Source organism: Ambystoma mexicanum, chromosome 9, assembly GCF_040938575.1.
Source record: "Ambystoma mexicanum isolate Mex_15411 chromosome 9, UKY_AmexF1_1, whole genome shotgun sequence".
Classification (NCBI taxonomy): Eukaryota; Metazoa; Chordata; class Amphibia; order Caudata; family Ambystomatidae; genus Ambystoma; species Ambystoma mexicanum.
Window position 1 is genome coordinate 690,788,875 of NC_090931.1, and position 288,358 is coordinate 691,077,232.

At 46.1% G+C, this 288,358-nt stretch overlaps 1 protein-coding gene across 2 annotated transcripts; it reads left to right on the top strand.

Annotated features, from left to right (window-relative positions):
* The first annotated feature begins 20,849 nt into the window (after window positions 1-20,849).
* Window positions 20,850-214,027, top strand: NRP2 (neuropilin 2). 2 transcript variants are annotated; one of them, XM_069615560.1, is made up of 17 exons: window positions 20,850-21,601; window positions 86,650-86,827; window positions 127,162-127,343; window positions 137,721-137,951; window positions 139,730-139,885; window positions 143,489-143,658; window positions 148,667-148,822; window positions 161,031-161,175; window positions 166,836-167,176; window positions 167,740-167,884; window positions 176,064-176,180; window positions 178,433-178,573; window positions 188,485-188,750; window positions 191,470-191,566; window positions 194,336-194,380; window positions 210,574-210,636; window positions 212,599-214,027. In XM_069615560.1, exons 1-17 carry the CDS (start codon window positions 21,529-21,531, stop codon window positions 212,889-212,891), a joined length of 2,799 nt encoding a protein of 932 aa, XP_069471661.1. In that variant the 5' UTR covers window positions 20,850-21,528; the 3' UTR covers window positions 212,892-214,027. The 2 variants fall into 2 exon arrangements, with proteins under 2 accessions (XP_069471661.1, XP_069471662.1); XM_069615561.1 differs by lacking the exons at window positions 210,574-210,636; window positions 212,599-214,027 and adding an exon at window positions 201,958-202,387 and having other exon boundaries at window positions 21,379-21,601.
* The last annotated feature ends 74,331 nt before the right edge of the window (window positions 214,028-288,358 follow it).

The window sequence follows — 288,358 nt, forward strand, 5'->3', positions numbered from 1 at the left end:
ACACACATGAAAGATTAGTACAGATAACATGGGGAAAAATGGATAACGGTGGAGCACGTGATAGTTTGCATGCTTGCAGAGTAAGTGTGAAGCAATCAAAGCGTAGTGCTGTTCAGAAAAAGCTAATGGCTTTATGCTCCCGTGAACATGCACGTACCCATGTGGCCAGTTTCTAGTACATAATGGGAAGTACAGAAAGGAGTCAATGAGTGGTTGTGTGATAGTCTAGATTTGGGCTCCAGCGCATCCTTGAAGCATGCAGGCTCGTTTATCCATTAGGTCTTACAGTAACCTGACAGACCCCAGCGCGATAAATCTGAGATTGCCAGGCCGAATGTCAAAAGTGACAGAGCCCAAAAGTGACGGTGTGCAAGGTGAATGAGCTGGGCACACAAGGGAGAAGAAACCAGCTGTTTGCGAAAGCTCTCAGAAGGCCAAACTGACATGGCCACATAATAACAGGTGAGTGCAGAGAGGGAAGAGTGTAATAGTTTGATATTATATCGGAATGCATTGCCTGAGAGTGTTGCACAGCTCAGAGTTCCTGTAGTAGCTGCCACCACGTATATGACCTGCTTTTTGGTTGTATAGCACTTTATGCCACAGAAAAACCACCTCACAGCGCTAGAGGCGAAGATCCTGCTTCAAGCAAGCAATGTAAGTGTAAGTGTGCCCAAATGGCAGCACTTTGTGCACAAGGAATATATAAAATACTTCCCTCCTAATATTGACTTGGGGGGATAGCTCAGGGGCAACGTGCTCGCCTTAAAAGCAAGAAGAAGTGAAGCTCCCGGGTCGTGCTTAGAAACCTCTGGGTATTAAGCACATTATAAATAATCAATTACAATTAAAACGTTTCAGAAGAGTTCTGTGACCTAGCAGAGGAATGAGGACTCTGAGAGGACATGTTATCTCCTATTAACATGTGCCATGCTGTATTTTATTCCATATAATGTATTGTCACTCGATCATCCCCTGTAATTCTTGATCTCTTTCTTGGCGTTGGTGCAAGCGATCTTGCAGGTGTTTACATGTAGAATGTATGTAGAGTTGGGACCGTCTTTTTGACTTCGGATGCTTTACCAATGAGGGAGTCTGTTTAATAAAAACATACCTACAAACGCTTGCTATGAAGTTAGAAAGATGCAGTAAGATGGGGATTCAGTTCTGCTCTTGTGTACTAAACTTCATCGGTATACTAAATGAAACTGCTACCATGAATGTCTCCATTTCCACAGTGGACTGTGGTGAATTTAGTTTAGAACAAAGGAATCTGGAAAGCTAATCATGCATATATTTAGGGCCTGATTAATGGAAGGGTTTTATAATGGCACAATCCCATAGGAAATCAGGCCCCAAATGAGTTCAGTGGCAGCTTCAGGAAGCTGCCTTTCAAACTCTGTGCGGGCCCCTCTGCAGGCATTGGGATGCCACAACCCAATGGTAATACGTTATTACAGCTTGGTAGTGGTGTAATGTACTTATTACAGGGGAGTAGAAATGTTATAATGACTCAAATAAGGAGGTGATGTATAGGTTTTAAAAAGAAGTAGTGCAGGCTTCTACGTAACCGTATATGGGATAATGTACCCCATACAATATGTTATACAAATACTGTAGATATTGTAAGTCGCAGAGGATTTATGTTATGTTATCAGCAGTTGTACAGCGCACATTCACCCCAAGGGACATCTTGGCGCTAGGACTCAGACAAGATAACCCATCATAAGGGCCTAGAATAGAAGTGTTTTTAAGGATTGATGGAACAGAATATGATCCTCAATGTTCCTTAGGGCAACAGGAAAGTTATTCCACAATTCCCCGGCTGCCACCGAAAAGGCACGGCAGCCCACCCGAGCAAGGTGAAATTTAGGAACCACCACTAAACAGGCATTCTCCGGTTGAAGAGACCGTCCCGGAACATAGGGCACAAACTTATCCCGAAGAAAGTCGGCCCCATGATTGTAATATTTTGTAGGCCCGATGGACTAAACAAAGGGATTTAAACTGAATCCTTTTAGCCACTGGAAGCCTGTGAAGAGAGCGCAGCACGGGCCGAATATGAGCGCCATCCGGAGAAGAAGTGACGGCTTGTGCTGCAAAAGCTGCAGCCGATGTATCAGCCCCACAGGCTGGGCAAGCAAAAGCGCATTACATTAGAATGGTCAATTGGACTAGTGACTAATGCAGCCACTCCCAAATGTCGCCATCCAACCGGCAAAAATGGCAGAACCCTGCGAAGCACCCTTAGCAAGAAATGACCCATCTTGCAGACTGCAGCAACCTGGGGGGGCATAGACAGTGATGAAGAAGGACAAACACCCACGTTTTTTACTGAAGTCACCGGGACACGAAAAGCACCCAATGACGATGGCCAAAGCGAGCAATAGAGACTGTAGAGTCAGGATTTCCATGAAGAAACAGAGTCATCAAGTTCCTTTATAAGGTCACACCCTGAGGTGACTTGCAGTGTCCTTTTTACGTACGGTCAGGACCTTTTATTACTTACATTACATGGCGGCACGCGTTCATCCCCTTTCATACCCGGCCTCTTGCTTGATCTTATGGACGAGATCTTCCAATGCTTGATACTTGCAATGAATGCAGAATCTGTATGGGTTAAAGAAAACTTCGAACATGCAACTTGCAATGTTTTGCAGAAAAATAGTTTATGCTGTTTAATAACATGCATCTAAAACAGTTCTGTGGTTCAAAATAAATGATAACATGCCTTTAATACTTGTTCTCCTAATTGTAATGGGTTATTTACAGTACGCCTAATACCCAGAGACTTCTAAGCGCGGACCCTTTTGTTGCTCTGCGTCGTCTTGCTTCCAAGACGAGCAAGTTGCCCCTCAGGTATCCTCCCGTGACTAAACTCCAGCAGTGCACAAAGTAAACATGTACACATAAGCAGTGTGTTATGAATTCATGTTTTTAAAGTGTTACAGAAATAAAATTTCGAAGAAAGGAATTTGAAAAGCTAGTCCCAGCCTTGATCAACTGCTGCAGTGACAGCTGGACTTCTGCTCTGTGTTGCCTACCGCATCTGGCACTGTGTAGGCGCAACTCAACTGTAATAAATTATTATAGGCGCAATAGTGATGTCATTTTCTTGTTACAGTTTGGAAGCGATGTCACAACTAGCCTGCACTTAGAACATTATTTAAAGGGTTTTATGTGGATAGCACAGACTGCAAACAAGTATGACACCCAGGTATCGAAGTCCTTCTATTGTGAGTGCAAAGTCAGAGCTTAAGGCCAAGTATTAGCCGCGGTGTAACAGCAGACCAGTCACATGGGCCCGTTGGCCCTCATCTGATTCCTTAATGGCGCATGGTCCTGGGTCATGCTAAATCATGGCCTTGGTTGTAAACTCCATTTAGCCTTTCGTGATGCCCATAAATGGCACATGAGATTAAATTTCCAGTCTTGCTCTGACATGGGACGACCGTACACCATGCCCTCCACGCCTCTCAGGCCTATGGCCCTCTTGGAAGTCTCACATCATCCTTGTACCCCAGGCCTTCCATAAGTACATTGGGATACGACAGAAACGCACACAATTCAACACGGCTGAGTGCTCCTGTCGCCAGCACAGTGGAGTATTTTTGATCAATTAACTTTCAACATCACAGTTGATAAAATGGAGGCTGCGGCCCTGGTCTTCGGTTGGGTTTACTTTTCAGATATCTTTTCCCCCCTCCATGCCCCATTGTCTACTGCTGCCATCTTGCTTGTCAAGTTCCCTAATAACCTGTGGCGTGTGGGCCTTCCAACACGCAAGCTCCTTGTCAATGCAGCATTCCATCGGTCCTGGGAACAATATGCAGGGAAGATTTTGTGGATTCCATTTTGTTTAGCCAATAACACAGCATTTTGATGTTTCCCCCCAAAGGAGATATGTTTGTGTGCACAAAGGAGCGTCAATGTTTCTTCGGGATCTTCATCGCGAGTTTTACAAATATCGCAGGCGCCAGATCCTGGATTTCCCGGCAGGCGTCGATATCAGTGGCCTCTGCAATGATTTCTCTTCCATAAAGCAGATCGTTGAAGCAGTGGGCAGCCAGGCCTCTTCTGGCTGTCGGGGCAGCAGTGGTGCTGGTTTCCTGTTGGCATGCAAGGCAGGGCTGGTCATTAACACATGAATATCTTTCTCTGCACCAAAACATCATTAGCACCCTGGGAGGGGGTGCAAGCCAATCTGAATGCTTGGAACGTGGGCTGTATTGTATGGTACATGCATGAGTTCTGAGCGGCCTGTGTAGCCAGTGCCTCTTCCCTGTGCACCTTCCCTGATCCTCTTAACCCCTCGCCACTTAGCAACCTCGTAGCTTCCTACATGTGTGATTTAAAACACTTTAAAAAAAAGAAACATACCTTTGATGCCCGGCCGGGTACCACACAGTGCTGTTGTCCACAAAGTCAGCTTTCATTGTTGATGACTGTGAACCATGACGTGGCGCGTGGCCGCAAACAAAAGGTACGTGACTTGTTTGAATTAAAACAAAACATCATTAGCACCCTGGGAGGGAGTGCTGGCCAATCTGGATGCTTGGAACGCGGGCTGTATTGTATGGTACATGCTTGTGTTCTGAGCTGCCTGTGTAGCCAGTGCCTCTTCCCTGCTTCCCTTACCCCTTCGCCACTTAGCAACCGCGTAGCTTCCTACATGTGTGCTTTAAAACACTTTTAAAAAAGAAACGTATCTTTGATGCCCGGCCCGGTGCCACACAATGCTGTTGTACACAAAGTCTGCTTTCAGTGTTGATGACTGCGAACCATGACGCGGCACGTGGCCGTAAAGAAAAGGTACGTGACTTGTTTGAATTAAAACAAAGCGCCATTAGCACCCGCTTCGCTCAGGCCCTTAACTTGGGTGACAGGCTGTTACCGACAGGGTTGGCCCGCCGCCTCGGGCATATCACCTCAGTGTCAACGGCTTGGGTGCAAGTGGGTTTAAAGGGCATTTGATGACTTGTGAATGAAATACACTGTTTTCTGAGTGTCATCGGCTCATCTTGTCCTTGGATTTCAGTCAGAATTAAAAAAAAATCTATTGTGAAATCACCTGCTTCATAGGCATTGCCGGCAGAAAAAAAACTCCTGACCAATTTCATTCATCAATGTAGACCCTATGCAGTCTCTAGCTCTTGCCTTTACTCATTCACTGTACTAATTCTGCTTTTCATGTTCTAGTACTTTTTAATTTTGGCTGTTAGGTGGTGCCTTAGCCACACCCATGAAGCTAAAACTACTGGCATAGGAGAACATACATGAGGGAGATAGACACCCTGCCTGTGGCTATTCTTTTTGTACTCATCCATTGACTGCCCATGGCTACAGTTAACCCTATGCCTATGTCTACCCTTATACTCTCCCCCAATGAAAACACATCCTTCTGGGATCTCTTTAAGAAAGCTATATAACTCAGTAACATCAAACTGTGGGCTTTAAGGGGCTGTGTTTGTTATTTCTAGGAAATACTCTGAAAGGAAAGGGTGTATTTGCAGCTGTAAATAAGCTCCTGGTGTAATAAGAATTGCTTGATTGATAAGCAATACGTGTGTTCATGTGTCTGTTCCTTGCACTGAATTCCTGTTATTAAGAATTCACACCATTTTCCAGATATTGGTATCTTCTCGCTGGATAGTACCATTATGAAAGTGCCTGGACAATGCCTATCCCATGCTTGCACTAAAGCCCAAAAAGTTGACTTTGTCATTGCTTGTTAATTTGGGTTACTGATTTTAAATCATGACCTCCTGCAGCTGCCACCCTTTCTGTTAAGAACATTCTGATTGTGCTGCTGAGCTTTCCTTGTCTTGCTTGAGGTCCTAAACCACACACAGCAACTCTTACACTGCCGTAAGCTCCCCTCATCTGCTGTATTTGTGTGCTTCAAGTGCATAAATATATCCGACAGTCCTCTTCTTCCTTCCAGACTTCCCAGATTGGAGTTCATCAAACCCTTTTCTGAAGATTCCTCCGACATCTTGGAAGGCCTCCCCTGGAGCGTTGCTAATCTGCACAAAACTAGTGGATGCAACAAAACTAGCTTGTCTAAATGACCACAGAAACTTTACTAATAGGCTCTGTGGCCCACTCGCCCATATCATTGTTCACGCCAGTCTTAAAGAGCCCTGCACTAGTGTCTGTCCCCAAACAGCACGACCTGAGTGGGCTTCCGGGCAACCGCCTCACATTACTAAGAATTATTTATATTATCTAGTCCTCCTAAGAGTGACCCTCGTTCTCCAAAAGCCCTTCTAAAAACACATTACAAAAAAAACATTAAAATAAAAAAGTGGGAACATCCCACCATTCTCTGAAGTGCTCCCCTACATATTAACCTCTTGCTATTGTTTCTCTACTGAGCTCCCACCAAAGACTTTTCAAAGAACCCAAATGCCCTCACGGTTCACCTCCGTCCTGGCATTGGAATCCCTCCAAGGGCTCCCTATAATAGAAAGCCTTCCTTCAAAACCTTGTGCCTCGTCCACAAGGACATTCATGGAAGGCCCAATCTTCTAGATGTACTAACCATCTAGGAACCAGAGATCTGCCGCACTGAGTCTTCTAACCAACCAGCAGACTATTCTGAAAAGTTTAGAACGTACTGCACCTGGGGAAGAGAAACTGTTTTCCTAAAATTCCAGAAGAAGACATCTTTGTCGCGCAGCTTATGGATAAAATGTGTCCGCACTCCAAGACCTTCACATCCACAACACTGTCATTGATCACTTGAGTGGTCAGACTACTAAGGCCAGTCCACCTCTGCTTACCATTAGCTGCATTAACTGGCCTGTGATATCTCACAGGCCTGCATTTATTATAATGGCTGGTGACCCCTCTTCCACCAAGTGGTAACTGCCTGGCACTTACCTGTTGCCTTTGCAACTGGCTCTTTGGCACTTTCCCACTGTGTGGAACCACCAGCACTTACGCACTTTGTGTGTAGCCATCTCTCTTTCTGCACTTGCATGCTACGAATGTTCACAAGGCCTAATAGGACCGCTTTTGTATTTTGTATTTTGCGCATCACTGTTACCATATTCGATTATCTTGCTGTTCCCTTCCCTTTGCCCTGTTGGTGCTTTGAAGCACAATTTCTTGATGTATAAGTGCCGTACAAATGCCCTCTAAAATAAAAAAAATATAAACACATGCATTGATATAGTCGCAACACATCTTCACCATCCCTCACTAATAACATCTGCACCCCCCTTGTTTTACTGCTCAATCCCGCTGTTGGAATGATGTCCCACATTATAGCCCATTGGTGTCATGTGGTTGTTCAGTGTGGTGTATCTCCTACGTAGGTCTTTTGTTTGCTTTGGAAGGTTGGATCAGTCTACAAGGTGGTAAAACGCTCTTGCAACCTCATAAAGGATATCAGAAATACATTAATTCTCAATCTTAATATTCAGACAGCTTTTTCAATTTAACATATTATTTCAATTTAAAACCATCTCTTCGCTGCAACCCCGCTGTTGGAATCTGCTCCTCCAAATGGTGAAGCCCAGACAGGTCTTGCAATGCAACATCCATAGGGTTACCGAGGACGGCATACAAGCGGAATATCACTTTTCTAGTCCTTGGCTTTCATTTAACAAGTGAACGCCGTCTACTGGTTGCAGTCTTGGTTGGTTTCAATTGAAAAAATTGGAAACATGCACCCAATAACCATTGTTTTTAAAACGTAAACCTATAGCTGAAAACGTGGTGTTCTGATGATTTGGGGTCCTTTCCTTTCTACCTCTGCTGTAAAAATGACTCTTTATGCCCAGACACTACCGATTTGGCAATGATCAATGCCAGGGGTTTGCGACCTTTGGCTCTCCAGGTGTTATGGACTACAACTCCTATCAGCCCAAGCCAGCATAATCAATGGTGAGTGATCATGGGAAATGTAGTACAAAATATCAGGAGAGCCAAGGATTTCAGGCCTCTGGTCTATACTCAACCATGTATACAGGCAAAGAGCGCACATCTATTCACAATTAGCGCAGTATAAAAGCATATACATAGACCCATGTACACTGGGTGGATACAGCCTACAGGCACAGTCCTCCCTGTCATATTTAGTTGGGATCTGACAGGTGGAGTACACAATGCCTCTCAGAAGGAGTGGAGGGGGGGCAAAAGCTTCCTCCTGTCATGGCCATCCTAATTAACTATAAAAGGCTCAATGGATCCACCCTGTCCGTTTGTTTACCCTCTGCAGATGGTGGCAGCAATTAACCTAATTAACATACTAATAGAGTATACTTCAAACGGGCCCTCATGTGGCCTGGCCACAGAGGCTAAAACAAAGGAGACAGGAAACCCCAACACCCCTTTCAGAAGCAAAAATCCTGCCTCTCAGTATCAAGGGCAGTGACCTGTCATGTCTGGGACTATGTGTTTACAGTAGGCAACCCCCGCAGGGGGACCCCATTCAGAAGGTACAAGTATGTGGATTGATGGAGACAGAAAGTCTGTTCTCACTGCAGCTTCAAGGGAGAACTATCGCTTTAATAAGGAACCACAGAGAGCTCCATTAACTACAGAGACCCTTTGATCCACAACAGACAGGAAGAAGGGTGGCACTTAGTATTACATGTTTTCACCCCTTTACCTTTTCAGTTCCAAAGCACTCTGGTTGACCTCATGCATACAGGCGATTATTGGAAGGGATCCAGGATTGGTTCATTAAGGTAGGCTTAGCCTACACCAATCACTGTCACCCATTTGGATTTAAAAGAGGGATGTGACCCTCTTTTGGGCAGATTCTCTGAAGACTTTGCAAGAAGTAACAAGAAGAACTCAGCATTTGACACTGGCTGAAGGTACAGTCTGCTTAACATCTTCTGCCAGTGAAGGAAGGTCAGAATTTCCAAAGAGGGAAGCAAGATCCCTCCCCTAAACATCTCCCAGGATAAAGAGGGTGATATTGAATCCAGAGGGCCCTCCAACAGCCCCAGAACTTGTACCCTGCCAACACACAGAGTGCCTTGTTAGGCTCTGCAAGCAAGCTTCCTAGGTGGGAAGTGTCAGAGAGTCTCTGAACCAAACCAAGGAGAAGGCCGTTGCCTACAACACTCTCCTCAGCTTTGGGCCATCCGTCTTAAAGGACGACACAAGCCAAGTGAAGAAGCTAGGAGGAGTGCATCGACAAGCATCAACCAGCATCTGCCTGAAAGGACATTTTCAAGCCAGTTGAGCCCCTTGAGCTGCAACTACCTGCACCTCTGACTGTTGTCACGCTTTAGTCGCTTGCGTCATCCGAGATGCCTCGACCAGTGCTTCAGACGTACCAACAAGCACTGCGACAATGATTCCTGACCCTGAGCCGCTGTGTAAGCCAGCCTGCAGTTGTCCATCCAGCCTTGCTTACCAAAATGACTGCCACCTGATACCGCAGCTGTCTCTCATCTTGAACTCTGTTGCAGGAGCTGCAAAGGGCCCTGAAATGGAGTCTACTCTGTCGAGCACCAAGAACTTCTACAAGCACAAGGCACATTGTGGTTCTGTCTCCCTGGTCCTTCTCCAAAGGCCCCTATTGACATTTTATGACCCATTGCTCCCTTTGTGTTGAATCCAAGTATCCTTTAACCATTGCGATTAATTACTTTACCAACTACCCTCCTGTCAGTTTCCATAGTGCATCCATTTTCCTTCTTGAAACTGTCTGCCCTCTGCATTCCTTTACAGGGTGGGTTGTATTTTGTAATGTGCTAGAACTGTCTGTTAAATAATAATAAAGTAGATATGTGTGTACAACCTTGACTGGGCATTTCCTTTTATCATTGGGTAATAATTGTATTTTTGCTGTGTTGCAACAAATTACCGGTCCATGACCCTGCAGAGATAAGCCGGCCGTTCCGTCCATGTTACCAAAATTGGACAAGGAGATTTATAATTTGCATGTTTTTCCAATGTGTTCGGATCCCTTCTGGTGTACTGGAGGGGTGGTGCTGATTGATGGTTTAGAAACCGGTATTCACGGTATTCATCCCTGGACTTCCCCAGAAGTTGATTCGTCACACTAGCACAAGCTTTATTCTGGAGGTCACAGACTCTAAGGCAATACTCTGGCTGTGTCCCCGGTATCTGGAACTCTCTCTCTGTTCTACTCTGCACCCCTTCTCTTGTCATTTTTCAAAAGGGACTTGAAGACCCGCCTGATCAAAAAAACCTGCCGGACTGAGCCCTAAATCTCCCAAAACTCCAACACGTCCTTTGATACCCCATCCTCCAACACACTCTTCGATACCCCGCTCTCTAAGACGCCCTTTTATACCCTACCCTCCAACACACCCTTTGATTCCCTGCTCCCAACACACCCTTTGATACCCCGCCATGCAACACACCCTTTGATACCACACACTACAACACACATTTGATATCCCGCTCTCCAACACACCCTCTCATACCCAGCCCTCCAACAAGCACTGTGATACCCTACCCTCCAACACACCCTCTGAAATCCCACCCCAAAACACCCTTTGATCCCCCAACCTCCAACACACCTTTTGAAACCCCACCCTCCAACACACCCTCTGATACCCACCCTCCAGCACACCCTCTGATACCCCACCCTCCAGCACACCCTGTGATACTCTGCCATCCAACCCACCCTCCAACACGCCCTGTATTACCCGACTCTCCAACACATCCTCTGATAACCCACCCTCCAACATGCCCTCTGATACCCCACTGTCCAACATGCCCTCTGATACCCCACCCTCCAACATACCCTTTGAGGCCCCACCCTCCAACGCACCCTCTGATACCCCACCCTCCAACACACCTTCTGATACCCCACACTCCAACACGCCCTATGATATCCTACTCACCAACACACCCTCTGATAACCTACCCTCCAACATTCCCTGTGACACCCCACTCTCCAACACACCCTCTGATACTCCTCCCTCCAACACGCCCTTTGATACCCTCCAACATGCCCTTGATTACTCCACCCTCCAACAAACCCTTGGATACCCCACCCTCCAACACTCCCTGTGATACCACACCCTCCAACACACCCCCTGATGCCCCACCCTCCAACACACCCTTTTGATACCCATCCTCCAACACGCCCTTTTGATACCCACCCTCCAACACGCCCTTTGATACGGTGCCCTCCAACCCACCTTTGCTTCCCTGCCCTCCAGCACACATTTGATACCACGCCCTCCAAAAAGCCCTCCGAAGACAAACCTGCAAGAAATGTTAAAGATGTCCTCGATCCAATGCGCTCAAATCCATTTGGTATTTGACCCTTTCTGAACCTGCTATTAAAATTATGTATTATATGTTCTGTGACCATGTTATCTGCTTACCCCTTTCAAACGCACCCACGAAGCAATACTTTGCTTTTTTCAGGGCCTGAGTTTTTAGTTTATGTCACTGCAAAGTGCTGTGACACACTGTGGAGCCTGGTTGGCTCTATATAAGAACTCAAGATCAAATACATTTAAAACAAATATTCAATACTAAACCAAAGCAAGGTGAAAGGGATTTGGCCAGTAGGATGCACCGTCTGATTGTTGCTGAATAGGAAGGAAATTATTCCCTAAAGGAAGATTGGAGTTGTAGAATAGGATGTGAAATCTCAACCGGGCTCTGGTCGAAACTGTGTCAGAATGTCAGACTCGGCTCCTTAAGCCTCGGTGAAAGATCCCGTCAGATCAAAATCTTAAACAGGGTTTATTGGACCCCTGAGCGGTTGTGGAAAGGAGGACTTGCTGACAATGATGACTGTTGGACAGGTGTGCATGAGTCTGGGATGTTAGAATATATGATGGGAGATCGCATGAAAGTGCGAGGCTTTTGGGTGGTATTTGGTGCAATTTATGAGAAGGTGCTAGCCGAGAAAATTGATTTGGACTTCAAGACTTTGGTGTTGGGGAGTGATGACTTACTAGAGGAGTTCACTACATGTCAGAAGAAGTGGCGGTTTAGAGATGAGATGATGGGGAAGAAATGAATTGTAACTAGTTGGAAATCCGCTGTGCCATTGGAAGTAGATGCTTGGATCACGGAAATGCATAAGTTGGCGGAGATGGAGAAAACCATACACAGGAGTGAAAGGAAGGTTTCACTTTTCGAGAAGATCTGGGGGAAGTTCTTAATGTTGTACTAGACTCCATTATGTTTTAAATATGGACATGGCGGGGGGGGGGCTGGGGGAGGATTTGGGGGGTTAGAGGGGAGTTGGGCTGTTTTTAATTGTATTTACTGTTATTGTACATAGTTCTGATTGACTAACTGCTTATACTGTACATATTTTCGTTTGCTGATTGATGTGTCGAATTTATCTTGTATATATTTTTTAATTCTGTATAATTGAAAATAAACAATTCAAATAAATAAATAAATAAAAGAACTCAAATAAATAACAATTTACAAAAATGTACTTGGAGAGCGCATATAGAAGAAAGCCTGCTATTGGGATAGCTGACTATCCTGCTATTCACACGCTTGTATCCCAGCACGCATGGCTCCGCCTTTTATCCTTCTGGGGTTGATAAAATGATTACCACTTTTGTTGGGCAGTAGCTACCACTTATTAAGTGTCAACAGACATTTCACATTGTGTTGCATACGATGGGCCTGATGGGAGTGTGCCATTATAAAACGCTTCTGTGAATCAGGCCCATGTGTATTGGTCAATATCATGAAAGCTCGCGTTTTTGGTGAACACCGCCTTTTTTTTTATTAGGCCCGTCTATTTTTTATTTTTTTTCTTCAGTTGCCAGAATGCATTTCCCCGTCAATTTCTCTCTTCGGGTAATTCAGCCGAACTGCATGAAAGGCCCACCTGGCGCTTCAGAGCGCAGACATTAGCCAAGCCTGTTCCACTATTTAAACGTGGCACTGATTCTTCACGGCACAACTGTCCAGCTGAGTCCCAAACTCGAGGACAGGCCCTGAGCAATAGTAGTGTCAAAGAGGAAGCTATATAACCTCAACTCCCCCGCGACCCCCTCCGCCCCCAGCCAAATGCTCCAGTGTCTGGCGTGAGCGGATGCAGTGAATGGTTTTAGGACAGCATTGATTCCTGAGGATGACTGCTGAGTCCCCGAGGGGCAAGGAGTTGGGGGCAGGGGCCGAACGGCTGTCCAAGACGCTAACGTCCGATTATGATGCGTCACGGGTGTGCAGGGCGCTGGAGTCTCTAAGCAAGGAGAGAGAGGGTAGGGGGAGGGAGATAAGTGGGAGTGGAGAGAGAGAAAGGAGCAGAGAGAGGATAGGAGAGATACGAGAGAGAGTTGGGCGAGATAGAGAAAGCGAGAGTGAGGAGAGGGGGAGAGGGAGGGATGAGCGAGCAGAAGAGGAAGGGGAAGGGAAATAGAACGCGTGTGTTTACAGATCTCTTGCCCATGTGCATAGGTGTGACCCTGGGCAGGCATGTTTTTGTTTGTGTTATTGCTTCGTATTTTTATGGTTTACATTCACCCTAACACAATTATTGATACGAATCGTAGGACATATGCCTTAAACATGTTTACATGTCTACAAAATCATGACTTTTATAAAGACTAAAACTTCAACTACATCAATTCTGAAAAGGACCATGGTCGAGTTCTTTACAAACATTTCCAAAACGATAGTAATCCGAAAGATAGCCGACTGCATTGGATCCGGGTATGCTTCGTCTCTAAACACCCCAGAAGCGTGGCCCTTTAATAATGGCAGGCAAATTATACCATAGAAGGATGTTTTATTGGCAAGCCTAAGTAAACACATATATCACGTTGTCTGTGTAGCCAGAGTTAAACATCATTTTCATGCAGCTGGTCACAACCGATTTAACTGTATGGCCCATAGACTCAATGTCCACTTCGGCAACCCCTTAGACCATCGTTCTTCATCCTGCAACATCTTCAGGTTCGATCCCCCCAGGGGTGGACATTGAGGCGCTAGCCAATTAAATCCGTTGTGACACTCTGTATGTAAATGATTGATTCAAAACTGTCCAACCATAAACCTTCCCTGTTGCTTGAAGCAGGGGGTGGTGCTAGGTCTGGAAATGACCTGGGGATATGCTGATGTCGGAACTGTTGGGACTGGGGTCTAGCTAGCCTTTTGATTTTAGTTCTTGAGATTCTATCCGGGGCTACAGCCAAAAGACCAGGGGCTATAGCCCCGTTAGCCCCCCACCCCCTAGCAACGCCTCTGGCTTGAAATCACCCTGAGTAGGACGGATATGGCCAGTCTGAAGCTACACCTGGCTGGTGTTGCTTGTACTCTTCTGGTGAAGAGAGGTTGCAGAGCGGATCAGAGTGAAAGGCCCCTTTGGAGGTGGGCCCAAGCCTGATTTTCATGTGGTCCTTCCACGGCTGCAATGTCACAGCTGGCGAAAAAGCAATGGCCTGGAGGATTGCCCCTGAGCAGTGTCCACGATTAGGATTGGTCCAAAACCTTCCAGCTACCCCCTTCAGGTTTGCTCAATGTCTACTCGTGCCAGGCCCTGATCTATGATCTGGGCCTTACAATGTAATGATATTGGGCATTTTATAATGTGATGTGATTTTTCAGGGGCCTTTCTGCCATCTCATATTTTCTACCAAAGAGGAATAGGCCCTGATTTACAAAAGTGGTTTACAATGGTGCAATCCCATTGAAAAACGCTTTATAAATTAGGCCCTTAGTGTTTTCTGTGCACCGTCAGGTTTAAAGGAATCCATGATTTTCGTTTCAGAATCAGCAACGTGGATCCTTCTGGGAGGCAGTCCATGGTGCGCTGGTTATATAGAGATCCTGCCCTGCTCTGGTTTGGTGTATGGGCTCTGAACCCCAGGTGGAGTAGCACCGTCCAAGTGTAAGATGATCACAATGATGTATTTCCACCAGCAACTGGATGTGTTGGCATCCTTTGCGCATGCGGAGTACCACTTAGGACGTAGTACGTGCCATATTAGACCTCATGTGTTTCACTTTCACTAGAATACTTAGCTGCTGAGAAAAGGGAAAACAAGTCCTCCCCTACTTGTAGTAAAGTGACTACAAAACATCTACCATTGGGTTAGAGGTTGGTTGTGGAAACACATTGAGGAGCAGATGTCAATCAAAGCACCACAACATGTATTATTCAAGCACCCCTTTCCACAGGTGTTTGTGCTTCCCTGAAGCTCAGAAATGCCCCTGGTGAACTTCTGATGCAGAAGCAGCCAGGAGTGGAATCCGGGCTAATTTCAAACACAAATGCCTGCCCCAGGCTCAGGGTTTCCTTATCTTTCCTCTGGCATCATGTGGCCTATGTGCTGTGCTCCCTATGGGACACACTTCTCCAGCTCTCCCCTTTAGGGTTTTCATAAGTGTTCCAATAAATGCTACGATAACACTAGTGCGGCCGCGTAGGCTGACGCGTCGGCTGCTGCAATGCCTTCCAAGATGTTCAGCAAACTTCAAAAACACAAACTATGCATCTCGGCTTCTTTTGGGTCTCTGGTGCACAGAGCACATCTCACCTGCACTAAAGATCCTCCACTGGTGTCCCATCAAAGAGAAAACAGAAGTGAAAGCTCTCTGCCTAGTACACAAACATCCACATGACCAGACGCCATCTTGCTGCAGTAGAGTATTCTACCTTACCACCTGACCAGCCATCTGCGATCGGCCCCTCTCTATCTTCCAGCTACATGAGTGGTCTTGGAACTGTGGGGCTTGCCTTTCTTGGGGGGCCCAGAGGACGTATGGGATGCGAGGTGCTTTGAGAATGTAGTAACTACATTTAATAGAATATATAACCAATTCTGGCATTGGGGTAAGACAGGAATCAATATGTTTAATAGAGTCAGCATAAACATTTTGGAGACCACTGCTCTAGACCATGTCCTTAAATTCTCTACACACACTCTCTATAACCTATCCAGATCGTACCCCACCTCTACCTACTGACACCATGCTGGCTGGTCTCCACGCACACACGCCCCCACCCCTTTTTAAGTTTCTTCTCATAATGGTTTTGCTCCTCAGGGCATGCTATGTTATGTTATGTTACTTGGCATTTATATAGTGCCTTATATATCATTGGTATGACCTCAAAGCGCTGGTAGGTTGAATGCCCTTGGTGCATCTCAGTCTACTCACCAACTCGTTCCCTCTGATCCGCCTCTGAACTCACTTCACTGTGCCATGCACGCCCGCGCCTCCTACCTTTCTCCCTACATTTAAACAGCACTTGCCAACAGGAGCAGTGCTTTAAACAGCACTTGCCAGGAGCTGCCCCTCCTCTCCCATCCTGTCCGCCCGATACCAGCACTCCCTCCAGTGCAGCGTAATGACATCAGTTTGTGTATTTGTGCGGTTTTGATTCTTTGACTTCCTTGGTTAATGCTATGTATTTAATTTACCTGTTTCTTAAATATTTGGTTTTGTCCCTGGTCTTTGCCTCACTTTCTGACTGCTATTCCCCTTGGCAAGTGGTGATCGGTTTGCACAGGCCCTGAAAATGGGGGCAGCTTTCAGCCCACGCAGCCCCTCAAAATATGAAGACACCCTTGTTTGAGAAGTAGTGAGAAAGGGAACGGGCACGTGGTGATGCCGCCTCTCGCACCTTAAAAAACATTCTCGGATTCCGTGCTGCCTTGCGTCTTTGACACGCTTCTGGCCGCACCACCGTCAGGGCTCGGAATAGCAGAGAACTATTTCAAAGATTCATGGGGGACAAAACACCATGCTGCGTTTTCCTGTCAGGAATAGGGTGCTTCCCAAACGGACACACGAGCAACACTGCGCCCCCTAGCTTCTAATGGGATTACTGTGTCAGTGAAACTCACCCCTCAACACCAATCTAAGCAAGAGGGACACACCCTCTCTCGCACAGACACATTCTCTCTCACTCTCACACACACAGACACATTCTCTCTTACACACAGAGAGACATTCTCTCTCACTCTCTTTCACACACAGACACATTCTCTCTCTCTCACACACAGAGAGGCATTCTATCTCTCACACACACACACAGAGACACATTCTCTCTCTCTCATACACAGAGAGGCATTCTCTCTCACACACACACACACACACACACACAGACACATTCTCTCTCACTCTCTCACACACAGAGACACATTCTCTCTCACTCTCTCACACACACAGACACATTCTCTCTCACTCACACACACAGACACATTCTCACTCTCTCACACACATACAGACACATTCTCTCTCACTCTCACACACAGAGACAAATTCTCTCTCTCACACACACAGAGACACATTCTCTCTCACACACACACAGACACATTCTCTCTCACTCATACACACAGACACATTCTCTCTCACTCACACACAGAGACACATTCTTTCTCTCTCACACACACACAGAGCCATTCTCTCTCTATCACACACACAGACACATTCTCTCTCACTCTCTCACACACACAGACACATTCTCTCTCACTCTCTCACACACAGAGACACATTCTCTCACTCACACACACACAGACACATTCTCTCTCACTCTCACACACACAGACACATTCTCTCTCACTCTCTCACACACACAGACACATTCTCTCTCACTCTCACACACACACACAGACACATTCTCTCCCACACACACACACACACACACAGACACATTCTCTCTCACTCTCACACACATAGACACATTCTTTCTCTCTCTCTCTCTCTCTCTCTCTCTCTCTCTCTCTCTCTCTCTCTAGGGAAGGAACTCCTTAACGCGTAGTGCTTCTCAACACTTACCGAGCCACAGAGTGCTCTCAACACACACACACACATTCACTGCATCTCAACACACGACTAGGAAACGAACTACTCTCAACGCATGGAGCATCCCAACACTTACCCAAGACCTAGAGTGCTCTCAACACACATACACTCACACACGCACACACACAAACACTGTATCGCAACACACAACAAGGGAAGGAACTCCTTAATGGGTATGATTTGATATGATAATGATATGATGTGTATAAGCGCGTTATAAATGCATTATCATCAGTGTTTCAAGATGCGAGAACCCTAGTGCATCTCAACCCTTACCCGAGACACTGAGTGCTCTCAACACACACACAGACACACACACACGCACTGCATCTCGACACACAACTAGGCAAGGAACTCCTTTTAATGCCTAGTGCATCTCAACACTTACCCGAGACACTGAGTACTCTCAACTAGTGCATCTCAACACTTACCCGAGACACTGAGTACTCTCAACACGCACACACACTGCATCTCAACACACGACTAGGCAAGAAACTCCTTTTAACGCTTGGTGCATCTCAACACTTACCCGAGACACTGAGTGCTCTCAACACGCACACAGACATGCACAGACAAACTCACTGCATCTCAACACACGACTAGGGGATGAACTATTCTCAATGCATAGAGGATCTTAACTTTTAACCGAGACCTACAGCCTGATTCATAAAAAAATGTGTTAACATGGGAAAGTCCTATTGAAAACATGTTTGTACATCATGTCCCTAGAGTTTTCACAGCACTGGAGAATAACGGTGCATCTCCACACCGACCCGATGAATACAGCGCTCTCACACACTGTGTGTTGTGGCACTGATTTGAAGAACGCGGTGGAAACAGTACACCCCAACCGTGATCGGGGCAATGAGAGTGCTGCATTCTGAGATCCGTGCTGCATTTCAGAGCATGTGCTGCGAATGTCGACATACACTGTGCAGTGTAACAACGATCCGAGGACTACAATGCTCTCAACACAGAAACAATGGATCTCAACACTGGTGTGGGGAATGCATAGCTCTCAGCTGTCAGTGCACCTCAGCACTTATCTGTGCCACGATCTCCACAAACTTCTATGGAACAATGCACCTTAAACACACACACTCACGCGCTGCATTTCAACACTGAAAACACATCACTAGATGGCATATACACCTCAACAATGATCAGGGAAATGCAAAGCTTCTCAGGGCACAGTGCACGTAAACACGATGAACCTCGACTATTACCTAGGAATACAGTGCATTGCAACATGCACAATGCACATCATCGTCGCTGGAGAATACAGTGCGCCAGGCAAAACACATGTAAGGCAGATCTAGGAAATGAAGTGCCCCCAATGCCCACACACACACACACACACGATCCCATTCCCAACAGAGCATCCCAACACACAGTGCAGTGCTCCGCTGATCTGCTAAAACACTGCATTCTCAGCTCATCCTCTGTCACACACCCAAACACGCTCCCATTCCCAACAGAGCATCCCAACACACGGTGCAGTGCTCCACTGATCTGCTAAAACACTGCATTCTCAGCGCGCCCTCTGTCACACACCCACACACGATCTCAGTCTCAACAGAGCATCCCAACACACAGTGCAGTGCTCCGCTGATCTGCTAAAACACAGCATTCTCAGCTCGCCCTTGTCACACACCCACACACGATCCCATTCCCAACAAAGCATCCCAACACACAGTGCAGTGCTCCGCTGATCTGCTAAAACACTGCATTCTCAGTGCGCCCTCTGTCACACACCCACACACGATCCCATTCCCAACAGAGCATCCCAACACACAGTGCAGTGCTCCGCTGATCTGCTAAAACACCGCATTCTCAGCTCGCCCTTGTCACACACCCACACACGATCCCATTCCCAACAGAGCATCCCAACACACAGTGCAGTGCTCCGCTGATCTGCTAAAACACTGCATTCTCAGCGCGCCCTCTGTCACACACACACCGGAACTAATGCACACGCCGTGCAGTGTTGCTTGACTTGGGAAATGCTGTGCTCTCAAAACACACACACACACACGTGGGGGCGGGGGTTGTAGCGGCCGTAACACGGTGCGCAGCCCAGCACATGCCAGTGGAAAGCACCGCCCTCAAAACACATAGGCACGAGGGAGATGCAGTCAAGGGGTCACTCCCAGTGCCCCCCACACTGAATCAACGGCTACCCCGGGAACGCCGCGCTCATAATGGGGCCGGCATACAGTATTTTAATAATTAATGTGTCATCTATTTTAATGCGTGTGTTAAATATTCTTGAAAGAAAGGTCCTTTCCGCTGCGAGTTCCCCGGCAACAGAGGCCGCGTCTTGCCTTTGAAGTCACTGGAGGGGGTTAGCGGCGTAATCTTGTTTTAAGCCACGCCGCACGGCCTAATGTGATTTGGGAAACGCGGTGTATTTTTTTAACCTTAGGAATGAGAGAAATAAATCGTTCGTGTTTAATATTTCATATTCTCCTTCCACGTTGGGTCGGCTGCCCCCTCCCCGCCACACTGTGTGAAGAAACGCACATTACGAGAGCTTTCCTCTCAGAAGGCGAGGGGCACGGCTCTGTGCATGAAGGCTGCCGTGTTTTCCCTCTCTCGGAGAACGCGCGTCGCCCCGTGGGAGCCGCCGGGGTGCAGTGGGGCTCGCGGGCCTCCCAGCCTCAGCCCCATGGTGTGCAGGCAGCCAGGGGCTGAAGCCCACGGATGCATATTCCCTGGTGGAGGGGGCTGCGAGACTCCCTCGTCCCCTCCGTGCGCTGCCCCGCTGTGTAAGGCGGTGTGTAAGAGACCTGTTGCAGGAGCAGCGTGGACTGTGTATTAGACGAGGTGAGGGGGGGCCTGGTGGGTGTGGGTGGGGGGCCATGGAGCTGCCGCTCTCCCCCACCCTTGATCTTGCTCGCCTGTTTTTCCTCCCCTTTTCCTTCTTCTCCCGGTTGCCTGATTCCACCCCTCTCTCCCGCCCCCCCCCCCCCTCTCTCTCTCCCTCGCTGGCTTTTAATCAAGCGCACAGAAGGGGCGGGGCGTGTAACGGGAGAGCCCGGCCTCTCCGGTGCTGTGTGTGACAGCCACACGCTGCAGCTGCCTAGAAAAAGCTGGTGAGTGGCTGGGCAGGCAGAACAGAGCAGAGCAGGCAAGGCAGCCAGGCGGCAGCACCCTCCGGAGAGCGGAGCGCGAGAGACACCCACAAGGGACCCCTGGGCGCAGCTGACAGACCCCAGCCCTCCTGCAAAGACTCCTGCCCACTGCTGCGACCAGCCTCTGGCACGGGAAAGGGCCACACTCTGCTGCAACTGTCCGAGAACCCACACCCCCCTGGCATTTTTTTTCCTTTCGCAAAGGGGGCACCGAAAACATCCTTTTCTTTCGCACAAGCCCGCGGGGGAGGCGGCCCGTCTGGGAGATTGTAACTGTGCTGCGGACATCGCCCACCCCTGCACCTTCCTTGTATCTGGTTTTGTGAAAGGGGTGCCAGGGTCGCCCAGCTGTGTGCTTCTGGTTTACCTGCCACACATATGGGCATGATGGCATTTCAAGAGAAGCAGTGACACTTGGGATCGCTCTGCCCGGCTGTGCCCAGAGAAGAGTGGGGAATTTCTGTTTGTTCGGAGGACTCGGGCACCCCGTGCATGTGAAGGCGGAACAAGGCAAACCCCACGAGGAACAAGAGAGGGGGGCGCCACCGCCGAGACTTTGCAGCGCTGCTTATCGCCGGGCGAGGGACTGAATGACTCGCGGCTCCGCTGGCAAGGCCGGACACTAACTCGCTCAATTTGCGAGTCTAGCGCCCACACCATGGATACGCTGGCGTTGGCGCTTGGAGTGTGCGCTCTGTTCTTAAACGGACCCAGGGGGACGGTGCACGGAGGTAAGAACCCCGAAGTTATTGCTGAGCTCTATGTGTATTTGCCCGATCGGGGTGTTAACTATAGCGGCGCGATGGCTAGGCGCACCCGGCCCCCTGCACGCACGCACGCACACGCCCACCCGGCCTACCGCCCCTTCTCCCGCAGCCGCCGTGCCCCTTTCTTCTCTCCCCGCGAGCCGCAGTTTGCCTCTCCGGGCTCCGTTCTGAGCCGCATCTGGCTTACATCAAAGATGTAAAAATACTACAAAGCCTTCGCATTACATTTTTTTCTTCCGCCTTGATCGCTGCCCCCCCCCACAATCTGCTCGTGTTTTGAAGCAGAAGGCTCCGTGCACCCCCCCCCTCCCAACTCCCATTCTGAGAAGCATCAATCACACACGTCCCAATTGATTGGAGACCTAATTAAAGAGTTCTCTTCCCAGCGAAATGTGTTTGTGATCAGAAAAAGTTTATGCAGAGAGGCAAGGGTGTGGGGGGGGCGGGGGTGGGGGAGCCTTTGGTGGTTGGTTGGAGGGTACAGCGCAACACATGGCTGTTTTGGGAGATTTATTTTACGGGATGCAGTCTGGCATTTGGGGTGTGAAGTGAGGAGAAAGTGTGTGTGTGGGGGGCGGGGGAGGCTGGTGTTCTTTGGTCTGTTTGTTCCCGTGAACGTGTTGCCGTTTAGTGTCTGCGTTTTGAGCCCGTGTGCGCGTGACTCGGCACGCCTGCTGGTGTGTGCACTCGGGTGTGTTTCCCATTGTGTGGATGTGTTATGGTGATGGGGTCTGCTCGGTGTCTCGGGCGGGACGTCGTGGTGTGGATGTTTGTTGGTGCGGGTATTCCTGTACGTGTTTCTTGCGTGCGTGTTTGCGCGCCATGCGTGTTTTCGAGCGCGTTTGCGTCTTTGCGCGTTTTGATTCCGTGCGCGTGGCCCCTTCTGTGCAGTCTTCAATAGGGTCGGACGGAGCCATCATATTGTCTCGGGCACCAATCAAATAGTGGCCCACGGTGGCAAATGGCGGCACATTCCTTTTGTGACACTGTTTAAATAGTAACCAAGGGGAGGGGGGGGGGCGTAAATATAAAGTGTGATGGAAAATGCGCATTTTAAAGACTATTTATTCAGCAACACGAGTCAAAACTACTCGCCGCAGAGCGTATTAACTTATCAAACTGGCCGAAATTGGCCTAAAAAGTTGCCCACGTTTACCCAAAAGAACGGGCCCACGCCAGCATTTTGTGTTTTTGGCTCGGGCATGGGCCTATTGCCCCATAGGCCAGTCCGAGCCTGTGTGCAGGTGCCCGCGCTCGCTTCATTTCATGGGAAAGGGCGGTCGAGCACAGACATTTGTCATAGATAAAACAAACAGGGGAGAAGCCGCAGGGAGGCCGGGTTTCCGGTGAAGTGGTGCGGGAAACTTTTCAGGGAGGAAGGCTTGGGCCTCTGCCGGGGAGGGAGAGTGGGGTGGCAGCGCCGAGATGAAGGCGGGACGGGGGCAGCTAGAAGAACTCGCCTGGAGGCAGCCCAGTGCCACTCCAGATGCCCCCCAACACCTCCCCAACTACACCCCAGCCATGTCCCGGCGGCTCAGCCTTCAATCAGCCAAGCTACCAACTGGTGCTCAGCAAGGGTCCCCGTATGCAAAGCCCAAGTAATGCCCTTGTCTCTGAGTTCCACGGTCTATGAGAACACAGTGAGCAGCCTTAAAGGCAGCCTTGTGAGGGGGGCCTATCCGTGGCTGCCCACTGCTGCCCCTGTCAGTCCAGTGTGTCCCCCGTACTCGGGTACCCACAAAATACCCAGCATGTGAGTGCCCACCGGCTGCCCCTGTAGGCGAGCGACCCCATCCATGGGTGACCCTCTATCCTTTGTGTGTTCCGATCTGCAAATGCCCAGTGGGGGTGCTTGCTTGTGGTGGGCCCTGGGTGCCCAGTGAGCTCCCTGGACGCCGCCTTGGGGGTTCCGGTAGCAGGACTGAGCCTCCACATTCTGAGAAGTGTACCATTTTAAGGCAAGTATCTGGCCACCGCCAACGCCTCCATAAAGTGCAACACCCACAACAGACTTCAAGAATGGGATGGGGGCGACGAAGAGAAAGACAAGCAAGGAAAAGCAAACGCGGAGACTATAAAAAAAAAAAGTTCGGTTCCCCTTTAAGAGGGACGCGCTGGCTGGTGGCGGTGGGCCCACGGTTGCTCAATAGGGACTGGCTTCCAGGGCAGGGGGCGGCGCTCAGAAGTTTGCGGGCCAAGCACCCACACCGCCCAGTGACTGTGCTCAGGGGGTCCCGTCTCGAGAAGCACCCCACTGGCCTCACACACGCCCAGCCAAGCAGCCGCTCTCCCGCAAACTACCTGCGCATGTCTGAATGATATCCCATAGGCTGGTAACTGGTATATGAAATGCGTGCGTTTCTCACAGCTGGAGCCTGGGTTCGGACTCCCCTCTCTCGCCTTCCACCGGGACCGCCGCGCACTGAAGACCTCATGCGCGCCCTGGCACCGCGACCACCTTCATTCGTGTCTGCAACACATCCTGCACGGGCACAGAGCGGCCGCCAGCAGGGGGCGCTGTGGGGGAAAGCATCGTTGAACATACACGGCTGGGCAATAATAGTGTAAGAGTTCGGACAGAGCTGGAGACTACCTAGGCAGAGCCCGCGGTGTTGCAGCGGGCAGGAAAACATGCAGCGCCTGTTGTGTATACCGCGCAGTCACAGTGTCAGCGCAAAGACAGAGCCGGGCAGTTAATACGTTGTAACAGCAGGCAGGGGAATGGGTAGAGGGGTGTGCCAGGGGAACCTGGCAGTTCTCCCCAGTCCCTATTCATGCATGGCAGTCCGATAATCTGCCAGCGGTCTTACATGATTGGCTAATAATAATAATACATGAATGCAAGCCTGTCATTGAAGGCGCTTTGAGTACACGAATACAAGCGCTATGTTATCGCTGCATTTGACTTCACCCGTACGGGGCCTTGAGCAAGATATAGCGCCGTCTTTGGTGCTTTGAATACAACTGCTATGTAACCTGCACCACAGTAACTGTGCGCTTCCTGCACCCACCATCCCCGGGGAAAGCGACGCCGTGCCCACAGCCGTACTCTGCCTGTCACTTGTACCATTAAATATATAATGTATATTGCACTTTTATGGAAAGCACTTTACATGAAGCATGGGCATGCGCTATTATGGTTCCTTTAATTTAACATGGAGGCGTGGGCATCGTCAAAGCGCACTATAACAGCGCTCTCTGCTTTTGGGGCCCGGGCGCTTTTGGGGGAGTGGGCGCCGCATTTCCCCCTCACGCTGCAGCCTGCGCTACAGTCAGGCCGCCTTGCTGCGTGGCTGGTCTAGCGCCCCCAGCTCCCGAGCGTTGCGCTGCAGCCGGCAGGCTCTGGAAGGAGGACGCGGGCGGCGAGGCCCATAGACGGCCCAGTTCCGCGAGTCCCTGTCACCCGCGTCTCCCCCTTCTAGGCAGAGGGGCAGGGAAAGCCCTCGCGGCTCCAGAAGAGAGGCCTTGTGAAAGTACGCGCAGGGACACCCGGGACACCGAGGAGGGGGAGAGGGGTCTGCCAGGAAGAAGAAGAGTTGAGGGGGGAGAAAAGTAAAACCAAATGTTAGGCGCCAGACGCACGTCAACGGCCCCCTGCCAATCCCGTGCCTGCATCTGCGGGCCTAGCCAGGGTCGGACTGGGGCACACACGGGCACCAATGAAAAAGTGGCCTGCTGTTGCGAATGGCAATGAATTCCTTTCGTGACTGAGTAGTACCCGGAGGGGAGGTTTTTGATGAAACGTGTTGCAAATTGCGCCTTTTAAAGAATATGTATTTAGTAAAACTGTTCAAAACTACTAGCCGCGTGGTGAAGCAACTTATCAAACTGGGTCACAAAAGTGTCCCACTTTGACCAAACAAGCTGGCCCACACTAGCATGCTGTGTGTTTTGGATCGGGCATTGCCCTATAGAGCCTGGGCCTAGCCCCATCTACCCGAGCACGGACGTGCGCAATGTGCCAGGCCGCAGGAGGGCATGTGTGCCGCTGTGGATGCCTGGCAGGCAGGCCTCTAAGGCAGCACCCGCAGATTGGTGCCTAATTGACCGTTCAGTTAACCTGTGTGATGTGCTTTAAAACGCACCATTTCTCATAATGTTGCCAATGACGCGTCTCCACGTACTAGTGTGACGTGAAAGGGTCCCAAATCGAATTAGGGAATATGGCCCATTTTTTGGGGGGTGCCCCAACCTATTTTTGGACCATTGCGCCCTTCCGGAAGCTCATGCCTATTGGCGCAATATTATTTCCAGTTAGTGAAAATCTGGAACATTGGAGTAAGAATGAGTACAACCAGGGGCGTCGCCAGGAATCACATTTAGGAGGGGCACAGAGGGGGCCAAAGACAAAAGTAGGGGGGGCACAGACAAAAGTAGGGGGAGAACATGGTCACTGCTCGTCTTAGGCAGGAGGGGCACAAGTGGGGGGCACAGGGTTTCACAGGGGGTGGGGGGACAGACCCCCGTACCGACGCCACTGAGTACAACCTTTCTCTGCACACTGCACCAAGTCGGGGGAAGGGGGAGGGGGCACCCCTACAACAGGCAAGAGGGGACCTTAATGCTGCCAGGGTAGATCAGGGCCAGCCTCTATCCAACTGCGCTGCCGAGATAGTGCCTGGTGGAAAGGCAGTGGGACTGATTCAGGGAATTTTTAGCCTGGTGCAAAGTGACCTTGCATTGCCAACAAAAAAAAACACGAACTCACAGAGTGGTGTAGAGTATTTATTTGCAGTGCACGGTCACTTTGCACCAGCACAAAGTCCACACAAATACACTTTGTACCGCTCTGTGAATCAGAGTGTTTGTTGACAGTGCAAAGTCACTTTGTGCCGGCTCTCCTCTGTGGGGCAAGGGAGGTGGGGGGTTGTCCGCACGCAGAGGTGGTTGGGTGTGGTGTGTAATTCAGCCGGGGTAGATGGTTGACAAACAATGACGTAATCATGATGGAACACCAAACACGAACACACACATTTAGGACACATGTGCATTGTTAACCAATGGAACAATACACCAGGCCTCCACATGTGCCATCTGTAGAGCGTCTGCCTGGGACCTTCCCCAAGCACCCCACGACCCACGCAATGTCACTTTGCACCAGTGCAAACTCACTTTGCACTGTGCAAACTTTTCCATGAATCAGGCCCCTAGGCTCTCTAGCGCTGTGGTCTGCTCCTGGGTGACATACTAGCATTATACCAAAGCGTTACACACATCAGAGCGGCCACATTCACGAAGGGCCCTTCCTGGCACGGGACCCGCCTGAGGCAGGTGCCAGCTTCCATGGTCCAAGTCGTCAAAAGGGAAGGGGGGGTCACTAAGGGTCCAATCCCTGAAGCCACTGCCATTCTTAACTTCTAGGAAAAATGGGCTTTTTCTTCTGACCTGTCTTGGAGCTAAATTGTAGCCATGCCTAATACAATGCAATGCTGGATCTTGAGGTATCCCTCACGATTTGAAAATGTACCCAGTAACTGCAGCTGGCAAAGTGCTGGCTCTAGGAGTAGGTGGGAGGGAGAGACTATAATCAACTCATCACAAAGGGGTCACAACATTGTGTTAGATCACACGGCCCCCTGTTATCCCTGCCGCCCCTTAGACATACGTAGTCTTTTGGCCATTCTAGGGGGCCCCTGAATAGTGGGCACTGCAGGCGGCCCCGTTGTGTCCCTGCTACCGATGACTGCCCAGACGCATGTCTAAAGTCTGGGCGCCCCATTTGCTTGCGGTGTCAGGTCGGAGCCTACATCCCCTTTACTGAGGGCCCGCAGGGCGCCGCAAAGGAGTCACGTTGGCGCTAGATAAATCCACGTGCCTACATAGATACATGGGCATGTTTAGGCATGTTAGCCGAGTGTCTGGCCCCGGACCTTTCCCCCATTAAGAGATGTTCTGGGGCTGCTCTACCCCAGAACGATAACTATTGCAAATTCGATTGCCCACCACCTATTTCCTCTCATTTTCATAACTACCTCTTACCGACCGCGCCAGCTACCATACCCCGCCTGCTCTTGTAATGTACTGTCTAGCGCCTCGAGATTGCCCCCACACACCAACCACAGAGGGCTCACTTGGGCCCAATGATGCAATGGGCCTGCTCTCCCCACGGGGGCAAGGGAGGTGGGGGGTTGTCCGCACGCAGAGGTGGCAGGAGGAGTGCACATCAGCTGGGGCAGATGTTTGACAAACAATGACGTAATCACGACGGAACACCAAACACGAACACACACATTTAGGACTCATGTGCATTGTTAACCAATGGAACAATACACCAGGCCTCCACATGTGCCGTCCGTAGAGCGTCTGCCTGACGCCCCCGCGCTTTCCCCTTGCGTCACAGCCACCCGACCTTCCCCGGCCCCCGCTCTATTTGATGTCTGTCGCTTATTTTTGTATGTATTGCCCAAATAAACATTGCACACAGAATACACTCTCTTGCACACACAGTCGTCCCCAGCAAACACAACGCGAGCAGTGGCGATTAAACATAATACACGCGAGGAAATGGCCAATTTGCCATCCCATTGTCCGCGAGCGGCAGGGTCCGCACGCGCGCGCGTCAAGCGATGTCTGCGCCCGTAAGGACCGCATGGCGTGCGGAGGGCCGGGACCTCCGCGTGCCACTTCCGCGCTCTGCTGTCCCCACGCGCACGCGGGGCCGGGCCTGCACCGCCGCACTAAGTCCATGCGCACACATGTAACGTCTTAAAGACATAGCACGCGAGCACACTGTCTCCAGATTTACCCCGGCAAAACGAGATTTTTTTAAATACGCTCCCTCCTTTCGTGTCCACGGTCTCTGCTATCCTTTCCGTGAACACAAAGTACATACAGTATGCTTAATGGATAATTACAGAGAATAGTTAATGCACGATTTGTTCCGATGAGCAAATAACCATCGTAGGCAACCCATCCCTTCATGTATGATGGGTACATATAAGGATGGTGGCCGCCCTGTGTTGCCCATGCCCCCCCCACTCGATGCATTAAGTTAACAAAGGCTGCCATCACTATATGGACTGACAGGCAGTAAAGCCCCTCCGCTCTCACCCCCGCAGTGCACTCTATTCCTCGTCCTCCCCAATACAAACGCATTTCCCTCCTTCCTACCCCCCAATTCCCACCAGTTTATGTTCCCCATAAACTCGCAGCTGTTACCCGGCACCCACCCCTCCCCCTCTAACCTGAAGACCCCCGCCTCCCTTCACTGACCTGTCTGTAGCAACCCCCAGCCAGACCCCAATCAGCAACGTTAGCGGCAGGTATTGATTGCAAGGTGTGGGTGTGAGTGGGGGATGGGCAGAAGCCAGGGCTCGCAGCAAGCTTTCTACCAGGCACCGGCGCTCCATTAATGCCCAGAAACCGCGACCGAGCCTGACGCGCGTGAAAAGCCCACGGTGAGTGTGGCAGAGGGGCTATTTAACACGCATCGCAGTCATCTTTTTCACATCCGTTTAACGAACCCCCCCCCACCCTTCCGCCAGAATATGCCTTCAGATCCGGTTTGAAGACATTGTCGTGATTAGCTGCAGTTTCCTGCCCACCCCCCTGCGAACCATCTGGAGCCGGCACAGGGCAAACGGACCGCATCACTTCGCGGGGTGGGGGCTCCCACTCGCGAAGCAGCCTCCACATAACTGGGAGTTCTTCCTCGGCCCCTCCCTCCTCCCCCACCGCGGCGGGTAATGCTGCCTCGCTGCCATTGATTGATTTCGCTTCTAATGCCAGGATCAGTTAATGGAGAAATGTGATTAAGCCTCAGCCCGCCCCGGCTTTGATTGCACTTCTGTTCACAAATGTGCAGCGGCTGGATTGGCACCCTGGCCCACTTTGCCATTAGCAAAAAGAAACGTATCCCTCCGAGAGCCACTCCTGCCCGAATCCCGGTACACATCTGTGCCCACAAGGCGCAGGTGACAGACTGGGGAGAGGTGTGGATTAGCGGCAGACCTGGGAATCCGGGGACCCCGTTCTGGTTAATTCCTCCGTTTCAGTTGACTCACAAGTTGTGTGATCTTTGTCAAGTTCGTTTATGCTGCTGGTGATATACATGAACGCGCCAGTTCTTTATTTTTATTTATTCATTTAAATTTGTAGAGCGCACTACAGCCCGCAGGCATCTAGGCGCTATATCAGGGTTTAAGAAGGCTTGATTAGGGGCTACAAGGAAGCCGCCCAAGAATGCTTGTTTACAGTTCAGTTCAGAGAACGTGTTTACATAGTATCACAGAATACCTGCAAGTGCAAGTTGTCATAAAATCCATTTTCAAGCAGTCAGACAAAGAGGTTAGTTTTGATGGCTTTACAGCCAACATGCACGTGTTTGCTTCCCCTCTGGAGCGTAAGAGACACGGCTGTGGGCGGGTTAGGCTCTAATAAACGAACCCCACGTGGACCTAAGCCCTGTCCAGGTCTAAAGGCAGCAGGCGTCCGGGCCCCTCGGATTTACTGCATTGTGTTTGACCGGCTACCCCCTATAGCAACCGATTCCTCATCATCGCTGCTAGGTAACACACCTGGTCGCAGGATTGCCCTGATCACTGTATGCATCTTCTCTACGCGTTTCTGTTCAAAGCACAATGTGCTCCCAACTAATACCTACAAGTACAATGAACACCCATACACCCCACCTCCCCCACGACAATTGGGACTGCCATGGGCAGTGCTCCTATAGAGGGATGTCATTTCATCAGCATTCCAGGGGGAAGTGAGATCACATGGCCCTTGACCTCTGATGACATCACGCGAAGTGATGTCATTTCACCCTACCCTGAAGTGACATCATGTGAAGCGATGGAACACGACCTTTCATCCCTTGGCAAAATAGGAAGGGGCATCACATAGCATTGTTCCTAAGTACACTACGAAAAATATGGTATACATTTCATGCAAGAATGGATCCCCATTTGTATCGTTAATATCAGTGTGTATAGGCCCATATTACCAAATTTCTGTGAAATCAAGCAGACGTCCAAGGCCAAATGATAATGATGTGTTATTATGCAGCACTTATGCTTAAGCACTCTATGTAGAACAAGTATGCATACGATATCACCCAACCTGTGTTTGTGCTCATTTATGAACCTCAGAAAGATGACAGGCTGAGTTGAGGTGTTTAAGAACAGACTAAATCAGTGACTCACCCCCTGAAGTGTGCCTGAAATAAACCTTTAATGAGTCTAGCAATTATTGGATAGAATTCCAGAAAGACACAATATTTGTTATTCCTATTCTTTCTTATTTAGGGTCACTGCTCAAAGTGTTAAACATCAGCATCAGCAATGCCCTGTTTTTTTTTGTGTTTTTTTTTTTTTACTGGGCTGAACAAGAAAGTCAGCCACTCCAGAAACAAAGAGACACATAGCATAGGCCACAGCCCAGGAGCTTACATTGAGAAAAAAAAGCTTTTCTTTTTTAGGAGTTGCAAGGGAGACCTCAGGGGTCGCACTTGCAACCCCTGGCAACCCCCATATGACGCCTCTGCCCCTATATCATAAATGCTGCTACGTGCAGTAACCCTTAAGAGTCGTGCTCTACTACACTTCCAAGTTTCCAAGCGGAGACTCTGCAGAGGTTGGAGGATTATCACCTCAAAAAACAGAGAGCGCCCTCCCCTGGCCACTGGGCTGGGCGCTGGGGATAGGGCTCTGCCTTTTGCTGCCTCAGTCACTCAGAATGCTTTCACCAATCAGAGTGCTTGAATTTTCATCCGGGCACTCTTGTTGATACTTTCTCTAGTGCGGCCCTAACAGCAACTAACCTCCTCACCTGACGATAAATATTTGCCCCCTCAATTAGCCTTTTCACCTCAACTGGCCAATAGATGAGCAAAAGTGCTACAGGGGCGGGGGAATTGGAGATTGTTATACAGTGGAAAGGAATGGCATGTTAGGAGAAAAATCGACCCCCTCCACCATTTGCGCCTGGTGTGAACTTTATGTTATTGAACCACCGCATTAATGGGCGCTTGAGCATTTCATCCTTTTCTGTGATTTTTGTATTGGACACAAGACCATTTCGACATATTGGGAGGATGGAATGTTTTGTGGGCTCTGTTTGGCTGCCATTTCAGTCAATCGGAGTGTGCAACAACGTCCGGTCTAGTGTGTTACTAAGTCAGGCACTGGATAAGTGGCGTACCATTCACCCTATTAACCCCTTAAGTGCCAAGGACGAGGCAACTCGTCCTTGGGATTACCTCCCTGTTGCCAAGGACGAGATACCTCGTCCTTGGCACTTAAGGAGTTAATGAAGGAGAAAACGTTAGACAGCATTGAATGGCGAAATACCGAAATCACCAAAAAAGGCCTTGGCACTGGGGTGGAAAACCCATACTTAAAGACATATTTTCCCAAACCATGCACAAGTACTTCTCCCACTGTGGGATTTTGGCAATTTTAGGCAACAACCACTGATACAGTCCACAGTTTGGGCTTTGCTAAAGAGAATGCCTTCAGCCTTTGAAGCTTTCACCAGAGGCCTAGGAGAGAGCGAAGCCTGCCTGGCGATAGGAGTACTGCCACCAGAAAGGAGTGCACCATCCCTGCACTTCCCGGCCAATCCACACCCTGATTTCCAGGAGCTGTGAGGGATTTGAAAGAAAGGGGGTGTTAGGTGCGAGAGAGGGAAGACGGAAGATAGCTTTCCTATTGTGTTGATGAGTGCAGTCGGGAACACCCCTCAGCTCTGCGCCTTGGTCAATTTCTAGATGTTCTGTGTCAAGATCTAAGAAACATTTGTTTCCTAAGAGGAGGCTTGTGTTCCTGTGGTGCTAGGATGCACTGGCTAGCACTGTGCTGTAAGTTGGTTGTAGAAGTGTAGGGTTATGATGTTTCATGTCTGTCACGAAATTGCCAAGTGTGGCTGACTTAGTTGACATGACTGTCATGCAATGGACCAAAGAATTTGAGTGTGTTGCTGCTGGGAGCAGTCAGAGTCCTCTATGGCTAGATTGATGAGGGGCACAGTCAAATCTCAAAGCCAAACAGCAAATCACGACATGGAATCCACGTAACAACAAATAGGCCTACTAACAAGGCAACACAACCTGATGTCCTCCATGCACTCCTACCAATGGCCGCTGTGGAGAGATCCGATTTCACTTTCTCACCTTTCCACTGTCAAACTCTCCCTCGCTTTCTCTCATACTCTGCCTTTCTCTGTCTCTATCACTCTTTGCTTGTCTCGCTGTCTCTCTCTAATAGATACATTGTACCCTGTGTGCAACAAGGATTTGGGAATTGATAGATTAGGGCAGACACCAGTCGGGAGACACCCCTCGTTGCCATAATTAGAGTTCTAAATGCTATGGGAGACAAGAGTTTTTGGTTCAGAGAAAGGGCTGCCTGAGATATGAAAACTCCAAGCGCCCATTTGCACCTTCCTTAGTAAGTTGGTTGGCTGGCTGATAGGGGTCTCAAATCTCACTCTAACATGCTCAGGCGCTGTTCCTAGTGTCCAGCAGGGACTTTTGACAATTTGGGCAAACTATGGTATTTGGCTGGCGCTGCAGGGACAACAATCCCTGGTCATTTCCCCCCAGACGTCTACGCTCATTTCCTGTCACACAGCACACTCGGGCATAGGTCCAAAGTGAAATAGTGACTCTCCAGTTCTCCTCTGTCACACGTTTTTAGGTGGACTTCTTCATTTGTGTTTCTTGCATATGGCCACTGTTTTGGCTCTTCCCTTGTTAAGGTAACATTTTTGGCCCAAATGCAATTTATATCTGCATAATGCATGAATCTGCAGTACACGCTTTCCTCTCAACTCACACTCTTCTCTTGGGTGCCAACTTCTTTTGATTCATGGCTACTTTTCCAACATGCCACTTGCCTCTTGTCAGTGTGATCACCCTCTCAGCAAGCCATCCTTAAATCCTGACTCTATTTTCAACTTTGATGCTATAAGTAGGCTTGCTTTTCAAAAATGACCCTGCAGGTTGGATAGTATGTGTGCGCTAGTCACAGAAAAGACTACATTATGACAGGGTGATCAGATGACTCCATGTCACCAGACACCATTTTCTGAGTTCTGAATCTTCATTTATCAAATCACTGCCTGGTCTGATTCTGTTTGGCCAATTGTACTGACACACATGATCCCAATAATGTGTAACTGGCCAAGTTTGTTCCCTTGATATAGAACCTGCTACTCACCCCGCCTTTTTGGGTGTAACATCGAAGTCTACTTTCCCCAGTCAATGAAACTGCCATTGAAACTCTGAAAGGCAAATCATTCTTTCTGAATAGTCATGACATCTCTGTGGACCTTGATGCTGTCCTGTGGGCGGGCTGCTCAATAAGTGCAGCTCAAAGCTTTGTTAGTATAACTAAAGTACACCATGTGAAACTTAGTATCTACAGAAACTTCAGCCCACAGTCATAATTAACATTTCTGGTCACAGGCCAGCCACGCCTACACAGCTCATGTTCATCTGTCAGGGAGGTAGCTCACAGAGTTCAGCACATTTGTCTGAGATTTCGGTTCACGCTGCATGTCCCAGTTTCAAGTCCAAGAAGAAAACTGCATAACGCGTCTCTCTTTTTGTAATCAGTGAATTGAGCAAAGTAACAGCAGTGCTATGAGCAGCAAACACTGCAGTAGCAAGTGCTGTTTAACAAGAGAAGCCATTTATCAGTTTAATTTACCTTTAGTGTGCTGTCTTTGCACAATGTCTCATTCTGAGGAGCAAGCCGGAGAGAACATATTACCTCCATGTTCCTCTTCCTCGTCCCAGAACTTATTTGTGAGGTTATGACCCTCCCGTGGCAGGAACTTCTGTTTCTTTTTTTACCCTTTACCGGGGCGTATAATACACCCCATGTCACAGCAGTTTGTTTATTTGTGCCTGTCAGCAAGGATTTTGGTGAGTAGCTGTCCTACGTACCATGTTGATCCACTCTCTTCTGGGCCTAGAGGAGCAACGATCCTGACTCCCCTAAAGAAGGACCGGAACGGGCTGGTGGCCTGCTTGTGAGGTCGAGCAACCCCTTGGGCCCCTGCAGGTCGAGGGACTGCAGTTTAGGTTTGGTGCCTACTGCGAGCTCCACAGTGTGCGGCTTCAGATGGGGATGGAAAGAGTCGGGGCTCCTGCGAGGCATGAGCCCAGGACGACATCTGCATCCAGTGTTGGTGGAAAGTGCTACAGCGCAAGAAGGAAGCCCGCGAACACGTCCGGCCCAGGGCGTCGAATCGATACGCCATGGCAAAACAGGGAAGGAGAGATGGGCAAGTCCTGAAATAGGATGGAGACCATCGACAGCCATCTTTGATTGGGAAAATAATGTCTCATTTACAGCATGCCGTTGTCTTGTGGGTACTAAGTAAAACACGCCAAAGCAAACTGCAACAATGTTGCATTCCCAGCGTGTCAGTAACCAGAAAACTCCTGACAGCTACAAACCTGAGCGCCATGCAGGTCCTCAGCTAGTGTCATACGCGATGAGTACCAACCGGAAAGAAAGAGGAAATACATGGAAACGGAGGTCTCCTCTTCCAGTTCCCCTTCTCCTGAAAGTAGGAGGAAGGAAGAAAGGAAGGAAGGAAGGAAGGAAGAAAGAAAGGAAGGAAGGAAGGAGGGAAGGAAGGAAGGAAGGAAGGAAGGAAGGAAGGAAGGAAGGAAGGAAGGAAGGAAGGAAGGAAGGAAGGAAGGAAGGAAGGAAGGAAGGAAGGAAGGAAGGAAGGAAGGAAGGAAGGAAGGAAGGAAGGAAGGAAGGAAGGAAGGAAGGAAGGAAGGAAGGAAGGAAGGAAGGAAGGAAGGAAGGAAGGAAGGAAGGAAGGAAACTAAAAATGCAAAATGCTAGTGTGGGACAGTTTTTTTGGGTCAAAACGGGCCACTTTTGTGGCCAATGTGGGCCAGTTTGATGAGTCACTTCACTATGCAGCTAGTAGTTCTGACCATTGTTGCTGAATACACATTCTTTAAATATCACAATTGGTTACATTTTAACAAAAAAACTCACCCTTGGGTACTATACAAATAGTCTGTCACTAAAGGAATGAACTGCCACTTGAAACGGTGGGCCACTTTTCCACTGGTGCCCGAGACAGTTGTATGCTCCAGTCCGACCCTGGCAGTGGGTTTACAATGACGTGTGTCGAAGCGGATAAGACATGGACTTTGAAACCGGGATTCTGCTGTCTCGTGGTGCCTGGGCTGCTGGGGCCTCCAAGTCCACCCCTGTGCAGTTTTTCCACTTAAGGAACACCTGTTCCCCTCCACGCCCCACCCGCACCGCTCTGGCAGCCCAGGTCTCTGTGCTGCGCGCGCCCTCTTACTTGTAGACTTTCTTGGTTTCCTACTCTTTAATGTGTTTGTTTGGTGACTGTCCATTGTTCACAGAAGACTGAATGCAACCCCCACTGCATTAACCCCTCAGCACACCTCCTCCAGAGAAAGCCAGACAAAGTGAGGGTAACGCACAGGGGATGGGTACCGCGAGTCAGTGGCACACAGCAAACAATTGGTTAATTTGATTTAAAAACAGAATTAGTTCCAAAGGGGTGGGATAGATACGTTGTGGGCTGGGCACAGCTGATTGCTGAATGACCAATCAGTTACCTATTCTTAATTGTGTGTAAATGTGCTGTTGTTGCTCACAAGTGGCCTTGTTTATTCACATCTGATTGTCAGAGGCATGCTGGCCTGTAGGTGATGTTGGGGATTTGATGACAGGCCGGTGCCTCGTGTTGGGGATATTACTACCGTTAGGTCTGTAGTAGTCAACATAATGCATAGTTGGAAACAGGCTCCATGTCATAAGAATCTGCTTCAGCAAGGTCTGCCTTTTTAACTATGACCGCTTTGCATTCTGGGGCTTGTAGTTTCTCTTTTTATTGTTTTAAATATGGGGCTTCAAGTCCTAGTATGCAGAGCGCTGTTGGCTAAAAACCCAGGAATAGATGATCCTGGCCCTGGTGACACGTCGTTAGTTGACTACTATGTTGTTATGCGTAAAAGCATTTATACTCAAGGGTCAAGGCCTAAAAAATAAAGTGGGGAGACTCATTAACATACCAAGCGAATGTGCCATCACCAGTATATCAAGGTGCCCTCTGAAAAAAGTGGGGAAATCCGTCCATCCGCATGTACACTCGTCTTGTGCCCTGTTTATATTGCACCCATCACCCTGTGGAAATATGAAAGTACGTCACAATTTCTCGGCCCGAGACAGCAGATATGCAAAGAACATCCTCGCCCCACCCGTCCAGCCCCTCCACGCCCATCCCGTGACCCCTCCGTTGCCTCGCCACTGTCTGCACCCTTCTTGGAGCAGACACACGTGGGTGGCCTTGATTAGATTTCCAGATTTCGAGGCCCTCGGCGCTGGAGCATCTGATGCTTTGCGGCCGGCCAACCCTGAATGGACGCTTTATCCCATTAACCCACAGTGCCCCCTGTCAGGGCGCACCCGCTCCCCCTGCCCTCGATGGTAGCCGCCTGGGCTGTCAGGGCCTCTTCTAAGACAGCAATAGACGCAGCCACCCACTGCAACCGTATGTTAGTGCCCCCCACCCCTTTCCTCGCACAGAAGACAGGAGTTGAGGTCACTAATGAACTCTGGGCTCCCACGAGGGGCATACCACCATCCCCGGGCACATGCTGGCCTGCACCTTAGCGTGGAGAACCGTGTCTAAAAATAGATCCGCGCTGTCAGCACTCTCGGGACATTTATACGGCGCACGCAACCCCATGAATTATTTCTTTGCATGTTAAAGGACAGGTTTTTATATTGTCTAAGTCAATGCACTCACTGGGCTTAGCTCAGAAAGACGAAAGAGCTGGTAGACACCCGGGTTTCTATTCTCGCCAGCAAAAACAGGTAGGCTTTCTCAAGTTTCCAAGATAGTAATTGCCATGATGATGACATCACAGGGAATGACTAGTCATGGGCAAAATCATAACATCACAGCCTTTGAGTCGATAACATGACATAACATTGTGATCAGAGACGATACATTCCGACCCCGGCAGCGCCTCGAGGGCAATTTCTGACCAGAAGTCAACTAAACAGCAGCCCCCCTCCCATAACCTGCATTTTACCTACCCACTAGGAAAAATACTTTCAAATAGACAAACTTCTTCTTAATAAAGGTAATTGGAACACATACACTGTATTCAAAACGGGAAATAGCGTAACACAATCTGATAAACGACAGGAGTGATCTAAAAGTAGGCAGCAAAGGGGTAGAAAATAATGGTGCTAAGAATGTGTCAAATACTATATAATTCCCGTATCGACTTCCTTCACTACAGCCGTGTTTTAAATACGCCCTCTACAGACTTTTCAAATAAGAACTTGAGGAGTCCAAATATAACTGCTTCCGGGTTATCCTGGCATACATCCTAAAAGCTGAAGGGTCTTGTACAGAGGAGCGTGGTTACACTGACGGGCCCATAGATCAGTGCGCACCCTCTAGTACTTGTAAGACAAGATAGCTGCACCATGTGAGGACTGGGGGTGCAGGAGACACTTACTCCAACACAGCTCAATAATGAGGACTCAGTAGGTTGGCAAAGGGAAGTCTGTTTAATGACAAGTACATCAAACAGAGAAAGAAATGGAGATCAGCAGCATTGCGATCACCTGTCTCGCTCCGACTTCCTCGAACTTCAGTTGAACAGCAATTCTTATAGGCAATATTCGTCATCATTGACGTCTAACTCTACAAAAACTCGACATGCAATATAATTGGTTAGGAAAGGTAACTTAAGTATAGGTGCTATATCTGTATATGATAATAGGGCATGCGGATTGGATAACTCTTATTGGGTGGGCGTCTCCGCCCATCCCACTACATCACATGTGATTGACATCACTACAAGTACGAAGTCTTATTGGTTCTACTATCTATAGGACTCCAGATAACTTGGTCCATTGTGATTGGGCAGGTTACACCCCTAGACATAAATCCCCATTTTAATTAGCGGCATGCAGAATGGACACCCATGTGCCTGGTGTCCCAAGTTTCACCCTGCCTCCCTTTCATCAATCAGTATCTTAGGGCTCTGTGTCAATTAGTTGGCTGGGTATGACCTCGAAACTGTAGCTTCTTATCAGGAAAAGTTATGGCATCCTCGGGTCCTGGATGACATCAGGCGGTGGTACTTCTTCGCGCCTGGCTGGTCACGTGTTAGTTCACCATGAATCTGCTTCAGTTTCCAGCTTTTAGTACATTTAATTCTGTTTCAGCCTCTCCACCTGCATGGCCCCCCCCTTATCGTGACCTTCATGGGGCAGGCTGGTATGCTCTGAAGTTTGAGTCTTGTTAGCTGACACTCTCCTCCCTTTCTCTGGTTGACCTCGATTTCCTAGGCATGAGCCGCTCTTTGTTGAGTTTCGATTCCGCTCCTTCTCTTGCCTTTGGCTGGGTTACAAAACTTGGCCTGTCAGGCCTCTGGCAGCCTGGGTACATTTCTGCTTTTACAAAATGGAGTCGCACTTGTATAATGTGCCTTATTGCGGTAGATATATGGTTGGCGCTTGCCGCTCTAATCTTCTACTAAGCATTGCAAGCAGTATCGATATCTTTAGCGTCTTGCGTTCCAAGCCTATTTACACATGTTTAACTGGTCGGTTGCTTCCATCTTGTCTCGTAGCAACGTTTCCTCACGTTTTAACATCGTCTCTTCTCTGTGTCCCTTACATTTATTTTTGTAGTTACTTGCACTGGCGTGCTATCTTCGGTAACTGCTTTTGTTCATTCACAAGTCTATTCAGGCCCTTGTTTCATTTCCACTGGCCTTCCATTAGGGCTGTTTGGGTCTCTTCATGGACCGTCTGTAGGTACTCTTCGTTTCATATCAGCGGCTGGTACGGCTGTCTGATAGGGTACCGTGCTGCCCAGGGTTTTCTGGTTATGGGCGCTTCAACAGGTATGGATCTTCTGATGTATACTGGGCAGAGTCCCAGTGCAGCTCTTTGTTGGTTCATTTGCTCCTCATACGTCACATACCTTGGCGAGTACCTCCTGGTACCTCGAAATGAGGGGATGGGGTGCAGGCCATGTCTAGGACCTCCTCTACAGTCTCTTAGTAAAATCTCTAGGCAGCAGAACTAGTTAAAAAGCTGTGGTGCATTGGTAGTGCAAGCATATATCTCCATGGTTCCAGTACATATACTTGGCTAGTGCTGGCAATGTACGAGTACTGCAGTTCAAATAATTTCTCAGAAGCGCAAACTTGCCTGCTTGCCTGAAGTACATACATGGCGACAGTACCGGCACATTTCCCCTTGAGGCCTGCGATACTTGGCCAGCGGAAGCACTTGCCTGCTTGACTCTAGTACTTCTAACAGGACAGCCTAGGGACTTCTTTTTACAATTGCACAGCACATATTGAAAGTCAATTCAAAAGTTGCCTGCTTTTGTGCAGTATATGTAATAGGAAAGCGCTACCACCTATATACCAAACTGCAATTCAATTAATGGTAGAAAACAAGCATTTGCCTAATGGACTGCAATACATTTGATCAAACAGCACAGGTAATTCTCAGCTTAACTGAAGTGGCTCTTAGACCATGCGCCTAAGGTCAGTTTTCCAATAATGGCGGGTCTCTTCCAAGCCAAGGAGGATCTGGGGTAGTTCTCTCATTCAGTGCTCTAGATAGTGGGAATATTTTACTCCCTATTTTTTAAAGTTGAGTGTAAAATATTTTTTTAGGGAGTAAAAATGTTAGTCCAATTCCCAATGGGAGTATTCTATAAACAAGTAAAAATATGTGCTATCTGGGAAACTAAAATGTTTTTGTAATTATTTCTTTGCACCAAGTTATACATACAGATTAACATGTACAAGTTTACTTCTTCTGATCAGGCAGTAATAATAGCAGTTTCTTCGTGTGGTACTACGTGCACTACTGGTCCAAACATATCATGGAGCTGTGTGAGTGAAAGGAGGGTCACAAGGTCATATGTGTCTGTTTCCCATTTTTTTGGCAGTGTTTTTACTCCCTATTTTAATTTTTTTGGGATTATTTGCCTATTTTTACAGAGTAAAAGTGGCCGATACACCCCTTAGCTGTAGGGCTGCTCCCAATCACCAAAACTCCTTACTTTAGAACTCCCTCCTTCTATAGTTCGGATGTGCATTACAGAAAGTCGCATGGTTACAGATTTATCACACAAACACATGTTATATGCAAACATACTTATTGACCGTGTTATTCCCAAAAACGATTGCCTCACTCCTGAAAAAGAAATAGAATGCAAGGAACAACTGGGCCTCAAAACCCCCTCTGTAGGTATGTCTAGAGGCTGCCCCAAAAATTGCCCCAGTGATTCGCCAAAACATTAGGTGTCCAAGAAAGGGCACCTTGATGCATAAACCCGGCCTGAGTCCCTACACGATCAGGCCTACCGCAGCCGTCACAGTTTTTTTGCCCATAGACATTACATCCCACTGACCCCCCAAACCCAATGGTGTAACAATAGCAATGGAGTGGAACAAAAAATTGAGTAACACTGCTTACTCAATGCCTCTGCGAAAAAGCACAAACCTCCTAACAAATTTCATAATGCTGTAGTTATCTAACAAAGGATGGGATTGTGGCAAATGAAGAGAGAAACTTGGCGGACCTTGGCGGTTGGTGGGGGAGGGCGGCTGGGGCTTGCAGGGCACACAAAAAGAAACTTCTTTTGGTAGCCCTCTAGACCTGTCCTGGCATGCCCCCATAAGTCCACAATAGATTGACTGCCTTCAATACTTTTTTGTGGCACCCACAGAAGCCGGGCGGCACTGATAATATAACACCCCCTCCTGAATGTGAGGTCTCCTTCCAACCCGCCCTCTCCAGGCCTAAGGGGGCTGGCCCTTTGGGGCACGCTGTACCTATAGACCTCAAAGGGCGCACGCAATGCTCGGGATGACATTGAAACGGACAAGAGCCCCATGCTACCTTCTGCAAGATGCACTGCAATACATTTAATCAACCGGCATAGGCACTTCTCAGCTTAACTGAAGCGTATTTTATGACATGTCTGGCACAACAATTGCTAGCAAACCCTATGTGTTTCATCTCAATATTAAGGGTAAGGGGACCTTTTTTAGACACCCTGATACCAGAAGCCAGCCTGACCGCCACAGCATTGCGCCTTCCTCGGCCTACATCCCCATTTTCCATCAGTAGACATTACCAGTGGGTGCTGAGTTCCTGCCCCCATCGGAAGGAAAAGGGTGCTACAATAATAATGTAGTGGGACAAACATCAGGTGATCAACTGCAATAGGACAGCAATATCACTTTTTGTAAAATGACGAATAATAGCACAAGCTCTTCACTTCAAGGCTGCAATATATGTGATAGGACGCTTCAGGCACATCGGTATAAGTGTATTCCAATAAGAGTACCACACTAGTAAATGTCTGCAGGATAGTGCATACTGCAAGCCATTGAGTAGTTGCACTTCTTGCCAACACAAGCCATGGGAAGTTGGGAGTGCTAGGACAGCCGCAGGAAGGGTAAAGGTTCAGTAGTTTGTTGGAGAATAAGGGACCGTGATGGGGGGCGGTGGGGGCGAAGTGCCAACAAACAGGAGCAGGAGACACAGGGGGAGACTAGAGGGCACTGGTGGATTGCTGGCCTCTGATAAAGGCCCAGCATTGTCCCCTTACCCACTCCAAGAGCTGATCCATGACTTTGGGGAATTTCTAGATGATGGTCCAAGCACTGACCCAACCCGGAGGGCTTGGGTGCCCTAAAAGCCACCAGTGTGTGTCCCTCTAGTCGTTTGGATGGCCAATCCCAGCTATTTTACGTAGACATCACAAACTTATAAAAGGCAGTCAAAACACTTCTCTAAAGTACTAAAAGCATGTATCGTGGTTTCAAAGCACTACCAACGTTGACAGGCAAGGCATCTGAAGCACAAGGGATTGACTCGCCTTTGCCAGAAAACATTGTTAATGCAGAGGGCCTGATTTACAAAGTGTTTTTCAATGGGGGCCCCACTGAAAAATGCTTTTGTAAACCAGGCCCATGGTATCTAAGTACTAGGGGAGGGAAGCGAATTTTCAAAGGATCACTACATTTCCTCTGTAGGATTAGAACTCGGATCTCTCCTGGCAAAACATATTAATCACGATGCCATATCTTCATGGTGCCAACCAGAAATACACACGTATCGTCTATTAAATGTAAAAAGCATATTTTTTCCACATCTAATTCCTCTACATTTTCAACTTTTTTTACTACGTTGCTTTACTTTAAAAGCTATGGATGTCTGAAGGCATACCACAGCCCCAAAGATCAATTTCTGTTTATCAGAAAGGTTTCCAACCGGACTCCCTTCCCAGCATTCACGATTCAAGTTAGCTTCCTGTTTTGTCTCTATGGTTTTCCTGTGGCTGCTCCCATGAACCATAGAGAGGAAAATGGAAGGGGCCGCAAAACTAGGATGAATGCTGGGAAGGGTGGGGAGGAAGTCATTTGATAAAGCCTGTGCACGTTACATAGATTTGAAAGCTCAAAACATGAAAAGCAAACCGCCAAAAACAGTGACGTAGTTTGAAATTTAAGAAGAATATAATGTTATTCATCATAAATTTTGCCTTGATTCGGCCTTGTCAAAGAGCCTCCAGGGAGGGAGTATTTCTTTTGTTATATACCAAGAGGTAAAGGATGGGGTTCAGAAACGGTGTAAAAAGCTCCCATCACGAAACACCCCACAATCGTCTTCTAAGAAGAATTATTACCTAGAATGTTGGCTAAGAGAAGGGTAAAATGAAAAAAAAGAGGTTTAGGTGCCACAACCGAACCCACTATGGCTCCACACCCCCCCCCATTACATTAAGGTGAAGGAAATTATGGATCAGCATTAGGCAGTCTAATTCAGCATATGTCGGCTCCAATACGTCATGAAAGAAGTATATTTTGGTAAAGCAACTCAGGCCTAGTAAGTGTGATTGGTTATTTATAACGCGCTTAATACCCAGAGGTTTCTAAGCGCGGACCGGGGGATTGAACCTCTGTTGCACCGCATCATCTTGCTTCCATGGCAAGCGCGTTGCCCCTGAGCTATCCTCCCTAGACAGAGTAACCGAATGTGTTACCTTGATTAAGCAATAATCACCCATACCATGGGCTATGCCAGGTGGTAATGGCCTGGGGGCAAACCTATTAGGCCCTTGCTAAGCTCAGGCCTTCGGCCATGTTCCACAGACTGTTGCATCCCAATACAGCCCAGGTAACAGGTGATTATTGCTATTAGCGCTCTCAGTTTCTTTTCTGGGTCCTAAAAGCAGCACAACCTTTTTCAGACAAAAATAAAAAATAAAAACATCACACATCATGGCTGCCATGAAATGGAGAGCAGGCTACGTGCAGAGCCGCTCTTTGATATTGATGGCGGCCATGGCAATTGGTGAGACATGACACAGTGTGGTGGTGCGTGGGCCGGGAAGCTTGAGAGGCGAGGGAAGTGGGGGACAGAGGAAGTGGCGGGTCGAGGACGGGAAGACGGAGGGTGAATATTTAAACTGACTGCCCCCCCTCGCTTGGCTTGACCAAGTCTGTACCTGTTTCCACTCCAAAGGCTGCCTGGTCACCAGCTTGGTCCTTTCTGGTATCTTGGAGCTAGAGTGCCAGGATGAACATGGCCGGCCAGCACACACCACTTTCATGGCTTCCCCATCTATGAGTCTGCAGGGAAGTGGGCGATCTGGGACCCCCGTTGCTCTGCTCATGGAGAGGAAGCCATTTCTGGCCAGATTTAGGAAGCTGTCAAGCGATGATAAGGAAGTGATCATATCCTGTGGGACATCAGTTGCATTAATAAGCGGGCTTGTGGAATTCATTTCCAACTGCCAGGACCACTGCCAAAAATGTCTGACCTTACAGAGGGCCAGCTGGCGCGTAAAAGTAAACCACGGCAAGTGAAAAAAAGAGCCATCTTGGTCCTAGGAATATAAAGCAATAAATAGGATTGTTCGTGTTCTCGTATGCTTAATAAATGCCATTCCTACAATTATGCTTTTACATTTTTACATTTTTTTTATTTGAGGTGACTGGGATGTTTTTTCCTACTTGTTAATTGCGTAGAGCACTGATTGGAATCCCCCCATTGCATTTGTTCAAGCAGTCTTTCGGTAACTGATCATTTGGGGGATTTTCTCAATGTGTGCAGCAGGCCTATGGCTTTTCTGTTTTTTAAAGAAACTGGACTGTCCAGATTGTGTAATACTTCCTAATCTGGCCCAAAGCATCCGAGCGAAAGCGCCAGAAAATCTGCCTCCTGGGAGCCAGAGGCTTTCTGTGAAAGACATCACAAACAGCTGCTGGCTTTATGGAAAGACGCAGCTCTGTCCAGAGCAGTTGGAACTCCTAGGCTGGGAAAAAGGTGGACAAAATAACATTTCCTAATGTATATCGGCCCTGCAGAGAGAGAAAAACAGGCAGCAGTACTGCAACCTCTGTTGCCAGCGACATAGCTCATCGGGTTATCGTCAGTGCCTGTTCACACCAGTGAGATAGCTCATCAGGTCATCGTCAGTGCCTGTTCACAATAGTGAGATAGCTCATCAGGTCATCGTCAGTGCCTGTTCACACCAGTGAGATAGCTCATCAGGTTATCGTCAGTGCCTGTTCACACCAGTGAGATAGCTCATCAGGTTGACGGGTGAAGTAGGGCGCCAAGGCCAAGGAGCGAGCACGACACATGGCTCATTTTGGAAGGCATTTGGACGCTTTTATTCTCAAATTTGCAACAGTAATACAGGCATGACATCATAAAATAATTAATTTCCATATTGTCAATCTTAAATTCATAATTTGTGTGTGGGTGAGTGTCTATTTCCCCCATGCTCAGACAACAGTCCTGAGGGGAATGAGGAGATACTGATAAACCAACCAGACCCAGGTGTCGTTCCCGCCCCGGTGCACCCACACGTTACGTACGCACTGTTTAGTGAGCGGCTGCCATGACAACTTCACTGTTCAGCACCCATTCTCGGCCCCCAACTAGGAGGAAAATCTCTACCAGTGCCCCCAAATGTTTGAGTCCAGTATATAATTCAATGAGTAAGGTTGGTGCCATATGAGTTGCCAGGTATAGGGCGCGCTGTAACAAAGAGGGGGAGCACAGCTTCGCTCCCCCTCCCATAGCTTCTGCTCCCCCCTTCGCCCGAGACCTGTCAACATGGGGAACTTTCAGCGCTGAGCAGCAGCACCTATAATTATGTTGCCATGGACCTTTGGATGGTGGTGGAGCAGATAGACACCCCGTTTCCTTCTTCAAAACTTCATTGAAATGATTAACTTTCAGTTGAATGATAATTGTTTCAAAGTCAAAAAGCATTTCGGTTTTTAGGATGAGCTATACAAATGACCAGGGGGTGTTTGCGTATATTGCATCATAAGCCCAGACAAAAAAATCTACGAGTGGTAATACGATCTAGATGAGAAGTGCTTGCACTCTTTGTTTGAAATAAGAAAAGTGCAGTTGCCACAGTTCTGTCCTGACTCTCCCATTCCATCCATTCTATTTGCCTTCTCCCCCTTTTTTCCATTCCCTCTCCCCTTGTCCAGTCTTTACCTTTAGCCCTTTCCCTTGCCTGTGCCCCCAGCTTTCCCCTGGGTTTAGAGGCACTCTGGAGTGGCCGTAAAGTGTCATGTAAACACTCCAAAGCACTGCAATAAACATGTCCTGAAACCACGAATGTCCATCCCTTCTTCCCCAGGCACTGCATTATGGAGACATTACAAAAATAAAACAAAACGCTAATTAAAGTAAATTCGGGCTGTGGTGTGTTAAGCAAAAAAGCTTCAACACTAAAACTCCACCTACTGCTTCCTGTATATTTACAAGTCCAGGGGAATGGCTTATAGAAACTACGGATATTTCTTGATAGACTCGTGGCTCTGAAAATCCAGTGGGACTGGGGAAATGTCCGTCATATGTCAGGCATGGACGTTTTTATTATGCAGGTTTATATAAAATGATGGCTTTTATCCTATAAGTATTTTGCAAATGGGCAGACACAAGTCTGATTCTGCCTCAGCCCCACCAGCCTCTGAGAAATGTCCCTATTTCCTTATAGAACAGTCTTCCTGCCCTTCCTCTCACCACAAGGATGACTAATCGCAGTGGTTTATTTGACTTCAACGAGTGTTTTCAATGTTAGCGTCCCTCCGCCCATCAAAGCCCCATCCCGATCCCCTCCTACCCAGACCGCAGGGAATTGCGGAATGGAGAAGCTATTGAGATGAGACATCACTTTCCAGGATTTGAGTTCTGGTTGATGCCATGAACGTAAATCCTCTTTTTCATTAATGAAACTATGGGAAAAACAAACTGTTCTGTTCTTGAGATTGAAATCCGACCTGGAAATTGTTTTTATTAAGTAGTGGGCTTAGGTATGGCTACTTAAAAGAAGACACACAGGACTCACTTCATTCAATCTTAATCCAATCGGCAGCAACTGCATGGCAACTATTTCATGGACGAGAGTGGAAAGAAAGGCATGGACCGATTTTGCCAGCCCTGTGAAAAAGATGGAAGTCACAAACATGACTTCCTTTCTCTGAATATTGCCATCAGATAGTCCCTACACCAGCCCTTCTCAAGTTTTCTAGCAACAACTTTGGACCTGATTTACACCATGTTTTTGATGGGATTGCACCATTGTAAATCGCTTTTGTAAATCAGGCCATTAGTGTCTTATACCAGTGTTTTGCCCCTTTCTAATCCCCCCTTCATCCCTCCCAAAACCTTGCTGTTTCTATGGTCTATAACAGCACAGAGCATGGTGAAAAGACAGCCAACATGAAGCAAGAACATAGATTTCATATTCATAGTGGCTGTTTTCTCTATGTGCGTCTGTGCTCGTGCAAAGGAAACGTAACATTGTGGGCTAAACTGCGATCTTTCATTGGTCTCCCTTCTATAATTTCACAGATAAAGCAAACATTATATGGAATGGAATGCTGCCAAGAGGATTTGCCAGTGGTTGAGAAGCTTTGGCTCGAACATCCTGGTGTTTCTCTTTTGGAATCTACACTTAATATGACAACTACTTAGTATTAAAATGTTAGTTGTTCCCCATGCCCTGGGCGAGATTGAACAATAAATGGCTTGCGTCTATGGAATTAAAGAGATCTGCCATCAGCGGTGTTGCTAGGTCTGGAAAAGATTAGTGGCTAAGCCAATGTCGGGACTGGCGGGACACGGGGCTAGCTAGCATTTTGGTTGTAGCCCCTGAGCTTCTATCCGGGGCTACAACCATAAAACCTGGGGCTATACCGCCCTTAGCCCCCCATAGCAATGTCTCTGCCTGCCATGTTGGGAGGGTTATGAGAAAGCAGCGAAAGCGACAGTAAGTAGTTAGAGGGAGATGAACTTGATGACCAGTTGTATTGGAAACTGCCTGCAAAAAGCAGGGAGCAATGTCACAGGCCTGCGGCATCGTGTCCCTTTACAAGCTTCTTGCTTCCTGTACAAGACAGCACATGGGGCTTTGGAAGGATGGTGGAGAAAATATGACATATGCTGTTCATTCCCAGACCACCCACGTGGGGGAACTGCCACTGCAGCAAGGAGACTGACTTGAAACACAAGAGCCAAGAACAGTGAGTTTACTCTGAGGCTTTTGCTCCATCTGGACAGCCCTTATACACATCCCATTGTGGCAGCTCAGATATACTGCAAAGAGGCCATAGGTCGCTTATGAGGTCAAAGCGGTAGGAACAGCTTTCTGCGACCATAAGGACCCCAGCTGGAGGACACCAGGGAGGAAAACAGGAATCACAACCATGGCACTAAGCTAAGATCGACGTCTTGGAATCTGGTTTCAAATGCAGATTGTATGTAGAAATACATATAAAATGAAAGAACAGAACCGAAAGGCAGATTGGAAATTAGATCTAAGCAACTAAACTAATAGTAATTCAGGTTATTAGATACATTAATTTTCAAGACGGTGCCTCGGTCCCCTACAACAAGCCATTACAAATTGTTTACAAGAGCAGGGAGGGATAGCCCAGAACAAGATGGAGATGTGCTCTTGCAAAATGTGTCTTCTCAGAGCACCGTTTTTTGTTCGTCTGAGACCCAAACCCCCTGGACTGTACCGGCAGTCTCCATGATCTGTGCGAGGGGTGGCTCTCTCTGACACTGTAAGCAGTGCCTTAAGGGACTTGTAGCAGGCACACGGATACTGAGTGGTCAACTTGTGTGCTCTCTGTGAAAGTGTCCACACCTTACATCCATAAATTGGTTATCCAAAGGAGTATGTATGTTTTAGACTTTGCAATTTTTTTATAACATGGCATTGTGCCAAAATAAATGAGCAGAGAACTCTATTTGCACTACTTGCTAAAAAAAAGTTTAACTTTGGAATCACCATCACAGACGTATTAAACATTGTGTTCGTTCTTACATTTAACCAAATGTTCCTTTACTTGATTCAGTCCCTAGGAGATGGAGGGTGCTCAGCATGGGCTGGGTGCTGTCACTCAGCCTCCTCCCACCCCCTTCTCCTCTACCCCTCCAACAAAAAGGTCGGCTGGGGAGGGGGGGTCACACAGAGAAAATGTACACGTTCTGTACTGAGCACACATGACACTGTTTAATAACTGCCTGGTGGGCGATTTAAGGGAGAGAACTGTGTGTCATTGTGAAGTGGTCAGTGCTCGAATGTCAATTTGACAATATTGGCCAGTAAAACGCGTTACTCTGGCAGACAGGAACACAGAGTCACACCGCGCCACCCCTACAGTGTGTACATACTGTATTCTATCTGCCTCTAATCGCGTTGCATCGGAGGTCACACACTGAACTTAGGCCACTTCCGGCCCACGCTGCCGGAAATGGGCGCCTGCAACCGTGAAAGCGGAAGGACGCGAATGCGAAGGGCCCGGTCACGCCGCCGTCGCGTGCGTATTACAGTACGTGCGCTGCACTTCCGGTGACACGGCTGGCTTCTGCTGCCTTTGGCTGAGGAATTCAGCTCGGCCGAGGAGGTCACTTCTACTCTAAGTTCGCGCTTCATTCAGTGGCCGCGGCTTACTTTCATGGGCCCCGAGCACGCGAGTTAATTCGACCGTATGTGTCTATGTGGAAGATTACTTGTTTTCTCTGCTCCAGCGCAGCCGACCCCAGACATGATCAAACCCTGCCTCATGGTTGGAGCGTTTATACATGTATTGAAGCTGTGTTTATTAGCAGGACTCCAACCATACGTGCACTTCACAAGCATGACAAGATGTAACACAAACTCAAACGAACAAGAGAAGATAGAACACCAATAGCGACAACCTAGATGAAATATACGTAGTATTTAGTAGAAGGAAGCCCGAGGGAAGCCAATGAGTTAAACTTATGTGAGTGAATAAAGTGCCACTTTTAGTGGGTTAACACGAACACTGACTGTTATAATAGGGTTCCAATATCTCCAGGTACGTTTTTCACGTAAGCTTTAGTGATATGAGTTAATGTTCCATAAATCCGGTATGTATCACGAGGCATTCACTTCATGCAACCACTGGCCACCCCTGCCCAGATCAACTGTACCCTCCCGTCAAACCCCTGCCCTCCACTTGTTGACATCACACTCTCACCTTCCACAATCTTCATGCTTAGAGATTCCACCCAGAAACAATGATGTTAAGCTGACTCATGTGCAAGTTACAACGCTTTGTCAGCCAAAGTCAGCCATCTCTCAAGTATGTTCAACAATCACTGACACGTGTGCTATCTGGGAATCATGGCTATTTGAGAGCAGTGAAGGTTGAACGGTGCTTAATGAATGGAAATGTCAATACTTTGGCGATTTGCAATATGGCCGAAACTCCACACACCACAGTTACTAGTTTGCAAACACCACATCTAGAAGACAGAGCGTCTCCTTACAGGCCCTTTTATTATAGCAGAAGTTACCAGTTATAGAATCAGGGATCCGGAGAAAGGAAATAAGCACAAGCACATTAAATTGCTCTCCTGCCATAATTACATTTATTTAAAATTGCATGAGCGGGGCAGCGCTTTTAAAAAGTTTCTTTTTTTCCAGATGAAATCATGATTACACTAGTGGCCACGAGATGAAATTCCAGACCTATCATTAATAGCTGGGGAATTATATTAACAGCGGGCCTGGAGTGCAGAGGATATAAATATTCACTAATCCCATTATAATAGCTGGCCCAACCTATTGCAATTGCATTGTTTGTATGATAAGATTTCACATAACCAAGTTAGAGGGGACAGCATTACGCACAGCCACAATGTGAAATCATACCTCTGGTTCATTTAAAAAAATCTAATGGCCTGAAAAAGTATGTTGGCTCTCACATCAACATCCTTATTTAAAAACAAAACCGCATCAGCTCCTGTTTAAGCAGTGTGTTTACTTTTTACAACCTGGATCTGTGCTGCTCTCTGCAAGAAATATGAAAGCATTAGCCTGCAAATGTATGGCTCTTTTGCAAATGTTGTTTAATATGATCAGGGGGTTGTCATATGGGGGGTTATCATTCTGATGGCGCACACCAAGCGCCATGGACCATGCTCCTGGCACTTTTCATCAGTACTTTTATAAGTTAACAGGACATTGCCAGCACTTGTCTAGTTTACTTTAAAATTAATCTGCACTTCTTGATAGGGTTAGATACATTTTAGGGGCCAGCAACATCATTTCTCAGCAGGCCGTACACACTTTTTATGGCACGGTACAATACTTCTCAGAAAGGCTGCTTTGCTTTCACTGGGACAATGCTAGCATTTCACTGCAAGTGTGTGTAAATGTCCCAGTAATTGTTTATTACTTTGTTAAACACTTGTGTAATTGTTCATGTCCCAGTACCAGCGCAGCTATGCTTTTAATAGGATAGTAGAGGCACTTTTTTGGAGGCCTTTATGAATTCAATGGGATTATAACCGTAGAGCTAGATATTGTTAATGCACCAATATCAGCCCTTCCAAGCAAGTCCACTACACTCTGAATGGACATGCACCATTACTCCTGAACATAGTTGCTATATTTTGACTAGTACCGAATGTGATGTCATATCATTTGTTGGAATGGCTGCTATATTTTTTATTGGGACAGTACAAGAACTTCACATCAACTATGCTATGCTTTTAGTGGGACAGTACTGGCACTTTCAGCAGATTTTTTTTTTTAATAGCACTGCCACAGCATGTTTCAGTAGGACTGAGTATCATGCCTTTAATCGTACAGAAGTGGCGTTTCTCAACTGGGCTGTAATACTATGATTGGACAATTGCACTCAATTTGGTGTAGTACCACAGCGGAACATTATGACCTGCACTTCACAACAAATCTGCACTCTGTAAGTGAAAGAGTAGGAGCTCTTGAAGTATTTTAAGTAGACCCGTCAATGCAGTATTGCTTATTACTATGTAGGTCCGCCATTGCAAATCCATTTCATGGAGCAAGGCCTCGCTCACACCTTGGTCCTCGCTAATGGTAATACTGTTTAGTGAACACTTTCATCCATCGTGGGTTTCATCAATCGCAGTGTTTCTCAAACGATGAACACATAGTTTATCGTAAACTTAAATCATGTTTATTTTTATTTATGGAAAATTGCATTTTTATTTTAAATCCACGATAAATAGTTTGCTTTTATCGGTTGAGCATTTACATGAAAAACATTGAGATTTCCTCTCCATAGAGTTGCCCCCCACACTCCACAATTGTCTACTATGGCCTCTAAGCAACAATGCAAGACGTTCTCTGCAAGTGGCTGTAGATGTTGGTCATTGTCACCCGGGCTGAGGGACCTAACCAGGGAAAGTTGTGTTGGTGTCAGGTAAAACCAAAAGAGTGATGGGGGGCCCATCTCAGACCCCTGGCTAGCATCAGAGGTGGGTTGGCAGTACGGTCACTGCAACTTCGGGAGGCAATGACATCACCTCAAAGGACTTTGTATGGGTGGTACACTGGCCTACACAGTCCTGTTTGCACAGTACCAGGCCAGCAGGCAAAATACACCCACCTCCTTATACCGAGTGCTGCTTAACAGATAATAGTGTTGGTGTAACCAGATAGAGTAAAGCAGTATCACATGTTCCTGGTAAAACCAAACTCACCGGGCTCAATGTGGAACCTTTGCCTGCTCTCTTGTGGGGTAACACTACAGGATACACATGCTTGTGGGATGTGGGGCAAGCTGAGAGATTCTGTGAGCAGGTGCCTTCTGTCCTTTTCCGGTTGTGGGGTTGTTTCGGCTAATCCAACCACGACAGGAAGATGTCCAATGGCACAGCGGTCATCAGCATTGTAGACCAGTGAAATGAGGTAATCTAAGCCTGGGGCCTTTCTTCACTCATTTGGTTCACTTTTACTAATAAGGTTGCAGCCTTGTTTAATCCAAACTAAGCTATAGCCCCATTATCAGCCCAGTGTACTAGTTATTCTATGTCTACAAGTTATTCTGTGACTTTGGGTGGAACGAGAGCGCCTCCCTGACCTAGACGGCTTCCTGCCATGACATTGAGTTCTTCTTGTTTTCCAGTCGTAGCATTGGTTGGAAGGCCGTAGCTCTCTCGCTGTTCCAGTTCTCTGTGCCAATAGTGGTACCATGCCAGTTGGCCAAGACAAGCTGTCAAATGGTTTCTTTCCAAGCCTGACAGATAATTGTATCATTCCTTCTCATCCAGCAAGGAGAGGGGGAGGACGTTGGAGGCTGTACTGAATCAGTCTTGTGACAGCCGCCCATCACTTGGGTGGATACGAAAGACAGAGATCTTTTCTGAGTGCACAGATAGCTTGTAATAGTGCATCTGTCTCGGAATGCGTCATGAAGTCTGCCCGCGGTGCTTTGTGGGTACCATTGGTGTGAGGTGGAGGATGCGCTTGAAGGCGTGAGTAGGTTAGCCAAGCTACAAAAATGGTGCAGGGTCTGCTCACTCTGGGGGCTTAAGAGGTTAGGGGTGGTGTGATGGGGAAGGTTGGAGCTGAAGGCTCTGGGGAGGCTAAGATATTGGTAGGGCGAGTGAATGTGGAAGGTGTTGAAGGGTCTGAAACGCTAATCAGATGCGTTTGTGTGTGTGTGTGTGTCACATAAAGAAGGGGTCAGAAGAGATGCTGGGGGTCTTCTGAAGCTAGATAGTCGGCCCAAAACATCTTAGAGGTTTAGTGAAGGGCTTAGTGAGTCTAAGTCTAGGCACTCCCTCATTTGAATGTGGGCGTATGTGATGACCGCCCGAGGCTAGGCAGGCAATAATGTATAATGTGGGTAGGGGCAGAAGTGGCGGGTGTTCTGGGGATGCCAGCCTGACTGTATCATGGGGAGGGGAGAGATGTACTGGGGGTTTGGGGGACGTCGACCTGATCCTAACCTGTTTGTGAATGAGCGGCTGGATGGCTAGCATAATGTTGTGGGCAATGTGTCCACCATCCCAAGGGCCTCATTACCAGTTTGGCAGTAGTGGTAAAACACGCAGCCTTTGGAAATACCTTTCATTTCCAAAGCTCTTCAGTTCCGCCTGCTTTCGTGCGTAGGCATGTCCGAAAACAAAGCATTGCTACGTTAGGTATTAGCCTTGTGGTATTACCGCTTGCCCGTGGCTTGGAACCTGGGGGCTCTTAACGATAGCGCATGCTTGCTGCAGACTGGGACAGTACATTCGTTTGGCAGTATTTTTACAGGAAGTACTGCCAAGCAGGTAGCGGGGCACACCGTGCTGGAGTATGGATGCAAGAGGGGTGGGTGGGGGAAAGGGAACAGCGCTGCCATGGACAGCATCAAGGAAAGGAAATGTTCAGCTGCCTGTTTTCCTTCACACGTGAGCACTATATACATTAGCAAAGCCCACACAACATGATGTGATTTACTGTACAAACACGTGTTTAAAACATCTTCCTGGGTCTGTGCACCCCTTCAGGTAGTCTGGATAGTTCATTGGGCTGCACAATGCTGAAGGTTGGACTGGGGAGACTTGGAACTGTTGCTGCACCCCGCCCCTGCAGAAGGAATGCACGCGACACTGCCGCTGTGCACGCCCATTGTTTACCCCAGAGGTAATGCCCAGGCATTCCCAGCGCTCCCACTCCTTATCTGTTCATAAACAGTTGGTTTAAACAGACCTGGGAGGTGAGGGCATTGATTTATCACCGTGCATTTGCTCTCGCTGTCCTGGGCTGTACATTAATGGTGGGGGGGGGGGGGGGTGAGGGGGAGGCTGAGAGACATAAGACGTGTGCAGCTACCTCCACACTGCATCAGTGACTCAATCCTGCAACAACACAATGGCTTTCCTAAAACATACTTTTGGGAAATTCGACATCTTATGTGAAAGGCATTTCCTGGCAGATCTCAGACACCGGCAGGAGCTTTTCCTTTCAAACCTGGCGCATTTTTCCACAGTGTCAGAAGCAAACTGCCAGCACTTCCTAACTCCAACAGGGGTGTCTCCCTGGATAGCAATTCTTTTGATTTTGTTTTTGATGCATACATCCCGATAAGAAAATGAATACACAAATGAAAAAGGTGAATTAAAACTGGCCCAAATGTTTCGAAATATTTTAAAAATACTCGTACATGAATGTACATCACGTGATATCCCTTCTCTGGCATTGCCTTTTATTTGATGTTATTTGTTTTTTTTCTTGTCTTCTATATTTTATTGTATTTTGTTATTTATATAGCGCTCTTTCCCCACTTGTGTGGCCTCAATGCGCTTTTTACCTTGGTTGAACGTCCTTGGTGACCATAGTCAATGTGGTTGGAAAATTCTAGGGGGTTTAGATTAGGGGATGCGTGTGTGCATGTTGCCGTTCTAAAACTTGGGTGGCTGGCAAGGCTCGACTTAAGCAGCCCGGTCAGACACATGGGTAGGTGCTGTTGAGGATTAGAGATTGATTGTTGAGAGAGTCTATGTGAGGCCAGCTATACCAAATTACTTTTGGGTGGTGTTCGCTGTATGCTAGTGGCAGAGGTGTTGAGGTACGTCAGATGTTTCAGTCTGGGCGGCTATGTGTGCACTAGGCCGGATGTGCTTAGCCGTATTCTATCATGCATGGATGCTGGGCCGTGCCTGCAGCCTGTGTCCACACTAGGGGTGTGAGATATTCGTACCATAGGCTGCGAGCTTGCTCGGCTGGGGCAATATATGTTCAGCTCTAGAATAGAGAGGCCTATACCAGTGGGCCTAGCTTTCATAATGTAGCAGATATCTGTATAGTGTCCTGTTATAGTGGGAGAAAGTCCTACACCTAACAGTGCAATTTGAGTACAAGGCTAAGCATAGCTAGCGCCTACACCTAACAGTGCAGTTTGAGTACAAGACTTAACAAAGCCAGACCTGAGAGTCCTGTATAGTGGGAGGGAGAGAGGCCTACACCTAACAGTGCAATTTGAGTACAATACTAAACATAGCTAGATTTGAGGGTCCTGTATAGTGGGAGAGAGGCCTACACCTAACAGTGCAATTTGGGTACAGGACTAAACACAGCTAGATTTGAGAGTCCTGCAAAATTTTTGTCAGTGTTGCAGTGCCACCCATGACGGTACTTTGGAGACTATATTGGATATGTCTCTGTACAGACAAAGCCCATGCCTCCTGCAAATTTGCTTATTGCACTTTCCTTGGTCTGTGTTATGATCCACCTGCTGGGGCGCTGCTGGGGAAAGTTCCTAGCGCTGCACCATATCTTATCCATGACGCTAAACTTTCTGAGTTTTGGGGCCTCTATGGGGTCCGCTGGGTATGAGCAGATAAGCAGTTACCAAAGGTGTGGCACCAGAGACCACCATGGGTCAAAAGGTACATCTTGAAATGTATATGGTGGCTAGGTGCTTGTATTGACTTTGTGGTCCACTTCTCTGAACCCTAGTGTGCAGCAAGATACCAAACCTAATGCTGGTGCACTAATGGTTAAGTGAGTGTGGCACTGATGTTGCCATTGAGAATTACTGTAACATGGACACCTGCGGCCATTTTGATTCTAGATACATTGGAAACAAATTACTTCATGTATTATAGTGTCACAGCTCATTCCACCAGCAGTAGGGGGAGCGCTTGCGCTACCTCTGAGCACGTCTGTAACAGACTGCCTAAAAACGTTAACCTCCAGAAACTATGAAAAAAACAAATATCCTAGTGCAGTCTAGCCTTGCCTCCAGCTACGGTGGCGGTGGAGGGAAGGGTACTCTAGGCCATTTTACTATCAGGCAAATTCCAGCCATTACCTCTAACCAGGCACAACAGAGACAGATTAGTTAATGTGATGCTATGTTATCTGATATGTATGCTGCAGACCTGGTTTTCTTACGGCGTGAAGACGTGTCCGAATGTTAGTTTATTTTGACCCCATAAGGGTGTTGCCTAAGCCTGTGGATATGAAAAAGTAGGGTTCGGGCAGGAGTTGATGTGAGAACCACCTCCCTAACACTGGATAGAGCAGAGGGAGACGACTTCCTCTGATCGGGCTCTGCCACCCAGGACCTGCAACAGAACCTAGGGCAGGTGGATAACGTGTTGTGGTCAGTCCAGCCACACACTGCATAGCACTGGACAGAGCAGAGGTGGAGCAAGCACGTCATGTGAGAGTGATATCTACCTGCGGGCGCTGATGAGCCTGGCCACTTCAGGTGTTCTGCTCCACCCCTGCAGCGCGCCACGTTACTTTATGGAATATGGGTCTGACCAGTGCTGGACATTGGGCCGGCTCTCGGCAGATCCGAGATCCGGCACCAGATATGGAGTCGGATCTCGCGATCCAGCCAGAGTCAGCCGCCCAAGCCCATGAAACGCGCTGGACGAGTAAAAAAAAAAAAGGAAAAGCGCATGGGACGGCAGCATTGCCTTTACAACTGATTGTACATGTAGTGAGCATTGTGCATTACACACCCACCAGTGCCAAAAGCGAGCATTGTGCATTACACACCAGTGCCAAAGCTGCGGTAAAAGGCAATGCTGCCATTGCAGGCATTTTTTTTTAATGTATTCCAGCATTGCTGGATGTCCACTACGAGCCCAGCTGGATGTCCACTACGAGCCCCGCTACCCTATAGACCACGCCCTCTCAAGCACCGCCCCCCACTAAATTCCTCCCCCACCCCAGCCCTTCTGTTGGGAATTCCCCCACCACATTTTTTCCATTTCCACCACTGGGTCTGCCAGCCTTAACCGTGGGAGCCCAGATAATGCCTTGGTCATACCCCAAAGGCCACTTAAACGCATGCCAATGTTGAGTAGGCAAGAGTGATTCTGGGACGCAAGCTCCCACAAATTGCTTTTCCAAACTTAGCCAGTCGGCATTGACCCAACATGTATAACACATGCCTTTGCGGACTAGAATCTTGACCTGGGACAACATCTTTATGAATTGGTATACACTGTTTATATATCAAATCCTTTATATTGAATGCCCATATATCGAATCTGTTATATTGAAAACCTTTATAGTGAATGTATTTAGGGTGGGGTAAAGGGTTACATATTTTTAGGAAACAGTCAGGGTGGGGTTTTGGGGGTGGGAAACAGGGTTTGGGGGGCACCAAAAAAATGCATTCTCTATAAAAGTTTTCAAGATAAAAGATTCGATATATGGGCATTCGTTATAAATTACTTCGCTATAAAGACATGTAACTTATTAATTGTGTGTTCAAAATATTAGCCATGTCTATAGAGCACACCACACACTTACTTTCCTGCTTGGGTTTAAACAATGCTTGTTCTAATCCAGTTCAAGGGCACCCGTTCCATGCACCTCGAGACTGATGATTAGTCCAAAATCTACGACCCACGTATTATGAACCGACCCTTGCTGCGGGAAGGCGCATTAACCCACTGAGAGGTCCCACGCTGCGCGATGGATCACAAGGCTCTTATTTTAGCTCCCATCCTCTTTTGCTGGGCTCCTCAAACACTGCCTCCTTCATGGACTGGGCCCTAAGTGCTCCAGCAGACAATGCTGACCCAGATGGAAGTATTTGTGTTCTCCGGGCTGTGTCTGCGTGTGATGTGTGCAGGCAGGGCCTGGGCCTCGGGAGCCTGGGCCGACGCCTGCTTCTGATGGCTCACAGATGCTGCTGGGAAACCTCGGTTCGCATGTACACGGCCCTCTCTGGGCCCCGATCCGCATTTCTGAGCGAGGTTATAAAAAGAGCATGTTTTGGGCCAACCCGCCCTGCTCGAATTCCCAGAATCTCGTGTGCGGAAGTAAAAGTGAAAAGCCATTTCTCTGATGGCGTTCTCCCCGCGGATTTCATTTCCTTCAGGTCGCCACGGTTGCTTTCTATCTTTGTTCTCCTCTAGTCCCTCATTTTTTGTCCCCCCACTGTCTGTTTGCAGTTTGAGTCCCAGGAGACTTATCACACATCCCTGGGGCCAAAGGCTGAGAGAGAAGCTCTCAGTCTGGCTCCCTTATAACATGAAGTTTGGGCCAGAGAAGGAAGGGCCGGATGACTGGAGCAGAGTCAGCGCCAAAGAACTGTCATTGTCTCCCCGGCACCACTGGCTGTTGGGGAGCGCAAGGACAGTTAAAACAATTATGTTTTTGGCGCCCAACCAGTGCAATTTCGAAATATCAGAGGACACGTGAGCCCAGATCTTAAGGCCAAGCAGGCGTCTTGCGCATTCAATTGTGGACGTTCTGAAGTTTTAGGATCTAAAAAGCTGCCAAGGTGAAGCGAAGGAAATGCACGAACATCGGTGGTAACGGCTCTGAAAATGAAGAAGAAGGAGGTGAACTTAGAAGGATTTTAACACCTTTTTGCAAACTGCATTCTTTCCAAGTTCGAAGGAGGTGCACTGGAGACGTCCACCATCCCGATTTAGGACCAAGGCATAGAAGCTACACCCGAAGGACCCACCGAGCCTAACTGCATTGTAGGGTAATAATGTGGAAGACATCCCGAAAGGCCCTTGCTTCTGGGAGGCGAGGCGGGCCGTAGTCACGTGGAAGACATCCAGAAAGGCCCTTGCTTCTGGGAGGCGAGGCGGGCCGTAGTCACGTGGAAGACATCCCGAAAGGCCCTTGCTTCTGGGAGGCGAGGCGGGCCGTAGTCACGTGGAAGACATCCCGAAAGGCCCTTGCTTCTGGGAGGCGAGGCGGGCCGTAGTCACGTGGAAGACATCCCGAAAGGCCCTTGCTTCTGGGAGGCGAGGCGGGCCGTAGTAATGTGGAAGACATTCCGAAAGGCCCTTGCTTCTGGGAGGCGAGGCGGGCCGTAGTCACGTGGAAGACATCCCGAAAGGCCCTTGCTTCTGGGAGGCGAGGCGGGCCGTAGTCACGTGGAAGACATCCCGAAAGGCCCTTGCTTCTGGGAGGCGAGGCGGGCCGTAGTCACGTGGAAGACATCCCGAAAGGCCCTTGCTTCTGGGAGGCGAGGCGGGCCGTAGTCACGTGGAAGACATCCCAAAAGGCCCTTGCTTCTGGGAGGCGAGGCGGGCCGTAGTCACGTGGAAGACATTCCGAAAGGCCCTTGCTTCGGGAGGTGAGTGGGGCCGGAATAATGTGGAAGCCATTCCGAAAGGCCCTTTCTTTGGGGAGGCGAGTGGGGCCGTAGTAATTTGGAAGCCATTCCGAAGAGCGGGCCGTAGCTTTTGAGTGACTTCTCTCCTACAATGTCATTCAAACTGAAGTGAGGTGAAGGTCATTGGCTAAAATGTTGATTGTGGCGCTTGAAGTCCTGAGTAGTAATTCTGGCATTCCCTTGGTTTGGTCTGCCACAGTTTCATTATCTACCAAAATCAGGAGTGCTTAGAAACAGGCTTTTCACCCCTTTCAAGTACAGTATTTAAAAATGTGATTTGGATTTTAGACTGATGCAATCCAGAGACTCAATACACCAACATGGGAAAAGCATCGTGTCACGGTGTAGGAGTGCAAAATATTAGAACAGGAAAGCTCTATGCCGACAGAACCCTATCTCGGCTGTGGGCAGAGGCAGCGCGCACTTGCGGAATCGATCCATCCTGCTTTTTCCCTTCACTCTGGGCGTTTGGCAGCACTTGTTCTTCACCTGTGGGAACGTGACTTTTTACCCAGCTGAAAATGTGGGAAATTCTTAATGTGGGAAAACAACCTCGTCCGATTGTTGGCTTCAACAGGCCCTTTGTCAATCCCACAAAGCTGTCTTGCTCAAGCATACGAGCCACCACACATCTAAATAAACATGACATTAAAAACTCATAACAGGTCTGTTTACACGTAGTGCCAGGAGAAACCAGGCTGGCATTTCTGCGGATCCAGCCACCCCCTGTTCATAACAAGTCGAATATTCAACAACTTCAATGATGTGATAAAAGGAAAACGGAGAAAGGAGCACCTACTTATTATGCACTGGAAAAATAAACTTACTTTATAATAATATCTGTTTTATATAGTGCTTCATAGCAAAAAATCCAGTTTCAAAGCGCTTAATAATAAGAATGACTAGTTACCATTCTTATTACCCACATTGCGGTATTCCCTTTACTACCAGGTATGAATTACCTGGTAGTATCCAATGTATCTCTGCTGTAATTGTTCCTGTAAACTGTAATATTTGTGTTCTATTGATTTTATGAATAATGCCTGAAAAATCTATCTTTGAGATGTCTGTAACTACGCCGAGATACCTCAGGGTCTGGGCGTATAACAAATGAAATAAATAAATAAAATAAATTATGGCATTAGGTGGCCCGGAATTTTATCGAACCCTTGTCTGAGTGGCAGTGGGTTGTGAATATGACTGGATCTTTTCTACAGCATAACCATGACTTGCAAAAAGATGTGCACGTTCAATTGAGTGAGGCCACAGGCGCAGAGGCTGGTACCGCACCACTAGCGACCAGTAGAACTGCTTCCAGCTGCCTGGCTGATTCTAATCCACGCAGTGTGGTAACGGTTTTGCTAATCTATTTTAGATTGTGTCGGTGCTGTTGAAACATGACTGTCATCGAAAAAAATCAGTGATCTTGTCTTTCACGGTGCAGCTGTTGTTCGATAAGTGCCAACTGCCCTTCGCCCCCTCTGCCTGGCGTTGTAGTACATTTACTGAGATGCCTGCTATGGGTACAGTCATAACGATTTTAGATTAAGAATGCAAGGCTAACATCATATTTATTTGCTGAATGTATTCAACTGCCCATCCGAGGCTTCCTTGCCCAGGGTTCCTTGAAATTCTCAGTTTCCATGGAATGAAAAGTGCATTTTCCTTTTTGGACAAGAAATCTGAAATGTCTTCAGTGTAACTCTTTTCAGTCTTGGGTTTGATTCATTGGGACAGATTCTCGAGAAACCCCCCAAAAAGCTTTGGAAAATACTTTTCCACGGAAGTTAAATTTGATAGTGTTTCCAGAGTTTATTCAGAATTCCAAGAGTCCCAGATTTCTTTGCCATGCAAGGTCAGGCACAGCTGTCACTCAGACCGCAGAGCAAATCCAAACATGGGGAAGTTCACTCCAGCCTTGCCCGCGTTGACCGCTCCACTTCACGCCCTGGCACTGCAGCATATAGCAGGACTTACTGTCGATATGCCAGGCAAATAGCTACTTTGCCTGGCCTCCAGGTAAATGGTGATCCCTGAGGGCTTAATCCCAGTCTTTGCTCAGATGTGTGCCAACAGGTGGCACTGCTTTGCCTGAACGTGCGTTCCTAGGGTGCTTTTATTCCTGGAACGCTGCTTCACTCTTTCACAACACCCTCCTCCTCATGTCCTGTCCTGGGCAGGCAGAGGGTGCACAGTCGCAGCCCTGTGTTGTGGACTTCGGTAGATGGGCCCGTGGGGGTGAGGACAAGAGTAAGGGGTGAGAGGAGCATGCAGATGAAGTCAGGAAATGTTAACTTTCTTTTCTTTTCAAAAGTTACTTCTTGATTTCCCGATTGCCCCATGCCAAGCATAATACCCTATAAAGCCAGGGGGATATTTACCCTTGCCTTGTGGGGATGGAGTGTGACTGCTCGCAGTTAGGCGTGACCACGCGTACGTGCGCTGAGGTGTGAGTTATTAATGTCTGTCTGTAAAAATGATGTATAGACATCCTCTGCGCACCGGAGAGCCGTTTCTGTCAGAATGTGGCCTTTTCAGTGTTTGTGTTCAGCGCATGGTCCCTACAGGGACCAAAAAAACCCAGATGTTTTCAGCCTTTTACAACTCTTGAAATGTTATTTGTTTAATCCCAGATTTCTGTGCGGAAATGTCGCTAGGAATGCGTTGACAGTGCGAACGGAGTTTTCTCAAATAGTTTTCATCCACTTTTATGTCTCTCGTTTTTTATTTATTTTTCTTCAAGATTAAGCAAGAGCTTCTGCACACAGGCCAAAAATAGTAATTTATTGCGACAAGAAATAGGATGAGGAAGTGATGACTCCCTTGAGCAGATGAGAATGAAATCCCACTGTGAAGAACTTCCTGTTCCTATTGTTCGCCTTCATGTGCAGGACACAGAACTTTTTTTTCCACCAACGGGAGAAGAGAGCCTCTTTTGTCAGGGTTTGAAAAAAGGCCCAACTTTTGTTTATGCTGAACCAGCCCAGGGTAATGGATTTTTTTGTCAGGCTTGGATTTGGAGGGAGGAGGGTTTTTTGAAACCATCCATCATTAGCTTGACTTTAGACGTTAGACTAGCTTCGTCATTTTCCCGGCTTGAATGCTATGCCACACTTTATCCATGTGTGACTAGATTTCCACTCCGCATTTTAGAAAACTCAAAGAAACAAAGATCCCTCTGAGATAAGATTCCTTTGTGATCTCCTCTGAATTTAAAATGCATGTGACCAAATCCTGAGGCAGCGCGGCTGCAGCATCCTTGGACCCGGAGATCTGTTGTGGACCCCTCAGATCCAGCTACACCTTGAATCAAGGAGTAAAAGGAAATTCCTTGTAGCACCCTCGCTGTTCCGTGTTATTGCAACCGGAAGCCCTCCCTTTCAGATCCGACAATGGGTCCCCATGTTAAATCTATGAATGGATAGAACTGCTTTGCTGATGCCCAGAGCTGTGAAATCAGCCCACCATTTAGAGAGCTCGCAGGAGGGACATATGCAAATAGTGATCCTGATAGTCCCAGTGTATATAGAAGCTGTAAACAGCCCCGCCCGGTTATTCTTTGTGTAGGCAAAGCTGGCAGTGCCACCACAGCTCTTCAGCCAAAGAATGCATGGATATGCTGTATCATTTTTTATGGTTCTGATTCCAGACAGACCTTCTAAAGAGGTCTCTCAGCAGAGAGATATTCACATCATGCTACGTGTGGAATTCCCAGGAGCACCACAGTCTTACTTCGTTTTTAAAATGGCATTGCCAGGTCATTGTTTGGTGCAGAAAGCTGGTATAGGGTCGCTCCAAAACTTGAATCGATGAATAATCGGAAATCCTTTGTCGTTCTCTTGCATTGTGAACTTAGCCCCACCATGGGAACTCTCAAGTGATCTAGCCGCAGCTCTCAACTCACATGCTTTGGCTGTTGGCACACGCTAGGTGGCCAGTTCGCTCACCTGCCAGGCCCCGTACCCACCCATACACATCAGTGGGCTCTCGCCCACTAAAAACAAAATCTCCTGTTTTTCTCAAAAACCCATACTAAATAAACCAGACACGACTTACTCTGTGTATTTTGAAAGGTTTAACCATCATCCGAAAGGGATGTAAATAAGGTAGGCCACACAAAGTTAAGTTTAGAAAGAAGAGAGAGAGAGAGACAAATGATCTCAGAAATGATCTATTAGGACACCCCCTTGTTATCACAGTATTGCTTTACCCTAAAGTCCTAATAGGATAGGGTAGCCTCATGTTAAAAACCCCTTAATGGATCAGTCAGCTTTTAGTGATTTCCAGCTCGCAATTTAAAAACATACAATTGGCTTCTGTCAAATGCTCTGTAAAATTTACGACATTCCACTAAATGGCACAAAATGAAATATTTCACCATCTGCCACTCATTTTAATTTGTTCAAAGAGCAAATTAATGTCACATTCTGATATCCGCTGACTACAGAGCCAGTGTTTGCAGGCCCTACACAATATAAATGAAGGAAGTCTCCCTGGACATGCTCGTTTTCAATTAGGAAACACAATAAGGACTTTGGCAATGGAATTACGTTTGGTTGCCTTAGTGGCTACCTATTGCAATTTTAAAAAGAATAGAGGAGGAAAAATGTACAGATTTTCCTCCAAATTTTTCTTTTTCTTCCCAACCTTTTTTTTAAAATCAGTACCCTCATATCATGGGGTCCTTCTCTTTAGAGAACTTCAAGGATGGAGCCCTCTAAATGGCCTTCTTTTGAGAAGTACTGGGATTGCCAAGTCTATGCAGCAACCTAAGAAGTCCCTATGGGGTCACTGTTTATGACGCGATCTTTGCTGTATAGACCAGTCTTGTTCTCGTATCTCTGCAGTTGGGCATTGTGTGCTCCCGCCACGGCCATCCAGACCTTAGTCTGCAGACGAAAGGGAATAGAGTGAAATTAAGATGATGGCAAATAGGCTAAAGTGTCTCGGATGTAATGATGGGCAGATGCAGAAGAGGAAAAATAATGTTTTGTGACATCTTGGGAGCATGTGGAAATAATATTTGGTCTGATACTGAACATCCTGTGTGGGAAGATGCGTATGTTTCATGACTGTTGCCATAAGGCTATTGCATGCTAATTTCTTGTTTAGCACTTAATGCCACAGTGAGGCCACCTCAAAGAACTGAGTAACAGGGATTCAATATTTCAAGTTTCAAGTCAAGAATGTAAACAGCAGTGCATCTAAAGATCAGCAGAACGGGCCTACCTGCTATAATGGCCAGTTCTACAGTACGGATAAGTGGGGAATGTCCCTTCTGGGTTAGGATGGATTTCAGGATGCAGGTTCCCTGCTGAGGAACAGTTCAGGATTCCTAGTGCATTTATGTGTTATGTGTTACATTTAGCCCGTTGTTGGGCTCCTCTGGGAATAGTCTGCATATAAACCATCCCCGTCCAACCACTTCCCTGAGCTGCAATTGCCTAGTTAAGCTAAAAGGTGGCAACAAAGTGAGCCCAGATAGCTTTCGGGACAAGATCTGTGATTACTGGACATCCTGCTCTTTGCACAGTACTGAGCAATTTTCAAGCCCAAAGTCCTGGACAGTTGTCAGGCCTAGAGTGGAAAGAATGGACCTGAAAGAAAAGTGAGTTTGTGCTAGAATAGACTCACAGGTGAGAGAAATTGTGATCTGAGAAGTATATCTACCTAGAAACCCTTTTAATAACAAAGGTTGGGCCTGGTTGGATGTCAGAATGAAAATTGTCAATTTTCATGACTCCCTGAAAAATTACCAAGATTTTTGATGTTCATCGTGGCAACATTTTGTGTTGTGTTAGTTTATATTTTGAAGTTTTTATACTGTGACAAATCACCACTGTACTAGTCTGAGTGGCTACGCCGGTCCGAAAAGTGGCGATTGTACCTCTGCCAGTGGATGCATGACCGAATGTGCCTTATCCATCTTAGTTGCTGTGGGTGAAGCATCAGCATTTGGGAACTCCTGTTAGTAAAGGGGGTTGATTTTCACATTATGTCTGTGCATCCTTTTTTTAACGATGAGGCGTTTTAGAAAGGGCTATCCAACCCATATTTTGGACTAGTATGGCTTGCGTGTTCAAGTTACATGAAAATAAAGTTGAGAATACACAGAGCTTTTGTGGAATAAAGAATATGCAAGTCGCCACCGTCCTCTTTGGGGAGAGGATTCTGCCTAAACCGACAGCGTCGCCCATGCATTTGGCATTGTTTGCAGGCGCGGCCCGAGTGAGGCTAAGGGGCATCTCCACCTTGACGGGCCTTTTAACCACAATATCCTGGCCTCACTTTCAGTTCTGTTTCCAACCAGAGAAAAACGGAGCCAGAAGCCTATAGACCGCTGGTATCACGAAAATACTGCTGCCGAAAATGCAGATTTTCGAAATCCGCATTTAAATGTGGGGGGGGTGAGTTAGGGTAATACACTTTGTAAGAGGGGTATTGTAAGAGGATTCAATTCAGCACTACAGCCAAGTTAACGCCTAGTCTAGAATACTGAATGAAAACCCTTATTGATATATCTTTAGGTCCAGTTCATGCGTCCTGGATGACTACCCTTGTATAACACCCCTCTCTTGGAATCCCCCTGACCCCACTGAGCCAAGAAGTAGTTCTGTTTTGCAAGTTTAAAAGGTTTATTTGATAAATTAAAACAGATATATATATATCACACTTTATAATAAATTAATAATTGAATAACACACTTAATCTGATATGATAAAGATCAACAACGGAGAATCTGGCACTCACACACTTCTTATAATCACTAATGAGTTGACATGAATGGATAAGGTAACACACTGGTAAATAGGAACAAAAGTATAATGTGGTAGAGGATGCTTTATGTAGCTCAGGTGGATGCAATATTCAATGAATGCAGTACAGAAAATACGCAATATGATTTCAACCAGACAATGTAATCACTTTTCTCGGGCTATTCCCTCCCCCCCTCTTTATGCAATGCAAGGAAATGGAAGGAAAACACACAGTCCTCAGAAATGCAATCAACTGTAATTCAGTTCAATCCCAGCAAGCTTACAGAAAACAGATAGGAGTTTTGAAAACACAGGCAATGCTTGGATATGTGCTGGCAATGAATGAGAAATATGCTAAATTTGCTTTTAATTCCCTTATAGAGGTTCAGGGTGAGTGGTATCTAGTTAATATTAGTCCAGGCTCACACTAGCAATGATGCAGGGATAGTTAGCAGGTTAAACGAATTTCTGGCAAATGGAAATCAAAACTGCTGTCTTTTTACACGTGAAGAAATTTGCAAATCGCGGCAAAATTCGCGGATGCGGTTTCCGCGATTGCGGTAAAACTATAAGGGGTAGGAATGCGGTTCTTGGTTCATAGGAAAGCCACGATTCTAAGCTATCAAATAAAAGTTATTGCAAGTCTCTAACCCAAACGGTTGCGGAGATATGAGCAATTTAGTAAAGGTCGTTTTTGGTTTTGTAAATTTTAAACGCACACTTTTTCAAAATGACAAGTGACAAATTTTTGCAGCTAGAATGACAGGTGACAGCTAGGAGGCAGTTCTACTTAGGTTAAATAGATTGAATTAGATGAATTTAAACTAAGAGATGTGTTCTGAGTTTTGCTAAGTACTCACAAGAGATTTTGAACCGGAAAGCGGCTTTGTCACGATCTGGTCAACAGTCTGGTCAGGTCTTTCCGGGTTCTGCTCACAGCGCCTGGTCTGGTCTCGGCTAGGCACAGCACTGCTTTCTCTCTAGTCTGGTCTCAGCTGGGCACAGCACTGCTTTCTCTCTGGTCTGGATAGATTGAAGTCTCTAGTTTGGCTTTCTGGAGTTTGATGGAGGTAAGTATGGATTTTTCCGGCAGGGCTTCCAGCGGCAGATGGATTTTGAAGGTCTCTATCTGTCCTGTCTGTCTGCTTTTATCTGTGTCTTGAGAATGGGTGTGTGTGTTGCATCACTAGACTTGCCCCTCTCAATCGTCATTGGTCAGCTTTCATTCGTCCCCTTGATTGGGGGAATGAAATGAAGTGTCATCATGATGAGGTCTGTTTATGATACAGAGAACCCACCCCTGTCAACTTTACACACAATCTATATCTGACCTAAAAACATATTTGCACAGGTACACATTTGTTTAAAATTACATATACATGGTGTGGCTGAATTTAGCCATGTCTATGTCCAAATCTGCTCATTCTCGGAGCTTGCATTCAAAGAGTGTACATAATTGACTTTTTAACTGCTTTTTCAATTTCCGACATGGACCCAACTTTACATACATGTGTGCAGGGGGTAGGGACATTAACTGATGAAGTTTCAGATTTTTAACATGCACACATTTAGAGTAATATCCACTTTTCCGCTAAAACCCCCCTGAACATACCACCGGTTCCTACCACGTCTTAAACTGTGGGCAGAAAAATCACAAGAATTATGGTATCATTTATAAAATTTTCACATGTCCGCTCTATGAGTTATTCATCTTTTTAAAGTTATGTTCTGGCTCCAAAGGGGTGTGGTTTACCCTCAGCACAAGGTTGAATTTCTGGTTCTTTCCAGTCCTGCCAAGCCAGCTTGCTCTCACAGGCAGTGCTCCTCCCAGCTCCTGCCAAGAGGAAGCTACAATTTACGACTGCGGTAATAAAAACCTTTGCCTGAGTGAAGAGGGCTTTGTTCACTCTCTTGCAGAGCACAGATAATTCAATTATCAGATAGATGGCATATCCTTAGCCTGGGCAGCAAAAGGAAGGTTGGCCTGGGAACACAGTGGTGACTCAAGTTTCACTCCTGATGGGTAGTTGCTAGGCAAAATCAAGTTCCTTAAGCCAGACCTTCAGCTAACTTTTTGTTGCTTTTAAAATAACTTGTAATTTTACACATGCAGCTAGAATGCTGATTCTAAGTGCAAAACTATGACATTTCAACAGTTACAAAGGCATGTGACACCAAACATAGGTCACTCATTTAATTTAACATTTTCGATTTTGGTGGTTTTAAATCCAGTTGCAGTTAGGCTTAAGCTGCTGACTCCATAGCATTTTTGTTATAAGCATTGTTTTTGGGCTCTTCATTTCCCAGATTTTGTAGGCACACAAAACTCCATTCTGCCAAATGTCTGCTGGTGTTCAGTGAATATTTTGCACATGTTGCAAGGTTTGAAATAGGCATTTTGCTTGCCTTCAGAAAAACACACAGAGTGGTTTTAAAACGCCGGCTTTTGGATAGTGGTGAGTACTGGTACTGCACTCATTTTTGGGATTTAAGAAATGAATTCCCCACACTTCTAGGTTGCATTTGGCAATCAGCATTGCCATTCCCAATGGTTTCAGACTACTGTGCGGGTAGTCCAATGGTGGTTTTAAAGCGCTTTGAAGCTAACCGGCGCTACTGTTTTTCCTTTGGCAACCCATTTCCCTCATGGCAACCCGGCCTTTCATTCTCGCACTGGTGGGTGGCAAGTGAGGCAACCATTTTGGTGGGCGCACAAACTGCGCAGCTTTCCTGGATTTCGGCGCACATGTGGGTTTTCCGCCATCTTGAATTTCCTAAGCCCACAGCACCAAATGTTGTAGCAGGGTAGCTTAAACGTGGGTCAGGACACCCAACAAGTCCCCCCCACGCGACTGCACTTTGAATTTGAGTCGATGGGGAGTCGCGTGCACAAGGGTTTTGACCCATGCACCGGTCTGTCCGCATAATCTTCTTCCTCTTCTGTAGATGGCACAGTTCAGCATCTTCTTCTCCATCCGGTCAGATCGATCAGTTCTCCTCGCCGGTCCTGATGGGAGTATTGGGCGGTCCACTGGGCCCATTGGATCTCCGTTCCCGGTCTCCGGATCGTCCTTCTTGGTCATCCTTCATGGTTTCATCTCTCCTAGGATGATAAAGCAAAAGCGGCAATATCTACTCATAGACGATTTTTTTTTTTTCCACCACTGTTGAGATAGTGGGGCAGCATATGCATTTCATCATAACAAATATTACATTCTTATTTTGAAAAAAAAACACAGTATAACTACGAGACAGTTTCATACAAATCACAGTATGTTAGAGAATAGATGTGGTATGTTTTATGATTGGAACTGAATTAGTCTGATACAGTACCCGCTAGGATTCCAGAGGATTCCTCCAGTTGTTGCAGAGTGTGCCTGGGATGGCAACATTTCAACTGGTTTATGTGGACCCACTTGTCTTCCCCCTCTGCCGAACCACCTTTGGGGATGCGGATCTTGTAGGCCACAGGGGAGATCTTATCGACGATCTCAAAGGGTCCCTTCCATGTAGGCAAAAATTTGCGCTGCTTGGCCTGGTTTCTTTGGAAGTTGTATAGATAGACCCGGTCTCCCACCTGATATTCCTTCCTGGAAGTTTTCAGGTCATAATGGGTCTTCATGCTATCAGTCGATCTTTCTAGATTCCGCTGAGCATAAGCAAAAGCATGTTGGAGGTGTTTCCTTAAATTCTCTACATACTCATGAGTAGTGGAGGCATTTATCAGTGTCTGCTCTTGGGTCCTGTAGAGCAAATGCTGAGGAAGCACCATCTTGCGCCCAGTCATCAACTCAAATGGTGACATTTTGGTTGCAGATGAAGGGGTAGATCTGATAGCCATTAGGACCAGAGGTAATCGGATATCCCAACTTGGCCCAGAATCTGCCACAAACTTCTTTAATATGCTCACAATTGTCCGGTTATATCTCTCTACTGCCCCAGAAGAAGCTGGTCTATAAGCAATATGCAGCTTTCTCTTGACCCCCAGTATCTCCCACATCTTTGTCATTACTTCACTGGTGAAGTGGCTACCTCTGTCTGACTCAATCCTTTGAGGTAGACCAAAACGGGAAAAGATGTGGTTAATCATCAAGGCAGCTGCAGTTTCTGCCTTGCAATTTGGGGCTGGGAGACATTCCACCCACTTGGTAAACAAGCATGTCACAGTCAACATGTACTTATTCCCCCTAGCCGAGCGAATCACAGGGCCTACAAAGTCGATTTGTAAATCTGACCATGGCAGTGTCATTCCCCTCTTTTGTAAAGGCGCCCGGTGCGTGAGGGATGATGGCTGAAATTGTGCACACACAAGACACCCCTTCAAGTATTGGTCGAGGTCCTGCCCCATGTGTGGCCAGTATGCAACCTCTCTTAAGATTTCCAATGTTGTGTGAAACCCCCTATGACCGGCGGTGGCCGCATCATGGGCGTGACTTAACATCAGGCTTCGGAATGAGGTAGGAACCACCCACTGATCGTGGCCAGCTTTGGATTTCCTTACCAGCAAACCGTCTTGGATCCGGAACATTTTTGGACATTTCATCAACACTCTTAGGTCCTCTTTCCCAATGTAATCGGTATCCGTCAGGGGAAAGTTCTCAGGGTCCTCAAGGTGCTGGTAAAATTTACCAATAATTGGATCCCCCTTCTGAGCGGTAATCAAATCAGCATCAGGGGTCTCCTTACTCCATTGTGCAATTGAAAGGTCGTTGTGAGCATTTGTCTGGGACCTAGTGATGGCAGTGACCTGGATTTCCCCCAACAGGGACTCAATCTCAATTAGATCCCCTTGGATGGCCCCGGTTTTGGCCAGCTGATCAGCTAAGTCATTTCCAGTTTTGTCTGGTCCCTCTACTTTGGAATGACCCTTGATCTTTTTCCAATAGATGGTCATCTCATTCGAGGTGACCAGATCATCAATGTTTTGGATCAACTTCCCATGTTTCAAGGGTTTGTTGTTAGCACATAACATGCCTCTGGTTTTCCAATTAACCAGGTGCTCCACGAACCCGTTCCGTACATAATCCGAATCTGTGATTATGACCAGTTTGTGGAGTTGATGCTGGACAGCAGTGAGGATGGCCTGATGCACAGCCATCAATTCTGCCACCTGACTACTTCGGGGACCAATTTTGTATCCAGCGGAGGGTTCTGGGGACTCATTGACCCATGCATTCCCTACGCCGGCCACCAATTCTTTCTCCCCGTTGTTGTCAACATGGTAAGAGCATCCATCCACATAGACAGTGGGCATTCCCTCACACTTGTCTTCTTCAAAGACTTTGTGGGGGGAATTAAGGTATGCCTCCATGTTGTCCTTTATTTTTAGACTTTCGTCCTCGAGACAGTTTTCTCTGGCACAATCATGCAAGTCAGCCAGACCTTGCGCGAGGGGACTCTTCTTGTTTTGGCCATATCGGACCTCCACAGGAAAGCCTTGCATTGACAGAATCCAGGAAGTAATTCGGGAATTACTCACATTTCCGGCCCGGATTCTGTCACTTTGGAGATATTGCAGAGGCTGGTGTGGAGTCTCCACTATGATGTGTTCCCCCTGGATAAACGGGCGGTAATTCTTCAATGCCCACACCGTTGCCAGGAGTGCCTTCTCACAATCGTTGAATTTTTCCTCCACAGAGGATAAAGTTTTGCTCGCATAGGAGATTACTTTATTGACCTTGTCATGCTTTTGGTATAATACTGCCGTCAAGCACGTATCAGAGAACCCCGTCTCCAGGAAGAACTCCTTGTTTCTGACAGGGTAAGCTAGGCAAGGCGCTTGTGAGAGGCTTCTTTTGAGTTGTTTTACTGCCTCGGCTTGTTCTGGACCCCATTCCCACTTGACCCCCCCCTTCAGGAGATGAATCAGGGGTCTGGTGATCTCTGCGTAGCCCTCAATGAACTTTCTGCTGTAATTAGTCAGTCCAAGGAGGCTCCTTAGTTCCCGCAGAGTTGTGGGGTCTTTCAGTTTCTGAAGTGCTTCCACTTTCTTTTCCTGGGGACAGAGACCCTGAGGAGTAATCTCATGCCCCAAGAAATTAACACGGGTTCTACACCACTGTGCTTTTTGAAAGGAAAGTTTTGCTCCGGCGGCCCTCAACTGTGTCAGAACATAACGGATCTCCGCTATGTGTTCCTCCACAGATGAACTTTTGATGAGGACATCATCTACATAAGCCAGGTTACCCCTCGTACCCAGGTCGGGCATGGCCTTATGTAGGAAAATATTGAACTCATTACCGGAGTTAAGGTATCCGAAGGGAGTCCGGGTCCATGTGTACTGCTGGCCCCCAAAGGTAAAAGCCAGCTTGTATTGGTCCTCCCTACTGACAGGCACGGTCCAGTATCCATTGGTCAGGTCTATTGCAGTGAATACCTGTGACCCCTGGATCTGGGCCAGCCCTTGGTCAATGTAGGGCAGAGGCCATCGGGAAGTATGGACCCGTTTGTTGAGCTCCCTGAGGTCGGCACAGAGTCTCCACTGGCCGTTTGGCTTCAATATTCCCAGCACCGGATTATTGAAAGTGCTGTGGACGGGACGGATTATTCCCCGGGACTCAAGGTTCTTAATTATTTCAGTAAGGGACTCCATTGATGCGAGAGGCAAGCGATATTGCTTCACAAACACAGGAGTCATGCCAGGGTCCGTGGGGATTGTTGTGGTGTGGATGTCGGTGCGACCACAGTCATATGAGTCTACCGCGAAGAGATCTTGGAAATCCAAGAAAACTTGTTTCAACTTTTGCTTTTGTTCCAGAGTCACACAGGCATCAGCTAGGTTGACTCTCTCTTCCACCATCTGCCTGAAGCCTGGAAAGACTTCTGGTTTGGCTATCTCCGCGGCCTCCTCCAGCTGGGTGGAGAAGTCCCTGGTCAGAGTGCTGATTTGGACCGGAGGCTTCAGGTGGGAAAGGCAGCCCTCATGGACCTGGAAAATCGCCTCATCCCTCCTGAAGTCACAGGTCACATCTTCCTTACCATAGGGGCAGGAAGTGTACACCAGGAAGTTCCCCCCATGCCGGGTAAAAATCCTGTCTGGTGTTGCGTTGTCATCACTGTCACTGTCAAAACAGTCCTTGGGGATGGGTCCTAACAGTTCATTTACAAGATCAATGGAGAAATGTCGGTCATCAACCGCCATTCCAATAATGGTGCCTGCGGCTAGAGTAATACTCTTTAAGTCGCTGTTATCCACCTCTATTAGAATGGGGTCATGTTCTATGTTGACTAATGGAGTCGGGTTTACCCCCAACCCTTGCTGTTGGAGAGAAGCATTTAGATGTATGTAAGCATCAGGGTTTTTCAACTCTTGTCCCCTTTTAACTTTCACTTCCAGGGAGAATTGTCGGGTCCTTTCTGGGATGGTGACTTCCTCTTTAACCTGAATTTCAACTGCATAAGGTAGCAATTGAGCTGACCTAAATGCTTTTTCTGGATCATCAAAGCCCATGGGATTATCCGCTAATCGGGACCAAGCTTTGAAGTTTATTAGGTCCAAACTAATGGCAAAGCGATTGAGAATGTCACTGCCTAAGTAAAAGGCGGCAGGGACGTCTCGCACGACCCAACAATTATGGACTATGCTCTTGTTGCCAATGGAGATTTTGAGCATACACCTGCTTGGCAGGAGATGTTTGGAATTAGGTACTTCCAGGTCCATTTCCCATTTGTCTATCAGTTTGAAGGTGGGAATGGCTGGTTCTTTTGGGAGTTGGCGAAACATGGCTTCGCTGATGAAGCTCTTACCGTTGTTCACACACACTCGAGCGAGAACAGAGTCCTTCCCATCATTTAACTGAACAGGGATGAACAACTGCTCTCCAATTTGCTGAATATCAGCCAGGCTCTGAGCTGATTTCACATCTTTCTGGACTATAGGAGTGGGAGTTTCAGATTGTGGATTGGTATAGAATTTCAGAGTGTTTCCTTCCAGCGTGGAGTACCACTTTAGACTGGAAGGAAGGTTGATTTTCAGAAATAGAGAGGACCCCCCATCACCAGTCTGTTGTCCTACTGCTATTACTGTCACGTCTGGAATTTGGCTATTCTGGAAGTGAAATTCTACTTGGTCAGATTTTTGTTCAACCATGTGGCATGTGCCGTTTAAACTAACATGGTTGGCACTCTGTTTTAATTTTATTGGTCGGCTAGTCTGGGTCCAGAGGACCTTGTTTACGCAATCTATTAGGGGTGACAACCTTCTCAGGAGGTCATTCCCTAGTAAACAAGGGGTGCCCTCTGGGGTCACAACTATGACCGGGTGTTTCAACTTGTGTCGCCCGATCTTAATGTCCAAGTCTGCCGTCCCCTCGATGGGAATTTCCTTCCCGTCAAAGTTCTGCAGTTGTCCAGGAAGAGAGGTGAGAGGAATTTGGTAATTCTCTCCCCTTCCTGCATTCAGTTCGTCAAAGGCCCTTCTGGACAGAAGGGTAGCTTGAGATCCAGTGTCCACCAGTGCTGAGATTGTACCCTGCCCCTGTACTTGTACCGGGGCATAATATCTTCCCTCCTTCTCCTCAAGGGGGCACAGATAATGTACATTTTTGGACAACTGGTGGGCTAATTTTCTGGTTTTGGACATCGCTAGCGAGGAGATTTGGGCAGAATTCTGTGGAGAGTCTTGGGAATCTGAAAGAAAAAATTTGCAACTGGAGATCAGAGCCATTGTGGGTTCCCCTGGCTCCGTTTCTGGGCCGCCCCCCCTTTTTTGGAGGCAGTCGCCAGGATGGGTTTGAACCAGGGGATTTTCTTGCTGTTGGTTCTGGGATGAGATGGTGGGCGGCGGTAGCTCAGTCTCCACATCTCCCCAGTCTGGATTTGCATCCCTAGGGACCCATTTTTCTTTGGGAGGAGTTCCCCCCTCTCTGAAGGAGAAGATCCTTTTCCCAGGATCCTCTGAGGATCCCTCTCCCTCAAATTGGAAGATCTGAACCTCCTCCTCAAACTGAGTCTGTTTGGGTCTTTTGTTTCTCCTACCCCCCCTCTGCTCCTTAGGAGGCAGACTTTCAGGGGCAAGAGATTTTGTTTCCGGTTCCTGGGTTTCCAGGGGCTGTTTACAAGTGAGGAAGGAAGCTTCCTCCAAGGCTTTACACCCCCCTTCCCTTTGTGCCTCCTCCCTGGGAACCGGTGATTTATCGGGGTGCTGCCCCCGTCATTGTTCTGGAGCACCAGGTCCAGAGTTGGGTGCGTTCTGCGCCGGCACGCCCATCTGAGGGTTCTGCTGAGCCCTCAGTATGTGACCCAGATCCCGCGCCATGTTTTGAACCTGGCGCTCTAACTGGGAAACCCGCTCAGGCTGATACGGGGCCCTGTTTTCTCCCCTGGGCTGATCCCGGGAAGGGTAGCTGTCCCTCCTCTGGTAGTACCCCTGGTTGGGAAGATTTTGGTACCCCTCCACCCTTGGCCTCCCCTCTCCCGGATTCAGTGGTCTGGGCTCAGGGAATTGAGGAAAGAAGGATGGATGATTTTGGGGTTGGAAGTCGGGTGGATATCTGGGGAAAAAGTTCTGCCCAGGGTTTGGTAAATTTCTGCCCTCCTGTGGGAAGTTTGGAGGGAAGTTCCCTGGGTTAGGTGCTTGGCTGGATCCCCCCCCTTGGGCTGGAGGAGTCCACACATAACCCAGGATGGGTCTGTTACCTTTGTAGCGAGGACTTACATAGTCAGGAGAGCGAGGGACCCCATTTGTGGGGCTGCCTCCCTGGCTCCCTGTCTGCGACTGGCCCGAGGACCTTCTGGGCCTAGCATTATTAGGTGCAGGTAGGTTTTTAGGCCCCCCCATCTCCAAATCCAAAACGGGGGTGACCTTTACCTCTGCCACCTTGGCAGCAGCAGGGGTGCTGTTGGCTTTGGGGTTTTTCTGGGCATTGCTTTTATTTTCTATGGGCTTCTGCACCTCATAGATGCGGGTAGCCTGTTCAATGACCCAGTCTAAAGATCTTTTCTCGTGAAAATCCCTCACGAGCTGGGTCATGATATATTTGGGCAAGGCATGGAAAAACGTGTTTATAAATTCACGGCTATCCGTGCGCACCCTTCTTGTGGTCTGTGCAAAAGCCCGCTTTAACTCCTGCACAAATTCTTGTGGGGCCTGATCCTCCCCACATTGCAAATTGTAGGCTGCCTTGCGAGCCTCTTGAGGATTTCTGTGAACAGAAAAATGTTTCAGGATGGCCGCCTTATAGGTGGACCATCTTAAATGATTTTGGTCCTCCAGCCCCGCAAAGAAACTGGAGTATTCCGGGGAGAAGGTCCACTTTACATATTGAATGCAGCTTTGGCTGTCCTTCAAATGGAAAGTCTCCATCATTTGTTCAAACAACTCTAAGTGCTCCCAAACAGAATACTTAGCGTTCTTATGGTAAGGCGTGATGACGCTCCTGATCGCCTTAATCTGCTTTAAGGGGTCCTTGAGCAAGGCCCTTTTTACCTTATTGGCCTTTTTGGTTCGGGTAACCCTTGTCCATTCTTCGTCGGACTCAGAGGCACTGCTCCCAGAGGTTCCCGTCTGTTCTTCCAGGTTTTCCCGGATTCTGCGAGCCTGGGAATGGCTGGCAGAATGTGGGGACCTGGTCTCCTGTGTCCTGCGCAGTTCAGAGGAGTCTTCAGATTCCTCCTTGCTGTCAGGATTTGATGGGTACCCCCTCCACTGACCTAACTGGGCAGAGGTTTTCAGGATGCCCTTAATGGGCCTACTCTCCTGGGGTTCCCCACTGAACTGTATTGTACTTGGGTGCCCATACCCGGATGCCCACCCCTCCATTCCTGGATGGTACTGGCCTATGAGCCCCATACTCTTAGCTGGATAGTAATCTGCCATCCCTGTGGCCCTGTGCTCATGTGCGCCAGGGGACACGGGGGTGGTAGAGTCCAGGGACTGGGGAAGATGAAGGCCCCTGGTGTTAGGGCTCCTGCGGTTATGGTCAGGAGTCTCTCTTTCCCAGCGGACCTCATCTCTATCCGCCCCTGCTCCCTGTTGCAATGCAAGAGCCTGCATTTGTGCTTTCAGTTCCTCTGTTAAGGCCTTACTCGACTCTATCAGTTTCTCCTGCATCGCTACCTGTTGCTGGAGCCTATCATTGTGTTGACAGAGGGCCTCATTTTCCCTCTGTGCTTCCTGGTTGGTCCTGGAGAACTGGGCCAGTCTTTGCTGCAGGAGGGTTACCTCCTGAGCTGTGTCCCTATTGGCCTGCTCCTTTCTTGCTAGAGCATCCTCCACCCTTCTGGTGTGCTCTACCAAGTTCTGGTTTTCTTTTTGGAGGTCACCCAGCCCCTGGTGGGCCAGGTGATTTTCTTCCATTTTCCTTTTTAAATGGCAGACTTCCTGGCCTAAGGCGTCTCTTTCCTGACTAAGAGCCTGCATTTGTGCCGCCAGGTCGTCCCTTTGCCGTTGAAGGGCACCAGCTTTTTGGCGCTCCTCATCAAACTCTGCCTGGGTATCCAGGTCTTTCAAGATCAGCTTGTTGCTCTCTACCTTCACTCTATCTAGATGACTTTGCAGGGTGGCTACCTGCTCCGTGCATGCCCTGTTAAAGTCTAATTGTTGCTCCAGCTTTTTCTGGCTCTGCAGTAAGGAGTCCAAACTGTCTTGGTGCTCCTTCTGTAGGGCCAGAAATCTGGTATCCTGTTCTGACTTTTCCTTTTGCAGCACATCCATATCCTCCTTTATTTTAGTAATGTACAGTCTGCTGTCATTTTCTGACTCCTGGCTCCTCTGCAGCCTCTGCTCAGAAGAGTCCAGATCAGATTGGGCCTTCTGTAATGCCATCTGTTGCCTATTTGCCAGATTTTGGCTTTCAGCACATCTATCCTGCATGTCTCCCATATATAGGTACAGGTATGCTGCTATCCTGGCAATCTTATTGTGTTCCTCTTTGGCTTTAGGAGCCATATATAGTTCACTCAGGGCCACATGTAAGGGACCCTGATCTCTATATATATCTGACCCTGTTTCAGTGACCTGTTGTGTGATGGCCTGCAACCACACATCCTGGCCCTGTTCGGTCCATTCACCTCTCACAAATAGCTTATGCAAGAGGTGCTCTCTGGCTATTTTCATGTCTACTAAGGTCGTCATTCTAGAGATTGGTCTCTGTCCTGACTTACAGAAGTTTGTATTTTATTTTTGCAGAACAGAACTTTTCTTGGAGTGTCCCTTTTGAGGAATGCTTCACAGCGTAATGCAGCGTGGTGATCCGACTGGATGTATGTATCCCGTCAGTTAGCACACTGTATTAATCTGCACAAATGGTAAATCTAACCCAACATCCCGGACGAGCCCCCACTTTGTAAGAGGATTCAATTCAGCACTACAGCCAAGTTAACGCCTAGTCTAGAATACTGAATGAAAACCCTTATTGATATATCTTTAGGTCCAGTTCATGCGTCCTGGATGACTACCCTTGTGTAACACCCCTCTCTTGGAATCCCCCTGACCCCACTGAGCCAAGAAGTAGTTCTGTTTTGCAAGTTTAAAAGGTTTATTTGATAAATTAAAACAGATATATATATATCACACTTTATAATAAATTAATAATTGAATAACACACTTAATCTGATATGATAAAGATCAACAACGGAGAATCTGGCACTCACACACTTCTTATAATCACTAATGAGTTGACATGAATGGATAAGGTAACACACTGGTAAATAGGAACAAAAGTATAATGTGGTAGAGGATGCTTTATGTAGCTCAGGTGGATGCAATATTCAATGAATGCAGTACAGAAAATACGCAATATGATTTCAACCAGACAATGTAATCACTTTTCTCGGGCTATTCCCTCCCCCCCTCTTTATGCAATGCAAGGAAATGGAAGGAAAACACACAGTCCTCAGAAATGCAATCAACTGTAATTCAGTTCAATCCCAGCAAGCTTACAGAAAACAGATAGGAGTTTTGAAAACACAGGCAATGCTTGGATATGTGCTGGCAATGAATGAGAAATATGCTAAATTTGCTTTTAATTCCCTTATAGAGGTTCAGGGTGAGTGGTATCTAGTTAATATTAGTCCAGGCTCACACTAGCAATGATGCAGGGATAGTTAGCAGGTTAAACGAATTTCTGGCAAATGGAAATCAAAACTGCTGTCTTTTTACACGTGAAGAAATTTGCAAATCGCGGCAAAATTCGCGGATGCGGTTTCCGCGATTGCGGTAAAACTATAACTATAAGGGGTAGTTATTGCAAGTCTCTAACCCAAACGGTTGCGGAGATATGAGCAATTTAGTAAAGGTCGTTTTTGGTTTTGTAAATTTTAAACGCACACTTTTTCAAAATGACAAGTGACAAATTTTTGCAGCTAGAATGACAGGTGACAGCTAGGAGGCAGTTCTACTTAGGTTAAATAGATTGAATTAGATGAATTTAAACTAAGAGATGTGTTCTGAGTTTTGCTAAGTACTCACAAGAGATTTTGAACCGGAAAGCGGCTTTGTCACGATCTGGTCAACAGTCTGGTCAGGTCTTTCCGGGTTCTGCTCACAGCGCCTGGTCTGGTCTCGGCTAGGCACAGCACTGCTTTCTCTCTAGTCTGGTCTCAGCTGGGCACAGCACTGCTTTCTCTCTGGTCTGGATAGATTGAAGTCTCTAGTTTGGCTTTCTGGAGTTTGATGGAGGTAAGTATGGATTTTTCCGGCAGGGCTTCCAGCGGCAGATGGATTTTGAAGGTCTCTATCTGTCCTGTCTGTCTGCTTTTATCTGTGTCTTGAGAATGGGTGTGTGTGTTGCATCACTAGACTTGCCCCTCTCAATCGTCATTGGTCAGCTTTCATTCGTCCCCTTGATTGGGGGAATGAAATGAAGTGTCATCATGATGAGGTCTGTTTATGATACAGAGAACCCACCCCTGTCAACTTTACACACAATCTATATCTGACCTAAAAACATATTTGCACAGGTACACATTTGTTTAAAATTACATATACATGGTGTGGCTGAATTTAGCCATGTCTATGTCCAAATCTGCTCATTCTCGGAGCTTGCATTCAAAGAGTGTACATAATTGACTTTTTAACTGCTTTTTCAATTTCCGACATGGACCCAACTTTACATACATGTGTGCAGGGGGTAGGGACATTAACTGATGAAGTTTCAGATTTTTAACATGCACACATTTAGAGTAACATCCACTTTTCCGCTAAAACCCCCCTGAACATACCACCGGTTCCTACCACGTCTTAAACTGTGGGCAGAAAAATCACAAGAATTATGGTATCATTTATAAAATTTTCACATGTCCGCTCTATGAGTTATTCATCTTTTTAAAGTTATGTTCTGGCTCCAAAGGGGTGTGGTTTACCCTCAGCACAAGGTTGAATTTCTGGTTCTTTCCAGTCCTGCCAAGCCAGCTTGCTCTCACAGGCAGTGCTCCTCCCAGCTCCTGCCAAGAGGAAGCTACAATTTACGACTGCGGTAATAAAAACCTTTGCCTGAGTGAAGAGGGCTTTGTTCACTCTCTTGCAGAGCACAGATAATTCAATTATCAGATAGATGGCATATCCTTAGCCTGGGCAGCAAAAGGAAGGTTGGCCTGGGAACACAGTGGTGACTCAAGTTTCACTCCTGATGGGTAGTTGCTAGGCAAAATCAAGTTCCTTAAGCCAGACCTTCAGCTAACTTTTTGTTGCTTTTAAAATAACTTGTAATTTTACACATGCAGCTAGAATGCTGATTCTAAGTGCAAAACTATGACATTTCAACAGTTACAAAGGCATGTGACACCAAACATAGGTCACTCATTTAATTTAACATTTTCGATTTTGGTGGTTTTAAATCCAGTTGCAGTTAGGCTTAAGCTGCTGACTCCATAGCATTTTTGTTATAAGCATTGTTTTTGGGCTCTTCATTTCCCAGATTTTGTAGGCACACAAAACTCCATTCTGCCAAATGTCTGCTGGTGTTCAGTGAATATTTTGCACATGTTGCAAGGTTTGAAATAGGCATTTTGCTTGCCTTCAGAAAAACACACAGAGTGGTTTTAAAACGCCGGCTTTTGGATAGTGGTGAGTACTGGTACTGCACTCATTTTTGGGATTTAAGAAATGAATTCCCCACACTTCTAGGTTGCATTTGGCAATCAGCATTGCCATTCCCAATGGTTTCAGACTACTGTGCGGGTAGTCCAATGGTGGTTTTAAAGCGCTTTGAAGCTAACCGGCGCTACTGTTTTTCCTTTGGCAACCCATTTCCCTCATGGCAACCCGGCCTTTCATTCTCGCACTGGTGGGTGGCAAGTGAGGCAACCATTTTGGTGGGCGCACAAACTGCGCAGCTTTCCTGGATTTCGGCGCACATGTGGGTTTTCCGCCATCTTGAATTTCCTAAGCCCACAGCACCAAATGTTGTAGCAGGGTAGCTTAAACGTGGGTCAGGACACCCAACAGTATGGGGGGGATGCAGGGGTCTCCCCCCTCATATAAATGCATTGAAATGTGCGAGAGAAAAAAAATATTTTCCTTTCAGCTGTGGGATTTTTTTGCTGTTGAAAAAATCACACAGATCCTCTTGCGCTTGCACCTTTCATCAGCCAGCAACTCTGCAGTAACGTCCTACTGCTGATCCCCATGGCTGCAAGATTCATCCCTTCTGCCGGTTCCATGTGTTAATATCCCTGCAAAAATATCGCCATACAAAAATATCGCCATACAAAAATATCGCCATATTTTTGCGGTATATTAAGGCATGGAACCTGCGGGGGATAACCCTGCAAACCCCGCATTATTTTTAAAGGAGCGGAGGACACCCCCGCAACCACCGCTCCTAAAAACCACAAAAATTACCCCCTCCCGTAAAAATATCACCTATGGCCGTTCCAGACAACCATATATATGGCAATATTTTTGGTGGGGAAAATATGTAGTGACACCCTTCTGCCTGCTGCCCGGCATCAGTTACAGTTCCATCCAGCGCTACAACTTTCCAGAGACCTACAAATTGACTTCTGCTGGTCTGATAATATTTCAATAATATTTCTTCCATATCCATTGTCGGGGAGCAAGTGCAGCAATGCAAATAATAATCTCTTATGTCCTAGATGCAGTGTTTCTTTTATGTTCATGGCATGGAATAAACACCACAATACAAATAGCCTATTAATACATGTCAAGCATAATTGGCAGCTCTTGCTTATCCAGTGCTAAGGGCTAGAGGAGGCACAGGATGTCTCTCAGGGAACCTACACAATAGACATGTTTACAACAAAATGGAGTATTAGACCAACGTGTTCTGAGAATACGAAGCCCGTACGTGCCACGTGGTGCCCTGCCCTGCTGTACATTCATTGTGTAATGTTTTTTTGTTTGTTTTACTCATTAGCACTTCTAGGACAAGTGGTTTTATTTTTACTACTGTACATCGGTACCTTGTGGCCACGTGGCAGCAGTGTGCAACGAGCCACAGTGGTTAGCATGCTCCATTTTTGTGCTCCCCTTGCTAAAGCTATCATGGGGAACACATATGGCTAGCTTCGTGGACTTAATAGGTTTCTAGCGGGCAGGAATGCAGCAAAACTGAAGTGTGAATGTAAATGAAGGAACAATAAGTGCCTTCCCTCGATGTACTGTACCACGATTTCCTTTTTAGCGTCTAACTCCGTCATAAATCATACCCCAGACATTTATGGCAAGGAAATGTTTATGGAAGCTGAGATCACCCTCCAGGGCCTTTTATAAGCCAGTGGCTGCAGCAGTGCGCTGCCCAGCCTGGAATGCTTAGCAGACCGCTTGTCGGCCTACCACAAAACCACTATTGTGCACCATGGCAGCCAGGGATGGAGTGGTGTTGCAGAATGTGGACTGAATTACATGGTATTTGCAAGATCTCCCCACAGAAGGTGCATTTTAAAGGGGGCCGTGCTAGGTGCATAGAAAATCACATGACACTGAAGGGTCGTCCTGTTGGGAAAATCTTCCAGTTTCCCTATAGGCCAGCCGGCCTTTGCACACGAGTGCCAAATCATGCCACATGTTCATGTCTTTTTCTTGGAATCCCACTTGATAATAGAATGTGGGCCTGATCTCCATTAGGAATTAGCCCCGGTTCCATTCCTATATAAGGTGGCGAGTCGCAGTTTTTCAATTATTTAGCCATTTAGAAAATAAATGGCCTGGAGCAGTCTAGACTAAATGTCAGGCACATAAATAGATATAAACTGGAAAGACTGTGTGGTTATTTAAGATATTATCCTGGAGGCCTTTGCCAACTGGAGGGTTATTTTCCCCTGCTGGTCAATTTAGGAATATGATATCGTTATTGACTGGTGTCAATAAAGCGAAACACCATACATATTTTTATTTGGGCCTGAAGTGCTCTCGTTGGAAATTCCATCTGGCCAATGACAGATGATTTCTGCTGCCTTTAGGTGACCCTGGCTACTTAGCACCAGGTTCCCAGGAGAAAAGTGCCTTCTGTGTCAAGATAGAATCTCGCTAAGAGGTGGTTCTCAGTCGCCACCAGAGCCAACAAGCTCATGAGAAAAACCGAGGCCTTATGTGGCGAGTGGCCTGCTGGCTGCTTTCAACTGGTCACTATGGTTTGGTTCTGAGCATTGGAAGTTCAGCCCTCAGAAGCTTGTTTTTCAAAAGCCTGTTTGCATGGGATTGTTATGTTGGGAATAATAACACATCTGACTAACTGTTTACGCAGACTGTAACCTTGCACCACTTTCTTTTATACTTTTTTCTACTATGCATAAGTTTTGCACAGCACCCGTTTTCGGCCTAATTGTGCTGAAGGGCACGTGATTGGAAGGGTATGTGGGTGCACCTATTGGCATGTTGCCTGGTTTGCAGCTGCTTACACCGTGCCAGTGCCTTTCAATAATGATAACATGCTGTGTTTTGCTTGTAAATATTAAATCAAAGATGTGTTTCCCCATTAAAAAGCGCACCCCAACATCAACTGGAACCCTCCCGAATCCAAGGCCAACACTACAAATTGAGGGCTGCAGGTGGTGTGTGAATGTTGTGCTATGTTACATTTTAATGGGAAGGAAAGGTGTAACACACAAAAGCTATATCATTAAGAAAAATATTTTTATTATAGAAAAAAGACATAATTCTCATTAAAACTGTGTTGAATAATACACAGATTAAGGAACAACCCTAAAACCAGGTTATCAAAAAAGAGGACGATTACATACACAACATCAATGTAAAAATAAAAAAACAACCATACCACATTAACTAAAAAAAACAACATTTACCATACAAATATCAGTGAAAAATTAATTTGTTGCAATCTATATATAACCCAACATGTTTCTGTCTGTTGACTCTTAGATGTCTGACATTCATCAGGGGTAGCTCTTCTTAAAATTCTACAGTGATCGTCCCCCCCAGTCCTGGTGGGCATGGATCTGAACTTGACCCTTAATGCAATCTCTAAAAATATACAACCATGTTAAAAAATTGTGTTTGCACCAACATTTCCCAAGATTTACCTACTTATGGCGCTGCTTTCCAGGGGAATCAGAAGTAGCTCCTAGTAGCTCTCGGCTTCAAGTTAACAAGGCAGCCCTTGGCTGTAACCAGGAGCTAAATAGCTCCCAGCTCCTGGCAATTTCTAAACCTGAGACAGGAGATCACGTGCTTCTACCTGAAAGTTTGCTTCTGGTTGAACCCTTAATAACGCCTCCAGAGTAGTTGCGCCTAAGTTGCAAACTTCCTGAACACCTGGATCTGCAGATATGAGGGTATGAGCCTTGGAGTACATATAGAGTTTGTGTGCTTGTGTGTGTGTGTGTGAGAGCGCGCACGCCCGCGCGTGCACGGGCACCTGTAGATGTAGAGGTGCTTGTTATTTGTGGGATCCTGTGCAGTGGTGCACATCATACAGGGGTTAGACCTTACATACCACCACAGAACCCAGTGGAATAGTGCTGAATTATCATGTACAACTTGTATTGGCTAATCTGCTTTTTCTGTGGACTTTTTTGATAATTTACTTTTATTTGCCATATCATCGTATGGAACTGATTTGTGGTGTGATACACGGAAGTATACTGTTTGCTTCTGTTAGAAAGTAACATGTTGGTCTCCACAATCCAGTATTTCTTTTAGCTCTGATTAAAGTTAGATCTAGCTCAAATGCTGTAGACAGTTTGGTAGTACAGTAGTGTAAATAGAGGACTCTTGACTGTGCTAGGCACATGTTGGGTGCATTTATTTTATTTTCTCTCCAGATGTTACCCCTGTTGAACTTTGTGTCCCCCCAATTACAAACATTTTAATGAAGGTGTTCTCTACCTTAAACACCATGCCATCATCCTGCCCTCCCTTGTCCCACCCCTTCTTATGCCTTTACACATTTATAACAAAATCTAGGTTGTTCAAATATACTGCTTTCATATTTGTGTCAATTAAACCACCATTTACACCTGTAATGCAGGAAGAACACAATGCAGACCTCAGTTGTGGGATCAGCCGGCTATGGGATGGTCATAATAATAATTATTATTTTTTTACTTATCGCTTGTGAAAATGTTTCCAAGAGCACATGCGCAGTTACAATTGTAAGAAAGGAATTCTATCTACACAGCTAAATGTAAATTGACTGCTGATAAGATCCCCAGGACTGCTAGTACAGTTAATTCTGTCAAGTTTATTGCCGGCTGCAACTATATAGACTTGATTTACTCTCCAGCTCTGTCTTTAGGCTCTTGCTCCATAGGTTGTCAGCAACTTGGAAAAGCATTGCTATTACTAGATTTAGAAAAAGTCTCGAACCATAAAGGAAGACTTACTGCAATTCATGAATCCAAAAACGTGTTTTAAAGAAATGAGACAGTGTTTCAAATCCTATTGCTTTCTTTTACAGCTGCATCGTGCGGGGAGCGCTTGAATGCCAAAGATGCTGGATACATCACTTCTCCTGGCTACCCCCATGACTACCCCTCCCACCAGTCCTGTGAATGGATCATTATGGCGCCAGAACCGAACCAGAAGATTGTGCTGAATTTCAACCCACACTTCGAAATTGAAAAGCACGACTGCAAGTAAGATCCATGTTCTCGTGCGCCCACCTCCCATTGCTATCCCCACCCCCTTCACTCCCGTCTGCTAATAATCTCATCCCACTATGAGCTAATAATGTGGCCGATCAATAGCGCATGAAACCCAACACTGAGCGCCGGTTCTCCAAAGCCTGCGTCATCATGCCATTATAGTTAAGAGTAAACAGAGGGCTCGCGTGACTGATCGGCAAGCTCTCGAACGGCTCCCATGTGATCAGAGCGCGCTGTCTAATCCTTGGCACTAGGGAGATATTGATTATGTATTGATCCTTTGCACCCAATTTGAGTGTTTGACTTCTATAGCAATAGGCTGCGGATTGTGAAACAGAGACTAATCAGGGACGGCCACTGTGTTAGTGCTGGAGTCTATTGCTGTCCTTGACTTTTTACCTATCAATTAGCTAGTAATTGCAAGCCGCGACTGTGAATCCCGATGCAATGACTCAGCCTGTCACCCTTCCATGGTTGATAAAACAGTTGCACTGGGGCAATGAGAAAAGGTGTTCAAATGCGCCACCTAGAACCAATTCTGATTGTGGTGGGCTCCATGTAGAGTCATATGACTGTGCAACTATAGGCGCGGCCCGTGTCTTGCACCTACTGTTTCACTGGTGCTTATTGAAAATCTTGACACGCCTCATCATACAGAAGCACGCAAAAGTGCACTTTCCTTGTGCTATTGGTTTCTTGGGGTACCTACATGGTGCATTTTGTAAATAAATAAGAGCTATCCCTAAATGTTTGAGACAGGCGTTGAGTTGATCAGAGCCTGCTCAGTTTTAATTCTCACTAATAATGTGGGGGTGCCGAGTTATGATATTCCTGGATGTGGGTGCCTGTGAAGATGCTATGCTCCCTCTAGGCGAGTCTGAAGACACGACACAAGGTCCAGGGCTTTAAGTAATAATCTATTCTAGCAGCAATGGCGATGCATCTAAAACACATGTTCCCACAGGCCTGCCATACTCAATGTTCCTCTCGCATTCCGCACAGCATGAATAATAGTGTTCCTCGTCAATCACGTGTATGTGTTGTGCCCACACTGTGCACAGGTGAGCATTTGCAGAGGTGTACTTTTTCCTGAATATGCTGTCAGGATTGTGGCCACATACGATGTGGACTCATAATCCTTTCCCCTCTTGTGAAAGCTGTTGGCTTCTTCCAAAGGAAGCCGTTATTTCTTTGACACAGTGTGTTTGAGTGATGCAGAAGCGCATTTCACAAATGCAAGACTTCGAGCGCAATGCTCCCAAGGAGTAGACACGAGTGTTGTTTATTCCTAACGGTTCCCAAGTTGTAACTTTTCTATGTAATGCAGATCCATTTTATCAACATGAACTTAGTCCACAGGAAGTTGCGCAAGTTGTACCCTGGATGTTTGTCAAAACATTTAAACCTCTACTTTCTGTGAACTAAGTGCATGTTGTGAAGGTGTGGATCAACTTTCCTTTTATGTACAAAGTACATGTTGTAAAAACTCACATCAGCTTGTCCTTTTTGCACAACCTGCATGCTGTTACAGCTTGGACTTCTGTGTAAACAGTGCACGTTTTTAAACCTCGCATCGCTTTGGTGCACGTTTTTAAACCTCGCATCGCTTTGTCTTTTGTGGACAAAGTGCAGCTCGTCAAAGCTCATACCGCCGTACATTTTGTGAACAAAGTGCATGTTCTCAAAGCTCGTACCACCATACCTTCTGTTTACAAAGTTTAGGTTATGAAAAAGCTTCCACTGTTATCCCTTCCATACACAGTGCCTGTTGTCAATGCTTCTATCACCTTATTTTCAGTTGACAAAGTGCATATAGCCAAAGCCTGCTAATGAGATTAGCGCTTGTACCACTTTATCTTCAACAGACAGTCATAGGCACTTTGGAAACATGCACTTTGACCGCATAGGGCAATAGGAGCGTTAACCACACGCACCTTGCCGTAGTGCAGGGGTCTGCAACCTGCAGCACGCCAGACATTTTAGACCACAATTCCCATGATCCTTCAACAAGTGACTATTCTTGCTAATGGGATTTGTAGTTCAAAACATTTGGAGAGACAAATTATGCAGATCCCTGCCCTAGTGTTATCAAGTGGTTCTGAGGTGACATGTTAGTTCTAAAAGGTTGACAAGATACACTGAGCAAATCATCTAGTGTCAGCATTCTCCTTTGTAACCAGTATTGTTTTGAGTGGCAGGTCTCTTATACCGGTCACACGTCACGTGAATGCCCTCAATGTAGCCCTAGTCGCAGCATGTGCTTGCTCTGATGCCTCCAGCTTCTGGTTCCCAGAAACAATCATCCTGTGTAACTCAGACACCACTCTTCCCTCTCAGATAATTAGCCTCAGATTGCTGGAGGCCGTGAGAGCAAATTAAAACGAGACAGAAAACCATTTGAACTTTGGATGGCAGAAAGTTTTTTTTTGTTTTTTTTTTACATTCATTTTCCTGCCTTTCATGAGTGTTGAGCAATGGGTGCATATTTTTAAATGTATGTTTAGCATACATAGCTGCACAAAACGTGTTAAAGAATTGTAACAAATCTGCGAAATGGACTGAAAAGTCAGGAAAGTAGAACGTTTATGTCAATGTTTTATATACCCTGGGTTCTCAGTTTAGATGCCATTCCCTGTTCACCTAGAATTTCAAAAAGTAACAATTGTTGAAATGGATTCCCTCCTCAAAACCACCCTTCTTAAAACTTAGATGCCGATGCACAGATAAGTTACTGGATCAAATCTGACTAACTCCTGACTTACTCATCATCTCTCTCCAGGAGTAACTTAGTGTTACTTCTGTTAATGTCTTTGTAACTCAATGATAGTTTCTAATCCGGAGTAAACCAAGAAGAGTAAGTTAGAGTTACTAGCGGTCACTTCATTGTGAACCAGCTTTCTTGGGGACCTGGTGACCTGATACTGAACTGATCTTGAGAAACGGTCGTATATAAATGCTAGTGGCTGCTATAATTGTAATCCGGGATATCCTGTGACTAAATGGTCTTTGTCTCGACAGTAGATAGTTACTGATGCCCGAGCTATAGCCTGTTCAGCCACATGGAAAGTATGTACGGCGACAGGCATGTGTCACTCTACAACACGATGGCAGGATGTCTCGCCTCACCACAAAAATAACCTGGGATTTTTTTTTCGCAGTAACAATATCTTCCCAGTGCCTACAACATGTTTTCTCTAAATCACCCACCAAGGTGTACGTACGTTTGTTAAACATTTCATTCGAATTTGCCTATAAAAAATGTGTATGCTAGCAGCTATATCGATGAGTCCTACATTGACAGGGTTCCTTGAAAGAGAGCTTCCGCTTATGTCATAAGTAAAACTACACGTGCAATTACAATTTCCAGTAAAACGGGAAGATGGACATCTTTTCGTAATCAAACTGAGGTTTTCTTTGAACATTATATGCACCGAAAGCAGGGCCCGATTTGTTCAGCGTGTGGGTGCTACAAGGGTTAAAAACACCTCTAAAATCCACACAGATGTTTATTAAACCAGTCGATTCTTTTACACGTTAAATAAAGACTATTTATTGTGGGAATTTCATAAACTTTACGAAAATCTTCAGTTCATCGATATCTCTTAAAAGCGTTTACCAGTGATGATGTTGCTGGTGAAAACATCGACGGTAACTTTTTAAAGGCACTAAACACCCTCCACAACATATTTTAGGACTGTGGCAATTATATAAACATACTCCAGAATGTTTTGGGAAAGTGTTTTCACCCTCATTGCTTTCACCAGCGACAATATCACTGCATACCCTTAAAAGCCAAGGCATCTGCTAAATGGTGAGAGTCCAGGCAAGTTGTATTGATTGCAAAAGGCCATGATGCGTGTAGATTAAGACATTAGATCATGCATGGAGTCTTTGATAGAAAGAGCGGCCACATTCATACTAGCAAGTGATTGCTTTTTCTAAGTCTAGGGGAGCAGCACCTTGTGAAAACTGGGAGAAGGTGAAAGCGGAAGGCAAATATTGTAAACACTCTTGAGATTTAAACTTTAAAGAGCACGGCCATCTTGGTTTTCTATGTCAACCTTTAAAATGAACCTTGTACTGTCAAGAGTGTTTTATGAACATCTGTTCTATACGGTCACATACTAAATCCTTAATTTTCTGTAACGGAGTACAGTAAATCAATGTATATCTCTACTTAATCAGCATCTTTTAATGTGTACTGGCACTTGTTTCATGGTGAATCAAGTCCAACTCGTCATAATGTCCCCCGCAAAAGAGAGCCTCCTCCTTGGTTAATCAAATCATGTATTTAATAGCAAGTTTACTAGAAGTGTTTTTTGAGCCGTGCTTCTCGCCAGATTCCACCTGCTCCTAAGCATTGTAATAACAGTCATTACCCAGTTGAATGGCACTCAGTGTATCAGCCTTCGGACAGATAAAGATCTGGATTGACGCTGCCAAAAATGAACTTGTGAACTGCAGGCCAGCCCCGTAGCAGATGCAACCGCTTCACTCAATCCGCTACCTTGCAGGCTACCTCATTTTTCATTCAATTATTCCTTTTTTTTGCAAGATACGTTTCAAAAAAAGAAGTATATATATATATATATATATATATATATATATATATATAAAACACGGCCCGCTGTAGCAGCCGTGTAGTTATTGTTAAGTTGCTAAACCCATAGGAAGACCACTTTTTGGGCGGCTTATTACTTTGCTCCCTCTGGACGAATCCTCACCAAACTTTGCAAAAAAAGTATATGGTCCGCTCTGAATTTATTTGGCAAGTATATATATATATATATATATATATATATATATATATATATATATATATATATATATATATATATATATTTTTATTTTTTTTTAAACCTTTGTACCTCGGTACGTTGTGCGGATTGCACTCCCAAGAGCAGCTGAGGATTGAGTATCCTTACAGCACAAAGAGAGGTCACCACAATGGTCCAGTCAACATAATATTCTTTATTTAATGTCCATGGAAAAAAGAAAACAGTAGATGTATGACTCGTTTTGCGGTTCACACACCGCTTGATCACGTTTTATATATATATATATATATATACATTCATGCAGGAAATACTAGTAACATATATTTTGTGGGGTTCATGTTCATTATCTCAACGAACATCGTTCATAATTTACTCTACACTCAAAATACTGAGGCAAGATAGGGCTATGCACCACCTACCGCGGCCTTGCTCTGCCACCAAGCCCCTCGGACAGGTAACCTGTGTGAAGCGCACATTCTTAGGAGGCACTGGTGCCAACTGACTCCCACACTCTTAAACCCCCAGCTACCAATCCTCACATGCTCTTTGGTTCATCTCTGTGTTCTTGTGATGCTGCTGCGATTGTTAACCAGAGCCAGAACCCTGGCACCCACAACATTCGGCTCAGAAGCTCTGCCAAGGCCTCAGGTGCAACCCACAAAATATGCAGAAACTTTGAAGTAATAATGAGTTTGCAGCTGCTTATATTGTTTCCAATCGTAAAAATTGAGAAGAAGTGTAGGTAGTATTTTTACTTATTTTATCGCTTATTGCGGGAACCTAGCTCAAGAGTAGCAGAGTGTTTCACAACGGAAGGGTGTCAGCGTTGGGCATGGCATTTTATAGTGTAGCACAGTAACTGTTGGTGGAGGAAGGGGTAGTATGCCTCCATCCCTGCTATCCAGTGATCGGCCCAGCCCAGGAATGCTAGCACTATTTCCTGCCGCAGGCAGCTTCTTGGACCCGGACCAGGGCCACCTAGAAAACAACTACTGAGTTACAAATCCTCCGGGAGTTTGACTCTCAATCCGCCCACTCAAAACTTGCCCCTGCTTAACCACCGAGGGGTTCGTCATCAGTTCAAGGGGCATTGAAGTTGTAGGAGTCTGAAGTCTGAGGTCAAGGAGTTTTGGAGCATCTAGCAGGAGTGACCATAAAATAGGTGGCGCCAGCTAGAGGGTCAGATAGCTTCTTAGTGTGCAGCTGGAGTGTGAGTGTCCGAGTGACTGAGTCAGATTGTCAGTCAGGATTCTTTATATAGATGCTGATCACAGACTAAGTGATCTTTTGGCGCTTTTGGTCCTACACTGTCATGGAAACTATAGGATGCAGACATTAAAGCGCAGGAGTCTGCTGCGCTGAGGCGATGGATGTCTTAGGAGTTGGGTACAGTTGCATGAGTAAAGAATGACAACAGAATCAGCGGGGTCGGCATGTAGAAGGGGATGTCATTAGGCTGAAGGAACAGGTAAAAGGTGGCACAAATCAGAGAGGGGAAAGGCGGTAGGAAACCCAGAAGTGTAGACAAGACTCTCTTTTGTGTAATGTTGCTGTTAGTGGCAGATAAGCTGAATTGAGAATCTGCCTTCCTCCTTAGCTTGTGCTTAACTTCTTCCGTGTCTGGGCTGCAAAAATCTCCCCAGTCCATGGTGTCACCATCCTCTGAGCTACCTGCCTTTGAGAGAGCCACAACTGCGTGCCTTGTGGATATGTGCGTGGCGACAGATCCACACTGGTTGTGGCTCTTACCGTACGAATATTGTTGCATTTACACAACGTCCACAGTCACACGTTTACAACTATGAGGCACTGTAAATAAAGGCGTTCTAATGATCTTAACTCAGTGGCACACCAAGGGAACGATATAGACTAGTTGGGCTTTATCAGGACCTGTTCTCGGTGGCACATACATCCCATCAGCAGGACTATTAACCCACTAAGCTATCTCATCTGTTCAGACAAAAGGCATAAGGTCGAGGTCTCATTAGTGACATTACGAGGCTGATACTATGCTAGAGCCTCTGGATACATTGCTAATTGTGCACAGCGCTTTTTTTGTGTAATGACCACCGCTCTTTCCACATTCACTATAGCAGGGGTGTTGCTAGGTCTGGAAAAGGTCTGGGGCTATGGTAATGCCAGGTCTGTCAGGACTTGGGGCTAGCTAGCCTTTTGGTTGTACCTCCTGAGATTCTACCCGGGACTACAGCCAAAAGACAAGGGGCTACAGCCCCTCACCCCCACTCCCCGCAACGCCTCTGCACTATAGTATGAATTCCGTTCCCATTAATGGATGGGAATAGTTTGCGTGCCCTTTTTATTTTTCATTAGTGTTTTACTGAAATAATGCTAGCCGCCTTCAGCATGTGTCTTTCAACCTCTTCTCCCTATCTTTCTTAATGCTTAAGCAACGCCTCGAGGGTTTCCATCGCTCAACGGTCGAGGGGTGGGAGCCGGCCCTTACTCACCATTTAAAATGCACCAACGTTCTGGTGCAAGCTGCTTGGGTAAATGATAAGGAGCGCAAAGGCGCCGCCAGTGCAAGCACGGGCCTTTTGGGAGGCCCAGTCTGAAAACTCCAACTGCTTCCAGCTGCCCGATGAATGCCAACATCCTCCTCCTTCTGCTAATAGCACATCTCTTTCTCTTGCCGGCACACCCACTACCGGCTGCCAGCTGCGGGCTTCTGTCTTGCTCTTAGATGGTAAAATGGCTCAGCAGGTTAAGCCTTCGCCTCTGACGTCAGAGTTTCAAATCGTGGCAAGCCTGAACAAGCCTGTCATCCTTCTGAGCACCATTGAGTGGGATAATAATGACTCCATTATCAGTTCCAGGCATGTTTTAATTATCCATCCAGAGATGGCCCTCAACTATAGCAAGATGCCTGGTTTCGCAACAGACTGAAACTTAGGCTGTGTCACATGTCACTCTCGTATTTTCTCCTTTGTCTGTTTCGATCACTCGTTTTTGGTTCTACTCTTTATCCAGATGCTTTGGCAACCGCAGGTAGCATCCGGTGAGGTCCACCCTCATTTTGACAACCGCAGGAATCATCCAGTGAAGTTCACCCTAATTTTGACAACCGCAGGTAGCATTCATTGAGGCGTGCCCTCATTTTGACAACCGCGGGTAGCATCCATTGAGGCGTGCCCTCATTTTGACAACCACAGGAAGCTTCCATTGAGGTGTGCCCTCATTTTGACAACCACAGGAAGCATCCAGTGAGGCGTGTCCTCATTTTGACAACCGCAGATACCATCTAGTGAGGCGCACCCTCATGTTGACAACTGCAAGTACAATCGAGTGAGGCATAGAGATATTTTCTATTCATTGTATATTATATGGCGAGTTTAATTATCTATCATTGGTGCAACTAACTTTTCGTTGCTTTGCGGTTGATGATTTTGAAAGCTTCTGGACAAGGTTTTCCTGCCCTAGTCACCATTTTACTTTTTTTCCAGTGTGTGTCAGAGTATGTGGGCTCGTTGTTGAAGGCTTGGGAATAGTGCCAGTGGGTCAAGTTGACCTATGGGTGCTGATTGGCTGTCACTGATATGGAAGTTCAGCATAGGGTCTTCTCGAGGTGCATCAGGTCTTTCTGGGCAGGATTTTTACCTATGGTGCGGTGGCTGCGGGAGCAGAGTTTTTCCACTTTTGAATAGTTTTGTTTCAGGAAATGTATTTGAGTGGTTGACACAGCCCAGACACGTTGCGCACTAACATTCTAACCTCATTGTATATTTATATTTAGTAAATAATGTCTGTTATGAAAGAGTTAAAGATGGCCTTTCAACATTTCAACACGACTGCCTCGTTGCCTGCTTAACCTATGCGGTGTAGGCTCAACAAAGACCGATCTTGCAGTGGTGTGTGGTGTACCTTCAAAACTTGTGCCATGAACAGGTTTCCTATTTGCCCAAAAACACAGTCCTGGTAATTCCTACAACATACATTAATTCCAAACAATCTCACACTTTGTGCCGATGAGAAGAGTGAGAACAATTCACCAAACCATGTATTGATCAATTGCGGTGAAATTCAGCAGGACACCACCTCTTCGGGCAACGGAGCTCCCCAGATACCAGAAGCGTAGGCCGCACCTGTCACATCACCGCAGAATCAACCAGATAATGTCGGAGGCGCTTATGTTCTGTTTCTTTTGAAGGGTCCCCTGCGCGCCAGGTATCCTATCTTTTTTTCTTTTTTTTCCCTTTCTTTCTCTGCTTTGTTCTTTTTTTTCCCCTTTAGGGGGTTCTGTTGGTGAGAAATGTACCTTTTTTAAAGTTCATTACACACAGCAACTCTGACCCAGGATGGTTCCAGCCGGATTTAAAATAAAGTATTATTGCAAGGTTGTTATGAAGCTTGGGGGGTCGGAGAAAGCCCCTATATTGTGTAGTGTTGCATGCATTTGTATATAGTGCACCATAGTGAAGTTCAACCTTGTTTCTAAGTAAACCAAATATTAGCAATCTCAGAAACTGAGCCTCAAAGAGATGGGGTGTTTTTTCCAGGTTTGCACAGTTTCATTGAGTATGCTAAAGAGATACTAGGCATTAGGTACTTGCGCACCCTTTTTCACTCTTTAGCATACTCAATTTTTGACACATTCAGCAGTCTGAATGTCACTAGTCATTTCCGTTGCAGCACAAATGAAAATATATCAAAATGTACGTTTCCTAATTCTAAGGCCAAGTCGACATCAGCTAGCATCTTAGACTGCAAATAACTAACTTCCAGTTCCATTGAGTAGGCAATCCAGGATGTATACTAGTGTCTCTTTGTTCTTATGTAGTCGACTTTCCTAATAGACAAACTTGCATCATAAACAGAGTGTCACATATGTTCAGCCGCGAAGGAGGGAGCTCAGTCAATAAACGGGCCCGGTGATGCTTTAAAGCGTGTTGGAAGAATGGCCGCCTGTAAACAAGATATGTGTTTCCTTTTTTCGTAGACGGGTGACCCCACCCCACACCATGGCCTTGACTGTCAGCCTTGCTGCTACAGTCTGGGAATATCCCCTGCAGTTAGACTTTGAAGATATCCCATTTCTCCCAGAATTAGGCTCACATGCCACTCCCGTATAGCACAATTGCGAAAGAGGGGATTTGTGATCATTGAAGTCCAGAAAGGTGGGGCTCCCTCAGCACAGGCCTCCTTCATGGGAAGTGCCTCATTTGACAAATTCACAACAAAGGAAATTGGAATTCCGCCTTGCGCTCATCCCATCCTACAAGCAATTTCCCCTTTTGGGCTAATCCTCCTATGTGACGCATGCCACCATCTTAAAATAGTTATTGTGGAAGACACAGGTGTTGCCGGTGCTGTCTTGAGAATGCCATGACTGGGAGTGGATGTTCTGCCCAGCAGGCAGCTGCTCCTCTCTCTCAGCTATAGGACACAAAGGCACTCTTCGCATTGTTTGTAATTTTTCTTCCCTAGTTTTTTTTTTTTTTTCTATAGCAAAAGCTAAGTGACCAATTCACAAAGACTATGACTAGCTCGGACTTACCCCTGACTGAAACCTGGAGTCGACTGTTTGGCTCACAAAGCAGTTACAATGGGTAACCCTATCTCAATTAAAGTAGGCCAGGCTTAAGACAAGTCAGAGTTTCTCATAGCAAGTTCTTTGGCAGTCCAATAGACATCTTCTCTCCATGTTTAAGTCGGGAGAACGTCAAAGTATCTTCTTTGTGCATCAGACACTGAGAGGCCGATTCATAGAATTATTTGCATTGTAAATAGGGACTTTGCGTGCCAAACTGTGTGCAAAATCCCGTTTGTCGACGTGTGCAGCACTTTTTCCTACTTTGCAGAGACTTCGCACAGGCTTGGTGCGTCTCTGCGAGCGGCCGAGTGCCTTGCGCGAGACCCCACGCAGAGCATGGCCATGGCTTGCGGAGAGGGCAGGGAAGGGGGCAGAGCTCGAAAAAAGAGGAAGTACAAGGGAAAATGTGGGCATTACTAGGGACGGCCCTCAGGCCATCCATCGCAAATCCACTATTGTGCAGAACAATAGGTATTCATGGATCAAACCGCGCAACCTCTCGGCGGGGAAATGGCCATGCAAAACCCTCATTCTATCCACCACCCGAAGGCAGGCATACAGACACTTGCGCATAGGATTCACAGCGCAGAGGTAAGATAATGTGTTGGATTCAGGGGTGCGTGTACGCAACCGGAGTTCCGATCTAACCCAAGAGTGCGCATACGCAGTCAGCGGTGCGCAGGAACAGTTTACAGGGGTTCGCATGCAGATTTTCAGAGTTTTGCTCGAGTTACGATAAATCGTACGCATGTCTTTGGGGTGCCAGTAACAGTTACGGGGGACCCCACACAGGATCCCCGAGATGCAGGCCTGCTTGCAGTTAACTCCACGCACTGTTTAAAGGGTGCATGTATTCACGTCTGGAACGAGCATGCAAATGCAATTGTTTCTGACTGTTTTTGCTTTGCATGGGGGCGTGTCAGGGGCGTTCCAGCCGCGACTTGCGTTTACGGTTACTTTGTATGAAAATACGCAGAGCACGCAGAAAACATTTCTGCGCGCAGGCTCGCACAGAGCTGTTCTCGGCGCACAGGCTTTGCAGGATCTCTGTGCACTATTGCATGAATCGGGCCCTAGATTTCCACTCTCTTAACCTGACCATACTTTACAGTCTTTATTCTTAAGGTGGCCAACTCCTTACTCCTTTCCAGTATGGCATACTTGCAGTGTATGCCATTCAGTTACTGCTGTGCTCGATGATGCTATATCTAATATCTCATCAGTTATTACGATGCGGTCATTTCTGGTGCATGCAATGCAACGTGTACTGTCATCAAAGCATTGCACGAGGGAGATTATTTATTATGGTGCATTTTGTAACTAATGTGTTTTTTAGTTGGAAGTGCAAAATTACTTAAAGTACACGCCTTTCGATCAATATATGCTCTGTGGCTAACTGCTATGATTAGCACACACGCTCTTTCTCTCTCTGGCACGTGTGACTTGGCTCAAATGGATTATTCTACTTTCACATTTTAGGTGAAAGAGATTTTCCAAGCCTTTTTATACCCACCATAATTCTGCTGGTGTCTCACCCTTATAATGAGTGTAGGGGAGAGAGACAGGCAGAGGATACATTGAGGCATCGTGAGGGGAAGTGAGGGAAGAAATAGAAAACAAAGTGGAAGGGAGTTGGGTAAACATCTGGAGAGAGGACGGGATGTGCTTCAGTCAGTGAAGACGAAAGGGCGACTCTATGGGCGAGAGGTTGTGGAGAGAGGAACGGGAGGATTAGAGCGGCGGGTGGGCAACCGGTGGGCAACGGGAAGGCGTGGTGTGTGAAAAATTAAACTTGGCTTCAGATTCTTCCTAAACTGTTTTCTCAGCTGAACTATGACTCCGCGTGATAGATTGTTAGGGAAATAGTTCCTTTAAAAGGGGGTTTGTGTTTTAATTACTGGTTCTTATCGGACATCAACATTTTTTTTTGTCTTACTGAAAACATGGATTTATTTTAACCTACAAAACAGAGAGACTTGAGCTGGCTGGAAAATGTCTCCATGTAAGGCGCCAACCTCGGGAGAAAGCTCTATAATTAGCGAGATTGCCACTTTGCCTGCTCACTTTTGGCTGCTCACTTTTGTCAAGTGTGAATGGCGAGGAACGAGGCTTACCAGGGCTTGGAGCATTCGCGCAGCACCTGTCCAAGGAGAAGCTCAATGTGCCTTCCCAGCGACCGAACATGTATCTCTAGCGCCCTCCGGTGGTAGGTTTCCACAGTAGCCCAAACTCCGAGTGACAGGGTACAAGGCCTCGTCATAATACGGCAAGAGAGCACGAATTGGGGGTTAATTGGGTGTTAATATCCCTGCATGAAAGCTCAGTGTGTTTTGTGCCTGTAGCAGAGATTAATGCGCGGTATGCAGGTTGCAAGTTAGAATTCCAGCTGGGGCAATTAATCTAAAAACACTGTCACCGTGCCAAGCGTTTGTCAGCCAAAGATAGACATCTTTAACTGGGTGGGCTGCATCCTGTGTGAGGAAATTTCTGAACACCATAATCTAATATACTCCCTAAGGCAGCCGTCTACAAATTGTAAGTCTGCACTTCCTCATACGCCCAGGGGGCCCAGAGAATGTCCAGGGGGCGCAAGGCTCTTTAAACGCGAGTATGGCGACTGCTTATAATAGGAATTATGCGGTTCTGGCATTTGTAAGGGATGGGGTTTGTGAGGTGAGCACTCAGCATAAAACGGTTTGGATACCACTTCCCTAAGGATACTGTGTGTGAGCCACACGGCCAAAGGCATTACATTCCAAAATGGTGTTCTGAATATTAGCGCATTTTGGGCCCGATCCATGGAATGTTTAGCCTGGTGCAAAGTGGCTTTGCACTGCCAACAAACGCCCTGATTCACAGAGCGCTGCATCTGTGAATCAGGGTGTTTGTTGGCAGTGAAAAGCCACTTTGCACCAGGCTAAACGTTCCATGGATCGGGCCCTTCGTCTTCTGGGTCATCTGTATCTGCCTCTGCATATCCTCCTATACCCCCCCCCCTACCCCCCACCACTGTTCTTCTTTAGTGGTGCTTATTCATTATAGCTGTCGCTGTTTTTCTTTCTACTCGTTTTTTTCTGGTGAAACCTAATTTCTCGTGTAGAAGCATGCTTGTGCTGTCTGATTTTTGACTAATCAAACTCAAGCTTGTAAAAACGAATACAGATAATAAAGCTATTTGAAGTTATAAAGACATCCTGATGGATGGCTAACACCAGATACGGAGTGTCCCCTCCCTTCTTTATTCTTCCGTCCCTTACGTTCCACACTTTTCTACACCCACTGCACTTTACCAGTCCCCCTCTTTCCTGCTGCATCCTCATCAAAGCACCCCTGTGGAAGACCTCTGTTGTGTGCCCACGTGGCCTCCCTTTCCTCCTCCCATTACTTTTTCCTCAGCTGCGCTGCATTTGAAAGCAATGAGTTCCTGCTGTTGAAACAGCAAACATTTCTATAGCACTGCACACAATAGTAATAACACGTTGTTGAAAACGTTTTAAATAGCAGATGCAGCCCCCTTCATTTTCTTCTGTTATGCACAATGTGAGTGCATTCTGCACAGGAAACGCGGCATAAATGTTTGCTGCTGAACGATAACTCTCCTCTGCTCCCATCTGTCTCCGTCCCTTCATCCTCCTGTACCACGTCACTTGCTGGTCAGCCCCACAACAAGTGGGACCCCCCCCCCCTTCGGATTGCTCCGGTCAACAGGGCCACTGCCAGGGGGCCCCATCCATATCACCATTTCCCAGAAAAGAACAGACTGACGACCAGTCCTGCACGAAGGGCACTGCCCAGGGGGTGAACCCTCACCGCCCACCCTTCGCGAAACGATACCTGCATCAGCTGCCCCACTTCTCCCCCATGTCCTGATCTCCCGGCCCCCCCAGACTCTGCATGCCCGCAGCCCCTTTCCCACCACGGCGCCGGACACAGGCAAGCTTCAAACAACAGAGCCCCAAACAAACACCAACCAACAAAACCAGAATCTACATCCATTTCACCCCCCTCCCCCCACAAAAGACAGACTGCTACCTGTCATGCACTCAGGGCACAGGCCTGCCACGAGGGGGACCCTCACCCGACGTTCCTTTGAAAAACAATACCTGGTGGACCCCTGGATTGTCACCCTGCGTCCAATGCCCCCACCTGAATCCCAATCTTCCGGCCCCTAAAGAAACACCAACCAACAAAACCAGGGTCTCATAATTGGCCCTGTCTCGCCGACGGGTGTCGCTGCATCCCCTCCAACACCCCACTCCCGCTTGAGACACCCATTCCCTATTGTGTGCTTGGGTCTCTTGTCAAGGGGGGGAGGGATGGTAAATTATTCCCAAGAACCAGCCACCAAGGGAAAACAACCACACCTGCTACCGTTCCACGTCAAAAAAGGGGGAAAACATCCACTGCATTGTGTGGCAATGCCTGGCCACTAACCATAGCCCCCAAACACGGGCCCCTCCACTACTGGTCCCCATCCCCAAATAACATCCAACTATGCAGAGACGCTGGAATATCCGGCACAGTGCCATCATTCCTACCTTGGTTGTCCTCCACAATAGACTTTTGTATTTTGGCACCCCTGTGTGAGGGCCGGCCAAGCTTCCTCCCGCGAACCCCAGTTATCAGGCAACCCGAACCGGAAGACTGAAGAACAAGAACTTGCAACCGCTACACATCCAGAGCGGAAGGCGACAAATACTAGAGCGCAATTCGGCAAAAGGCTGTCACGTCTTTTCCCCTACCCCCACCTTATGACCACAGAGCCTGGCCCCACCAGAACAAAGACCCTCGCAAATACCTAAAACTATTATTTGAATGGAATCTCACCCTATAACCGAATACATCTCTGTTGAAGGCAAAATGTCCTTCACTCAAATCATCTTGACCATGAGGGCGTGTTACCCCTCGCACTGACCGCCTTATTGGAAATGGCTGGCCTGACCTCCTCCCCCTGTCCCTTGCCAAACCCGTTTCCGCCTCAGCACCATAAACTATTGCAGGAGGCACTATATCAATGCAGGATGACACAAAACAAACTGCATAACTAAGCTAACCTGTTGCCGCCCGGGCTCAGAGGCGTAGACAGAGCATATGTAAGCAGTGAAAAGTCGAGCCCTCTACCTTGCTCCCCATGAACATGAGCTGCAGCGCAGCTCTCGACTTCACTCACACGACATTAACTATGTCTGGCAAATAGAACAGGTTTTCCATTAAATGCTACTAATGTGAGCTTCCGAGATCCCCCAGATAATGTCAGCTGGTAATTGCGACCTTTCCTGCATTCAAAGATCCCTTCTAGAGCAAAGTACACACCATTGTACATCAAAGCGCATACCACCTCTGTGAAGCACCGCGCAGGGCAACATGAATCTGAAAATCAGAGGGTGTCTTACCGAGCCAGCCAGTTAAACCACCTGCCCACCAGTAAGTAAATGGAGCTCCGTTCCAAAACAGTCTCCCAAAGGACTCGAAACAAAGAACTTGCATCGCTGGCACTCCAACTTCTCTGAGCTGTGCCTGTATGCTGCAACTTTCTAACATTCATAAGAAAATCATGACCTGTAAAAGGGGGCCCATAGATTAAAGACTCTCCATCACCTACATAACTACGCCCTTGCTTGCACCTGTATTACAAAACTGACCATATGGGGAAAGCATGTAACATTGCTATCATCTATCTCCCTTTCTACCTGGGGTGTACCCCTGGGGTCTAACCTCTCACCCAGGCTCTTCAACCAATACCGCATTGCCATTTTCTGCTCCAACTTCCAGATGGCATTCCACTCATTTTCAGGCTCCCTTCAGCCTCCTCCTCTCCCTCTCTCATCTCTGATTGCCTATCTGCCATCCAGGATTGCTGTGCTGCCAATGATCTCTGCCAAAATGCCAGCAAGACTGAGATCCTCCTCATCGGCACACCTTCACCCTCCTTTCCTGTCACTCTCTGGCCGGCCTCCCGTGGCCTTCCTCCTACTCCCACCTGTGAGGCTAAGAACCTTGGGGTCTTCTTTAACTCCACGCTCTCCTTCTCTGCCCACATCCCTGATGTCTCAAAAAAGTCAAAATTCCGAATGCACCTCTTCAGAGGTATTCTGCATTTCCTCTCCTTCTTCCAGAAGCTCACTGTCTCTCGAGCCCTGGTTCTCTCTAGGCTAGATTATTGCAACAGCCTCTTTCTAAATCTACCTACCTCTACTCTCTGCCCTTTGCAACTTATCCTGAACAGGACTGCAATACTTTTCCTTGGCCTCAAGGCCTGGGATCGTATCTCTCCAGCCCTGAAATCTCTCCATTGGCTCCCCGTGGCTGAGAGGATTACATTTAAAACCCTTTGCATCGGCCACAAGGCTTTCTGGGGCCTGGGACCCGAATACTTTCAGTTTTCCCTCCGTAAATGTCTCCCCCCCCAAACCCTCCAGCCCTTTGCTCCTCTAACTCTAACTCCCTAAGGGTCAGTCATTTTTTAAAGAAACAAGCCTGGGTAGATATCTGTCTTCGGCTGGGGCCTCCCTCTGGAACAGCCTCCCTGCCACTCTGAAACTTGAGGCGAACCATCTCCGGTTCCGGAAACACCTCAAGACCTTCCTCTTTGCTTCTGCCTTTGCTCCTCCTCTCCCCTGCTGATCTGCTCTGTTCTCGGCACCGTGCACCTGTCTCACCCTCTGACTTTCGGGCCCAGGTACCTGCTCACCCTGCCACCCTCCTGCACTGCTTCCGGACCACCTCTTGCATTGGGGTCTGTATCTGTAACCGTACAGTCCCCTCCCTTCTTTTCTGCACTTATCAGACACAACCTGTCTGTTGCCTTATACCTAGCGCTTGCCATTTGCTGGCTGCACTACCACTGTTTGTTGCTTTTTACTATTTATTTATCTGTTATGTCTTTGCTCTGAACGTTCCACTTCTCCCTCTCCCATGCACTTTCCCCTCTCCCATGCACTTGTGTGTTCTCATTGTCACTGGGCCTAGTAAGATCGTTGTTTTTGTACTCCCTTGACCCCTCCCTTGCCTCGTTGCGCTTGGAAACACTTGTGTACGAGCATGATACAAATAAAATATCAATATCAATATCTAGTTCTTTTGATGGGCATGCAAAAGTGTCCTGCACTTATGACCACATATTAATTGCACTTTCCAAACCGTTTAATCAAATACTGACCTGCGATCACTCTCACACGCCACCTCCACATGCTTGGACAGGTGGCAGCACCAGGCCCTTGGCTCTCCTCTAGCGCTACTGGGCCCAACACAGAACCAGCTTGGGTGAGAATATGCACTGAGGGCGCCATCGCAAAGGGCAGCTTTCTGAATTATTAGGAACATATCCCTCGTCCCACTGTTCCATCTCTAACGTGCCCCACACCAGCTGCAGCAATCTAACCTGTAAACCCCCTCTATACTGGGGCTAGCCAAAGCATACCTTAAAATTTGACGCCCCCCCATCCCCTTTCCATGCCACTTCCTAAATGCAACACAGAGGACCTGGCTGTCCTCCGCGAGAGAACTGCCCACCGCCAGGAAACTAGAGTGCATAAGAGAGGTAAGCATCCCCTCACCCAGAATGCCCAACCTCATCCCGCAGCGTCAAACGTTCAGAATTTCAGAATTTGCAAGGAATCTACATAGCCAGGGGCAAAATCTCCCGTACTGCGTCACCACCCGACCTGAGTTATCCCGGTCTTGTGTAAAGCCATTGAGGGACTCGGCGCAAAAAAGGGGCACAACAATTCAAATGCACACAAAAAACTCAGCAAAGAAATTATACAAAATCTCCCGTACTGCGTCACCACCCGACCTGAGTTATCCGATCTAACTGAACACAGTTGCAGAATTCCGCGCAAGAAAGGTCACTAAATTCACCCCTTAGCAAGCTCAAGTAACATCGGCCCGTAAAGATTTACTGAAAACTCTGTGCCCAATACCCAAAGACACCAAACCACCACATGAATACGTGACATTATAAAATCTAACACCACCTCACAAGCTGCAAGCTAACCTCAGCAAACTGGCTTTAAGCAAAATAAAGCCGCGCAACTCCATTGCCCGGAAAAGAGAGGGAGGGCACATTGCGCCCCTTTCTTTATACCCACCTGGGACCCTAGCATCTCTACATCTGCGCTTGGCAGTGGCACCTGCACATGACATCGCCGTTTCGCCTGGCACTGAGAATGTGCCTCCCCTACCGGTGTCCCCTCAACCCATTGTCCAGGCAAAGGTTGCCCGGGGTGATTTTGGTCCTCTGCTGGATGTACACTGAGCTCTGCACCAGACCACGTGTTCTGGACTTTCTTAGGCACTCATTTTATCCTCCCACTCGTGTTCACACACTCCACTCCCCCTCCCTTTCAGCAGTGCCTCACCCCCCCACGATATTGGCGACAGCAGCCACGCCCCCTTCCACGCTTGTCAAGTGCGTTATTGTTTCCAGGTATTCGGCCCATGGTTCACTCATTATTTCCTGTTAATGGAACGGGATCTTCACGCTTCTCTGCCCCTCCCATTGGTAAACCGATCCACAAACCATCGCGTTCAAGGTTTACGGCCTTGGAAATGTTCCAAAATCTTCCAGGTAAGTGGTAAATGTTTCCTCAACTTGTGTGTGGCTCCCGCGTTCAAATCCTGAAAGATGCTGTATTGGCCAATTCCCTTGCATGCAGGTACTTCCCATGGTTCCATCGGAGTCAAAGGTTGTGTGATGTAATGCCTTGCGCTGCCTTCAAGGTCAAGGGTAATGCCATGTCCCTATTTGTGAGGCCATTGGAGGAAGGGAGCAGGAGTTGATGAAAATGGGATGTCACTTCTGCACCGCCTTTTGTTTGCATGACATTATCCCGGAGGCTGCAATTTGCATTTATAGCAGCAAAGAGCAGAGGGATGCAACCAGGCTACAGAGGCCTGAATGGGACCTTATAGTTCCCATTCTGTCGGACATCTCAGTTGGGAATGAAGGTGGCCAGGCCTTGGGGAGAGCAAAGGGGACAGGGGACTGTCTAGGAGAAGAAAGCGCATGACGAATGGGCCAAGTCAAATCTGGGCGCATCATTGGTAAGGCCTTCTCTTAAGTAGGCTGCCCACTTCTCTGTCTGAATATATGTTATTAGTTGAATTTTAGCTGCATGCTTTTTTTCAACCAAAGAATGGTGGCGAAGATCCCCCGACCTCCTCCTCCACTGCACAACCCCCAACCGAACCAATATTGCCTAACTCCAACACCCCATCTCCCTTTTTGGTGGTAATAAAAAGCAGTACATCCAACTGGAATGAGTTACCTCGCCATCTTAGACTTGAAAACAATTTTCAAATATTCAAAAAACAACTCAAAACCACTCTCTTTAGATAACCTTTGATCTATGCCATATCAATGCATAATCCGACGCTGCTGTCGTCACTTCTCTTTTTGATTGTCATCCTGTGAATCACTCCGTCCGCGTGTCAATGTCGAGCCTTGATGCTTGCGAGCTTCGACTCGTTACGAATATATACAATAAAAAATAAAAATAACCAGTTGGGGGTCGGCCAAAGCACATAAACACCCCTGTCTCACATGTCCAGAAGGATAAAGACAGACTGACAAGAACATGGTAGAAAGTTCAAGCCAACTAAGTAGATGCTCTAGAATTTAAATGCAACACTGGAGAAAAGAAAGGAGGGGGGTTGTGTGAACTTTCTAAATTATAAACAAAGTGCCTGAGGCACAGGTTCTAGAGCAGAAGAGATCTGCTAGGCCTAGATGTCATCACAAGAGACTGCAGAATGTGGGAAAGGGAGACTCGGGAGTGTGGGACCTCATGAAACCGCCTGGATGCAGAAGTAGTGGCATGTAAGGCCAGTAAATGGGTGTGATAAAGTAATAAAGTAGGTCAATGTATAGTGTCTGTGTCAGGAGTAGGCAAGGACATGGCCCGCCAGAAGAGGATGCTGTGCACAAATCTGTGTTTCTTTCTACGCAAGTATAAATGGAACTCTGAAACCAAGAGCACAGGCATGTAATTTGCCTCATTCGTGGATGGCACTGCGGAAGTCATAGAAACCCACAATTAGACACGATGAAGTCATTTCTGTGGCAGACTATTCTTTTCTTTGAAGCACTTTCTATGATTTTATCCTAAAAAAATCAGAGGCTTTGTCCCACCCCCCAGTTTTTAACTCAAAAGAATTTGACATGTAGGAGTTTTACAAAACACTCAACATGCATCGAAAAAATACATATGACAAGCCACGTAGTAATCACGGAGGTTGTATGATTATATATGTAGACATATATAGGACCGTATTCAAAGGTATTTTCCTAAAACATGGCATGAACTCACCAAGCGGTCTTCTTGGCTGCAGTGTATTTTCCACACATTAATGAACCAAATCAAGTTGACTCCTCTGTCTCCACACCCTTGATCCCTTGGGAGCAACTGACTTTAAACTTCTTGATACCCACTCAAGTAGTTTAAAGCACCCAGAAGCCTGCCTCAGTGCTGATGGGCCCAGAAACATTCATTTAAAGGTATTCAAAGTGCTCTGCCTCCCTGGCTCGCCTTAAAGTGCCTTCATTACTTGTTAGACCCCCACTCTCTACCTTTTTTGAAAGATATCACTAGTAAATTGACATTGTGGTTGATATTATTGCCTGTGCACCCCTCTGTTTTCAAACCCAGAATGCCTCTTTTATTTGGAAGTCTGCATTCTCTGTGTTTTCCTTTGCAGGGGTGGATTATGTGATTTTGATTGTTATGATGTGATATGACATTTATAACACGCCGATACACAAGTGTTTCAAGCCGCGACGAGGCAAGGAGTGGGAACAGAGGGAAGACAGAGACAACGATCTTACTAGGCCAAGTGACATTGTGATCACTCAATTGTTTCTATTGTTTGTATTTTTAGTAATTATCCATGTTTATAGAACTTTGGTTGGACATGCTTTTATTTTGGAACTGCAGTGCCATTATTGTTTGGACTTCTGTGTTGGCTCACCCCCTCGTGAAGTTTATAACCTGCCCTGGTTTTTGCTTGCTTAAAGAGATGAAGGAGGTACACCTGTGAGGCTGTTCCTGTTTCACATGGATCACTGCTGGTTTAGTTGTAGTATGGGACTGAGCATGTATTTTATGCATTACTCATCCCTGCACTCCTGCAGAGTAGTAGTCATCTTGTAACAAGTATTTCTATTTTAAGAAACTTTTTTTGTATTTTATCTGATTACCTGACTAGGGTCCACTGGCTCGGCCAATTAAAAATATTTTGGACCGTGGGTCAAACTGCAAGTTTGCACATAGTCATATACGAGAAAGGGTGTGGTTGAAAAGTTAGATAAACACACGTAAAATGCCAAACGGGAAGGAAGAGGGTGATTTGAAGGGAAGTATGTGAGGTAGACACGTGGAGTGAGATAGATAGATATAGACATGTGGAGTTTGGGGGGTAGGGTGGTAAGTATGTAAGGAAGGTTAGATTAAGCATGGAGAAAAATGTGAAGAAAGGAGAGCGGAAGGTGGGGGACAATTGGAGTGAGATACTTGAGAAGGAAGGAGGAATGATGACAAAACACATGACAGGAAGAGGATGAGAGAGGGAACAGGCAGGAAAAAACGTGACTAGGCAGGAGGACTGGAAAGAGGAAGAGAGGAATAATAAGAAATGGGATATATGATATGATAGGATATGGCATTTATAACGCGCCTATACACAAGTGTTTCAAGGCGCGACGAGGCAAGTGAGGGGGAACAAAGGGAAGGCAGAACAACAATCCTACTAAGCCAGGTGTCATTCAGATCGTGCAAGTGCATGGGAAGGGGGAAAGTGCAGAGGAGGGGACAGTGCAGTACATGGGATAGTTGAGTAAATAAACAATAAAGTATGTCCAGCGGGAGGCAAATGCAAGGGTAAGTGCAGACATCAGGTGTCAAGTGCTGGTAGTGGGACTGTAGGGATACAGAAAACAGTCCCCAAGTGCGGGTGTTGCCAGGAAGGCAGTGCAGGTGTGCGACTGGTGGGGGAGGGGACCTGTGCCCAAGATCAGAGGGTGGCCATGTAACCAGTGCAGTTTCAGCGGGGAAAGTCAGCAGGGGAGAGGAGGAGAAAAAACAGAAGCAAAGAGCAAGGTTTTTAGGTGCTTCCGGAACGGAGATGATTCTCCTCAAGTTTCAGGGAGGCAGGGAGGCTGTTCCAGAGGGAGGTCCCAGCCAAAGAAAGAGATCTACCACCAACTTGTTGCTTGGAGAAGCGACTGACCCTGATGGAGTTGGAGGCGGATGAACAAAGAGCTTGAGAAGGAAGATATGTAGGAAAAGAGAGTTGAAGGTATTGAGGCACCAATAGGGATTCCCCAAAGAGTTCTTTTTTCCCATCTGCAGTGTTAATGGAGTCCAATGGAAGGATTAGAGGGCAGGTTTGGGAAATTTCTTCAACCCATCACTATGGGCCTCATTAGGACCCTCCCAGTCCAAAAAGAACAGAGGTGGTAAATCCGCCACCACCGTTCTTTCCGGACCGGCTGATTGGGAGTACTGCAGGCAGGAGGTGTCAATGCTGCCAGGTCTGACCTGGCGGGTTCAACATGGACATGGAAACACCGGCTCTGTCGTAAACGGAGCCAGTGTTTCCATGGTCCCCACCCGCAATAGGAATGGGGATTTACCGATTTCCGCCTCCAGAATTATCGAGTCACTGGGATTGTAATGCCCCGGTAATTCCGGAAATCGCGGAGTCGGAATGTTAATACGAGTCCGGCGGTAACCTGCTGGAATTTCTGGCTCGGTTACCGCCGGACTCGTAATGAGGGCCTGTGTCTCACATGGAGCATATGTAGGCATGAAGATGAGCGGGGGAAAGATGGAAGAGGAGTTTGGGACTGTACAGCAAAATCCATACAATGATTCTTTCATGAGAACTAAGTGAGGGGATCTCTCAGAGCGCAAGTATTTTTGAGTGGAGAATATATAACTATGTAGTTGGTCTTTGGAGCAACACCTCTTCTTGAAACCTCTTCCCCAATTACAATAAAGACCTTAAAAAATAATGGGCCTCATTCCGAGATTGGAGGTAGCCATGGCGCTATTTGCGCCATGGCTGCCTCAAATACCGGGTCCAGCACCGGTCTTGTTCAATGAGGATTTACTGGTGCATTCCGACCCTGGAGGGACCGGTAAATCCCCATTGAACAAACCATTCCCCATTCCCATTGAGCCCCTGTAGGGCTCAATGGGAATGGGGAGGGTGCTAATAACAGGCTCGCGACTAGCAAGCCCGTTATTAGCGCCCTGGTCCCTTAGCGGGACCCGTAAGGGACGTGTGGTCAGACCACACGTTCCTTACGGTTCCCGCTAAGGGACTGCGGAATTGGGCGGTAAGGGATTACCGGCACCGGGTGCCGGTAATCCCTTACCGGCCAACTCATAATGACCCCCAATGTCTGTCAGGTGGAAAATATTGGTAGCTATTATTACGAACAATAAAAGAATCACTCTGCCCACCTATCCGTTCCGAGGCATTATTGCAAGTGCCCACTATCCTCTCATCACTAACACGTTCATCTTGCAGTCTGAAGCATATTATATGCAGGCCAGCTATGCGGCTCACACACAGCAGTTTCCAAATCCCTCGCCAGAGCAATCAAGCAATAGAACTCTACAACAATTAGCATGCCACAATACCTGCCAATGCACCATCGCACCCTGGGCCTACAACCTCCCATCTGGATACAATGCATCTATGCCCTTGTCGAAGACCACCTAGAAACAGACCAGCAGACGGAGATAATGGTACTCGCTCACTTGCAATTTTCCTCTGTCGCCACTAGCCTAACCCATTCCTTTCCGATCCGCCCGAGCACCTGGAGACCATACAAATGTCAGCGGCCCTTGCTATCAAACCCATAACATAACTTAACACCTAAATGGGAAAACAGACAAATCTGCCTGTTTCCTGTTTTTCCAGTTTAATTTCTGCTCTGCGCTCAACTGATACTTTGCGTGCAAACCTTGCCATCGAGCAGGTGAAGGTCACATGCACGCCTGCCCATATATTGTGGACTGGGGGCCTGCAATCCCCATGACCTGCAACCTAGAGGTGTGGAGGAATGCTGGATGTCCAACCCTTCCTAGAAGTCCTAGAAGTCGCCAAAAATGAGACAAACTGAAGCCTCTGCATACGTGTCCCGCTCCACCGGCAGACTGCAGGGGAATCCCCACAGACGGACCCATCAACTAATGCTTCTGGGATCGGCAGCAGAATCTGCTGTTCAAATGCAACCAGGACTTCTGCATGCGGTGTCATACCGCCAACCACCGGGTGGTAGCTGTGCTTACCACTCGCAGATTATCCCACCCATTTATGAAACATGGAACTTAAAGTTTTAGACTCCTTAAAACCAATTCGTGAGCAGGAAGGCATCTCAAAAGCTATTAATGCTGTACAATTCCGAAAGATGTGATGTCCTACTAAATCAAAACTCTTTGGGCCCGTTTCACAAAGCGTTTTTCAATGCCAAAGTTCGGGACCTGATTCATGGAATTGTTTACATGGTTCAGAGTGACTTTGCGCTGATGAAAAGTGACTTTGCACTGCTGACAGAAACCCTGGTTCATGGAACTGTGAAAAGTGTATTTTTACAGTGCAAAGTCTGTGCAAAGTCATGTTTTGCTGCAAAAAAGACTATGCACTGACTTTGAATTGCAAAAATAAACTTCGCACAGTTCCATGAATCAGGGGTTGTGTCAGCAATGCAAAGTCACTTCGAGCCGTGCAAAAAAAAAAATCCATGAATCCTGCCCTTAGTGTGTTATGTCTTATACAGCTACTGTACCCGTCTCCAACGCCGATGCAGTCTTGCATCTTACATGTGGCGGCTTGGGTATATAAGCATGTGTGTGTGCTGGTAACTAGGCCGCTCTGCTGTGGTGTGTCTGTGGCCAGAAAGACTTCTGACAGGGTATGTCGTTTCTCACGTATATGTTGTATTTCGAGTCACGCAATACCATAAGGTTCGTTGTGTGGCATCCATCACCAAAAAGTATCTTGGTTTCCAGCGCCCCTGTCGTTCAGCGGGGTGCAAAGCCCCCTCCCCGGCCTGTGGCCCTGTCTGCAGAAATAACAGCCAATGATGAGTGAGAACAGGGCCTTGTTAATAAGTCATCCAACTTTACAGCCTGCATTGCTGCCACTGGGGGGGAGATCAAAGCACATGTGTTGAGGGACGGCCTTCCCCGCCCAAAACTCGCCATGTCCAGTTTTACTGCCGATTATTGCAGCCCCTGGAGAGAGACCCTTCGCTTGGCCGGAAACCCACAGGAAATACCACTGCAATGTGTACAAATTGCCACAACAAAGATCATGTCCTCCACCGGGGTCTCCCTTATATCTATCTCGTCAAAAAGCACATGTTCTATTCCACAACAACCCGGACCAAAGGACCAGAGCCCACAGCCCTGGACATCTAGTCTGTGCAAAAAGACAGGTTCGAGTCCCTCTGTCTGAAGGGTCGCTCTCTCCTGTTTGCAGCCAATAGTCCACGCGGGTGGACGGCGCCTGCCCATTTTTTTCAGAGGGTTCACACAGTCCCCTCCTGTGTGTTCTCAAGTAATTAAAAACAAAACATTCGGCTCCCGCTTGTACAGTGACGTGGCTGGGGAGTTAACCCCAGTTGCACGGCTGGGAATCCAATACTTGGACGCGTTAATCGTAAACATGTAGAATGTCTTATATTGATATTCTGCTATACAGGGTACGTTTTGTTATAGATTATTAGACGTAAAAGCTGCACACCGTTTGTACTTAGCCAACAATGTTATAGTGAAATGTATTCTCTTGACAAATTCTGCCTTGTGCACTTTCTTCTGTTGGCAAAGACAACATTTGCATATTTCACGCTACGATACATTCAGTTTCTGACGTCACTTCCCATTTTAGTTTGGGCTTAAACACCACACAAGAGCTGAAAAACGGTGGACGAAGTGCAAAAAGAAAAAGGAGTGGAACTGTAGACTTGCGCTACCCGCGCACCCTGCCGTCAACCTCCCTCTCTCGTCTGCAGTGAGTGGAATCTTCTTTATCCGGCTGCAACTCACTGACTGATGTAGCCCCTCGGACCATAATACAAGGCTTTTGCAGAGCTGCATTCACACATACTGATTTTTTGCATTTGATTGCCTAGCTTTCCAAAATTGCTACGTACCCTGTTGTGCCTGGTTTACCTGTTGTAGTCCCTTACCCCCGAGGCATTCCTTTACTGCACGTTCCATCCACTCTAATGTCGTTTTCTTAGTTGTATTTGCTTGCCTGCATGCCTGCTGTAGCCCCTTATTCCTTGAGGGAGGACTTTTCCAGGATGCAGTCACGCACACCAGCTTAGTCTCATTTGCTTGCCTCTTTGCCTGAGCAGGCTGCAGTCACTCACACCAGTTTAGTCTCATTTGCTTGCCTGTTTGCCTGATGTAGCCCCCTCATTGCTTGAGGCGAGGCTTTTCCAGGCTGCATACAATCACACCAGCTGAGTCTCATTTGCTTGCCTGTTTGTCTGATTGAGCCCCTCATTCCTTGAGGCAAGGCTTTTCCAGGCTGCAGTCACTTCCACCAGCTAAGTCTATTTTGCTTGCCTGTTTGTCTGAGCAGGCTGCAGTCACGCACACCAGCTTAGTCTCATTTGCTTGCCTCTTTGCCTGAGCAGGCTGCAGTCACTCACACCAGTTTAGTCTCATTTGCTTGCCTGTTTGCCTGATGTAGCCCCCTCATTGCTTGAGGCGAGGCTTTTCCAGGCTGCATACAATCACACCAGCTGAGTCTCATTTGCTTGCCTGTTTGTCTGATTGAGCCCCTCATTCCTTGAGGCAAGGCTTTTCCAGGCTGCAGTCACTTCCACCAGCTAAGTCTATTTTGCTTGCCTGTTTGTCTGAGCAGGCTGCAGTCACGCACACCAGCTTAGTCTCATTTGCTTGCCTCTTTGCCTGAGCAGGCTGCAGTCACTCACACCAGTTTAGTCTCATTTGCTTGCCTGTTTGCCTGATGTAGCCCCCTCATTGCTTGAGGCGAGGCTTTTCCAGGCTGCATACAATCACACCAGCTGAGTCTCATTTGCTTGCCTGTTTGTCTGATTGAGCCCCTCATTCCTTGAGGCAAGGCTTTTCCAGGCTGCAGTCACTTCCACCAGCTAAGTCTATTTTGCTTGCCTGTTTGTCTGAGCAGGCTGCAGTCACGCACACCAGCTTAGTCTCATTTGCTTGCCTCTTTGCCTGAGCAGGCTGCAGTCACTCACACCAGTTTAGTCTCATTTGCTTGCCTGTTTGCCTGATGTAGCCCCCTCATTGCTTGAGGCGAGGCTTTTCCAGGCTGCATACAATCACACCAGCTGAGTCTCATTTGCTTGCCTGTTTGTCTGATTGAGCCCCTCATTCCTTGAGGCAAGGCTTTTCCAGGCTGCAGTCACTTCCACCAGCTAAGTCTATTTTGCTTGCCTGTTTGTCTGAGCAGGCTGCAGTCACTCACACCAGCTTAGTCTCATTTGCTTGCCTGTTTGCCTGATGTAGCCCCTCATTCCTTGTGGCGAGGCACTTTTCCAGACTGCACTCACTCACGCCAGCTTAGTCTCATTTGCTTGCCTGTTTGCCTGATGTAGCCCCTCATTGCTTGAGGCGAGGCTTTTCCAGTCTGCATTCACTCACACCAGCTTAGTCTCATTTGCTTGCCTGTTTGCCTGATGTAGCCCCTCCTTCCTTGAGACATGGCTTTTCCAGACTGCAGTTGCACCCTCCTGCTTGTCATAATTACATATCTGATTTCCCCTTATTGCAGTTTACCTACTTGTTCCTGCACTTTGTTAACTTGTTTAACTTATTTGTATTTAATGTACCTCTCACCTACTCCCCTCCTGCACCTCCTTTCCTTACCGTCGCCTCCCCTCCCTTTTCATGTTCTGCACTTGCACGTTCCAAATCATCTCACTACCTAGCCTGAGCGTTTTTGTTTCTTACCCTCTACCCCCCTCCTGCACTTCACCTCCTTACCCTCTCCCCTGTACTAATGCTATAGCACGTGCACATTCTGAATGTTTCAAGACCTTAGGAGACCATTTTTACCCTCTTCCTCATCCCTATTCTGCACCCTTGTCTTGATGCGCCTTGAAACACATGTTTTGCTGTATAGTGCACATTACAAATAACCAATAAATAAATACATGTACCACTGCCACACCCCCTTCAACTCCCTTTCCACCCCTCACACTGGCACTCCCCACAGACTCCATTCTGAACCCACCCCCATAATTCAAACAGCATGCCTTCCTTTTAAAAAAACACAAGGAAAGAAAATGAATTTAAATGGCCACCATTAGTTGGTCATTGTTGCCCACAGCATGCAGTTTTAAGCACCCCCCTTCCAATCACACACCATTCCTACCTCTTAAGGGACACTCCTAGGGCAATAACTACACCGCCCACCAATTACCTGTACATTATATGAACTCTTTCTGCAACAATCCATGATTAATTGCAGAAGACACAGATCACTGCGGAGTGGGGCATTGTGACTGTTCGGCAATGAGTAATACCTCACAGGAAGTCAATCTACACAAATGAGCAAGTACAACCAAGCACCTGCAAGATAGCACAACATGGTGTGCCACTGGCCTGTTACCAACACAGCGCACGTTCAAATCCCCAGTAGGGGAGACATTACAAAATATATAAATAAAGGTGTCCTTCACCGTCGTCCTGGAATGGTGCTCTGGGTAGAATGAAGTAAGGGAACGATGACTGATTTCTCCAAAAGGTAAGGGAACGCTGGTTGTACCCTTTAGTTCCCGCCCATTTTGATCTCTGCTGAAAACATTGCATTACACATGACAGGTGAGGAGGGACACATAGCTTGTGGGTGTTGTTTGGTTATGTGCCCACCAACTAACAGGCCATGACCATGCCAATCCCACCCACTATCTGCCCCCGCCTGCCGTAAACGCATTGGCCGGATTCATGGAATATTTGTCCGGTTCAAAGTGAATTTGCACTGCTGAGAAGTGACTTTGCACTGCCGACACAAACCCTGATTTATTGAACCGTGCAACGTATATTTTTGCCGTGCAAAGTCTGGGCAAAGTCCATGCATAGTCATTTTTCCAGTACAAAATGACTTTGCCCGGACTTTGAACTGCAAAAATAGACTAGGCACGGTTCCATGAATCAGGGTTTGTGTCTGCAGTGCAAAGTCACTTTGAACTGGGCAAATATTCCATGAATCGGGCCCATAGTCTTGGGATGTCTTTGAGCTCCCTCTTTGAAGCAGTAACATCAAACTTTACCTGTCAATGTTTTTTCTAAGCAGTCTGATGAGAGTTAATGGCTTGATTGCAGCTGTAAATGGCTACTGGTGTAATTAAGATGTCTTAACCAAGTGTGCCTTCAGTCACTTATTTTATATCTCTTCCATGCATTGAAATACTGTTAAAAATAAGCATAACAAAGTCAAGTGTTTTGGCTTGAGGTATTAAATAATTAGTTAATTGTTCAATTTTCCAGCTGCTGGGATCTTATAGCCAAGTAGTAACATTTAATCAGGGCCTAGCAAATGCCTATCCCACACCAAAACAAAAGCCTGAACTATTGTCTTTGCCAATGCTAGTTTTTAGGGCTGTATGAAGTTTCCTCGTGAACTTTGCCTGATGTCTTTTTCACATGTATGTGTATGTGGGGTTCCCAAACGTAATTCCAAAGATGTCAAGTGTGGTCATGGAACTGGTAGTGCAGACTTTTCCGCAAGCCTTTCCCATCACGCCGTCTATGGAAGCTCTAACTGGTGGGGGAGGTTCTGTTCTACATATAAATGTACATTATCTATGGTTTAAAATACTTATGCCAAGCATATAACTAAGCGCGCATAGAGCTTGCAGGTGAGAGAATTGAAACACATTGAGATAGACGATAGCATTTACTCCGCTGTGTTTTAGGAATTGGATCGAGTGGTGTGTGATATTTTTTTCTGCCTGCGCACAAGGCAGTTAACGCGCATTGCACGCAAGTCTCTGCATGAAGTTCATAAAGACACAGCTGTGCAGAGAATAAAAATGCTAAAAACATAATTTGCATAAGGGCCTTTCGGCTATATGCTTTTTTTTTTACCTGGAAGTCATTGTTAATGATTTGCAAGAAAACATTTCAGGAAGAATATTTATATGCACAGACTTCCTTCGTTCAAAAGATACATGAATAACCAATAGCTTAGGTATATTTTTGGGGGTGAGTAGTTACAGCTGTTTGTAGAGGAGGAAAATGCAGCGCAATCACCATGTAAATTTTGCAACTTTGTGAAGTTTGGAAAGTTTCACTAATTACTTTGTGAAGTGGGCATAAGAGAAGCCCTGCTACTAAGTGCCCCCGATTGAAAGACCTGCCTAGTGGTGACAATGATGGCAATGTGACAGGAAGACCACATTTCCTGGGTCCCTCCTCCCTAAGTGGGGCAACCGTCCAGGCTTCACAAGCTGTAAACAGCTGCACTGAGTTAGCGCCATGGCAATCAATTTCCCTGCCAGGTTATGACACTGTCTCCGGGCTGTTCGGTGTTGCTGGTTATGTTATGTTAAGTTGATTTATACCGTGCACTGTTACCATTAGTATGGTCTCCAGGCGCTGGCATGGTTCTGAAATAAAGTGGGTTGGGTGGATTGGTGAGGGAAGAGGGAGTAGGATAGAGGGGGGGGGCTTCCTGCTGCTGCTTGTAGAGCCCAGAGAAGCTGGCGTCTGTGCGCGTCTGCTTTCTAGGTGTGTTTTGGATTGGCCACACTGGGGTTGTTGTGTCCGTAAGGGCAACGTCCAGTGACTGGGATGCTTGTTTGCAGCATTCTATTATTTTGGTGGCTTGGTGGGTTGTGTATTTGTGGGAGGTGAGACTGATCCGTTAGGTCCTGTGTGGTGTGTGTGTGGCTGGGGTATGCTGCAGGTTAATGGTTGGTGGGGTGTGTTTGATTGTTAGTGCCATAATCCGTAGAAGGAGTTGAATATGTATGGGCAAGGGTTTATGGGAACATCCCAACTACAAATACTAGAATGCAGAGTGGCATGAACTAAAAAGCCAGGCTCACTAGATTGCAGGCACGGTACGAGATTACGTGGGCGTCTTTCCCAGGCTTTGCCGAGAAGCGGTCCAGACAGGCCAGCCCTGAGACTGCCCCACATGCCACCTTCGTGGGATATCAGCAGGCAGTTTAGAAGTCATTGCTGTGGTGGGACTTGTCATCATTGCCCCTCCCCCCACCAGTGAGAAGATCGCCATTACTTGAAAGGGAATGGCTGGGCGCCTTGGCGTGCGCTAATGAGCTGCCGGTGCCAGGGCTGCGGCTGTTAATGGCGATGGTGTGAGGTGATCCATTCGCCCCTGGACCGTGCGACGCGTCAAGCAGTGGGAGCCCAGCAGAGGTGTGAAAAGGGACTTTCAGGGACCCTCTGATGATGGAGACTCCAGGGGCGTAGCGCAGCCCACCGCCAGCTGCTGCGCTTTCCAGATCTTTCAGCGAAACGGATCACCTGTAGTGTGTTACTGTTTCTGGAGCAAGCGGCAGAACATGGCGCGGGGCCTCTATACAGCAGTTATACAAGAAAGCCTAGTCCCGACGAAGACCTGATATGGGAACGGAAAATATGAAGGCCATTGAATAATGACTATAGATCTAGATTGCCTCTTTAGCTAGGGGTTTCCACAAGTGTACTATCGTCCACTGCGAAGAATGTGCAGGTGTTGTAGCAATAGTTTAGGATTGTTGCTATGTAGGAGCCGCCAAAGTCTTTTCATAAGCGTGTCTAAAGGGGAGCTGCAGGGGTGCCTGACAAATTGCCATGTTCTGTGACAGATCCCGTGGGTCAATGCAGAGATCTGAATAATAACTGGGAACTCCTGGGCAGGGGTCAAAGTGTACCAAAAAATAGCAGCGGTCTGTTCCCCTCTTCACCATCCCTGCATCCCTCACTGGGCCCATAACCACCGCCAATGCCACCCCACTTTAAATCTAATGGCTGGGTCCCGGGTATACAATTCTAGTATCCACACTGAAAGGAGCAGTGGACAAAATGCATCTTAAAACAGCACTATTACTTTCAGTCACTGCCCCCCAGAGCATGCAGCTTTATGCAGTGGCAGATTTAAGGCAAAGGGCCCCGTGGGCAGCACCTGACACAGGGCCCTAGGTGGGCGGGGCATGGAGGCGGGGCTTTGGGTGGGCGGATTTAATTGTGGTCACAAGTGAAGAATGGCAAACTTTAAGGACAAAAGCTATGTTTGTATGAAGTGGTCTTTATTACAGTTACCTAGGGGTCTGACTAACTGGAAACCTGCAATGCTCGGTGTAAGTCCAGTAACATGCTCTTTCTGCTACCCTGTTGCAGCTTTTTCTGGATGTGTCTTTGTGGGGATTAGGTCTGGCGGTATTCCGGGTGTGAGCGGGTAGAAATTGTTCTAATGTCAGAGTATTCTGCATCAGTTCTATGGGGGGATACAGTATGGCCGTGAAAAACGCTCCCTGTAAGAGAAATGCGTAGGGCCTGATTTACACACGTTTTTTAACACTGGAAAGTCCCAATGAAAACATGTTTTGTAAATCCGGCCCTTAGAAAATAAATCGCTATTTTAAAAGCATTGTGAATAACTACTACAAAATGTAATTTGAAGTGGCTAATTTAGAAGTATTTTAAACAAGTATTCCAAACTGTAATTTGAAAGGGGCACGACGATGCTGTCTGTGGCCAAAGGCCGCCTTGTATTTGGGGACCGTGTAATATACATGGCGTTAAAATATTACACGAGCAAGTGAGCGCTAATATATTACACCTTTAAAGCGCTTAAGACCGAGATACGAATTATTTTAAAAAACATGCTTTTTTAGTAGGAAAAAACGGTGTCTAGGGCAATATTTCATTTTCATAAGTGCGGATAATTATATTCGAAGGAAAAAAGCACGTTTAATTGTAAACATGCCCATATAAATTGCTTAACTAGAGCAGTTAACGGGGTTTATAAATAATACACTTGTCGAGGGCATGCATTAAAGGGCCCAAGTCTTTCAGGGAAGGGATGCGCTTGGGCAATCTGAGCTCCTTCTGTTCCCATTACAGTAGGACCGTAGCTAAACAATGGGAATTATACAGGATAAACCGAGCCGCCTCTAAAGCAAGGGCTTTGAGCAGAAGAGCGCTTCGCGGCCGATCCAAGCGCTTCAAAGGGCCTTTCACGTTTTACACACACACGCACACGTTGAGCAAATCAGCCCGCTAACAGATTGCTTCACTGCTGTCCTCTGCATTTATAATAGTGCCTCAGAGAAACAGGACCCTGCTGACAGGCAATGGTCTATAAAACTGCTGAGCGGCAACTACAATACGCATTCCTCTATAAAAGGAAGCACCGAAGCAGCAGCGAATCACCGCACTTTAAATATGTCTAAACAGAAGTTTGACCAGAATGATTGAACACGTCCAGGGAGCTGAACTGGAGTGACGTCACAGCTGAAAGGGCCCTGTGCTGTGTGGAAGGGGTGGGGCCTGGCACAGGGGCCCGGTCGTCATTTGTTTGTCTGACGACCGTTAAATCCGCCTCTGGCTTTATGCAACATCGCCTTTTCAATCGCCCACAATTCAAACCTTTTACCAGGCTTTCCCAGGACTATATTAACCCCCTCCCATTACCTACACACACAGGCAGGCCTGCAGCAATTTCACATTGCCGGTGCTTAATTGCAGAAGACACATGCTGACCACCGTGGTGTGGAGATATGTGTCATGTCCCAAGCTGGCTGTTGCAATATACACAATGAAACCAACACCTGCCACATAGCTCAGCAAGATGTGAGGCGGGGAGGCTCTAAGCAGGACCCAGGTTTGAATCCCCAATTGGAGAAGCAAAAAACAAAGGTGCCCAGACCTGCCATCCAGGAACTGTGCTCCGCCTTACAAAAAGTAAAGGAATGGTGGTGGATTTTCCCTAAAGGTATAGGAATGTCATGCCCTTCAGTTCCTGCCCACTTCGACCTCTGTTCATGGGTTTGAATCCCAGCAGGGCTGGCACAGCCTTCCCTTCCCCCTCCCACCTTGACACTCTGAGTACCATTTAGTTTGAAAACCATATGATCTGTTATATACATAGTGCTTGGATACTGCGGAACGGTTCAAGCTAAGCACTATATGTGGAAAAAAGCACTTAAATTGCATTCTAGTTGATTGTTTTGACAGCCAAAATAGGGAATCCTGCTTTTATGGGGAGAGAGGATCCTTGCAATATTTACGAAAACTGTTTACGCTACAGGACTTCTGGACGCATGCTGTGTTCTGTTATTTCGTCACTTTTTATTTTCTATACAAAACGTGGAATTCAGGTGCATGGGAAACATGAACTTGCTTTATGTCAGAGCCCTGAGGAGTCCATCTCGGAGCCCTTGCTGCCAGTTGCCCACCTCGGGTCCCTGGTGAGGTTGTCAAGAATGAGATTTTGGATTGTAGCTGGAGAGGAATCATTATGGAGGCAGTTTTGGGCGCAGACACATCGCGAAAGTACTATGAATAGCTTAAATGTCAACCTGCAGAAAAGCCCCAAAGTGCACGTCTGCGTGAGTGTATTACAGGGAGGTCTGCACTGCTGTCCCGAGGATCGGAAGGAATCCTGGCAGAGTTCCGGGATCCCTGCCATCGGAATGTATGCAGAATTACAGGCCTATGCTGAGGTTTGGACAATTGCTACGTTTTCATGGTTGGAGGAGGGCTTTTTTCTGACACAGCTTTACTTACTGTACCTTTGCGAAGATCAACTTTAGAAGCCCTTGGGAGCCTCTGTGTCCTGTCACCTTTGCACACTTGGTTGTTGTGCAAAGGCCTCTTGTCTTTTTCTCAACTTCTCACCATGACTTTTCTGTGGCAGAACTCTGCAGATATGAGCCTTCAGTCAACCTCCCGTGATTCCGAGAGCCCACTGGGCATGCCCACTGCCACAGTACCCTCCGGGGCCTCTATCCAGGTCATCCTTGCAGACCATGGCCTCTGCCATAGTGCTGCCCGTCAGGAAGCAGGTCATATCAATCCTACAAAGGCTTCCTGGCATGTATGGGACTCGCCTGCCACAAAAGTTTTGGGTACAAGAAACATTTCTTTTTTCTGAAACTTAAATATATTTTCACTTTCCCAGTCGAGAATGCACTAAGTTTTCACTACCTAAAACACCCTGCACCACACTTCGCAAAAGTGCAGAGGAAAATACTCAAATTCTTATCTAGAATTCTGCCTGTGCTTTTGCGTGCTCAGGCTAGCCTCGCTTTTGCTGACTGCCTCGGCGCGATTACAATCTGCTCTACATGTTTACTGTATGTGCAATCTAGAGTTATTACTCTGGTGCACGAGGGTCTGAAAGGAGCCAGTCTCGTGCACAGTCTTACTCACCCAACTCGTCAGTTTGTCCCCACGTGCTTCTCTTTTTGTAATCACGGTCTTGTCCATTTTCAATGGAATGTTATGAAATGGCGGCGCGCAGGGCGTGTTGCGGGTTAGCGGCGCTGGATGTTTATTTGAGCGCAGGCTGTATATTTAATCCCAAAGTGCTTTGTGTAAATGCTCCTCTGACCCTTGCATAGTTGGCATTTCACTTTTATTCCAATAACAGAGAAAGTCACGTTCATTAGGCCACTGAACGCCACATCAATTCATCTTTTTTTTTGTTTTGCTTTCTTAAGCCTTTCTTTGCTGTTTCTCAGAGTTTCCTTCTACTCTGCTCAGAAAGACCAGGAAGGACGAGCTGTTTTCGCAGAACAATAATAAACGGACTTCACAGTAACATAGAAAACCTCTCTCTCCCCACGCTCTCTTTGCTCTCTCTGCACTGATGCTGCACACATATGCTGTGCGCAGTTAGCTGCTCGCTTGGGCCCACAGTGACGTTTTCCAAAGTAGGCTCCAATGATTCTCCATTCCTCTTTCCTCGCCCGCAGTTGCCAACACAGCTTGACCTGTGAATGACTCTTACCCACAGTGTCCTGTCAAGGAAACTGAACGTGGTGCCCCCACTGGCATGCCAACCTCTTGAGTGTGAGGTCTGGATGCCACAGGTAGGCATTGGCAACGGGGTGAAGCGATAAAGGTGGCCAATGGGGAACTAGAAGTCTCCTGTTCTAATTGAGGCTTCCTCACTTTACCATGTTGGGTGATCCTGGATAATCACTTTATGTCTTTGTGATTGCGTTCCCTTAACTAGACGAGGCACCGGGAGATGGTCTATGTGCTGACAGTTACATTGTTTTCCTTTTTCTGTGCATATTTTGAAACATGCAACCTCTGCAGCACATATTGCCGGATCACTGTGAGTTCAGTGGCTTGACGTCAGTGTGGTTACATGCATTTCTAGGACAGGAACGGGGCCTGGCTCCCTGTGTTTCCATCTCTACTCCTGACTTGCAGCCTCACAAGTCCCTTGGAATGTACAGAGATGAAGTATCCATTCCAGAACAAGGATGGAGTGGCCTCTGGCAGTGTTAGTGGCACTCGGCTATGCCGTGCTTTGTGTGAGGAAATTGGTGTTAGGAAATACTTGTTCTTTGCTGATACGTGCATCATTTCGACCATCTCAGGTCATCATTGATGATGACGGCATTGCGCCCGGTTACACTGTTGCAAGTTAACATAAGGCCCTGACGCTGGCCAAAAATTCTGAAAGTGTGTGGTTAGTTCAAAAAAAAGTACTGGCTTCAAGGAAACATGTTCTCACGGTATTGCTTGGGCCTGCCAAACATTCCTGGCTCAAGACGGAGAACAACAAAGGAGAATGGAAAATCTGATACATTCAGTCATGACATCCAAGTCAGTATCCCACAGGGAAGCTGTCAGGTACCTCTGGAATGCAGATGGGCTATGGTAGAGTCTGTCATAAGGCCCCTGAACATTTCGCATACCAGGGTAAATCATAATAGAAAAATAGAAAGCCGTTCCCTGAATCAGATTGTTAAATAAAATAAAATAAGCAATGTCCTTACTGACTCAACCACACGGTTCCATGTCTTAAAATCGCGGCAAAATTGGCTGTGAATACAAAATATCACGGCAAAAATGCAGTGGTTTTGCTGCCAAAATCATGTAAAGGATGGGGGACACCCCCGCAACCCCCAGACCCATTATACCATTAAGGGCAGGGGGGACACCCCTGCAACCCCCGCCCTCTTAAATGGTATAATGGGGTACACCTTTACTGGGTCAAACCCCAGCATTTTTGCTGTGATTCTTTTTTTTTGCTACAATTTTATTACTTGATAGCACCCACACCCCATCGCTGGCTGTATGACTGAAACTGGGTGTCTCCCTGCTGAATATTGGTCAGCTCGCCCTTTGTAAGGTTAGTCATCTTGACATTCACAAATGTTCTTTTTTATTCGCATATCATGTAAAAAGTAATCAGTTTTCGCTAAATTCATGTTATGTTCTTTTATTGCATACCAACGGAGATTGACATTAGCCTCTTCTTTCTCTATGTAAATTTCCCTCTTATGAGTTAATAAATGTATGCGTAAGAAGAGGCATGAGAATGAGTTCACTCAATTGTGAGTGAGCAGTTACGGTTTGCCTGAACAATACTGGGACACCACAAGCATCCTTGCCCATGGCATGGCCTTTATTTTGTTTTTTAAATCAATAGTGAAAAAAAATGCATGTAAAGCATTGAGTAGCAATCAAGAGGTCAGTTTGCAATAAGCTATTGACTCAAGGAGTTTCCAATGGTCCGCTGCCCACTTCACGAAAACCACAAGCCAACTGAAATTTCTGCCCTCGCTTACAATCAAATAGGAGAGACCAGACACTAACTAGGTGGCCATGTACTCTAGACTGCACCGAATCATTTAAAGCTTCCAAGGCATGATTGGAAGGGCTTGTGTTTGTGCTGTGCTATGATTGTGCTGCCACAGCCATGGCTACACAAGTATTTGGGCTGTGGGATAAAGTTTTAGTTACTATCAACATGGCACTACCTGAGAACAACTTGGAGAAGACCAATGAGTACAGTCAACAAACGGTCTAAATGATGCAAGTGAGAACATGTGAAGAAGCCCTCAGTGGGCACAAACACCCTCTATAAGAGAGGATTGTCATGTACTCGCATAACATCTCAGAAGTACTCAAAAGTGTCTGTAACTATCAATCTATATTTAGATAATAAAAATAGTTTAAAAAATAATCCTGAAAGTGATAACTCAATAAAATTACCTTGGGAGATTGTTTTTTAATGTACCATGTAACTCTACATAAAATTGGCATGGCCAAAAGGTTTGTGGTGATGCAAACAGATGCAGAAATCAGTCAAATATGTATGTTACATTAATAGGCTTTTAAAGTGCATAAACATAATCACCACTATAGTAGTTTCAGAGCACCCAAGGGTGTCCATTGAGGGGCATACTGTGACCCTGTCATGGGCATCCAGATTTTAATTTGCTTGAAGAAGGAAAATGAGCAAGAGGAAAGATCTGAGGATGGTAAAGTGGGAAATCGATGGTACAAACGAGGGGAGTGTGGGTCCAGCTGGGGAAGAATTGTAATAACCTGGGTGCATGTCAGTCCTGTTCAGTAGACCTTCGTTGTGAAAATGAGAGGATGAGGTTATGACTCAAGTGTTGTGATATTAAGGCTTTGTTTTGAAGGCAAATTTGGAGAGTTGTAATTTAGTATACAGTGATATGATATGATAGGTTATTCATAACACACTTAATACCCAGAAGTTTCTAAGCGCAGACCTGGGGATCAAGCCTGTGTTGCTCCATGTCGTCTTGCTTCCAAGGCGAGCACGTTTCCCCTGAGCTATCCTCCCGAGACAGTGTAATGCTGGATGCATGAGATGCTTCATAGTGTGCTTGGGCTTATTTTCCTGGGTATCTCCACAGGTTGTGTGACCCAATTCAAACTTCAGAATATTAGTTCTGGGGCTGCTACGCCTGAGCCAAGAGTGGCATGATCAATAATAAACTATGAATGAAGGTGAATTTACGTTGTATGAGAAGGTCAGGAAATCAAGTGGTCATACTAGCACAGTAACATTAAAAAGCCTGGCACCCGGACTTCAACATGTTTTCTGCCATGCCATGGTAGACTTTATTTTAGCAAAACAAAAGGTGATGGCTGGAAGGTTTAGAATTAATTTCAACCTCTGGCACAGCTCTGGGCAACCCTCCAGACCATCATTCTTTAGCCTGCCAAGCCATTACAGAAAGGGGAGACACCTATGCAAATTAGGCTTGGTCCCACCCCAAAAGGGGCGGTGCAGCCTGAAGAGTTAGGTCACGTGCCTTCTGCACACGACCACAAGCATCACCAGACATGTTTTGACCTTTATTTTAGTTCATGGTGAGACAGTGTGGGGCCTAACGTGGGACTAGGCTAACAAAGAATAGTAATCAGGACCTATCTACAGTGAGAAAAAATACCCTGAGCTCCCTATGCAGGCCGTGTTCACTAGCTTGTATGAAACGCTTTGGCTCAGGGGCAGTCAGACCTTTAAGCCATCCACAACTGCCAGGGTGTCTTTCTGAGCCTGGGTGTTTTAGAGCCATGCACAGGGGGACAGGAAAGCACACGCCCTTTATGTTTGCTCACTAGGTCCCTAATAGCCAGGGAAGCTGATAGGAACTATGGGCACTTTTAAACGAGGGTGAGTTTTTGCACCATGCTTCCTTTGGGGGGCAAAGTCCTAGACTGGGCTTCCTGCGAGTCCTTTAGGACTACTAGGACCTTCATGCAGATGCTGATAGTTATATGGGTGGCAGGATTCCTATTGGGAGTTCATCTGCATAGTCCACACTTGTCTACCCATTTCTACGTGGGCTGTAGGTACCTTGCCCCGTTCATAGAAGCCATCCTGTGCTGTTATGTCCAACAGGTGTATAAAGTCCACGTGTCAGTTTACATTTGCAGGTCTACTAAAAATGTGCAAGTAATTCAAGTTTTATGTTCTACCATTCATTTTCACTGTTAATGCTCTGGGCTGCTGCCTAAAAATATTTTTTCCCTTGTCAGGTACGACTTTATTGAGATCCGGGATGGAGACAGCGAGACAGCAGAATCTTTGGGAAAACACTGTGGAAACATCGCCCCACCTGCCATTGTCTCCTCAGGGTCCTCTCTCTACATCAGGTTCATCTCAGACTACGCACGTCAGGGAGCAGGCTTTTCTTTACGCTATGAACTCTTCAAAACAGGTACGGATGTGCTTCCATTATTGTTTTATTAGTCTCAAGGGAATCAAAGTTGAATTATAACTAGATGGCACAACTCTTGGTGGCTTGCCTTGTGGCAAGCAAAACTCCAACACGTTTTTGAAGGCTCCAGAATATGGGCAAAGCAGCACATGCTTCTACCACTGTCAAGCTGGGCCATTCTCTGAAGTTGCATACCTGATTGTTGGCTTGCCCTCATTCCTAGAAGTGCACAACATCATCTAGCACACCTGTAGTGTTGATTATGGGATGTGTAGTGCTCACCATGAATAGACATGCAGAGCACAGAGTGAAGCCCACTTAGGTATGTTTGTATGGTAAAAGGTGGCCTGGGAAGCAAGTGATGTCAACCTAAGCAGGTTCTTATAGGCTACAAGCAGGAGCAAAATAGATCCCGGCAAGATAGATCACTGCATTTTGTGTCCTTCTGAAGTCAGATAATTTAGGCATTTGAAAAGACAGCTGATGAGGTGAAATTGTGAGTTGTAATCCATTGATCATATAACAAAGTTGTTAGACTTTCATTAACATACCTTTCAGCATACAGGGGAGTAAGTCAGAGAACAAATTAGTCTTAAATGACAAAGGTATTCCCGATTGTTCTGTTTTGAGTAGAACCAGCTGGAATTCTTAAAAAAATGTGGGGTGAAGCTCGTTAAATTGAATAATTGCTGGGTTAATCTCGGGAAAGGATGTTGAATGTATTCAAATATTCCAGTATTTTGTATGCGGTTCTTGTCACTGTTCCTTTTGCAACCCCTGGGACAAATTTAGGATTCTGGCCAAGTATTTGGAATTCTTAATATGCTGTTATTTTAGGCGAATAGCACTACGTTTTCCTGTTTTTTAAGCAATTGGGCAGAGTATAATTGGTTGCCGGTCTTACCCACGGTATGCCCGCTGGCATACTGTTTTGGGTCGTGACTTTAAAAAAAACGATAGACGCTTCACTCAACCTTGCTTTAGTCGAGGTACAGGGAATAGGCATAGTAGGGAAAACACGGACATCTCCAGTCAGAGCATGTAGTTTCAGGGCTGTCCGGATCATCACACCCTTTTCAGAAACTAACCCAGACCTCTCTGTTGCTGTAGCTCACCCTCCACCTTCCAGACTCCCCTTTTGTTTGTTGGGCGTTGTACAGAACGTATCCATCGGCATGATGAAAAGCTGTACTTTTTGAACCTCTCACTACAGTTAATTCGTGGGTGAGACTTCCGGGGGTGTACCTGGACTTCCTGGTATAATCTTTCAGTGCAAGAAGTGGTGCATCAGGCGACCATGAACCCCCTTTTTACTGTCCCTCACCTTAAGCAGAAGAAAGCTGGTTGACTGAAGGCTCCCTCCTCTAATGCACCCAGCTCCTGATAGCCACAGTGGGAAATCCCCCGTACAGACTCGTGCTGCTCACAATGCGTTTCATGAACATGGTTAAGTACTTCCTTCTGTGAGCAAAGCAACAGTCACCCCCAGGGCAACATGAGAACATAGTGCTGGTGTTCCCCTTGGATTCCAGTGTGTTTGTATGCTATTCCTCAGCCCAAGTCACGGGGCCTGCAGGGTCCTCCCTCCGCCGGATGCCAGCCCTTCGGAAGGCGCTGCTGGAGGATGAGCTGATGGGGATGGTTAGGGAGAAGGCAGGTTTTAGGACTTGTCAACCAACTCGAGATGTGTGTGAGACTGCGGCGCCACTCTGCTTCAGCAAATCCAGGAAACTTTCGGGTTTCACAGGAAAGCAGCTGGCTGGAAAAGTAAAAGCTGTTTACTCCGACTCACTGTCTAAATACTTGGGGAATAAGTGTTTGTTACCAGGAAACAAAGCGGCCATTAAGGAAAGCATCATTTGTTTATATGAGCGAGAGGGCGGGATAAGCAACCAGCTTGCACTCGAGTTCCTGCAAATATGAGAAGACTCATTTACAATCATTGCCGTGCTGCACCCAAGAGGAAAAAAGCCTGCGGCATTTCCCTTCAGAGGGATGTGTAAATAAACATTAATACATGTGCCTACTGGAGTAACACAAGTCAGAAGAACATGATGCACGTTTCTGGAATCAAGGGGAACTATCACAGTATCAAAATACATGTGCTAGAAAGGATCCGTAGAATGTCAGGCAACATGTGCTAACTGTCCCAGGCACCTCTGTCGCCCAGCTACATATCACTGCACCGCACCTCAGAGAAGGTAGATCTTTCTCTGCTTCTCTCTCTCTCCCTCCACCTCCCTCTCTCTCTTTCTCTCTTTGAAGTTGCCACTCCCTGTCGGGATGCTGGTAGAGGCCCTGTCGCATGTTTGCCACCCCTTGCTCAATGAGCGTATCAGCAACTCCATTGATACGCTTTTAATGGTTGAGCAGTCTCATAAGGTGCCATTTGTAAATGTGTATGCAGGTCTTACTTAACACTAAATTACATGTTATAACCTTAAATGGCCCTGCTAAATATAGAAGCAAGCTGATGAGTGGAAGTCTTAAAATGAGTTTGAAAACATGTTATTGCGGGATTGCATCTCGTGCATGCAACACAGCAGTATTAGCAGGTTCAGATAACTCCATGAAACTGCAGCTTCGGCAAGAGGTTATCCGTGCGCAGTCGACCACACCCATAAAGGTCAATAGCTCCATCCATAAGAGGTGTTCTCCCTGGATACTGAGAACCCATCACCAACTACTTGTCCTTTGGCCTGGAATGGTCAATTATAGTTCACTGGACAGAAATCTCCAAATAGGAGGGAGGTGTTCTTATGTGCCACCAGGTGGCGTCTGTCACTGTTGAGCAGGGTGTGGGTACGCATGGCAAACGTTTGCTCTAAGCCCTTTCTTCGAATGGTTGTGGGCCATTGCCCCTGGATGGCAGTAAGTCCAAAGAAGTGTATGTTTAGTTGCAGAGCCTTCACTAATTGCTTCCTGACACTTTGGGCAGATACCAGGGGTAGCACCTAACTTGTATCTTGGCAGAACAGATGGGTCTTGAGAGAAAACATTGAAATCAACAATGAATTATTTAGGCAATATATAGATGCGGAATGTGTTGAAGTCCACTGCACATGCAGATAGATGGCCTGGAAGTGTATCTTCAATGCCCAGAAAAAGCCACGTGGATTTTCCCTGCCAATGCACCCTCGGTCAGCCGACTCAGCATATATAACCAAGCAATCAGGTTGTGTATTGGGAGTGAGACATTTACTGCCCAGTTTCTCAGCTGAATACGAAAACCTGGGCCACCAACATAGAAAGGTTGAAGACGTTTACCAGTAGCACACCCCATGCTTCGTGGAGGTACGCGAGGACCAGTGAGGATGAAAACACCACCACCTGCTGCAGGAGCCTGACAAGTGGCCCTCCGAGCTCCCTGGCATCCATTTATTGGCGCAGTTTCTCCGTTGAGCACGAAAACCTGGGCCACCAACGTGGAAAGGTTGAGGACGTTTACCAGCAACACACCCCATGCTCCGTGGAGGTACGCGAGGAGGACCAGTGAGGATGAAGACCCCACCACCTGCTGCAGCAGCCCGACAGGCGGCCATCCAAGCTGCCTGGCATCCTGTTATTGCCCAGTTTCTCCATTGAGCACAGAAACCTGGGCCACCAACGTGGAAAGGTTGAGGACGTTTACCAGCAGCACACCCCATGCTTCGTGCAGGTACGCGATGACCAGTGAGAATGAAAAAACCACCACCTGCTGCAGGAGCCCGACTAGTGGCCCTCCGAGCTCCCTGGCATCCATTTATTGGCGCAGTTTCTCCGTTGAGCACGAAAACCTGGGCCACCAACGTGGAAAGGTTGAGGACGTTTACCAGCAGCACGCCCCATGCTGTGTGGAGGTACGCGAGGAGGACCAGTGAGGATGAAGACAGCACCACCTGCTGCAGCAGCCCGACAGGCGGCCATCCGCGCTCCTTGGCATCCTGTTATTGCCCAGTTTCTCCATTGAGCCCAGAAACCTGGGCCACCAACGTGGAAAGGTTGAGGACGTTTACCAGCAGCACACCCATTGCTTCGTGCAGGTACGCGATGACCAGTGAGAATGAAAAAACCACCACCTGCTGCAGGAGCCCGACTAGTGGCCCTCCGAGCTCCCTGGCATCCATTTATTGGCGCAGTTTCTCCGTTGAGCACGAAAACCTGGGCCACCAACGTGGAAAGGTTGAGGACGTTTACCAGCAGCACGCCCCATGCTGTGTGGAGGTACGCGAGGAGGACCAGTGAGGATGAAGACACCACCACCTGCTGCAGGAGCCCGACAGGCGGCCATTCCAGCTCGCTGGCATCCATTTATTGGCGTAGTTTTGTTTCAGAAGCATCCCCGGAGGCCTTCCCCTGCCAGCGAACACCTGCTTTATTGAATATGGCTCTGTATTTCTGCTCGGCTCTGAGCGTGACTAGACTCGTAAATGTAACTGGCTGTAAAAAAAGAATATCTCCACAAAACCCCTTCCACTTTGGCCACCGGGACCCGGATCTGCTTCCGTGAACCCTTCTTAACACCTTGCTTTGTTTTCGTCATGGCGCTACTAGAAGGAAGCCAACACGTTTCTGTATTTCTGCGTTCCAACGGAGAGAGAAGATTTTTCGTGGCTCGGCTTCTAATTGGTTCTAATAGCCGGCTTTCAATATTGCTTCATCAATTCTGGTGATTGGGTAATCCTAATAATTGTATTATTATCTTGGGCTGCTGTATCTGCCATTGCTGTCAGCGGAGTTTAATGTGCGGCTTCTCCAGCCGCCGGAGGGAACAGCTGTACAGCAGACAGCGACTGGCATGTGTCAGGGACTGGGAAAGCTCGTAGCATAACACAGACGCGTGCATGTCATTCAGCAGGGAGGAGGAAAACAAAAGGGAATCGGGTGCTCCAGGTGGCACAGTGTCACTAGGGGCAAGCTTGATGGGCGATGCACGTGTAAATAACAGAACGGACTGACTCAGGAAGGCAGGCAAGGATGGACCCACAGAGCAAGTGGGTGGCTCAGTAAGCGAGTGCCTCCGCGAGTGAGTGACTGAGTGTAAGTATGTGACTCCGTAACTGAGTGAGTTAACAACAGATAAACCGAATGACTGTGCGAGGGATTCAGTGAATGATCGAGTGACTGTTTGAGCACAGAACCGAGGGAGTGAATGCGTGATTGTTGCCAGGAAGCTGACCAATCAAGTGACCGAGTGAGGGAGTTACTGCATGAATGACGGACCGTGTTTCCTTGTATAGCGTGCGCTGCAGACTAGACCCAAGCTAGGCCTGCCGTGGCAAAATCTGGCTTTGGAGAAAGGGAAAGTGGAGTTTAAGTACTTGCATGTAAAAGATCATCACATGTGTTGGAATTTGTTGTTGTGTGGGGTGCCACGAGAACCCCTCCCTCCCTGACATGTCACCACCTTTTGACCTGGAGGTGCAGATTTTGTTAGTTAATTGTCTGACTTTCCCCCTGGGACAGATTCGATATATGTCTCATGAATAGGCACTACCCCACCCCCATCGATGTCCCCCAGGCACCTTGGATCTGTAAGAAGAAAAAGGCCTGGGCACAATGGAGAACACTGTGGAGTCAGCGGCAGCGGCAAAGCCTTTCCTCCAGGACTGACATAACTCTAGCATTGCTGGGCCAGCCGAGCTGGGGAAGTCAGAGGGGCAGTGTCGTGGAGCCTTTGAACAGAATGTGACAACCCTCCCAACCCCCCAACCCCTTCCTTGAAATGCCAGCAAGAGCAAGCTGGAAGGGAGAATCTTCTTCGGAAACCACTTTTAGTCATCTGGAAGGTCATTTAAAGCACGGACGGTCGCTTTGTACTAAGTTTAGATGTTGCATTGTGTGGTGGAGGCCCACTGAAAAGGCCTCTGCTTTCAGCCACTCTGTCCACACAGCCTATGTTATGCTATGTTAGGAGGTTTTATAGGGCTCAGCGGTCACCAGAATCTATCCTGGCGCTATAGAAACGACGTAGCATAGGGAGTGTGAGAATAACACTAGACTTAGGGAAGATTAAAGAGGAAGGTTTTAAGATGCGTCCAGGAGGTCAGTAAATTAGACTCTCTGCAGAATGAGGATGGAAGGAAATTGCACAGTTTTGCGGCCGGAACCATGAAAGTGCGTCCACCCTGTCTGTATGTTGGATGCATCTAGGGAGACAGTGGGAATACTGCTGCAAGAACACATGCACAGCCCAGTGCAACAGGGCAGATGCAAGGACTTTTACATCCTTAAGTGCAGCACCAGTTTCTCCCACCTTCCACCCCTAACCCCTGCCCTTTTCTGCTGCAACCATTGCTTCTAGTGTAAGGGGGCTAGGTCACCCACAGCTGTTAGTGCAGCGTGCATCTGCCTAGCCCAACCATTGGCATATCCTGGGCCAGGTGCCTTCCGTATCAGGCCCAGTCAGCCAGATTCGCTAAATGTTTTCCCCACACAGTGAATGTGAATACAGTCAATATAAATATCAATCATTTACAAAGAAAGTCTTACCTCGAAAACATGGTGTGGTCGCATTGTTAACATGTCCACCTCCTCAAATTCCTCCCGTTCCAACACAAGCCTCTGAGCAAGTGCAATTCTGCGTATTTCTACTGCAAAATCTCTCTCTTGGACACTTTCTAGGTAAGAGGCACAATTGTCTGCTTTACTCCACATAATTAGAAAAATACTCCCAACAGCCAAAGCGTGGCATCTAGGCTTCTCCCTGTTCCCGCCTCCACTGCTGATTTCACGTGTTCAGACTGGGGGCAGCAGCATCGCATTTCACACACAGGAGCTATACTATTGAGTTATCTTGTTGGAGGAGGGCCTTTACAATAGACAGCTTTTCAATTTTCGAAATTAGTGTACAGAAAGAAAGTATTTGCTACTACAAAAATACCTATTTTTGAAAATTGAAATGTTATTTTACTTGACTAAAAATAGCCCAGCAGACAATGACAATTACGTTTTTATTCCCCGAAAAATCTATTAACTCCCGACTTCTAAAGATGGGGAGTAAAACACTCACACTTCAAAATAGTGTATGGCGCTCTTCTCTTGGATTCGCTCAAAATATTGCAGATATCTGTATCATGCCCTGGTGTACAGCATGGCAGGGACCTCTCTATTTGGTAATAGCTCTGTTTGAAAAACGAAACTCTCGAGTACGGGACCAATGACCACGCGAGAACAGTGCAACGAAAGTCTTAGAGTCCATAAGAAAACGCAAGAGAGGAACCTGCTGGCAAGTGGTTCCTGACAGATCTGACCGGAAGGCTTATGATGGTGGTTTCTGGCCCAGCCCGGAATGCTTGAGAATCGGTAACTGGAATGTATGTATGTCCGAGAAGAGACCGAAGGAGTGACTGAGGACTCAGTGTGCACCATTTCATGTGACTCGGTGGCTCTGAAGCAATATACTGTGTCTCAGCAGGTACTGATTGCATCTGTCAATAACACTGATGACCATGTAAATAACGCATGACACAGCGTGCATTCTGCATTTAGGTGGTGCCTAAATATTCGCTATTGTATCCCCCAATTTAAACGTGCTTATATTATCAACCTCGAAAGGATGGGTCACCCCTGAAGGGATTCAAACGTGTGAACCTCCTGGTTTCCAAGAAATGTTGTCAAAACAATAGTGTCCCCTCTTTAAAGTGCATCCACTGTCCCATGGAAAGTACCGCCATGCTGCTAAGGAGTGCTGATATGGCCCAATTATACGTATAATGTCCCACCGAGAAGTATAGCAGCTCTGTGCCGTGCCATTAAATGTACAGCTGCTCTGCTGTAAAGTGCAGAGATGGCCCCATTAAGAATGCAGCTGTGCTGCCGGGAAGGTCTTTTATGGGTCCATTAAACGTTCAACGACCCTATCCCGAGAAGAGGTAGGACGATCTGATTAAAAACCCACCTGTCCTGATTAGAGGCTTTTGAATTGTCCCACCCCACGTATGGAAGCCTACTGAAAGAATAGCATTCCTATCAAACACCGCTAATATGGTCACACTAAATGTATTGCCCCGCAACCCCACAACCCCTCAAGAAGTGCTGGGCCCAAACAATAAATCATGTTTAGGCCTGCTGGGAAGTGCTGGTTCTGCAAAATGATTGCACTTACAGCGCATCCCTGCCGAGAAGTGCCATGACTTCTCCCTTGATTGTATTGTGGTCCTCCTGTCCAGGTTAAAGTTTGGGATCCCTCCTGAGAAGTGCTGGCACTACCACGGAAACATGCAATGGTGGTGTCCTCAGAGGTATAGCATCCCTACTGAGAAGTGGAAGGGGCCTTCTTTGGAACAGCAAAGCCTGTTTTACAGGACATTAAAACAAAGCAACCTCACTGGCCGAATCATAGCCTATTGGTGTATTGACTGTTTTTGGGGACACATTTTCTTCAAGTGATTTGGAATATTCAAATATGCAAAGGCATTTTTCGTGAGCATTGGGTTTCTTTATATTGGTGTTTTGTTGTTCTAAATGTTGCCATGTTGCCAGCTCAGAGAGCTTCTCCGCCAGGTGGACATTGTCACAGCGTGATGCTTACCCTTAGTGGTTTCCCGGTGATGGGTGCCTTAGCGGCCAATGCTTGTGCTGCTAGGTTCCCCGAGATGAGGTGCGGCTTAGTGTCCTTGGAATCATGGGACCTTCTCCCGCAGCAGAGTGTGGTGCAGTTGCCCCGGTCCATTCAATTAGGACCCGAAGACTTCAGATTGCAGTCCTCAGATTCTTCTGAAATAGGAGAGTGGCATCGGTTTGGGAGCAGAGAGCGAGGCCCTGACAGCTTTTATGGATGTTCCTTCCTAAACTATGGGTCTCTATACAAGTTTGGTGGTGCAGGAAAAAGCTGGAGGTCATTCCGTTAACATCCCTTTTTTTGGAGATAACGTAATTACTGCTGGTTTTTTTTACCGGAGGCCACCACAGGTCTGACCTTAAAGTGGAGAATTTTCTGATACTGTAATGTACAAAATAGGGGGAATTAACACGCGTGTTAATTTTGAAGAAATCCCCATAGAGTGGGATTAACAGTACCACCACTTGTAATCCCATGGTAAACCCATTGGACCAAGTGGCGGTAATGGTAAGCAAGTTTGGCAGAATTCAGTGGATTTACCACAGAATTACCATCAAACTTTGTATGATGCCCCATGCGTCCTTAACGCCACAATTGGAAGGTCTATGCCCTGTGAGCGCTTTATTATTGTTAGCATGGCTGGTCTGCACATTGTTTCATACCCACAGAGCCTGGGCACCACAGCCAGATTGCTTGTTTAGGCCAATATTGCAGCATGGTTGGAGAATCATGCCAAGAAGCATCTGGTGCTGGGACAGCGTGCAAGCACAAAACGGAGGCGGAACAGTTTACTGTGTTGAGGCAAAGATAAGGCTCCTCTTCGCCGGATATTGGAGCGGGTGGAAGAAATAAATATTCAGATCCATAAGGAGAAGCGCACTTTCTTAAGAACGCCAGTTATTGTTTTGTCAATTATTTCTCAAATGCAAAGCTTCTTAGACATAGTAGCCCACATCCCCCAATAAACTAGTCCTTGGCCCTGTGACCCTTTTCATGGTCTTATTGAAATACAAAAGGAAAGATAGTGAAGTTAAAGATGGTACATTCACAGCTTAAAACTCATACTGGTGTATCAGGTATGTGTGGAAGAACCCCAGTGCCACCAGTGATGTGTATGTGACACAATGATTAGATACTCCTTACTCCTCACGTTTTTATAGAGTGATACCAAGCACTTCATATGATGGGCAGGGGGCAGTGCCTGGAGACAAACCAGCTAAGTACTGATGTTAGGCATTACATGCAATTAACCACGAGAGCTCTACCGCCAGCATGTTGTCATCCGTGACTACCAATCAAACATTAGCTGACAAAATCAAAAGCAGTGCTCCTTATTCCCATGGAAACACCAACTTGCTGCAGACAATAGTAATAGATTCAAAAGTAACCGCTGCCACCTGAAACGCAAATACCAGTACTATTACTAATATTTACTTATTTTCGATGACCTAAGCCTCATCTCATACAAAGCAACTATCACTATTTTTGATTTACAACTGTTTCAAACGGATGCAATTCTGGGATGCTACAGAGGCATTCACGGGCCTATGAAGAGTCCTACACAACCGACATGACTAGTTCATGCAGGCCTTATTCCTTTCCTTGCCTACTGTGACTTGCTCTCCTGGATTTATTATCGAAAGAGCAAAGCCCACAGTACCCGAATGCAAGGAATACATACACTGACCATATGGAACACCCTCATTTCATAGGGGACAGCTTGGGAGCTATGCATCCTACTTTAAAATAGCTTCACACGTCTGTACTGTCATTGTTTTGTTGAGTGTGCAAGGATTTCTTGTTATTTTGATGACAATGAGTTTTCTTCCCTTTAGGCTCGGAAGACTGTTCAAGAAACTTCACGGGAGCCAATGGCACAATTGAGTCACCTGGGTACCCCGACAAATACCCACACAACCTGGACTGCACCTTCACCATCCTTGCCAAGCCCAAGCAGGAGATCGTCCTCCAGTTTCTCACCTTTGACCTGGAGCACGACCCACTGCAGGGCGGAGAGGGGGACTGCAAGTATGACTGGCTTGACATCTGGGACGGTGTTCCAACAGGTATGGAAAAGTGCAGCTCTTTGTACACTGCCTCTTGCCGGGGTTTGCTGTTATTTAATGGCTTCCCAATGTTGGTCACAGAAGGAAGATGAGCCACAGGGAGAAACCTATTTGTGTCTGATCACACAATTTGGTTGACTGTACAGCCAAGTTTAGATATGTGTTTTGATTTATGATATGACCATTAGGCCACCCAAGGACAAATCATCATAGGCGTTATGCCCTTTGTTGCCACGGAAAGATGGGGTTGTTGAGAAAAATGAGGTCACAGTTAATGTTACAATTTTTGTGGGGTAGAAGGAAATGGGATAGGATATTTTTTTGTCCCGCAAAATATTCACATTTTTCAATTTGTTATATTGCACTGGCAAACAATCACACATTTTCTTTCTGTTAGAATCCCAAATCCCATGAGAAACATTTGGGTTTTTTCTGCAGGACATGATCTGAGATAAGAAGGTTTGTAAAGGCACATTTATCTAGATGTCATGTTATCTTTGCCTTTACTTAGATTACAAGAAATGTACATATCGTTTTAGTCTCCTCTAAAGGCAAACGGAGGAGGGGGGATTTGTTGATAAAATAACTGCCAGCCAACCGATGTGTGAAAACTAAATATTTCATGGTAAATCAGACCCTCTACATGTCTGTCCTGTGTGTTGCAATAGTCGTAATTGGATTGATTGGAAGGGCATGTTCGCCAAAAGGGTCTGTGTGGCGGTTACCTTCTGTGCAGGAGTCCTGGTCTGTGCACCGATCCCATTCTATCCAGGGGTCCCATTCTATCCAGGGGCCCCATTCTGTCCAGGGGTCCCATTCTATCCAGGGGTCTCATTCTGTGCATCAGACCCATTTGGCACAGGGTCCTCAATCTGTAGAAAAGTCTGTGCTGTAAAACAGGGGGGCGGGGGAGGGGATTCATGCGAGTTTAAGTGCTGGACCCCAGCCTTCTCTTTCCCTTTTGCACACATTTGAATTCTTTCCTTGCCATTTGTGCACCGACCTTTCACAAAATACTGAGGGCATACAAATAACTGGACATAATACTCCTGGTTTGGCTTTGGCCGGTGCAGACAATACTTCAAATGTGGCCTTAAGAACTGATGCCATTATTTCATGTAAAGACTTCAGTTCGAACACAAAATTCCATATACCATCTACAAAACTAGACAATTGTCTAGATGCAGCCTCTAAAACTGAACGCAGTGCTCCAGTGTCACCCCCACAACTGAACACAATACTCCATAAGAGGCGTGGCTTATGATGTGCAGAGGTTGTACTTGTCTCTATTTTTCTGTAGCTCCAGCGTCTTTGTATCTGTTTGGCATTCTTCTGCTTTCATACCTTTAGACGCATAGTAGAGCTTGCTAGTCACCTCTCACGGTGTAACTGTCCCTAGTTGCCCCCAGTGGCTCTCAAGCAATTACAGAATAGCCTGGGGTGTAACCTTGATGCCAACTGTGCACAGTAGAAACTCAGTCACACACGCTTTATTACAAACTTTCAACTTCTTTTATTGAATTCTCTATCAGGCAATCCCTGGAACCCAATGTTTTGCTTTCTTTCCAAGCTTTCTCATGGGCATAAACTCCAAACAGACCCTCCGTTTAAACGGGCAACCCCATTATTCCTTTCTCCTTAGTATCACACTTTTTTTTTAAAGAAGCAAAAGATACCAATTAACGTGTTACGTATTGAAGTGTCACTTCTAGTGTGGAGCAATGCGTTAAACCGGAGGTCTTTATTCACTGTGTTCATGGATCCCATCTCTTTTGCAGTGGGTCCTCTGATTGGTCGATACTGTGGCACCAAGACACCCTCTGAAATCCGATCTTCTTCTGGCATCCTCTCATTAACCTTCCACACCGACATGGCGGTAGCGAAAGATGGTTTCTCTGCCCGCTATTACCTGGCCACTCAGGAGACACCAGAGGGTAAGTACCTATGCATACCTTGGTAACTTGGGTAACATCTCAATATTGCACCCCTGTTGGGCTGGGGCACTTAGTCGCATCATGTGGACCCTGTCTATGTAACATCATAGGTAGTGGATGGAGTCGGCACTCATGGTAGTTGGTTCTTTCAATGCCAACGATGGGTTCAAATAAATTATACACTCTGAAAGCACGTGTGTATTCAGCATATGTGATTTAACTTTAGGCGAAGGTCATTGATATCAAAACAACATGGTTAACTTCCCATATGCTCCGGGACTTGCCTAATTACTACTTTTGCAGGCAAACTGGAAGATTGGCTTCAGCTTTGGTTTATCATCACTGGTATTTGTTCCCCTGTCGTATCACCTCTCCCAGCAGGTTAGGATGCTTGAACTGTGTGCACTCTCCTTCTTCTACATTTAAAAAGATAATATAATGGACAACGGAAGACTACTGCTTTTATGTATGTTGAACTTCCACTCCTTTCCCATTCTCTGAGCCTATTTTCCAGCCTGCATTTGGCAGGCAAACACATCACACTTTCTAGTCTTGGCCTTGCATTCTGACCCCTAACTGAATGGGTCTCAGAGCTTATTGGTTTCGTATTTACATTACCTCCACTAAGGGCGTTCTCTACCGCTTCAGAAAACATGTTATTTTTAGAATCCCCTTCCAGTCTTCCCTTCTGACATCCATTTCGTGGACTATATAATGCTAGTCACATGCACAGAGTGTTTAACCTTTGTGTGAATTAGGCTGCATGGCATTCCTTATGATGGAATTACACATTTGAGGAGGGGAAGCGTGCCATAATAGAGCCTTGCGACTGGGGGAGGCAACTTGCTACGTGAAATCAACTTCAGAGATGTTATATGGAAAATTACTCAGGATCTCTACCCCACTTCCAGATCCTTTGCCCAGATGGATAATCGCCTGCCTTGAGAAACACATATATTTTCACAGGGTCCTGGGTATGCTCAGAGCATTAGCACAGCAAGCAAACCACCAAAGGAGAGAACCATTGGAAGCATGTTCTAGGCCCAAGGATAACCAGTTACTCCTGGCTTCAGATTGAAGATAACAGCTTGGACCTCATTGAGCCATTACCATGGAAGCTGGAGAACCACACCAGGCCGAGAAAGGACCTTTGTATAATCAGGCAGTCGCCATGACGGGGCGTCATGATTCCAAGATGGCAACCGGTCACTTATACACCCAGGCAGCAGACCAATAGCCATTCATTAGCAACTAAATGTGCCTTGGGGAGGGAGTGGGCCAAACAACCTGAACAAATCCCTGGGCCTGAGACTTTCTCAAACACTTAACTTACTGAGTCAAACACTTATTATCCTAATTTTGCATGGCCCAGAGTATAAAAGAATAGCAGACTTCAGAGAGGGAGGGGGAGCTTGGCGACAATGGCAAGAGTGAGGGAAGTGCCAGAGAGCAGGGAGAGCAATGTGTACACGCTCAAGAGCAAATATTAGGGGAGGAGTGGTTAGGAATGAAGGGGGAACGAAACAATGAGGTGGAAGGGCAGAGAGAGTAGGAAGACTTAAGGGAAAATAAAACCACCTGGAGAGAGAGGAGGAAGATAAGGGAATAACCACCAGAAGAACAGAGGAAGGAAGGAAAAATCTAGTGATAAGGAGGAATGCAAGACCAGAGAAAAGAAGGTGTTAGAGAAATGAGAAACCAAAAGGAGGAAGGAGGAAGGAGGGAAGCAGGTGGAGGAGTTAGGCAGGATGCATTGGGGAAGAATAAGGTGATGGAAAGTGAGATCCAGAAAAGAAACCCAGAATTGGCAAACCCAAAAAGCCCAAGGGACCGATGAGGAATCAGGAGTTGGACCACAGAGCCGATGAGACCTGGGTTGGCTAGGGGTCAGAGCTTTGGGGATAAACAGCTGAAAGCTTTGTTTACATGGTGTCGAGAACTGGCAGGGCCCACATCTAAACACACTTGAAAGAGCAATCAAGAAGGAGGTGAGCTTGGAGCATTAATACAGATCAGTTTGGATCGGACAGCTAACAATGGAGTCTTAAGAACACTTGCCTGGTGGTCTAGAGCCAGTGATTGTTCACCCAGAGGCTCCCTTGGATGACCACCCAAGATCCATATGTGAACTAGAGGTCTAATCAAGGTGCTGACGATGACCAAGAAGAAGAACAAAGCATATGATAGGCTCATGTGGAAAGAGTGCCATGAGCGGCCCCCCTTGTCGGGGGCCTATAATGACAATGGCCTGAAAATGTCCCAAGACAGGCCAGAAATCATTTGGATCTGGAGACTTGTTCTTAGCCACCCAGGTGGCAGGTTACCTGAGCAGAATCTGCCAGTCACCACCCGCCTTCTCCCAGCCCCCTGTGTCATTTCTTTCCCTCAGTGCCCCCACTGCCCACCTGGCCCCCACAACACCCCTCCCGCCCTCCAATCGACCACTCTCGCCACCCAATACAACTTAACTGAAGGAAATGGGCTTCTTCCTTTCAGCTGCCACTCTCCCCAATCTGCTTTGTTGCCACAATAGAAAGAGAAAGGGGTCTCAGTACATTTTCTTTTTCCTGTAGTGACCGCCATCTTGGTTGTCCTTTTTGTGATGGCAGATTGGGCAGCCCGTCTCCTGTTAAAAAAAAAACAAAAACGCTTTCCATTATTTGCATTCCAGGGCGAGCACCAGGTTATAAATAATGATCATCCCCGTCTTTGGTGGGGGGGGGGGTACAGGGCCATAACCTTGATTCCTCACAAGACTGGCCAAGTACACATCTGAACGCTGGGTTGATCGCTATAATGATCACTTAAGCCAGAGGAGAATCATCTTCATCATTCTTTGTGATGTGGGACCCCCCAGATACAGGGAACAGAGGAACTGTGAAATACTTTTTTTTTACTGACGCCTTTACCTAGAAACAATTGTTACATGTTAACCTAGAATGATGACTCTACCTGACTGGCTGAGAGTTTTGTGAACATTCAATGCACCTACCAATCGTACTGCCCTCATTGTATTTACTGCGACACATCATACCTTAATCTTTCATTTTTTTCCTACCTTTTGAGCAAAGCACAGCGACATTTCTATTTACCCAAAAACGCACCTTGAGTCCTCTGTTTATCCACTGTGCCATGGCACCCTCTAGGTTCCTGCTTTCCTACACTCAATACTTGATAATATTCCCAGATTCTCCGTTTTGAAGGTGTGTTCTGAGCCATTCACTCTTGAGGTAACTCACCTTTGAACTACTTCAAATCTGACTTCACATTTCTGGAGATGTGGCCTCTGAGCTTGAACAGTGCTCCAGAGATAGCCTCCAGAGCTGGCACAATCATCCAGACATAGACCGAAGAGCTGAACACCATGATCTAGATGTGAAATCCATCGGTGGTCACCATTATTCACATGTAGCCCCTGGAATTCGAGCTAATCCTCAAATTGTGACCCCCATTATGCAGAAGTGGCCACCAGAACTAGATACCATAGTCAAGGTATGGTCTTCAGGGCTAGACGTTGTACTCTGTAACCTCCAGAACTGATAATTAGGTAATGGTTAAAGATGTTGGTGTTAATAGGTATTAATATGCTTGTACATTGTCTAGCCTTCCAATGTAACGTGCCCCTCGGAATGGAATCGGGAAGGATCGCCAATGAACAGATCACAGCCTCCTCCACCTATTCTGACTTGCGGTGGACTGCCCAGCAGAGCCGACTCAACAGTGATGACAATGGCTGGACACCCAACGTTGACACCAATAAGGAATATCTCCAGGTACTTCAATATGTTATGTGAGCAGTACCAGAGAGGGCTTTGGAGTAGGAGTCGGATGCAAAGACTCATCAAAAGCAGGCTGTAGAGATGTGGTGCTTTTGGGGTTTGGGTCGGTGTTAGGGTCGAGTAAGAGCTATGTTAAGTGTTATGGTTAGGGGTAGGGGTGGGGTTTGGGTGAGGCAATGATTAAAAGTAGATCACGTTTTTGGGTTACAGTTGGAGAAATGTAAAGCGTTAGGGAGGTTGGGAAGGGTTGGAGGGCTGGAGATAGAGGGGTGGAGTAGGATAGGGCTCTGGATAAGCCTAGGCACTAGGGGATTAGGGTACGTTTTAGAGCTGGGGCAAGTCATAGTACGGTTAGCATTAAAAGGGTCGTATTAGAGCTTGGCTAATGACTCTTGAGGTTGTGGAGGGCTGATGATGGGGTTGAGGTTAGGGTCACTGTATACTTTTATTTATATTGTGTTTTCTATTGTGTCTCATGCCAACTGGATGCTTTAGAGCCCTGGACGATTAGGGCTCGGGAAAGCTTGTGGGTTAGAGTTAGGGATGGGGCTAGAGCAGGTCTCTGCAACCTGCGACTCTGGATGTTTTGGACTAAGACTCCCATGATCCTTCACCATTGACCTTGTTGGCTTGGTCAGATTGGAGTTGTAGTCCAGAACATCTGGAGAGCCAACGGTTGTAGGCCCCTGGACTAAGAGGGACTTTGGGGGCTGGTAATTGCCTGGTTTTAGCTGGAATTTGGGTCAAGTATAGGGTTATGGCCTTCTATGTGTGTGTATTTAAAAAATAGCTCTTATTGGCAACGAAATAACTGACAAAATGTTCACACTTTACTTTGCCTGAATAGAATGACTCCATTTTGAAAAATACTTTTTTTTCTCATGACTTTTTCACATGAATACATTTTTCTGGTAACGTTTTCACATAGATCTGACAGTTATTCTGAAAGTTGTAATTGGGTATACAAAATCCAGCAGGATCAAAGCAGATCTTTGAGACAATTCCAGGCACTTCAAACGCTTCCAGTGGCAGCTGGGATAATAACAGATGTGCAATGCTGGGACCGGGATCACTAAGGAGGGAATAATATTGGCAGTGCAGAAATGGCGGAGCAGTGGATTATTATTATTATTATTTCAATTTATAATGCGGCGGAGCCCGCAGGCGTCAGGGCGCAGAGAGCCGCAAAGACTAAGACAGAGGATGGGTCAAATGACCAGGACAAATCATTTTTTGGGTCTTTTGAGTGAGGTGGCACAGTGAGAGTGGAGGTGGGGTGCAAATGAGGACTTTCTCCTGCCTCCCTTATGCACACTGGGCTCACGTGCATGTTCCAAGGCATTGCGATTGATGGAGTTGAATTGTCCACATTAAAACGTCCATGAAGATTCTGAGCAGTGGACCAGCAGCACCAGAACGCTCTGCAGCTGGAGATTTGTAAAAGACCCACACAAATAAAAGACTATGGGGGACTCATCAAAAAACAAGTCATATTTTAATCTTCAAAGGAAACCAGCAAAAGCACTGCTATTGAAACACCAGCAGCATTTCTCATGGAGTTACACGTGTTATTGTTAAAAAAAAGGGAGTTGTTCAATTATGCTCGTAAAAATAGCTCAAAAGCCTGACATTTGTAATAATCTTTTTAACCCGGTTTTAATAATCATTTCAAAAAGTGTTCAAAACCCTGCTAAAATGTATACAAATGACTGTAAAAAAATAAAATTACAAACATATGTGCAAAAAAAAAAACACAGAGTATTCTCTAAAAGGTTGTTACCATTTCTAGAAGATTTGATGGCGTTGGGCAGCCAGGTGCTTGCTCTTGATATATCGGGCTCTCCTGGCAGCGCCAAATGCAGAATCTTCGAGGGAGGGTTACCGTGCTTTAGGGACATCGGCAGAGAGAGTCCGTAAGATGCCTTGTCTCCTCAGACTCCCCTCCAAATCACACGGGCTGGGAGTCCTCGCATGTGGCCATATCTTGCTTAGGCAGTTTACGTTAATAGGAAGGCAGCTGCCAGAAACCTCTGAGGACGTTGACCTGCTGATTGGCAGCAGCTGTTTTGTTTTTTGGTAACTGCAAATCCAGGTCTGGATTAGTATTTGGAGAGAAACAGCATACACGCCAAGACTTGAAAGTTGAAGAGAGGGATGTTTTGTATCAGATAGAGTGGCTGTTTTTGAACTCGGAGTGGACCCAATTTATTTTCCAAGAAGCACAGAGAACGAAAAAACATAACACATACACAGGGGACTACACACAACTTTTATATCTGTGGCTGCCACTCCTGTTCACTCCACGGGCTGGAGGGGCTGTGTAATATGTTTAGCTCAATGATCTGTTCATCGTAATTTCCAGGCAGAAGGTTAGCAACAGAAGTGTTATGAAAGAGACAGCCACAGCCTCCCCAAAACATGTCGGCTGCAGACTGCAGGCAGGCTGTAGCAGACTCATGGCAGTGTCAGTGGTCCCCAGCTGAGTGCGCTTGGCCTTGGACAGGCTGTACTTGGCTTTTTTGGGGGTAAAGGACATGCTCCCGGCCAGTACTAGTGGACTGAGGTGGGGGTCTCCTGGAAGACTAGTCATCTTCTGGCAGACAGTGGCGCGTTCCCGGCTGTTGTGGGATTCTGGCAGACTGGACCTGCCCATTGGGTTGGGGGGTGATCTTCTGGCGAGCTGGGGTCAGGTTGTGTCAGGCCAGGGTAGGCTCAAGTAAACTGATACGTACTCCAGGTGTAAAGCCCTTTTGGCTGGCTGGCTTAGAAAGGTGATTCCCAGCAGGATGTGGTGTGTCTCCAGGTGGGCTAGACTGCTGGAGCACAACGGTCACCCACCTATCCTCCACACGAGCAGAAAAGGTCTGGACTAGTTCGAGTTCAAACAGGATGTATATTTTAGGCAAATATAAAATTTGCGATCTAGAGTTACCCTTTGATTTCACATATCAAAAACAGACTGTTCTCATACATGGGTGATGTTGTGAGATCTTAAAGTGTTTCATTGGAAAGACTCGTGATTATGAGGTGTCTGCTGCTAGCAGAAACCATGACCATTCTTGAACTGAGAGTCAGACTTTCAAAATCATGTAATCACGCATTTCGCAAACAGTTGTGCGCAAAATAGGTTTTTCTACAGGAAATAGGTATGGATTTGGCACACAGAGGAGCTTTAATGCAGGTTTTTTTTTTACGTTTCCTGTTTTTTTTGTTCTATTGTACTAAGCATGTGGTGCTCTGGAGATGCATCAGCTCTTTGCATGTTGCCTTTCACCCACTGTTCCTTGGAAGGCGCACCCCACCCCACCTTTCAGCCTGGCGCCTGCGCTCCCTGTAATGTCATTTATTTAAAGTGGGTTCCACTGCAGCAAGGCGAGCCATTAGATGAACTGCATAATGATAAACCTGGCTGCAGCAGTGAGCCAATGTTCTGCGGAACGAAGGCTGCAGTATTCTAAATCTCCTCTCTGACGGCAGTGGGCAGGCGGGAGCCGCAGTCAGGGTCTCCAGCGCAGCCACCCCAGCCTGTTGCAATGCGTAGAATTGTCAAAGTTGGGTGAGGACCGCTGCATGTTTCTATATGCCACGATCTACAGGAAACCGGTTTTGTGTATATTTTGCTAGCCCTCCGATATGTTCCAAGATGAAGACATTAAAAAGAGTGTGTTGAGATGATAGTCGGTGCGGGTTCCAATTTCCCAATGGAATGGATTCAGCAGAGTACTTTTCAAAAATCCACGACAGAAAAATACTACATTAGGATATTCACTCTGACATTTCCCGTATGTATGCTAGAACCTGACAATCCATGGAAACACGAAGAATGGATTGGTCGAGCTAGTATTTTTCTGGATCTGCGTGAAGTGCAGTTTCCTCAATGCCTTTCCATCTTGGTTAATTCTACCATAATCTTAATATTTGGCCTAATTTACTAGTTATCAAAGATGGCCTTCAGTATTTCAACGAATCCTACTTTCTGGGAGGACACCTTTACAAATGACTACGTACATACATCCCAGATGACCCAAAAAATTGGAATGGTGTGCTTATCGGTGCAAAATAAGTTTACCTGGCAAGCAGTGTGGAATGCCCGATTTAAGTACCCGGTGAGAAGCTACTTCATAGAGCAGGTTAGACATTTTCAGGAGAAGTGAACTTTGGTAAGCATTTTTAAGAAAGAATTTGAAAATATGTGAGCATTGGTTCTAACATCAAACAGCTGCTAAACGTTTACACCATTTTCAATCAAGTTATGTGGAGAAAACCACCATCAGTTGTTAAATGAGTGACATTACCATTAGTGGCCCCCAGACATTAGAGACGTATAGCTTTTGAAATCTATTTTTCTGATGACTTACAGAAGACTACACAAGGCATGTGGCTTTATTGTCCTCTTCTCTGATTCGCCCCATGCAGTATTTACTCGTATAGCCCTTAATGTGGGTGTGAAGCTCGTGCATCCACACTTCCGGCTTTTGGCGTGTAAGGGAACTGATGCACAAGGATAAGCCCATGATCACATCGTTTTAGGCAAGTGGGGAAACGTGAGACTGGAATCCATGTCTCCCAGTTCTATAGCCAAGCACTCCGCCGCACACCACCTCTCAGCCTACCAGAATGTTGACGTGTGTCCCGAAATGCAATTGCCCGGACAAGCTTCCTTTCGGCATTCCAGGTGCCTTTTGATGGTAGTCCATCAACACGTGATCCTTTTTGAATGATGTTTCTAACTAGTTTCAATCTATAACTGGGGTGCAAAAAACGCACTTGAATCTAAATATATAAAAGCATCCCCAAGCTGTCTGGCCGAGCAGGAGGATGTTAGGGGTGCATTCAAGCTCACCATCCATCACTGAACATCAAATGTTTTTTTTTAAAAAAAGTAATATGGCCTTGATGCACCCTGCTTTAGAGTGTTGTTATCACAGTGTGTACCTGGAACTGATCGAGTGGGAGTTTATTTTATGTTATTAAAAGTGTCTCCTTGCCTCCCTCATTGCAGGTAGACCTTCGTTTCCTGACACTGCTGACAGCCATTGCTACTCAGGGTGCCACCTCTCGAGAAACCCAGAATGGATACTTTGTCAAATCCTACAAACTGGAAGTCAGCACCAATGGAGAGGACTGGATGATGTTCCGGCATGGCAAAAACCACAAGGTAAGTCTAGATATGGAGGCGGCGTGGAATAGGCCAGCATGAATTGAAGTGAGGGATGGTGAATGGGACATTGCTTTGTGATTGGATGCAATAATGAAGAAACGGATAGCCATTTATTGATTAGCTGAGTTATTGATGGAAGTGGCAGGGTTTTACTGATGTAAAGGACATTGTTTTATTTATTGAATCATGTTGCATCGGGCTGTGTTTTCATGTTGGGAGTGATGATGCATACAACATTGCAGTTCCAGCATACACAACAAAGGCCTGTTAATAAGACACACTATAATGCATGGGGCCTTGCAAACTATTTACCAGCGCTGCTGAGCTCTCGTTAAAAATCCTGAGAGACCCTAGAACTATATATATATGTATATATATATATATATAGAGAGAGAGAGAGAGAGAGAAAGAGAGGAGATAAATAAAGAAAGAGTTTTACATTGCGCAGGTAAGTTCCCTTTATAAACGTTGTACGGTGTTAAACCACTGCACGGAATTAGGGGTGGAGCTGTCAGAAAGAAAGCAGCCAGCATTAAAAGCTTTCAATTTACTGCACAGACTGCAGACAACACTTCACTTGCAATACAGAAGATGCACCACCCCTTTCCTGGGCAAACTCTTGGAAAAGCTGTCCACCTCCCAGCTTACTCTCCACACTGCATCTGTTGGTTGTCTCCTTGACCATCCGTCTGGCTTCAGAGCTGCCAGAGGCATGGAAACTGCTCCCCTGAACACCTGTGAAGATCTGCTCTCTAACCTTGATTCCAGCATTCGTTCTGTCCTCATCCACCTTGATCTTTCCTCTGCTTTTGACACGGTCAACAACACCATCCTGATCAATCAACTCCATGAGAACCTGGGCATCGCGGATCTGGCCCTGGAGTGCCAGGCCTCTTTCCTCTTTGTCCCCTTGTTCTCCACCACATCTCTCTCTATGTGTGGCATTCCCCACGGCTCTATCCTCTCACCCTAGTTTTTCAACCTCTACGTGGCCCCTTTGGCCCACCTTATCTCTACCTTCTCCCCTAACTTTCAGTGTTATGAGGATGACAATCAGCTTTCCTTCAGGCTTCCCTCAAACCCCTCTGCTCTCTCGCTCATTCCTGACAATCTGCGATTCAGGATTTGTCCACCTCCAACGATCTCTGCCTTAATGCCAGTAAGATGGAGATCCTTCTCATTGTGACCCCTGCCCCTGCTCTTGCTTTTCTTCTCTCGCTCTGGCCGCCTGCCTTTGGCCTTCTTCCTTCTCCTTCCTGCAAGGCAAAAAGCCTTGGTGCCATCTTTGACTCCACTCTCACTTTCTCTCCTCACAAATCGGACATCGCCAAGAAGTCCCACTACAAAGCTGCACTTCCTCAAAGGGATCTTCGCTTTCTCACTTTGCCCAAGAAGCTCACTGTCTCCAGAGCACTGGTTCTCTCTAGGCGGGACTACTGCAACAGTCTCTTTCTCAATCTGCCTTCCTCTACTCTCTGCCCCCTGCAACTAATCCAGAACAGGACTGCAAGACTTATCCTTGGCCTCAAGAACAGGGACCGCATATCTCTAGAACTGAAATCTGTCTGCTAGCTCCCATTGTCTGCAAGAATCAAGTTCAAGACCCTTTGCATTATCCACAAGGCTTTCTGGGGTCGACACAGCCTCACCTATTTACATATAAAGATTTTTAAAAATAATTTGCCGTTGTGAGAATGTAAGGGATGTGTTGTGCTAATAGGAAGATTTGGCGGGTTCTCGTCAATCCGGACATTCTTGGAAGTCCTGTTAATAGGAGACTCAGGGGAGCTCATTTTCAATGAGCTGTAAAGTAAATTACACATGTTGAAGTCTTGTATAAGACGTTTACCTGTGTGATTTAGTCATAGCTAATTTGTAACCATCTGAATGGCGGCGAGGAAGTGCAAAACTCAACTTGTGTTTCTGCTGCTTCCCTTCCTCTCCACCATTCAAATGCCTCCGCATTTCCCCTGCCATGCATTTTCATGGTGGTGCAAACACTGGGGATCCCTATGAAGCAGGCAGACTCCTTAGGGACCCATTGTAAACGCTGCTTGCCATGCAAGCATGGCAGCCAGTGTTTGCTCGCTAGCATGGCAGAGTGCAAATGTGTAACCCCAGCCCCTTTAGCTGCCACAGGCCATGTTTCCCCTTTTCATGACCCTGAGTCCCATTCTGCCTCTTTCCTTGACCCCCAGTCCCATTTAGCACCTTGTGTTGCCCCTTCACCCTTTTAGCTGCCCACAGGCCCATTTTGCCCCTTTCCTTGACCCCCCCCCAGTCCCGTTTAGCCCCTTTAGCTGCCACAGGACCATTTTGCCCCTTCTCTTGAACCAAGTACTATTTAGCTTCTTGTGTTATCCCTTAACCCTTTAGCTGCCCCAAGCCTGTTTTGCCGCTTCCCCTGACCACCCAGTCTCATGTAGCCCATTTTGTTGCCCCAACCCCTTTAACTGCCCCAGGCTTGTGCTTGCCCCTTTTCTTGACTCCCCAGTCCATTTAGCCCTTTTTGTTGGCTCCAGCCCGTTTAGCTCATTTTGTTGATCCCCACTCCTTTAGGCGATTTTGTTGTGCCCCCAGTCCCATTAGCCCTTTTCCTTGCCAAGACCCTTTTAGCTCCTATTCTTTCCATAGCCCATGTTCTTGCCCTCTTTAGTCCCTTTTCTTGCCCAAGTTCATTTAACCCTTTAACTAATGTTCTTGCCCCACCCCTTTTCTTGCCCCGCCAACCAGGCCCCAGTCCGTTTAGCCACTTTTGTTGCCCCCCACCCCCAGTCCGGTTTAGCCCCAGTCACATTTAGCTCCTATTCTTTCCACGGGCCCTGTTCTTGCCCTCTTTAGTCCCTTCTTTTGCTCGAGTCCATTTTAGCCATTTGTTCGTCCCATTAGCACTTTTTGTTGCCTTCCCATCCCGCTTAGCTCCCTTCCGTGCCCATCAACCATGCCCTCCTCTGTTTCGTGTGGCCAAGGTGAAAAGAGCGGGAGTAAGGCTGGCATCCTGATTTCCGCCTCCGTCAGCAAGTTCCACCTGCGTGCTGCATCACACTTAAGACAGAGAGGCTCTGCGTCAGTGTACGTCCTCTGACTGCAAATGAAGGATGCGCAAGGCCTCCTCGTGCCTCTAAGAGTCATTGGCAATTTACTGCCCTGCTCCCTCTGCAACTCGGCTAGGTTGCAGTTCAGGAGTTACTGGGGCCTGGAAATGAAAGGGCAGGGGCTGCTCCGAGGGGGAGCGCCGTGTCCCCCAGAATAAAGAGAACAATACATAACGGGCAGCGATTCCGAGTGTCAGGGATATGGGATCTGCAGTAGCAATCAGGCCTGGCAGTGATGTATGGCCTCGCCAGGCTGCACAGCCATCTGCAGCTCCCCGAGAGAGAGGGGGAGAGAGCGCCTGCTGTGTGTGTTTCTTTGTGAATTGTCCTTGTAAGCGGGGCGCAGCGATGGATGCTTTCCGACGCAGAGGGGATATAATGCAGTGAGTGCTCCGTCCGGCGAGTGCACGGGCTTTGCTGCACACGCACCGCTTACAGTCTACGCCTTGCATCCGTAGGGTGAAGATGTGCACAGCCCACGCGGCCGGGTGACGTCAGGGCGGTGTTCGTGATATCAGGGCAGTGTGGTGGCGGTGTGGCACACTCTTGAACAATGTTGACAGATCCCACAGTCAAAACCTATTAAAAACAGAAGCCTATATAATCTTTTTTTAAATCAAACTTCCCCCTTCCGTGCATAAAAAAAGAAAAGCTACTTAACTCATTTCTTTGGAGGAATTTGATGGTTTTGGGGATACAAGGGCAGAACTTTTTTGCTTTTATGTTCTTTGCCTGCACCCTTCCCAAAATGCTGCGAGCTTCCATGATTAGTTGCTTGTCCCAGAAGCCGTGCTATAAAGCAAGAGGCCGGACTCAACTAATTACAGTATTTGGCTACAGAAAAAAACACTGTTCTCACCCTATCGCCATGCCCTATTTTGTGTTCACAGTCACCCTCTTAACAGTAGCATGACACTCCTCTGCTGTTTTTAAGAAATTAAATACTTTGGAGCTCCAGTGGTGGATGGCCATGGGAAAGGGTACCCTTTTTTAGTATGCGCTGGTGGGTCACGACAGGAAGTGGCTGGTCCAAGACAGGAAAGACGTTTTGGGGAAGATCCTGGAAGGTCTATCTAGCAGTGTGCTCGGCTTCAGCAACAGTGAAGAATCCAGCAGCGGCTGATTGGTGGGTAGGACTAGGAAAGGGAGGGACCAGTTCCGTTGCACTGTTTTCCTTTTCACCACATTATCCCAGGAAACCGCCTTGTGGGTGTCCTGTGTAATTATTTCACCTAGTACATTAGGGGCGGGGAAGGATATGGCTGTTGTGGTAACATACACTTGTGTGTGAATCTACCTCTTATGAGCTCTTTCCTACAGATTTGCCGATACATTCTATTTAAGGAAGCTGAAGACTCAATTCAAGAGGCTTCGGGCAGGCAGTCTGTCTTTCTCCGTTCTGGTTAACGGCACCCCAGTTGGGAGGGACATTTCCACCTGTATTTTCCCACCACAAGAGACTATCACTCAAACAATTATGTGGAATTTAAAAATAAATCCTGCGGTTTACCCTCGGGGCTCCCATTCCTAAATGCCCCAGCCCCTGGGCACGAGCAGTGCTACCACGCTTCCGTTCTACTCGAATGGATGCCAAGGAAACTATGCTTTGAAGTGGAAAATTAGACCCAGCCCTGGTTAAAACAAGCAGCAACACATATATTGGTATTTGAATATTTAAATTATCTTCATTGTGGGGCCTAGTTGCAAAAATGCCAAAATGTCTGGGCAAGACAGAGATTTAATATAGGGGGCAGGGCAGTAGGAAAAGACATCATATGCCACATTGTTTCATTGGCAAGCGCTGGTCAGCTGGGACGAATGCGGCACTCCACTGCACCAGAGCATCCCATCCAGCCTCTCCCATCCGCATTAATCAGCATGCTCTTCCATTGGAAAGGTCCCCTCTTGCCTCTGTATTCCAGGCACAGACTCCTCACGCAGCACAGTGCGGCACTGACTGACTGCACCGCTCGGGCTGTGGAATAGTTCAGAGTGAGCTGTGCCAAATAGATTTGTCAAAATCTGCCGCAGCTTGAGCCCGAGCCACGAAGGAGGCCTGCATATAGATATATGTATGTACGCATTATACGTGTCAGGCTATTACAGCCTTCCCTGAATTACTCCCCTACTGCCAGAGCAGGGTGGGCCTGGTGCCAAGTGCTGCACCAGGCGCGCGCTCTGTGCGACGCAGAACTGCTTCTTGGGCGGGGAACGGGGGAAGGGTGGTAAGGAGCAGAGAATTCTCAGATTCCCCTTTGTTCCACTGTAAAATTGGCATGGGCTACCTCATGGCTTACATTTTAGGAACAGATGGCTAGTCATTTTGACATAAAGCCAGCTAATTATTATAGAAAGTACACCTAGGGCTCTGAAATATAGCTTTGAGACGAGTAGATAGTGGAAAACCATGCTACCAGCACCCTTCCCCGTACCATTTAAGAAGGAACCATTACTGTAGATTCAAAGTCAATTGAATGGTGTTATCCTCCACAAACAAGCAGAAGCCAATGATGCACAGACTCACTTAAGGTTTGGACACACTCCAGGTGAACATTAAATGCCAGAGGTGATAACACATCTTACTTAGAGAGCTATGGGGTTTATTTGAATGTAAAGACTCTAGACTTGCGGGATGAATGTGGAGATGGAAGCAGGGCTATGAATGAGTCCGGGACACAATTGGTCAGCCATTTTACCCAGACAAGGGGAGCCTGCTTTCGACTTCCGGCTTCACCTGTGCATTTGTAGTTTGTCACCCCTGGATGTGGGAAGGGCAGGAACTAGGGGTGACATTCCCAGGCAGGAGCTTGCCCACATTCGAGAGCATCTTGAAGGCAGGAAGGTGTCTGAGGTTGAGGACTCATACAGATCGTCCTCTGTGTAGGGCTATCAGGGCACTCTGTATTCTCGCATACAGCCCTGCTCATGGGCTTTCCTTTTGTGATCTAGTATGTTTGACCAATTTGACCAAATTATATGAACTAAGATCACCTTTGCCAGACTAATTTATGTTGTTACCCAGGGTTGGAAACTTGTGTCTTGGGCACAGCACCTTCTGGGTACCCGTTCTATAAGGGTTTGTTGCAAACAGATGCTTACATATAAAGAGAAAGGGCCGGGAGGTTAGGTCAGGGGCAACATGTTTGTCTTGAAAGCACAACAATGCAGAGCTACACAGTTTCGAATCCCTATCCAGTGTTCAGAGGCTGGTCTCTGGTTTAAAGCGTGTTATAAAAGTTTAATTAATTAATGTACAAAAAGGTTAGACCGCAAAGAAGCACCCTTTCCAAAACCGTTGGATTGCCAGAGATTAGAGTTGGGGAACAGGTTGGGTAAAACAGGAGACTAAGTAGAATCATCAGTTACTGTTATGACTAGAAAATAAGCAGACCTAGTGGGGAGCAGAATATGGAAAATGGAAACTCTGCTAAAAATACCTTTCACTTCCTGTGCTTCAACTTTGGAAACAGGCAAGCACACAATTTTTGGGATTTCTCTTTCGTGTGACCGCTTTCTTGGGTGCAATATGTGTCACTCAGTATCCATCTCAGAGTTGTTCCTGGTCTTGGTGTGCTCCTGTTCTCAGAAAAATGAATGACGTGTTGGCCTTCATTATGAGTGTGACAGAGACGATAGGTACATAAATGAGGTATTGGGCAATACTGCATGTTTTAACTGCCTGACATATTTTGGTCTACAGGGTAATTTTGAGGTGTAAGTCCATAGAGGTTTATAGCAGTTTTCTTTTCCTGTAGACAAGGGAAGTTCAACTCTTATTTTAATGCAAGGATACCCCTATGCATGGGATAACCTAGGGAGTGTTTTTCCCTGGTACGGTCACTTTCTTCCAATACAACTCTATGGCTCGGGTGATTCCTTCATAATCACTGTGTGATTCTCTTTCTACCTTTTTTATTAAGAAGATTGAAGATATTCGGGAAAACCTCCTGCTGTCTGGGTTAAGAACCAACCATTTTTGTGTTAATGCCCAGCCAGCTGATTCCCTTCAAGTATGGTCCGCTTTTCCTCTGTTTTCTTTGGATGATTTTTTAGTAGCCACTAAGTGCCTCAAATCAGCTTAGCCTCTAGATTCCATTCCTTTGGGTGTTCTGAAGGAGATCATGATATGATATGGTATGATATGATATGGCATTTATAACGCGCCTATACAGAAGTGTTCTTGGATGGCTCTAGCGATAAGCTCCACTTGCATCTCTGGCTCTGTTCCTGTCAAATGAAAGCAAACCCTTATTATTCCTATTTTGAGACGCCTTCCCTGGATCCTGCTATCCCTGCTAGTTTGATCCCATCTCTCTTCTCCCTTTCTTTATGAAACTTCTAGAATCTCTAATTTCACCACTTCTTAGTTCCTTCTAGGAAAACTCTAAATTCTAGGTGAATGATACGCAAATCATCTGGCTTCATCTTGCTCAGCTAAACACAGCATCTAGGTTTAGGGTTTGAGATGTTGGATGAGTGACAACTGGTTTAAGCTGAATGGAGACAAGATGAATGTTCTGGTGGTTTGCCCCTCCTCTAGTTCTCTTTCTTCTTCTGCTTTCTGTCTCCCTCTTGCTGACCTCCTGACTTAGGTCATTTTCCCACACCAGTTCGCATGATAAAAAACCTTGGCTTTAAAATCTCTGCCTCCTTGTCCACTCGGGCACAGGTCTGCTCAATCTGCCAATCTGGCTATTTTCAATTAAAGGTCCTCCATACGTTTCTCCCTTCTCTTCCCTCTCATCTTTGAGCTCCAGTTGTCGCCTCCCTCATTTTGAGTCGTATCGACTACTGTAATTCTCTTTTCCTTGCCCAGCCATTGTATCTTTCCCATCGGCTACAGCTTCTTGAGAACGTGGCAGCACAGATTGCGAATGGTACCCCTTGTGGTTCCCATATCTCCCAGATACTGCGCTCTTTACATTGGCTGACTGTTCTTATGCGCATTGCCTTTTAGTCTCTTTGCATAGTTCATCAGGCATTCTGTGGCCAGGGTGCAGAAAACCTACAAGGTAAGTTCTTACCCTATCTCCTAGGACAGACATTATGGTCTCAAGATGCTTGTTTGCTTCCCGTTCCCCGGTTTCGGCTAACCAGGACGGGTGGCTGATTTTTTCAATTGCTGGAACCAAATTCCAGATGGAACTCTCTTCCGTCCCCCCTCTGGGCTCCTTAAAGACCTACCTTTAGGTTCCTGATTGTCTATCCTATTGTGACCCAAGATGCCTATGGTGAACGTGTGTTCATTTAACATAACATAACCAAAGGAGACATGGGCAACTCTAATGCCTACCCACACCCCTTTCAATGTAATGCACATAATGTCAAAAAGGAAATATTGTGCATTAAAAAAAAACAAGAGTAGTTTATGATCCACTATGATACACAGTGCATGTCTATTCTCCAAATTTGGTTGGAAATGCAGCAAGATTCGGATAGTGGAATTTAATAGTAATATTTCAATGGAACACTGGGAATGTGTATTGAGAGCGGGTTTGAGAGCAAGATTGGATTTGAATTCGAGACTGATTCATCAGAAGATACTTGGGTGCCTATATTGGACTTCTCTGCGCATGCCCACACTTGTACTGTTGTACAACGATCTGTGCTGGGGTTGTGGCACATAGAAAGGCACTGTATTGCATGCCTTGTGGGGCTATGCAAGAGTTCAACGTTATTGGAGCAATGTTTTGACAGTTTAGATTTGATAATTAACGTGTCCTTTCCTAGATCACCTATGCCGACTACCCTACCATCCAAAGTGTATAGGTGTGTGAGCGCTGGCAGTCAATATCGCTGGATTGATAGATCGCTAGTGGTGGCAGTTAAACAGATAATGAAGGTCTGGAAGACAAGGAAGAAACCACAGGTGGATGTCTGGATGAATGAATTGCAGATATTATCTAATTTTGATGAGGTCATGCTTTCAAGTAAAGACAGGATTGAGTAGTATTTGGATCTGTGGACATCCTTTAATGAATTAAATGGGTAGTTTTAGACTAGGTATTTATGCTGTCACATAAAATAGGTGAAGTTGGATCATTTGTTATGTGAGCAGGTGTATGAGTGTTTGTCTATGTGGGAATATGTGTTTTATGTATGTTTCTTGTGTTTAGGTTCAATTTAGCTCAGACTTAAACTGTTATGACTACATTGTTATTTGAGACATGATATGAGATGTTACAAAATTTAGTATATTTACTTATTAGAATTGTCAATTATTTGTAATGACTTTTCACTATAAGACTTGGATTTTATTTTCAGTTTATTTCCGGTTTGTAAATGCTCAATTGTTCTGTTCCATTGAAAATTTAAAAATACAATTAACATAACAAAAAAAGGTTACAAATAAAGCATATGCAGATGTACTGTAATACCAAACGAGATATTCCTGTAGATCCACAACCTGTTACTGCCAACTCAAAGGTTTTCTTATTATGAGGCAGATTCCTGGAATTACTGCGTGCCGCAATGGTAATTACCACGCGTGGTATAGCCACAAAAAAGATCTGCCAGACGTTTAGGCTGCAGTTTGTTTAACCAGGAGACCTTTTTGTTTGAGAGGTTCAAAAATAGTACATGGTCATTTAGGATACTTTCTTACACCCCTAAACAGATCACAAACCTATTATAGGCAGCAAACAGCATGCTACCGCCCCTCTCCCTCTGGCAATCACCCACATACATTTTTCATCTTCTGGCATAAATATGGCGGCTGCGCATGAACACATCAGCCCGACAGAACAATGCTGTCTTCAGACCCGCTGCTCTCTTCCAATCAGTGCGTGAAACAGTCGTGTTATGTGCTTCATCTGACATGCCTGTCCGCTTCCCTCCGCAGCTGAGGGGAGGCACAGCAGGGATTCTTTCATTTCTTTTGTCGTTGTTGCTCAGAACGTTTTTATGACTTTTAAGGTACTTTTTTTCGATCACAGCAAACATATTGATTCCCAGATGTCGTTGCACTGTTTCGAAAATGAAACCTAGCCTGGGCATTTAAATCCTACATTAGCTATGCATTGGAGAATGCTTACATCTTGTCTGCCATAATCAAAATGCCTGCCCTACTGTAATGATACAAAAATTGCAAATATGTAATTAGTTGTAGTTCTTCTTGAAGGTTCTATCAATTCTGCTGCGTTGCTCTACTTGAAAAAAGCAATGCGGGCATTAATGTATATTTGGTTAGTCATATATTGCAAAAAGCCTTAAGGCATCGGAACTCTTTTGTTCTTTATAATTATACATCTGCTTCCTTGCACTACATTCGGGGAGTAATACAAGGCCTATCTTTCTCATTGTACCTGATTTTCAGTGAGGAATGAGCATTTGTCCATGTCTAGCTATAAACAGGTGGCGAGGCGCTAGAAAAGCAGGGTGACGTGTACAGCTGGCTAGCGAATTGAGATTTCATAATCTCGCAAATTATACACATCATTTCCCTTGAAATTCAATGTATTCATTTTTTCACATGCATATTCCATGTATTAATCCTGAAAACCTGACTAAATGATAGTGTTGAGTGGTTTGACAAGCTCAGTACCTCGTTTCAGTATTCGACCTGGAGGTGCTGAGATTTATGGCACTGCTCATGGTTAAGGGGCGCTTCCTTGGGGTGGGGTTTGACATTCTGGGAACTGTGAGGTTTGTGAATACTAGCAACCAATTTCCACCAAAATTATCCTCAACATCTATGTTACAGCTCCTCACACAGCAACATTCTTGCTGCCTAAATATGTGCGTTGGCATTTTGCCTCTGCTTCCCCCCCAAACCTTGGTGCCCATATTCACCCTTCATGTCAGGGCGGTTATTCCTCTCCTGCATCCAAGCTTTGTTTGACTTTTTCAGACTAAATAGAATTGGAGTCAATTTAAATTGTTTTTGGAGTGCTCTATAACTGAGTTCAGTTGCTCAGATTTCACCACCACCAGTCACCCCAGACTGGCATGTTGACCTTGTGCCAAAGTTGTAGCCCACCAACTTTTATGGGGCTGGAGCCAACCCCAAGCATACAAACACACTTTCACAAACATATTTATATAAAAAAGGGAAATGTGTGGATACGTTTGAGCGTCTGTTCGAAATGTTCAGCACCTTCCCAATCATTCTACAAACCTGAAATGTGGCATGTGGGCAGGTTCCGTGGTAGACAACACAAAAAGTGTAACATTTTCATTTTTCAAATCTTTTTTTTTAAAGCAGTCTGCAATGCTTGGATACGTTTGTGTGTCTGTTCGAAATGTTCAGCATACTTTCCAAAATGCTACAAAACAGTTTGATGTAAAACAAATTAAAAAAAAAAAAATTTAAAAACTCAGCCAAAATCTAGATTAAGAGAAAAGCAGCCAAAATAATATAGTAAGATATATTGTCCAATAAGACGCTGTGGAAACAATAGGGTTTAGCGGGAAAGGCCGTACCAAACAAACTAGAGTGGGAATGAAAGCAGCAGCTATGGACGTCACGGAACTGACTTTTTCAACTCTCATGGAAATTATTTGCTGTTTTCATCCTTCTTCACTCAAGGAACCGATTTCCTCAACACTTAGATCTCACCAAAATAAATTGTTCACTGTGGTTCTGTTAAACAAAAAGCGGGCATATTGCCCAAGTCAAGAGAACACAACTCCTAGGAAAATGATGGAGCCAAGGCCTTGTTCTTGATGGGAGTGTTCCATGTTCCCAGCGAGGCTGGCCAACTGGGCTCACCTCGTCAGAGAAACAGAACGCAGAACTGCAGGTACTCTGTGCCAAGCTGGGATACAGGGGGAGAGGCGGAAGAAAGCGTAACCTTTCCATATGGTGTATATTGATTGGCCATCTGCTCTAGCAGCCCCCACGGGTAGCCATCTTGGATCAAGAGCTTCGGTGTAATGCAGGCTTGTCCCTTGAGCCATTGCTGAAGAGAGGCAAAGGTCACCAGCTATGTGGTATCCAGGCCTTTTCTGAGCTCTGCTTTCATGAAGGGGGTGGGGGTGCTCTAGCCTCACAAGAGGGGTTGCTTTACATTTAATAACCATGTGATGCATATGTTTAAAGTGATGTTCTATTTGTCTGTTTCCAGTTTCTTTCCTTGATGTAGTTTTGCATCTTTTGCCCACAACTGTAGGTTTTCCAAGGGAACACCGACCCCTCCGAAGTGGTGTTGAACAAGATTCACCAGCCAGTGCTGACTCGATTCGTCCGAATTCGCCCCCAAACCTGGCAAAGCGGCATAGCAATGAGGATCGAGCTCTACGGGTGCCAAATTACAGGTTCGGGATGCTCAGGCCTCTGTCTCCCTCAGCCCTTTTTGCCTTTGTAAATACAGAAGAATGAATCGCATCTAGAAAATGATAGCCCACCTCCAGTCGCATTGTGGCCGCGCCATTAGATCTAATGAACACAGCCCCAGCGATATGCATAGTTGCAAATGCACTTGTGTCATGTGCGATACCATTAGCAGGTCCTACCTTCTTAAAAGACACACAGGCACATTCTTATGTTGGGAAAATCAACACGTCAGGTCTCTGACTGCCATGTTCTGCAAGCTACAAAAAACAGAATTGAGGATTTCTCACGTGACGTCGCTCTATTAGCATCTATGTCGTCTTGAGGGACTCGTGGTGTTGCTTATTCTCCTCAGGCTAGTTAGACAGATCTATGAGATAATGCTCCAACTGCAGAAACATATATGCAGGTGCAAATGATGGATAGGTTTAACACCAGCTTTTATTATTCTACCGATCATTAAAATGTGCACTTTCATAAATGGGTCTAGCAACACCCCTTTGTTTCTTACAAAACGATATGCTGCAAGTAAATAATTCAAGGGTGGTTCAAAAGCTGTAATTGCTTGCGAAGCTTCATCCTGGTTTCTTCTCAAAACGGAACCAGCATTCCACCAGCTAAAAAGAACCCTTTTGACTTGGTTTGCACAGGGAAATTGTCTCTATTTTTGATCATTTTCTGCATGTCCTGTTGATCAGGTTCTCTGCTATTCTTTTACTTCACGAAACATTGCTGGGCAGAATAAGGGTTGCAATTCCACTCATCCACCACCCCTACTACAGAGGAACTTTCCGGGCAATTAGGAAGCGATATGCGAAAGAGAAAAATGGCTTTCAAAGTGACAGTGGCAAAACACGGTTGTAAATGAACATATTGTTAAAAAGATTCACAAAAGGTTAGTTTTGAAAAAAAAATAGTTATGTGCTCCTTTGTAATGCAAATCGGGCAAATGCAGGTGTTGGCGGCATGGGTATTTTAAGTGTGTTCTCTTTGCAGAGATTGCATTTTTGAATTTTTCAGGGTGTCAGCATTATGCACATTGCATTTCCACTTGTGTGAACATGGGTTGACCCGGTACTTATCAGAATTCGGGACTTAAGCTTTATCAGATTCAGAATATCTTCTACATGATCGAATACAAGTTGAAAGATCAAGATTTCATCCTAGGCAAACTGGCCACTTACTGCATTACAAGGCACACGAGGAGAGTGGAAAGCTTTACATTTCCGGCTGCACTTCACATATGATGACAGCATTTGGACATGTGAGACTGCACCTTTGCACATTATAATTACACCTGAGAGATTTGGGTTTGCTCAGCATAAGCTGGAGCGGGCATTGCTTGTGTGTTCTACCCATATTCTGCGAAGATGGACTCATTGAATCGATCTTCTCCGAGTATGGTCAGGCAAATCCTGATGCCACCGCCTGGCCCGCACAGCAGTGACTGAATGAACATAAAGTGTAGTCCGTTTTCTTTATCCACTATTCACTGCACGGAGCCACGAAGTGGAGCGAGGTGTGGTGAGGATGAGTAGGTAAAGAGGTTAGTGGAGTGGGGGAAGATTGGGCGTATGGGGGGGCGGCATTGGGTGGTGGTAAAGGGCCTGGGTAGGTTGGTTGGGGAAGTAATGTCTGGGTGCACCAGATAGGCTGGGTTTCTGGGCAGGGACATGGTGGTGCCCTATTTGGCATACAGTCGGTGGGAGGGAACCTGGGATAGGGATTCGGTTGGTGGGATTCAGTGGGTGGGCCTTCCAGGGAGGGAGATTCCACTAATTCTGATTGGGTGAAAACCTCCTTGGGCATTTGAGGATCCACTTAAAATATAATGGCAGCCCCTTTGCACCAGAGACTGTCCCTTGCATGTGATTACTATGCTTGCCATATGTGGCTATCACTTGCATCAGATGGCAGCACCAGGGTTTATGAAGCTTTGTTTGATATATTATTTTCAAGCACGGTGGCCGGCAAGACTGCATCTTACATGTAAGACTACAACTGGCAAATTAACCTTGCTGGCATGTGGAACTCAAGAAATATGATCCAAGTGTCTTCTCTACTTCTCCATACATCTCTAGTTGAGATGGATACTTTAATGGCAGGCAAGGTCCGAGCAAGCTGCGCACTTCGTTTCATATCATCTGAAAACAGAGATAGGTTTTGGAATGCAAATGTACTGAGTGAATGCATGATTATTGAAAATGTGTGCTCTCCTGTCGGCTGTGTGCCCCTTGATTCTGGTGTGAAAATTCTGTAGCAGGCAGGATGTGTTGATGCTAAGCTTTTCTCCTGTTGCTAAAAGCATTGAATACAATATTACATGTGTTCCCCCTGCCTGCAGGCTCATGGGACTCATGGGTGTCAGGGCGCATACAGGAATACTGCTTTTAAGGCAAGAATTTTGAAAATAGAAATGGGTCCAGGGGTATGGTGCGCAGCTGTAGGTTCCACCCCCTTTATTGGCCTGTGGGTTCCTATACCCATACCTCTCAAATCACCCATATTAAGAAGGTGTTCCGTGCCTTACACTCATTGTACCCTCCACACCTTTCTAAACTTCTGGAAAGTGTGGCCTACTCTCAGATTACCTTATACCTGACCAACATGCTCTTCTGCTTTCTATTCAATCTGGTGTTGGGTCTGCCCACGCTCCAGAAACTGCTCTTCATGTATCTAACTCTACTTTTTCTGCTCATCACAATAAGTTCTCCTTCATTTTCATTCTCCTGGACCTTTCTGCAGCCTTTGTTACTGTCGATCGCCCTACTCTTCTCTCTGCACTTTCCTCTCTTGATTTCTCGGGCTCGGCCCTTCAATAGTTAGCTCGTGTCTATCTGATCACATCATCTGTTTCTTAGTTGGGCCGCACTTCTCCTTCTTGCCCGTTGCCCGTAATCCCCAAAGATTTATTCTCAGCCCCCTGCTTTTCTCTGTCTGTACTATTCCTCTTACATCTGTAACCTTTCCCATCACTTCTTTTCAGACGACACCCAGATTTTCTTTTCATTTTCATTCTTCTCTGACTCTCTTCCTGTCTTCAAGTGGTCCAGTCTTGGATGTCATCTGACTTTCTCTCTCTCAACCCTTCTAAAAGTGACATTCTCTACTCACCTCCACTTCCTCCTTCCCACTCACGCTCTATGTCTCCCATCTCCCATATCACCATCTCCTACTGCTTGTAATTTAGGAGTTATTTTTGACTCGCACTCTCCTTCTCGTAATATATCTCTTCCAATGCATGCATCTGTTGTTTACATCTCATCAAGCTATGCAAAATGTGCCCCTTTCTCTCTTTCCATGCCATCAGACTTATCATTTTCTCTTCTATTTTCTCTATACTTGACTATTGTACTGCCCTGCTCATGGGCCTTCCATGCTCCTCTCTTACCCTTTTCAATTCTATTGTCAATTCTGTTGTCTTTCTTCTTTTTCAACTACCCTCTCGTTCTTCCCTCAGGCACTCCTCTCTCACTCTTCCTTCTTCCTTTTGACTCTTTTTTCATGTTTTGTGTATCATATTCAAATGCTATCATGGTCCTGGTCTCCCATATCTCTCCTCTCTTGTTTCCTCTTCTGTTCCTGCACGCTCTCTTCAGCCCCAACATCTTCACCTTCTTCTCTTAATCCCCCGTGTGCTCACTCGAGGTTCTGTAGGTTTTCCCTTCTTGCGCCTAAATTATGAAATGATCTCCCTCCAGACATCCGTGCTTCTCCCTCCCTTGCTATTTTTTATTCCAGCCTGAAGGCCCAACTGTTACTGTCTCTAATTTCGGACTAGTCTCTCTCTTTTAATTTGAACATTATTTGATATACCACTTTCATGTTTAACCTATTGTTAAGGGCTTTGGCGGAAGGGCTCAAGAAATGCAAATAAATACAAATGCAAAGGTGCATCATATCTTCCATAGAAGGTAGTAGTGGCACCCTCGCAGCAAACCTTCAGCACCCTCGGAAAATATGACTCCTCTCGATTGTCTTTCGTGGATACAGCCACCAGAACATTTAAGTTTACCAGCCTCTGAGACTTAACAACTTGAGAGGTTTGCAATACCCCAGCCCTTTTCTCATACTGATCATCAACAGAATCTTTTTGACTTGCTCTATGAAGTCGCTTTCAATTTCCGGTCTTCATTTTTCTTCTTGCTTTACCCCTCACCCCCCCCCCCCCATGCCCCTCTGTATCCCACCCCCCCGGTGTATATCTGTTCTGTTGTTACCTTTGTAAAGCGCTCCGTTATGTATGTGTATTCTCGATGCCAGGTCCGCACTCAATAAATACAATAAGAATATTAATAATTTAAACCTCCATATTGTTGCATTATTTCACTTTCAATGAGGTGGGCACTAGTGTAACTGCCGTCATGGATGCATGATGGGTCAAATTATTCACCCAGGCTCCCCAGTGACCCCGGTCTAATATGAAGCCTGCACAGCCATCTACTTAGTTTAACTTTTCGAGAGAGTCAAGAATGAAGATTTTCATACATTGTTGGACCACTCAGTCTTCCAACCATGTACACAGCCTTTGTCCCACACACACTCTGGTACAAGCCTACAGAGCTACGAGGTGACACCAGTAACAGATGGGCGCTATATAATTGGCAAGATAACAATACATCTGTGAACCAAAGACTTACAGATGCCACTTCATGCTGAATGCTATGTTTTCAGCATAGTGACACTCCAAAAGAGACCCCGTTTTTGATTTTAAAGGATAACTGATCATTTCCGGGTGAAAGAAGAGCCAATTGGATAATGGGGAAATTGTAAGACGTTTCATATCTTAACACACAGCAGAGGTGAGACAGGAAAGGGGGAGGTTTCCGTCAGGTCACAGCTGCTGAAAGAGGAACAGAAATCATGGGTGAGGTCACTAGCAAGCATGTATTTTGTGTTAAAGAACATTGGGAAGGTGGATTTCCAAATATTTTCAAAATATTTCCTTAATACCACAAATATGTTAATAGATTGTTCAAATAGCTAAGGGAAACACAAACGTGTTAAAGTGGACAACCATGCCACATATTAAATCAGGGCAACATACATGTTCCTAGGAACCACTGGTGTGGTAAATTGACCTTTATAAATGGTCATTCACAGTAGTGCTGCCATAATATCAGCAACTCTTATCACACTATCGGGTTATCATTGTGCACCTGTAGGTAATTCAACACCGAGCAACGTGTCAAATCCTATACTGAGCACAAGAATGCAATGCCGCGCGAAGGCACACATGCGCATACCGCAACAGTGAAGTTTAGCCAGCTTTGTGCCGCAAGTGTGTCCATAAAGATTCTAGACATGAAAAAATACTCCACAAAACTTGTCAAATAAAAATGAATGTGAATACGTACCTATTGAAGAGTGTGCAGGTATTTCTTAGATAAGCCTTTCAATGCCAGGGGACGCTTTTTTAATGTTAAGAGTGTGCTTGCTTTCTCTTCAATATGTTCTGTTAGCTAATCTTACCCTTAGAAGCATGTTTTGGTTTTTGGTCTAGGAGAACTGATGGAAGGCAGGTCTGTGCTTTGAGAGAATTTTGAGCATGGTTGGCTTTGAGGGCCACGTGTAGTGGAAGCTCATTCAAGGGTATGTAGTTAATGGTTGCCTGATGCTTTGCTTCTCCTGCTTCCCTCTCCAGATTCTCCTTGCTCGAACATGATGGGGATGCTCTCCGGCCTCCTGTCAGACGCCCAGATCACAGCCTCGTCCAGCAGGGAGTACGTCTGGTCACCTGGCGCGGCCCGCTTGGTCAGCAGCCGCTCGGGCTGGTTCCCCCAGATCCCCAACCCGCCTCCTGGAGAGGAGTGGTTGCAGGTGGACCTGGGCTCACCCAAGACGGTTAAGGGTGTGATTATTCAGGGCGCCCGGGGCGGCGACACCATGGAGAACCGAGCCTTCGTACGGAAGTTTAAGGTGTCCTACAGCATGAACGGCAAAGACTGGGAGTATGTGCAGAACTCGAAAAAGGAGCAAGACAAGGTGAGGCCTGCTGCACAAAGTGGCAACTCTTTCAAGGGCAAGTCTGCACAGTCACTGCCAGATCTCAGGATGGGGATTTGCAGGCAAATTAGCAATTGCAGGGGGGCTGGAAAGATGTGACTCCTTTCCGCAGCGATTTGTAGCAATGTGGTCCTTTTCAGGGAGCATTAGTGATCCGCAGCAGGATTGGGAGATTCCCTCGTGTTCAAGGAGCCATGTGCTTTGAATGCAAATCTGCAATACATATCAGTTCTCACCCATGAGCATTTCAGAAGTGGACCAAGGCATGTCCCATGTCATGCAGTTTTTCCTACACCTATGCACTATTTGTAGGCACTCTGCTTTTAGGTAGTCTCCCTTATTCTCTGCAGCCCAGTGGCATTGGGACAGAAGTGTAGAGGTAAGACTTTCTCTCCCAGCAATTCAGAGGTGTGCATGCCCGCCCTCTCTTATCATTAGATGGAGTTTAAGGCCATGACATGGCAGTAGCACCCTCTGGCCTCCCTGTCTGTTAAACACAAAATTGAGGGTTTTGTTTTTCTCTTTCGTTGTCTCCCTTGCAGCTCTTCGAAGGGAACATGCATTACGACACCCCCGAAGTGCGAATATTTGACCCTGTGCCTGCGCAGTATGTCCGAGTCTACCCAGAAAAATGGTCACCTGCTGGGGTTGGGATGCGGCTAGAAGTGCTCGGCTGTGATCTGATGGGTAAGGAGCCGCTTCTGAGTTGGGCGTGCTCTGTAGTGTTGTTACTGTGTACATGTGGGTGTTTGCTAGTGTTCATCTGCATACATAGGGTTACCAGAAGACTTCGTTTTCCCAAGAACACCAAGCTCCCAGGCCTGTGCTTCTGTTTCTCAGTCTTATGCACTGTGGAGCTGGGAGAACCACAATGAAAACAATTAGACTGCAGTGCCTGATTGCAATGGGTCGGACTTGTGGGTCACTCCTAGAAAACAAGTCACTGAAATATGGGTCTGGACGCCAGATGTTCCCTCAAAAAGAGACTTCACTTCCACTGGAAAATAGCACATGTGGCAAATCCCTTCACTCCAGCCCAGTTCCGCACACAGGAAGTTCCCTTCCCATCGCCCCGCTTGTCACTGGAAAATGAACTTTTCTTCCTCTCCTCGCTTGTAATTAAGATTTCAAAGTTGTTATAATCCTCTTATTAAAAACTTGATTGGCAGTCAAAATCCCCTGCACTCAAATTACGTGCGAGTTGCCGGAACCTGGTGGGGATGTGGTTTGCCCCCGCCCCCCCCCCCCACCCAGGCCTTCTAGATCCACCAGACGGCCATTGATCGCCAGGCACCCTGAGTGAGGGCAGCAGCTGCCCGGATTTGCTCCATGCTATCCCGATTTCAGGACTGACAGACAGGGTTGCACAGGTTGGGCATGGTCTCTCAGAGGCGAGCGACAGGAACGATAGGCTCATGTATTCGCATTACTTAAGTTCATGGGATATCATCTTTCAGTCACTGCTTTTTTTAACGGGTGGACCTTTTTAGTTTTCGTTTCTGGGCTGCCTGCCTGCGGTCAAAAGAAAGTAGCATTGGCCTGGTTCATGAATCGCAAAGACCTATTCGGGCCTGCTTTGCAAATTCCTTTTTGATTCATTAAATCCATCTGCACTTTTTGTGGCTAAAAAGGTAAGTGGATTTATTGAATGTCCACTGTCATCCTTAGCTCACATCTTGCACGCGGTGCTACCTTTTTGGTACCTCTTTGGGTTGAGCACCTGATGCGGGGATGTAGGCACATCCTGATGGGAACCTGCTCGAATCCTCTCGGGGAGTAATCGGCCTTTCGTTGTTCTGAGGTTGGTAAAAGGACTTGGGAACTGAATTAGGAGCGAACATGTATATTTTAAGAATGCCTCACGAGTTAAGTGCTATCCTCAGACATGGGGCTGCCAGCCTTCACAAGTATACAACCCGGCAATACAGTTTTATAAGGTAAGAGTAATACCTTCTGTAACAAATCTAGTGTGAAGCTGCCCATATAAGTCAGTCACCAATATTATCATTATTTTTCATAGCTCGGTGTATGATTTTATTGAAGTGAGGTCTCCTCAGTTAGAAATAAGAGAAATAGTACGAGTGCCTGATGGAACACAAGTGCAACTTTTCTCAGGTGCACCCCATTATTCCACCAAAGACAACATTAAGGAAATCAAACCACAAGCCAGCTATGCTTCCTATTTACATGCAACTTGCTCAAAGCGCAAATGGAATCTCGAGTCCTGTGCATCTGCCCCTGTGCCCTAGGTGCTGCAAAGTGGCGATTATAAAAAACGATATCTGGCCCTTTTGCCAGAGGATGTCCAAAGTTCTTCATGGCATAGGGACAGCACTTCTCTATAACTTGGCTTCTGTTTAGCAAACACATGTATTCTGGGAGTTGTCGTTTTCGGGAGCTTCAATTGACCAAATGAAACTTAAGCACCCAAGAGCGTCAATGATTGATAAAAAAATAAAGACCAGGACAGCAAAGGTTGTTTTCCCCGTGGCATAGTGCCATCTGGTCACCCAGGCGGCACGCCCCTATTAGAGTCAGAAGAGGCCTGTCCAGTCCTGTTTTTGTTTCCATTGGGCTTGCACTCCTGGATGTATAAAGACAAGTCCCGGAATGCTATGAATAAATCAGGACTGGACAAATAGTCCAATGGAATGGGGCACTTTAGCGTGTACTTGTGCACGTTTGGGAGAGCGAAAACAGGTTCTCCCTCGGCCTCTGCTGCAATGACTACCTTCCCATTGAGAAACGTCACTCTCTGCAGTACATACAGGGCGCTATTCATCGCTCGCACCTGGGGCCCACCTGCGATCCCATATGTGCAAAAAGCAGATGGGACTCTTGACTTTTAATAGATCCGCGTGGTCGCCACCTGTTGCTGTTGTACATCAGACTGTGCTCTTTTTATCGCGCGCTTCTGTTTTTAGACTACTTTTCAGCCTTCTTTTTTAACCCAGTGTAACTGATTTAAAATAACTCGTATACTGCCTTCTGTAATGTTGGTGCACACTTCTAGAAACCACCCTAAATGAATATATTTTCCACTGCGGAGTTGAACCGACCATGCATGTTGTTCTGTGGGGAGCGTGCTTGTTTTTTGCAGCGCCTGGCAGCTCATTAAGGTAATGCACCTCATCCAGACATTTCCATCACGTATCCAGTTCGCGGTGACGCTTATATGACCTTTCATTTGTCCACGATTGATAGATAAAGCGAGTACCGGCGAGTTTAGTGGCTACAATTAAGACCTGTTAATTTATAAACCATGACAGCTTATGAGCAACAGCAAATGCTGTGGATAACACACGCCATTAAAGCGTAGCTACCAAGTGCCCCCCCCACCCCCTCGTCCCTCTCCCCGTCATGCGTGACGGAAGGCCTCGCGCAGTGGTCAGCCATGGTATAATGATGGACCTGCTGATGGCAGCTGAGTTAGGCGTTCGTCTGGGCACTTGTTTTGGATTTGCTCTTCGCATCCTGGTACTTCTAATTATGCTTTTGTCAGTATATAACACGCAACAAAAACAGGTCCAAATAAGCAGGTCACCCAAAAAAGGCACGCCACGTAGGGCACAAGGAAACTTCAGGCCTCTGTTTGGAGGGTGACGTGAGGAAACTGGTGCAGTGGTGGCCAGTGTGAGAAGTTCATATAGTGCCGGTTTCTCTCCCACGCGAGACAGTCAGGACTAGAAGCCTCGGAATGCAAACACACACCAGGACTACGGTGAAGCCTGACTTTGGGCTACTTTATAGACAGTTGAAATAACGGAGGGCACTCCAGACAAGGCCCGAGTGTTTGGAGTTTCCGTTTTAAAAGCTCAGACCCTGCAGATTCGATGTGACTGATGCGCGAGCTGAGCTGCCACTCCCCAGCCGTCTCACGGGACACAATAACGCACCAAGGAAGAAAAGCTGGACAGGGTAAGGAAAAGCCGGGGCACCCTGGGGTAGGCAGGCACTACTTCAGAAGGGCTACTGTTGCGATGATCGATTTAGCGAAAGGAAACCCTGTTAAAAGGTGGCCTGTCGGCTTTAACAAAGGGAAACCTCTGGGCTTTGGCTGCGTTTTGCCTGGCAGGGCCTTTTCCCAGAAGGACTCTCGCCCGAAAAACAATACACCGTGAAGACTGGACCCCCCCTTTGAAGATCGGACCCCATGCGCCTATCAGCTTCCGTAACCCCCTCCCCCCGTCCCCCACAATACCCCCCAGCAGTCGAGACCATTGCCTTGCTAGTTGTGTTTCCTTTATTTGAGTGGAGTCCGCCGAGTCAGAGACCCCTTCCTCCCCCCCTTACTTTCACATTCACGCTGTGCTGTAGTAGTACCATCTGTAACTGCCTCACAGGGCCTTTTTTCTACGGGAAAGGCCTAATAGCTGACCACTGGAACACTGTCATCCACGGAAATGCCCCACTCCATTCATGATAAAGCAGTCCATTCCGTGTTTTAACTTTCCATTCTGGGATGTGTAGTCCTGCTTTAAGTGTTACTCGGAATGGAGAAAATACAAATTACAACGATAATCCAAAGTTTTGTTTGGCTTTAAAGTCAGGAGCAGCTGAAAGGGACCACATGGCATTGGGCTAGTTGACCGCTACTAGTGCCAGAAATATCATGTAAAAAATATTGTAGTTCTCCTTAGAAGTGGTAGAACTGCCCTTTGAAATGTATTGAAGGTATGTACTTCCTGAAGAAGCACAGTCAGAGGAATGCATTGCTGCCAACGGGCAGCCTGACGGTGTATCATAGTTTGCATGCTGGTAGGGTGACCAGATCTTTAAAAAAAAAAACCCGGACAGGCCATAGACATAACAGTAGGACTAACATATATAAAACAAAAACAAATATATATATATAGTCCTACTTCTATGTAGCTGGCCTGTTGCGGGGGGGGGGCGGGGAGCGAAGGGGGTGTGCTCACATGCACACCCCTCTTATTGGAGGAAATTGGCCGGGGAGGTCAAGGGAGAGGAAATGGGGGCGTGAAATGCTTTTCACGCCCCCATTTGCGCATTTAAAGTTGCGCCGGGACCCGATTTTGGGATTTCGAAATCAGGTCCCGGAACAAACAGGGACCTTGGGCACCCACCCATGCAAACCGCGGATGGGGTTTGCAAAATGAAAAAACTCCCGGGACCCCGGGACAGGGAGTGATTTCCCCGGACTGTCCCGGGAAAACCCGGACGTCTGGTCACCCTACATGCTGGGGACGTGAATGCCCGTGTATCTCCTTAACAGGGTCAGTTGGGGCTCTGCCACTCGCAATGTAGGATGCAGTGTCTTCCCAACTGGCATCATCATTCCATTGGTAAAATTTACTTCGATATAAAAATCTGTTGCAAAGTAAGATAATATTTTCACTTCAGAGAATCACAAAACAAATAATTTAACTCCAAATATATGAAACTGCTGGGGTGATTCCAAACATGGGGCGACAGTGGCATCTACTAGTCAATAGCATTATTGTCACTCAGCATCTTTTCTTTAACTTTCAGCATCTGGGAGAACTTTGTCTGGGAGGCATAGCACCCTTTCCTCCGCCCCCCCTCTCCCGGCAATCATTTTTGGCTGAGCCCAGGTAACCTAAAACCCAAGGTATGTGCCGTGGTAGAGGCACAGTTTCTGTGAGGTACCTCTGTTAGATGTACAGGTGGCCAGAGACACCTGGTGCGGTGAGCAATTATCTTCCTACTGGTTTGAGTGCAAGTCTCTCCTCGGCCTGGAAGCCGCACAACCTCAACAAATCCTGACCTTATGCCGTGGTGGGGCTGTGCAGCTGTGCATTGTTTGGGGTCTCTCTGTATGAGGAGCAGGTGTTAAAGAGAGAGTCAAGGGTTTGCAGTTACCTTCAATTTGGAACCATACAGCCTATTAAAAACTGAAAAAAGTTCAAAGAGGAATTTAAAAAAAGACATAGATGAAATATACAAGTGTTACAATCGCGCAGAAGTCTTGAAATGTATCAGATGCAGCTGCAGTTCTGCAAAACGGAGAACCTTTCTTTGAAAACTTTTCATCATTTGTGCTCCCCACTCCATCATTAACATTTTTTCTGAATAAATCTGCATTTTGTGGCAAAAAATCCCACAAAAATGGAAATATCATGAATATTTTTCCTAAATGTCAGATGTTTTTAAGCAAACATGAATATTTATAAAACAGTGCCAATATCTTCCAAATGTGGAATGCATTTGATTGGAACGCCTAAGATTGTATAGCTAAAAAAAGTTACTTAGGAGATTAAAAGAAGGGGGTTTTTGAACTACACCATAATTACAGGATTTTTAAAGATTATTGAAAGAGCAATTAGAATGGGTTAGACGTTATTTCCGATTCCGACGTGCCTTCCTGCTGAAAGATGAGCCTCAACTTTGTGAGAATTACCTATTTTTCAGAAAAGGGCACAGCTTTTAGATTTTTACCACACATACTTGCTAAGGGAGCGCATTGGCAACTTTATTCAGCATGGGAATTCAGAGGAGAGAAAGTTGGATAATTTAGCAAAAGAAGTAAACAATCAGAGGGATTGTGTTGACTGGCTTCTAGTGATGGTACCAGGCATCATCCCTTATTTGTCCCGGGAGGATAGCTCAGGGGCAACACGCTCGTCGTGGAAACAAAATGACACGGAGCAACACAGGTTCGATCCCCGGGTCCGTGCTTAGAAACCTCTGGGTATTAAGTGCCTTATAAATAACTTATTATTATTATCATGTGCCTGGTACGATGTGAACGTTGTGGCAGATCAGAGAGGGGGCTGACAGCTGTTATTCCTGTAAGAGTGCTGGGGAGTTCTCAGGCTCTGCTTATGCATCATCCTGTGTGGTTCTGGGAGAGCAAATTCCAGGCAAATCGGGTTTGGTAAATGGGAATAACATTCCATCTGGCGGATATAAGCATGAGGCCCTGAGCAACATTCCAAACTATCCCCTCTCGCAGGGAAAGATCCTGTTTTTTGGCCAATAATTCACCATTATATTTTCTCCATGCATGCCAGCACGCCTAATTCTATTGGAGATGCTAGTCCATTCCTGTCTTTGTTTGCATTCCGGGACCTCTAGTTCGGGATGTACAATGGGGAAATCTGGGAATATAGAATGCAAAGTAAAAACCAGGGCTGGGATAGCATCTCCCGAATAGATCGGGGCCTGTTTATGTATGGCAATTATATTTTTAAATGGCACTCTATTGGGCATAGACACGTTTCTAAGCATTCCCACTTTTATAGATGTGTAAGTAAATAGGCCACTACAATGGCACTTTTTCAGTCCCAACCTTCCCTTTACATCTATTCCATGCTTAAGTCAAATTTGTGCAATAAGTTAATGAAGGATAAGAAAAATTAAATTAAATTGCTCATTTAAATTGCGGTTCATGCTGGATTCTGGGCCTCTAAGCGAGGGGCCAGCGTTGTCTTTTTTGGAAGACTAACGCATTGCCCCAGAGCTGGACACAATGGGCCTCATTATGACCGTGGCGGCCACAATATGAACGGTGCCGGAAAGGGGCAGGCATTGTTCATACCGGGCCGCCACATTACGAGTTCTGCAGCGGGTCCTACTCTGTACGCCTGGCCAGACCAGACGTGTAGCGCAGCACCCGCTAGGAGTACAGGATGCTAACAACGAATCCGTCATCAACAGGTCCATTGTTAGCATCCTCCCCATTCCCATTGAGCCCTGTGGGAGTTCAAATGGGAATGGGGACATACCGGGTCCCGGTCCCGCAAATGGGAATTACCGGGCCTGCAAAGGTCGGAATGGCCCGGTAATTCCCATTTTGCGGCACCCGGACCCGAGTTTGGGGGTAGCAATGCCTCTAAAAACAGCATGGCTACCTTCAAACTCGAAGTGAGGCCCAATGACTCTCCCCACTTCAAGGCTTACAATGGCATCTGTCTCTGAGACCAGAGGACCAATCACGAGGAGCACCTCAACTTGAGCTAGGGGTCACTACAATTCCATGTCAAACTCAAGGAAGCTCTGAAATGTGTCAAAGTGCTTGGAGGCAGCTACTGGTGTCATGCCACTCTTTGCACACATGAGCAATCAAATAATTAACCAATTTTTTGGGCAATTCATAATGTGTGAAACCCAATTTGGAAGCAATGGAGAAGATTTGACAGAAGTGTCTTGCACCACCACTGAATAGTCAACAGATCCATTTGTGGTGGTGCATTGGGAAACCTGTGGGAAAAGCACCAATACCTGCCTGTGCAAATGAGATCTAGGCAGCTACGTTGGTGTTTGTGCACAGTGAGAGGTAGTTATGATCTCAATACAATCCATACTCAAACAGAAGAGAGTATGTTATACTACTCTCCGCCATGCAAGGGCTCAAGCTTGTATAGGGTTCTTCTAGTTGGAACAAAACATGCCTTCAAATTCTTCGTCCCTGAGGATCAATTTCACTAACCATACTTTTGCTCTGTGGGAATTGTGGGGTAATTGGAGGTAGTGATGAAACAACCGTATCTACATCTCATTATGCTATGTTAAGTTAACCAAAGTTTGTACTGCACCAGTTACCACCATCGAGGTCTTACAGCGCCAAGGCGTGTGCAGATACTGGTGTACTGTGGCCCTGCCTGGGGTCATGAGTCCAGGGTCTGCGGCATAAGAATTCTCTGCCCTTGTTGTGCTTTCAACCAAAAAAGATGTTTAAATGTTGAGCAAAACGTTGTTTTGAAGATCTATTTGGGCAAGATAATTTTATGACTGCATTTTTGGTTGGTTAGACAATCCTCTTGCCCTGCTGCCAGCCCTATGAGTGGGCTATTCCCACTCCTAGAGTGCATTCAGAATGCAGCCCCTGCGTTTGGTGTCTTGCGAGTGTCAGCTTGTCATGATTGTTTCTTGTTTCCTACAGAAGTAAAACCTACTTCTGAGACCCTGAAGCCCACCTTGACAGTTGAAGAGACTACTACTCAATACCCAACAGATGAGTACACGACGGAATGTGGCGAGAGCTGCGGGGACAATGAAGGTACTTGCTGCAGCAGTTGCCAATAAACAGCTACATTTGTGTGTTGGGGGAGTGGTGAGTCCAAGGCAAAGCGTGAGCGGTGCCCACTGTTGTAGCTCAGTTCCTCTCTGCTATCCTGAAGAAATAGAACCTCGCAGTCAAACCTTAATTCCAATCTAGCAGCCATAAAAAGAATAAAAAAAGAAAAGAACCCCAAAATCTCCGTTCAATGATCAGTTGAGGTCCAAAGACTCTGCTCATAGTAAGAGCTGTAGCAAAAAGAATGAAATGATGTCAAGCTGGAAGCAACCATGGGGCGGCCATTTTGCCATTTGAACCTAGAGGAGTGACTATTTGTTAAGCAAGTTCAGAATGGCAGAGGATCATGAGATGTTGGGAACTTCAGAATCCGTTTGGAACTTCTGGGGAAGCTGGGGACTCGTAGTGAGGGATGCTGATGGCTACATGGGTTGCTGAGGACTTTGGAGAGGGGCATGGGGGGGTTCAATTGATGCTGATGAATTCAGGAGATGCTGTGGACTTCTGGAGAGGCGGAGACTGAGGAAGCCGGAACAGGATCAGTGAGGACTTCTGCTGTGGAGGTGGCTGAGGAGTTCAAACGCTGCTGAGCCCTGCAAGTGAGACTGACTTTCAAGGGTTGAGGGCTTTGCAAAAGCTTGAGACCTTCATGGGAGGCAGATGACGCCTGGGGCCCATATAGTGGAACCTACATATGTTGGCTCTTACTCGCCCTGCTTAAGTAGTCTCAGGAAGGAGGCCAAGAGTTGGGTTGACATGGCTGCAGATCCATACATTTTTTCTGCATCCAGAGCAACATCACATTGGGAAAACATTGCCTGCTGCTGCTGAAACCACAAAATAAAAACCGAATGAAGAGCTGGCTTCTGATGAGGGTCCATACGGGTTTGGCATATGTGTGCATTAAAAACATCAGAAGCGGCTCTATTTACGGGCCGGGTCTGTGCCGAAATGTTGAAAGCTTCATTTGCCTGTTTTAATTGGGGGCTGAAAGCAATGTGGGAAAGAACAGAGGAAGTGAGCAGCAGACACAGAAGCCAAACAGTCTGTGTAGCTGCATTTAAAAGGGCTCTAATTAGTGGCGGAAATGTCAGGGGGTCTCTAGGAGGTCTTTCAGGATGTGGCGACTGCGCTTATCAAAGAGGCATTGACAAGGTGGGTTCCCCTCCGCTTTGCAGTCTGTGCTTTTTAGGGAATTTTAAAGTAATCTGCAGACCTAGGTTTAGCCTTTTCTTCGCAGACAAGCACAGTTCCATTCTCACGTTGACAGCGGCCTTCCCTATTCCAACCCCTACGCCCCATCCTCAGGTGTAGCTAGGTCATGATGTAATTTTGCACTTGCCTCCCTTAGGTCATAGGCACCCATCTGGGGGCTGCCTCTGTCATTTGTTACTGTGTTATTGTCAGTCATTTCTGATTGAAATTGACACCCCTGTTCTTCATATAAATGCAAATACAAATAATCTGTTTGAAGGCTAGGCATTTGAGATCTGAGAGCGAGTTCTTTTTTGGAGGCCACCAGGGACAAGCACATACTCCTGGTCCAGGCTAAGGGTTGTGGTGGGTCCACACTCCTTATTAAGCCTACACCTTGTTGTTACACATCCCTGATCAGGGCTATGGGCTGCTTTTGCTGACTCCCCATCACGGCGTTTAGGGGGCAGAGTGTTTTTTTTCAACTATGGATTGCATGTGCAGACTCCTGACCAAGACCACGCGACAGGTGCAGAATCCTGAAAATGGTAATAGGAGGTGGGTGCAAACTACTGATCAAGGCAATGGTGTTTAGGGGATTCAGACACCTGAGCAAGGCTCTGGGCAGGCGCGTGAGGCAGCTGATCAAGGCTTTGTGGTAAGAGGAGGCTCCTGATCAAGGCAGCGGGGGGTAGATCTGGCAATGGGGCATGAGGAATATTTGTCTATTAACATGAGCGGCCTGATTTTGGTCGGAACAAACATCTCTGAACTTAAGATACCTGGTTCCTGTTTGTAAAATGCCATGTAAGATGGCTGCCTTGATTGGTGTGCCCTGTGCTGAGTGAGATAGTCATGACCTAGAACTTTAAAACCTGTAGATGACCCTGCCTGTATCTTTCCATGGCTAATATGGCAAGTAACATTCAGTTGTGCAATAGCAGCATGTGCTGTTCAAAGTGCAGCAAAGCCTTTGGGTATTGGATGCAAGCTCTATACTATAACAAAAACTATTTATTGTAATTCTTTCTTTGCACCAGGTTCCCAAGTGCCAGCCGGGTTCAACTGCAACTTTGACAGCCAGCAGAGTCTGTGCACGTGGTCTCAGGACCCAACGGCGGATGGCAGGTGGTCCCTCCAGTCACGGAACCCTTGGATCGGTAACTCCGGATCGGTCCCTGGTAAGTTAAGCCTAAGGAGGAAATATTTGATTTCAGCCCTGTCCCCTGGAAGCACGAGCCCCAGTCATGTAACATAGGCAATGAGGTAGCTGAACAGGCTGAGCGCCGGCTGCAGAGCTCTGACAATCATTTGTGATTTGCGAGTTTGAACCCCAGCAGGTTTGACTTTGCTTCAAATATTTCCAAAGATCAAACTCAGGAGTGCTGCTAGACATTGTTACTTGTGGGACATTTACGTTTGTGGTGTTCCCTTGGGAAATGGGCAGCTTTCAGTACAGTGGCACATCTGTGGAAGCCAGTAGCGTGGGAATGTCTCCAAAGGCCATTTGACAGATTCCAGCTCTGTATTTCATCAGGTCGGTACAATTAGCACAATTTTAGAGCAGGAGATACCATTTGATTGTAATTTATATTCTATACATATCTACACTGTCTGCACTTAACTGATTTGGTTCTAGCTCAACTACTTCACTTTTGGCCCAACTTAAAGTTGGGGAGTGGGCGGAAACAAAGGCGATACCATATACCATCCCAGATGAAAGTGATGCAGCTATATATGATGGGGGGTTTGTGGGGAAGGGGATTGTGGGACAGGAAGTGGGGCATAACAGAAAAGTAAAGGGTTGATCAAAGGGAGTCCACCTCACTTGGCACCATCATAATGATTACAGTTTAAACACACATAACCTGGAATGGCAGCAGGCGAGGGGCTGCAATGGCAGCAGGCGAGGGGCTGCAATGGCAGCAGGCGAGGGGCTGGAATGGCAGCATGCGAGGGGCTAGAATGGCAGCAGGCAAGGGGATGGAATGGCAGCATGCAAAGAGGCGCTATGCACATTTTCTCATATTGGTCTGCCCCTTTTTTCCAGATTACCCCCTTATGTGTGCCTATTTTCGTCTCCCATGCTCTGGCTGCCACCTGCCCCTGCCTCGACCCCAGGCTCTAGCTGCGGGTTCACTTGCACAAAGCTTCTTTTCGGGGTTCATGCCAGCCCTCTTCTTGATCTCCTTCTCATTCAGTGGTCTCAACCCTTCATCAGTTTTGCGCTATTGGCCCTGAGTAAATTGGCATGCTTTACATAATCCTGCCCTCTAGGGGCTCTAATCGGAATTGCTCTTAAAGTGTTGAAAAACAACCCCTGTGCATCAAGAAACCTCAGGGAAGCCCAGGATCCTTTTATAATAGTGTCAATTTTGATATGTTTTAATCAGCAATCCATATCCTGGCTTTTCTGTGACCTTTTGCTACTTGTCAAATATAGTCAACAAGCAACATTCATCGAAAGGCTCACAGCAGCCCCATCTCTTGGCGCGGGCTTAGCGGGTGACGGCTCATGCGCAGAGCTAAATAGCTCAGGGGGTGGGCGCAGGAAGGTGCCCACCCAGAAAGCTACCATGAAGGTCGAGGTCCAAGGGAGACAGCCGGGGTAACTTCAGCGCCAGGTAGGCGCTTCCAGTGAGGGCTGCACCTTTTCTCCACCACAAGGTACGCCGCTCCCCGCAGCCCCGATCTGCCGGGGCATCCAAGGGATGCCGCCAGGACATGCTAATGGGGCATGTCCTCTCAAGACTGCCGCCTCGTTCAGTTTCTGCTTTCGCCTCTGGCATTTCCTTGTGGTGGTCTTTCTGCTACATTTTGCAAATGAAACGTGATAACCCGTTCAGTTACATGTATTCTGCAGACCTAGAAAAAACATGTTTAGTGGTTAAAAGCATCCACTTTAAAGCATGACTGCGCCAAAGTATTTGCTTAATGAAATTTACGATTTGTTATTCAGGCTGCAATACTGCTGCACATTGATATAATTTGCAAGGCATTAGTGATCTAAATTACCTATCTCGGGTAACGGATTCTGCTCTCCTATACATTTTTGTCTCTAAGGTAATTCTCAGCTGCAGTGACCAGTGATTTACTGAAGGTCTCTACAGAGCCAATATTTGCCCTGAAGTCATGCTGTACACTGATAAAAAAATACTGAAGTACCAAATAATTAAATAATAATTGGGAGGATAGCTCAGGGGCAACGTGCTCGCCTTGGAAACAAGACGACACAGAGCACCAAAGGTTCGATCCCCGGGTCCGCGCTTCGAAACCTCTGGTTATTAAGCGCATTATAAATAACCTATCATATCATAATAACAATAAATTAATGCGTCTTGCAGCATATCCACGTTCTGTTACCGTGCAGCGAGGCACTCAACGCACAGTAGGTAAATGACAAGTAGTTGTGGCACCAGTTTTGCGCTAAACAACCAAGTCCTCTTTGTGTGGTCATGACTAAAATTGACCACTGGTGAAAGTTGGGTGGCAGTGGGATGCTGAGCAGTTTAGCATTTAATTCACTTCTGCCTCCATATGCATTTTCACACCGTAGTGCCACTGCTTCCTCATTCTTCAGGGAGAAACCCTCAGCCAAAAAAAACCCTCTCTTTTCACAGGCCGAGCAGAAAGGCCATCCTAAAGAAAAGGAGATGGAGGAAAGTGGATTCACTCACAGAGACTGGGCATTGGGGGTAATGGCGATGCTGACATTGTGAAGGTTCCAGTCAAGAAGATATCTGCCAATTAAAAATACTTTTAGCATTGAGGACATCACATTAACTTATTTGGCTTGTGGCCTAGTCATCCAGATCATGAAATGTTAATTTTTATGACATTTTCAACTGCACAACTGCCAGGTGGATTCTCAGCGCTAGTACTCAGATCAATGACATGAGACTAAAATTGGGTGGATACATTCTAAACTAAAAAAGAGGTGTATTTTTAATAGTATATTTAAAAAACAAGATGGTAAATTATTTTCAAATGTGGTGCAAGATTGTTTCACAGTGTTGTGACTTGTGTGATGAAACTCTTATCGACCGTCCTAGATTTATTAAGTCCAAATGTGTATGGTATGGTTCATGATTACAAACATTTTAATGTTAGGGTGAGTGTTGTGAACTGTTATGTGAGCATCAATCAATGTGTCTGTTTTGAATTTCAAGATTCACACATACAATCCTTTTATCACAGACTTGTTTATCAAATACAGAGGTCTCTGATCCCTGTTATATTCCTGACATGCTCTGTGATTTAATGCAAAACATAGAGCAACCCTCATTAATGCTATTTGTCCCATTTCCCACTCTCAAAAAGCTATTTTGAAAGAGTACAATAAGAGTGTACCAGACTGTACACCTTGGAATGATAACCTTCTATGAGAAAATAATTCATATGGTTAGTGTAGTATTGTCCCTTGCGAAATGCAAGTGAGGTGGTATGAACAGAACGCCTGCAACACACGGCCGCAGACCGCAGCAAGCTGGTCACACCATATTGTGCCTGTATGGACATATCGAAACTGCATTCAGGCAAGGCCTTCCTTAAGGTTACTTGTGTATCTGTGCAGAGGGCACCTGGCCTAACAATTCGGGCAGGGCTGCTCCCACTGGCTGCGCTACCTGACTGATTTGTATATGGCTGGACCCCTTTTGTAATGGTGCAGACGGGCTAAAAAAATAGTGGCGTGGAAGATTGCCCAGAGCAATGGCAGTGGTTCAGATTAATTTGAAACCTTCCACCCATCACTTTTTTTGGTTTCAGTTTGTCTCCCTATGTGAGAGAGGGTATGGCCAGATGGGGGTCCCTTGCTCACTGTGCTATAGGGAACCAAGCTGCACCTCACTGAGAATGCCCAACAAGGAAAAAACAGGTCTGGGGTTGCATGTGTTCCCTTGCAGAGGGGACCTGGCCTAGCAGTTTGGGCAGAGCTGCTCCCATTGGTGGCAGTACCTGTCTGATTTGTATATGGCTGTGCCCCTTTTGCAATGGCACAGACAGGCTAAAAAACATGGTGTGGAGAGTTGCTCAGAGCAATGCCAGTGGTTCAGATTAATTTGAAACCTTCCACAGCAGGTGACAGAAAAAAAACATTTACTTGGGCAGCAACAGCTGTGTTTTCACATTAGATTTCTTCTGAAAAGTACTTGAATTACAATGTAATGAAACCAGTTTCATTTATATAGACATTTTTTTTAATTGAGGAGGGGTTTTGTGGCACGACACATAGGTGTAGTTTGTGAGGGACGTGTGCCCATCAAGGGGGTGGGTAACACATTCTAGTGTTTCACCCTCTGCACCAATTTTGCTAGAAACTACCCCGGTTTACAGTCATTAGGTCCATAGTTTTATCTGGATGAAGGCCTCTGGTTTGGATCCCAGGATTGTCCCGTTTACCCACTGTATCATGTGACTGGGTAGCGTTTCCCCGCATGGGGTTGATGCACACCTGCCTCGTCTGTCCAAGAAGAGCGCACCTTAACAGTGTAGCCTGTTTTTGTACCTGCAGCACTGAAGTGTCGGAAGATTGCTCATCTCTGGAAGCCACGCGGCCCCGGAAGCGGGATGATGCCTTTCCCAGCGGCCTCCTGCGATAATCGTCCCCTGCCTGTCACAGCCGGTGTAATAGCGTTTAATTACTATAATGAGGCTCCCGTAAGAAGGAATGGGCCTGTTTGTATAACGGGGACTGCGCCTTCACGTTTCCTCTCCCTGAAGGGCCGATAAGTGCCCTTACCTTCACGGGGATTCTAGCAGAAGCGGCTCCAGGCGCAGAGAGAGAGAGAGGTGGTCACAATTGCTGGCATTTCTCAAGAGGCGACCTACCGTGTGCTTTGTGTGCTTAAAGGCCTGGGAAACTATTGCTCGCCCTCTGCCAATTCTCTCTCTCTTCTGTTCCCACACTGGCCTTCATGGGAAAGGAGACTTCCTGACAGGTCACTGCAAGCCGTAGGGCTGGGGAAGAGCACGTCGCCTGTTAGACACTCAGGTTTGGGGAGAATTCTACGCATGTTCAGAAGTGTGTCATAGCAATACTTGAAAACAATGCACAGAAAATCGGGTTGGAGAAGAGTGTAAAGAAACTCCCCTGCGTTCAAATCAGCTGTGCTTCAGGCTTTCTCTACTGCTTGCTCACCTGCGTGATAAACGGACCACCACAAACCCACCAGAAAAGAAGTGCGGCTCTCCCGAGAGCCACTGTTCATGGGAAATTACTGTTGGGGATATAAGGGTTATGAGCACCAGGGCATGCTGCGCTCCGGCCTATAACTTGGGCCGTTACCACCCGAACCCACCCGCTGGATCAGGTGTTATTGCTATAGTCCGTTTTTTACAGGGTTAATTTTGAACCACACTATACGTAACTTTCCGACACTCTGGACTGCCTGAAAGATGGATATGGGGAAAAAGGAAGAAAATGAAAAGAAAAAGGGAGCAGCATGTGCTAAAGTGTCCTGGCATATGAAAAAAGCCTAGATTCAGGCCTGACAGGAACCTCTTTGGCATTCTTCATTAGGTTGTCTGCACCATTCTAGCTCAGTCAAAGGCCTGGCGGAGGAGTTCTGCCGTCAGCAGTGTTCCGAATAGAAATTGGTTAGGTTCCGCTCTCGGGCTGTGATGCCTTGATAGACTATTCTGTTTGGTGTCATTGTTGATTGGAGGATCGCCCAGGACTCGCGATGGCTGGTGTCATTGTTGATTGGAGGATCGCCCAGGACTCGCGATGGCTGGTGTCATTGTTGATTGGAGGATCGCCCAGGACTCGCGATGGCTGCGTCCAGAGCCTTTACAAGCAACAGCATATTGCATAGTGCAGCTGCATCTTTACTCATGGTTTAGCTCTTGTCACAGGTGAATGAGTGTTTCCATTGGTTGGCGAATTGTACACTGTGATGCTTGCAGCTCGGCACTGGGTGGCTGAAGCTTGGCTGTGTATTTTTTCCAAGTGAATTCTGAAGGCGGTATTAGATGCATAGGGTGTTTGTTTGGCAGTTCCAATGAAAATTACTTTGCACCGCGCAAAATATTCCATGGATCAGGCCCATAATATCTAAATAAGGTGAAAGCGAGCGGTACTAAATTTGTTTCAACATATCCGCACGCAGTGCCTCCTGCTCGTCGTTTTGTAATAGAAAAGTTGTTAAGCTAGGCAAGCCATTTCTGTCCCATGCTGGCTTTGAAAAGAGAGGCATTGATGTTGAACATGAGCCTCTTGTTACCTCGCTGAGAGTGCACAGAAAGCGGCATTGTTTCCGTTGCGCTCCCTTGTTCCTCTGATGCTTTCATGGTCACACCCAACCAGCCCAGATCTTGGCTTCCATCCTCATGCAATGTATGCCGGGCCGCAGAGAAGAAAGGCTTCTCCAGTCGCGGGTGGTCCCGCCTTCTGATGAAAGAAAGCCTTACCAGGGTGGGCGGCTTAGGAAAAGTCAAAACACATGTGCCGCCTTTTAAGGGGCACAACCCTCAGAGGGGTACAGTCCACAGCTGCTGGAAGCAAGAGAGTCAAATGTAGGTCTGATTTGCGTGCTCTATCAGTCTTCCTCTCTAAATGACATGCTTACAATGCTTACCCCGTTATAATTATCTGATGAAAAGGAAGTAACACCTGTAAAAGAAATGGGAGTGGCATCTATTGGGCGCGAGAGCAATGCCCAAGTTCTCACTCTGGAATATCAGCAGGCAGTAACTTGATATCAAACGCCCGTACGCCAGTTCACAACAAACCCAAGAAATGCTTGGCAGGATCGCGGGAAGATATCTTGTTTCCAGATGTTTGCTTTAAGTACACACATTTTCCCGTTGTTTTGACTCTAGTAATTACCCCTTGCGACTGGATCTGAACCCGCTGGTGTCGGTTTCAAGAGCGATGTTCCTGTAGATATGGTATTTCGAGTTTTTCGCACATTTATTTTTCTTTGAGTCTTGTCAGGGTGTGGCCATTGCTTGCCCTACAGCTTGACAGACAGATTGAATTCCATAACAGTCTCTTTAGGTATCAGAGGCCCATCCCAGGGTCACACTGATGTGAAGACTCGGAGGCGAATGGATGATGCCCAGCACTGGGCTCAGACATCGACCAGTGCTTTTTCCTGATCTCATTCACGTACATAGGCATGATATGGGCGTGGCACAGTAGAGGATGTGTGCAAGGCATGCACTAGTGAGGTTATTGTTCTACACAAAGTTCATGACACCCTACCTGTTTTTAACAAATAAAGTTGATGGATTTGTTTTCAATCCACCATTTTGTGTAGATTTTTGGTTCACATGTGCAAACCTCTTTTCAAATCTTTTTTTTAAAATGTGTGTAACGGGGTAGGTATATGTGGATGCCCGTTTCTTTTAGGGAGTAGGGTACAGTGAGTTATGTGGTATATTAAAAGGGGCACACCTACTTCACAGTGCCCATCTGGGCTACTCGAGGCCTGTGCCACCTCAGTTCCAGAAGCTCAAGTTGATTTACCACAGCAATTTCTAGGATTGGTACTCTCACCTCAAAGCAGGCTCAGCTTCCGCAAATTTCGGTGAAATTCTGCCTACTTTTTGTAACAAAAGAAGCCGCTTTCGAACAATTCCTTCACAGTTTTAACACGTGCAGACTGTAAAATAATATGGAAAGAGAGAGATTCCACCCAGCATGCCCGCTTCCTCTATTTGTGGTCCAATGTATTTCACTTGGACAGACCCTGTGTCAACCCCCAGCATTATGGGATTATAGAGCTTCCTCAAAGTCCAGATTGTGCTCTAGAATCTCAGTGATGGAGTCATGACCAGCAGAGAGCCTTCGAGTGCTTTCCCGATTTACAGACGCCTGACAGCCTGTTCCGGTCTCTTCATTGCATCAGGTGGACCCTCCTTTTTATGTATTTGGAAAGGCCTAGCTCACAATGGCCAAAGAGCTGGCACAAAAGGTGTAGGGCAGTTTTATAAGGCAATGTGGGCCATATGAATGACTTAGTGCAGTCTGCAGCTGGTAGATTTGATCAATGTTCCTGTGCCAATGTGCTTATTTGCCAAAATGTATCATGTACCATGCAAACGGATTGTTATAAAAGGTCCTGAATTGTAATATGCAAATGTGGGTCTCTTTGCTTTGGTGGACCAAGCTTGTTTTTAACCCTGATCACATTTGGTAGAAATGTCAGAGGAGTTCCCTTCTAGCTCTCCCATGGCAATCATGCAGGTAGCATGTTAGGAAAGACTGGTAGTATGAGATGTCCCAGCGAAAGACTTAAATAGGAGATTTTTCTGGCACAAAGTCAACAAAACCCTACATATAGTTATTCAATTAATTTATTTGATACTTGTAAAACTCAATGTTCACTCTAGGGTATTTTGATGCTAATGAAGACCAGAAAATGGGATGAGCAAGGAAAGCAGATATAGCTTCTCAGTGAGTGGAAGTAACCAGAGACGTATTCAGCTCCTTTCTGAAGGCTGGTTGCCCAAATAGATTTTGCAAGTGAGTCGGGAGAGAGTTCCAGAAATTGCTATCTTGAACTGAGAAGTCTTGTCTACCTCTTCCGGTGGGGCAGGTATTTGGGAAGAAGTTCGATGTATATGATTATTGTTGACGCACAACCAGCGCCAACGCCTCCAATATCAGTGAAGATACACTTAGAATACTAGTAGTGTGAAAGTGACGTTATTTGTTGAATCGCCCTTTTGTGACACGTGTTTCGATCTGTCGGTCTTTCTCAAACCAGGGCTAGATTCATGGTTCATAAAACATATATTCAAAAATGATAACAACAATCGAAACAATTGTTGGTCATTATTCAATGCAGAAAATATACAATTTGATGAAGAAGGATAAGATTTTCATTGACATTAGTGGCGTTGGCACTGGTTGTGGGTCGACAATAATCATACAAAACTATTAAATAAGGTTTGGAAATACCTTAGTGTACCCTGACTGTGACAGCCGAGAATCAGCAGGAAATAAAAGTGGTGCGCGTAGAGTGGAGTCATAACTCCCAACATTAGCAATTACGCTTTTTTTAGATGGGTTCAGTGGTCCAGCTGATATGTGTCTGTAACTTCATGATATGAGGCCCAGTACCATGATAGGCATGGTGCACAATGCATAGCGCCTAGAATGTGGTACTTTGCAGAATGTGACGCCAGTGGAGTGTTCTAATTGTTTGCAAGACCTGGTCATGGCATTGGAAGGCAGAGGTGAGGTGGGCTGCCACATCTGGACTAGCTGTAGGGGGTGGAGTTGGGTCTTTTGTCGAGGCCTAAGTAGATTCCATTATAGTTGTCAAGGCGAGATGAGATTAATGTGTTGTCAATGATACTTTTGTGGTTATTTGGGAAAAACGTTGATGTATTATAATGGTCCGAGGGTGAAAAAGCTATACAAATGTAGACAAAAGATATATAAACCATCTGGAATGAGACCTGGAGTATTTGCCATTGGCATTAACATGTATTGGCCTCATTAACACAAGGGTTTTTAATGGGAAAATCCCATTGAAAAGCGCTTTGTAAATCAGGCTCCTTGTGTTTTATTTCTATAGCACACCCTCACCCGGATAAATGAGAAAATCATGGCTGCACCTATTTGCACATTCGATTCAGCAGTAAAGCATGATGTGGGAATTCACTCCTGATCCACTCTGATAAATCATAATAATAATAATAATTTAGCATCTATATAGCGCTACAAACCCTCAGGCATCTGAGCGCTGCTTATCATTACCCACGGTGTGTGGTGGTCATTTATCGACCTCGGAAGGAGGAAAGGCTGAGTTTGGCCCTGCTGGGATTCAAACCTGGGTCAGCAGCTCTGCACAGATGTCAAAGGGAGCGCTCTACTTGCTGTGCTATCTGAGCAGCTATCACGCAGTATCATTACTAATTTGTGCTAGATCCATATACAATCATTGTCTTTGTGAGGATTTTTAGTATGTGTTTTACGTGAACACAGCGTTAAAGCCTTCTATACCATTTTCAAGGTTCTTTAATTTGGAAAATGCCCCAAGAAATGATGTGTAAACCACGCTGTGTTTTCAGAGAAGGATTTATCAACTGGTTAATCACACCAGAGTTATTGACTGTGTATCCCCCTTGTTTTCTGCAGCAGAGAGCAACCAATATCTAAGATTGGCCAACGCTGGAAGGAGAGAAGGCGACCGCGCTCGCATCATCAGCCCGAAGATCTTCTCACCCAAAAGTGCGCAGTGTTTGGTGTTCCGCTACCAGGCAGCCGCGGGCCACGGAGGATCCATGCAGGTGCTGCGGCGATCCACTCAAGAAATGAAGTTGCTGTGGATCATCAAGGAGGGCCAGGGGCACGAGTGGAAGGATGGCAAGATCTTGCTGCCCAGCTACGAGCACGACTACCAGGTGAGAACCCTGAGAGCAAGGACTTTGTATTCATGAGAGCTCAGGACAGGCACGGTTCTCCAACTCAGATCCACAAGCTTAGAATAGGTTTGTCGAATCCCAAAAAACAACTTGCAATCTTTCCATTTTTGAGATAATGTATCTATCAATATTACAGCAATCTCAACCATTAGACCACACCAGTCCATTAAACCAGAGGCGTTGCTAGGTGGGTGCTGAGGGGGCTATAATCCCGGGTCTGTTGCTTGCAGCCCCGGATAGAAGCTTAGTGGCTACAACCAAAAGGCTATAGCTAGCCCCGAGTCCCAAGATTAGTGGAGCCCCGGATCCTTTCCAGACCCAGCAACACCCCGGCATTAAACTATGTTATAATGCAATGAAGCCTGCTGGAAAGGAAAAGCAATGGATAGCAGGATAAGATGATGCACGGCCGGGGGATTTATAGGAACCTTTTGAAACAAGTCATATTTTTAAGTAACTTTCTAATGTGAAATAGTAGGCTAACGGATAAAGTTTAAATGTGTTGGTTGGCTGTTATTTACTCAATAATCCCGCACTCACCAGAAATGGAAATGGATATAATCTTGACCTGCCTTTTTCAAATAAAACAAGCCTCGAAACAGTATATTTTCAGTCAGTATGTGTGCACTTTTCCGTTTCAATTAAACATTGGGAAGCTTGGTTCCTATCCTGTTGGGAGAACGAAATTGGCAAACGTGGAAACAGTTGATCCATACTTTCATACATACATTTAATTTAGTTTATTTATTCCTCTGTAGAGTTTACAGGGTCCTGTGCACCCGAGGCCAAGCTGTAAAAAAAACCCAGCTTTGGAATATGGCTGTGTTCCATCGCTTTTTTTTAAGAACTTTTAAAATGCTAAAATAGCTATTTTCAAAAGTTTTCATTTCCTCCCACGCTCAATAAAAACACTCTGTATCCTTAATTAGTCACAATAACCTATACACTACCCATACCACAACACCTAGTGAGTGTGTGCTTTTATGAAGTGACTTTTGCGCCACTGGCGATGTTCCACGTAGAGCTGGATGCCAGAGAAAGGTAGGTAGGCCATGATTGCGAGGAGTGGAGGGTGGCGTACAGTACGAGCTGCCAGCTTATTTAACCTCTGCCAGGGCATGCATCAGAAGTCTCTGGCAAGGCAGCCCCCAAAGACGCATGCCGGTTGTGAAGACAGCCTGTGGAGCGGAGCAGGCAGATCTTTTGAACCGTTCCCAGAAGGGCTGCTGGGCAATGGCTACATCATCGTTATTGCTGTGACCGGCATCCTGCAATCTGAAGTGATGGAAACCGGATTTCGTAGGGCGAGAGGCATGCCATGTTATAGAAATGGTGTAGACCTATTCAGTATTCGGAATCGAAGCGAACAGTGTTGTGTCCCCATGTGGGTCACTGCCTGAAAACTCTAGGATTGTGTTTAAGTACATGCATTTTGATGGATTACAGATCAGACCATGTGCAAGGTCAACTGGAGGTCAAGTTTCGTCACCGAGCTACTTGGAAAACAGCATCACATACAGCGTTGTACAGTTTTTTAATTTTAGTAAAGCGATTGTGGTTACTGCTCATTTGCCATGTGAGCCGCAGTATTCCATCTCCTTATTGTAGCTCTTGCTTTTGGGGTATCTAAATAGAAGCCAACAGAAGAGTTTGCAAGCACTAGCCTACTCAGGCCCACAGTGCAAGGCGCAAGTAATGGTAAAGCAGAGAATATGTCAAATACCTCCTCTTTTTCCCAGCCGCCTGAATATAACTCTAGGAATTTACCTTGCGACATTCTAGGGAAATACCACACACAGTAAATTCAACATGATTATGGGTTAAAATACCCCTCATTTTTACCTCCACCGAAGAGGTCGAGGACAACATTTTAAATCCACCCCCATGAACGAAAAACATGTTCTCCATTAAGTGAATTGAAACACTAAAGCATCCCTTCAGCTTAAGTGAGAAGGATGTACCAAGAAACCCCCAAAGCCGGTGAACATGTAAGCACCTCAGATGCCCACCTTTGCAGCATTGTTTCCATATAATGCACCGAAGGGTCATTGCGGATCCAACCGTGCATTATTCAGCAGAGTACAATAGCAGTATGATCTGTACTGTATCTATTTCCATCCCCTTATCACGTCATGTGGTAATTCAGAAAAGTCCAGAATCCGGCGCCCTACCAGTGGTAAAGCCATAATGGTGTGGTTGATGGTGGCTACTGCATGCAGATATCCGAGGCGGCAGTTTGTGGGACTCGTAATGGGCCCCTTTTGCACAATAATTGTAACTTAAAACAAGCCCTTCCTCAAATTCCTCATACACGTGTGCCCCTTAATGTTCAATTCCACCTGGACTGGATCAGGCTTTTGCCTGCTATGGTCCAGCCACATGGCTGTTGGACCCACTGACAGTGCCGGGAGGATACACCATGCGGGCCCATGAAAGGGAAAAGAATTGCGCATCTCCCTGCTGTACAAGGAGCTCCGACAGACTCATGAACCTGAATGCCACTTGCATGTTCACGCCTTAAGGCTTCAAATGGGGCACTCGGTTGATTTTGCGATTATTTGTAATATACATTGGTTCCATGTTTAGGAGCCAAAAGATGTGACTCTTGAATGACAGTGTATTACTCCATAACAGCTGTGCATAGGGTTGAATACTTACCTTGTTCCTGACCTCTTATGTTGTCCTCCTCCACTTGCAGATTGTCATCGAGGGAGTGGTTGGCAAAGGGCATTCGGGAGAGGTTGCCGTCGATGACATCCAGATCGACACCGGAATCTCCTTGGATCAGTGCATGGGTAGGTTTCAGTGTATACGTGGGTCTATGCACCTGTATAGTTGGGCTGAGGTAACCATGGTGCACGTCTCTACTCCAGGTTTATTTGTGATGAACGCCTCTCTGCTGGAGTTGCGTCTGGCCTTGTGGCCATTATGCGTGTCTCCGCTGTGCTTGCTTCATATATGTATGCATGCAGCTTCTCTCTTTGATGGATGGCTGTGTGCACCTATATGTTTATGATGGTTCTTGTTCTGTTTACGTTTTCACATATATTCATCCTGGCTCTCTTTGTTATATTTGCATACATTCGTGCATTCATGCTCGCCCTTCCTCATGTGTTTAGCTGTAAGTGTACCCATGTTGCCACCCCTCTTGTGTTCATGTGTGCAGGTACATTCTTGCTGGCTCATCTTGTTCTGTGTGCCCATCTATTCATACTAGTGTCCCCTGGTGTGTTGATGTTCATGCTACTTCTCCTTCTTGTGTGAGCGTGTACACATGTGTTCATGCGTGGTCCCCCCATTAATGTTCATGCTGCCCAAGCCCCTGCTCCACTGGGAATGTGTTTGTTATATCGCTGCATTGTCTCCTGGCGCATTCATCCACCATATGGCTTCTTCCTCGGCGGGAAGATGTGGTTTTACGTGTCCTCTTGTGCCGTGCTCAGGGGTCAAGTTCTTAAGGGGGGACTCATCAACAAACGAATGAGATGTACCGTCACCAGAAATGATCATATCAAGGTGAAATATGCACATTTCATTAAATTGCCTTTGAATAACCATCCAAATTGCACAGGACGATGGCATTTGCCTTTCATAAAATCAACACACACACAAAACCAAGAGAGCGTATTTTCTTCTAATAGTGTTTTTGAAAACGTTAAAAGGTGTACATGATAACTCCAAGAACCAATACAAATGTTTTCCCTGGGACTTTCAGTACAGAAATGGGCCATTTGACCTTTAGTTGTTTGTTATTCTTCATCAGGTTACATAGTGCAGTGGTGAAGTGCCCGGCCTACAAACCCGATGACACAGTTTGATCCCCGAGGTCGGCTTCAATTCATAAATTGAAGGAGGACATTCAATGTTTCTCATTGTAGCTGGGGGGACTGAGGCCACCCTGTGAATAAAGTGGGTGGAGTCCGTCCCCCCGCGTGTACCCTCGACTTGAGCCCTGGTTAAAGCAGTCCGAATAAAAAGTAAAAAGGCTGTTTGTGTCCCGTGAACAATGAATGTATACCAACAGTGTAGCCTTAAAAATAACAAAGCAGTGTAAAAGGGGTGCGCACTGAGACAACAGCGCCCAAACGTGCACAGAGCAAAGATCTTGAGAAGAGAGAGAATGTGAACATATGAATGCCTTCAGAGATGTTGCTCTCATGAAATATGAATGCCACACATATGACAAAAGAAATAAGCAGCTTCGGACCAGAAATGCAATGTCCATGACAGCTTACAAATGAATTTGAAGGACAGTAATATAATATGGGGTTTGTATGGTGACTATAAGCGCTGTTGGTGAACGCCCTCGGAGGACCGAAGTCTGTGGTAGGGAAGGTTTGCCAGAGGAGTTTAGAATGCGTGTGCGCATTTAGCCATTACGAAGGTTGGCAAAGGTGACCAAGTTTCTCAATCTTTCAGTATAAAAGACGCCCACTTAGTTGCAGTGAAGTTTCTAATTAACCGATGTCACCTCGTTGCATGCAAAGTCTAGCAGAAGCACTGGACAACTTGTTGTTATGAAGATCTTTCTTTTCATGTACTGTCTGATTTTAGATAAGCGGCACACCAGTGCTTTCTAGTATTAGTCACCAAGTAGGCAGCTTTAGTAAGAACATCACTCTATCCTTGTGTCTTTCTGACTACCTAGAACCCCCAAAGGCCACTGAAGGATGAGAAACTGTTGTTGCAGATAAACTAAACACAGATGTGTCTTGCCTATTTTTGTGTTAAACCATTGATGAGTTAGGGCACAACCCTGCCCATTCAAAGTCTGTGCCCCTTAGTTTGTTAGTAAGGGTGTCCAAGTCCCTGCTAGAAACCCCACTAATAAAAACGCAGTAAATAGATGTGTCCTTTATAGTACGAAACAAGAGACCTGCTACATGAAAAGTAGAAATATTCAGCGGTCTGTTGTCAGAATGGCAATTTTGATGGATGTTGTATATCTGTTGCAAAGCGGCTTAGAAACAGCTTTGAAGCGGCCGAGTGTCCTGAAAGTTTCCGGACATGTTCTTGACGTTTCAAAGGCTTGCCAACCAACACAGAGGAATCACACCAATGAGAGGTGACTGCACCTTGCAGACCTGCGCCGGGACGCTCCATCTCTATATTGGGGTTGGAGGAAATATTGGCTATTATTAGGAACCACGTTAAAAGAAAATGGATGAATCCAAGTGTTTCAATGTGACACGATGAACCCTTTCACCCGTGTCCTGCATTTACAAAGGAAACTCATAGCTGGAAGAAAGCAACCTGTCAGTCAATATTACACGCTTGACTGGATGATGGGCTGGACGGACATATTCCTGAGACTTCCATCAGTGCACCACCACAGTTAAAATTAGACTATTTTGAAACATGAAAACATAGTTAATACTCTTGGTCGTCCTACCTCCTCGTCACTTCGCCCTTATCATGCTATCATGTGTGTGCATGGCATATTGTGGCGGCTATGTTTCTACTTGAAAGTGAATTGTGGGTGCACATTCAGTCATTTATTAATCCAAATATTTCTCTACTGCACAGCGTGTAACATGTTCTCTCCCTTTTCTTTTTTTTGTTAGAACCCCTTTCAAGTTTCCCCTGGGTGACCTCGCCATACATACCAGGTAAGCATCGCCTATTGCTTGTTTTTTAGGAGTACATGCATGCTATTTTGTCATAAAGGTTCTATGTTCAGGTCAATTTATGTAGCCAAGCTGAGCATTCTTGAAGTTGGACGTTTCACTAAACCTCGCATGGAGGAAAGAGATCAATTTGTGTTGCAAGAAGGCCTTAGCTAAAAGGGATCCATGAATGTTCAAAAGTCACCAGGTCTCATCTTTATGCTTTGTCAAGGCCGATCGGGTCAAATGGACCTCAGACTGGGCAGTGTGGATTTAATAACAAAAAGAAACCTCAAACATGCATCCCCAGCTAATACAAGCTTCTGCAGCAAATGCTGCTAGACTGTGCTCCATAGACATAGTAGAAGGACAGCCTTCGGCGGCTGGATGTATTTCTTTACTTTGCCAGCACTCGCTTTGTCACACTTACATCGCCAGACATTTACTTTGTCTACTTTCAATTCACCAGATATTTACTTTGTGATTGCAGGGAGAGACCCCCTTTACTCCACCTTTTTTCTACCCCATATTCTTCACCCCTGATGCCCTTTGACCCCAAACCTAACCTTACGTTGTCCCCCCCCCCACATCCATTACCATCTTCACCATATGAAGATGCAGGCAAAGTAAAGGCATGACAATGTAAAGGCATGACAAAGAAAATGTCTGGTGAATCAAAGTGTGACAAAGTAAGTTTATGTGGTCAAGTAAATGTGGGATACCCCTTCTGCTATTTCTATTCAACAGAAGGTAGACGTTCTACTATGTATATGATCTCTACCCAGGTTGGGAATGAGACTACATTCAGCTATCGCTACAGTTATAGCAAAAAGTAGTCTTTCTACAATGTCTACTCTGAAAAGCACAGGGAGCCCAGGAATAGCAGGTAAGTAGTGGAGTGGTGGGAAGGGCGATTGTTTCAAATGATATAGTACATAGTACTGCCATGTGGGACTTACGGGCACCCACAAAATTTGGCCCGTGTAGCCACACAAAAGTGTTCGAATTTTGGGTGGTTTTGCTAGCAGCATAGGCATAATATATAATGATTGTCATGTAAAATATAAGAGATCTTTTAATGAAGCACCCGCTTTCTAGAGAAATGGGAGAAAAAGAGCAAATGTACATATAACACTATAAACCAAGAATGCCACCACTCCTCCTCCTTCTTTAATGTCAAGATAATATTATATGAGAAGTCATTTATAAGTGTTTTGAGGCATGACAAGACAAGGAAGGGAAGACAGGAGGACAAAACAATGATCTTACCAGGCCTTGTGTCATTCAGATCGTGCCAGGGGGGAGAGTGCAATGGAATGCATAAGTGCATTCCATAAGGATGTGGCTCATAGTTGCAGGGAGTCAGAGGACTGCATGGATGCAGAGACAGTCCCTAAGTGGTTGGGAGGCCTGGAGGCAGTGCAAGGCCACCTGGTCGTGCAGGAGCCTGGTCCCGTAAGTTCATTGGGTGGCCAGGTAACCATTTTGCACAGCAGACAGGGGTACCAGCAAGGGATAGGGAGAGAGAAAGCGGAAGCAAAAAGGAGGGTCTTGATGCTTCCGGAACATTAGATGGTCCTGCTCAAGTTTGAGAGAGGCAGGGAGACTGTTCCAGAGGGAGTCCCCAGCCAAGGAAACAGATCTACCCCCCACTCTCTGCCTGGAGAAGCATCTGACCCTCAGAGAGTTGGAGGTGGATGAGCAGAGGGCTCAAAAAAGGAAGATGCTTAGGAAGGTGCTCTGCAACTCATCCAGAACAGGACTGCAAGACTTGTCCTTGGCCTCAAGCCCAGGGATCGTAGCTCTCCAGGACTGAAATCTCTTCATTGGCTCCCAGTGGCAGCGAGGATTAAGTTCAAAACCCTCTGCATTGTTCACAAGGCCTTCCTTGGTCTGGGGCCTCAATACCTTCAACGGTCTCTTCCGAAATATCTTCCTTCTCAAGCTCTTCGCTCATCCGCCTCCAACTCCCTCAGGGTCAGTCCCTTCTCCAAGCAACAAGTTGGTGGTAGATCTCTTTCTTTGGCCGGGGCCTCCCTCTGGAACAGCCTCCCAGCCTCCCTGAAACTTGAGAACTATCTCTGGTTCCGTAAGTACCTCAAAACCTTCCTCTTTGCTTCTGCTTTCTCTCCTCCTCTCCCAAGTTGAACTCCTGGCTGAAACTGAAACTGCATTGGTCACCTGGCTACCCACTGATCCTGGACCCAGGTCCCGTCCCCCACCAGTTGCACACCTGCACTGCCTCCCTGGCAACCCCCGTGCTTGAGGACTGTTTTCTGTATCCCTACAGTCCCCTACCAGCACTTTGACACCTGATGTCGGCACTTACCCTTGCACTTGCCACCAGCTGGCCGCACCTTTTACTTATTGCTTTTATTTATTCTATTTATTTTTACTGTCAATCCCATGTACTGCACTGCCCCCCCCCCCCTTGCCCTCTGCACTTTTCCCCTTCCCCCTTCCCCTGCACGATCTCATTGTCATCTGGCCTGGTCAGATTGTTGTCTGTCTTCCCTCTGTTCCCCCTCCCTTGACTCGTCGCACCTTGAAACACTTGTAGATAGGCACGTTATAAATGCCATATCATACCATATCATATGAAGAGAACGTTGGGTGTAGTGTTGTCCCCGGTGCCAGAAAGCCTTGTGGACGATGCAGAGGGTCTTGAACTTGATCCTGGCAGCCACAGGGAGAGATTTCAGGGCCAGAGAGATACAATCCCTGGGCTTGAGGCCAAGGACAAGATTTGCAGTCCTGTTCTGGATTATTTGACAAGGGCAAAGAGCAGAGGTAGGCAGATTTAGAAAGAGGCTGTTGCAGTAGTGCAGCCTAGAGAGAACAAAGGCTCTGGAGACAGTGAGCGTCTTGGGGAAAGTGAGGAAAGGAAGAATACCTCTGAGGAGGTGCAGCTGATAGTGTGACTTCTTAGAGATGTCAGAGCTGTGAGGAGAGAAGGAGAGGGTGGAGTCGAAGATGACACCAAGGTTCTTAGCCTCACAGGATAGTGCAGGTAGAGGGCCCAAGGTGGGCAGCCAGAGAGAGAGGGAAGGTGGGAGCAGGTGTCCCAATGAGGAGGATCTCAGTGTTACTGGCATTAAGGCACAGATCGTTGGAGGCACACCATTCCTGAATTGCGGACAGTCAGGTATGAGATAAGGAGCGGTGGAGGCTGAAGGGAGCCTGAAAGAGAGCTGAGTGTCATCCACATAACACTGAAAGTTAGAGCAGAAGGTAGAGATGCAGTGGGCCAGAGGTGCCAGGTAGTATTTAAACAGCCAGGGAGAGAGGGTAGACCCCTGCGGAACACCACATGTAGATAGAAGAGAGGAAGGACCCAAGTTGGACCTGGGAGGATCAATCAGAGAGAAAGGAGGTCAATCAGGCTAGGGCCTGACCAGTTATAGCCATGTTGTCACAGAAACAATTGAGCAGGATGGCATGCAATAATTTCTTGTCATCTGCACTTCTTGCATCTATAAAGAGATGTCCTGGTTTCCGGGGAGAGCGGAACTCTTTGCTTGTGCGAGAGGCTCTTCCAGAGGTGCTGAATCTTTAGGGGCTGCAATGCTCGGTAGTGTAGAGGACCGGGAAAAATCGCTTGGATGGACGATGCAAGGCGCCCTACTAGCCTTGCTAATTCCTTGAGCAAGAATCGGTTCTTTGACAGGAACCATTTGATTTCCTTCTTGACAGCATTGACCTTCGCCAGTGGTAGACTGAGCGTCCCTAATGTGGAATCCACTACGAAACCCAGGAATTTCATGGATTGAGATGGGACTACCTCTGACTTCGGCCAGTTGATCAGGAAACCTAACTCCTGCAGAAGCGTGACATTGTCCGCCACTTGCTTCTGAAGCAGGTGCCTGTCCCGACACATTAGACATACGTCGTCCAGGTAGATGATGAGTCTTCTTCCTTGCTCTCTCAGCCTGGATACAACTGGCTTCATCACCTTGGTAAAGCACCAAGGAGTTGAGCCAGCCCGAATGGGAGACAGGTGAACTCCCGCCTTTGGCCGAGCCAGAGGAACTGCAGGAAGCAGCGGAACTGCTGCGCTGTAGGCACCGTGAGGTAAGCGTCCTTCAGATCTATCCTCGCGAGCCAATCTCTCTTCTGAAGGAAGGCCTGCAGAAGATGAGTGCCCTCCATCTTGAAGTGATGATACACTAGAAATGGATTGTGGTCCCTCAAGTTGATCACTGGGCGAAGCTTGGTTTTTTCATGTTGCTCACAAATGAGCTTGGGCCAGCCTTTGCTGGCATGATCCCCCCTTGCAAAGCAGTTGCGCAATCTCTTCCCCTAGCAGGTGCTCGTCTTCTGCTGCGAACATAATGGGGCTGATGATAACATTCTAAACAAAACCTTTGCAGCGCTTGCAGCACCCATGCATCTTTGGTAATCTTCAACCATTTGCCTGCACACTGCGCTAGCCCGCATCCTATAGGCGGAAGATTCAGAATCAGTGAATAGGCCACTCATTATTACCAACTGGCGGATTGTGCATCAAGCATGTTCTGCACAGTAAGCAGTGATCATAGAGGCCAATGTCAGAAAGAGAATGGCAAGACAAGGGACGAATGAGCATGGCGAGGCCAATGATTGAATGAGCATGGCGAGGCCAATGATTGAATGAGCATGGCGAGGCCAGGGAATGAATGACTATGGCGAGGCCAGGGACTGAATGACTATGGCGAGGCCAGGGACTGAATGAGCATGGCGAGGCCAGGGATTGAATGAGCATGGCGAGGCCAGGGATTGAATGAGAATGGCGAGGCCAGGGATTGAATGAGAATGGCGAGGCCAGGGAATGAATGACTATGGTGAGGCCAGGGACTGAATGAGCATGGCGAGGCCAGGGATTGAATGAGCATGGCGAGGCCAGGGACTGAATGAGCATGGCGAGGCCAAGGACTGAATGAGCATGACGAGGCCAAGGATTGAGTGAGCATTGCACTGAAAGTCTGGAATAAGCATGAAGAAGCTAGGGATTTAATGATCATGGCTCCTGTACTACTGTCACCCCTCTCCAGCTAGGCTGTTACAGCTGACAAGCAGAGGGAGGATGGGGCAGTTTCTCCAAAGCTACCAGTTAAGCCCCTTTTCATGAATGACACATTCCTACACGAAATTCACAAGAACTCGCCCCTTGAGGCAGTTCACTCCACACTGCACCTCCGTCAAATGTATTTTTTAGAGAAGAAGAAAAGGTGAACTATTATCTTACTGAGCAAAGTTATTTCTATATGACCAATCTAAAGAGCATGTTATTAGGGAAGCACAACTCAAAAATACAATCCCACAAGGTACAAGCAACTGCATGGGGAAATGGGGACATGGCGATGTAACAAAGTCAAAGGTTTCCTCACAACACCTAGCCCAATTCACTCTCCCTGAGACCTACATTGTAATGTTTTGGTCCTCAGAGGAGATACTTGAATTATAAAGTTGTCGGGGGACCTTTGCTACCTGTCACTATTACTCCTCTCAGAGGCCTGGTTCATGACGCTGATGCAGCTGAATGTATGCCCTGAAGTCCTATTGATCCATTGAACAAAGGGTTCCTGTTAGATGAGCAGGTGTGGGGGTGGGTGGAGAAAGGCGATGTTTCATTTATGACTGGTATTTTTTCTTAAAAGACACAGACACACTGGCTAAAATTTTGCAGATCAAGCTGACGTGGCACTAGGCTGGGAACAGCCGATTTAAATGTTCTTGTCTTTAATGTGAAAAATGGAATTGGGCCTGCTTGTGCCGCGTCCTGTTTGCAAAAGCAGCAACAAAAAGCACACTTATAATTAGGGTATTAACTGAGCACACGTATTGTGCTCCGTTTTATTTGCAAGTGTAAAATGTATCTAGATCACGGACCAACACTCAAATGTTGACTTGTCCAAACCAACACACATCCTCTATGTAGTGGTTGCAAAGCTCAATTTCCACCATAAGGTATCTTTGCGCAGATAGACTACAGGAAAGGCCGCGCAGGGGTTAGTGAGCGGAATAGAAGAACCCGTTTTTAATGCCACCCTGAAGGAAAGGCGGTCTATCCCAGGCACTCTGTTGCATGTTGCATTCAGAATGAATGGAGCAAGATTCATTTGCCTGGTTTTTAAAACGCGGGACAACCTTTTCATGCTTCCAGCATGACTGCCTTCACTGAGCGGGGCAGAGCTCTCGCCATTATACGTTTCACCTTCCTTTTGGGGCCTAAAAAACAAAACAAGAGCCACCTGCAGCTGTGGCAGTATAAGTGTTGAACATAATGTGTTATGTTATGTTACTTGGCATTTATATAGCGCCTTATGTATCATTGGTATGACCTCAAAGCGCTGGTAGGTTGAACGCCCGCGGGAACCGCAGTTCAAGTCAGCAGAGAGAGAGAGTGTCGTATGGTGCGTGGGCGCACCGGATATGTGTGCAGCTGGTGGGAGGGAACCGATGAGGAGCAATGCAAGCAGATGAGCGATCGTAAGGTAAAATCAGCAGTAAAACCAGAGGCAATAACCTGATATAACAACAAGACACCATAGTGATAACAGGGGGAGCTTGGCTTTCCCTCATCATGGACTCTCCCTGCTGTGACTGTAGGGAGGGAAATGGGAGGACTAAATAACTAAATTGCCAATTACAGCTCATGGCAGAGTAAAGCACTGTTTAAATGGGGGTGTTGTGTAATATCTGATCTCTGATCACAAGCAATGGAATGGGTTTACTGAAAAGTGTGGACAATAGTAAAACAGGATTGGGGGCGGGCGGTGGGGTGGGACTGTAGTTTCCTGGAAGACCTGGGTAGTTACTAATGTGTTATATTTTCTGTGAAAATATCCAGTGCAATGAGTAGACAAGAGCAGTGGTAACCAACTTCTGACCCGACTGAAGTTTCGTCCCACAATTCCAGAGGAATTAACTATGCTGGCTGGGGCTCGTGGGAGTGAACATTTGGAGGGTGGCAGATTGGCTACTGCTGGACTAGAGCGTATCGGCAGGCCTAAAACTGGTCAATGGGAGATCACGTGCTCTGTGCTGTGACAGCAGTAGTGGGGTGTTTTAATGCTGCAGAGCCTGGGCAGTCTAGCCAGAGGCCAGCCATTGACTGCACTGTAACAATAACATGGCAGAAGGTTTGAGTTAATGCCCTGCACAGTCATGAATATTTAAAACGGAGACCATTTCATGTTGGATATGATGCAAGAACGGAGAATGAATATACTATAGATACATGAGGTCAAAGCTGGGGACCGAATCGGCTGTGCACAGTGATAGTAGAAAGTGGTATGTGGATACAGAAGGGCCTAGGCAGACCCCTAACCTTGGTGTGCAAGAGCACACACTGTTAGTGTGGTGACACTAGAAAGATTGGCATATCGACTATTCCTAATGTTACTGCCTGACCCTGCATGCTGTCTGTGTTGTGACAGTAGGAAGGGATTGGAGTCAATAGATTGCATTGGCAATCCTGCTCTAGTTTCTGTGTGTCTATGTGAGCCTATCTGACTTGTGCACTTGAAAGCATGTGTTTTTTTCACGTTATTAGTCTGAAGCCACCCACCTAGCAACGCTCTTCTGTGTCTCTCCTCCAGGCGGCACCCATCTGCCAGGGAGCGAGCCCACAGTGGACACTGTGTCAGTGCAGCCCATCCCGACCTACTGGTATTACGTCATGGCCGCCGGGGGGGCCGTCGTGGTGCTGGTCTCTGTCGCCCTGGCCTTGGCACTTCACTACCACCGCTTCCACTATGCGGCCAAGAAGAGTGAGCACGCCATCACCTACAAACCCGCGCACTACAGCAATGGGGCCCCCCTGGCGGTGGAGCCCACCTTAACTATAAAAGTAGAGCACGACGAACGGTACAACAGCACGCACTGCTGAGAGCGGAGCCACCACCAGGACAATAACACACAACAGACTGCAGACGCGTTGCCTCGATTTGCACTTTCCCCCACCCTTCACCTATTGATACATGAGAACTTAAAGACACATTTTTACCTGCAGTTGCTTTTTGTTTGAGATGGAACTGATGCTGCATCTTGGACTGTGGAAAAGGACACTCGGTCACTCTCAGCTGGAATGCTCTTCTTTTGTTGTTTTCAAAGACTGATTTCATATTCCAGACAGCAAACTGCTGTGCAACATGAAGGAAAGCCCTGGAATGTGTACATACATGTGTGACTATGTCCCCGGGGATGCGTGTGTGTGTGTGTGCGGGTGTGGGTACGTGCGCTCCTGAGTGTGTGTGTGTGTGTGTGTGTGTGAGAGAGAGACAGAGAGAGACAGAGAGAGAGAGAGAGAGAGAGAGAGAGAAAGAGGAGTGTTTGAGAGAACAACTCTGCATTCATGTGGAGGCCTTTTGTATTGCGTGTACTGCTCTTGTGCACATGGCGTGCTGTCCCCTTGACACTGCTCACCGGCCCGAGCACGGTCTGAGATGCACCTTTCGAATTCTCATGCTGGATTATTTAATGCGGAGGCTGTGGGAGGGGGCACTTTTTTCATTGCCTTATCTAGCTGTGGCAGGGATTACATGCGCAAGCGCTGTGAGCCCTAATGGCTGCAGGGAAGACATAGAGTGTGTCCCGATTGGAAACAGGAAAGGAATTGACAAACATTTTTAAAAAGATTCCTCTGCTTCTTTTTTTTTAATGGCAAGCGCGCTTTGGTTCTGTAAGGAATGAAAAAAGCTCTGTAAAATAAGTGATTGTAAAGTTGCCTTATGACAGAAAAGCTTCTGATGAATGTTTAGTTTGTACATGTCACAACCAGCCTTTGAGTCCTTCATAGACGTACTGTAAGTAGGCCTCAGGTGGAAGTTAAGTACAGTAGCTTCAGGACGTCCCGTTTTTTGGTTTTGTGTTTTGTTATGGTTAAGTGACCTGATTCTAGGGTGCTTATTAATATGAATATCCTTAATGTATATTTTGAGAGGGTTGAGGGGGATGAAGGTCCCTATTTCCTTTGACCTTTTCTTGAGAAGTCTTACCCATCCTACACAATATGAATAGCGTTACGTCAGGCTGGAGCCGGCCTATAACCGCAGAGAGAAACGCTCCGATCGTAGTGTTCGACTGTACAAAGGTTGTACGCTGGCTCAAGCTCAAGGCACAGTTCCCGCCTAATCAGTGGGAGAAGAGAGTGGGCCAATTGCTTGGCTCTTGCAGCATGACTTTTCTCTACACATGTGATGAGCTTGTACATCGTAGTACTATATGTGTGGCCCCTTGTTGAGGTGTATCCATTACCTTTCCAATAAGAGAATAGACAAATAATTCCGAGTTTACAGGTGGGCCAGTTCTACAACCCCTTCACCATCCTTTCCTCTGAGAGTCTTCTTGCCAAGATTTTTGCCTTGGACGAAACACCTTTTTTACTGCGAGTTTGCATGCTGGGAAAGTTGTCGTGAGGTAAGCCACAAAGCATTTCAGCCTCGGGTGTATTTCCGTCTTTAATGGGTAAAGGAAGTGTCTACATTTGTGCCAATACTTTTTGACCTGCTTTCTGTACCATGGTACATTTTATACAAAATGTTCTCTCTTTTTCACGTTAAAGATGGACTGAACATTGTGGAGATGTCCGTTTGGCCTCACAAAGGTTATATGCTGTTTTGCTCCTTTGCAAAAATCCCATAGCATGTTGCCCCTCATTTTCTCAGATTATGACCTTTTCCCTGAAATTTAATGCATGCACTGTTGGACGCTCTGTGCTTGTCCTTTAAAGGGATAAGGCCAATTTTCCTAACCTCTGTGGAGACCTTTATCGTCCTTGGAATTCAGACTGGGTTGGGAAAACCTGAGGGTACAAAATACTCTTCAGCCGCAGATAAACACTCTGCTGCTGGAGGACTCTTGAACAGTTGGCCGCTTGGGGAATCTAACTGGACGAGCGCACCTTATTTGCTTTAGTTTGGTTTTTGCATGCACATAACAAGTGCCTTCTTGAGACAAAGTGAAGGAATGCATAGTGCTTAAGATGGGTTTTGAGCGCTGAGCGTTTGCGAGTTCCAGCACGCATCTTGGTTGGAGCAATTTAGCTCTTATATCATATATTTTATTTCAACCATTTTGGCCAAAGGAAATTGGATGAATGCATTGAGTAGGCTTTGCTGTTTCCCCTATACCATCGAGAAGAGCCCAGCATGCTTGGTGGACAAATGGGCCATGTCAAAGTTTGCCATATTGGGTTTGTGGTTCGTAACCTAAATAACGACACCATTCTGTGCGACCGGATTGCACACTCCATACGTATAACAAGGATTGACTGACTGGCCGCTTGTGGTGTCTGTAGTTTGCCTTGGGTTTTCCTTGCTGCTGTCATCAAAAGATAACCCCTGCGAGCCTTTTATAAAATCCTCAATTTACATTCAGTGGATCTAGCTTATACAATGTGCCAAAGGATATCAAAATCGGGTCGGGGATGCGGGGGAGAGGGTGGTATAATGCGTCTGCATTTATTTAATATATAAGCACTTCTGACTTGTGGACATGCCTTTCAATGGTTCCTATTCTTTAAAGTCGCGTTCTCATCCTAGTTACACCCCGGCCTCGGGGACTGTATTGACTTCATGATTATCTCCCAAACATTGGAAGGCGTGTACTGGTCGTGGCATAAAGCATATATGCTGGCAGATTGCTTTGGATGCCATTCAGTTGGCGATGTCTTGTACTGGTCCCTCCCAGTATGCATACGTGGTTCCATGGAGGTGAGGGTTGGATGGGGTGACCATGCCCTTTTCCTCCCGCAGTTTGCCGGAGAAAATCCATTTTCCTTGGGTCACGCTAGTAAATCGGCTCTTTGTGAGGGAACTGATGTGTTCCTCTCTCTGGCTCTCTAAAGAACTACTAGGACTCACTTCTGAACTTCAGCACCAGTTACATCGGGGTTCTGGCTATAGGAGAATGCCCTGTATGCCAAGAACCAAAAGGACCATGTGCAACTCAGCAATGAATATCAGAAAGGAGCCATCTTAAATCCTATACCGATTTCTTGTTCTGTAATAGGACACTCGCCCAATAAAACACATACTCACTTAATCTACCTCGGAAAGGATGACAAGCAGAGTCATTTTCTGCCGGGTTTAGACCCTATAAGCTTGGGATCACAGAGACCCCACAACTGGTGCCTTACCCATATATATAGCTCGTGTGTTGAAGTTGGAAATGTTATGTCCCAAAGTTATCTTATAAGTGGGAAAAACATTTGGTACACAATTCTCAATGCATTTGGTTTTAGTAATAGCCCCAGCATTGGAGAGTAGGCCAACTCTCTGTGGCGGCTTTGATTCTGCTCAGCGTCTAAAACTGATGGGAAATTGGTAGCGGGTGCGACGTTACATTTGTTTGTAGTTGGGCTGGGCTCCTAAAATAGTCTGCTCACCAATTACAATACACGTTAATGGACAGATATTGCTAGCCACAATCTGTTATTGTGGAATGTAAACAGCGTACATGACACTTCTTTCTTCAGCATCTCCATTGGGAGATAAGAGTACATATTTGCAGGAGTGAGTAAGTTAATGATTTCTGGCATGTGTCTCATTTCAGATTTGACAAATGGCCGCCTCCACGCGGACATAACTTGTTCTGAAGTTCAGAAAAGTCTCCAATGTTCAGGTCGATGCGTATAGCCAGGTGTCCATAAGGAAGGCACAGGACATGTCATAGTAATGTAAGGGGATATGCTTTTGCCCTCAGCTGTCTGAAGCACAGTCGAGGAGTTGCAGTGGTTGTCATGATAAGCCCCTCAACTAAGAAGCATATGGCCAAAGACAGCAGATAGCCTGCTACTCATTTCTATTTTCAAAGTTACCAGTCACTTCTCTGCTAGCACGATGGCATCCCCAGCCTGGCCCACAATTGCCTGTGTGTGCAAAATACCTTGTGGACATTTTGAAGCTTATTTGAAGATGTACTGAGTGGAATGTAATAAAAAAATGATATTTTTATACACATGTCTGCTTTGATTGGTTAATTTACTGTCAGTCCTGGGCAAGGTATCTGGGGCACTACCATGACTGTAGGCGTGTGCCAGAAACAGAATGGCCAAAGAGTGGGAAAGAGCTGGTGCAAAGAGGACCCCTCATGACTCAAACTAGCTGAGTAAGGAGATCTACGTGCCATGCGTGTGCTCATGAATGTTTAAGGACGTTTCAAAAGAGTCAGAAAGGTCTGCCACCTTGCATGTCCTAACATGTGTTTTGCTTCTGGTTAGCATGCAACATAGTTCCACCGAAGATGCTGCATATAATGAATTAGAAGGTTTTGCCGTCCTTTCTTTTTTTTTAACACCTGAGTGTTTATCCCACAGCCTTGTTAGGATTTGCACAGCTGCAACAAGGAGGATGATTGTTGAGGGAGTTCACTAAAGTTGATAAGTGCAAAATTGCCCAATGTGATTGCATGAAATGTCTCTGTGGGAACATCCTGCAGATGGGACATGTAATTTCCAAGTATGCCCAAGGGACGGTGACAAACAAGCTCATCAAAACTCTGTGCAGATCTGGCACACACAAAATCAAGCAACATGATGCAATGTACCTCACTGTGTCGGGGAAATGTCTGCTGGCATCCAAATAAGAAACCCTAGAAAAGCATCCCTAAAGATGCACATGACACACACACACGCACGCACGCACGCGCGCACACACACACACACACACACACACACATACACGTGTTGTTCACATCTTTATTAATGTACTTCATAGGAAAACACGTGTAAAGACGATATAACTAGTTCCATTTTGTATGAATCCAATTTCTGGTTTTAAGTTCCCATAACGAGTTTATTAATCAAAGGTTTTTAGTAGCACTACTATTATACGTGATTTGTTGGTCCACCCACGAATTACTCAATTGTTTAGAGTGCTTTCCGAGATTTCCCTGAAACACTGTAAATGGCTCCTGGTGTTGAATGACACACACCATTAATTAAAAAAACACATGGAAGCACTAAAGATATTGAGCGTAAATCCTGCCTGGCTAAGAGATAGACTCCTACTGAAGTGTGACATCCTGTGCTCTGTGTCTTGCTGGCATATTGAGAGCACTTATATAGTGCACTGTTCTCCCATTGGTGTAAAGGTGTATGGTCATTTGCTGCTAGAACAGGTATGAACACACGCAGCTCCACATGTGGCATACCTTTTCCAGACTTCTTTGCGGTGCTAACATTAAGTGCCAACTGGACTCTTGCCCAAGGCATCCCCAGGATGGGAGTTCCTCTCACGTGGATAGCAAAGACTAGGCTGCATTATTTACTTCAAAGGAACTTTCCAGTGAATGTGTCCTCTCTGAAGTTCTAGAACACTCCTGTCACCATCACCGAGGATTGCAAGACTGAAAGGATGGGTAGGAAAATACACTGGAGTGAAACGTATCAATAGATTATAACGCTGAAGAGGAAGATTCCAGAGTGTGGCCTTTTTAAGAAGACAGACGTCAGTCTTAAGAACCTAGAATTATCTGTAGATGACTTCAGTTCTCACATTACCTTTCAGGCAGCACCCTGTCCCCAGACCATTCTGTAATTTAGAATTTAAAAATGATTATGCAGAAGCCGTACATGCCTCTGCTTTCAGGAATGGGGAAAGAACACATGACTCCTTCTTTTTCTACGGCTTTCCTCGAGTAGTGCTCTTCGGTGTAATGTCAATGTAAACAAGAATTTTTTGTATAGTGCCAAGTAGGGCATCACTTGCTGGGGCCAGCTTGAGAGAGAACACTTCCGGTGAGTCCATGTAGCCATTGTAATTTGAACTGTTAAACTGAATGTACAAAAAAGCGTACTTTCAACTTCCATGAGTTTCCTGAGAGAACGACACGTATAAGTCCTCATTTTTGACTCTTCATTTTTACACATGTAAAGCAGAACATGTACAATTGTAAGAAGAGGGGCGGAGATTAATCGTGTTGGGCAGCAATGTGTAGCGACCTAGACCTGCACCAAGAGCAAGTCCTTCAGCCTGGAGTGCTGCTGTCTCATTTGCCAACTAAAAGCTAAATTTGGTCTCACTAGTGCTAAACCATTGCCAGTTAGATTGGTCAGGAGAGTTCCTGCTTTTGCTGTTCACCAGTTGGAGGCCAGTTTCCCTAAAAGGCATGAGACTTAACATCAATAAGGAACTATGAACCATGAACCGCAAACGTTTGTTCTTGATTGAATATAAACTAAAAGCATTAATAAAAAAAGAAGAAAAAAATAAATAAGGAACCATGCCTGGTCCATCCATCCTTATTTTCATACCTGAATTTAGTCTCCTGTTTATTTTTAATCCAGTGCCTATGTTTCCTTTGATTGGCATATAAGAACCTCAGTGCAGCAACACTGTACCTAGACTTCACGGCTTGCCATAGACAAGAGAAAAATACAAATTAATCATTAAAGGAAAAGCCGCAGGAAGCTTGTTGGCTATAGGCCTGCCTTCCGCTCAGGGAACGCAGACAAAGGGTGCGTTGGCTGTTTGGTACAGTCTTCCTTCCTCTTGGGTTGTGCAAGACAGGGCTGTGTGAGAGTGTTCCCAGCAGTCAGTAGAGTGAGAGTGAAAAGGGCACCACCTCACCAGCGCACAGCTTGGCCATGCGCCCGACCCCCATCCTGCCCCGCACTTGATGCTTGGAAGCCAAACATTCTCCGCTCGGCAAGGGAAGGGGCGGGCTCTACTTCTGCTGATCTCTGCTTCTTTGGAGCTCAAGTGGAAGAGAACGCCGGTGGGTGCTCCGGGCTTTTGAAGTGGAAGGAATGTGAGCTTGTACTTTGTTCCCACGTTCACTCCCCTCGCCCCACAAGTGTACTGATGTGTCTTGCTTGTCCACATTTCCGACTATTTACTTTCAAAGTGACAAAAAAAGCAGTCCCCCTCAGCCAAAATGAAAATCCATAGGCAGCCTTGGATTTCTTTCAACAAGTACACCGTGAAACTGCGTACAATATGGCAGAAACCATGACACCGGGCTTGGAGATGTGAGTTCATATCAGCCTTGGCTAACTGGCATGCATGCCACTAACACACAGGTCCAACATCACCACTCGGCAAATCTAGTTTGCCAATGTACCTGCTTCCTGCAACACTTATTCCTGTGGTCTCATGTAAAGTTAGTTGTAATTCAGTCCAAATAATAATGCAGTCACAGTATTACTTAGCACTCACTTTGCCACGCTTCCCTATCAAGAAATGTAGGGTCACACACTGTAACATTTGTGTAAACATATTTTAACAGCATTCTGCATAACTCAACATCAAGGATTTAGTCTTCAGCTCCTTCTAAATCTACGCTGCAATTACACCTCCCTGGCAGCACTCAAGGCCTTCAAATTGGCTCTAAGGGCATACTCTGGCCAGTTATCAACTTAAGTCCCGTTTTTGTTTGCTCCAGTGAAATTGGTAATTTAATGTAATTGGACGTTTTTATTTTTTTTAACTTGGAACTCTTCAGTCCAATATCGAAATGCAGTCTATTTTCCAGGCAATAGGTGTCATTGCAAGCTTTGCTGTACATGCCTTGCACCCATGATTTCACTCGAGACACCAGCACAGAGCTACGCATCCTTTCCTACTGCCTGCCAGGTGGAGTAGAGGAACACAACGGATCTGCTACCGACGAGGGACACACACATAATATCAGGAAACCGATTTGTAAACATGTGCTGTTTCAATCGCATAGAAAACAGATATTCGGTGAATATGGTGCAATGAGAATGCATTTAATGGGGAAATCTGCCTAATCCAATGTCTCAAATCTTGCATGATCAGTTTCATATCAATTAGACGTAATGAAAAAACAATGGGGAATAAACACGTGTGTTGGGAATCGTCGCAGAGTCTTTCTGTGCCTTGTCTTCTTGTATAGATTGTTACATTTAACCGTCAGTGCACAATTCAAGAAAAAATAAACCATCTTGTCATCCTGCAGGATGGTGTCTGCTGCTAATTTTTGCTATCCATATCTGCATATTGTGAACTTTTTCTGGCAATTGTTGATGTCAAAAAGGCACAGCTCTTCTGTGAACATTTGCGCAAGCACCTCTTCTGCTTGTGCCTATATTGTGCCTATAGGGTGAGCTCCCATGCTGATTGGAGGTTTTTCATTGTCATTATAAATAGTTTCTTCCTTGTCACAGTTCTACATGCCAACACCTTTGTTGCAATGATCCACTTGTGTACAGCAATGCCTCGTTTTACATAATTCTACCTCTTTCCTTCTAGTGAACATCCCATTGGTGAACAGTGACTTGGATTATTACTCTGAAGGAAACACTGGTGAGGACGGTACGTGAACAAGACCTTTACTAATGACAATTCAATAGCAAACATTTTAGTGGTCAGTAGCCAAACGTATTGTACTAGTGAACGAACCCCTGCACTGTTTGTCATTCTGCACTTTCCTATAGCATTGGGCATAAAGAGAAATGTATCCAGTTTGGGGCAAAATCTACTTTCCATCTGATGCCCTACTACCTACCCCTTTTGGCATTGCAACACATAATACACACCTAGACTTAAAAGGCCAAATAGAAGCTTCAGTCTAAACTCAAAATGCTTCAGTCCTTCGGCTCAAATGTATTCTACACAAGCAGACATTTTGAATATCCATTTTAGCAAAATGTTACCGGTTCAAGTTGGATAAATCCCATGAGCCTAGATTGCAAGTAAAGGCCTTTCTGTTTCCTAGCTGCCACCTATTCATCACCTGCAGTCAGCTAAGAGCTGCCTTATCCATATTTTCACTGGACTTGCCGTTAAAACCCTTCAACAAAACAACAGAGCTAAAGGCTAGAAGGTTTTGAATTCATCTTAACCTCTGGCATTGTTCTGGGCAACCTGCCAGACCATCATTCTTGAGCCTGCCAAGCCATTACAGAAAGGGGAAAGACCACAAGCAGCCACAGACATGATTGGCCTCAAGGGGTATCATTAGTCAGGTGTAGCTTGGGTTTCCAGGCGCATAGGCTCAGGACCCACGACAGGGCAAACCCATCCCACTAGGAGTGACTGTAGCAAAACCAAAGGGCTGATAACTGGAAAGTGCAGAATTAATCTTTACTGTTGGCATTGCTCTGGGGAACCCTCCAGACCATTGTTCTTCAGCTGATTTTGGGTCTATTGGTTGATCAACAATTGGTTGCATGAATTTCCCCCACAAAATCTTGATGGTGAGTTTGAGGTAGGTAATATTAGTGGGGTTCGGTGGCTGGATGGTTAGGGTGGTGGGGGTATCTCCCCTCACTTCCTGCAGTAAAAAATGCTGGCTAAAATTTCAACTAATCCAAATCGAGCAATATACTTTCATCCATTCAGCCTGCCAAGATGAAAGACCATATGCAAATCAGGCTTGGTCCAACCTCAAATAGGCCATTGCAGCCTGAACTGCATGGTCACCTGGTTTCTGCATGAGGCCGCAAGCAACACCTGACATTTCTAGCCTCATAAATATCCGCAGCTCCTCGCCGCCGCCGCTGCACCTCAGTCCATACAGCCTGCTCAGCCTACTCGTGTACTCGAGTAAGGGACCCTACGATTCAACGATCACACGCAGCCACGTTAAACCAACACTGCAGTTCTTACGCAAATGCAGCCGCTTCTGACGTTTCAGACAAATGCTTTGGGTTGAGATCCCATCCCATTCTAGCCTCATAAGTGAGCTGTAGCTTGGATCCTGGCCAAGGAGGCTCAGGACCCACGTTTGGGCATATACGTCCCACTTAAGGTGTCAAAAGCAAAACAAAAGAGCTGAGAGTTGGGATGTTTAGAATTCACCTAAAGCTCTTGCATCGCTCTGGGCAACCCTCCAGACCTTCACCTGCCAATCCATTTAAGAAAAGGGAAGGACCACATACAAATCAGGCTTGGTCCCACCCCAAAAGGGGCCGTCCAGCCCATACTGCTTGGTCACATCCATTTTTCACGAGACCACAAGCAATCCACAAATGCTTCAAACTCTTTTTAAGACACTATAACCTAAAGACCTATGCTCAATCTGCCACTTTAAAAAAGGGCGTACAAATTCTGATGGGAAATCTTATTTTTTGTAAGGGACACATAAAGCCCCACTTCTAAACTAATACAATAAGGTTTTTGGATAGTGTGTAGGAGTGTGCTCTCTTTTCAGCTAAAAAGTTCAACAAAAATTGCCTTGTCTGTTTGTTTACAAAAATTAAATGTGATGTAATATTAACATTGTCGCATAAACTAGAGAGAACCGTGTGTCTAATGAGCTCAATCTCTCCACAGCGTATTATGGAGCAACAGATCTTCCTGCCAGTGCCCTGGTGACGCCCATGTCTGGCAAGGAGAAGAGCTGGCTGTACACCCTGGATCCCATTCTGGTCACCATCATAGCCATGAGCTCTCTCGGCGTCCTACTTGGTGCAATATGTGCTGGCCTCCTTCTGTACTGCACTTGCTCCTACAGCGGCCTGTCCTCGCGTAGCTCCACCACCCTGGAGAACTACAACTTTGAACTTTACGACGGTGTAAAACACAAGGTGAAAATGAACCCCCAGAAGTGCTGCTCAGAGGCGTGACCGGCGGGGCCCCAGTAGGACATTTGACACTAACCATGCCAGCAGGAGCCAGGATGAAGAGGCTCCTTTTCCTCATACTGGAACCAGCCACCATAATTGGGAGAAGCAACTCTCCGCACTCGTGAAGGTTGGGCTGGGAATAGCTAATGCTAACGCAGGTGGAACCAGTGGATTGCATCCTGCAAATGCTCTGCTTGCTGGTCAACATGTCAGTGAAGCTTAAGCTATGAATACTGCACTGGGACAAACACATGTTTTCTATATGATCGCGTCAATTGAAGGAAAACTCTAAGTCTTACACAGAGGATCCTGGGAGACGGAAGGAGACACCATCGATCCTTTTCTCCATGCTTTCTTTCCTTACTGGTGACTGTGCTGATGAGGAGAACATTGGGACTAACTCTTTGGAAACAGCACATCAGCCGTACCAGCTTCCGCCCCCCCTCCTGTCCTTCAATGCTGTCCTCTAGACGCAAGAGGGCTCCCCCCTCTTTGCTACTACTGTCCCCTGACGGAAAGCAAAACTGTGCTAGAGATGTTTGTGCCCTGCGAACAAAAGGCTTTGCGATGCCTTGTACTTTCTTCAGGACTAATCCGACGCTGTATTGTCTTTCCTCTACAACCGGTTTTAAGGTCAATGGAAATGGCAGCACTTTCTAATAGACATTGAAGAGAAAAAAAGTAAAAATCTACAACACCTCCGGGAAACTGTAATGTGCAAACAGTGCATGCTGAAAGCAACTCCTTGAGAATGCTGAAGAGCCTTAACTTGATTTGTGAATGACAGCCATTTTCTACAGTCAGGTCTTCGTATCAGTTGCCGCCTTGCCTTTGGTGTCAAGGCCATGGTTGCTATCCAACTCCCCGTTGTCCCTTTCCTTTGCAAAGGACATCACAGGAAGCAAACACGAACAATAGACACGTTTATTATGTTTTCTACGATTCAGAGCTGGCTTTGATTGTAATTGTTTCTTGGGGTTATTTTGTTGTAATAGAGAGGGGAGGGAGAAGCCGGGGTCAGTGTTTATTATTATTATTATTATTTTTTAACTCCATCCATCATGCTTTTTATACAAATGTCCCCAGCGGAGGGATAACAATAAAACAAAAACATGAAGTCAATGGAAACTATCAAACTCTTTTGTCACATGTTCCATTTGTTTAACACCGAACCTTACTCTGACACGCAGAAGCTCTTTGAAAAAAAAATTTCTGTAGATTTTGATAAGTATGTCTCTTAATATTTAGTATACAATATCATTTTGAGTCTACTTTAGGGAGATTTGTGAGGATTCATTTTAGTTGCTAACTTTCTATTGGGGAGAAATAGGGCCCCTTACTTTTTCTGTAGAAATGTTCAAGCCCTGTATGACATTTCTGGATTTCTATTTTGTTCCTTAGAAAAATCAAAAGGCCGAATATAGGTCTAAAGCACCATTCAGACCAATGTTTAGGGATTCTTTTCCCCAGTGGTTCCTCTGCTGTAGGTGCACCCCTGGCCTTGGGTGATGCCCCTTCCTTTTGCACATACCAAGAGAAGTATCACACCTATATCTTCCATCTTATTTACCACGTCCGTGCAGAGTCATGTTAACCCTAGTGTGAGGACCCATCGCAATGTTTTGGAGTGAGTTTGCTCCCACCTTGCAAGCCACCCTACAATGCCTGTTGGGGAATCCCTCCAAAGACTTAAACGGAATCTTTAAAGACCATCTCTAAGGACAAAGTAATACAATGGGGTCAGATGGATAAAGTTGAAGGGGTCAGGTTTTACACCAGTATTGAAGGCCAAGGAAAAGGTTTAGTCATTTTCCAAGGTTCTTAGCCAAAGCATACATTTCTCCAACAGAACCAGGGGGTATTGCATGGCCAGCGCTCTTTAAATGAACAGAAGAATAATCCAATAGTGCAGACATTTTAACAAGCCCAGCCCAGCCTATAGGTAGTTATCTTACCACATTTTGCTATTGAATTTACCTACTCATCATATGAGGTATTCACTGGAAACTGTTGGTATATAATTAAAAAGATTGCCTTTATCAAATATGCCCCATGCATGGGTAATCAAATTACAGACATTTCTTGAGTCTAATTCAGAATGGTGCCTTCAATATTAATTAATGCCCAAGCTTTTTTGTACTGTATACCGTTCTTTAAAAAAAAATTATATATATATATATATATATATATATATATATATATATATATATATATATATATATATATAAAATTTTGGAAATAATCTTCTCTACTTAAAGGATTTACGTGGTTGATTCTGCACCTTTCCTGCAGGTAGGTACCAGAATTCATGACCATAGGGACATATTCCAGGTGTGGGACAAATGGAGTTTTGTGATCCAGAGTTTGACAGTCAATATGACTAATTTAGATGCTAACAACCAGATTTAGCCTTAAGTCTCACTCGTTACCTGGATAATCCAAAAGGCATATACCAGGTTTCTCGCCCATCCTGCTAATTGCCTGTTTACCAACACCTCGGCTTATATTGTTTATCAAGTGCCTTGAATATAACAGAGTGCCATCTCATCGACCAATCCCCAACCTTCTGATTTTACCTACTTTGTCCTAAAATGTTTGTAACATCACAATTTTATTTCCTTATTGTCTTAACCTTCCATTCCATCCCTATACTCTTGCCCACAAATAGCACCTTCCGTCCTCTCACTTATCCTACTCAACCCTCCCATCCATACATGTCAACACCCATCCTTTCACCCACCCATCCAACCCCTCTTGATAACCTCTCTTCTTTCCATTTTCATCATTAGGCCTTTTACATTTTTCTCGGGCATATACCTATTCCAACCCATTTACCCATTCTCAATCTTTATTTCTCATACATTTGATCCTTTGTAGCTCAGTGGTCTTTTCCACACCCAAGTTTGTCCTCAACACCACCCATCTCCAAACCCCAAACCTCCACTGTAATTCCTGACATGTTGATAATATTTCCTGTTCATGTCTTACCCTCTTCTGCCCCTACCCACAATGCACTGGTGTCTAGCAACCGATCAATTTTCAGACCCCTTCACCGTCCAACCTATGCCTGTGTCTAGTAACTAATTTTATCCTGCATGCCACAACCTATTTCCCCTATCAGTGTACTAATCCCAACTCCTCTCTCCTCAGGTGCCCATGTCACCCATATCAACTCCCTCTCCTGTCACAATCCCTTTCATCTGGTCAATGCACCCATCACAACCCCATCAACCTCTCAGATGCATACATGAATCAATTGAATCAATGACTTATTCCAACCCCATCTCCCATAACCATTCATTTTCTCCACCTAATCCTCTCTGCAGTCATAAATTCTTTGGAATGGGACGAAAATATGGAACCCCTTTACTGCGAACCTGTATGGTAAGCGGGGTAGGCGTATTCATTGGGAGTGGGGGGTGAGAGGAGGTGCTGTGGGGGGTCTCCCCTGCATTTGTGTGAAACCAAATGAGAAATTAAAAGTCTGGATTTTCAGGATTCGCAGTAAAGGAATCAGTATTTTCACATAGATCCGATTATTTGGCAACCAAGCAATCTACTACAACATAAGCCCATGTCTCTTATTTTGGAGGCATTCTGCCTGTCATTGACCCACACATCCATCCAAGTCTGTCCCTTCAGGGCAGGTCAGCTTGATTAGCCTCTCCTCTGACTGACAGTCCCGTCCACTCAACAGTTTTTTATCAGTTCTCACCCATCCACCCCTTCTGTGCTTTTTAACCTGCATACCCATAAACTCACTTCCATCTCCTTTTTGGCAAGGTTTGTCTCGTACCCTCATCCATCCAACTCTCTATCTAGCCTTTCAGGTCAGTGACATAACTAAGCCTTCTTTCCTCTAATCGACACAACAGTCCAGCCACCACACTCTCTTCGCAGGATGGACCCACCTCCCAGCCCCTTTGCTCCCTCACCTACAAAGCAATCCACCATAACCTGCCTGTTCTCATGTCCTCCTTTCTTCGTTCTCGAGATCACAGGCGCTACTGCAGGTCCTTCCCTTTGTGTCTCTTTCTCTGGAGACTCTTTGACAATTTCTTGCTCAAGCGCGAAGCTGGTCAAGTGAGGCCACCCTATGAAAATGAAACTTCTGATGCCACGGTGTTCACAGACATAAATGTGTGCCGGCAAATACATTGGCCCTAAATACAGCATTCTAGTGACAAAATATGTTCTGTCTGTGTATTGTTATCATTTCCTGATAGGCGCATGGAGCACTTACTCTGTTCCCCTTGCCTCCTTTGCATGTTGTGGCATGCCATACCAGTGTACTCTCAGGCCAGGCAACTAACAGGGTTATAAACAAAATATTGTGCTAAATATTTCTTGGAATCGGATTACTTATTATTTGAATTGTAACAGTTCATGAAACAGTGCCTTTCTTTCCTCATCTATTTGCATAAAATCTTCAGGAAATCTAGATGTTTACTTTAAAACCCTACAACTATTTCTATGTTAACCAAGGTAGTCATTCTGAGTTACTTATTTTCTCTGGTCAGGTTTCAGTAAATGTGCAGTTTCCCATGAGCAAGTTGTAGCTTATTCTTAGAAAATGTGAGTTATCAACCCTGGAGGTTGTCACTGGAGTCTCATCAGGGGTGTGGTGAGGACAATTGAAGTATACATCAGATCTGTTCAATGCATGGATTCTCAGCCACCATTATTTGTGTTCGGATGCGAGTATGACCGTGAAACTACAACACTTGGGCATATACTGGAAACTGGTACTAAGCCATTATTAAACCTTGTTTTTCCCAGGTTGTGCCAATATTGTCCACCTCCACGATGTACTATATGCCCTGGTTGAGCCAGATGTTGTGGTACTAGTACACTGTTCTGCAATCTTCTGCTTTTAACCTCGTTTGGACTACAACTTCCATCAGCCCTTGTCAGTATTGTCATTAGTATGGGACCATGGGAGCTGTAGGCCAAAATATCTGGCGAACAGCAGGTTGTAGACCCCTGTCCTAGTAGATTAATTTGTTTTGACACCAAGTTATGTAATTTGCTTAACATTTTCTTTAAATGACTATTTAAATAAATATTATGATGAAAATAGACATAAGTGATTACTGTGAGACTTGACATAGACTGTCATGTGAGTGCAACCTAATGAATCTACCATGCTTTGAGGGTAAGATTCTTCCCTCGTGGTTTTGCTTGATGAAACAAGATTGCTGTGCTTAGTCCTTTGACACATAAAAACAGAAAAGAGTATTTGTATTCTTCCAACATGGAAGTCCTATCGTACATGTGACACATCAGTGCCCAGTTACTGCTGCGTTCCCCTAGAGTCCAGTGCCCCCTCTCAGCTACTTTGAATTGCATTTGACTGGGAAGGTCTTCTAAAAATCTGCGATCAGAAAACAATGCGCTAAAGAAAGTTGATACACACGGACACCGTTCTGAACACCTCTTTTATCCGATTTGGTGAATTTTCCTTTTTTGTCTGGTGGAGCCAGGGCACGGAAGGTAGCACGGAAGTTAGCGTGCATTTGTACCTAACACAAACAAATGCATTTGGCCATCATGGCGTTTTGAGGCTGGCATCAATGCATTGGATTCTTATGGAATGTTCCTGCTTTTAGTATTGGCTAGTATTGCAATCGGAAGCCATTGTAAATGCCCCCAGCAATATATTTTACTGTGGGAAGCATTTACTCATTTTCCCAACACCTAGTGGGATCCAAATGTGTATAGGTGACCCGTTGTTACACTTATGTTTTCCACTATGCCTTAAAAATGATGAAAAATTGAACAAAGGGGACATTTTGCACAGAAGTACAAACACAAGTGGTCCCTTCCTTGCAAGTTACTATTTAAATCAACTTGACCCCCTAAGTCTTTTCCCATTCTCAGTACTTCAATATTTCTTTTTATTTTATTGAAATTGTCTTAGTTGCATAGCAACTTCTTCAATATGTTCATGACATAAACATTCAAGAACTTATTTCATAAATATGTCACATAGTATCACCATCAGTAGGGTATTATAGTTATACAATTTGTCAGAGCAGTTCAAATTGCATTACAGTATTATTGGTTCTATGATTGTATTACATTTATCAAGAACTCGTTTTTTCCATTGTCATAGTAAGGTGATAGTTGAAATTATCAGTTCTTCTTCACATTCCTCAATATTATTTTGTTGGGCAAGACTTTACTGCCTACTCATCTCCCTCCTCCAAAGACCCCTGTTCTACACATACACCGCAGGTCAAGGACTATGAGGAGTTCCGACAAAGTCCCATTTCTAACCACGAGCATGGTATTGAGGAGTGTTATGGGGGCTTCATTGCTCAGTCCGAAGCTGTGTCCAGAGAAGGTGTATGTGGGCTCTCCAAAACCTTCTCACATGGGCCTAGGTTAAAAGCAGGAGAATGCCATAGGCATTGTATAGCCTAGTTCCCAAACTGCTACATATCTGTCGAATCGGGGGATTCTTGGAAGGCACCCTGAGAACTTTGTTGCACTCATGAGAGGAATTGGTCCCTGCATGAAGACTCATGCATTAAAACATCTGGATGTTATCCCCTTCCTAACATGCAGAGCTCCAGAATGGTATCCCTGCATCCCAAACTGCTGGAGAATCCAGTTAAGCACCATGCACTTTGGGATAGCATTCCTGATCACTGCTTCCTTGAAGACAATCCCATGATGTGTGCCGAGCATACTGTAAGCTCAGGTAACATTCCCACTTAGAAAGGGCCAGAGTTACAGGGGCAGCTGATGAGCTGCATTCAAGCATCACAAACCAATCATGGATCAGGAGTCATAAGGAGAATCTGCTTGGAGCAGTTAATTACTGGTAGGTCCTCTTTTGGCCAACCAGCTATAAAAGCCATGGGAATCTGCTTAGAGGTGCAGATGTTGGTAGTTAGTGTCAAGGGGGTGTGATGATTCACTAGGTATTGTCACTTCTCCTCAAGGGAGAGCCCCTTTTCACAAGGCTAGGGAGGCGAGGCTGCTACCCAATATTCCCACTAGGGATGGTATAATGCGGGAGGAATTCATGGGGAGGAACTCCCTTCCTGGGGATACGGACGACCACCTGGGTAAAAGTCGGCACACAACACTGAACCTAACCCTCTCAAGCTTGTTACCACATGTCCACCAATCCCCCTTGATAGCACTTCTATTTGTTATTGTAACATTATACCAGTTACTTCTACTGAGACGAAGAAGATTGCTAACAATACCAATAGTATGACTAACTCCAGTACTGGCATGAAAAAGATCATCCAAAGCATGATGATTACCCGCAAGGCCAGTCCTGAGACGAGGTGGACAGCAGGAGCCATGAAGAATGCCACAGAGAAGATACAGTAAAGGCATATACTTCTGCAGGGGAGTCGTCTTAAGAAACACATAAAAACTGACAAAGGACTTTGAGAAAGAGAGCTGCATAACAGTACAAAGTACAGTCCAGCCTGGGAAATTCAAAGCAGACGTGGAGGACGTGGTGGGGAAACCAAGAGTAGTCTACTTCCAAAGGCAAGAAGCCGCCGACAGGAGACCTTTGCCCAGCAAGTGTTGTAGAGCTGGTTAATGACATGACTGGGTGTTAGGACTAATTCTGTATACTGTGGCCTGGTGGACAGATGTATAGAAGGCCAACCTAGTATTGTGACAGGGAAAATTCTGGGAGCTGTAGCCAAACCAGTTCAAGGTAGCAAGACGAATGATCTAGGCTAAGTCTCAAGAGGTGGTGAGCTTGTAAGGGGTCCACAATGAGAACACACAGTGAAACAGTCAAGGAACACACTTAGACAAACAGGTCTAAACATACTTCTTTACTTATGGTAGGACAAAAACCACAGTGAAGCATAACTACTAACAGGTAATAATATCACAAAAAATTAGATACATATATACAATTACTGGAGATAGACAACATTCATATCAAAACCCAAAAAAGGAAGGTGCAGATTAGTATTAGCACTACTAGTCCACAGAGATTCAATCCTAACTTCAGAAGTCCACCCCTAAAATGTATGTGGCCATGTGCCCAGAAATTCAGCAAAATTTCAAGCAGTTTTGTAAAGCTGGAATAAATGAAGGTAGGGTCTCTGAGGTCCATTGAACAGTTCCAAGTGTTAGGGGACAAGTTAATCTGACTAACAAACGTTTTCCCAACTTTCGGAGTGCATGTGTGAACAAGCAGTGGCAAAGCCAGAGTAATACAAACGTTTCTAAAAGTTACCAATACTTTTAAAAGGGAGTTAGGGGTTCAGCTAAGCATCGCTACAACTCAGCCCCCATACTCCAATCTTCACAGGTATGGCAGGTTGGTTGAAAAGGGTCGAAAGTCGTTTTTCCGACCATCAGTCTCAGCCTTTGATTCCCATGGGTTGGAGGTTCAAGCAGTTCTCCGGTTGGTGACTATTGCTGGTACAAGGTCTCTCGGTTGAAACATGCAGCAGAACTCGATGCAGGGCCCCTCTCAGGACAGGACTGGATGCAGGTACGCAGTTTCGGACGACGCCCACTGATGCACGGCGAGGCAAAGGGATTCACTTGCCGTGGCAAGACTTTCCCCTCATATTTCGGGTCCCCTTGCTGCACGGACCACTCTAAAGGCCGGAACTCCCTTTCAGGACTGCTGGAGATCTTTCACAGGACAGGGCTCTACCACGACAGCAGCAGAAGTTGGTTGCCACGGTCTCCTCTCAAGTTTTGCAAGCAGCTGGACAGGATTCTTGGCTCCTTCACTTTCCTCTAAGGTCTCTCCAGACCTCGCCAGAGTGGATGCAGGGGTCCTCTTCATATCCTAAAAGCCAGGTAAGAGCAAAAACTCCCACTAGCCAATGATGGATCGAGTCCACATACAAACCCCAACAGTGGTCCAATCAGGACCTCTGGTGGAAAAACATATGGATACCACTCAGGCACATTGAAACCAGTTTGTGGATTGGGACCAGACAGTCCCCACCCACATCCTGGATTTTCCTGGCCTCAAAGGCCAGAAAGAAGGCTAAAAGACAAGATGGCCAAAGGACAAGCGAAAAACCTTGTGGCATGGCCATGTTTGACTAATAGCCACAGTTAGTAGCCAAACGCGGTAAACGCGGTAAGGCCGAAACAAAATGCACCAAAAATGGGCAAAAAGTCAATGCTGCCACCAGCTTGTCTATTTAGCACACCTAGAGTAACCAAAAATCCTCTGAGTGTTAGTCTAGGGAAAAACAAAAAGTGTACCGATTGTACTGCATTGTAAAATGCATTGTACAATGATGAAGATTTACCGCAAGTGGTAATAAGTTACTAAAAGTAGTAACAAAGTAACTAGGCTAAGGGAAACAATGTTTATCAGTACTGACATCCTAAAAGACAGGTCAGTTTCCCCATAACAGATGAGCAAAAGCCAATGTAGGAAAGCTTAAGGCTTTACTGCACTGTACAAAGAGCAGGACAGATACAAAAATAAAACAAAAAGGTTGGGGGTCCATAGAAATGGAAAGTAAGGTGCAGTAAAGAGGATTTTTTCCTAACTCTGGGGCCTGGAAGACAATGGCGCAAACTCTGGGAGGTGGACCCTGCGATCCAGTAACAGTGCCAACACCGTCAGTGAAGGGACCGGGAAGAAGGTATGCAGAGCGAGAGCAGCTGAGGCCAGAGAGGCCCGTGCATCCCGGTTAGAAGACCCAAGCACCCAGGAAAAACTGGCCAAGATTCCCAGAGTCGTCAAAGGTAACGGGCACATCATGCAGCCCGGTAGGGGCTAAGAGGTGCAGGAGAGAGAGAAACTGCACAGGAATAATGATACAAAGCATCGTCCTTGGGGCAGTACTTGGAAAGCAATCAAGTGGGCCTAGAGAGAAGGGAAGGGGTCCAAGGGTCTGGGAGCCGAAACAAGGCAAAATCTATATTGATACGAAGCATCTTCCTTGTGACAGTACTTGGGAAGAGAATTAACCAAGTGGGCCTAGTGAGAAGGAAAGAAAACCAAGGGTCTGTAACCCGAACCGAGGTGAAGCCTATGTTAATGCAAATCATCTTCCTCTTGGAAGTACTTGGCAGGGGAGTGAACCAAGTGGGCCTAATAAAAGAAGAATAGAAACAAGCATCTGGGACCCAAATCAAAGTCAGCATACAAGTCATCCTCCCCATGTCAGTACTTCGCAGGAGAGTGAACCAAGTTGGCCTGACAGGGTCTGGGACACAAAGAAGTACAAGGCGAATATCGCAGGGAGTAACCCTACAAACAGTGGTAAAGAAGAGATCACCTAATGGGCTAAGGAGAACCTGGGACTGTTGTAAAAGTTACCTAAGAATACAGGGGAAGGGAGCCATTCTCCCTTGGCACATCTGGAGCTTTGTTGATATTATAATCCATGGGAAGGTAGTAATTTCCCCTGGATACAGTTGGAACTTTGGTGAAGGCATTATCCAGGGAAGTCGTTCCCTCTGGAACCAGCTTGACAATTATCAGAGAAGGCAGGGGAAGGGAACTTTGCACAAACCAATACCAGGGGAAGGGAGTCATTCCCCCTGGTAGCGATTGGAGTACTGAAGTGACTTTCTTTTAAGATACCAGAGGAAGGGAGTCATTCTCCTGGCGAGAGACCTTTACTTTTGATTATGGCTCTTTAATTGTAGTGTAAGGAACAGATGTAGGGTTTTGTAAGAGGATTCAATTCAACACTACAGCTAAGTCAATGCCTAGTGTGGGATACTGAATGGAAACCCTTATTAATATATCTTTATGTCCAGTTTATGCGTTCTGGATGACTACCCCTATATAACACCCCTCTCTTTGAATAACCCTGACCCCACTGAGCCAAGAAGTAGTTCTGTTTTGCAAGTTAAAAGGTTTAATTGATAATTTAAACAATATATATATATCACGCTTTATAATAAATTAATAATTGAATAGCACACTTAATCTGATATGATAAAGATTAACAACGGAGAATCTGGCACTAGCACACTTCTTTATAATCACTAAGGAGTTGACATGAAATGGATAAGATAGCAACAATACTTTTATGGTTTCAAATGAATGCAATGTGGAATGAAATGCAGTACAGAAAATAACTTGATAGGATTTCAGCAAAAGACAATGTAATCACTTTCTTGGACAATTCACCCCCCCTTTCTATGCAATGCAAGCAAATGGAGGGAATCACACAGTTCTCAGAAATGCAATCAAATGTGATTCAGTTCACCCCAGCAACTTAGACTACAGAAGTTGAAAACACAGGCCCAAATGCTTTTAAATGTGCTGGAAATGAAGGAAAAATATGCTAAAATGCTTTTAATTCCCTCTAGAGGTTCAGGGTGAGTGGTATCTAGTTAATATTAGTCCAGGCTCACACTAGCAATGATGCAGGGATGGTTTTTATGAGGCAACCGAATTTCTTTCAGAGGAAAGCAAAAGCAGCTATCTTTTTGCAAGTGGAGAAATTTGCAAATCGTGGTAAAATTCGTGAATGCGTCTGGTGCGATTACAGAGGTACTACAAGGGCTAGCAATATCATTTTGGGGTCCTAGGAAAGCCTAGGATCTCAGCTTCCAGGTGAAAGGTACTGCAAGTCTCTAGCACAAACGGTCACGGAGATATGAGCGATTAAATAAAGGTCGTTTTTCAGATTTGAAATTTTAAAGTTCAAAAAGACAAGTGCAGCTTGCAACTAGAAAATGACAGGTGACAGCTTTGCAAATGACAGGTGACAGTTAGGAGACAGTTCTACTTAGATTAAACTAGATTGAATTATATTATTTTAACTAGGAGATTGGTTCTGCACAGTTTTCTAGGTACTCACACTATATTCTTGAGTGAAATGGGCCTCGCCATGGATCTGGTCAGGTTTTAGACGGGACTCTGGTCTCTGCAGTTCACAGTGATCTGGGTATGCTCTCTCTCTGGATTCTGAAGATTGAGGGATTTAAAGTCTGGATCTTTCTGCACAGCTTTCTATGGAGATTGATGGAGGTAAAGTATGGATTTTCCCGGCAGAGCTTCCAGCTGCAAATGGATTTGAAAGTCCCTATCTGTCCTGTCTCTCTGCTTTTATGTGTTTTGAAAATGGGTGTGTGTGAGCAGCATCACTAGCCAGCCCCTCTCCACTTGTCATTGGCCACTTCATCCGCTTCCACTTGATTGGGGGAATGAAATGAAGTGTCATCATGATGAGGTCTGTTTATGATACAGAGAACCCACCCCTGTCAACTTTACACACAATCTATATTTGCTCAAAAAAAACATATTTGCACAGGTACACATTTGTTTAAAATTACATGCACCCTTCACATATCACAGGAGGTATACCCTGTCCAAATCTGCTCTTCCTGGGGGCTTGCATTCAAAAATGGCACATATTTCACTTTTTAACTGGTTTCGCAATTTCGGACATTAACCCAAATTTACAGACATGTGCGCAAGGAGTATGGACATTAGTTGATGAAGTGTCAGATTTTTCACATGCACACATTTTGAGTAATATCCTCTTTTCTGCTAAAACTCCCCTGAACATGCCACCGGTTCTAAAAACCTCTTAAAATGTGGGCAGAAAAATCACAAGAATTATGGTGTCATTTATACAATTTTCACATGTCCGCTCTATGAGTTATTCATCTTTTTAGAGTTATGTTCTGGCCCCAAAGGGGTGTGGTTTTCCTCCAGCACAAGGTTGAATTTCTGGTTTTTCCAGTTCTGCCAAGCCAGCTTGCTCTCACAGGCAGTGCCCCTCCCCTGTGCTTCCAGGAGAAATCTCCATTTACGACTCCCGCCATAAAACATTTGCCTGAGTCAAGACAGGGCTTTGTTCAATTTCCTGCAGAGCCCAGGTAATTCAATCAGGGAAGTGTCATATCCCTTTTGGTGTGAGCAGCAAAAGGGCAGCTAGGCCTGGGAACACAGCTGTGACTCAAGTTTCACTCCTGATGGGGGTAGTTGCCAGGCAAATTGGAATCTCTTTAAGCCAGTTTTTAGCTACATGTCATTTCTGTTCCCCAGTTTCTGCATTCAAATAAAACTAAACATTTTCACATATGCAGCTAGAAGGCTGATTCTAAGTTTAAAACTATGACATTTAAACAATTGCAACCTATGTGACACTCAAAAGTAGGTCACTCAGTCAATTTAAACATTTAGATTTTTTTAGTGTCTTTCAGTCCAAATTTACTTAAACTGCTGAAATCCACAGCTCAGCCAGTCTTGTTATAAACCTTCAAGTCACTTCAGAATATAACTTTACATTGTATCCACCTCTCAGTAAGTCTTTCTTTGGCCTGTTTTGGGTTCATTTATTCAGTTTTCTACAAAAAAGTAAAATCTGGTGGTTTTAAAATGCCGGCTTTCTGATAGTGGTGAGTACTGGTACTGCACCCCTTTTTGGGATTTAAGAAAATGAATTCCCAACAGTTATGGGTTTGCTTTTGGCAATCAGCATTGCCACTCCCAATGGTTTCAGACTACTGTGTGGGTAGTCCAATGGTGGTTTTAGGCAGTTTCCTTCTGTGCCCATAACATCGGCAAAAATGAGTGGCAGCCTATTCTTCATGCATTTCCCTGTGCATTTTCTGGGAAGCTCTGGCCATCATGATGTTTTCATGTCAGTACTGCACAGTTTTGAGGTAGGGCTCGGATGCATGGGTAAATACATCCCACAAGCCCCCCTTCTTGCCGTGGCCATCTGATCCTTCACTGGTGGGACCCGCAAGATCTGGGATGTAGTTCTCATCTTCTTCCGGTAGATGGCACAGTTCAGCATCTTTTCCTCCATCCGGTACTGATCGATCGGTTCTCCTCGCCGGTCCTGGTGGGAATATTGGGCGGTACCCCGGGCCCATTGCGTCTCTGCTCCCGGTCTCCGGATCGTCCTCCTTGGCCCGTTTCCAGGTTTTCTTTCTCCTAGGACGACAAAGGAAGAGCGGCAATACCTATCCATAGACATTTTTCCCCCACCATTGATATAGTGGGGCAACATATGCATTTCATCATAACGAAACATTACATTCTTATTTTGAAAAAAAAACAGTATAACTAAGAGACAGTTTCATGCAAATCACAATATTTTAGAGACTAGATGTGGTATGTTTTATGGTTGGAACTGAATTAGTCTGAGACAGTACCCGCCAGGATTCCAGAGGATTCCTCCAGTTGTTGCAGAGTGTGCCTGGGATGGCAACATTTCAACTGGTTTATGTGGACCCACTTGTCTTCCCCCGCTGCCAAAGGACCTTTGGGGATGTGTATTTTGTAGGCCACAGGGGAGATCTTGTCGATGATCTCAAAGGGTCCCTTCCATGTAGGCAAGAATTTCCGCTGTTTTGCCTGGTTTCTTTGGAAGTTGTATAGATAGACCCGGTCCCCCACCTGATATTCCTTCCTGGAAGTCTTCAGGTCATAGTGGGTCTTCATGCTATCAGCCGATCTTTCTAGATTCCGCTGAGCATAAGCAAAAGCATGTTGAAGGTGTTTACTTAAATTCTCCACATACTCATGAGTTGTGGAGGCATTTATCAGTGTCTGCTCTTGGGTCCTGTAGAGCAAATGCTGCGGAAGCACCATCTTGCGCCCAGTCATCAATTCAAATGGTGACATTTTGGTTGCAGATGAAGGGGTAGATCTGATGGCCATTAGGACCAGAGGTAATCGGATATCCCAACTTGGCCCAGAATCTGCCACAAACTTCTTTAACATGCTCACAATGGTTCGGTTATATCTCTCTACTGCCCCAGAAGAAGCTGGCCTGTAAGCAATATGCAACTTCCTTTTGACCCCCAGTATCTCCCACATCTTTGTCATTACTTCACTGGTGAAGTGGCTACCTCTGTCTGACTCAATCCTTTGAGGTAGACCAAAACGGGAAAAGATGTGGTTAATCATCAATGCAGCTGCCGTTTCTGCCTTGCAATTTGGGGCTGGGAGACATTCCACCCACTTGGTAAACAAGCATGTCACAGTCAACATGTACTTATCCCCCTAGCAGAGCGAATCACGGGGCCTACAAAGTCGATTTGTAAATCTGACCATGGCAGTGTCATCCCCCGCTTTTGGAGAGGCGCGCGGTGCGTGAGGGATGATGGCTGAAATTGTGCACACACAAGACACCCCTTCAAGTATTGGTCGAGGTCCTGCCCCATGTGTGGCCAGTATGCAACCTCTCTTAAGATTTCCAATGTTGTGTGAAACCCCCTATGACCGGCGGTGGCCGCATCATGGGCGTGACTTAACATCAGGCTTCGGAATGAGGTAGGAACCACCCACTGATCGTGGCCAGCTTTGGATTTCCTTACCAGCAAACCGTCTTGGATTCGGAACATTTTTGGACATTTCATCAACACTCTTAGGTCCTCTTTCCCAATGTAATCGGTATCCGTCAGGGGAAAGTTCTCAGGGTCCTCAAGGTGCTGGTAAAATTTACCAATAATTGGATCCCCCTTCTGAGCGGTAATCAAATCAGCATCAGGGGTCTCCTTACTCCATTGTGCAATTGAAAGGTCGTTGTGAGCATTTGTCTGGGACCTAGTGATAGCAGTGACCTGGATTTCCCCCAACAGGGACTCAATCTCAATTAGATCCCCTTGGATGGCCCCGGTTTTGGCCAGCTGATCAGCTAAGTCATTTCCAGTTTTGTCTGGTCCCTCTACTTTGGAATGACCCTTGATCTTTTTCCAATAGATGGTCATCTCATTCGAGGTGACCAGATCATCAATGTTTTGGATCAACTTCCCATGTTTCAAGGGTTTGTTGTTAGCACATAACATGCCTCTGGTTTTCCAATTAACCAGGTGCTCCACGAACCCGTTCCGTACATAATCTGAATCTGTGATTATGACCAGTTCGTGGAGTTGATGCTGGACAGCAGTGAGGATGGCCTGATGCACAGCCATCAATTCTGCCACCTGACTACTTCGGGGACCAATTTTGTATCCAGCGGAGGGTTCTGGGGACTCATTCACCCATGCATTCCCTACGCCGGCCACCAGTTCTTTCTCCCCGTTGTTGTCAACATGGTAAGAGCATCCATCCACATAGACAGTGGGCATTCCCTCACACTTGTCCTCTTCAAAGACTTTGTGTGGGGAATTAAGGTATGCCTCCGTGTTGTCCTTTATTTTTAGACTTTCGTCCTCGAGACAGTTTTCTCTGGCACAATCATGCAAGTCAGCCAGACCTTGCGCGAGGGGACTCTTCTTGTTTTGGCCATATCGGACCTCCACAGGAAAGCCTTGCATTGACAGAATCCAGGAAGTAATTCGGGAATTACTCACATTTCCGGTCCGGATTCTATCACTTTGGAGATATTGCAGAGGCTGGTGTGGAGTCTCCACTATGATGTGTTCCCCCTGGATAAACGGGCGGTAATTCTTCAATGCCCACACCATTGCCAGGAGTGCCTTCTCACAATCGTTGAATTTTTCCTCCACAGAGGATAAAGTTTTGCTCGCATAGGAGATTACTTTATTGACCTTGTCATGCTTTTGGTATAATACTGCCGTCAAGCACGTATTAGAGAACCCCGTCTCCAGGAAGAACTCCTTGTTTCTGACAGGGTAAGCTAGGCAAGGCGCTTGTGAGAGGCTTCTTTTGAGTTGTTTTACCACCTCGGCTTGTTCTGGACCCCATTCCCACTTGACCCCCCCTTCAGGAGATGAATCAGGGGTCTGGTGATCTCTGCGTAGCCCTCAATGAACTTTCTGCTGTAATTGGTCAGTCCAAGGAGGCTCCTTAGTTCCCGCAGAGTTGTGGGGTCTTTCAGTTTCTGAAGTGCTTCCACTTTCTTTTCCTGGGGACAGAGACCCTGAGGAGTAATCTCATGCCCCAAGAAATTAACACGGGTTCTACACCACTGTGCTTTCTGAAAGGAAAGTTTTGCTCCGGCGGCCCTCAACTGCGTCAGAACATAACGGATCTCTGCTATGTGTTCCTCCACAGATAAACTTTTGATGAGGACATCATCTACATAAGCCAGGTTACCCCTCGCACCCAGGTCGGGCATGGCCTTATGTAGGAAAATGTTGAATTCATTACCGGAGTTAAGGTATCCGAAAGGAGTCCGGGTCCATGTGTACTGCTGGCCCCCAAAGGTAAAAGCCAGTTTGTATTGGTCCTCCCTACTGACAGGCACAGTCCAGTATCCATTGGTCAGGTCTATTGCAGTGAATACCTGTGACCCCTGGATCTGGGCCAGCCCTTGGTCAATGTAGGGCAGAGGCCATCGGGAAGTATGGACCCGTTTGTTGAGCTCCCTAAGGTCAGCGCAGAGTCTCCACTGGCCGTTTGGCTTTAATATTCCCAGCACCGGATTATTGAAGGTGCTGTGGATGGGACGGAATATTCCCCTGGACTCAAGGTTCTTAATTATTTCAGTAAGGGACTCCATTGATGCGAGAGGCAAGCGATATTGCTTCACAAACACTGGAGTCATGCCAGGGTCCGTGGAGATGGTTGTTGTGTGGAGGTCAGTGCGACCACAGTCATATGAGTCTACCGCAAAGAGATCTTGGAAATCCAAGAAAACTTGTTTCAACTTTTGCTTTTGTTCCAGAGTCACACAGGCATCAGCTAGGTTGACTCTCTCTTCCACCATCTGCCTGAAGCCTGGAAAGACTTCTGGTTTGGCTATTTCAGCGGCCTCCTCCAGCTGGGTGGAGAAGTCCCTGGTCAGAGTGCTGATTTGGACCGGAGGCTTCAGGTGGGAAAGGCAGCCCTCATGCACCTGGAAAATCACCTCATCCCTCCTGAAGTCACAAGTCACATCTTCCTTACCATAGGGACAGGAAGTGTACACCAGGAAGTTCCCCCCATGCCGGGTAAAAATCCTGTCTGGTGTTGCGTTGTCATTACTGTCACTGTCAAAACAGTCCTTGGGGATTGGTCCTAACAGTTCATTTCCAAGATCAATGGAGAAATGTCGGTCATCAACCGCCATTCCAATAATGGTGCCTGCGGCTAGAGTAATACTCTTTAAGTCGCTGTTATCCACCTCTATTGGAATGGTGTCATGTTCTATGTTGACTAATGGAGTTGGGTTTACCCCTAACCCTTGCTGTTGGAGAGAAGCGTTTAGATGTATGTAAGCATCAGGGTTTTGCAAATATTGTCCTCTTTTAACTTTCACTTCCAGGGAGAATTGTCGGGTCCTTTCTAGGATGGTGACTTTCTCTTTAACCTGAATTTCAACTGCATAAGGTAGCAATTGAGCTGACCTAAATGCTTTTTCTGGATCATCAAAGCCCATGGGATTATCCGCTAATCGGGACCAAGCTTTGAAGTTTATTAGGTCCAAACTAATGGCAAAGCGATTGAGAATGTCACTGCCTAAGTAAAAGGCGGCAGGGACGTCTCGCACGACCCAACAATTATGGACTATGCTCTTGTTGCCAATGGAGATTTTGAGCATACACCTGCTTGGCAGGAGATGTTTGGAATTAGGCGCTTCCAGGTCCATTTCCCATTTGTCTATCAGTTTGAAGGTGGGCATGGCTGGATCTTTTGGGAGTTGGCGGAACATGGCTTCGCTGATGAAGCTCTTACCGTTGTTCACACACACTCGAGCGAGAACAGAGTCCTTCCCATCATTTAACTGGACAGGGATGAACAACTGCTCTCCAATTTGCTGAATATCAGCCAGGCCCTGATCTGATTTCACATCTTTCTGGACTATAGGAGTGGGAGTTTCTGATTGTGGATTAGTATAGAATCTCAGAGTGTTTCCTTCCAGCGTGGAGTACCACTTTAGACTGGAAGGAAGGTTGATTTTCAGAAATAGAGAGGACCCTGCATCACCAGTCTGTTGTCCTACTGCTATTACTGTCACGTCTGGAATTTGGCTATTCTGGAAGTGAAATTCTACTTGGTCAGATTTTTGTTCAACCATGTGGCAGGTGCCGTTTAAACTAACATGGTTGACACTCTGTTTTAATTTTATTGGTCGGCTAGTCTGGGTCCAGAGGACCTTGTTTACGCAATCTATTAGGGGTGACAACCTTCTCAGGAGGTCATTCCCCAGTAAACAAGGGGTGTCCTCTGGAGTCACAACTATGACCGGGTGTTTCAACTTGTGTCGCCCGATCTTAATGTCCAAGTCTGCAGTCCCCTCAACGGGAATTTCCTTCCCGTCAAAGTTCTGCAGTTGTCCAGGAAGAGAGGTGAGAGGAATTTGGTAATTCTCTCCCCTTCCTGCATTCAGTTCATCAAAGGCCCTTCTGGACAGAAGGGTAGCTTGAGATCCCGTGTCCACCAGTGCCAAAATTGTACCCTGCCCCTGTACTTGTACCGGGGCATAATATCTTCCCTCCTTCTCCTCAAGGGGGCACAGATAATGCACATTTTTGGACAACTGGTGGGCTAATTTTCTGGTTTTGGACATTGCTAGCGAAGAGATTTGGGCAGAATTCTGTGGAGAGCCTTGGGAATCTGAAAGAAAAATTTGGCAACTGGAGATCAGAGCCATTGTGGGTTCCCCTGGCTCCGGTTCCGGGCCGCCCCCCCCTTTTTGGAGGCAGTCACCAGGATGGGTTTGAACCAGGGGATTTTCTTGCTGTTGGTTCTGGGATGAGATGGTGGGCGGCGGTAGCTCAGTCTCCACATCTCCCCAGTCTGGATTTGCATCCCTAGGGACCCATTTTTCTTTGGGAGGAGTTCCCCCCTCTCTGAAGGAGAAGATCCTTTTCCCAGGACCCTCTGAGGATCCCTCCCCCTCAAATTGGAAGATCTGTACCTCCTCCTCAAACTGAGTCTGTTTGGGTCTTTTGTTTCTCCTACCCCCCCTCTGCTCCTTAGGAGGCAGACTTTCAGGGGCAAGAGATTTTGTTTCCGGTTCCTGGGTTTCCAGGGGCTGTTTACAAGTGAGGAAGGAAGCTTCCTCCAAGGCTTTACACCCCCCTTCCCTTTGTGCCTCCTCCCTGGGAACCGGTGAGTTATCGGGGTGCTGCCCCCGTCATTGTTCTGGGGCACCAGGTCCAGAGTTGGGTGCGTTCTGCGCCGGCATGCCCATCTGAGGGTTCTGCTGAGCCCTCAGTATGTGACCCAGATCCCGCGCCATGTTTTGAACCTGGCGCTCTAACTGGGAAACCCGCTCAGGCTGATACGGGGCCCTGTTTTCTCCCCTGGGCTGATCCCGGGAAGGGTAGCTATCCCTTCTTTGGTAGTACCCCTGGTTGGGAAGATTTGGGTACCCCTCCACCCTTGGCCTCCCCTCTCCCGGATTAGGTTGTCTGGGCTCAGGGAATTGGGGAAAGAAGGGTGGAGGATTTTGGGGCTGGAAATTGGGTGGATACCTGGGGAAAAAGTTCTGCCCAGGATTCGGAGAATTTCTGCCCTCCGGTGGGAAGTTAGGAGGAAAGTTCCCTGGGTTAGGTTCTTGGCTGGATCTCCCCCCTTGGGCTGGAGGAGTCCACACATAACCCAGGATGGGTCTGTTTCCCTTGTAACGGGGGCTTACATAATCAGGAGAGCGAGGGACCCCATTTGTGGGGCTGCCTCCCTGGCTCCCTGTCTGTGACTGGCCCGAGGACCTTCTGGGCCTAGCATTATTAGGTGCAGGTAGGTTTTTAGGCCCCCCCATCTCCAAATCCAAAACGGGGGTGACCTTTACCTCTGCCACCTTGGCAGCAGCAGGGGTGCTGTTGGCTTTGGGGTTTTTCTGGGCATTACTTTTGCTATCTACCGGTTTCTGCACCTCATAGATCCGGGTAGCCTGTTCAATGACCCAGTCTAAAGATCTTTTCTCGTGAAAATCCCTCACGAGCTGGGTCATTATGTATTTGGGCAAGGCATGAAAAAATGTATTGATGAATTCTCTACTGTCTGTGCGCACCCTTCTGGTGGTCTGCGCAAAAGCACGTTTCAGTTCTTGCACAAATTCTTGTGGGGCCTGATCCTCCCCACATTGCAAATTGTAGGCTGCCTTGCGAGCCTCTTGAGGATTTCTGTGAACAGAAAAGTGTTTCAAGATGGCCGCCTTATAGGTGGACCATCTTAAATGATTTTGGTCCTCCAGCCCCACAAAGAAACTGGAGTATTCCGGGGAGAAGGTCCACTTTACATATTGAATACAGCTTTGGCTGTCCTTCAAATGGAAAGTCTCCATCATTTGCTCAAACAACTCTAAGTGCTCCCAAACAGAATACTTAGCGTTCTTATGGTAAGGCGTGATGACGCTCCTGATCGCCTTAATCTGCTTTAAGGGGTCCTTAAGCAAGGCCCTTTTTGCCTTATTGGCCTTTTTGGTTCGGGTAACCCTTGTCCATTCATCCTCTGACTCAGAGGCACTGCTCCAAGAGGTTCCTGTCTGTTCTTCCAGGTTTTCCCGGATTCTGCGAGCCTGGGAATGGCTGGCAGAATGTGGGGACCGGGTCTCCTGTGTCCTGCGCAGTTCAGAGGAGTCTTCAGATTCCTCCTTGCTGCCAGGATTTGATGGGTACCCCCTCCACTGACCTAACTGGGCAGAGGTTTTCAGGATGCCCTTAATGGGCCTACTCTCCTGGGGTTCCCCAGTAAATTGCACTGCGCTTGGGTGCCCAAACCCGGATGCCCGCCCCTCCATACCTGGGTGGTACTGGCCTATGAGCCCCATACTTCTGGCTGGATAGTAATCTGCCATCCCTGTGGCCCTGTGCTCATGTGCGCCAGGGGACATGGGGGTGGCAGAGTCCAGGGACCGAGAGAGATAAAGGCCTCTGGTACTAGGGCTCCTGGGGTTATGCTCAGGAGTTTCTCTTTCCCAGCGAACCTCATCTCTATCCGCCCCTGCTCCCTGTTGCAATGCAAGAGCCTGCGCCTTCAGTTCCTCAGTTAAGGCCTTACTAAACTCTATCAGTCTCTCCTGCATCGCTACCTGTTGTTGGAGTCTATCATTGGGCTGACAGAGGGCCTCATTTTCCCTCTGTGCTTCCTGGTTGGTCCTGGAGAACTGGGCCAGTCTTTGCTGCAGGAGGTTTACCTCCTGAGCTGTGTCCCTATTGGCCTGCTCCTTTCTTGCTAGAGCATCCTCCACCCTCCTGGTGTGCTCTAACAAGTTCTGGTGTTCTTTTTGGAGGTCACCCAGTCCCTGGTGGGCCAGGTGATTTTCTTCCATTTTTCTTTTTAAATGGCAGACTTCCTGGCCTAAGGCGTCTCTTTCCTGACTAAGAGCCTGCATTTGTGCCGCCAGGTCGTCCCTCTGCCTTTGAAAGGCACCAGCTTTCTGGCGTTCTTCATCAAACTCTGCCTGGGTATCCAGGTCTTTCGAAATCAGCTTGTTGCTCTCTACCTTCACTCTATCTAGATGACTTTGCAGGGTGGCTACCTGCTCCGTGCATGCCCTGTTAAAGTCTAATTGTTGCTCCAGCTTTTTCTGGCTCTGCAGTAAGGAGTCCAAACTGTCTCGGTGCTCCTTCTGCAGGGCCAGAAATCTAGTATCCTGGTCAGCCTTTTCCTGTTGCAGTATATCCATGTCCTCTTTTATTTTAATGATATACTGCCTACTGTCATTTTCTGACTCCTGGCTCCTGAGCAGCCTCTGCTCAGAAGAGTCCAGCTCAGATTGGGCCTTCTGTAATGCCAGCAGTTGCCTACTCGCCAGATCTTGGCCTTCAGCACATTTGTCCTGCATGGCTCCCATATGTAAATATAAATATGCCGCTACCCTGGCAATCTTGTTGTGCTCATCCTTTGCCTTAGAGGACATATATAGTTCACTCAGGGCCACATGTAAGGGACCCTGGTCTCTCCATATATCTGACCCTGTTTCCGTGATTTGGGGTGTGATGGCCTGCAACCAGACTGTTTGGTCCTGGTGAGTCCACTCACCTCTCACAAATAACTTATGTAAGAAGTGCTCTCTGGCTATTTTCATGTCTACTAAGGTCGTCATTCTAGAGATTGGTCTCTGTCCTGACTTACAGAAGTTTGTATTTTATTTTTGCAAAACAGACCTTTTTCTTAGAGCGTTCCTTTGAGAAGTGCTTTACAGCGTAACACAGCGTGGTGATCCGACCGGATATGTGTATCTGGTCAGCTGGCACGCTGTATTAATCTGCACAAATGGTAGATCTAACCCAAACGTCCGGCACGAGCCCCCAATTTGTAAGAGGATTCAATTCAACACTACAGCTAAGTCAATGCCTAGTCTGGGATACTGAATGGAAACCCTTATTAATATATCTTTATGTCCAGTTCATGCGTTCTGGATGACTACCCCTATATAACACCCCTCTCTTTGAATAACCCTGACCCCACTGAGCCAAGAAGTAGTTCTGTTTTGCAAGTTAAAAGGTTTAATTGATAATTTAAACAATATATATATATATCACGCTTTATAATAAATTAATAATTGAATAGCACACTTAATCTGATATGATAAAGATTAACAACGGAGAATCTGGCACAAGCACACTTCTTTATAATCACTAAGGAGTTGACATGAAATGGATAAGATAGCAACAATACTTTTATGGTTTCAAATGAATACAATGTGGAATGAAATGCAGTACAGAAAATAACTTGATAGGATTTCAGCAAAAGACAATGTAATCACTTTCTTGGACAATTCACCCCCCCTTTTTATGCAATGCAAGGAAATGGAGGGAATCACACAGTTCTCAGAAATGCAATCAAATGTGATTCAGTTCCGCCCAGCAACTTAGACTACAGAAGTTGAAAACACAGGCCCAAATGCTTTTAAATGTGCTGGAAATGAAGAAAAAATATGCTAAAATGCTTTTAATTCCCTCTAGAGGTTCAGGGTGAGTGGTATCTAGTTAATATTAGTCCAGGCTCACACTAGCAATGATGCAGGGATGGTTTTTATGAGGCAACCGAATTTCTTTCAGAGGAAAGCAAAAGCAGCTATCTTTTTGCAAGTGGAGAAATTTGAAAATCGCGGTAAAATTCGCGAATGCGTCTGGTGCGATTACAGAGGGAATACAAGGGCTAGCAATATCGTTTTGGGGTCCTAGGAAAGCCTAGGATCTCAGCTTCCAGATGAAAGTTACTGCAAGTCTCTAGCACAAACGGTCACGGAGATATGAGCGATTAAATAAAGGTCGTTTTTCAGATTTGAAATATTAAAGTTCAAAAAGACAAGTGCAGCTTGCAACTAGAAAATGACAGGTGACAGCTTTGCAAATGACAGGTGACAGTTAGGAGACAGTTCTACTTAGATTAAACTAGATTGAATTATATTATTTTAACTAGGAGATTGGTTCTGCACAGTTTTCTAGGTACTCACACTATATTCTTGAGTGAAATGGGCCTCGCCATGGATCTGGTCAGGTTTTAGACGGGACTCTGGTCTCTGCACTTCACAGTGATCTGGGTCTGCTCTCTCTCTGGATTCTGAAGATTGAGGGATTTAAAGTCTGGATCTTTCTGCACAGCTTTCTCTGGAGATTGATGGAGGTAAAGTATGGATTTTCCCGGCAGAGCTTCCAGCTGCAAATGGATTTGAAAGTCCCTATCTGTCCTGTCTCTCTGCTTTTATGTGTTTTGAAAATGGGTGTGTGTGAGCAGCATCACTAGCCAGCCCCTCTCCACTTGTCATTGGCCACTTCATCCGCTTCCACTTGATTGGGGGAATGAAATGAAGTGTCATCATGATGAGGTCTGTTTATGATACAGAGAACCCACCCCTGTCAACTTTACACACAATCTATATTTGCTCAAAAAAAACATATTTGCACAGGTACACATTTGTTTAAAATTACATGCACCCTTCACATATCACAGGAGGTATACCCTGTCCAAATCTGCTCTTCCTGGGGGCTTGCATTCAAAAATGGCACATATTTCACTTTTTAACTGGTTTCGCAATTTCGGACATTAACCCAAATTTACACACATGTGCGCAAGGAGTATGGACATTAGTTGATGAAGTGTCAGATTTTTCACATGCACACATTTTGAGTAATATCCTCTTTTCCGCTAAAACTCCCCTGAACATGCCACCGGTTCTAAAAACCTCTTAAAATGTGGGCAGAAAAATCACAAGAATTATGGTGTCATTTATACAATTTTCACATGTCCGCTCTATGAGTTATTCATCTTTTTAGAGTTATGTTCTGGCCCCAAAGGGGTGTGGTTTTCCTCCAGCACAAGGTTGAATTTCTGGTTTTTCCAGTTCTGCCAAGCCAGCTTGCTCTCACAGGCAGTGCCCCTCCCCTGTGCTTCCAGGAGAAATCTCCATTTACGACTCCCGCCATAAAACATTTGCCTGAGTCAAGACAGGGCTTTGTTCAATTTCCTGCAGAGCCCAGGTAATTCAATCAGGGAAGTGTCATATCCCTTTTGGTGTGAGCAGCAAAAGGGCAGCTAGGCCTGGGAACACAGCTGTGACTCAAGTTTCACTCCTGATGGGGGTAGTTGCCAGGCAAATTGGAATCTCTTTAAGCCAGTTTTTAGCTACATGTCATTTCTGTTCCCCAGTTTCTGCATTCAAATAAAACTAAACATTTTCACATATGCAGCTAGAAGGCTGATTCTAAGTTTAAAACTATGACATTTAAACAATTGCAACCTATGTGACACTCAAAAGTAGGTCACTCAGTCAATTTAAACATTTAGATTTTTTTAGTGTCTTTCAGTCCAAATTTACTTAAACTGCTGAAATCCACAGCTCAGCCAGTCTTGTTATAAACCTTCAAGTCACTTCAGAATATAACTTTACATTGTATCCACCTCTCAGTAAGTCTTTCTTTGGCCTGTTTTGGGTTCATTTATTCAGTTTTCTACAAAAAAGTAAAATCTGGTGGTTTTAAAACGCCGGCTTTCTGATAGTGGTGAGTACTGGTACTGCACCCCTTTTTGGGATTTAAGAAAATGAATTCCCAATGGTTATGGGTTTGCTTTTGGCAATCAGCATTGCCACTCCCAATGGTTTCAGACTACTGTGTGGGTAGTCCAATGGTGGTTTTAGGCAGTTTCCTTCTGTGCCCATAACATCGGCAAAAATGAGTGGCAGCCTATTCTTCATGCATTTCCCTGTGCATTTTCTGGGAAGCTCTGGCCATCATGATGTTTTCATGTCAGTACTGCACAGTTTTGAGGTAGGGCTCGGATGCATGGGTAAATACATCCCACAGTTTGGACTCAGGACAGTGGCTTTTTTTCAGTTCACGGGCATTCTGACAAATCCTTTAGTCTTTAGTTTGAGGTAGGGATACCCCTCTTAGAGTTAGGGATTTTATTTATTGGGTATTTATAATGTGATTATTCACAAAGTGTTTCAAGGCACAAGCTTTTTAATTTAATAAAAGTCTTTGCCAACCACCATGACAGCGCCTGGTCAGTTGCCTTCTTCTCCACCCTTACAGTGAGTAGTTGCTGGTTGGACACTGAAGAAAGGAAGACCAAAATATTGAGAAGGAGCTTGCTTGAAGGGAGGAGGAATTGGAGAGGAAGCAAGAAGGGGTATGAAAAAATTGGAGTGGTAGAAGATGGGAGTTTACAGCAGATGCACAGGTGAAGCTGGAGGAAGGAGGCAGGAACTGAATAAGATGTCCAAGGGGGGGCCTGGAGAGGAGGGGTAGAGAAAGTTATAAAGGTCTGGAATTGTGACAGGGAAGAGACTAGGTGAGCAAGGAACAAAATAAAAAGGATGGTTGTAGAAAGGTAATATCGAGTTAAGGAGGGTCTCATGGGATAGAGGAAGGTTTAACCTTCCTCACCAACTAACATAGTTGTGTATGAAACCTTCACAGAACATTGACTGGAGGAAGGAGAAGAGATACAAGAGAAGATGAGGGAAGGATAGGCCAATTTGGCTGAAACCTTCTGACACAAGAACATTGCAGACTGTCATAAATGTAAACAGAGCAAGACATTGGGTGCATTGTGTCAGGACCTCAACTTAGGGAGGTGATTCAATAAACCCCTAGTCTTCTAAGATGGTTAATCCTGTTGTAAAAGATTCTGTCCCTTCAGATCCCCTACTCCAGGCCAGACAGACTTTGGAAAGCACAATAACTAAGCATTAACCTTGTATCATTAGGCTTGATGTAGAAACGCATCATTGCATGGCCTGTTTATCACAAGAAAAGGGACTCAATGTTGCAGAATGGAAGTGCAGGCATGCACAGACACCCAGGACTTTGCCTTCCTTACCTATGACCTGGATGGGTATTGCCTAGGTTAGGGATGAACTTTAAACACCAGCTCTTAGTGGACAAGATATCCTGTAGTTGATTTCATCAGTCAGTTGATGTTTATTTTTGACACGTCCCTAAAATACATATATAAAATGTATATTGAGCACATTAATTTCCTCCACAATAAGTTAAAACATACTTATAAAATAGTTTAAAAAATTTAGTGAAAAAACAACTGTTCGTAATATCAACATTATCCCTTAAAATATTATAACAATGACATTTAATTAAATAAAATCTTCAGTAGAAAATGCTTAAATTCCATGTAGGGTATTGACAAGAGTGATTCGATCTCTCATTCAATAACCCTCGACCTCCTGCTGTTAATTACTTGGCCACATTGAGGAAGTCCAATCTTCGCCTCCCCACATGAGCTAGAAAGTTGGATACAACAAATATCACCTCATTTGAAGTAGATATTTTATATAAAACTAGCAAATTACCCGTTCTCTGAATGGGTTCTGTAGACAGTCATGAGAACACTGATCCTGTAGGTTGCGGTTCTGAATCGCTTATCGCAGGATGTCCTTTGCATCCTGAAGTAAACTGCACTGAGAATGGGTATGTGTGGCTGGCTGACATACCCCGAAGCAGACATTGGGGAGAGGCAAGAGTTGGTGTGCTGCTGCATACTGGGACCTTCTGCGCTCTCTCCTGTAAGGAACACATGATGGCAACAGTAAACACAGACACAAGTAATCACAATTCAGGGGTGTTTATTGAACATTATAATGGGTGAGATAAACGCTTAATCCAAACCTAAATCTAAGATGAGAGAAAGCTACAACGATCAAATAATAATAAGGAAGTCCTAGTGGATTCCTATCAAGTAAAAAGGGCCTAAAATAAAAAACGTGTTGCCAGTCCTTACTTCTAAATTACAGTGGGAGTGAGGGATAATATTCACCAGCAAAGAAAGAAGTGTTCACAAAATGAAAGTCAGGATGGTAAGGCTGGATCTCCCTTCCCCAAGTTTGAAGCATTGGGACAAGGTGGGACTCTTGAGCACAGCACACTCCTTAGTCTCGTCAGCACGAGGTTCACAATTCAGTTCAGAGATATCAAAAACATTCAGAGGCTAAGTCTCCTTCTCACAAATGTCTCTTGCCTTAGAAGGCTGGCTGATTCAAAGAAACAACAAAAAGTTACTTTGGTACTCTTGTACCTTGGCCGATTGCTCTTCGCCCCTTGGATCTCCCTCCGCTGGCCTCGGGTCCTCTTGACAGTTAGGGCCTCTCCTTGATTGGTTCACTAAGGCCTTTCTATAATACAATTCATGTGTCCTTAACAAAGTTCATGCATTGCTCAATTTGACCATAAAGCAGAGTTTTCCCCTCTCCTAGCTTTCGCTCAGCATCCCTGCGTCGGGTTCACACTTGCCACAATTTACAGTTCTCAACCTTCTCGGAAAGATGGGTTCCTTTCTCCTAGCTTTCCTCTGGCCACGCGCCAGAGAATTTCGAGGGGGCAAGGGCAACTCCCCCTTCCTCGTCCTTCCAGGTCTCACTGCTTTCCTTCTCCGTTTGAACTGCCAGTTGTGAGTAACTATCTCCTCGTGCGTTCAGCCTTGCTCGAAGTGTGCTTTCATGCTCCACCTTTTATCCCTGTGGGAAAGGTAAAGGGCCATCAGCTGTGCTTGATTATTGTCAATTGCCTGACTCTGCCTGACCTGTGTATTGGGACATGCCAGGTAAACGGCTCTGGTGTCAGTCTGTTGTCTGTTACTGTGTAAGAAAGTGTTTGTGTGGGCAAAGGGGGTTGGGGGCTAGAGCCTCTAAATAATCTACAGGGTAGGATGGTGAAAAGGTGTTACAGGGAAGGGGATACCGCGTCTCAACCCTCAGTGTCCCACTTCCACTTCCCGAAGACCCCTCGCCCAGGTGATCCTCCCCCACTGGTTCACCCCCACAAACTGGATCCAGTAATGATGGTCGTGTCCTGGCCACCTAGACAAAAGATCTTTGGGGGCCAATTGGTGAGACACCTTCAGATTTCTCAAACTCCCCATCTGTCGCCTCACCCTGGCCTGGTGCAGTTTATTGTATTGCAGTACAAATATCTTGGAAACCATGAATCCTAGTGCCTTGACCTCTTTTGTTCCTTGTGTCGGCACCGGTCCTTCTATGACCACATTGATGTTTCACCAATTTCAGGCAACCAACCTCATGTGTGAAGGTGCTGAAATTCGAGATACTATGTGAGGTGTCCAAATGTCATGTAGCTGGTAATGCCTGTAGGGTCATACAGGTAACTATACAGTATTTGGTTCAGATTGATGAAACCATGTGGAATTGTAAAAGGAACAACGCTTCGCCATAAACTGTCATGCCTGTGCCACTGGCACACACATTGGCAACCATCATGGACTATTTGGAACTCATTTATCTTCATAATACTCTTTGAACAACCACTATTCACACTTTGGTCCTTGATTTCCATTAGCACGACTTTGGTACTTTCTTATTTAATTCAGCTAACTACATGTACAATAATGCACCTTGCTACAGTTATCATTTCCTGGCTATTCCCATTCATCAGTATTGGAACCACAATCCCCAGAAAGAAACCCTAGCGATCAGTGCTGCTTCCACCTTCTCAGGACCAGAGAGGGAGGAGGCAGATTACCTTCAGGTGTGTTGCTCCAGGTGCTGCCAATTAGCCTGCCTCAGTACAGGGCAGGGCTGTATTTAAGCAGCTGCCTGCAGGAGCACCGTCTCTTGCATCAAGAGTTCTCCCAGCCCCTTTTTGCCTTCAGCCACAATTTGTATGCTGTTCCTGTTGCCGTATTATCCTGCTTCTGATCCACTGCCCTTTGCCAGCTCCTCTGGGCTCCCTGCCTTACAGCCTGCTATACTCCTCTGCCTTCAGCCCCAGTCCTCTGGGCTCCCTGCCTCGCTGCCCTGCTCCTTTTGGCTCGCTCCTTGCTGCCCTGCTACTCTGGGCTCCCTGCCTTGCAGCCTGCTACACTCCTCTGCCTTCAGCCCTGGTCCTCTGGGCTCCCTGCCTCGCTGCCCTGCTCCTTTGGGCTCGCTCCTTGCTGCCCTGCTCCTCTGGGCTCCCTGCCTTGCAGCCTGCTACACTCCTCTGCCTGCAGCCCTGATCCTCTAGGCTCCCTGCCTTGCAACCTGCTACACTCCACTGCCTTCAGCCCAGGTCCTCTGGGCTCCCTGCCTCGCTGCCCTGCTCCTCTGGGCTCGCTCCCTGCTGCCCTGCTCCTCTGGGCTCTCTGTCTGCAGCCTACTACAGCTCTTTGTCCGGCTCCTCTGGACTCCCTGCCTTGCAGCCTACTACAGTCCTCTGCAGCCCACAACAGTTTGCCCGCACATTGTGCCATCCGTTACTGCAGCCCTGCTTCCTTGTTTGCAGCCCCCCTGGTTCCTAGCTACTGCTCCCTTCCTTGTTTGCAACCCCCTGTTCTTGATCCATGTCCTTCTCTTCCTTGAGTCCTTTGTCCTCCCCTTAGGTTATCCATTTCCGTTATACTGTTTCCTTCTTTTCCTTCTGCTAGCTTTCTCTTGTCTTTCCAGCCCTGAGTTACTGTTCTACTATTCCGTGTACAGTTTCCGGTCACCATTCGCTACAGTTAGATACTAGGTTCTTCCCTTCCTTTCTTACGGATCCTGTTCTGAACCTTGTTCTCTTTGACTTTCTTTTCCCTGGATATTTCTGTTCTTGTCTTCACTTGTGTCTTGTGTAAATCCTTTGTACAGAGCTTGACTGTTGCTTTCCGGCAGGCAACCTCTGCCCCTTCCCTTGTCATGTTTTCAGTGTTGTACTTCGTGTCATTGTTTGGTTCCCGCTGGACTCGTACAGGCTTCAGTCTTGTGAAGTACTGTTACCTTGTTCGTGCCTTAGGGTTCAGGTACAGACACCCACTGCTGTTGTTCCCAGCCATGAGCATACATAGTGGGCCCCTGTAATAGCAATCTGTCCAGAAGGCTGGAGTTTCCAAAGGTCCGTGGAACACTCTTTCCCATTTCTGCATACACCCCAAGAGGGAATCCAGTTTGTTTGTACCTTTGTAATCCCTGCTCCTGTGTGTTCACAGCTACTGTTGCCTATTCTTCTTTCTTGTTGAGCTTCCTGCTGTGTGTGCTTATCTGTCACCTTACATTAGCACAGCCACCCAAAACCTACCTGGGTGCCCTGAGACGCTCTTGACAGAGTGCCCTTCTTGACAGAATCTGCACGCCCAATCTCTGCTGCTCCTCCTGCTAGTACTCCTGAATCTGCTACTGATGCAGCATCTCAAATAACTCTTACTGCAGTAGAAGCACCCCCTCCCTCTCTGCCTGCAAGGACAGTACCTGTTGCAAAGCCAGTTAAAAGTTCTCCTATTAAGGCTACAGCTCCGGTTGTTCCTGCTGGTGCCTCTGCAGCACCTAAACTACCAGACTCTACTCTGGACATCAGCCTCAGTTGCGTCCCTGCCGCTGGTACTCCTGTGGGACCTACACTCCCAGCTGCTACAGCACCTGAACTTCCTACTGCTATTCCCGATCTCCCTGCTGCTGTGGCTTCTGAACTCCCTGCAACTCATGGTGTCACTGCAACATTTGTGACTCCTCAAGTCCCTGCTACAAATCTTAAAGTTGCCATTGTTGCTTCTGAAGAACCTGTCGCTGTGTTTCCTTAAGTTACTGCTACTTCTGATGCTCTCGATGCCCTGAATTCTGTTTCCTCCGCAGCTATGCTCGCTGCAGCTGAATCCTCTGCTTCTGCTACACAACCTGATCCCACAGCACCTTCTCTTCCTGATCTGCATCCCTCAAACTATCCTGTAGTGGTGATAGTTCCTATCATATCTAATGAGACAACCAAGTGCTTAGAGGATACCGTTCCTTTCAAGAACCAGTCCAGGTATCTGAAAACCGTTGAAGATCCATTTGTGAACAAAGAGACACCCCTGTTTACACTTTGCAATTAAATTCCTGTCTTGCCTGATTTGTCTTCAAATATAAAGATCACGCCGACTACCAATACAACTGAAGATTTTGAAGACCTTCCTAGAGCAACCAATTCAGCTGTATCTCTGGTTCCACCTTTCAGCACTGTACCGTTGCCAGCCCTAAAGAAGACCACTACTTTCAAAGCAATATATGCCATGGAGCCTGCAGCAGATCTTCACAGTTCTTCAGTTCATGAACGCATTGTTGTGTTTTGTGCCCATAAAACTTTGTCTTTTCTGGATTCAATCTCAAAGGTTCTGAACATTTGTAAAGTTTCCTCCTTTAAAGACTCTCACCTTACAGCCTTACACAGTTTTTGGATCTTCATGAAGTGTCTTTTTAGTATAAGACTCTCTCACGGTGTGACAGGCCTTGGACTTGCTCTTCTTATTGGTCAGTCTTCAGGGTCCTGGAGAGGGGAATGGGGAGGGGCATACTGTCATGCCTGTGCCACAGGGGCACACATTGGCAACCATCATGGACTATTTGGAACTCATTTATCTTCATAATACTCTTTGAACAACCACTATTCACACTTTGGTCCTTGATTTCCATTAGCACGACTTTGGTACTTTCTTATTTAATTCAGCTAACTACATGTACAATAATGCACCTTGCTACAGTTATCATTTGCTGGCTATTCCCATTCATCAGTATTGGAACCACAATCCCCAGAAACCCTAGCGATCAGTGCTGCTTCCACCTTCTCAGGACCAGAGAGGGAGGAGGCAGATTACCTTCAGGTGTGTTGCTCCAGGTGCTGCCAATTAGCCTGCCACAGTACAGGGCAGGGCTGTAATTAAGCAGCTGTCTGCAGCAGCACAGTCTCTTGTATCAAGAGTTCTCCCAGCCCCTTTTTGCCTTCAGCCACGATTTGTATGCTGTTCCTGTTGCCGTATTATCCTGCTTCTGATCCAGTACCCTTTGCCGGCTCCTCTGGGCTCCCTGCCTTACAGCCTGCTACACTCCTCTGCCTTCAGCCCTGGTCCTCTTGGCTCCCTGCCTCGTTGCCCTGCTCCTTTGGACTCGCTCCTTGCTGCCCTGCTCCTTTGGGCTCCCTGCCTTGCAGCCTGCTACACTCCTCTGCCTTCAGCCCTGGTCCTCTGGGCTCCCTGCCTTGCAGCCAGCTACACTCCTCTACATGCAGCCCTGCTCCTCTGGGCTCCCTGCCTTGCAGCCTGCTACACTCCACTGCCTTCATCCCTGCTCCTCTGTGCTCTCTGTCTGTAGCCTACTACAGCTCTCTGTCCGGCTCCTCTGCACTCCCTGCCTTGCAGCCTCCTACAGTCCTCTGCAGCCCACAACAGTTTGCCTGCACCTTGTGCCATCAGTTACTGCAGCCCTGTTTCCTTGTTTGCAGCCCCCCTGTTTCCTGGCTTCTGCTCCCATAGTCTCTTCCTTGTTTGCAATCCCCTGTTCTTGATCCCTGTCCTTCTCTTCCTTGAGTCTTCTGTCCTCCTCTTAGGTTATCCATTTCCGTTATACTGTTTCCTTCTTTTCCTTCTGCTAGCTTTCTCTTGTCTTTCCAGCCCTGAGTTACTGTTCTACTATTCCGTGTACAGTTTCCGGTCACCATTCGCTTCCTTTCTTACGGATCCTGTTCTGAACCTTGTTCTCTTTGACTTCCTTTTCCCTGGATATTTCTGTTCTTGTCTTCACTTGTGTCTTATGTAAATCCTTTGTACAGAGCTTGACTTCTTGGTTTCTGGCAGAAAACCTCTGCCCCTTCCCTTGTCACGTTTTCAGTATTGTACTTTGTGTCATTGTTTGGTTCCTGCTGGACCCGTACAGGCTTCAGTCTTGTGAAGTACTGTAACCTTGTTCGTGCCTTAGGGTTCAGGTACAGACACCCACTGCTGTTGTTCCCAGCCATGAGCATACAGAGTGGGTCCCTTTAATAGCAATCTGTGCAGAAGGCTGGAGTTTCCAAGGTCCGTGGAACACTGTTTCCCATTTCTGCATAGACCCCAAGAGAGAATCCAGTTTGTTTGTACCTTTGTAATCCCTGCCCCTTTTTGTTCACAGCTACTGTTGCCTATTCTTCTTTCTTGTTGAGCTTCCTGCTGTGTGTGCTTATCTGTCACCTTACATCAGCACAGCCACCCAAAACCTACCTGGGAGCCCTGAATCACTCTTGAAAGAGTGCCATTCTTGACATAAACAGACACATTTTGACTTTTGCTGAATCCCGGGAAAGGGGTGTAGAGGAGGAGCCAAGTGCCTCTACTAAAAGGCCCGCCCCCATTTTGCCTATATGTTGGAAACCGGAAATTGCGATATGCGCAATGCCAGTAATGGTACCTATACCGCGAAGAGTCCTTGAAACAAGGTATCGATTGAGAAAACCCTGTATGATGCACCCGCGAAGAAACGACAGTCTTCTGAAGGAAGTTCCGGAAGAAGTGTGAAGATGAGTGAGCGAGAAGACTGGTGATGTCACATGAGGCAGAAATGATACACCAAGAAGAGATGCCAATGAAGAAGGTGAATAGACCTTATAGAATCTGATGGCGAAGTAAAGAATTGAGCAACATTTCACATGCAAAATGAAGATTGCACGTGTGGAGAGCACTGAAGAAAATGCAAAACCATTTTATGATTGTACAGATGCAGCAACACAAGTAGAGTAAGTAATCATGAGGCTGGCTATACCTAGTGAATGGACTGCAGGCAGTGCCGCCAATATATGTATACGTGTGTATAGAATCTGGATGTTCCAGGACGCATTTAGCAGACTGCGACCCCATGAACAGAAGGTCAGAAAGTTTGGCAAAGGAAGATTCAAGAAGGCTTATCTGGCCCAGTGGCAAGGGTTGGGGAAGCCACAAAACTGGTTATCTTTTCATGGAGATCCAATGAATGTGAGAAGCAAGACAGGCTCCTGTTGAAGTGTAATGGAAAAACACTGGAAGCGCCAGGTTTTATTCAATTAATAGTGTTAAAGGAAAAGAAGGCGCACAAAACGCGATCTCCGGTCACATGGCCAGATGAAAATAGACTTTGGGCAAGCTGCACTGAGACCAGAAGATAAGACCATGCTCTCACTCCTTTAATTCTAAGGCACAGTGATTCTTTGCAAGGCAGAGATCAAAGGACTAATTGAATGGCAGACAGTAGGAGTGATGATGGATGTTGGGCTAATACCCTATCATAAACCTGTTTATGTGCTGCCTAAGTACCCACTTGGGTTTTGAAATGACTCCATATAAAGCTCCTTGAGCTAGGAAACTGGGCTCTATATAACACTCCTCATTCAAAGACTTCTCATTTACATCAAACAACCCACTGTTACTTTTCTTTATTACAACAATCCCATTCGTTTTTCAGCTCAAGACTTTCGGGATTGTCTCCTCCTCCAATTGGCCATCATCGCCTTCGGTCCGCTCAGCGCCTGTGGAAACCAGGAGGGATTTCGTCAAAGAGGGACCTTCCCACGGGTATCGATTTTCTTGCAATAGTTCTATATCGGCCGCTCTCCACAGGAAACCTCTCAATTCTCCGGCTAGATGGCAGAGGGTGTCCGATTTTCCAAAAACACTAAAGACCTACTCATCGATGGATACTATTGAATCATCCGCCTTCTGCTACCATGTGAACCCGTAGGCCCTTTAAGAGAGGTGGTGCTCTATGCATTGGGGTGGAATGGGCCCTACTTCAATCAGGAGCGACAGCTCCTTAATGCAACACGGCGGTACAATGGTACGCGCTGCAAGAGGTGTGGCTGTTAAAAGACACACATAGTATTAATTCACCCTTGAAGTGCATAACAAAACATTTTCTCCACCCTTGTTATAACAGCGGAATGTCGAAAACCTCAATTTGAGGTCAGGTAAAGCACACAGGCTAAAGACAATGATGTACAACAGGGGCGGGGAGGAGAGGCATACGGAGCACCAGGGGTGCTACTGACCTAAATTCAACATATTTGTAAAACACTGCCCACTTACTGAGATAAAATAGTAAAGTACTGTATAGAATGGGTCAAAGGTACAGAAGGAAAGGTGTTGACACAATGGCCGCCTAACGGCAGCTTTTCCAGGGACACTTTGCAGTCACTACTCACATATTTACACAACACGTGCAAGGGGAAGAAGTTAGTGAGCCACCTGGAGATATTCGAACTGTGGCGGATGCTCCAGCACAGACAGCATGGGATGTTGAACTAGCAGGAAGTAAAGAATTAAGGGGAAGACACATGCGCTCCCCCTCCTACACCTCTCAGCATCACCTCGGATGATGCGGATGAGGAGGAGGAACAAGGATTATACCTAGTTAGGGAACTGAAGGAGAGTAAGGAAGCCCCAGAATTGACTGCAGTGGAAGGTCACTCAAACCCCACCTACAAACCACCCCCATACACCCCAAAGGTGCATGCGACACAGGCAGAGGCAGGTAGCCCAGACACCAAAGAGGACAGGCTGATGCAAGCGAAGAGCGAGTTCTCAGGGATAGGCTATCAGACTGGTCAGTAATGTCCTCCTCCTCTTCGGAGAGTAAAGATTCCCTTTCCTCCCCTTCTTCCACACCTGAGGAAATTGGAGACAAATCCAGTCATTTCTTTCTTCTTCTTTGTGGTATCACCTCCTTTTTTATGTAGATAGGATCTGCCTCGAGAGGAAGCCACTGTGACCCAAGTCTTCGGCAGTCCAGTGACCTCTCTCCCGAAGTAGCCAAGGACGTAGTGGGGGAAAAAGCCACAGGCAGAAAAAAAACCCCAATGTAGGGAACACTCTGATGAGTCGATCGCAGTACTGCGAGGAGTAGAGGAGTGCCCGGAGAATGGCGAGCACAGCAGGGTATATTCCGATGTCAAACAACACCGGAAAAACAGAAGGATTCCAAAACGAGAGTAAACACCAACCTCCAGATGGAGGAAAGCAGCAGGACAGGAAAGGCTCCTGACTCAACAATGCCGGAGCGAGGGAGCGGAGAAACTAAGCAAGGTAAGTACAAAATGGGAGGCAGGAAAATGAAATAAAAGTAAACAAATCCAGGGAAGAACGAACAGAGGTGAATCGCAGAGGAAACTAGCAAAAGGAAGGGGGAGGAGTCAAGGTAATAAATGAGAGCGAGCGGAAAGCAAGAGGAAAAAATGCTGTAGAAGGCAGGGCGGATCACCGGTAAGAGAAATTACAAGGGAGAGCTAACAACAAAGGAGAGGTATCCAAGTACGTTGCAGCGCGCCAAACGCCGAGGGCTGAATGAATAAAAAGCACTCCGCAGCGGCCATGTTACAAAAGCACTAGACTGCTGAAAGTACGTGCAAACAATGTAATGGCACATTTTAATGGAGGCCAAGTCTCCATTTCTTCCATATGTGCCAGTTACCCTGTTTTATGACATAGCGCCAGATGAGTGGATAGTGGCGCAAGCACTATTGAAATTACAAGGAACCACCACAGGAGAACCAGAAGGGGCAACAGACGTCATGAGGGAGTTAGAGTTGGGGAAAGGATGTGAAAGCAAGCAGACAGACAGCACGAAAGAGGAGCGATTATGAGAGGAGGAGGAGGCAAAGCTGGAAGCAAGGATAGCAGAACTGAAAGAGAAAAGGAACGCGTTAGTGAGTCAGTTAGAACAGAAGGAACGGGAACAGGAGGCGCAGCTAGCATTGGAAAAACGGGAGAGGGCAGAGCACGAGAGAAAAGAACGGGAGGAGTTGGTGGAGAGTGAATGGAGAGAGGGAGGTGATGGGGAGGACAGCCACAGGTGGCCTGAGTAAGGTAAGTACAGAAACAAAGGGGTAAAAAACACTAGAGAAGGAAAGAATTGAGGCTGAACGAGAGATGGCCATTTGGAAACGGACTATTTTGCTGGACAGTTCCTGGAAGTACGAGGAAAGCAGGAAAAGGGAGCTAAGGTTGGCAGTGATGGAGGAAGCGTGAAGTAAGAGAGAGGCTGACGAAGAAGCACTACAGAAGATCCACAAAGAAGTAATGGAAGAAATAGATAGGACACGGGCAGAGGAGAGAGAGAGAGAGAGAGGGATGACAATAAACTCAACAGTAAATGGGTTCAATGCAATAAAAGAAGAGCTCTGAACTATACGTTTAGTAGCCCTACAGAAAAGGTACGTGTTGGACCTGCTCACAGCAATGGAAGGAGGAGTGGGTGCAAGAATAGGGAGTTCCTGCTGCACGTTCATACCAGCCAATGATGAAGATAATCGAACGTTATCTGGCGCAGTATCACAATTTCCAAAAATGCACGCTAAAATGGAAGAAGAATCAAAATGCACGAAGAAGGACGGAAGCAGGTTCTCATATCTCTGGTCATGGATGCCATCATGGCTCGCTGATGGCCTCAAAATACTGGCGGGGGGACTGATCCTGGGATTGGCCTCTCTGCTGGGGATAGAAATGTGCATGACAAAATCAAAAACAACTGCAGAAGAGATGATTGGGATGAAGGATCGTACTACCTGCAGAAGACGAGCAACAAAGGGATATAACACTCATGGAACAAGAGAGGCTACGACAACAACTGATGGAATCAGACATGTATTCACCATCAAGGAAATTAGAGAACCCCAGGAATCCCAAAATGTATGTTGGAAAGTGGGTTTACTGCAAGCCCGGAGGAGGATGTGTACTGGTCATGTGAACCACTATGGACATCTAGCAGGAATTACTAAGGTATGGCGCCTGAGAGACTGCAAGAGAATTGACAATTTTATGGTCGACAAGTCAACCAGAGGGGGGACTGAAGAGGGAAAACCAGAGTGTTCCTTGCCTCCTGATGGGGCCCCTAACCGGAAGAAACACCCCCGACAGAACAACTACCTCCTATCAGAGATTGCACCTGGAGCCACCACTCCCAACGCAAGCTCACACCACGCCAGACCTCCGGCCATCCGCCTGATCAATCCCACCATAGCACGAGCTTTAGCCAACTAATGCTTCTCTTGTAGCTCGCTGTATGCAGGCCACCTAGGTAAAATCTCCCCTGTGATCGTACCATGCATTAAACATTGGCCTATGTCAATCCTGTTTGTTCCGCCAGCTCTGCAAAGGGTATAAAAGAGACATCATGCAGTAGATCTCCCCCTGTAGCCAGCCCATGAGATTCCCAATTTGTGTGTATTCCCAGTCTCATCTGCGATGTGGATGTTGCCACCAAGACCAAGGGAATCTGTGCTGAGAATGGGTGAGTAAGCCCTATCATTGCGAGTGCCCTCTCCCACATATTCACTCGTAGGGACACTACGTGCGACCATTGGCCTCCTCAAGGCTTACTGATCCATACTAGTTCCTTCAAATAGTAGCATGCCGCCCTGGGCCACAGAGTAGGATCATCTGCTAGCCAGTCTGCCACAAATTGCAACTGCCCTGCTATATAGTATAACTCAAAATGCGGGGTCCTGATGCCTCCCTCTGCATACGGCCTGTGCAATGTGGATAGCTCTATCCTATTCCTCCCATTTGCCAACAGGAAACCTCTACACATGCTGTCCAGTTTCTTAAAGAAGAGTTTAGGTATGTTGAACAGAACATTTACAAAAAAATGCAGCAGTCTAGGCAATACCAGCATTTTCAGCAGGGCCACTCTCCCCATTAATGAAAGGGGCAGTTTGGTCCAAAGCTTCATTGAGCCTTTGATGCCCTCTAGTGCTTTCAACGTGTTATGTGTATGCTCTTTCGCTGGATTGTGATATACATTGACCCCCAGGTATCTGAACTTGGTCGTTTTCCATTTCAGGGCAAGGACCGGCAGCGCCCTTTGTTCTATCCTGCACAGTCCTTCTAACAGGAACAGGGCTGACTTGTCTGTGCTGATTCTGATCCCTGATTATGATCCCTGACAGCTTCACAAACAGCGCCAGGGCCTCTAACAGCAGGTCTAGATTGTCTTCAGAGTTCTGTGTGTATAGTAACGTATCGTCCGCGTACAATGATATCAGATGTCTGGTTCCATCTATCTCTCTGTCTGCCTCACTGTATTCTGCTCCTAGGTACTGTGCTATCGGTTCCATGGCAAGGATGCAAAGCAATGGGGACAGTGAGCAGCCCCTGTCTTGTTCCTTTTTCCAATTCCCAAGCCTCAGAGATGCATTTGCCCAGTTTCATCCATGCCATTGCTCGTGTGTACACTAGTTGAACCCACTTAATAACTGCGCAGAGTTGCACAGAGCCGGTCCCACCTTACTGAATCAAACACCTTCACCACATCCAGCGTGGCTATGGCGCACAGGGACATCCAAGATGCTGTGCAGTCTATCATATGGTGTAACCTCCTCAGATTCCATGACATGCTATGGCCTGGCACATAGCCCATTTGGTCCGGGTGTACCATGGTATGTATCACCTTTTTCACTTTATTTGCTAATATCGTAGTCAGGATTTTGATATCTTGATTTAGCATTGAGAGGAGCCTGTATAAGCTGCATTCAGTTGGGGTTTTATGGGGCTTGAGAAGTGGTATAATAAAAGATTTCCTCAAACTCAGGGGAAGGATATCTGCCTCATAAGAATCTGCAAAGGTGTTGAGAAAATGTAAGGCTAGCTCTTGAGCGTATTCCTTGTAAAATTTGCCAGGTGGACCATCTGATCCGGGAGTCTTCCCTGTCGGTAGTGCTGTAATCACACTTTGTATGTCCTCTAGGGTAAGTTGTTCCTCAAGGCTGTCCCTTCCTTCCTCACTTAGTCTAGAAGTGCTATCTCCCCTAACACTTCCTCCAAATGAGCCCCCATTGTCAGAGGTCACTCCTGGTAGATGTTTTTGTAACATACCTGAAAAGCGCCGTTAACCCCGGTTTGAGTATGGCATAACTCCCCACTACTCGTACGTATCATGTGGATAGGACCTTGTTTTATCCTCTGTTTGAATAGCCATGCTAACAGGCGGCCAGGTTTATCCCCATCTTTGTGTTGCCTCTCTGTGTACTTTACATAACTAATCTTACCCAGCCTCTCCCAGCACCCCATGCATGTTTGCTTAAGCTCCAAGAACCTATCATTCTCACATGTCAACCCTTCCCGGGACTGCTCCAATTTCCTCAGTAGTTCCTCCGCAGAAGAGAACTCTTGATTAATAGTTGCTTGGTCACTGCATGACCCAGCAATAGCAGCTTCTCAAAAGATTCCTGCACTAAGTACACTCCCTGTGTTATGAGAGACATAGTCTGTGATGTTATCCTTTAAGCAGACCCGGAAAGGGGGATCTTTCAGGGATTCGCACCTAAGTCTCCACGCAGGAATTGGGGCTCTCGTGGGTACATATTGCCACTGTAGGTTGAGCATAGCGTGATCTGACAGGACCCTTCCTTTATACTGCGCCAGCATATTAAGGTGTGCCAACTCTCTTCCCACGAAGAAGTAATCTATTCATGTGTGCACCGTGTAGTGCGAGTAGTGTCTCTTATCCGGGTGGAGTACTCTCCAAACATCCACTAACGCAAATGAGTCTAATAGCATCCGTAGAGCCGGTTTAATGTGTTTGGCGTCCGATCTGTCCATCGCACCTTGAAAAACTTGTGTATAGATGCGTTATAAATGCCTTATCATATCATATCATGTCCAGGGATGGGTTTAACGTTCAATTAAAATTGTCGCCCCTTATAATGTTACCATCCCTATAGGGGCCCAACCAATGGTATAGAGACTGGAAGAATGTGGTTGCATTATGATTCGGGGCATACGTGTTAACCAGGCAAATATCCACTTGTTCCAGGAGGCCCTGCACTAACACCATCCTGCCCTTGTTATCGGTTTTGATGTGGGTGATCTCAAGCGGTACTGTGGGCACTATCCATATCAGAACCCCCTGGGCATAAGCAGAATACAGAGACCCAAATACTCGATTGATATGCTATCAATGCTTGTTTTTCATCAGTAAGGCGAGTTTCCTGCAGCAAAGCTATGTCCACCTTGGACCTCATTTAGGTAAGAATAAATGCTATTCCTCTTAACATAGGCATTTAACCGCCTTACGTTCCATGTGAGTAAATTTACAGTTCCAGCCATATGCCTCCAACTCTTCCCAATAGTCCATCTGCATCTACATCTAGCGCGGCAGCAGATATTACTTGCTTTCCATGCAGTGATCCAATCAAAGTTACAGTACTGCTATTCTTATCCGGCACGCGTGCTGGCAAAGTCCTCTTCCCATCCCGCACTTCTCACCCTCCCCTTAACGTCCCCACCCACCCCAACAAAGAACAACTGCCCAGCATCATTACTTCCGCTCAGGTGTGTCCGCTTCTCGCATTCACCCCCTGCAGGCATACTTGAGGCTGGTGCACAGCGGGGTTGCGCAGTAAATGAGTGCCCTTCAAAGAAAGAACTTGGAGGGTGCGGCAGCCAATGCCGTTCTTTCGGTCTCTTCTCCAGTGATGTAAAATCTTAACCGGTGGTAGTACCCGCCATGAGGCTGACTTGTAAGCATCGAGGGCTCCCTGGGAGGGGAACTGGTCCTCCGGGGCAAGGCTCATTTTCCTTGGGGGGCCCATTAAATTGTTCACTCCGCCAGGGCACTTCAGAAAAACCGTAGGTACAGTCAGGAGTTTCTCAAACGTTCCTGGGCACTAGTTGTGTAGGACTTTCACTTTCTCCCTGTCCATTCATGACTGTGCCTCCTCAGGGACGTCTAAGAACCAAGCCTTATTTTTGTGTATCACCTTAAGCCGCAGCGGGTAGATCAGCATGTATTTTAAACCGGCCGTCCTAAGCCTGGCTTTGGCCACCAAGAATTGTGCCCTGCTCTTCTGCATGTGGAAAGTGCAATCCCGGTACACTGCCAGGTACGCTGATGCTCTCTTCAGTTCTCCTCCCTGTCTGGAGTAGGCCAGTATTTTATCCCTGTCCTTATAATTCAGGACCTTAGCAATAATTGGTCTGGGGCGCCCCTGGGAAAGGGCGCCTAGTTAGTGCCCTGTGTGCCCTCTTGATTGTAAATCCCTGTCTAAGGTTGCCGGTCCCAATCTCCTGGAGTAGCATGTTTTCGATGTATGTTGTAGGGTCTGCACCTTCTTCACCTTCCCGCAGGCCTACTATACAGATGGCATTTCTCCGGGCACGGCCCTCAGCCTCTTCAACCCTGTTTTCGAGCAGGCTGACCTTCTGCTGCAGGACGTGGATATTAGCATGCGTCTCCCAAAGTGCTCCCAAATTCTCCTTTACCTGGGTCTCAAGAGTATTAGTGCACTCAGCCAAGCTTCTCACATCCTGGCCCAGCAATCCGACATCAATTTGCACTGCCTCGATCTGTGTCCCCAGGGTGGTCTGCAAATCCGCTATCGCTTGCAGCGCCTGGTTATGCAGCTCCACGGCTTCTCCCACTTTCGCCTGCGCTGGTTCCATTCTTCTACCTGGAGCCAGTTACGTGGCCCTGGTAAAGTTACCTAATGTCCGTTGGTTTCCTTTCCTTTAGGCTTGCTTGAGAGACTTCCATTCTGCTTAGCTCTCTGGTAGCTGGCTGCAATTGTCGTCTGTCCAGGGCGCTGCTACGGAGCTCCGAAGCATTATTCTGCAAGTTGTGAGTGTGGCTTTCCAGTTGCCCAGGCATCCAATGCGCAGTTCCCTTTTGGGGGCAGCTACCGTTTGCAGGGGCTATTGTTGGCTCTCACACCCTGGTGCCCCGCAGCCACCTGCTGGTAATGCGCTCACATGCACTTCTAGAAGCCAGTCTGTTGCTAGCACCTGTCCTCCGGGGCCACACCACTTAAGGCGATTATCTGCCAGGTGTCTGCTGCCGATCTGCCCAGCTTCGCCTTAGAACATAGGAATTATGGGCTGCGTCCCGTATGTCTTCACTCTGCCCAAGTTCCTTTATTCCTGCTACTATTCCCTTCCTCTTTCCCTCAGGTTTCCGGCACTCTGTGGGGGCAGTGTACAGGGAGGCTCTCACATCCCTTTCGTGAGCTTAAAGAGCTTCTGTTGCTGCAAGCACGCCATCCTCAGAGTTTCCTTCAACTTGCGGGACATCTCTTTATCTAGTGCAGTGGGCTGCAGCTGTGGGAACATTTCCCGTAATGTGGAGAAAAGACCTTGGCCGTGAGGCCAGCGGTGTGGGCTGCACACCCGTTGGCCACTGAAAAGTGGTTAAATTCGAATATTTTCCTTGTAATAATTATTCACTGTAGTCAAAAATCAAATAAAGTTTTATTTGTTGCTTATTGCTTTCATAAGCTTAGCGCCCTTGTGGGGTATTGTAATTTAGAGGCTGAAAAAATGTCACATTGAAGGCCTATGCATTTCGGGTTGTAAACCCTTCCTCAGGGCCTGTGAACATATAAATTCAAGTTGCCCTGTGGTCAAATCTACTTGCATTGTAAATGTATAATCAACAATTGTAAGTGATAAAACAGTAATACAGTCCCAGCAAAAGAAAACATTGTACAATAAATGAAGTGTAACACTTCATTAGTGTATGCGTATATCACAAGAATTGTACATTACCAATTGAGTATCAAGAAGGTCTGGTGTAATCGGATCATTGTCATCTGAGGTTCATCAAATTGCAGAAATTCATAAACAAAAAACGGAAACAGAAATAGAGACCAAAATAAGGGTATGTCTATATGTGAAGCCAATAAGACCAGAATGTTGAGCAAGAAAAACTACTGAATGTATATATAAAGGCAGAAACTGACCTGCTGTTCGCGTGTGTGCTGCTATGCTAGATAGCTTCTTACAACGGGGACAATTGTGTCCGTATAGACGTGAATCTTATCGCGAGTATGCAAAACGAAGAGCAAACTGTCAGGAGATAGGTGAACTGGATAGCAAGGCGGCCGAAGCCGGGTCTGGAAAGTGTCAGTACCTGAATGATGTTCGTGCAGCGCAGAGCGGCGGCTGAACGCTGTGTGCACTTGCGTGCAAAACGAAACTAGCTTAGTCAAGGGAGGTTGCTGTGGTAACCAAAATGCTAACATGATAGGGTGAGCTTAGCCTAGCGCGTTAAGCGAACGAGGCGGCCATCTTAAGATGGTGTTAGAGGCACATGTAGGTGATGTAGTGCATGTAAAAAGTGAGGAATCGCTAGCCTAGTAATATAAGGGCGAAGATATTGGAAACTGAAAAAGCGTGTATAGGTGTGGTGTCTATTAATGAATAAAAAAGAGACAACAAAAATGTCACTTATGAATCGGAATGCTTAAAGAAAAAAGAAACAGATAGGAAACAAAACATAGCAGGATAATAATTCGTATTGATAATAAATATTCTGATGTCTAGAATTGAACCAGAGAAAAGTGAACTAGAACGTAATCCTTGTATGCATACTGTACAAAACTGAACCTTAATGAAATCAATTTTTTATAAAAAACAACTCAAATCGAATTCTTCATTCATCCCGTCTGGTGTCAAGGTCCCCAATTTTTCAATCCATAACGCTTCATTTTGGGCTCTCAATTTATTCATATTGACACTCTGTCCTTTGGTGTAGGGATCACCTCCAGCACCGTAAATCTTAGTTGTGCTACTGTGTGGCCGTTCTGATTGAAATGTCTTTCCCCTGCCGATGCTTGATTTCTGAGTCGGATACAGGATGTGTGTTCATTGATACGTGGGCATTTAATTGCGTAAACAACGTTCTCAGATAAACAAGTGGCATGATGTCTGAGTTGGATTTTCTCTCTTGTTCTTGGATGTGGTATATAGGATCCTTTGATAGTGTTATTACAGTTGCCGCAACTCATGCATGGATATGTCCCGGGGTGTTTATCAACAGTTCCCTGTTTGGATTTCTTGCCATCAGTATCCACCAATAGGTTGCAGGGATTATTACTTTTTTGATATGCAAACACAGGTGGTTGTGCAAACAGATCTTCGGTCCTCTGATCATTCTGCAGTATGTTCCATCTTTTGAGTACACTATCTTTAATTTGTCGACTTTGAATCAAGTATTTTGTCACAAAGACTAAATCAGGTTTTTTGGACAGCAGTTGTGCACGATCTTGTGTGTCTGTTTTGGTCCTGGTAGCTAGGAGATCATCCTCGGGATATCCTCTTTCCTTGAGTTTCATGTGTAATTTGTTTAATTCTAAATCACATTCTGCTGGGTCGCTTATGATCCTTTTAATACGCAGCATTTGGCCAAATGGTAAATTACGAAGAATAGTAGGTGGGTGAAAACTCATTCTGTGTAAGAGGTTATTCCTGTCGGTGGGTTTGGAGTACAATTTTGTTAGAATCCTGGAGCCATTGATTGCTGTTTGAACATCTAAGTAATGGATGTCTGGGTTGCCTATTTCCATGGTAAATTGTATTCTTTTGTCAATGTCGTTCAAATATAGTAAGAAAAGGCTGAGTTCTTTTTGGTCACCTGTCCAGATCCCAAATATATCATCGATATATCGATACCACTTTTTCAAATGTATACTCCATTGTGGGTGATTTATGATGTGCCTAGTTTCGAAAGCATACATGAACGTATTGGCATATGATGGTGCCATGGTGGCTCCCATTGCTGTTCCAGTAAGTTGTTTGTAGTAAGTTTCTTTGTATTTGAAACATGAATTTTCTAAGATGAATTTGAGTAAAATCAAGAGGAATTCTTTATTAGCTCCTACATAGGAGCACAAGTGGGAATTCTTTATTAGCTCCTAGATAGGAGCTAATAAAGAATTCCTCTTGATTTTACTCAAATTCATCTTAGAAAATTCATAGGAGCTAATAAAGAATTCCCACTTGTTCACAATGTGCTGCTAGATATGCTTCTTTTGCAGCAGAGGTATTGGCACTATGTGCCCCAAACCGGTGGGGGAGCACCTTCATCACCTCATCCAACTAATGAATTTTGCACTGTCTCCCCTCACCAGTAGATCTCCCAGAACCACTCCGGGCAATCTTGATTATTAGTGGGCTCAGTAACAAGCGCCATTTGTAATGGATTGTATTTTGCAAAATGGCGACTATGTCAGAAGTTATGCTGGTGGAAACAGTCTTGTTCAGGGGTCCGCCAGTGGAAACGTTATTTTTCATAAAGTCTAGCAGTCTGTCGGTTTTCCTCCTACTGTACTGGTATTTTGCATACCCTTATGCACATCATGCTGGTAACGTTGTAAAAAATGCAGCAGACTGCAAATACCACAGGCCGAGGCGATATAGGCGTTAGGTAGAAATGTTATGTGAAATCTGGCCAATTTGTAATGGCTCTGTGAGTGTTGTTTATTTCTAGAATTTCCGGCATGCAAACAGAGTTGTGCATGTAGTGACTTTTTGCAACCTTACCCTTTTTTTTTTGTTAACTCCAAGCAAACACCTAACCTCTTAGCTCCTAAGAAGAGCAAATGAACTTGACCATCTGACTTATCATGCAAAGAAGCTGACTTACACGCATCGCGTTGAAATGTTCATACTAATAATGAACCTTCGGCCGCTGTATTTTGTCTTACATTTAAGGAATGTTCTTGACTTTAACTTATAGGGCCAGCTTTCCGGATTCCGGCTATGCCCTTGCCCGAGAGGTTCCCTTGCGCTGGTGTTCGCACTGTGATGCCTCTTTCTCATATGAGGACTAAGAAATGACTTCTATTAATCAGAGTTCTTGTTAAAAAAGAAAGGTATTTTTCTAAGAGCTTGTTGACTGACATACCAGCATTTCAAGTGGTATTTTTCTAAGAGCTTGTTGACTGATTGCCAGATCTCAGCTTAATGAAGAGAGGGTCTATCCGGATGTTTGTGGCCTGTTGCTAGAGCGTCTCAATGCAAAGCAGTTCACTCCTAATGTACTATCAGATCATCACCTGACGGTTGCTCCAGGGTTCAGGCCTACTCTGGATGCACAGAACCTATGGCCTCCTTGCTGCTGGCTATGCCGCCATTGCACTGCTATTCTTATAAGAAAAAACACTTTACAAATGCTCAGGCCAGGGTGGAGCCCTTATATTTGATCAGTAAATTAAGAAAACATCCCGTGGGACTGGCATTGTAAATTAAGAATACAACCCGTGTGACTGGCATTGTAAATTAAGAAAACATCCCTTGGGACTGGCATTGTAAATTAAGAAAACATCCCGTGGGACTGGCATTGTAAATTAAGAATACAACCCGTGGGACTGGCATTGTAAATTAAGAAAACATCCCGTGGGACTGGCATTGTAAATTAAGAATACAACCCGTGGGACTGGCATTGTAAATTAAGAATCCAACCCGTGGCACTGGCATTGTAAATTAAGAAAACATCCCGTGGGACTGGCATTGTAAATTAAGAATACAACCCGTGGGACTGGCTTTGTAAATTAAGAAAACATCCAGTGGGACTGGCATTGTAAATTAAGAATCCAACCCGTGGCACTGGCATTGTAAATTAAGAAAACATCCCGTGGGACTGGCATTGTAAATTAAGAATACAACCCATGGGACTGGCATTGTAAATTAAGAATACAACCGGTGGGATTGGCATTGTATATTAAGAATACAACCGGTGGGACTGGCATTGTTGTTTCTGAGTTCACATAAGGCCTTTGCTCCTGGCTTGTTTTAGGATTACCATGAACAGATATGCCCTAATTTGCCCTAGATGGATCATGCCTGACCTTAACCAGTGATGCAATAAAAAAAACGAACACAGAAGGGGCCCCCTTGCAAGCCATGCTGATGCGGGACCTTCTCAAGCTCCTGGAAGAAGTTCATGCTGCACCAATGTCTACAGGGTCTGGGCCACCACACATGCACAATGTGTGTGATGATCATGCTGCAGCAGTGGCTTGCCACATGCTGCACTAGGTAAAAGATGCAAGTACAGCTTAATGAAGAGAGGGTCTATCCGGATGTTTGTGGCCTGTTGCTAGAGCGTCTCAATGCAAAGCAGTTCACTCCTAATGTACTATCAGATCATCACCTGACGGTTGCTCCAGGGTTCAGGCCTACTCTGGATTCACAGAACCTATGGCCTCCTTGCTGCTGGCTATGCCGCCATTGCACTGCTATTCTTATAAGAAAAAACACTTTACAAATGCTCAGGCCAGGGTGGAGCCCTTATATTTGATCAGTAAATTAAGAAAACATCCCGTGGGACTGGCATTGTAAATTAAGAATACAACCCGTGTGACTGGCATTGTAAATTAAGAAAACATCCCTTGGGACTGGCATTGTAAATTAAGAAAACATCCCGTGGGACTGGCATTGTAAATTAAGAATACAACCCGTGGGACTGGCATTGTAAATTAAGAAAACATCCCGTGGGACTGGCATTGTAAATTAAGAATACAACCCGTGGGACTGGCATTGTAAATTAAGAATCCAACCCGTGGCACTGGCATTGTAAATTAAGAAAACATCCCGTGGGACTGGCATTGTAAATTAAGAATACAACCCGTGGGACTGGCTTTGTAAATTAAGAAAACATCCAGTGGGACTGGCATTGTAAATTAAGAATACAACCCGTGGGACTGGCATTGTAAATTAAGAATCCAACCCGTGGCACTGGCATTGTAAATTAAGAAAACATCCCGTGGGACTGGCATTGTAAATTAAGAATACAACCCGTGTGACTGGCATTGTAAATTAAGAAAACATCCCTTGGGACTGGCATTGTAAATTAAGAAAACATCCCGTGGGACTGGCATTGTAAATTAAGAATACAACCCGTGGGACTGGCATTGTAAATTAAGAAAACATCCCGTGGGACTGGCATTGTAAATTAAGAATACAACCCGTGGGACTGGCATTGTAAATTAAGAATCCAACCCGTGGCACTGGCATTGTAAATTAAGAAAACATCCCGTGGGACTGGCATTGTAAATTAAGAATACAACCCGTGGGACTGGCTTTGTAAATTAAGAAAACATCCAGTGGGACTGGCATTGTAAATTAAGAATACAACCCGTGGGACTGGCATTGTAAATTAAGAATCCAACCCGTGGCACTGGCATTGTAAATTAAGAAAACATCCCGTGGGACTGGCATTGTAAATTAAGAATACAACCCATGGGACTGGCATTGTAAATTAAGAATACAACCGGTGGGATTGGCATTGTATATTAAGAATACAACCGGTGGGACTGGCATTGTTGTTTCTGAGTTCACATAAGGCCTTTGCTCCTGGCTTGTTTTAGGATTACCATGAACAGATATGCCCTAATTTGCCCTAGATGGATCATGCCTGACCTTAACCAGTGATGCAATAAAAAAAACGAACACAGAAGGGGCCCCCTTGCAAGCCATGCTGATGCGGGACCTTCTCAAGCTCCTGGAAGAAGTTCATGCTGCACCAATGTCTACAGGGTCTGGGCCACCACACATGCACAATGTGTGTGATGATCATGCTGCAGCAGTGGCTTGCCACATGCTGCACTAGGTAAAAGATGCAAGTACATGTTTGACGCAAACCTTACCTCTTTCGCCTACATAGAAACTAGGGGGTGGCACCTGGCTCCTGCTGCCCAAACATAACAGCTGCCAATTTAAGTGGGCAGTAACATTAGTTTGTGTATGCCAGTAGTGGAGGCAGCTTTTGGTGCCAGGGGGAGGATAGCTCTTGAGGGGTCATTGGCACTGTGAACTATTCAAGTCTGGTGGTGGCAGGTGAATATTTTTTAGGTGGGGTATTAGCATTGCCCACCATTTAGCAAGCTTAAGCAATCGTAGATTGGAAGCTCTCAGTAATGCATAGCTTGGAAGCTCTCAGTAATGCATAGCTTGGAAGCTCTAGGTAATGCATAGCTTGGATGCTCTCGGTAATGCATAGCTTGGAAGCTCTAGGTAATGCATAGCTTGGAAGCTCTCGGTAATGCATAGCTTGGAAGCTCTAGGTAATGTAGAAGAATTCATCCCAATACTGTGTTGAAATTGTGTATTTTAAAAAACAATTCGGGAACAATGCAGGAAAAAACATACAACTTACAACTTGCAATTGGTTCTCTAAATCCAGTAGATGCCATCTCAACAACAGTACACTGGAACATTATACAGCATTTTCATGATACCTGGGTCCACAACATATGCTAGTATTGCCACTGTAAGATACTTTCATGCAGCTGCACCCACGATATATGTCCATATTTTCACTGTAAATAACTTCACTAAGCTGCATCCATAATACATACCAGCATTTCAAGTGTAAATCACTTTGATGATGTGGCCACACTCTATGTCAGTTTGATAACTGCAACAGATTTTTAGATGTAAACATTTCCCATGAATATGTGGAAGCAGCTCAGTTTAGTGAGGGAACCTGAAACAACCAACTGAGGCTTGGGATATGACATTTGCACCCAGTAAATCTTTAAAATAATGCATTTCACACCATACTTTCTGTTAAAAAGCAGATAAAAGCAACAGTTTACAATCCGTTTTGTAACATAACATATGCAAATATTCAAAAGCTGTAAAGTCACCAACCATGCACAGGATCATTTTCCAATGAGATTTCATGATGCTCACAATATATGCCAGTATTCTGCCAGTGGAATTAATGTTCATGCTGGCTGGGCACTTGCATGTTCAGGCTGGCTGCACCAATATATGTCAGTAGTTTTCCCACATAAGGACACACTCATATTTGCTTTGCCCATTATGACAGTAAAAAATGTTGTGCAGCTGTAGTAAAACCTGTCCATATAGGCACCCTTAGGGCCACATAGATCGAAATTAGAAGAGGGACATTGTTTTCAAGTAGTGTTGCCATTAGAGAGCAAAGAAACACGTGTCTGTGGTGTGCAATATATCAGTGCTCACTATTATTATAAAGGAAGTAACACTATAGTCTGTGAAACCATGAGTGAGGCTTTTTTGTAGATCATACCATGTGAACAAAATCACTCTGCAGGCAGGAACATTTTGAAAGGTTTGGGCAATGGCAATTTTGACAAGTTAGGCAGTACAAGATTAAATGACATGCCCAGGATCACACATTGGCTAAGAGGTGAAGCTGGGACTAATGCCCACTCTGCAATGTCTGCACTTTAAAACTTTATTTTCCAGTTCATACCATGAACTAAAATAATCCCATTTTGTATAACGGACTTAGAAAGTACAAAAATCACATAAAACAACACTATCTTTGGCATTGACCAACATCTGCAACTGTAAGAAAACGTGACCCTGCTGGCTTCCGTTCTCCAGTGTATCCCCCCCAACAGAGGGTCACTCGCTGGGCCAGACTTCATCCATGCACATTCATACATGCACCCTTACAGCATACTCATCATCTCATTCACATACGTACCCATACAACATTAACTCGATTTCATTTACAAGTGTATTGCTCTCTTATTCACATGCACACTCAAACAACATACGTCCTGCTACCTTATTCACATGCTCACCCAAACACTACCAAATATACACTGCACTCTCATTCACAGACCATACACATTTACATGCATGCTTACACGGACACATGTACACGAATACAGACAGTTTTTCCTTTCCTATGTCCTCCAGGTCTTGACTCTAGACACCGCCTCACGTGCCATGATGATGGCCCTCTGACTCCAGTGCACCTCGTAAACAGGAACCAGGAAGCAGGGAAAGCTTCCTGTTCCTGACATGTGTGATGGAGCGGGACAACCAGTGACTAGCTGTCCTTGGCCCCGTCTATGTGTGGCAAGTAACATGAGGCCCACTTTCGCACATTTCCTTAAATGCATTCCTTTCTCAGCTGGTAATTGGAATGCAAACCCTCTGGTACTGATCAGTATAGGACAGAGGCTGTAGAGTGCTCATTATGAGGGCCCTCATCAGGGCCCACCCTCTTACCTGGTGGACCCTCACTGCGGGGGCTGCAGGGGCCCCGGCTATGCCAGTGAACATGCCTAGAGGCATGATAAGGTGAACATTTCTTCAATGCAATGTAATGTAATTTCATGTAGGTGGTCTTGTTTAGCACCCTTTTCCCACTATTGGCGGCCTCGCTGAGCATGGTCTGTGAAAACAATGGGGGTGTGCGGTTCATTAGTCGGATGGGTTGAACGGTGCAGGTCGGACGTACCCAGTTCCTGAATCCAAATCTGCTTTCGATGGTTTTGGCAGAGAAATATGGGAGTATGCTATCCATAGGTAACAGCCTAAGATCTGGAAGACTACAGCGATTTTTGGATCTGGTTAGCTGCTGATGTGGGGAAATGGGACAGGGCAAAAGAGGAGTGCTTAGTCGAGGTTCAATTAGTGTTGATATGCAAATGGCTCGGCCTGTGATGGCCATCTGTAAGTGGCTTGTGTGTGTGGTGCAAGCTGGTAGGAGGTTTTACAGGGGAGTCAGTCAGGGGAAGGTCGGAAGTAGGCATAACAAAGGCAAAACAACCTGCAACCCTACTCTCCTACTGCAGGACACTTGCAGACAGGTCTCATTTCTCTTTCTCCCAATGACACCTCTCTCTCTCTCTATCCGTCTCCGATAGATACATTGCGCCACAGGAGGAACAAAGAAAGCATCTGCGAGTTGGCATATGAGGGATCAGGGAGGTGTGGGAACTCAGCCATTCCTTAACTTGGTTAGGTTTGTGGGAGGAAAGAACTCAAGGTTCAGTGGAAGGGAACCTTACAATTTGAGGACCTCCGTCACTCATTTCAACTTCCGTAGAACGCTGGGTAGGAATCTGAGGGATGACTTAAGCTTCATTCCAACATGCTGAGGTGCTATGCTCAGTGGCCTGCTTAGACATTTGCAGCTCGAGGGCCTAGACAGTCAATGCAGGGAAAGTTTTTGTCAAGCATTCATAAGGCATTGGTCAGGGCAGAGGCCAGAATCCCAGCTCCTTTCACCCATGTCTACTCTGATATCAATGGTCAGGCAGGGGAAATAATCCCTGCTCTTTTCACCCAGAGGTCTACCCGCTGTCTCCCACAAGCCCCAAACTCTTCTCACAGAATCCACAATGAAATCCCGACCTGCCCCGCCACCAACAGCTACAACTCACAAGGTTTTGACACAGCACCAAGCATTCAGATTTGGAGTGATGCTGCAACCATTCATGGGATTCTTCACGATGAAAAGTGGAGCAGAAAAGATGGAAGGTGGAGTGTGGGTTCCTTAACATGTGCAGCATATTGGCCTAAAAAACCAGACCGGGGGTGTGTGCTGGCTGCAGGATGGTAAAGGGTAGTGTGTTGGCAGTGACAGACAGAGGTTTTGGACATGAGGGATATGTTGGACTTTCGAATAAGCCTGCAATCTCAAGTTTGCAGTTTCCATGGCTCCTTGCTAGCTAAGGGCCTCAATGGAATATCCTTATTTGTGCTGCAGCTAAATGATGGGACCAGGGCAAAACAGCCATGCTTTATTCATATAGATTTTAAGCGCTCTCCTTCTAATGGTAGTGAGGGGCAGTCAGGGATTAGCATATGCAGAAGGTATGAGCTGTTCACCACAGGGAGCCTCCTGGAGCCAGGGAAGGAATAGCCTCACCCATTAACAGCTGTTTACACTACAGAAGAGAGGAAGGAGGTGAGCAGTTGTCGAGCTGTCTCGCTGAAGTGTGTGGGCCTTGACTGAATTGTCCTCTTACATTTGCAAATTGTACACATTTTGATAAGATGTCTGAGGAAAAATGGCATAGAAGGCCTCACAAGTACCGCATACCGGCTGCTAAACTGTGCAGTTGCTGTGTGTGCCCTCTGTGACCACAAAAGCAATGGTGCATTGCCCTCCCTCTGTCTGAATTGACTGAGAAGACTTAAGGGATGTATGCAATGCAATGGTTTTTTTGCCATGACAGCGGACCCAGCACATCAATCATAATGATTTACGGTCAAAGACTAGTCCACAATCTTTCCCTGGCGGATGACTGCATGTCTTTGGCTAAAGGGGCATGCTGTCATCTTTTAGCAGAAACAAAGCATGCTCCTCTTTCTCCAGTGCTGCCTACTGGAAGGCAAGACCAGTAGACCAGGCACTAACCTGTCCACATCCGTTGTGGATTATAAATCATTCTCTATGCTCCACCATGCAAATTGCAGAGCTCCATGTTTGAGACACAGTATCGGTAATATTATCCCCACCAATAAGATCGCCATTGATATGGGCGTGGGGTAAGGCCATAGGTGATATTATAAGTGGGGATTATATATGGGGTTATTGGGACCGGTGGTTGCGGGGGTGTCCCTGCTGCATTAAAAAAATTACAGCGGTTGCAGGGGTGTCCCCCGCAGGTACCATGGCTTAATATCGGCGCACAAATAAAGCAATATTTTTGTATGGCAATATTTTTGCGGGGATATTAAAACATGGAACCTGAGACACTACTAGGAAACCGTTTTCATGATTAGCACCCCATTTTATCCATTACCAAAATGTACAAATGTACCCCTACTGCCACAATCAGTCAACCTACCTACCAAGCTCCTTGTACCATTTGAATTGTTAATTGGCTTCTTGTCTTCTCCCATTCCTCCTATCCTCTCCCTTCTTTGCCCCTTTCCTTTCATCCACAGTCCACAGTATGGTTGGCCCTTGCGGGGGCACAATAGGCCATTTGTGGTATAAGCATCAATGACGTAAAACCACTGCAGTGGTGATGGGCAGGGAACACATCTAATTAACATAAGAGATGCACCAAGCTTGAAGGGTCCACAGATTTATGATTGAAGGATTCGGCACCAAGATCAAGGGCCTATTGAATGTAAACTGTGCTGCAGCATCAGAGCCTCTGTTGTTGTCCTCTGCTGATTTAAATTGCTCCTTTATATTTGCATAGCCACAAAGGATCACATACCTTAATTTCTGTAATTCACTAATGCTTGAACTGTTTCGTGCAGCCACGCCTTTGTACGGGACTGCAACATGCTGCACAGCTATAAACTGCTTGAAAACAGCCAGAAAGCAGCTTACAGTTGTGCAGTAGGGACCCCAGCTGGCCCATAGGACTGGGGGTTTCCCAAACAGCACTTTAAGATGAGCAGCAGCACCCTTGAGATGGATGGGGATGCAGATTAATGCTCTCACGTCAAATCAATAATGACAACTCGATAGTTTGGCAAAGGGAGTCCGTTTAATGACAAGTACAAAAAACGGGGAGTTCATGAATATCAGCAATCGCTCGATCTTCCTTCTTGCTTCAACTCCAATTAATTTCAGAAAAAACACATAATTTATACCAAAAACCTGTCATCACTGACGTGTAACTCTTAAAACTTTAGCATGCAACTCCATTGGTTCTAGGAAGGTAACTTTAATATAAGCACTATATCTGTTTATGGTAACGGGGAGTGGGGATTGGATAAACACTGTCAGGTGGGGCATCTAAGCCCTTCTTCAAAATGACTACTGTAGACGTCATTAAAAGTACGACGTCTCATTGGTCCTACTAAATATAGGACCCTAGATTACTTGGTCCACTATGATTGGGTTGGCATCAACCCCACTCATACTTTTCCACTTGTTTAGCAGCATGCAGAATAACTGGCCAGGTGCAGGGAGTTTGTCTGCTACCCCCAGCTTCCCTCCAATTATTGATACAATCAATCATCACCTCAGTGGTCATGTGTCAATTATTTCTTTGTGGTTGGCCTCGAGTCTGCTTCTTGGTCTGGAAAGGTTTAAGACATCTGGGCATGGCAAGAGTCCATGCGTAGGTGTGAAAGTCTCATCCCTTCTGCTTGTTCGGTCACGTGATTCCAACACCGTGAAATCATCTTATTCTTTATGTAATTTCGTGATTTGATTTAATTCTGCCAGTCGTCTGCCATCTGTGGCTTGTCTTGACCTTTCTGAACAGGATACTCTGTTGTTCTTCTCATTAATTGTATCCACTGTTGGTCTATTTCAGCCGATACCACCTTGGCTTCTTGGCATGATTTATCTTCATCTAAGTTTCTCTCTGTCTTTAATTCTCGATTTGTTTGCTGCAAAGCTCTCCTCTTGAGACCCTTAGTAACCTTTAGTCGATTCTGCTCTTGTGCATAGTGGAAGTATACTTATATAAAGCACTCCTTTTGAGGTAGATGTGTATAGGTGGCGCTTGCCGCAATCTATTTTACTACTAAGCATAAGCAAGCCTTTCTTGCTTCTTGCAGTTCCTTGAATAAGTACACAGTTAAACTAACTGAATATCTTCATCACGCATGTGGCATCATTTCGACAGCTTGACATCAATTATTTCACTTTAGGCTCAGGATGTCACTTATCCATGGTGTTTCGTCTCTTTTCATTTTTCACAGGTCATCATATCTTCTATATGTGAGTCAGTCCGGGTCCTTGTGACGTCACCATTCGTCTTCCTTTAGTATCTTTTTAGCTTCGTCGGGTATTGCATTCTGACAATCGTCATTCTGTCTCATGTGTCGATATGGTTTCCTAAATGGGTACATTACTGCCCTGGTTTTCATAGATGTCGGTACTTCAACATGTGTTGTTCTTCTGATAGGTACTGGACAGAGTCCCACTGCGGCTCTCTGCTGGTTTATTTGCTCATCATATGTCACATATTTCGGCGTGAATTTTCCTGGTACTTCAAAATGGGTGGTAGGAGTGCAAATCGTGCTTGGTACCTCCTCTGCACTCCCCCTTTGAGCGATTCATTGACCACTTTCACTTCTTCCTTGGTATCCACCTTTACTTCATCCTCTGGATCCACTTTTACTTCATCCTCTGGATTCACACGTAGAGGTTTGAAGAAACATATCTTTATGACTCCCTTCAAGCTTCTTACTGCTCTTACGTGGTCATCTTTGTTCCAAGTCATTAGTCGACATTGTCCACTTGGACTACAATAGATCCATTTTCCCACATAATTTCTATGTTTCATTGGGTATCAAAACTTTGTTCCTTCTGGTGCATAGATGCTAGCTTTCACAAAGTCTCTGATTTCTTCATCAGTCAGGTCCTTGGGTTTCCATCCTGACTCAACATCAATCATGATCTTCATCCGTATGGCCTTTTTTGCAGTTTTCTGGCACTGGGATATTATTATCTTGATGACACAGAATCCGAGCAATATCATCACTAGCAGAGCTCCTAGGAATTTGAATGTGTCTGCCATCCACTGTGGAACCCATGAAAATAGTGATCCTGTCAAGGATGGCACTCTGTCAAGAGTGGCACAGGGCCCCCAGGTAGGGTTTGGGTGTCTGTGCTGATGTAAGGTGACAGATAAGTACACACACAGCAGGAAACTCATCAAGAAAGAAAAGTAGGCAACTGTAGTTGTGAACAGAAAGGGGCAGGAAATGCAAAGATACAAACAAACTGGATTCCCTCTTGGGGAGTATGCAGATATGGAAAAAGAGTGTTCCACGGACCTTTGGAAACTCCAGCCTTCTGCATGGATTACTATAACAGAGGCCCAATCTGTTTGCTCATGGCTGGGAACAACAGCTGTGGGTGTCTGTTAAACAGAACACGCGACAAGGGAAGGGGTAGAGGTTGCCTGCCGGAAACCAACAGTCAAGCTCTGTACAAAGGACCAACCTAAGACACAAGAGAGACAAGAACAGAAATAACCAGGGACAATGAAGTCTAAGAGAAATCAAGCAGAAGGGAATGAAGGAAGAAATAGTACCATAGAAATGGGTAAACTAAAGGGGAGGACAGAGGAGTCAAGGAAGAGAAGGACAGGGATCAAGAACAAGGGGTTGCAAACAAGGAAGAGAGCACGGGAGCAGCAGCTAGGAAAGAGGGGGGCTGCAAACAAGGAAGCAGGGCTGCAGTACCGAATGGTACAAGGTACAGAAAAACTGTAGTGGATTGCAGAGGACTGTAGTAGGCTGCAAGGCAGAGAGTCCAGAGGAGCAGGACTGAGAGCTGTAGTAGGCGGCAGACAGAGAGCCCAGAGGAGCAGGACTGGGAGCTGTAGTAGGCAGCAGACAGAGAGCCCAGAGGAGTAGGGCAGCAAGGACCGAACCCAAAGGAACAGGGGGTAGAGGCAGAGAGACCAGAAGGTCAGGGCTGAAAGCAGAAGAGAGTAGCAGGCTGCAAGGCAGAGAGCCCAGTGGAGCAGACAGCAAGGAGCGAGCTCAGAGGAGCAGAGCAGCGAGGCAGGGAGCCCGGAAGGCTATGGCTGTAGGCAGCAGAGTGTAACAGGCTGCAAGGCAGGAAGCGCAGAGGAGCAGGGCTGTGAGGCAGGAAGCCCAAAAGGCTAGGACTGCAGGCAGCAGGGTGTAGCAGGCTACAAGGCAGAAAGCCCAGAGGAGCAGGGCAGTGAGGCAGGGAGCCCAAAAGGCTAGGGCTGTAGGCAGCAGGGTGTAGCAGGCTGCAAGGCAGGGAACCCGGAAAGAGCACTGGAACAAAAGCAGGAAAATGCAGCAGCAGGAACAGCAGACAAATTTGAGTCAAAAGGCAAAAAGGGGCTGGGAGGACTCTTGATGCAAAAGACTGAGCTCCTGCAGGCAGCTGCTTAAATACCGCCCTGCCCTGTACTGAGGCAGGCTAATTGGCAGCACCTGGAACAGCACACCTGAATACAATCTGCCTCCTCCCTCTCTAGTCCTGAGATGGTGGAAGCAGCACAGATCCCTAGGGCTTCTGGGGATTGTGGTTCCAATGATGACGAATGGGAATGGCCAGGAATTGATAGCTGTAGCAGGGTGTATTGTGGTACATGTAGTTAGTTGAGTTAAATAAGAAGACACCAAAGTCACGCAAATGGGAATTAAGTACCAAAGTGTGAATAGGGGTTGTTCCAAGAGTATTCTGAAGATAAATGAATAACAAATAGTCCATAATGGTTGCCAAAGTGTGTGCCCATGGCGCAGGCATGACAGATCAAACCAACTGTCATGGTCCACTTCGTCAGTTTCATGAATCATTTGATTCTGTAGTTTCGTCAGCATACCTATGGCCTCTGTTAAAGTTCCATTTTCGTCATTGTGAGATGGTATAAATGTGCAACATAATTCTCCAATTTTTGCACAAACACCTCCATCTATAGCTGGGATCATGTCAAGGACATATCTGTTCTGGAGAGTCATTAGTCAAATTGCCCTTAACTCATTGCATTGAATCCTTTTATTGCCGTGGTGATGGTCTGCAGTAACTTCCATCTGGTTATCTGCAACCATTTAGTTTTTGCTCCAACCTGAACTCTTGGCATCAAGATCAAGGTGAACACTGAAGAAGTCGGACTGAACAGTCTATGTTCATATGGGATAGCATCGAAAGCTTCTATGGATTTTGCAGAGAAATAGTTTTCCCTCTTTGTTCACTTTTTGGAATCACCAACGCTGGAACATGGAAATTCACCAGTGTGCATATACCTCCCCAATTTTTCAGCAGTCTGATGTATGCTTTGGATCCACATGCCTAATAATGATCCATGATCACCGCTGTTCCATGTATCATTCCTGGGTTTCAAAAACTCGTCCACAGTTCAGATTCTCTCCCAATTTTCTTGTGCCATTATTCCTGAAGCAGAATTTTGGACTCTTCAATGGCACTATCGGAGAGAGTCCTCCTCTGTCCTCGACCCATGTCAAGAGTTTAGCAAGTCTTGGCCATAATGGCTTGCATCCGTTTTGTACTATGTCAATGGTAGGCTGGTAACAACTTATGACCATCCATGCTCTGCAAATCACTACTCATTTCTCCCATCCGTCTGGTGAAAGCACGGTTCCCCAAATTTGCATTTGGCCTCTGTTCTTCTGCAGTTTTTCCTTGAATGTTCAGTTTTCGATTTGTCTCTCTTCTGATCTCTGCTCCTTTAACTCCAGGCTTCTCATATCTGATCACAATGTTCTTTGTTTTCCATTGTTTCTTGTCTTTATGTCCTGGATGTAATCATCTTCATTTGGATCCTTTGCTTCTGTTGCCCATTTCACTGAAGCATCATTTCTCCTGAACTGGCCTCTGGACTTGCACATTGCAATGTGTGATAGACAGTGTGCCATCTGTACTTCTATTTCAACAGCTACAAAGATCTTTGACTTCCCCATGCTGTACGGTAGGAGTGCAAAAACAAAGCATTCTTCCTCGGAATTTCATCTTCCATCTTCTTTCATATGCTTGTACCAGATGTTATTTCCCAAGTGTGCGGTGCTGTCCAAGTAATCGTTTAGTTCGTTGTTGTCTTCTTGTGTGCTTCTTCTGATCCGCAAGGTTTTCATGTAGTCTGCTATCATCACATCCTTAATAGCATCTGTGTAGCTTCTTCTCAGTGGAGGATTCTCAGGCATCTCCATCCATGGTCCAGGCATCTTCATCTGTACCATTTCTGTAGGAGGTAGTCTGGAAATTCTGTCCTTGTCCTCTTGTATTCTCCTGTCTCTGTTGGTTTTTTCTTCAACTTGCTTTGTCTCTTTAAAAGTTCAGCCTTTTCCATTTGTCCTTTGACTTCACTTATAGTAGAACTTCTCATCGTTGGTTGTCCAACCTTCTCCCCTTCTTTGAACTGTGTTTCTGAAGTTATTGACACTAGACCTGGTATATGTGCACTCATCATTAGTGTGTGTGTGTCTTTCATTAATTTTTTCTCATGTTTACTTTGCCGACCCAGTCTCCGGATTTTCAACCTATTTTTTACTACATGTGTGTGTGTGTGTCATTGCTAATCACATTCATTTCAAGTTTACTCACTCCTCTGTCAGACCTTCTAGGGACTGCAATGACTATTTAAGGTATGGGGGGCTTCGTGGGTTTCATGCATACATCATTAGGTGGGTGCACTGGAATCGGAACACTTTGTGCACCTATAAAAAATGCAGTTCGGATCGTCAGTGACAGTAAAACAATGATGAATACAAAGCATAGGTATATGATTGCTCTATAGGTTAATCTACAACACTTAGTTCCTGGACAATGCAAGCATCTCTCCTCCTGAGGGATGACAACATTACTACTTTGGTTGCCCATCTCGATCATTTAAGGAAAGAAAACTAACTCTTTAATACATTCTAGGTAATATATTCTCTGGATTCTGCTGTCTCTGCTTGTAGGTTGCATGTACTGGAACGATTGTCCTTCTTTGCCTGAATAATAGATTGTCTCTTGTTTATGGAAACAGTTCTCTTTTCTGTATACAAAAATGTCAAAATAAGGTAATGAGTTCAGCAAGTCTCTAGTTTGCGTGTTTAAAATAAACAAGCTCCCAATCAATGCCTCTTATCTGTTTCACTCCAGAAGACATGTTGTGTCCTTGTCAGCATAAACAGGAGTGAGGTTTCTGGCAACGCTTTTTCGATCTGTCCCTCGGCGGAAAGCCTTACAATCTTCTCCAGAAATTCTGATTATGATTAGAAAGTTCAACCTGCATTACAATACCATGCAGGAGCATGCTCATCTGTGTAGAATTTACTGGGTCTCTGATGAAAGTGAGGAAGTCAACACTGGCAGGCGACACCACAAGTTCTGGAAAGTCGTCAATTAGGTGAAAGAAGACGTTGCTTGCCAGTCTGCTATCTTCTGGTGACAGGGACATTTGTCTTGTCTTTCCTGTTAAAGGAACTGCTCGGCAATCACGATGAGCAGCCTCTGTGATTTCAATGAGCTTGAAAAGCAACCTGAACTATGATTCTGTTCAGTATTATACTCAACCGTTCTGTGTTTGCTGGATCGCGAAGAAATGTTAAGACGTCAGTGTGTCTCCCAACAAGATCTGGACAATCTTCAATTAATCGAAAGAATAGCACACAGACAAGCCTGTTCACTGCTTCTTCCGCTGCAGACATTTGTTTTGTCCTCACTGTATTCCTGAAGCAACAGAAACTGCTCGGCAATCACAATGAGCAGCCTTCTTATTGTCTTTTCGTTTTCAGGGTCTTGAAGGAATTCAGTGATGTTAGTGAGCCTTCCCACTAACGACGGGTACGATATTAATACTAACATAAAATATATTAAAATGTCCATAGTGATGTTACTGCTGTGGGACACCATAAGTGAGTCCAAATAAGGCTCTTGTATGAAAAGAGTCTGGATACTGTATTTTCATCCTATTTGTGTGTCCTCTATCACAATTTAGCATTTCCTTTTCTCATCAAGGCTTCAGTGTGCCTCAGTCCAAATTTCAAAGTCAATAAACTATGTTGTGACTTATATGTGCAATTTTCTTCTTCACCCTGCAATTAGGATGCAGAGAGTGTCCGTGTTTATGTTCTTATCCCCTTATTTTGCTCACAGGAAATGTCCAAAATGAAGCCACATCTTTCCACAAGAGTTCTTTGCCTTTGCTTTGCTGGCCATGCGTCCTTCTTCCACGTCATGGATCTCGTCTGCACGTGTTGTGGTTCTTCCCCTTAGTCTCTAGTCTTTACACATTGGGGTGTGGGTAGAGGGCCTCCTCCGTTGTATGGCTTGACGTCACCCAGGAATATCCAAGCTTTTCTTCCCTGTAGTTTGACTGCAGAGGGAGTGACATCCTCCACTCTGAATGGTCCATTGAACCTTGGCTCGTCCCACTTTTTTCTCGTGTGGTTTCTCACCAGGACCGTGTCCCTAGGGAACAGTTGTGGTAGACGTAAACCTTGAATTTGGTTTGTTAATTTATGTCCTTCTGTGTTCTGTGCTGCCGTGTACCCTTTTTGTCGTTGCTACAGCTGTCCTGAAATTACAGTAAGACAAGATGTCATGCAATTCAAGTAATTTTGCATTTCTGATCCTAAAACTTCCCCTGTCGGCTGAGCATCACACTTAGCTCTATCTCGGGGTGTCAGTCGTTTGTGCATCCTTCTGCCTGTCGCGATTTCATGAAGCGTAAGATGGTGGTCAGAACCAGGCTGGTTTCTGTGCACATACAGTGCAAATGGAAGGCAGTGCAGCCATCCCTTCTTTAGAGTAAGCTTCAACTTGACTATCCTTTCCTTTAACAAGCCATTGAGCTTCTTGCATATCCCATTACCTTGGGGATGACACGCTGAAAAGAACTTGTGCTTTATACCAATCAGAAAACTAATCTGTTTGAATACTGCACTAACAAAATGAGGACCATTATGTGACCTCATGACCTCACATACTCCCCATCTAGGAAATACCTCCCTCACCAGAAATGTGGCCGCATAGGTAGAGTCTGGGTGTGTACATGACCTGCTTCTATCCATCTAGAGAATGACCACACCACAAAAATTAAATACCTGTACCCGTTGCACACTTGAATCATATCGACATAATCAACATGAAAGTGCTGAAAAGGTCCATTGGGCCTTGGGATGACTCCTCTAATTACTCGTAGTGTGTGCCCAGCCGTGAACTGTTGGCAGATTGTATAGTTCACCATAAAAATGCAACATGCTCTGCTAAGTTCGGTATAAACCAGTCCTCAGCAATCATTGCTGCTAGATTCTCTTTCGTCATGTGCGCTGGATAAAGTAACTGTTCCAATGCTATTTTCAATAGGGCTATAGGCATCACCGGTTTACCATGCTGTCTTGTCACCACAAGCTCTCGGAGGGGTTTACAGAACACCCTCGCCGCTTCCAAGGATTTTTTTCTTCCTGTGGTGCCTCCCCTTGGAGTTCCATTAACTGGGTTTGCCCCATGTTACTATAACCTTCAGGTTCACTTCGAGCAACAATCATTCACTCTTGCACATTAGTTATTTCCACATTCATTATTATTTCGTCTTTGGTTGCCACCCGCTTGGCTTCCGTGTCTGCTGCTTGATTTCCACGTGAGATAAAATATGTCTCTTTCGTGTGGGCGGCGCACTTCACAACCTCTTTGCCCACTGGGAGTTGTAGTGCCTTAATAAGCCTATCCAATAAGGCTGCATGCTGCACTGGCGTGTCATCCGCTAGGAGGTAGCCCCTTCTTTACCAGCGTGCTAGTCCTGTGTGCACACTTGATGTCACATAGGTGGAGTCACTGTACACCGTCACTTCCTGGTCTGTGTGATTCTCGATAGCAAGGATCAACGCCAATAATTCTGCAGCTTGCACTGAAAAATGAGATGGTAATCATGCACTAATGAGTACCCGAAATTCTCCATTTGCTGTGTGCTTCATCAAAGCAGTGCCTGTATGTCTTTGCCCGTCATTTTGATTGATTCTCGAAGAACCGTCAACAGAGACAATTTCTCTATCTGCCAATGCATTTTCCTTCACTCTGGGAATCTCATCATAGAATTCTTCATAGTTTGCGCAGTCATGGTTTGGCTCTCCGTCAGTGACTGGCTCTGCTATAAACATAGCTGAATTCACTATCTTACATCGATTATCTTAATTGATGGATTTGATATGATCACTTCATAAGCAGAAGCTCTCTGAGATGACAATGTGCCCTTTGGTTTCCCTAGAATGGCAAATAGTGCGTGCTCGACAAACAACGTCATTGAACTTCCCATCACAATGGTTGGAGCCTTCTCTATGGTGAACGCTGCAGCAGCTAAACTTTGTTCACACGGGAAGTGACCCCTCATCACTGGGACTAGATACCCACTGTAGTATGCAAGGGGCATGTACCCCAACGTGGTTCTCTGTGTGAGTACTGCCATCAAAACACTGCCATTTGTGTGTGAAAACAGATAGAATTCCTCTGCATGATTGGGAATTCCTAGAACTGGTGCCGTGCAAATGGCCTTTTTGAGTTCAACAAACCCTTCTTCCATGGTTTCGGTCCATTCAATTTTTTTCTTATGTCACCTGTGCTTTCTTTAGGGCTTGTAACAAGGGCTTGGTATAAGAGCTGTAGTCAAAGACCCATGCCCTGACATAATTGCATAATCCTAATCCTAGAAAACTCTGCATCTGTTTTATCGTGTCTGGCTTGGCTGTGTTTAATATGGCCTCGGCCCTTTCAGGGATAACCGTTTTCCCCTCATGTGAGATTAGCTGGTATATGTACAACACTTCTTGCTGACAATATTGTAACTTTTCTTTGTCAACTTTATATCCTTTCTCATTCAATATAGTGAATAACTGAATAGAATCATGTCTGCGCATTTCTTCTGTCGTGCTGCAAATTAAGATGTTGTCCACATATTGCAAGACAACCCTTTCTAATGCGATATTGCTTAAGTCCATTTGTAGAACTCTGTTGAAAATCGAAGAAGACTCACAGTACCCCTGAGGTAACCTTGTGCTTTTCAGATGCATTTGCCTGAACGTGAATTACATCAAATCTTGTGAGTCTTTCTGCAATGGGATTGAGAAAAATGCATTTTTTAACTCAATTACCGTGAAATATTTTGCCTCAAGAGGTATATTACATAGGATTGTGGAGGGGTTAGGGACTAGCGGGAACTCGGCCTCTACAATATCATTTATTGGCCTTAGATCTTAGATTAAATGCCAAGACCCTCCCTTTGATTTTTTGATAGGGTACACTGCGGTATTGCATGACGACTCTGACGTCACTAAAATGCCCTGCTCCATCATAGCGGAAATTGTCTTGAAAATTCCTTCATCTGCTTCCCTAGACATGGGATACTGTTGTGCTTTTGGTAAGATTGCTCCTAGCTTCAATTTAATCCTTACTTCTCCGATAAGCCTACGTCATAATGGCCTGTAGTCCACACTGAGACATGCACCTATGCCATGTCGTCATCAAAATATTTAGGATGTTTTTGTGCCAGCATCATTCTCTGGGGCACCTCACTTTTGATCATTTTCACCCAATAAACAAGATTAACCTCAACTGGTGTTTCATCGATATCTGTTTGCTCTTCAAACAGATCGACATCAGTGACGTCAGTCAATCTGTATCCTTCCTCAATGGCGATCACTGGGCACTATTGTCTGCCTTCGTCCTCACAACCATCAGTCAAAGACACTTTTCCTCGTACTATAGCTTTGTGTATTGCCAAGGGAAACACTCATTACTTTTCCTCATGCATAGGTATTCTTGGCCTGATTTGAAACTCATTGGGGGTTCTCATGGTTTTGTCTGCAAGACCTGGTAGCCCTGCCATTAGTGTATGTACTCCATATGCAAATATTTCTGGTTCCAATGGAACAGCTCTCATAGCCATTTGTCCTGCGTATGGGCTAATCATTTTGCATAAGTTCAAATAATGCATTCCTGGAGTTCAACATACTATGCCCTTCTCCATGAACGAGATTGTCATTAGGTCTTTTCCGAATATATTTACTGGGGTCTGCCTTGAATAATGTAGTGGCACGTTCATGTCACATTCTCCTGTAGAAACTGGAAGTTTGTTTGTAAAAGAAACACGACTTGTTGCTCCTGTGAAGCCCTGAGTATTTATGGCATCGCCGGACAAGGAAAACCTGCCTTCACGTATACACGAGCATATTGCCCCTGTGTTAACTAAGAGGGAATATTCTTTATCCCCTATTACGACATCTACCCTTGGTTCCTCGTGAGGGTTTGGTGTCACCGATAGGATAGAACACATTAGGTTTCCCACTGAGCTGTCCTAATCCATATATAACTTTGTCCCATGCTGAGTGAATGGATTTCCTCCATCACCAGTGTTATTTCTCATTTCAGAATTCAGTACCTGTCCTGTACTTGTTATCTGCAACAGTTGCATCAGCGACTGTTGGGACTGTCCCTGCTGAAAACTTGTCATATTCTGAGGTTGCAGGTTTTGCTGTGCTCCTGGCACTTGTTGCTGCACCGTGTGATTTTGTGCAACTCAATTTCCACCCTGCTGTAAAAATACAGGTGGATTCACCATCCCTCCTCTTGTTCATTGGTCATTTTGCACCATGCCTTGACTCATGCATGTGCGTGCTAGATGCCCTGTCATCCCACACGTCTGACATATTGGCGGTGGCCTGATTATTTGCCCATTTGAAGTGTCCTGACTGCCATTTTGCATATTTTGGAAACCTCCCTGATTACCCTGGAAACCTTCCTGATTACTCTGGAAACCTCTTCCTCGAAAGCCTCTGCCTCTGGCAAAAAACCCATTACTGCCTTGATCACCCTGCCCTTGATTATTGGCCTGCTGCATGTTTGATCCATCTGTGTTAGTTATCATTGCCCCTTCAATGGCATATTTCGACAATTTTTTCTCCGCTAACTTAGCCTCTTCAGCTTTTCATGCAGCCTCTTTTTGCGATTTTTCTCTTGCAGCAGCCTGCAATAGTGCGCTATGGTCAACTGTATTTCAGACCACGGTTTGGCCTCAATTCCTAACAATTTCTTGAGCTGCTTCTGTACCTGATCTGGCAGCCCTTGGCATAATATATGGTAAAACACAGGTATGGACTTCCCCCAAGATTCGTGAGTTTCCAGTACCCATGCGTCTTGGAAATTCTGGATGTAAAGCAAAGGATCCTCTGACTCCTTCATTTTACGTGTCATTATGGCTCCCATGTCTGAAGTATCCGGGTATAGCAATCGTAATGCTTTCCATGCCATGGCTCTACAATTGTTAAACAGCACTCCATCATGCACAGTATTAACTGTAGTCACGCCAGAGTAACCTGCACATGTCCACACATCGTCAGCTCTATCACCAAGCATAGTGATTAAAAGATCCTTAATATCCCCTATAGCTATCGTGTTCCCTCCCATCATTTTTTCTAGCTCATGTATCCATTTTACGGCTCCCAATGTTAACATTGGAGGCTCATTTTTCAGATGTTCTCGATCCATGTGTGGTCAGGGTATATACTGTGGCTTCGTTCCTCCTTTTTCGAGCAACAGGAATGTAACACATGGCACTCCTTTTCTTCTCTCATCATTTTCCTATCCACTGCAGGGGTAATATTCCTGCATCGCAGTCTACCTGGCAATGTCCTTAGTCTGCTCCCATAGGCTGGTGGAAACACCCCCCTCTGACCGTAAGATACTCCTTTGTGTCGATCTGATTGTGTGGCTGACACTGATGGCTTAGGTGCAGATCCACTAGAATCTGACCATCTTATTCCTTTTCCTCCAGAGAAGCGTTTTTCATGTCTTATCTCATCTTCCTTTTCCTCATATTCCTCTCTTTCTGCATCTGATATTGTCTGTGCCCAACTCCTGCAACTCCTCTCATCTTCCTCGTTCCTATTTAGCATCAACCTATCTAGGGACAGCTCTCTATTTCTGCTACTTCGGGAGGCATCCTCAGTGTCGTACAACTGAGTGCTCTCAAGACGCTCGTCCTCTCCTTTCCATTGGGGTACCTGTTCTACCCCCATTTCATCATATATTCTATCGATCGTTTCTCCAATGCTTCTGGTGTCAAAGTCATCTCCCATATTTGCCCTATATGTGCCTGTTACTGAATCGTACTCAGGAAATAATTCTTCTATGTCCTCCCAGTCTACTACTGGATCAGGTTTTTTTAACCTCTCTTTCCAGATATTCAAGATCCTGTGCTCTCTGTCTTCGTTTGCGTTCTATGTTGTCATCGACCTCTCTACGCTTCCTCGCTTCCTCTCTGACCCTATCTTCTTCCTGTTTTTCACATCTCTAGGTTCATTTTCCCTTTGCATTTCCTCATCCCTTTGTCTCTTTATTCTCTTTTCCCGTATTTTATGTTCTTCTTCGTCTATTCTCCTTTGTTCTTGCCTGTCCTGATCATTAGCTGCTCTTGGCTTCTGATCGCGTTTCCTTTCTTGCTCTTTGCGATATAACTGCTCTCGTCTCTGTATATCTTTTTTACGGATTCTTTCGTCGCTCAATCCTTCTTCTTTTTTCGTCTCTTTCCTTTTTGAATCGTCTGACTCTCCCTTTTGTCTCACATCCTCAATGCCTTTACCATTGAGTTTCAATAATATATTACCTCCCATCCATTTGTTCTGTGTGAATACCATCTCATCAGCTCTGTCCTCATCTTCTTTCCATCTCTTTCCCTCTCTATCTGTATCTAGAGATATACTTGCTTGTGCCTTGTCTCATTTTTCTTTCTCGCGTCTCTCCTTGTCCCTCAGGACTTTGGAGTTGAAATCTCTATCTCTGTCTTTCTCTGGGCTTTCCTCAATACTTTGCATAGGTGACTCATATGCTGGGTTACTGTATCCCGTCGCTGCTTTAAGCTCCCTCAATGGGTATAATTCCTATTCTTTACTAGCTTCGCTTTTTTGTTTCAGACGGGGCGAGTGGCGCAGAAAGCGTTTCACCCCCATCTGTGCATATGTTAAGTATCCAATCTAATGTTGGCTCCTCCTCCTTTTCCTCTTGGTAAATCTTCCAAAGCTCTAAACTAGCCAGGCGCTTATCTAATTTTTTTGCCAGTATACGTGGCATGCAAATATGCCATCATGTGTTGCAGGACTGTTTAAGATAGCGATCCGCCCTGGGGCCATGGCATAAACATTTTGTGGGCGGTTCCTTTAACCCATTCTGCACTGTACTTTTTCAGCTTAGGTGCATGTTTTGGCAACTGTTTGCACAAGTGTACTAACGGTGTAATGTCTTCCATGCTTACATTTGTTTATCTTCTCCTCATATAACATTTTGTTATGTTTTACGTTTTTCAACCAAAATCAACAATATGAGCGATCACCAATCATCGCAAGCTCCAATCCCGTTTTTTCACAAAAATGTTCTTTTTATCTTTTCAAACAGCAACCATCAATTCATATCATACAATATCCTGGCTACAAAATTGCACAATTTTCATGTTATTTCTCCCAAAAAATGTCTTACCTCGTGACGTCGGAGAAAAAAGAATATTGCTGAGGACCTAGAGTTACTTATGTCAACGGCCAATGGGTGTCTTATCTCATAGATTCTAATCGAACCATCAATCTCTGCTACCAAGTGTGCAGTAGGGACCCCAGCCAGCCCATAGGAATGGGGGTTTCCCAAACAGCACTTTAAGATGATCAGCAGCACCCTTGAGATGGATGGGGATGCAGATTAATACTCTCACATCAAATCAATAATGACAACTCGATAGTTTGGCAAAGGGAGTCCGTTTAATGACAAGTACAAAAAATGGGGAGTTCACGAATATCAGCAATCGCTCGATCTTCCTTCTCACTTCAACTCCAATTAATTTCAGAAAACACACATCATTTATACCAAAAACTCGTCATCACTGACGTGTAACTCTTACATTTTAGCATGCAACTCTATTGGTTCTAGGAAGTAACTTTAATATAAGCACTTTATCTGTATATGGTAATGGGAAGTGGGGATTGGATAAACACTGTCAGATGGGACATCTAAGCCCTTCCTTCAAAATGACTACTGTAGATGTCATTAAAAGTACAATGTCTCATTGGTCCTACTAAATATAGGACCCTAGATTGCTTGGTCCACTATGATTGGGTTGGCATCAACCCCACTCATACTTTTCCACTTGCTTAGCAGCGTGCAGAATAGCCGTCCAGGTGCAGGGTGTTTGTTTGCTACCCCCAGCTTCCCTCCAATTGTTGCTACAATTAATCATCACCTCAGTGGTCATGTGTCAATTATTTCTTTGTGGTTGGCCTCGAGTCTTCTTCTTGGTCTGGAAACGTTTAAGACATCTGGGCATGGCAAGAGTCCATGCGTAGGTGTGAAAGTCTCATCCCTTCTGCTTGCTCGGTCACGTGATTCTGACACTGTGAAATTGTCTTATTCTTTATGCAATTTCGTGTATTTGATTTAATTATGCTAGTCGTCTGCCATCTGTGGCTTATCTTGACCTTTCTGAACAGGATACTCTGTTCTTCTTCTCATTAATTGTATCCACTGTTGGTCTATTTCAGCCGATACGACCTTGGCTTCTTGGCACGATTTATCTTCGTCTGAGTTTCTCTCTGTCTTTAATTCTCGATTTGTTTGCTGCAAAGCTCTCCTCTAGTAACCTTTAGTCAATTATGCTCTTGTGCATAGTGGAAGTATACTTATATAAAGTGCTCCTTTTGAGGTAGATATGTATAAGTGGCGCTTGCCGCAATCTATTTTGCAAACTATTTTACTAGTAAGCATAAGCAAGCCTCACAATTTCTTGCTTCTTGCGGTTCCTTGCATACGTACACGTTTAAACATAGTTATTTAGTAAGGAATGGGAAATGAGAGCAAGTTTAATAGTGTAATTACGAATCGCTTAAAAATGATGTGAATGTAAATCGAATATACCCCTCATTCTTGAAACTGCATAGTGGCACTCTATCAGTAAAGTGAGAAGGGAAGGACACTTACATCATTTAATACATTGTTTGTGCTTTTAAATTAATAACATTACTTCACTAATCAAAAACTGCGGAATTTTGATGCAATTCATTATACATTTACTTTAAACTGCAAATACATAATAATAACCCACCACATCATACTTATCTGGAGAAAGGGAGTCATGCAACAATTATTTGATTACATAAATAGCTGGTGTCAATGGGGAAAGCAAAGTTCTTTGATTCATTATTAAATATAACTTTATGTGCAATTTTGAGACAGCCGACAAGCAGTACAATTAAGTCAAGAATGCCTATTGCTATTCAGAGTTAAACACATAGAGATATAATTATGTAAATGGATGTTTGTGTGTGAGAAATAGTGAGTGAGATTCAAGCAGGCACATTATTCTGATGGTTTGTGTACAAGCTGACTATGATTGTGTAATATTGTGTTGAATTCCCCTACATAAAGCCTGGGGACTACCTTTACTTCATTTATTTAAATATGTTTGAGTTTGGTTTTGTGCCCAGAATTATGGGGTGTGACTGTAAACTGAATACTAGGGGGCATTAGAACAAGGGCACCATTCAGAGCTAGATGTCGGGCGATTCCTTGCAACGTTGGGTTCGGCTGCAACTAAACAGTGCATCAACACATTTAAGGAGTCACCATTGAGTCAATATTTTTCATTAGGATCTACATCTCTCATTAATAACGCCAAGGGATCAAGTTTAAGGTATATGGATGTCATGGCTTGTATATGTGAAAGAACCCCTTTCCATTATATCAGTGCTGTAGGGAATTGCCACCACATACCGACTAGTGATCCTCTCGCCAGGAGGCAATGCCAGCAATAGGCAAGCTGCGTTGGGTAGAACTTCACTGCTACCAGTTCAGGCATGCAATACCTGTTAAAGCTTAGCTTATATGATTTTTACTTGAATTGAGTACACACTGAAGTCTTAGCAGCTCTGCCCCATATATTGGCCAATGCTACTTTGCCAATCAGCACTTGAATGTCCACCTCCCGCCGTGCCCTATGTGAAAGGGCTAAAGCTTCTGATTAAGCTTCTAAGATTTGGCAGAAAACTGAAATATTTCAAAATTGAACAGTAACAAGACAGAGAAAATCAAACTTTGTGACATCTCTACATCAGTTTTGACAAATCCTGGGATGATAGACCAGTGTCTCCATTAGCAATATCTAAAATGTCTATTCTCTGCAACAGAAAAGGCTTTTTGCAACGTTTGGCTTCTAATAGAACCCCTTTGAAAACATGTCCTCCAACCTCTGAAGTTCAACATTGCTCCACCCCCAAATGACCTACTTTCAGGACTGTAGAAATATCTGCATTATGGGGTTAGGTGATATGGCAAGGATGAGAGACAGCCCAATGCTAACACATGACTTTAGGGGCCTCCAGGGCTTCTGCAAGGCCTCATCTGGAGTCACCAGGTAGCCAAACCACTGTTCAAGCTCCGTCCTCCTCAAAACCTTTGCATTCTGCATCTAGCTAATAATGGAGCCCAGGTGTGCTGGCTTGAGATACTGCAAAATATTAGGAAATCCAGGCCTCTCCAAGATTAATATGCCTTTAAGGTTGATCTAGCCACTGGCAAAAATTCCTGAAGCTACATATACTTATATATATTCAATTTGTTTTTCCTGTTATCTGACAAGATAGAAAGGGGAGAAAGCACTTCTTCTTGTATTCTCCGAAAATCATAATAATTCAGTCTTACCTTGAACACTTCAGTATTAATACAAAATTACAAAATGTATTCCAATTCATATATAAATTAGAATATTAGAAATTGATATAAATACAAATGTTTTCCTTACTACACACTATCTACAATACATACAGCAATTTGCTATAATCTCTGCACAGACAAACTACATTACAGTGTATATCTTTTTGATCATCTCAGAACAAGGACAACTAATCACCATATATAGTTTCCATTAACCCTATGCATGCTGACACATGACAGTATATGTTATGTTATGTTGATTTATACTGCACACCGCTACCACCCAGGGGCAGTCTCCACGCATTCATTTGTGTTTGTGTTAACCTTATGTTTTTCTGTCATGGATGCTATCACTGCTGGACAATATTTAGGTGTATGTAGTAGTAAAAACGTGGTCAATGCCCACTGTCGATGAATTATGTAAATCTGCAAGACGATATAAAAATTGGATCCTTCAGAGACATCTACCACCCAAGTTAAAGATGGAATTACCTATAAAGATCTCAGACCAAATAACCAGACAGACACAAGGAATATGGCAACGTATTACTTTGTTCTCATTTAATAAAGCAGGGAGAACTGGCATCTATGATGTCATCCTACGTGGCAAATCATTAAACCTATTGAGGGGATGGATTGGTTAGGGGAACATATCTACATGTAGAACATATAAAGATTAGTACATCATTGGCTGCCCCTTATCTGTAGGACATGCCTTGAACTACCTCTAAATACATATGGTACTGATTATAGTGAACAAAACAGCAGTGGATTGGTCAATGCAACATTGTATGTTAGGTTGCCCCATAGACCCACTGATTGGTTGGCATACTATCCCAATGTTGGACTTTCAGCTCTTTAGCAGCACGTACATGAAACGAAACCTAGGTGCTTTGAATTGCATCAGATTACTCCCCGTTATCCCAATTAATCCATCATCCCTCATGGGTCGGCCATAAGCCAGAGTCTTCCATCTGTATTTGACCTTGTAGCCTGCTCACTGTCCTGGAACATTTGAGGGAGTGTAAGCACACCACTATCTTCGTCTGAGGGTCTAATGAATAGCCCTTGTCTTCAACTTCTGAATCGCATTTGAAGAGACCACAAATGTGTCCATTTCAACCTTTTATTTACTAATATTTCCTTTAATTATACTGGGTGCTGTTGCTTCTCCTGGCCTCTAGAGAGTTGCTCACTCTATTTTCTGTAGACTTTATACTCTTTTAATTGTCCAATACTTTGGCTGTTGCAGATTGTGTTTTCTTCCTTTAATCTAAGAGGAGTGTCTCACATTCAGGGCTTATACATGTAGCTCCCCTTGTGCCTTGGAATTATTCCTTAAAATAGTATCCTTGATCCCAAGCCAACCTCAACTCATTGCTGTTTTGCACACAAGCTATATTTCAAGCGTCTCTTGAATCTGCAGCCTTGGTTTGTCTCTGAAGTAGCTTGGTTGAATTCGACATGAGCCAGTGTCCATTTTCCCATCATGGCCATCCTTGCCACATTATGTATTCCTCTATAGCAAGCTTCTATATGTCTCATCTATCTTGAGTTGCTGCGCATTTACAGTTATTGACCAGTAAGTTACTTCATTCTCCTTTATATCCATGATTACCTTAGCTTTAGGTACATATTTCTCTTGGTGCTTCAGTTCCACCATCACCCTCAACTATTTTCATATTGTTTCAGCATAGGTTCATATATCTTCTTCATGACATCCCTCTGCCCTCATCAGATTTCACTTAGCGCTCCGTGATGCCCGTAGTTGCGTGCTGACATCCTTCCATGCGGCATCCTTACACACTTTCAGTGCAAGGGTACATTCTATATGGCTGTCTGAGTGCATAACGTCTCTCAGACAGTCGATGCGGTAGTGGGATTACACAAGGGGTCCCAGCCATAGCCCTT

Excerpts from the sequence above, each read along its gene's own strand:
- NRP2 (XM_069615560.1), top strand. The coding sequence starts at position 21,529 with ATGGATACGCTGGCGTTGGCGCTTGGAGTGTGCGCTCTGTTCTTAAAC. Across the intron at positions 167,885-176,063 it reads GCTCGGCTGTGATCTGATGG|AAGTAAAACCTACTTCTGAG; the intron begins GTAAGGAGCCGC and ends TGTTTCCTACAG. Across the intron at positions 176,181-178,432 it reads GAGCTGCGGGGACAATGAAG|GTTCCCAAGTGCCAGCCGGG; the intron begins GTACTTGCTGCA and ends TCTTTGCACCAG.